General features: G+C 41.7%; 4 protein-coding genes and 1 pseudogene across 6 annotated transcripts; 4 read left to right on the forward strand and 1 right to left on the reverse strand.

Moving 5' to 3' along the window:
- Window positions 1-6,430: 6,430 nt before the first annotated feature.
- Window positions 6,431-41,880, forward strand: ANKUB1 (ankyrin repeat and ubiquitin domain containing 1). 3 transcript variants are annotated; one of them, XM_038416866.2, is made up of 6 exons: window positions 6,431-7,936; window positions 10,254-10,397; window positions 19,304-19,520; window positions 26,929-27,043; window positions 29,233-30,162; window positions 36,448-36,501. In XM_038416866.2, exons 1-6 carry the CDS (start codon window positions 7,847-7,849, stop codon window positions 36,467-36,469), a joined length of 1,518 nt encoding a protein of 505 aa, XP_038272794.1. In that variant the 5' UTR covers window positions 6,431-7,846; the 3' UTR covers window positions 36,470-36,501. The 3 variants fall into 3 exon arrangements, with proteins under 3 accessions (XP_038272794.1, XP_038272793.1, XP_043347879.1); XM_038416865.2 differs by lacking the exon at window positions 36,448-36,501 and adding an exon at window positions 39,584-41,880 and having other exon boundaries at window positions 6,433-7,936; XM_043491944.1 differs by lacking the exons at window positions 6,431-7,936; window positions 36,448-36,501 and adding exons at window positions 9,010-9,187; window positions 39,584-41,880.
- Window positions 41,881-43,611: 1,731 nt separating this feature from the next.
- COMMD2 (COMM domain containing 2) lies at window positions 43,612-49,136 on the forward strand. The gene is made up of 5 exons (XM_038416867.2): window positions 43,612-43,794; window positions 44,267-44,344; window positions 46,200-46,282; window positions 47,825-47,998; window positions 48,550-49,136. Exons 1-5 carry the CDS (start codon window positions 43,728-43,730, stop codon window positions 48,745-48,747), a joined length of 600 nt encoding a protein of 199 aa, XP_038272795.1. The 5' UTR covers window positions 43,612-43,727; the 3' UTR covers window positions 48,748-49,136.
- A 14,001-nt stretch (window positions 49,137-63,137) lies between these two features.
- WWTR1 (WW domain containing transcription regulator 1) lies at window positions 63,138-191,243 on the forward strand. The gene is made up of 6 exons (XM_038417750.2): window positions 63,138-64,635; window positions 131,458-131,594; window positions 163,253-163,458; window positions 179,567-179,700; window positions 180,646-180,758; window positions 187,664-191,243. Exons 1-6 carry the CDS (start codon window positions 64,220-64,222, stop codon window positions 187,846-187,848), a joined length of 1,191 nt encoding a protein of 396 aa, XP_038273678.1. The 5' UTR covers window positions 63,138-64,219; the 3' UTR covers window positions 187,849-191,243.
- An 11,407-nt stretch (window positions 191,244-202,650) lies between these two features.
- TM4SF4 (transmembrane 4 L six family member 4) lies at window positions 202,651-212,376 on the reverse strand. Its single transcript, XM_038416773.2, has 5 exons — window positions 212,043-212,376; window positions 211,673-211,762; window positions 208,543-208,676; window positions 203,818-204,007; window positions 202,651-203,168 (listed from the first exon to the last, which is right to left on the reverse strand). Exons 1-5 carry the CDS (start codon window positions 212,214-212,216, stop codon window positions 203,151-203,153), a joined length of 606 nt encoding a protein of 201 aa, XP_038272701.1. The 5' UTR covers window positions 212,217-212,376; the 3' UTR covers window positions 202,651-203,150.
- A 15,112-nt stretch (window positions 212,377-227,488) lies between these two features.
- LOC119861381 lies at window positions 227,489-266,057 on the forward strand (annotated as a pseudogene).
- Window positions 266,058-275,713: the final 9,656 nt, after the last annotated feature.

Consider the following 275,713-nt stretch of genomic DNA (forward strand, 5'->3'; position numbering starts at 1 on the left):
ACTGTAAGGAGGGTGATCACTTAAGATGAGCCATCACCAGCAGCAGGGGGGGAAAAAAGGACGAAAACCTTTCATGGTGACAAGCAAGGTAGGCTATTTCCAGCAGTTAACAAGAACAATTGAGGAACAGTGGGGGGTGAGGGGGGGAGAAATAACATGGGGAAAGTTTTACTTTGTGTAATGACTCATCCATTCCCAGTCTCTATTCAAGCCTAAGTTAATTGTATCCAATTTGCAAATTAATTCCAATTCAACAGTCTCTCGTTGGAGTCTGTTTTTGAAGTTTTTTTATTGAAGGATAGCCACCCTCAGGTCTGTAATCGAGTGACCCGAGAGATTGAAGTGTTCTCCGACTGGTTTTTGAATGTTATAATTCTTGACGTCTGATTTGTGTCCATTTATTCTTTTACGTAGAGACTGTCCAGTTTGACCAATGTACATGGCAGAGGGGCATTGCTGGCACATGATGGCATATATCACATTGGTAGATGCGCAGGTGAACGAGCCTCTGATAGTGTGGCTGATGTGATTAGGCCCTATGATGGTATCTCCTGAATAGATATGTGGACAGAGTTGGCAACGGGCTTTGTTGCAAGGATAGGTTCCTGGGTTAGTGGTTCTGTTGTGTGGTTGCTGGTGAGTATTTGCTTCAGGTTGGGGGACTGTCTGTAAGCAAGGACTGGCATGTCTCCCAAGATCTGTGAGTGATGGGTCGTCCTTCAGGATAGGTTGTAGATCCTTGATGATGCGTTGGAGAGGTTTTAGTTGGGGGCTGAAGGTGATGGCTAGTGGCATTCTGTTATTTTCTTTGTTGGGCCTGTCCTGTAGTAGGTGACTTCTGGGTACTCTTCTGGCTCTGTCAATCTGTTTCTTCACTTCAGCAGGTGGGTATTGTAGTTGTAGGAATGCATGATAGAGATCTTGTAAGTGTTTGTCTCTGTCTGAGGGGTTGGAGCAAATGCGGTTGTATCGTAGAGCTTGGCTGTAGACAATGGATCGTGTGGTATGATCTGGATGAAAGCTTGCCCCATAACCTCAGCCGTGCAGAACACAATGCCATCCACAGCCTCAGAAACAACTCTGATATCATAATCAAAAAGGCTGACAAAGGAGGTGCTGTCGTCATCATGAATAGGTCGGAGTATGAACAAGAGGCTACTAGGCAGCTCTCCAAGACCACTTTCTACAAGCCATTACCCTCTGATCCTACTGAGAGTTACCAAAAGAAACTATAGCATTTGCTCAAGAAACTCCCTGAAAAAGCACAAGAACAAATCCGCACAGACACACCCCTAGAACCCCAACCTGGGGTATTTTATCTGCTACCCAAGATCCATAAACCTGGAAATCCTGGACGCCCCATCATCTCAGGCATTGGCACCCTGACAGCAGGATTGTCTGGCTATGTAGACTCCCTCCTCAGGCCCTACGCTACCAGCACTCCCAGCTATTTTCGAGATACCTCTGACTTCCTGAGGAAACTACAATCCATCGGTGGTCTTCCTGAAAACACCATCCTAGTCACTATGGATGTAGAAGCCCTCTACACCAACATTCCACACAAAGATGGACTACAAGCCGTCAGGAACAGTATCCCCGATAATGTCACGGCTAACCTGGTGGCTGAACCTCACCCATAACTAATATATAATGTATACCTTCAAATCAGCGGCACTGCTATGGGTACCCACATGGCCCCATAGTATGCCAACATTTTTATGGCTGACTTAGAACAACGCTTCCTCAGCTCCTGTTCCCTAATGCCCCTACTCTACTTGCGCTACACTGATGACATCTTCATCATCTGGACCCATGGAAAAGAAGCCCTTGAGGAATTCCACCATGATTTCAACAATTTCCATCCCACCATCAACCTCAGCCTGGACCAGTCCACACAAGAGATCCACTTCCTAGACACTACGGTGCTAATAAGCGATGGTCACATAAACACCACCCTATATCGGAAACCTACTGACCGCTATTCCTACCTACATACCTCCAGCTTTCATCTAGACCACACCACATGATCCATTGTCTACAGCCAAGCTCTACAATACAATCACATTTGCTCTAGCCCCTCAGACAGAGACAGACACCTACAAGATCTCTATCAAGCATTCTTACAACTACAATACCCACCTGCTGAAGTGAAGAAACAGATTGACAGAGCCAGAAGAGTACCCAGAAGTCACCTACTACAGGACAGGCCCAACAAAGTAAATAACAGAATGCCACTAGCTATCACCTTTAGCTCCCAACTAAAACCTCTCGAACGCATCATCAAGGATCTACAACCTATCCTGAAGGATGACTCATCACTCTCACAGATCTTGGGAGACAGGCTAGTCCTTGCTTACAGACAGCCCCCCAACCTGAAGCAAATACTCACCAGCAACCACACAGCAGAACCACTAACCCAGGAACCTATCCTTGCAACAAAGCTCGCTGCTAACTGTGTCCACATATCTATTCAGGGGATACCATCATAGGGTCTAATCACATCAGCCACACTATCAGAGGCTCGTTCACCTGCATATCTCCCAATGTGATATGCCATCATGTGCCAGCAATGCCCCTCTGCCATGTACATTAGTCAAACTGGACAGTCTCTACGTAAAATAAATGGACACAAATCAGACATCAAGAATTGTAACATTCAAAAAACCAGTTGGAGAACACTTCAATCTCTTTCGTCACTCGATTACAGTCCTAAAAGTGGCAATTCTTCAACAACAAAACTTCAAAAACAGACTCCAATGAGAGACTGCTGAATGGGAATTAATTTGCAAACTGGATACAATTAACTTAGGCTTGAATAGAGACTGGGAGTGGATGGGTCATTACACAAAGTAAAAGTATTTCCCCATGTTTATTCCACCCTCCACCCCATACTGTTCCTCACACTTTCTTGTCAACTGCTGGAAATGGCCCACTTTGATTATCACCCCCTCCGCCCCCCGGCTGGTAATATCTCACCTAAGTGATCACTCTCATTACAGTGTGTATGGTAACACCCATTGTTTCATGTTCTCTATGTATATAAATCTCCCCACTGTATTTTCCACTGAATGCATCTGATGAAGTGAGCTGTAGCTCACGAAAGCTTATGCTCAAATAAATTTGTTAGTCTCTAAGGTGCCACAAGTACTCCTTTTCTTTTTGCGAATACAGACCAACATGGTTGCTACTCTGAAACTAGTGGATAAATGTCAGTGTCATAAACTCCAATGCCCTAACTGTTGTCCAAGGAACAAACAGGCATTATTAGGCTATCATTTTACCATCCTTTCAGAGATAGTCCCTGCACATCAAGGATGAGGCTCATTAAATGTTGTGATATAGGGAAGCTGGGCCTGTCATTGTCTGTGCTGTGCATGTTCTGTGGACAAACAGAGGCCTTTAGTCTCCAGTCCTCAGTCACTCTTCCTGAGTGCTAAATTCTCTGACATTCATACTCCCACTAATTCAGACACAAGGGAGAAATTCCATATTAGGACAGGCATGTCATGAAAGAGGCACATGTTCTCTAAAGTCTTGTCTACATTCCATTTTTTATAAGAATTCCCATTACTGCTAATACTGGTACAGCATGCATCCAGTGAAGTGAACTGTAGCTCTTGAAAGCTTATGCTCAAATAAATTTGTTAGCCTCTAAGGTGCCACAAGTACTCCTTTTCTTTTAGCTGTACTGATGTTAGCCATGTTGGGATCTTTAGCATGGACATCTCTCTAGCTCCAGCAGCCATTTTCAGCACCACCTGGCCAGTTAGACTTGCAGGGCTGCTTGACACAATGCTGAAACTAGCTGCTGGAGAGAGATCTCCATTAGGGCTCCTCCCAACACTGGCACATCTGGGCAGGTGTTTAGGAATCTTCCCAGTGAAGTTTTTGTATAGTAGACAAAACTATAAAGTCTCATTTAGCTACCTAACCCATAGTACTCCAATTGCTGACTCCTGCTAAGTGTGACTTCCCAGTACACATTTGTTCTGTGTGTTGGTGAGATCACATTTACCCTAAAAACTCTGCTGCAGTATGAAAGGCATAACATTGGGTCACATATCTCCTTATTCCTTTTTTACAAGTTATTTTTTGTTTACAAAAGAAATCTCCAAAACCCAAAAATGAAATTTTAACCGTAAACCATACAAGAAGATGAACCACATAGTAGTAGTAAAATTAGTCTCTTTAACCCCTTCATCCCCAATTTTTTTTACTATCACATGCAAAACACCACAGAAGTGGCTCTTATGATTAAAGGATTGATCAATCTATTTTCCTTGTGCCAGGAATCCCCACCCTGCAAGAGTTAGATAGTGGGGCTGATTATGTAGTCTTTATTCAACAATTAGTCCCAGTGAAGTCAGCAAGAATACTTAAATTGAGTAAGGGTTGCAGAATCTGGCTGCAGAACAATACTTTTTCTCCTTGAGTTAAAAAGGAATCTCCCATTACCAGCATTCATACCCTTCTAGCACAGGGTCTGTTTTCCAGTCCTTTTTTCCAGGAAGCATGCCAGACAAGAAGTCTGACCCTGGGAGAAAGCCTTAGGAGCTCTGCTCCACAATTGGAAGTAGTGAGTGAACTCTGATGAGACCCACCTGGATTGGATGTATGTGGAATCCAAAGGTTGGGTCCAGTTAACAATCTGATGACTATTCATTAGGAGGACTCAGCCAGGACCGTGATAGCACTGTCAGACAGACTCCCAATTTGTTTTTATTGGAATGAAGGCAGTGTACAGGCTTTGAAGAAATGCTCTATTAGTAGTTTTTTGTGATGGAGATTCTTTTGGGGCAGCTGTTGCAAACAGCAAAAGAGTTTGCTCTTAATCTCTCCATTTACTGCTTGCATGCTGTTTGTTCCCTGTTCCAGGACTGGTGTATATAGTTTATTTACACTAAAAAAAAATAATCCAGACTTACTGATTTCTCCTCCAGTGAAAAGCTAGCCTGCAAGGCTCTGTCATGTATATCTCAGTAGAAGGCAACAATATTTTTGTTATATTCAAACAATACTGATCATGACTTTCAACCTGCTTTAGTAAATAAATTTTGGCATAAACAACAAAATATATAAACAGCAAAACTTGAAACAAAATTTAAGGGTTATATTTTGTGAATTGTTCCAAAGTTAGGAGCCCTTACTGCCACAAGCGGACAGAGCATCTCAGCTAGTCTCAGTTGCCCAATGGAGTATAGAAATAAAATTATGAAAGAGGATGGGGATTTGGGAGAAAATGCAGACACACAAATCAACTCCCTTCTGGCATGCCATTCTCACCACTCACCAGTACATTGCTCCAAGGATGGTAACAGCAGAGAGCGAAGTGAAGGAGCTGCATCTGTCACAATCCTACAATTCAACAATAGGCTATTCATGAGTGAGCACCAGAGGGAGATGGGAGGAGAGCAGAACCCTGGTTCTGATCCAAAGACTAATGAAGTCCATGGAAAAACTCTCATTAGTCATTTTGGGAGAGTATGCCAGCTCAACTTCTCACTTAGTGTAGATAGCATTTTTAATCTGAAGAACTGAGAGCCACAGGGCAACTCTATATTTCCTCTTAGTGGTTCAGCATAATGACAGGTTTCAGAGTAGCAGCCGTGTTAGTCTGTATTCACAAAAAGAAAAGGAGTACTTGTGGCACCTTAGCGACTAACAAATTTATTTGAGCATAAGCTTTCGTGAGCTACAGCTCACTTCATCGGATGCATAGGCACCCAGTCTCTGGCTTCTGGCTCCATTGCCTTTTCTCTCTTCCTCCTGACCGGGCAATCTCCAGGCTGAACAGTTGCCTCCTTCTGTGTTAGTCCCAGCAAAAGACAGTCTGCCTAAACAGGCCTGTTTACTTTCTCTTCAGAAGCTAACATCAGAGTAGAATCTCAGAGTTACAAACACCTCGAGAATGGAGTTTGTTCATAACTCTGAAACATTCATAACTCTGAACAAAATGTTATGGTGGTTCTTTCAAAAGTTTACAACTGAACATTGACATAGTAAAGTTTAAAAGCTATATTTTGTAGAAGAAAAACGGTGTTTTTAACCATCCTCATTTCAATGAAACAAGCACAGAAACAGTTCCCTTACCTGGTCAACATTTTTTAAAAACTTTCCCAAACTTTAGTAGTTTGTGTTTAACACAGTACTGTACTAGATTTGCCTTTTTTTTTTTTTTTTTTTTTGAGCGGGTGTGTGTCTCTGCTGCTGCCCGATTGTGTACTTCTGGTTCCAAATGAGGTGGGTGGTTGACTGGTCAGTTTATAAGGCTAGGTCTACACTACAGCCGGCATCAATGCTCTGAGATCAATCCATCAGCCATTGATTTAGAGAGTATATTGAAGACCCGTCAAATCAACAGCAGATCACTCTCCAGTCAATCCCTGTACTCTACCCTCGATGAGAAGAGTAAGGTAAGTTGACGGGAGAGTTATTCACGTAGCTGGAGTTGAGTAGCGTAGGTTGACTTACCGCGGTAGCGTAGACATAGCTGAACTCTGGTGTTTGTAATTCTGAGGTTCTACTGTAATTGCCAATAGTTAAGTTACCACAGTTGTTTCTATGCAAGCATATTTTATTCTTAAACTAAAAGTGCTACAGAGAAAACATATTCAAATCAATTAAAGAATCTACACACATGCTAAGAAGCTTGCCAGAGATCACCATTTCCATAAAGGCTCTGGCCAGTGTCAGTCCTTCCAACTTTTCCCTGAGTCTGAGGCTCTCCATAGATCAGAGGTCCTACCTGTCTGCTGGATCAGAATGAGGGCCTGGGTGTAAACTGAGCCATAGAGAAACTGTGGTATGTCTAAGGTCAAAGAGTAAGTTAATAGCATGTGAAGGAGAACAAGGATGATAGAACCAGGAGGGCAGTGGGGGCTAATGCCCCCACAATAGAAATACTGTCAGAGCTAATTTGTTTGCAGCTCCGCTTCCCCATCCTGTCTAACTCCACCCTACTCTCCCCAGCTCCATTTACTGCCTCTCCATCGGCTGATTGGCTCTCAACTTCCAAACAATCAGGTTATGGCCAGCATCTCTCCCTTCCAGCAGTGGGTGGGGGCAGGGTATCTTTCTGCACTCTGCTATTCAAAGTGCATGGCTGCTGCTTCTTGTGGAGAACCCAAGAATCTAAAGCTTATTCCCATGTTCTAAACACTAGCTCACACACTGCAAACTATTGGCCTTTATATTTACTTTAAATATATATATATATAAGTAGCTAATGTTTCTCACAGTGGATTCAGAAGTGTAAATAGATGAATAAAGTTGTTATGGTAACCTGAATAAATGTGGCTTAGACTTATTTACAAAACGCTTTGCAGATGGCAATAAGCAAACATTTCAGTTTAACAGCTGCCAAGGATCCTTGTTTGATGACTCTCAGTGCTTTAATCAGTAGCACTTTGACTAAGCAGTTACTAGCTTGCAGAGACAGTGGGTATGATGGTAGAGGTATGATTAGCTTGGATCCTGTATGTACATGTTTGAAACTTGTTCGCACTTGCCTTAATCAATATGTGGTTTGTTGGTTTCACTAAACACATGGGGGGGGGGAGATTTTCCCCCCCAATGCAGCTGAACTAGAGAAACACATTCATGACATTATATCTCACGGTCACTGCTGCCTGTTACGGCAGGGCTTTTTCTGGCAAGCATTTGTTTTGAAGAGAAGAAACTCTTTGCATTTAGGCTGGATATTTGTAGTCTTCTCTGGCTTGTTGTGGTATGGATTTTGCTTTTATGTTTTTGTCTTTTGTTATTAATTGTGGATATGAACTTGGCAAGGCATGTGTTTTGTTAGCTCAGGAAGGTCTCCTAGCAGTTTTTAGCTGCGTTTTGCAAGATGAGGATTTTCATATCTTTTGAAGGATTTTGTGAATCTTTTGATATTTCATCAGACCAAACTGTGCAAGCTGTAAAACTGATGATAAAGGTAGGTGCTTAACTAATTATCAAGCTAATTATTTTTAATTTTGATATGTTTAACTTATGGTTTAAATACATGTATAATATAAATGTTACTGCATAGTATTCCCTATTCTAATGTAAGGGAGTTCATTTTATAGATCTTCTGGCTGCCTATCTCTGATTTCTGCATAAAGCTTCTGAGACTCTTACTGCCTGATTTTCAGATTTAGCCAAGCTCTGCTTGTTGCGATATGAAAGATGGGGGCAGCAGGCAAAGCTACTCTTATACTACCATTATAATAGACAAGCTCCTGGTGAAAGTTAGAGCATTCTCAGGGCTACTTTAACTTGCGTTTGGCTGCCAGCAGCCAACCCCAAGGGGCATTTCCCACAAGTGAGAATCCTCAAGAGTTCAGTAGCACACTGGCTACACATCTCTTTCTCCCTAGCCGTGTTCCCCACATAGACTCTATGGTACAGGTGGGATGGAATCCCTTCCTGATCAGATCTGCCAGCTTTATGGTCCCTCTATGCTACCAGAAAGGCATAAAAATCTGGCCCTTATTCTTTAACAGTGAAATATTCAGAAACAAACTTTTACCTTTTAAAAGTACAGGAGATAGATAAGGTTCACGTCTTACATCTGTAACATACATAACATATCTAGGCACTTCATCTTCTGGGGAAAGCAAGTGAGGGAGGGCTCACATCTGGTTCTGATACAATGTAGTATGTTCTGGAATCAGGACAAAAATATTAAAGTGGATACATAAATCTGAGATTACTTTTGGGGGTTGTTCACTTTTCATGACGGTTTACAGGCTCAGTGGTATTGTGTCAGAGCAGATTCAGACAAGCATTGGTCTCTCTGCTAAGGCATCTTTTTGAACCACTGACAACAAGTGCCACAATTTTATGTGAAATCTGATTGTCTTCACCACCAGCAGCTCTGGGAAGGGTATTCCAGTTCATGGGAGCAACCGGGAAAGTGTTCAGAGCTGGCATGTGTATTTGTGTAGACAGTCAAGGGAACAGTCAATGGAGATTTTCTCTTAAACAGGAGAAAGGAAGACTCTATGAGATGCCCCAGTGAAGGCTGGGATTAAAAGAGAGGTCCCTTATTCCCTAGAGGTCTCAAATTGTCACCACTGAACTCCAGGCACATGTGGAGCATCTTGCACTCTACATTACATGGCATCAGAATGATCACAGTGACATTTCAACTTGCTTCTTGTGAGATGAGATGCCTGTGAGTCAGGAGTCCCTGTGGCTGCAGGTTTGGCTGCATTGTCTGAATTAACCCTATATTGTTTTATGCATTTACTTTGACACAGCAAGGAAAAGCAGTGTTTATGTCACGTTCATCCTTTCAAGGAAAGAGTCCAGAGTTCTTGCACAAAGTCAGGCCCACGCTTTAAAAATGGCTTCTAATTTTGGTGTCCTCAAGTTTTGTTGCCAGCTGTGAATATGTAGGGTGAGACTTTCAAAAGCACCAGTTTGGTTTAACTCTGCTCCCCCTGAAGTCAATGAGAGTTTTTTTTACATGGGATCAGATAGGCCAATACTGAGCTCTTTAGAAAATCCCACCTGACATCTAATTCAGGTACCTAAATATTCATTTAGGTGCCTCATTTTAGGCACCCATGTTTGAAGCTGGTAGTCCAGGTGCCTAAATTTGGGCACTCAAACATATGAGGTAACCAAAAGCAGAGGCCACTTGAGAAAATATGAGCTTTCATAACTCCCCAGCAGAAAGATCACAGCTGTGTATTTTTGTTTTAGCTTTGTGTCACTTGTAATGGATCAGATGTATACATTTGTAGCAGCAAAACTTCATCATGTTTTTAGCCTCCTATACACATAGAATTTTTGTTATTTATAAGCAAAAAATAAACCTAGCCTAAATCAAGGCTCTTAAATCTCAACACTATTTTCTTTTCAAAACAAAAAGGTATAAATCTTGTATCTAGCAGTTGTATGTTCTTAGAACACTTTACTTGGACTTGTGGCACCTTAGAAACTAACAAATTTATTTGAGCATAAGCTTTTGTGAGCTACAGGTGCATCCAATGAAGTAAGCTGTAGCTCAGGAAAGCTTATGCTCAAATAAATTTGTTAGTCTATAAGGTGCCACAAGTCCTCCTTTTCTTTTTGCGGATACAGACTAACATGGCTGCTACTCTGAATCCTGTCTTTACTTGGACTGTAAGCCCAGTGGGGCAAAGGGCAGTTTCTAAGGCACTACTGTAATATACATAACACCAATAATGAATGCAGATTTGTTCTGGGTAGGAATCACTGCTGCATAGACATTCTTTTCACAATTTATTATTCATTTTTAGGATTATTTCCACATTCCACTTTCTGAAGACAAAAAAGGCAGACAATATTTGGAGCTGATCTACGCAGGAGCAATACTGAAGGACAACTGGATCCTTGCTGACATAGGGATATCCGTTTCCTCGACTATTCAATGTGTTGTTAAGGTACAGTTTTTTATGATTAAAAAACTGATAGTCTTAAATTGTCCAGAAATTCTGTTGTGTTTTTTGGTTCTCCTTCTAGACCCTGTGCTAAATTTAACATCACTAAGCAGCAGTAAAAAGTATCTGACCTCAAGAGTAGCCACCCTGACCATCAAAGAATGAGTGTAAAAAGTTGTTATGGTAACACGAATGATTGGGCTTATATTTATTTACATGGAACTTTAAAGATTGTAAAAATAGGGTCTCTCTACAGAAATTGAATTTGTGGAATGAAAGACCTTTACAAATAGGGAGAAAAAGCCTCTTTGATACAGCACAAAACTGATTTCCCACTGTGGGAAATAGATTTAGGAGGATGTTGTCAGCCATATATTTCTGTCATCCCCAAAATCCATTCCTTCCCTAGCATCTGTGATCACAAATTGACTTTAGGTCATGATCTGTCATTTTTCCTCTGTTGAATATATACCTTGGCAGTCAGATGCTGCTGCTTCTTCTTCATGAGGTGCAGAAAAGCTAAAGTTGAATTGCATTAAATAGAAAAATAGCACTAGTCTCTTTACTCCCACTTGCACAGGCTTTCAGTAAGCTAAGTGCAGCGAGTTTTAAATACAGCACATTGTATAGTCTTTATAACACCATTGATGAGAATAGAGAGAGAGAGAGGCCACAACTGGAACCTTGAATTTGAACCCCTTTGAATTTCAGAGGGTGGAGATTATATCCTAATCCTTGACTCCAATCTTACCCTATTGGTTTTGGTTCTGAATTGGATTCTAAACCAGAATGAACGATTTTTCCATTCATGGTTCAGCTGTGGCCAAATTCTTTTGAGAAATGCTCACCATTCAAAGGTCTAATCTTGCAAGGTTGCCAGCATTCAAGATGACTGAAATCTCATAAACTGCCGATCTCATGAGACTGTCACCATTTTGGGCTGAAATCTCAAAAACAACTATTGACATTTTGGGACCATTAAAAACAAAGATGAGCTCTGGCCCTTATTAGAGTTCTAAACTGAACCGTAAAGCCTTACCAAAGCCTATCCCTATATCTAGTGAGAACCAAGCATTCTGAGTTAATTTTAGAGGCATTGTTCTAAGAAGAATTATCATTCATTATAACTTGGCATCATGGTTTGGCTCCCTCCTTGCCATGGAGAATACCATGGGAGAGGATCAGGGATCTGCATGATATCCTTGCAGAGTTTCATCTACGTAATCCATGAAAGGGAAAGGATCTGGGGGCAGGAGGGGTGGAGGCTTGGAGATCTGTGGAGTAAGGCCTCCTGACCCTGTGGATTCACTGGTTCTGCAGGGAAGGTCTCTTCCCCATCCCCCTCTCTATAGAGGCAGGAACTCATCCATGTGGATGGCTCACCTTTTATTTGGTTCCATTGGCCACCCTCTTCTCTAGTAACACAACTCCACCAGGAGACATGCTGTCACTGACTAGGTCCCCCTGTAGCTGCTTAGTAGCAGCTGCAGAGGACATCAGTGGGAGTTAACAGACCTCCCAGCTGTATACATTTCCTGCTGAATTTTTGCATGGAAATCTGGTGTGGTAGGAGGGGACAGTGCCATAGAAAGTGGAAGCTGCCTTGCCTCGGCCCTGGCTCCAGCCTTAGTCCAACTCAGAATAAAACTGTATATCAGGAACTAGTTTATTTCAGTTTGTGTGTGAAATGTGAAAAAGGAAAAAAAATCAAATAGGTGCTCCCTGCCTTGTACTGTCTAAAAAGGCATGTATGATGCAAAAATCAGATCACCAAAATCTTACTTTGCAATTCTGCTGTAACTGGAAAATATTTTCTTCCTTCATTCTCAGGAAGTAGAACACATGATTTCCTCTTGCTTTCTAAATGCATCTATATTGAAATAACCTGGGTTTTTCCTGTTGTGTATAGCAAAGGTCACACTTTTGCTGGAATACATGAGAAGGAGTTAGAATTTCAGGGGAATAACTCCTAGTTTTGAATTACAGCTCTATGCCAACACTATTAAAGGAAATAAGCAATACAAAAGATGTCACAAAATACAATAGCAACTCATGCTGGTATGGTTTGGTAAAATAACTATATCCTTAATATATAACTAAGGAAAACATGACATATATGATGTCTTTTGGGCATAATTTTCAGACCTGGTAGCCTAAATTTGGACACCTAGACCTGCATCTAGCTGTCTAAATCAGTGATCGGCAACCTTTGGCACCCAGCCCATCAGGGAAATCCACTGGCAGGTCAGGATGGTTTGTTTACCTGCAAGTTCGGTCGATCGCAGCTCCCACTGGCTGCGGTTCGCTGTTCCAGGCCAATGTGGGCTGTGGGAAGTGGTGGCCAGCACATTCCTCAGCCCACGCCGCTTCCTGCAGCCCCCATTGGCCTGGAACGGCGAACCGCAGCCAGTGGGAGATGCGATCGGCCAAACCTGCAGATGCTGCAGGTAAACAAACCGTCCTGGCCTGCCTGGATTTCCCTGATGGGCCGCACGTCAAAGGTTGCCAATCCCTAGTCTAAACTGTAGCCATTTATATATACCTGGTTCAGACACATCAATGATTATAAAGGCTATTAAAAATATATTTAGACATCAAAATTGGGCTGCCTAGGGAAAATTGTCTTCACTTACAATCTGAAAGTCAATAAATAATACTTCGCACTTCTACAATGCACACATCTGAGGATTTCAAACATTGTTTGAGCATTAATGAATTAAATCTCCTAGCACCCCTGTAAGCCAGGTATAATTAGTTATTACAAGTATTCTCTCCATATTATGTTGGGGTAGCAGAGGCATGGAGGTTAAGAGACATTTCCAGGGAATCTGGGTACAGCCAGGAATACAATCTAGGTTGCCTGACTCTCAATACTGTGTTTTAACCAAAAGGTCCTCCTTTTTCAGTGCTGTTGCACACATAGACCTAAGGACAGAATATGGCATTTGGGGGACAACGTTTAACCCATGTTCACTTAAAGTCTGTAATTCCAGGGAAGTGTACAACACAGCTGAGTGAGGCTTACACAAATTAAAATGAGATAATTACCAATTGCCATCACATACATTTATTTTTAAACAGTATTTTGACAAGATTGTTCCCAGTAACAAGAAAAACAGAAAGTACTTCAGTCAAAGAAGGTATAAAAGATTTTTTTTTTTTTTATACAGGGCTTTTCAGTGTCTGAATGTCCCTTATATCCTTTTTCTTGAATTTTCTCCCTCTCCTAAATCCCATAACAGGTCATTTTCTTTAATTTTCTGAGGTGGCTGTTTGCTGCCTTTATTTTAAAGAAAACACAACTCCTCCTCCTGGAGGATTTTCACTCTGGCTGGAAGGAGGAGGAGTTACCCTTTGCAGTAAACAGAAAAAGACTGTTTAATATGGTGACAGGCTTTGCACAAAGACCTTTATGGCTGGTCTTAAATCTTAATCCAAAACAACTATTTCTGTCCCTCACAGTCAATGTCTGTAACAACCTTGGCTGTTTTCATCCATCATGAGGAACACTTTTATTCTCTCCAGGGTGGCATTTGTGTGGGTTTTGTGTCATGGGGCTCCTAACTACCCTTCTTGTCTATAAGCATATCGGATCTTCTCGGCTACTAAATTAGAGTATTCTGTGCACCTGCCATTCATACAAATAATCATGTCCATGTTACCGCTGTTGTGGGGGTTATGCAAAAGTCATGCATTAATAAGACCAGATCCTTGGCCCTGTTCCATTTCTTTGGACTACCAATGCTGTCTTAAACAGATGTAGTGCCAGAGTAACTACCCCTACATCACCTTATTACAGCCTCCAGCGGATGCGGTGTGGCCACACTGAGGGGGCAATAAACCCTTGGGGACCATTACCAGTCAGCACAACTTATAGCAGCCCTGAGGATAAAACCAGACCCTGGCTAGCCTCAGGACTGAGGGATGTAATGTTGGTGTACAGCCACCTCTGATCACCACTACCCCAGGTCCTATGCCAAGGACAGTTCATCCAGATTTGAGTTTCAGGGCCGTAAGCTTCAGCTGATTTTCAGCAATGCTTCCTGCATGGGTGCTGGAAAGAGGGAGAACAGGATCCCTGTGTTCTGTCCCCACAAGCTCATCTATGCAGGGCCAGGCACAATTTGACCTTCAATTGTTTGTCAAAAGGGAGAAAAGTGCTGCGACTAAAAAAAATACCAGGCTAAACAAAGCATTGTAGAAACAGACATGATAAAAGTACACAACAGTACTGCAACCTAGATTTCTGTTTCATACACACAGGGAAGACTGTCTTTTAGAGTGTGCTTTTTTTTGTTTTGTTTTTGATTAGCTGCAAACTGCAAAGCCATGTGCAGTAATTAATGAGGTGGGCTGTTGCAAGGCAGCAGCTTCTGTGCACTAACAAGCCTGGCTTCTCGCCATGGTTGTTATATAAGCCGGAAAAGATCCTGAAGATAGCTTGGCTGTATGTAGGCCCCTCAGTCCATAAACAATAAAGAACATTTTTAGTCTTGCTTATTGCTCCACTCTCTGTCATAGGATTAGTTGGCCAGAATTATTGCTGCTCCTGGCACAGCAATCACTAGGGCTGCAGTGTATAAAAATAAGGAGTGGAACAGTGAGGCAAAAGGACTGCAGTGTTCAGATGTCTTTGAGAAACTTAGCGGCTTGTTTACTCCAAGTCTTCTGGTTCTAGCTTTGTTGTTGCTGTTTCCCTGGAGAGAAAGATAAATTTAATTTAATCAAGTCCTTGATCTGTATGTATGTTGCATGCTGTGTGTTTGCTTTTTTCTTCAAAAGAGGCAGAGATTTGATGGTAGGAATTCTTTTATTAAATTGCCTCTTTAAACCCTGATATGCAGCCCCTACTTGGTAAATCTGAATAATCACTGCCCATTCCTGAAAGCTAGTGACTGCCTCCAGAGGGTCAATAAATTGAGAGACCACAGCATTTTGCTTGAGATGCTCAACACCTCTGGGGAGTAGGCCTTAAACATGTAGCTCTCTTTAGGGTTGAGAATTTACATGCATTTCCATAACACCTATCATAAAACACTAGACACAACAATAATCAGTACTTAAAAACACCATTTACAAAATATATGCAAAATGACCGCAGCATCAACAACAATAATTGATTTATCAATTCACCAAAACTGAGACCCTCTCCACTAAATCCACCCCCTTAGAAAAAACTTGCATAATGGAAAAGCTTTGCACGTGAAGGTCCACAAATTCTGGCTTTGTTGGAACAAAGGGTGACGTGAATTTCAGGAGGTGAAAGCCTTCATCCTATAATGTTCTGTCAGCAACCCCTAGACATGGAAATCTAGGCGTTGTCAGACCAACTGTCCCAGCTGATATCAGTTGTTGGAATGGAATATAAGGAGAGAGCTGGTCTCATGAAGGTTGCCTTCATTAGAAAATGGTATGTGGTTTGAACATGACTGTGTAGAGTTGAGTCAGCTGACAAAATGCTGACCAAGACTGAATAACATTCAGATCCTTTTCCGCAGTACTCCTTCCTAGGCAGTCATTTCGCATGTTGTATGTGTGCAACTGATTATTCCTTCCTAAGTGGAGTACTTTCATTTGCCCTTATTGAATTTCATCCTATTTACTTCAGACCATTTGTCCAGATCATTTTGAATTTTAATCCTATCCTCCAAAGGACTTGCAACCCCTCCCAGCTTGGTATCACCCACAGATTTTATAAGTGTACTCTCTATGCCATCATCTTAAATCACTGATGAAGATATTGAACAGACCTAGACCCAGAACTGATCCTGCAAGACCCCACTTGACATGCCCTTCCAGTTTGACTCTGAACCACTGATATCTACTCTCTGGGAATGGTTTTCCAACGAGTGATGCATCCATCTTATAGTAGCTCCATCTAGGTTTATTTCCCTAGTTTGTTCATGAGACAGTCATACGAGACAGAAGCCTTATGAATGTCAAGATATACCACCTCTATTTCATCGCCCCTATCCACAAGGCTTGTTACCCTGTCAAAGAAAGCTATTAGGTTGGTTTGATGTGATTTGTTCTTAACAAATCTATGCTGACTGTTACTTACCACCTTATTATCTTCTAGGTCAGTGTTTCCCAAACCTGGGACACTGCTTGTGCAGGGAAAGACCCTGGCAGGCTAGATAGGTTTGTTTACCTGCCTCATCCGCAGGTTTGGCCGATCGCGGCTCCCACTGGCCGCAGTTCGCTGTGCCCAGCCAATGGGGACTGTGGGAAGCGGTGGTCAGTATGTGCCTCGGCCCGCACCACTTCCCGCAGCCCCCATTGGCCAGGCACAGCGAACCGCAGCCAGTGGGAGCTGCGATCGGCCGAACCTGCAGGCGTGACAGGTAAACAAACCAGCCGGGCCCGCCAGGGGCTTTTCCTGCACAAATGGCGTCCCAAGTTTAGGAAACACTGTTCTGGGTGTTTGCAAATAGATTCCTTAATTATTTGCTCCATTATCTTTCTGGGTACTGAAGATAAGATGACTGGTCTGTAATTCCTTGGGTTGTTCTTATTTCCCTTTTCCAGTCCTCTGGAATCTCTCCCATCTTCCATGACTTTTCAAAGATAATCGCTAACCTAATGGCTCAGATATCTCCTCAGTCAGCTCCTTGAGTATTCTAGGATGTATTTCATCAGGCCTTGGTGACTTGAAGACATCTAACTTGTCTAAGTAATGTTTTAACTTGTTCTTTCCCTATTTTAGCCTCTGATCCCACCTCATTTTCACTGGCATTCACTATGTTAGAAGTCCAATCAAAACCTTTTTGGTGAAAACTGAAACAAAAAAGTCATTTAGCACTTCTGCCATTTTCACATTTTCTGTTCTCCCCTCCTCCCCCCCATTGAGTAATGGGCCTACCCTGTCCTTGGTCTTCCTCTTGCTTCTAATGTATTTGTAGAATGTTTTCTTGTTACCCTTTATGCCTCCAGCTAGTTTAATCTCATTTCTTGCCTTGGTCTTCCTAATTTTGTCCCTACATACTTGTGTTATTTGTTTATATTCATCCTTTTATCTTGACCTAGTTTCCACTTTTTGTAGGACTCTTTTTTGAGTTTCAGATAATTGAAGATCTCCTGGTTAAGACAAGGTGGTCTCTTGCCATACTTCCTGTCTTTCCTATGCTGTGAGAGAGTTTGCTATTGTGCCCTTAATAATGTTTCTTTAAAAAACTGCCAACTGACTGAACTGTTTTTCCCCTTATACTTGCTTCCCATGGGATCTTACCTACCAACTCCCTGAGTTTCCTAAAGTCTGCCTTCTTGAAATCCGTTATCTTTATTGTGCTGTTTTCCCTCCTACCATTCCTTAGAATCATGAACTCTACCATTTCATAATCACTTTCACCTAAGCCGCCTTCCACTTTCAAATTCTCAGCCAGTTCCTCCCTGTTTGTCAAAAAATCAATTCTAAAACAGCCTCTACCATAAGTGTCTAATGCTGTCATCTAATGCTACTCTTAACAGTCATGTCAAATACACTAACATTTTCTAGTGAAAACAAGTCCTAAGTGTCAAGCATGCTAGTGACACTACAGAAATAATAAGAGACACAAAACTCAAACTGTGAAGGGCTGAAATCTCATCAAGTGGGTAGCCAGCCTTATTCTGCTAGCTGAAATGTGAATTATCTTCAGCTAGTGGTACTTGGGAAACCCAAAAAATTTAACTGAAAATTTCAGATTCAGAAAATTTTGACTAACTTTATCATCAGGTATAGCACCACAAAGAACATATTGCAGTAAGCCAATCTGGAGAAGACAAAAGTACAGGCTTTTGACAAGGCCTGGATCTGATGGGAAAATCCTGTCACTACCACTTAGTCAAGCACAGAGATAACAAAAGCAACCATGCAAGGGGGGGAGGGGCTACTATCTGAAATCCAGAAGTAATCAAAGATCCTATTGGAACTCTAGATTGTAAATTATAAGATATCCTCTCTGCTGTCTCCTCTTGTTAGTGAACTGCATCACCTGTGTCTTATCAAGATTAAGCTTCAGCCAGCTGTCTTTCATCTAAGACCCAATTATGGTCAGGCATTGAGAAAATCAAACTCCTTAGATCTGATGCAACAGATGCAAAGCCGAATGTCATCCTTATCCATATCTTTGTTTTTTCAACCTGCATTATCTCGCTATTTCTCCTAGTGGCTTTCTATATTCAATGAAATTCCTTGTGCTTTTCTGACTCCAATGGGATATTCCTGAATTGCATCTCAGTGCAGTAACCTCTCCATGATAACAATCAACTAGTATTTTCATTAATAGAGCCAAATTCTGCTCTAACTCACAGATACTACTCAGCTGAAGTTAATGGGGTGCACTAATGTGCAGAATTAGGCTTACATTTTTAAGCAGTGACCGTGTGTTAATTGTTGTACAAAACGTAAAATATAGACAGACCTTACCTTGGAACTGTTATAAATGAAGTAAAAATATATGCTCATGACTTTCATCCTTGCATCTGAAAGCATTTTACAAATCTGAAATAGCTAAGCCTCACAACTTTCCTGTGAAATAAATATTATTATATTTATTTCATAGATGAGTGAACTGGAGCACAGAGGAGTTCAGGGCCCACTCCTCCAGGTGTTAAAAGCCCCTCTCAAGAGATGAGGAGTGCCCTAATGTCTCACTGATTTCAAAAGGAGCTTATGTTGTTCAGCACCTCACAAGAGGCGCTCAATATCTTGTTGGTTTAGGCCCTTAATGACTGGATGAAGGTCAAGCAGCCAGTTTGAGGGATAACTGGTAATAGAATCTAGTCTCCTGCTCTGTCCACTGGACCACGCTCAAACAAAAAGGACAGTAGATCCTTAGATGTGTAAAAAGAGTGTACCTAAACTATAGGCACAATTTACAAGAGCACTGTTGCTGGAGTACTTATGTCATTATTATTTTTGCTTTTAGGAAGAAGACAAACCAGCTTTCTATGTGTACAATGCTGTAACTCAAGAGAAAGTGCCCATTAAGGGGAGTATTTATCTTCTTGCTACAAAAGTGTCCCTTTTGAAAACACTGGTAACCCTGAAATGTGGCTTTCCAAATAGTGTTTATTGTCTCAGGACTCCAGAGGGCAAGGAGATGTATGACTGCAACACACTGAACGATTACCAGTTAGATATAGGTATAAGATAGGTTTTATTTTCACTACCTACTAAATAGAGCAATGGTGACCCAATATGTCTATAACGTGTCCGTTTTCTGTATTTAAGGAATATTTATCATTAAGTTTATATTTAGGGAAACCTGAAAAGCATTAGTATTTTTATTATTATTGATACTTTTCTAATGCAGATCTCAGTATTAAAAAAAAAACATTTTGGGTCAAATGATGCTCTTCAAAATAAAACAATGTGAAAGGCAGGTGGAGACACACAAATGAATGATGCCCAAAAGGAACCCATAATGCACTTCTGCATGCCCTTGTAATAATATTGGGCCTGCACTTGTGCAATTGTAAGTTGGGATTTATTTCACTGGAGATGCACTAGTATAAAACTGGTGTAAGGGAGAGAAGAATGAGGATTCTTATCAGACTGGGTGTTGCTTGTAAGATGGGAGAATACACAGAAAGCTGCAGAAATCCTGCATACCAACATATAAAATAAATATTACCCCTACAATCCCACTGTGCTATAGTCCCAGTCCATCTCCCAAAGGTGTTAATCTTGTCCTTGCATCAGTGGTCCTCAATCAGAGGTCTGGGGCCCCCTGGGGGGTTGCGAGCAGGTTTCAGGGGGTCCCTCAAGCAGTGCCAGCATTAGACTTTCTGGGGCCCAGGGCAGAAAGCCAAAGCCCCACTGCATGGGGTTGAAGCACGGGGTTCTGAGCCCCACCACTCGGGGTTGAAGCTGAAGCTTAAGAAATGTAGCTTTGCGGGGGCTCCTGTAGCATGAAGCCTCGGGCAATTGCCCTGCTTGATACCCCCTAATGCTGGCTCTAGCTTTTATATGCAGAAAAACAGTTGTGACACAGGTGGGCTGTGGAGTTTTTATAGTATGTTGAGGGGGGCCTCAAAGAAAAAGGTTAAGAACCCCTGCATTACATTACTCCTTAGATGGCATACTGACTTTGTATGTTACAGACAGCTGACCAAAGTTTTGTCATTTTTTAAATTTAAAAAATACAGTAAAAGTTGTTATCCAGCACTTTACCAACCAGAAAGCTCTAGAAACTGGCATTTCTGCTATCTCCCAATACAAATCTTCAGTAGGGTTTCCAGGTGTCCCTCCTGTTCCTAGGCAGAGGAACGGCCATGGGGGCTCCGTACTCTGCCCCTGCCCAACCCCCAGCCCTCAATCCCCTCCTGCACCCAAACTCCCTCCCTCCATTGGTAAGTATAAATCTTAGTTAACAGGAATTTTTGACTAACTGGCACCCCTCATTCCCAAAACATGCCGGATAACAAAGTTTTTACTGTAAATGAAAAAAATACCAGTGAAGTTTTCTGTTAGGTCACTATGCTGGTGACCAACCTAACCAACAAAACGGTCTAAATGTAGAGTAAGATATGGCCCAGTGTGTTAACCTCATGCCAGAATTAGATTTCATGGCTTCCTAGCTCCTGCTCTTTTGCTTAGTCCACTAGATCAGAGATACTCAAACTTCTTCCACCTTGTGTGCCCAAATCAGCAACAGTTTCTTGTAACAACCTAAAATCTCTCAATCTGCTGTGGTCAGAAAATATTGAAGGATTAATATCAAGGCAAGAAATCATGGCTGACTTTGGGTGCTGGGTGAGGAGTTTGTAGGTGCTGGACAAGAAGCATTTGGGAGATCTGGAGAGGGGTTGGGAGCTAGTAACTAGGGTGCACTGCCTCACTAGTGTGATTGGTTCATTCAGGGAGTGTTAATATTCTGTACCCCACCTGCTGAATTTATTAACTGTGGCATCATAAGAAAAGGTAGCTGTCACTTGTATCTTTATCTATACTTCCTGTAGTTCTCAAAGGGGAATAATTTGATGCAAGCAGTTATCTTTGTGGGTTATCCCCCTCCTTCCCTCTGACTGTGTCCTCTTTTGGCACTTTACAGGATGGGACTCTGTGGCCATTTTAGCTTGTAACTACCCATAGCTGCTTTTAAAAAAAAGCACACAGGATTTGCTACTTTTCTTGGTAGTATCTTATGACAACAGTGTTCATTCCGCACTGCACTCTGCTACCAGTGGAAGAATAAGATCCTCATTGATTAATTAGGGCTAGATTGTGAACCGCTTAGTCCCACTCATGAGCAGTTCCTCAGACAACGTGTCTATTGAAGTCTTTGGACTATTCATGAGTTAACAGCTATACCTGAGTTAGCTGGCACAGGCCAGCTGGGGACTTCTAAGCACAGCAGGGGAGAAATCTCCTATGTCATTGGCTCTACCAACCTACATCAATTTCTCTCCCACACATTGTTCTTCCTTCCTGTGCCTTTTTACCTTCTGAGTTAATGAAGTTTGGCTCAGTTCCCACATTCAGGTGTTTATAAGGCAACTAATTGAAGTTGCTATGGTCAGACTGCTGGATCAGGTGCTGTTGCTCGGCACTCTGTCACACACATTAACAAGAGTGTTGTAAGCGAAGACATGAGAAGTAATTCTTCCACTCTACTCAGCTCTGATGAGGCCTCAGTTAGAGAACTGTGTTCAATTGTGGGCACCACACTTGGGGAAGGATGTGGAGAAATTGGAGAAAGTCTAGAGGAGAGCAACAAAAATGATTAAAGTCTAAAAAACATGACATACAAGCATAGGCACCGACTCTGTAGGTGCTCCGGGGCTGGAGCACCCACGGGGAAAAATTAGTGGGTGCTCTGCACCTACTGGCAGGCAAGCTCCCCTCATCCCCCACCCCACCTCCTACTCCTCCTCCCCTGAGTGCGCCATGTCCCCACCCCTCTGCCTACCTGTCGGCGCTTCCCACAGGGCTGCTCAGGTGGGGTAGGGGAGGGGCCTCATGGAAGGGGTGGAGTGGGGGCAGAGCGGGGGGGGGATCGAACACCCCAGGGAAAGAGGGGAAGTCGGCGCTTATGCATACAAGGAAAGATTGAAAAAAATGGGTTTGTTTAATCTGGAGAAGAGAAGACTGAGGAGGGACATAACGGTCTTTAAGAATGTAAATGGTTGATAAAAAGAAGAGGGTGATAAATTGTTCCTCTTAACCACTGAGGACAGGACTTAAATGGGCTTAAATTGCAGCAAGGGAGATTTAGGTTAGACATTAGGAAAAAAATTTCCTAAATATCAGAGTAGCTAAACACTGGAACAAATTACCTAGGGAAGTAGTGGAATCTGCCACAGGAGGTTTTTAAAAATAAGGTTTTTAAGGAGGTTAGACAAACACCTGTCAGGGGTGGTCTAGTTAATGCTTACTACTGCCTCCATGCAGGGGATTGGAATAGATGACTTATCGAGGTCCCTTCCAATCCTGCATTTCTGTGATTCTGTAATTCATAGTGTGCATGTACTTATGCTCAATTAGTTACAATATATTCTAATTACCTGCAGCGTCCGCAGGTTTGGCCCATTGCAGCTCCCAATGGCCACGGTTTGCCGTTCCAGGCCAATGGGAGTGGCGGGAAGCAGCGTAGGCAGAGGGATGTGCTGGCAGCTGCTTCCTGCAGCCCCCATTGGCCTGGAACAGTGAACTGCGGCCAGTGGGAGCTGCAATCAGCTGAACCTGCGGACACTGCGGTAAACAAACCGTCCTGGCCTGTCAGTGAATTTATCCAATGGGCCGTGTGCCAAAGGTTGCCGATCCCTGTTATATTCAGTTCTGATCAATCAATCTCAAAAAATATAGCAGAGAGGATTAAGAGAGAAGTGACAAAAATGGGATTCGCAAAAAGAAAAGGAGTACTTGTGGCACCTTAGAGACTAACAAATTTATTTGAGCATAAGCTTTCATGAGCTACAGCTCACTTCATCAGATGCATGCAGTGGAAAATACAGTGGGGAGATTTATATACACACACAGAGAACATGAAGCAATGGGTTTTATCATACACACTGTAAGGAGAGTGATCACTTAAGATGAGCCATCACCAGCAGCAGGGTGGGGAAAGGAGGAAAACCTTTCATGGTGACAAGCAAGGTAGGCCATTTCCAGAAGTTAACAAGAACATTTGAAGAACAGTGGGGGGTGGGGTGGGGGGAGAAACAACATGGGGAAATAGTTTTACTTTGTGTAATGACTCATCCATTCCCAGTCTCTATTCAAGCCTAAATTAATTGTATCCAGTTTGCAAATTAATTCCAATTCAGCAGTCTCTCATTGGAGTCTGTTTTTGAAGCTTTTTTGTTGAAGGATAGCCACTCTTAGGTCTGTAATCGAGTGACCAGAGAGATTGAAGTGTTCTTCAACTGGTTTTTGAACGTTATAATTCTTGACGTCTGATTTGTGTCCATTTATTCTTTTACGTAGAGACTGTCCAGTTTGACCAATGTACATGGCAGAGGGGCATTGCTGGCACATGATGACATATATCACATTGGTAGATGTGCAGGTGAACGAGCCTCTGATAGTGTGGCTGATGTGATTAGGCCCTATGATGGTATCCCCTGAATAGATATGTGGACAGAGTTGGCAATGGGCTTTGTTGCAAGGATAGGTTCCTGGGTTAGTGGTTCTGCTGTGTAGTGTGTGGTTGCTGGTGAGTATTTGCTTCAGGTTGGGGGACTGTCTGTAAGCAAGGACTGACCTGTCTCCCAAGATCTGTGAGAGTGATGGGTCATCCTTCAGGATAGGTTGTAGATCCTTGATGATGCGTTGGATAGGTTTTAGTTGGGGGCTGAAGGTGATGCCTAGTGGCGTTCTGTTATTTTCTTTGTTGGGCCTGTCCTGTAGTAGGTAACTTCTGGATTCTCTTCTGGTTCTGTCAATCTGTTTCTTCACTTCAGCAGGTGGGTATTGTAGTTGTAAGAAAATGGGATTGTGTATGGAGAGATTTCTGTATGAGAGACTGAAAAGACAGGGACTGTTTAGTTTTGATGGGAGACATAAGATGGGACTTGATATAGCTGTATGTAATAATGACTGCTGGAAAGATGTTTAACAGGGCACCTTTATGTACATTTTCTCATAATAAGAACAAAGGGACATTCCATACAGCATGTAAATTATCTGTGGCGCTCTGTGCCACAAGACATCACTGTGACTAAGAGCTTAGTAGCACTGAAAAAGGATTATACATTTATGTGGATAATGAGGACATCCACAGTTTTTGTTTGTTTTTTAGAAGGCACATAGACCCCCCCCCCCGCCCCCATACTCTGAGGCACTAGTTATTAGACTGGTTGGTTGGAAGTCAGGACTCCTAGTCTTTATTTCTGGGTATGCCAACAAGCCACTTCGAGACCTTGAGTATAGCACCTGGCCTCTCTGTACCTTGGTTTACCCATTGGTAAGAAAGAAAAAATAATAACGAAATTAATCACACAGGACATGTATAACTATGAATGACAACCAACAGTACAGATAAGGACATAATTTCTTCCCTCGTGTCTACTCCATATAAACCCATTCACTTTAATGGAGGTGAATCAGACTTCAATGGGACTACTCACTTGCTTAAAGTTAGGAATGTGTTTAAGTACCTTGCTGAATCAGTGCCTATATAAAGGGAGAATTTATCCCACCATAACTTTTTGACTTCCGAAACGCAGTAGGTTATCATATGGTTCATTTTTCCCTGAGGTAGAAAATGTAAGATTGTGGATAAGTGTATGGAATAAACTAGCATGTTAATATAGATTTAAACATACCATCGTCCTAAATCTGGAGAGTGAATATGAAATACAGACCAATTCTGCACCTTGTATAGTCAATTTATACCACTATAAAATTAAAAGGAGTACTTGTGGCACCTTAGAGACTAACAAATTTATTTGAGCATAAGCTTTCTTGAGCTACAGCTCACTTCATTGGATGCACTCAGTGGAAAATACTACTATTATGATCTGAAAATGCTTTATACCTACTCGAATTTGCATTAATGTGGATGACTACACAAGGTACAGGGCAATGTTTGGTTTGGCCCCATAACCACAATATTTAGAAAGGGAATAAATATAAAATAACCCAGACAAATACAAACTTGCAACAAGCAAGCAATGTTTGGTTTCTAGGAGTATATTTACAAAAGATGGATAATTAAGTTGCTGGTCAAACATATATCTAATACCATTTAAAGAGTATTACAAAAATAAACATTCAGCAGCAGACAATCTAAATGTAAACTGCTTATAAAACTATTCAGAAAAAAAGCCCAAGGACTTGGTCAACAGTATACATACAGAAACTGAACCACTGAAATCATGAGCTAGGTAATCTGATCAATAATTCTACTATCTTGGGTGTGGATATTTGGTGCAGCGTCCTGAACCGAGTATATACACAGTAACATTCCAAACCAGAACAGAAACACTTTAGAGATCCAAAACTTAGAGGCCTAGTTTTGTAGTCCTGATGCATTCACAACGGCTGTTGCAGTCATTACAGATGTGGGGGTTTGTGTGAGGGAGCTGTCCACACTCACGCTGATTTACCACTCGCATAACTCCATGGAGTTTAAGTGTAAACATCAAATCAGCCTACCAGGAACAGACTCTAAAGGATCACATTTAGAATCTCACAGCCTGTCTGATATTTGCAATTTTAACACTGGGCCCACTTCTACCCCCAAAAACCAGTGGATGTTACAGCCATGAAAAAAAGATCAGGACTGAGACCAGAGTGTTTTTAATGCCCTCTAATGAAAGTTTTAATTACAATACTTCCTAGAACAGGAAAATCCTGCTGAACTTCACTGCCCCAAATCTTTTACAGGAAGTTGGGTCTGTGACTATGTTTAAAATGTGAATATCAAATTATAGTGGATTGTTAGTAGCAACCCTCAAGGTCCTGTCTGTCTTACCATTTATCTGTTTTGTTTTTTTTTAATTTTGATTTAAATTAAAAAAAAGGCATCTGTACACTGGCTCTATGTGCCCTTACACTCAACCACATTTACAACATAATACTTCCAGCGGCATTAAAAAGCAAACCATCAGACAGGAACAATAGCACAACTCAACTAGCCAACCAGCTACAAAAAGCTCCTTTCAGCCTCCTCCCATCCACCCATCATTCTGAGAACATATCCTCAACCCTCTCTAACACCCCTTCCAATAGACAGTTTTTGCTACATGCCTGGAAGGTCACAAAATTCAGGCTATTTCAGACCAAGTAACCAATCGATATCTCACCTGTGTGCATCACCTTTTTTAAATATAAACTAGCCAAAACTAACACCTTTTCAGATTGTTTGGTAAATTCACAATGTTAGGGGGTTTATATTCTCTTTTCTGGCCAGCCACTAAAGGACAAGCTATTTGCAGGTGTGGCCTGACAATTCCCTTCAGCAGAGGGTTCCAGTACGCACACACTTCAGCCAGTAGCTTGCAGACATATCTTTTATATGCAAACCAAGAGGTTTAGATGTATAAATTGCAAAAATAACAAAGCTGGAAGCAAGCTAAGTGATTGCATCTCGCTCACTGTTGCTAGGCACAACACTTCGCCTGGATGTGTGGGATGGATGGAAAGAATTCCTGACTGGGTGCCTCTTAGGAAACAAGCATACAGTCCAACGCTTCCTGTCTGATGAAGAACCAGTACTCAAGTACGGTAACCAATTGCACTTGTTTTTTTGCCTATTTAAAAACTTCTCCAGTCCAAGCACCTCTGTTCCCTAACAATGTCTTTTGAAAATTGATTATGTTTTGGATTCAACTGCCAGTTTACTTTAGTATTTTAATTTAAGGTGCTATTCAAGCAATTGAAATATCTCCTAAAAGGAGTATAGCAAAAATATTCTCATAATATAAAAAATATACCAGCTCCCATTTTAGTAATTTGGAGCCTGATCTATATTGATTTCAGTTGATCACGCTCTTATTTTACAACCGAAGTGTTTGTATTTTAAAAAGTCACTCTTATTTGGACATTTGGGAATTGTAATGACATTTCTGAAGGCTGCCCTAAAGATCACCATCACTTCTTCCCTATTGTTTTTAATAAATTGTTCTTACAACTGAGCACTGTTTATACTAGCCTTGTAAAATTCTACTTGCCCACTCATCTGGAATCAGTTTTTCCTAGACAATTAGTTTTAAGTTGTTATGGTAAAGGGTTATTAGTTTTAAGTTGTTATGATAAAAGGTAAAGACCAGGCAGATTTTGTGACTGTGCCAGTACATTTTCATGGAGATTTTGCAAGCCAATGCCCCCTTAATAACTCTTAACATACATTCCTTACAGTATAGTTAAACTGTATTGCAGTGCGTAGCTTTGGTGAGAGATACAAAGGATCCCAGATGTTATCACTGCAAGGGAAAAGCATCTAATTACTGACCTAACTGGATAAAGAAGATCATTTGACTGTGAAAGATCTTAGGCATGACATAAGATATTAAGAGTTATTCTAAATGAAATACAGTATACTGGCCCTTTGCCCCTGTAAGAAATAACAGCACTGCATGATAGTGTGGCACCATGTTTAGAACATTGCTACACACCTTGTGGAATTTGACCTTATCAACTTTTTTGTTTCCCCCATCCTATGGGGTTACTACAGGAGTGGAGCACAAGATTCTCAATATTTAATTTACTAATTAAAAACCCAGAATGTAAAGTGTCAGAAATATAAACAAATGGTGTCTTTTTACACTGGATGCTAACTAACAAATGACTTGACGCTATAGATTTGGAAATAATTAATTACTGCCTTCATACTATAGAATCTGTCCTGAGTTCAAATATCCTATTGCTGACAGGAACAGTACATCACCCCATCAATTTTTTACATACTACTTTCCAGAAAATGGCAATATCTCATCTGAATTTAATCTGTTTTCTTTAAATCTGGGCATTATAAACACAGTGCACCTTTGTGGTATCTAATTATGAATGCACTGTAGGATATAAAAGGGCAATGTATGAATAACAGACTTGAATGGAGTATTAAGCTAGAATAGAGTAGTTCTCTATCAGTGGAAATGTAATGAAAGATGCAATATAATTAAAATAACTGTCATACGGATTACAGTATATGAGATTGTAGCTCAGTGTCAATACTCCATACCTAGATTGTGGTGATAGTCTATGGTTTATTTTTCTATTTAGTGGTAGTGGCTTTGTATAGCAAGTGGTTTCTACTGTCTTTACCAAGAACAAGGACACATAGAACATAAGGAATTGTTAGATAAGAATTAGCTGCACAAGTCTATCCTCTTTACATGTTTTTTAATCCTCGTCCCTTATTTTGTACCTGTATCATTTAATCACCTCCCCCACTTTTAAAATGTCTAATTATTTGTCTCTGAAATACCTGTACTCTGGCCTTTAAAGATCTCATGTACTCATCTTCTCACATTTTTGAATGTCATGTGGATGTGAAATGCCTTACCTTGTGTAAACTGTAAATCCTGTTCCACTTTATGAAACCCTTCTTCACTCGCAATACCTCTAGTGGGTCATCTTAAAATTTTCTCTCCTCAGACTATAAAATCAGCATATGCCTCTTTTTCATTTGTGGATAACAAATATGATCAACAGTGACTAAGCCCTTTTAACAAAGGTACAAATTACTTATTCATATGGGGACCATATTATCTAATCAGCCCATTAGAGCACAAAATTATGAGACTTAAAGACATATCTTGGCATATGTTTGGCTGAATATTTTTGTGTTGTCATTCTGCAAAGAAATATACATAATTTTGAAAGGTAGTATTTTTCTAATGCTTATGTTACGTTGGATTTCTTTAGTTTCTTCAGTTAATTCTTTTTTTGCATGTTTCTTTTTGTCAGATATCAAAAGAGGGTGGCTCTTTACATGGCAGCATTTTTTGGCCACCTCGAGCTCACGGCATGGATACTGGAACAGGGAGAGAGACCCAATGAGGCAGTGGGTGTTCATCCCTACCGAGAATGGTGTCAGGAAACACATCATCCAGATGTAACTAAATGTCCAGTTCATGCAGCTGCAGAAGCAGGCCAACTAATTATACTGAAGGCCTTTGTCAATTATAGTGTCTTGTGCGTAGAGTGCCAAAATCCAGTAGGGCAAATTCCTCTGAACATATGCATCAAACAGAAACATAAGGATTGTGTGCTATATTTAGTTACCAAAATGTGGTCAGTGGTTTCTTATCCTAATTTTTCACTTCCCATGAAGATCTACATTAAATTAAAGCAGTGGCTGCTTAGGGCTCAGAGTCACATCCTTACCACGAAATGGCTTAACCAGGCTGTAGTCTTCAGAACACGAGTGGGGGACACTGTTATTGTGGATGGCTTCACAAAGCCGAAAATGACTTCCAAAGCCAGGATCAAGGCAGCAGCCAATAAGGACTATAAGTTACCAAACCTAACTGATCAAACTCCACATGAGAAAGATTCATGTTCCTTGACAGTTACAAAGGGGAACCAAACAGTAATAAAGCTCAAATTACGTCCATTGGAAGATGCGAATAAGCTCCCTAACATACACAGACTTCACCAAAAGAAGAGTATTAGAAAGAAGGCTGCTCAGCCTAGAAAAGATGAAAGTATGGACCAAAATATGTGTTTAGCTAAAGTTCCTCTGCCCCCTATTTCGAGCCTCAGAAATTCACGCCCTCCTTTCTACTATTCAACACCTAGTGCTAAATTGCTCTTAAATTCCTCCTCTGAGTGTTTCTCAGAACACAATGGAAGAACTCCAAGAGATAATGCAATCTACTGCTTAGCTATTGCCAGGTATGGTATTCTCTTTTGTTTTCCTTCTTTATTTATGTCCCTCCCAGGTGTTTATATTTTCTTCTTCCGGTGTTTGCTCATGTCCATTCCACACTGCACAGTCGGAGATTTTTCCTTCAGTGGTATCCGTTGAACCAGTTCTAGCACCCTCTGATGCTACGCGCTCATGCACTGGTATAAGGGCCCCGGACAGCCCACACCCTCTCAGTTCCTTCTTACCGCCCTTGATGGTCGCTGGAACAACTCCTCTTGCTTTGGCAAGCCTTTCATCTAGTGGCTTTGTTATGCCCTTCTTTCTTCGCAAGTTTAGTTACCTTTATTTATTTCTCTTAGTAATAGATATATAGTTAGGCCTCACAGTTGCGTAGAAGGACATGCCCAAGTCTCCAGACTTCAAACCCTGTGCCTCCTGTGGCAAGCCTATGCCAGTGAGCGACCCGGACTCCAGCTGTCTGAAGTGTCTGGGGGAGGCTCATGTGCAAGATCTGCCACCCGTCCATCTCCCTAGGAGATGAAGGGTGGGTTGTAGAATACATGTCTGCAGCCATATCTCAAAGAACAACTGTTACAACAGGTAAGAAACTGTAGTTTCTAAGTATAATAATGTGATTTGATTTACAGTTCTGTTTTGCCCTCGCTATTAAAATGCATGAGAAAAGGAACCAAAATATGTAGAAGCTGATCCAAAAACTATCAGGTTTTTTAAAGCTGTATTTTGTTTGTGTGATGTTACAACTGGTCACTAAGGTTCTTTAATAATGGACTGTTAATTATAATTGGCACTTTCTTGGAAGTTGCAAATAACCGATATTTTCAGAGACAAGGTGGATGAGGTAAATCTTTTATTGGACCAAACATCTGTTGGTGAGAGAGACGAGCTTTTGAGTCACACAGAACTCTTCCTCCAGTCTGGGAAAGGTACTAAGGTAAATGGCCCCTTAGAATATGTACTAACAACTTACGCTAAACTATCTGTTAGATCTTGTATTTAGCTGTGACACTCTGAATACCTTTCCCTGACCTGAGGAAGAGCTCTGTGTAGCTCGAAAGCTTGTCTCTTTCATCACCAGAAGCTGGTCCAATAAAAGAACGATCATTTTCCTTTTACTTCCCTTTTTCTTCCTTTACTGTAATTAATGAATCTGAGGTGTATAAAGGTCCTCACTCACCTTGTCTCTCTTATATCCTAGCACCCACGCGGCTACAACAACATTGTGGATAGATATTTGCAGGAAACTTTTGTAGGATATGTTTGATGAGGGATTACTGCCACCTACTGGTAGCAGTTATTAGCAAACGTATCAGTTACAATTGAGGCCTCGTACTGAGAATAATTGTTGATGGAAGAACATCTTTAGCTGACCAGAATCCTTGCACTTAGCCAATGCCCTTGAGTCTAGAAATATAAATAGGAAGCTTGAGAGAAGGCTGAAAAAATTCTTAAACAACAAACATAGAAGAACTAGGTAACACAGTAAATTATGAGTGAGGAAGTACTACACATTCCCAGGAACATTAAACATGCACAATAAGAGGGGGGTTATGTAAATTATGCAGAAGAAGTTAATAAGACACTTTTAAAGGAAAAGTAATTACCTTGTTGAATCTGCAACTAAGTGAAGACATCAGAATTTGGATCGATATGAAGGGAATTAAGTACATGCCTAATTTTAAGCACCATTGACTTCAAAGGCACTCCGCATGGACTTAAGTGTCTTGATGAATCAGGGTGTTAGTGTTTTATTCAGTCAATGGGAATTTGTCTCAGTAAATGTTGAGTGAGGAGCTCAGGATCTGGCACATTTGTTATTGTTCCTTTTCGTTTTAAAAATAAAACTGCTGGGAGGAGGGTGGACTCCTTCACCCGCGGGGAAGAAAGAGGGTGTTGAAACTATTAAAGGGCAGAAAAATATCAAGAAAAAGAGATAATTTTGAATTGCTGTTAGTAATAGGTGTCAGGAAGAATCTGTCAGATTTTTTTTTTTTATGGCTAAAAGACGGAGAGGAGAAATGTAGAATTCTAAGGTGCAAATGGAAACACTGAAAAGTGTGAAGAGAGCCAGTGCTAAGTTTGAGTCTATTTCCATGAAGTGATATCTCAGAGGTTCCCAAACTTTTTGCTGGCATGACCCCATTTTAATGAATTATTTCCTCCTGAGACCCCAGACAGCATGGAGGATGCCATTTTGAAGAGCAAAATGGCATTCTCTGCACAGTGTGAACTTGCACGCTCCATACATGTGAGGTCATACTGCATGGAGGAAGCCATTTTTCTCTCCGCACAGTGTGACCTCATACTTATGGCACATGCAAGGTCACACTGTGCAGAGGTAGGGAGACCCACCTGTCCCTAATTGAGCAGGACAGTCCCAAATGTACATTTCAAGTTCAGGTCACCATTTGTCTCAAATTTCCTGCAGCGCCACTCTGCGCCTGCCTGAGGCTCAGGGATGATGCCAGCCTTTTCCTGGTGGGGGGGGGGCTGAGGTGGGCTTTAGCCACCCCCCAGGCCATGAGGCCCTGTCCCCTGCTCCTCCTCTTCCCCCCCCAAAACCCTGCCCCTGGCCAGGCCAGAAGCTGGAACCGGGCAGTAATAAGAGTCACCCAGGGAGCCTGAAATGCTGTGTGGAGCCATGGATGATCCCCCTGCCCCAAGTGGCATGCCCCAGGGGCAGGGACAAAGGCCAGGGACTCTTCTTGGGCACCCCAGCCTCCCACCCAGGACAGGTGGAGGGTCCAGTGCTCCCCACAGCAGCCCAGGCTCCCTAGGCAGCTCTTACCGCTGTCCAGCTTTGTCTTCTGGCCTGGCCAGAGCCTTAGGGGGAAGTGGATGGGCAGGCAGGGCTCCTCCATTTTTGCATGTTGAAAAGGTGGTCACCCTATGTGGAGGATGCCATTTTGTAGAGAAAAATGGCATCCTTCATGCACTGTGACCTACCTACCTACCGTACATGTGAAGTTGCACTGTGCAGAGCAAACTGGCATCCTCCACACACTAGGGATTGCTGCAACCCCATCTGCAATGGGGGTGCAACCCCCGGTTTGAGAACCTCTGTGATAATTAGACCCAGGCTGCGGGGCATCTCCTGGCTTTGAGTTGAGGGTGCTCAGCATCTCTTAGTAGATGCCAAGCAGCTTGCAGGCTCAGGTTCAATATATGTTCAGAAAAAAGGGATTGCTTTTAGGTGGTAATTACAAATTACAAAGGATGAATATGAAAAAAACAACATAAGCATGTAGGGACAAAATTAGAAAGACCAGCTCACAAAACAAGATGAAACTAGCTAGGAACATAAAGGGTAGAAAGAAAGTGTATTTATAAATACACGAGAAGCAAGCAGCAGACCAAGGATTGGCCCATCACTCAATGATGAGGGAAAGACAATAGAAAATGCAGCGATGACGAAAGTGTTAAATGCCTTTTTTGTTTGTTTTCACCGAAGAAGTTAGCAGTGGCTGGACAACTAACAGAGCGAATATCTGTGTAAATGGGACAGGGTCTGAGGCTAAAATAGGAAAAGAACAAGTTAAGAATTACTTAGATGTCTGCAAATCAGCAGGGCCTGATGAAATACATCCTAGAAGGAGCTGGCTGAAGAGATCTCTGAACCATTAGCGATTTATTTTTTTAAAACTTGTGGAGGACAGGAGCAATCCCAGAGGACTGGAAAAGGGCAAATATAGTACCTATCTATAAAAAGGGGAATAAGGACAGCCCAGAGAATTATAGACCTGTCAGTTTAACTTCACAAAAAGAAAAGGAGTACTTGTGGCACCTTAGAGACTAACAAATTTATTAGAGCATAAGCTTTCGTGAGCTACAGCTCACTTCATCCGATGAAGTGAGCTGTAGCTCACGAAAGCTTATGCTCTAATAAATTTGTTAGTCTCTAAGGTGCCACAAGTACTCCTTTTCTTTTTGCGAATACAGACTAACACGGCTGCTACTCTGAAACCTGTGATTATGCAAGTTTAACTTCAGTACCTGAATTCAGATAATCAATTTGAATAAGATAAGAGTCAACATGGATTAATCAAGAACAAATCATGTCAAACAAACCTAATATCCTTCTTTGACGGGATAACCAGCCTTGTGGATAGGGGGAAAGTAATAGATGGTGATATATGTCAACTTTAGTAAGGCTTTTGATATTGGTTTACGTGACCTCAGAAACAAACTAGAGAAATATAGCCTAGATTAGCTTATTATAAGGTGGGTGCACAACTGGCTGGAAAACCATACTCAAAGAGTAGTTATCAGTGATTCACAATCAAGCTGGAAGAGCATATCAAGTGGTGTCCCCTGGGGATCTATCCTAGGTTCAGTTCTATTCAAATACCTTCATAAATGATTTGGATAATGGTATAGAGAGATTTTTAAGAACAGGTTAGACAAACACCTGTCAGCGGTGGTTAATTAGTTAATACTAGTTAATACTTAGTCCTGCCTCAGTGCAGGGGACTGGACTAGATGACCTATTGAGGTCCCTTCCAGTACCCCTACATTTCTATGGCTTTCTGATTCTAATTGCCATTCTTAAGTAGTAATGTGGCACTTTGTCAGATCAACCTCCTTCCCCATGTTCTGGTGTCCCTAAACCTCTGACTGCTAGAACCTGGGACTGGAACTCAGTAAATTGCCCTGTTCTGTTCACTCCCTCTGAAGCATCTGACACCAGCCATGAATCCGATGAAGTGAGCTGTAGCTCACGAAAGCTTATGCTCAAATATATTTGTTAGTCTCTAAGGTGCCACAAGTACTCCTTTTCTTTTTGACACCAGCCACTGTCAGAAGACAGGATACTGGGCTAGATGGATCATTGGTCTGACCCAGTATGGCTGTTCTTATGTGGTACAATCAATGGTTTGGGTATTGGAGGAGGAACACTCTACATGGAGTTCTTCAGAGTTCTCTATTAATTGTTGGAAGAGGGAGGGTAGGTTGCCTTGTCTTTGGAATGACTGGCTGCTCCACCTCCATATCCCTGCACATATCCCCCCTCGCTTCAGTGGAGATGCACAAACAAGACTTTTCCTGGTCCAGGTTGCCCCCAAGGATCTCCCCCCCCCCACACACACACACACATTGGCTGGGAACAGCGAACTGTGGCCACTTGGGAGCTCGGGGGGCTGTGCCTACGGATGGTCAATGTCAGCAAAATGTCTCACAACCCACAATCAGATTATCCTGATGGGCCGCAGGTTGCCCACCACTGCTGCAGAGACATCCCTGCTGCAGCTGCTGTCCCTAGCACCATGCTGCACCACTGCCCTCCAGCCCGGCCTGCCCAGGTGCAATGTAAGTCCCCAACTCTGATTTGGGACACAGAATGCTGAAGCGGGGCAAGGCCAGACAGAGCCCCAGGAGCTCTTGTGCAGGAGCCAGTCCCACAGCAGCAGCAAAGAGGAACAGAACTGGCCACCCCATTGCCCACTCAGGTTTGGTATAACAGGCATATAGCTGTAGGTTCCATGGATCCCTGCTCTAGCAGGGGAGATAGATGCTTGAATCTGAAGGACATGATCAGGGCCACAGATAGACATGTTCTATTACCAAAACAGTAGTGTATGCATTGTGTAAATGAATCTGCTGATTCAGACATTGGGCTTATGCACTATCAAAACTGCTTCTTTTTAGGCAATAATTTTAAAGAATCCTTGAGGATTTCAGTATAAAATATATTAATAGTAGTACTGGCAATATATGTATCCAGCTTAACAGAATGATGTGGTAATATGATAAAAATGCTTCAAAATATACTTTGTGAATGGGGTTTTTGGGATTATCAAAATACTGGATGGATGGACACTGTAGATAAAAGATGCGTGACAAATGGTTTTAATTTATCACTAGATAAAAACTATGATATTTGATCTTCACTGTTGTTTCCCATACATTTACCTGATTTTCTGAATTTCCTGTGAGCAATCGTGTATCTAATTTGTGTACACTACAACAGCAGTTCCCAGTGTGCACTCATATCAGGTTGCTGCTCCTGGCCTGTTTGTATCTAACCATATCATATGCACATTCAATGACTTTCAATCATGGAATTATATTTTTTCTCTCCTGCTGGTAATAGCTCACCTTACTTGATCACTCTTGTTATAGTGTGTATGGTAACACCCATTGTTTCATGTTCTCTGTGTATATAAAAACTCCCCACTGTATTTTCCACTGCATGCATCTGATGAAGTAAGCTGTAGCTCACTTCATCTGATGCTCAAATAAATTTGTTAGTCTCTAAGGTGCCACAAGTACTCCTTTTCTTTTTGCGGATACAGACTAACACGGCTGCTACTCTGAAACCTGTCATAATGCAAGGCACTGAATTTAGCCGTATGGAGTGGAAATCCATCAAACTCGTATAGATACAGACAGACATCATCTTCCTTTCCAAATGCAAACAGATGGACATCATACCACAAGGACTGAAGGTAAAAAATCCATTACAATCTACATACCACACAGACTATTCTGACAATTTGTGCCACACACTCTCAAAGAAACCGAGGAACCACCTGATCAACATCCTATACAGCAAACAGGGAAAGATTAAGAATGAGCTCTCAAAACTGGATACTCTCATAAAAACCAACCCTCCACACAAACTTCCTAGTGGCTGGACTTTACAAAAACTAGACAAGCCATTTACAACACACACTTTGCTTCTCTACAAAAGAAAAAGGACTCTAAACTACTACATGCCACAACGGGCCACAACAGTGGTTCCCTTAATCTATCCAGCTATACTCTTAGCCCAGCAGAAAAATCTATCCTATCTCTGAGCCTCTCCTTCTGCCCCTCCACCCCCATGAACATGATACAGGTCTGTGGTGACCTAGAATCCTTTTTTTCGACATCTCTGACTCAAGGAATATTTCCAACGCACCTCTGAACAGCATACTAATCCACAGAGACCTTCCTACCAACACTACAAAAAGAAGGATTCTGGGTGGACAACAGACTGGACTTCTACACAGAGTGCTTCCGCCAATGTGCACGGGCTGAAATTGTGGAAAACCAGCATCACTTGCCCCATAACCTCAGCCGTGCAGAAAACAGTGCCATCCACGGCCTCAGAAACAACGCTGACATCCTAATCAAAAAGGCTGACAAAGGAGGTGTTGTCGTCATCATGAATAGGTCGGAATATGAACAAGAGGCTGCTAGGCAGCTCTCCAACACCACATTCTACAAGCCATTGCCCTCTGATCCCACTGAGGGTTACCAAAAGAAACTACACCATCTGCTCAAGAAACTCCCTGAAAAAGCACAAGAACAAATCCGCACAGACACATCCCTAGTACTCCAACCAGGGGTATTCTATCTGCTACCCAAGATCCATAAACCTGGAAATCCTGGACGCCGCATCATCTCAGGCATTGGCTCCCTGATAGGAGGATTGTCTGGCTATGTAGATTCCATCCTCAGGCCCTGTGCTACCAGCACTCCCAGCTATTTTCAAGACACCACTGACTTCTTGAGGAAACTACAATCCGTCGGTGATCTTCCTGAAAACACGATCCTACCACCATGGATGTAGAAGCTCTTTTCACCAACATTCCACACAAAGATGGACTACAAGCTGTCAGGTACAGTATCCCCGATAATGACACGGGAAACCTGGTGGCTGGACTTTGTCCTCACCCATAACTATTTCACATTTAGGGACAATGTATACCTTCAAATCAGCGGCACTGCTATGGGTACCCGCATGGCCCCACAGTATGCCAACATTTTTATGGCTGACTTAGAACAACGCTTCTTCAGCTCTCGTCCCCTAATACCCCTACTCTACTTGCACTAAATTGATGACATCTTCATCATCTGGACCCATGGAAAAGAAGCCCTTGAGGAATTCCACCATGATTTCAACAATTTCCATCGCACCATCAACCTCAGCCTGGATCAGCCACACAAGAGATCCACTTCCTGGACACTACAGTGCTAATAAGCGATGGTCACATAAACACCACCGAAAACCTACGAACTGCTATTACTTATCTACATGCCTCCAGCTTTCATCCAGACCACACCACACGATCCATTGTCTACAGCCAAGCTCTACGATACAACCCCTCAGACAGAGACAAACACCTACAAGATCTCTATCAAGCGTTCTTACAACTACAGTACACACCTGCTGAAGTGAAGAAACAGACTGACAGAGCCAGAAGACTACCCAGACATTACCTACTACAGGACAGGCCCAACAAAGAAAACAACAGAACTCCACTAGCCATCACCTTCAGCCCCCAACTAAAACCTCTACAACGCATCATCATGGACCTACAACCTATCCTGAAAGACGACCCATCACTCTCACAGATCTTGGGAGACAGGCCAGTCCTTGCTTACAGACAGCCCCCCAATCTGAACCAAATACTCACCAGCAAACACAACAAAAACACTAACCCAGGAACCTACCCTTTCAACAAAGCGTGTTGCCAACTGTGTCCACATATCTATTCAGGGGACACCATTATAGGGCCTAATCACATCGGCCATCCTATCAGAGGCTCGTTCACCTGCACATCTATCAATGTGATATGCTATCATATGCCAGTAATGCCCCTCTGCCATGTACACTGGCCAAACCGGACAGTCTCTACGTAAAAGAATAAATGGACACAAATCTGACGTCAGGAATTATAACATTCAAAAACCAGTCAGAGAACACTTCAGTCTCTCTGGTCACTTGATTACAGTTGCAATTCTTCAACAAAAATACTTCAGAACAGACTCCAACAAGACTGCTGAATTGGAATTAATTTGCAAACTCGACACCATTACATTAGGCTTAAATAAAGACTGGGAGTGGATGTGTCATTACACAAAGTAAAACTATTTCCCTATGTTTATTGCCCCCCACTCGCCACTGTTCCTCACACTTTCTTGTCAACCGCTAGAAATGGCCCACATTATCACTACAAAAGGTTTTTTTTTTTTTTTGTCCCCTACCCTCCGCTGGTAATAGCTCACCTTACCTGATCACTCTCCTTAGAGTGTGTATGGTAACACCCATTGTTTCATGTTCTCTATGTATATAAAATCTCCCCACTGTTTTTTCCACCAAATGCATCTGATGAAGTAAGCTGTAGCTCACAAAAGCTTATGCTCAAATAAATTTGTTAGTCTCTCAGGTGCCACAAGTACTCCTTTTCTTTTTGCGGATACAGACTAACACGGCTGCTACTCTGAAACACACAAATTAGACAACTAATTGTGCATAGTCAGACTGATAATCAGGCCATTAGTGAGAAGAATTGTATATTATGAACTTGATGTTGCATTTCTTACTTGGGCAAAAGACACAGTAAAGTCAATGGAAGTTTTGCCTGTGCAAAAAGTGCAGGATGGAGATATATATATATAAAATATGGAAACAGTTAATTTGTCCTGTCACTTGTCTTGCAGTGCATTTAAAGAGAAACCATGGCTTCAACAACTGGGAATTGCAAGAACTCTAGCTAAGAAGAGTGTCTGCAAACCTGTATACTGATAAAGACCTGATTTCATATTGAATGTTTCCAGGAACCTGTAGTTTGGGAAGAGAGCCTATGTTTGAATGCTCTAACGATATCAATGATGTCCTATTCGACACGTATCCTAAATTCAATTTTTCCACTGACATAGTAAACAGATATGGGTAATGAAGGTATATTAATAAATTACATGAAGATAATGTATAAATCATTAGTGGATGCTCTGGGCTTTGTCTGTAACAGATATTTAATCTCTGTAGCTCTAAAGAGAATAAAGATTAAATCATGTGACAAAAATAATTCTGAAAAACTGAATGTAATGTGTAAGGGAAAAAGAACAACTCATTAGATTAGTGTGAACCAAAGATTTTCAGCATTGAATAGCACCACTGTGAAAGAAAAATTAGATCACCTAGGACTAAGCTTTAGTATGCTAAGCAGAGCCTGTGAGAATCTTCCCGCTAGTCATGCTAACAGACTTCATCCTCCAGCACTCCCTCCAAGTTTAAAGACCTCCTATCACCAAAACAGTTTCAAAATGACTTTGATTAAAACCTTTTCTGCAGCTCCTGCTATCCGGAACAGACTGCTCTGTGTCTCTCTACTTCATTGACTTTTTGTCCCTTTTTAAGTCTCATCTGCAAATCTATCTTGCATAAATTTCTCTCTTGCATACTTTCTTTCTCTGTTCCATTGAGAGATTTATTATTTAGGGTCCTCATTCTCCCAAACCTTACTTGTATGAGTAATCCTTACTTGTGCAGTCCCATTGAACCCAATGTGTGAGGAACAGGAGTGTTTACAAGGGCTTGTCTACACTTGAAATGCTAAGCAGCACAGCTGCAGCACTTCAGTGTAGAAATTAATTACAGTGATATGAAGGATTCTCTCCTTGGCATAGTTAATCCACCTCCCCAAGAGCCAAGAGCTAGGTCACCAGAAGAATTCTTCCATCAATCCAGTGCTATCTACAGCCGGGGTTAGGTTGGCTTAACTACATCACTCAGGAGTGTGGATTTTTCATTCCCCTTATTTAGGTGGATTGATTTAAATTTTGAGTATAGACCTGGCCTAAGGGACTGACCTTTATTGTCTGAGCCCAGTCATTTGGTATGGGAAAGGGTTAAAAAAAAAAAAAAAAGTGACACCCTTGTCACATGCCGGTGTGATTTATCCACTGACTTGATCAGCTAATGTTACAATGAATAAGACTTGGAGAGAGTTAACATGATCAGGCTCTAACTGAGACAGTATTACTTGTCTCTGCAAAACATTTTGGTGTATAGAGCCTGACTTTTTTCTTCCAGAGAAATCATAGTTTCATCATTGACTTAAATAGGAGAACAGGGACCACAGTTAGTGTGAAATATTCTATTACATACTCTGTCTCATGAACTGAATTAGAAATACTGTAAAATACACAAAGAAAAAGGGGTCACACATTTAAAATCCTGCCATTTCATAAAATGAAATCTCCTGCATGGGCAGGCATCTGGATTAGATCGCCTAATAAATCATTTCCATCTCTCAAAATGTCCCCAATATACAGGTAGCACTTTCAGATTGAAATTCTTTCCTGAAACATGAATGAAGAAATCATGTCTGAGGGCATGCCTACATTGCCTTGCCTGCCTCAGACTATGGGGGTGTAAAGAGCAGTTCACACCAAAGTGCTGTGTTGTAACTCCCCCATGTGGATGCTGCAGGCACAAGCGAAAAGGTTTCTCATTTACATTAACGTAGTCCTCTTCAAACAGGACTATGGTAATGAGAACTGGGAACCTTGTTCCCACAGCATCCACATTGGAGAGTTACAACACAGGACTTTGGTGCACACTGCTGTTCACCGTCTCATAGTGCGAACTGCAGGGCAGTGTAGATATGCCCTGAGACTGTACCTTCAGTGGTTCTGTGGGAAGCAGGAGTAACAATGAGTATGAATGCATTGGATGCAAATGCATCCGATGAAGTGAGCTGTAGCTCACGAAAGCTTATGCTCAAATAAGTTAGTCTCTAAGGTGCCACAAGTACTCCTTTTCTTTTTAATGAGTATGTGTGTCTTCCTGTGTGTTTCTCCTCTGCCCCTCTCACTCCTATGAGAGAAAAGTTGGGCAAGTGAGCTATTAAATTAACAACTGGAATACATTTGTTGGTCTAGCAACTGATTGCACTGTATATTGCCTGTGATTTTGACTTCTCAGTATTCTTCTCAACCAATGTCAACATGAATCACACACACACACAAAAGATTGTTTTTCTACAGAATTGTACAAATAAAAATTATTACAATCTTTGTATTTCCATTTTTTTATATTCTTCTTTTGACAAGTATTAGCATATAATATCTTTATATTCAAGGCTGCACATTTATACCATACTTTTACTTAAAACCAATTGGTGACTACCTTTTAACTACGAATCTAGGATCTGCTCCTCCTCTCATTTAAATTTGTCCACTGTGGCATGAAACCGAGTATCAGGGGGTGGCCGTGTTAGTCTGTATGCACAAAAACAATGAGGAGTCCATTTATTTGGGCATAAGCTTTCGTAGGTAAAAACCCACTTCTTCCATGCATCTGAAGAAGTGGATTTTTTACCCATGAAAGCTTATGCCCAAATAAATGTTAGTCTTTAAGGTGCCACCCCACTCCTCGTTGTTTATGTGGCATGAAAGAATTGGTCCCATTGTGTAGTGTTGTATAACACTAGACTTCACTTTATAAGAATTACAGTGTCATCAATAAACAAAAAGCCACAAAGATGCATAGGATCATTATAGTGCATTGGTAAAATCAACATCTGATCTATTTTGCTTACATAATTGTTTTCAGATATCCACAATGAAACTATTATAGGATTTTTTACAGTTCCTACCCCTGTGTTAGATGACTGGTACTGTTTAAACAAAAACAAACACCTCTCCTACTAATTCCAGGCAGTCTCTCAGACCAGTTGGAAATATTTTCATTTGGAATATTATTTTATTAATATTTCCAATAGTTTAAAATTAGACAAAAGGAACAGGCAGATAAACGCTTGACTGTTTTCCTCCTGCCCTTTTTTGGAGGGGACAGTGGATTTAGGGATAAGCAAACCCTATGCCTTCACCAGATTTGTCAAAAACTGGGGGGGGGGGGTAGAGGTGGGAGGGAATGGATATCTATGACTGGGTGACTTTTAAACTAAATTTGTAAATATTTTACTCAGTATCCACAGGCCTTTTCCATTTCTAAATGAACTTCTTCCCAAATCAAATCTGCCAGTTGTGGGAATTTTAGTGTGCACCACATGCAGAAGAGGAGGTACATAGGGCATCCACAAATAAGTATTAGCTGCTTTATTCTCCCGTTTCCCTTTTGAGTAATTTACAGTAAATTGAAAGCTAGAGGCAAAGCACAGCTACACGCCCCCCAATATTAACAATGTTTGAAACTAATGAATGTTTAGCTCTTCACTAGTGAGGGCTTGTACAGCGCTTTGCACGTGTAAAGCCCTGTCTGGACTCGATTAACCTCACGCTATGCGGGCTCAAACCCCGCACGTGTGAACTAACGAAATTATAAGCCAGCAGCAGCACTGAAAGGGTTTCCCCAAGGACTGCGGAGAGGTTAATCCACGCTCTGGGTGGGCCTAACGCAACGATAAATCCGACCCGCACTCGGAGACCCTGCTGCCGCTGCGGGGTTTGAAATCTGGGTGCGGCTCACAGACCCTCGTGCCTGTGGCGCCGATACCCCGCGTCGCGTCCTAACGCGCCCTGGGGACCCTTAGGGCTCCTGGGCTGGACAGCGGCCGCGACCGTGGGACGCTTCCCGCCTGCCCTCGGGGGCGGAGGGGCGTGAACCGTCTCCGGCAGGCCTAGCCCCCGTTCCGTCCAGAGGAGCCGCCGAACGGGCCTCGACGCCCCCTACCCGCGCCGGACCTTCGGCCTGCTCCTGGGGCCCCCGGAACCCGTGTGCCGGGCTGCGCTCGCCGGCCGGAGCGCGCTGGCGGAGCCACCCCGACCGGAAGCGGGTCAGCTGACCGCGGGGAAGCGCCCGGCCTAGGAGCGGAGCGGGCGAGCGGCCCCCGGGAAGATGCTGCTGGTGCTATCGGAAGAGCACAAGGAGCACCTGGGCTTCCTGACCCAGGTGGACAGCGCAGGTCCGGCTCGCCCGCCCCCGCTGCCCGGGCTGCCCCGCCCTGTTCCTCCGTCCGGGCGGGCTCCTTGGACCCCCCGGGCTCCACCTCTCTCCCCACAAGCGCCACGCAGGAGCCTTTGGCAGCAAGCCCCCAGCACGAGCGCGGCCCTCCTGCTGCCCCCCTCCCCCCCTTGGGCAGCGAAGTGGGATCTTTTGCCCGGAGAAAGTGAAACCGGGCCCTGTGCCCTGCTCCCAAAGCGCCTGACGGTCACCCCCGTCTCCGGAGCCCGCTGTGGTTGAGGGGGGCCCCCTAAGAGCCCAGGGCCTTCTGCGGGGTCCGCGGGTCAGCTCTGTTAATGAGGGAGACCTGGCAAAGGCCTGGCCGAGGTGTGAAATGTGCCCCTGACGCTGCAAAGCCAGTAACCGCCCGAGAGTCCCCCCAGCGCAGGAGTCACTAGGCAGGTCCGCAGAGCGTCTCTCTCCTTTCATTTCAGTTGTTGGTGAATTTGGCCGAATCGCAGTGGAGTTCTTAAGAAAAGGCACCAACCTGAAAATCTACGAAGGAGCAGCAAGTAAGAGTGAGAGAAGCGGGGAAGAAGGGTACTGCTGCCTAGGACCTTGCTGGACTGAAGGGGAATTGTTAAAACTGATTTTAAAAACTACTAATTTTAAAAATTTGATATTTTATTAATCAAAAACGTATGCCCTACTCTAAGGAGTATTTTGCCCTGAAAAGGGAGAATTGCCATCGACTCCATGAAGTCCACTGGGTACTTGGCTGATGCTGATGATTTCATGCAGAAGGTGCTTAGATACTACAGCAGGTGTGGGCGAACTTTTTGGCCTGAGGGCCACATCTGGGTGAAGAAATTGCATGCAGGGCCATAAATGTAGGGTTGGGGCAGGGGGTTGGGGTGTAGAAGGGGGTGTGGTGTTAAGGTGCTCAGGTTTCAGAGTAGCAGCCATGTTAGTCTGTATTCGCAAAAAGAAAAGTTGTACTTGTGGCACCTTAGAGACTAACAAATTTATTTGAGCATAAGCTTTCGTGAGGAACAGCTCACTTCATCAAATAATATGCCCAAATAAATTTGTTAGCCTCTAAGGTGCCACAAGAACTCCTTTTCTTCAAGGTGCTCAGGGTAAGGGGTTGGGGTGTGGGATGCAGGAGGGGGCTCAGGGCAGGGGGTTGGAATGCAAGAAGTGTGCGGAGTGCAGGAGGGGGCTCAGGGCAGGGGGTTAGGGTGTGGGGTGCAGGAGGGGTGCTGGCTCCGGCACGGCATTGCTTACCTTGAGTGGCTCTGGGGCGGCAGCGCTGCACAGCAGGACTAAGGCAGGTTCCTGCACTGCTCCCAGAAGCGGCTAGCATGTCCAGAGGTGGCTTCTGGTGCTGGGGTGGGGCAGGCAGCGCTGCTGTGTGCTGCCGTCGCCTGTTGGTACCACCCCTGAAGCTCCCCTTCACTGTGGTTTCCCGTTCCCGGCCAAAGGGAGCTGCGGGGGACGGTGCCTGCAGGCGAGGGCAGCATACAAAGCCCTTTGCACCCCTTCTCCCAGGGGCCGCATGGACATGGTGCCAGCTGTTTCTGGGAGCAGTGCGGGGTCAGGGAGCCTGCCTTAGTCCTGCTGCGTCACAGGGCTGGCAATCCCCAGGGCCAGATTGAAAGCCATGACGGGCTGGATCCGGTCCGCAGGCCGTAATTTGGCCTCCCTTGTACTACAGTGTTGAGCAACAATATAAAATCCAGAAATATATTTGGGATTTAAATGGATGTCATCAACTTGAAATATGCAATTAACAAAATACGTTTCTGGTGCTTCTGAATTTCTCTTCCAATTTTTGTTGTTTTACAATAGCACTTTCCTGGTTTCCAAAAAAATATTTTTCTGTCTCCTGTTGCTTTGTGAAAGGCCCATCCAACTATCAGGGTAAAATTGTGTGTTTAGTGGATTATAGCTGGGAGGTAGAGGAATGAAATTTCCTGTACCCAAAGGATTATCAAATGTATAAAGAAAACCAACTGAAAACACCACTTTTCTTTTTTAAATCTTTCATGTATAGCGATCATAAATTATACTTGTAACTGCGGTTTAAATAATTTAGGTGTGATTATGTGTTTGCCCTTTGGAAAGGGAGGCATTGCATTAAAGGGACACAGTCTGAAAATTGGCAACTCTAGTACCAATCTGGTCACCATTGGTTAGATTTAAAAAGTGATACACAAGTGAGCATATTATTTTATTAAATCATATCATAAACTCTGAAGTTCTTTCAGGCCCTGTTGTGATTTACAGACTTAAGTATACACTGCATGGTACTAGTTCTGCTGTGCTTTTTAAAATAATTATTTTACTTATTTATTTAGATGCCCTGTGTGTTATAGCCTGGACAGATGCACCTTACCTTGTCTTGAATATCTGTTTTGTTTTCAGGAAAACTTAATGTTAGTAGTGACATTATTCAGCATGGAGTTGAGGGATTAACATATCTTCTCACTGAGGGCTCCAAGCTCATGGTAAGGATAATGTTGTGATAGTATATATCAGGGGTAAAAGTTTGAGAGAAGTCCTCCAGTTTCTTTATTGGAAAACAGAGGCTTCTACAATATGCCTACAATGCTGGAAACGCTTAGACAAGGGACCAAAGTCAGGTTTTCAAAATTTCACAACTTCTCGATGATGGGAGAATGAAAGGATATGTATAAAAGCAACATCATTTTTACATAGTATTGTAATATTAAGCATCCTAAAGCACTGTATATGTGACTCACTTCACTTTGCCTAGCGTATGCATTTCAGTAGCTCTAGAGTTAAACTTCTTTAACAGCATATAGCAACAATACACAAGAGTAAAGAATGGAAAGTGAGGAATAATGCTTTAAAAATAATGATGTTTTAAAAAAATAAACTATCCAACTGTTTCCAATAGGGAAATCTATTTTTTGAGTTCTGTCACTGTTCAAACGCAGTACTGAATACAGACTACATTAACTCCTCTTATTAGGCATTCCTTGTAGCTACCTAGGCTACTACTGTCCTGATGCTGCTTAGTTTGTGAGATTTTAACTAACTCACCATAAAAAGTAATACGAATACAGGAAAACAGGAAAGAAAGAAAGGCACCTGGATAATAAATTGACTTCCCATTGGGAGGACTGCTCAAGAAGTAAGAGAATACTTGAATATTGCAAACGTTTGAAATAAGTGGAGCAGTTGAGTGGTGGTCCTGAGTTAACTTCATTCACTTGTATTCTTCCAGTATTGCTTCCAGTTCTTGGAATAGAGTGAAATATCTTCTTTTGGAAAGTAGGGTGACCTGAAAAATGAAATAAATTCTCCTGGCATTTGATGGGATAGAGCTTGCCATGCAACAGTTATAGTATGGAAAAGCTGTTGGCAATAGTGCAAAAGGAGGACTCTTCTCTCAAGTACATGACTGCTTCCAGAATAACAGAAACTGAACCACACCATAAAATAAAACATACGTGTAGAAAACCATTGATCTGGGACTGTCAAAGTACAAGGGCCATTCTAGATTAATAAAATGTGAGTTCTGACCCAGGCTTACATACAGAGATAGGCATTTTAGAAATTTCAGAGTATGTTAAAATTTTAATAATGATGCTACACAATATGTTGTAAGTTGATTTGATATCTAGAAATGTACTAGAATCTGTCAAGGCCCAATAAGTCATTGTTATAAGCTCCTTCTATGGGTACACTATTTTGGTTCCTACTGCTTTCAGATAGGTGTATCAAAATGATTAAATACAAAATGTTAAGCATTTTTTTTTGCCCTCTTTAATTTAATGTATTTGGGTAGTTGCATTTGAATATTATTATTGAAGTTGATGTATGTTGGTAGCAATATCATATCAGCATTTATACACTAGTTAACGTGACAGGTTTGATGGGTTCTAGATACGGAACTCCTCTCTTATATTTCTGCGTGAAAGGGATTGTAACTAGGTAATATATAGATTCCGGGGAGCAAGTAACATACAATAGCAACAACAGTTATGTAATTCCTGATTACATTCTAAATTGATGATTTTTAGATTTCTGAGATAGACTTCCAAGACTCTGTGCTTGTTCTGGGATTCTCAGAGGAATTGAACAAATTATTGCTCCAGCTTTACCTTGACAACAGAAAGGAGATTAGAAGCATTCTTAGTGAACTGGCACCAAAGCTCCACAGTTACCACAGCCTTGAATGGAGACTAGATGTGCAGGTAATGTATCCTAGTCTTAGTAGATAATCTGAATTTCATTTTAGCCGAACAGGCTGTTGTGAAAAAATTAAGATTAATTCAGTCTTCTTAAAATGCTTGAGGCTGTAGTATTTGCATTTATATAAATATTTGCAGATGCTTATTTACCAGTTTGCATTGGAAGACAGGGGGCTTTAAGATAGATAAAGAATATAGTTAATGTTGCAAAATGATTTCATTGTTTTATGCACTGTTACAATGTGGAGTTCAGTCAGATCTATACTAGATTAAAGGATAACTTTATTATTTAGTTTTTTATTGTTTTTAAAGTCTTTGGTGTCATATATAATGAAGCATTACAAAAAACTGCATTTGATTAAACCAGAAACTGCAATCATTATCTAATAATGATAAAACTAGATATAGACGTAACGAGTAAACTGTGTCAGTCTATGAATAAAGCTGCATAAGTGTTGAGTTGGCTTCCTAGCATATTTCCTTGTTTTAACATGTACTGTTTCTTTTTTTCCCCTTACTTCCCCATTTCATCTCATTTGAACGTCTTCATATAGCTTGCCAGCAGAAGTTTGAGACAACAGATTAAACCAGCTGTCACTATAAAGCTACACCTTGATCAAAATGGAGATCAGACAACCAAAATATTACAAACTGACCCTGCTACTCTGCTTCACCTAATTCAGCAATTGGAACAAGCCTTGGGGGAAATGAAAACAAATCATTGTAGGCGAATAGTCCGCAATATCAAATAACATTAATTTGTGACTTATCTCATTAAGTAATTTGTGAAACAGTAGTAGAAAACAATGTTCACAAATATACATTTTGAGGAAAATAAACATCTGGATCAGATGAAATGCTTTCCTGTGCCAGGATCTTGAGCCAGTGGTTACAGGCCGAACTTCCTTTGTTGCTAACTACACAGCTGCCTGATGTGAGTTAGGATAATTGTCTTATGCTTTAACTTCCTATATAGAAATTAGTCTGGGCAGCTCTACATTAGTTAACTCTTCTTGGTGAGTTTTTCTAATATTATATAGAGCTGCCTCAATGTAATACAAAGTTGTGTATTCATTGTGATGTTTATCAAGCAACATTTATTCTGGTGTTCCTTCTTAAAATAAAAAAATACTTATGCTGAGAAGGAGTGATATTTTACCAGGCTTGGTCTTTAATCTAAATTCTTATGCCTATAGAACCACTGAATTTAACTCTTAAAGCTTCCACTTCTTTTCCTTGTCATAACTTCTGTTAGTGGCTGCTAAGATGCTTTTATGAAGTGGTGGCATCAAATTCTGTAATGCTGCATATATCATCAAAATCACATTACAGACAAATGGTAGGTTTGTTTTAGATATAGGTTCCTATGTTTCTGGCTAGACTTGCAAATAAGAGAGTCAGTCCACTTTTAAGTTTAACTTATGTTAGCCAAAGCACTCTACTACTGTTTAACTTTCTGAAAAGATGTGTAATACGGTAGTACTTCCTTGACTGTAGCAGGGTGTGATGGGGTGGCTACCTCATGCAGGAGTGGAAGGGGTTAATGGAGGCCAGATGGGCCAATTTACCTTGTAGATTGGAGGCTAAGAAGAAAGCCCTAATTACAGGAATAGGCTGTGCAGGAACAGTTGGGGCCTGTATAAAGCCAGGTAGGGGGCCGCAGATAGATGACTGTTGCTGGGAAAGGCTGCTGCTGGGCAAGGGCAGTCCCTTCCTGCAAAGGGGGAACAGTGTTTGGAGACTGCAGAGTGCATTGGATGCAGTCATACCCTGGAAAGAGGGAGGACAGTTTTGGAATTGGTAGACTCAGAGAGAAGGGGAACCAATGGTAGGAAGCAGTACAGGGAACGAGGAGTGAGGGCTAGGAAAGGAAAGTCCAGGACTGCTGAGCCGAGGGTCCCTGGACTTGGAACCCAGGGTAGAAGGTGGGCCTGGGTTCCCCTCCCAGCCCCTGGGGAGTGGCCAGGGTGTTGGAGATGCCAGCTAGACAGCAGGTCTGGAAAGACTCTGAATTCCCTGAAAGGGGAGGACCTTAGTGACCTGGCCAAAGGGCCAAACCACGAAGAGTAGGCTGCAGATTCAGGCGTGAGCAGGGCTGCAGACTGAGCGCTTGTCTGCACTTACCGGGGGATCGATGAGCGGCAATCAATAGATTGGTGGTCGATTTAGCGCAGAGGTGGGCAAACTATGGCCCGTGAGATCATCCTGCCCGGCCCTTGAGCTCCCGGCCAGGGTGGCTAGCCCCCAGCCCCTCCTCTGCTGTCCCCCCTCCCCTGCAGCCTCAGCGGCGGTGTGCGGCTGCTAGTCCTGCTGCTCTGAGTGGCATGATAAGGGGAGCGGGGGGGTTGGATAAGTGGAGGTCCCGAGGGGCAGTCAGGGAGCAGCGGGTGGTTGGATGGGGTGGAGATTCTGGGGGGGAGGGCGGTCAGGGGACGGGGAGCAGCGGGGGATTGGATAGGCATGGGAGTCCTGGGGAACTGGTCGGGATGGGGGTGTGGATAAGAGTGATGGGAGGAGCAGTTAGGGGACAGGGAGCGGGGGGGTTTGGATAGGGGGTGGGGTCCTGGGTGGGGGGGGTTATGGGCAGGGGGTCTGGGGGGGGTGGTCAGGGGACAAGGAGCAGGGGGGGTTGAATGGGTCAGGGGTTCTGAGGGGGGCAGGAAGTGGGCGGGGGCGGATAGGGTTAGAGTTTGGGGAGGCACAGCCTTCCCTACCCAGCCCTCCATACAGTTTTGCAAGTCTGATGTGGTCCTCGGGCCAAAAAGTTTGCCCACTCCTGATTTAGCAGGTCTAGTGAAGACCTGCTAAATTGGCCGCAGATCGCTCTCCCATTTACTCCTGTACTCCACCGGATCAAGAAGAGCAGGGGGAGTCGATGGGAGAGCATCTCCTGTCAACATCGCATAGTGTGTTCCCCATGGTAAGTTGATCTAAACTATGTCGATTTGAGTTATGCTATTCACTGGATGTGGGGGGAGACACACTGGAGGGAGAGGGCAAGCTGGCAGAGCTAATTCCTGGAACGGCCAGCAGGAGTTGTTGCGAGCGGTAAGTGCACCCTTTGACTCAGGGCTAGTAGTTACTACTGGCAGGTTCTGGCAACCAGCTAGTAATGGCTGTCTTAGATAATAGTTTGTACATGCAAACCCCAGTGGTTCTGCATAAGTTCATACAGTAGAATCTCAGAGTTATGGATACCAGAGTTATTTGGACACACCTCATTTGGAACCGGAAGTATTCAATCAGGCAGCAGCAGAGACCCCCCCCCCCCAAAAAAAGCAACTACAGTACGGTACTGTGTTAAACGTAAACTACTAAAAAAAGGGAAAGTAGCATTCTTCTTCTGCATAGTAAAGTTTCAAAGCTGTATTAAGTCAATGTTCAGTTGTAAACTTCTGTAAGAACTGTAACATTTTGTTCAGAGTTGCAAACATTTCAGTTACGAACAAACTCCATTCCTGCTGTGCTCCTAACTCTGAGGGTCTACTGTAAATACAGGTGATCTGAACAGTAGCAAAAGCAATGTTATGGGCTAAGCAATGATAATTTTTAAAGAAAGCTATTAGGAAAAAGCAAAAAAGTGCAACTGCTGCTTCATCTTTTTTTCAGTTTTGTTGATTAAAACATTCTATGGCTTGGATTTTTCTCTCTGACATGTCAGCTGTAGCAAGTTTTCCAGCCTGTGGAAAGATGGGTTTATAATGGAAACATTGCCTTAATGATTGCATGTGAATGTTATTTTAATTAAGAAATGTAAGTGGCTTTTAGCATCTAACACGGATGACCAAAAAATGGCACTTGTAATATTTCATTCATGCTTTAGTATAACATTTTGTAGCTTCAGTGAATAGGATGTTGGTATCATTTGTTGTTACTAGTGGGAATACATTGTACACCATGGGAACTGTAATGAAGAGAGAACAGATAGCGAAGGGGAGTTTTGTACATGTGATTTGGCTTTGATTTGTGCTGTCTCCCCTCCTTCCATGTTGATGTTATAATAATGCTACTTTGCTGCCGTTCAGGATTTATGGTTTAAAAAGGGGCTCAATTTAGAAGTTTCAAGCTTAATTAGTTTATTTTATACTTTGATTTTTGGGGGGGGAGCATAGGGTGGAATAGCCAATGTTCATGGTTCCCTCACACAATTGTTCACTCACACAATGGCTACTTAATTTCCTTTCCCATCTGCAACGGCGGCTTATATCAGTATTGTTTCCTATTTTAAAAAATCGCAGGCCCTCTATGTGGAGTCTTAAAAAGAAAAGGAGTACTTGTGGCACCTTAATAAATAAACAAATACATTCCTTAGTCTCTAAGGTGCCACAAGTACTCCTTTTCTTTTTGCGAATACAGACTAACACGGCTGCTACTCTGAAATATGTGGAGTCTTGTTATTCAGTTTCATTACTTAAGACCAGCTAGCAGGTTGTAGGAGGGTTACTGTATCTCATCTATGAAGATCAAAAAGGGTTTTGTTAAGCACATATGTTCCTCTGATGACAATTATTGACTAAATTTGATCCACTAGCCTCGTTCTGAGACTCGGCTGCTGTTGCTATCATTTGATGCAGAAAAAGCGTTTGATTAGGTGCAGAGGATGTATCTTTTGCAGTAGTGGGATGTTCTCTGGATTAAATTCAGAATACAAAGTTCTGTGCTAAAGTGGAGGTTGATAGTTAGCTTTGCATTAGTGAGGGGTAGGAACCACTGACTATTGCATGTTCATTTGAACCACTGCTTGGGAAGATTAGTGAAGAGCTAATGGGTGTTGTGTGAGAAGGAAATAAATGGTGTTTCCCTTTCCATGGATGCCAGTGTCATATTTGTTATGCCTCTGATCCATGAGAAGACTTGTTTACTATAGATTCTTTGGGATGCTTGTGAACCACTATTTGCTAGTTTAGAAAATGGATGCAAAATGAGAGACTATATATAGCTTAGCCTTTCTTTGTCAGAAGAGAAAGAATAGTCAAGCTTTTCTCAGTTGTCATCTGTGTGTCCTTTGTGTATGTGTTGCACATCACACATCTGGGGATTGTATAAAGTAGCGAACTACAATCAAACTGAGTTACTTGGTATCTCCATTGTTCTTTTTAGCGTCAGTGCTGGTCTTCCATATTTTTAGAGTAAGTGCAAGAATAGTTTGAGTAGCCAATTCATATTTTGCCTCACCTACCTCTCCTTCAGTTGGGCCCCATTCTAAATGGGAGTCTCTCCATTCACTTCCGTGGTATTTGGGTCAGCTCCAAGAAGGCTCTTGTCATTCACTTCCTTATCCCCATGAGGGTCTAAGCATGCCTATCTTTTCCATCTTAAAGAAAACCTATTTTATTGCAGCTATTCCCAGCTACCGTGGACTAGTTGGTACCATGTGCAACTGTTTGTAATCTCTGTGACCATGTCTGTGGGGCATCATGATAAGGTATGGGGGTATTTTTGTTGTCTTTCCACCACCAGATTCTGGATAGAATGGAGATCTCTAACTGGACCTTGGGAATATAGAAAATTTGGGGATGATAATCAATGCATATCCCACAGGCATACCTGTATGTCTTATGTGCTTATGCAGTTTCTCTCAGTGGTGCACAGGCAAATGCTATATTCTGCTATAGTCACTTGTTTTCAGCAAAGCTAATCGCTGCATGGTGGGCCTCTGTAAATGATCTCCACCAGTTCAGTGCTGGTGCAGATGGCTAGTGATGGAGTAATAGTCCCTATGGTGAAAATAGTCCTTCTGACACGATTGCACTGTACAAGTCAACTGTACTCTACTATCCCAGGTTAAATTTTCCAGAAACCTTTACACCAAGTGCTGCACACACTGTTCATTTATTTGTATGCTATTTTGCCAGCCTCAACTTCTCCAGAAATGATATTGTCCTGAGGTCCACTTCTTTATCAGAATGTCTAATGTCTTAGAAAAACACTTTATATGATTTTGCCAGCTGGCAAGAGGTGGATGTGCAGGTACTATGGCAAGGCGATCCAGTTGGAGCAGAACTTTGTGACTGGGTGTCTAAATGTCTTACCAAGCAGAGCGTTGCACAGAGTAGCATACAGTGCTATGAAAATATTAAAGGGCTGAAGTTGCAGTATAACAAGGTCCAAAGTAAGAGCTGGCATGGAGGCAAACCTGCCCAGTCTGATGCACTGAACCAAGTTCTTGCTGCTTGATAGTATGGAGGCACTCCATACTATGATGGTGAAGGACCAAGATGTGGAGGAGAAGAAAGAGAACGCCAGCTTCATGTCTTCAGCAGAGACCCAGGAGGAGGAGCTGGATTGAAAGTTGCCCATGTCTATGCTTGGAACCCAGTTTAGAGAGTCCCAAGCTTTGCAGGCTCAAGATGAGAAACTGGGAGACAAAGACCCCCTTGCACCAAGTATGTTGCTTTTTATTATTTGCATTATTGGGGCTGGTTTTGCAGGCAGACATGGGGGCTGCAGGGACAGTTTGCTGGGTTCTAATTAATGCAGTCTGACTCTTAAATGGGTTGTTTCAGACTCAAATGAAGGCAAAAGTGGCCCTTTTCCCCAATTGTGCAAATTCCTCCCTTTCCCTGCCTCTAGTCCAAGGTGGAAGCTTCAGCAACTGCAACAATGGAATAGAGTACCCGTGTGGAGGCAGGGTAAAACTGCATCTGAAACATATTGGCCAGTTTGGATGCACTGCAGCATGGCCACTTACACCAGTATAATTCCATTGATTGAATTACCAATGGTTCAGTTCTCTAGTGCAGATGTAACCCAAGGACCTGAACCCAGTCTCAGTACTCCTGAACTGTGGTAAAGTTGAAATACAGATCTGGAATTTTTATAGTGCTCATTTCAAATCTCACCCATTTCTGAAGCACACGGAATGAAAGTTCTTTTAAAGGAAATAAGTAAAAATCTGTATGTTTAGGTTAATGCCAGATTTTGATTAGGAGCAACATTCAGTACCTTGCTCTATAGGTAAGTACCTATAGTACCAACGGGACTTTTTGTGGAGAAAAGTGCTATTTAGCATGAATAAGGGTATCTGAATCTGGGCTATACTTGAGACTGCAACCATTCATAAAAATCAATTAGTCTCTGGTCCTAATCCATTGATGCATTAGGGCAGCATTGTGCTGGTCAGCCTGTTCAAAGCTTCTATGGAGCCAGCTTAATTAGCCATGTACAGATTTTCCCAGCAAAGAGAGAGATCAGCTGGTGTCAAGCCACCATAGCAACTCTTACATCACCACTATCATTGGTGCCTGCTATTCAGAGAGCATGGCCAGTGGGAAGGGACCATGCCTAGAACATCTCTGACTGTCTCAAGGCCTTTGGCAGACATCACAATTTAGAGCAGCCACTGGACCTTCAGCTCTCTGGAGAGTAGACTTGCACATAACCGATGTCAGGATTGGGGGTGGCATACAACCTCCTTTGTGCCCTCTCCTCCTCAGCCACAGTTAAAGATCTGGCTCTTGGCTTGGCATCATTATGCAATGTTTTCATGTCTTAAAAAAATATTTTGGAAGGTGTAATATGTCATTGTTGGAGTTGTTGCTATGATGTATTTGTGTACCGTGTGTAATGAAATGAAGTTAGTTTTCCATTATTTGAACACACAAAGCTACTGAACCTGGAATGACTAAAACAGGCTGGAGCTTTGTGTGACAAATTTCAAGTAGGAAGTGTACATTATTGTTGAAAATTAATTATAACTATTGAAAATGGAAACCTATAGCAGGAACATGGACCCAATCTTTACAATTATATAATAGAATAATTATGATAATGTGGCCTTTCATCCAAAGATCTTGCAGCAATTTGAAAACAGTAATTAATAAAGCCTGAGAACATTCTCTAAGGAAGTTAAGTATGACTATGATAAACATGTCAATCTTTAAAGCTATTAATCTGTTGCATTTACATTTCATGTTAAGGCGTGGTGCTACTCTGAACAATTATTTTAAAATGGCCTCTCTTTACCCAGCAGATCTGCTCCCTATGTGTATTCCAACTCATAAATGTTGATTTTTTTTTTTGCACTGAACCTCCAATTTGCTCTGCATGGGCATTGAAATATGTGTGTTACTGAAGCTAAACAATCTGTTCTACCTTGTATTTAGCTGGGATAATCCAAGTAAGTTTCTGAGACCTGAAGAAGAGCTCTGTGTAGACTCCAAAGGTTCGTTCTCACACACACACACACACACACACACCCCCCCCCAACAGAAGTTGGTCCTATAAAAACTATTACCTCACCTACCTTGCTTCTCTAATCTCCTGGGACTGATGTGACTACAACAACACTGTATACAACAGCCCCTGTGAGGTAGTTTTATGTCCTTCCTTATTCATTCCACTACAAATTTCACAAACCCAACTATATTTGGTATGGTCCCATACAGGGCTGTCCCTACCCATATGCAAAATACTCAGCTGCGTAGGACATCAGGAAATTTGGGGCACCAAATTTCCTGGTGCCCTACACAGCTGTGTGCTGCTCCAGCCCGTGCTCCGCCTCTTCCCCAAGGCCTTGGCCCCAGCCCTGTCCCTACTCCCCTGAGCACTGTAGCAGGAGTCGGGCCTGCATTTACTGGTGGCAATACGTGGAGTAATCTGGCCCCAGCCTGCTCCGCTCTGCCAGTTCCTAGCCACCCACCAGTGAGTGCTGGGATGTAGTTCCCCCTATCCTCCAAAGCCAGGAACCAGGAGAGCGGAGCGGGCTGGGGTTGGGTCACTCCACTTCCCGCTGCCCCATGCGTGCGGGGTCAGCCTGGCTGCCCTGCACTCACCGAGCAGCAGGAAGTGGAGTGACCCAGCCCGCTCCACTCCGCCTCTTCGTGCTGGGGGGTGGTTTCCCTCCTGCCCCCCAGTCCCACCTCTGCGGAGGCCTGGGGCTGCATAGAGCATCAAAATGGCTAGGGATGGCCCTTGTCCCATACTATATCCACTGGACCTAGAAGACAGGAGACTTGGATTTTATTCCTGGATCTGCCAGATTTCATTTAAAATGGTAATGACAAATCAAAATAGGGCACTGTTTGTATGAAATAATTGTTCACATACAGACTTGCACCAAAATAACTAAGGGTGTGAGAATTTATTTTGTTTCAGTTCCAGTTTGTATGTAGACCAGCCCCAAAGTCTCTTGTATCTTGTAACCTTCCACTGATTGCAACGGGGTGTTGTAGCAATGAAAAACTGAGATTAAACATCATGCCAGATTATCTCTCTAGGTTAAATTATGCCTTTAACTCACGGGTTCTCAATCTGGTGGTCAGGACCCCGCAGGGGGTTGCGAGGTTATTACATAGGAGGTCACGAACTGTCAGACTCCACCCCAAACCCCGCTTTCCCTCCAGCATTTATAATGGTGTTTTAAATGTATAAAAAAGTGTTTTTAATTTATAAGGGGAGGGTCGTGCTCAGAGGCTTGCTATGTGAAAGGGCTCACCAGTTCAAAAGTTTTGAGAAAGTGAGCTGTAGCTCGCGAAAGCTTATGCTCAAATTTGTTAGTTTCTAAGGTGCCACAAATACTCCTTTTCCTTTCGCAGATACAGACTAACACGGCTGCTACTCTGAAACCTACTTTAACTAGTTTATCTAAGTAAGAGGAAGTACATCTCCTATCACTCCCTATTGGGTCTGGTGTGGAGCATAGCCCCAGCTCTGTGGAGACTCCACCGCCATTTCAGGTTACATCCAGGTTGTGAGATACTGGACCATAAAAGCTTTTTTTGGTTGAGGATTGAATATAGCAAGTGAAACTTGTCCCAATATAATTTTAAATCCCTTCTTTTACTTGATCCATATTAGCGTGTGTTGGGAGTGGTGGGGACACTTTTTTACGGCAGGTTTTGTTTTAAGTTGGTAGTTTGAAACCTTCTCAGAAGATTCAAATATTACTAGCAGTCCTGTTGGAGATGGATTAACAGGCAGACTACTAAGAGCAAAACAAATGCCATTTACATGATTTGTGTAATAAAGAATTTCAATTTGATTATCATGACTATCGACTGTATGAATTAGAGACATACTATAATTTACTTTATATCAATCCAATCAACCTTTCAATCCATTTATCAAAGTGCAAGAAGCTCCTGTTTCAAGAAAAACAACATATATAATACACATACACACACACCCAATTTTACCTAAGTGAAAATAGCATTCAGGCTGAGATACAAACCACCATGACCAAGCATGCTTTAGAATATATGGAATACATTTCTGCCACACTTCAAATGGTGTAAGATCCCCTCCTCCCCATCACACACACACTAGTTATCCAACCCTGCTGTTTGTAAAGCTTAATACACTTTCATTGGCAATAGCATAACAATTTTTGAATTTATGTACTTTAATTTATAAATATACAAATGAGCAAAAAGGAATTTACCTTGTTAATGACAGATCAGATGGCTAATACATCATGGATGCAAAAGTCAGGAAACATCTGCACAAGGCTAATGTTACTCCATGAACCTATGGCAAACAATGATAGCTTTAGTATGGAAAACTTTGCATATATGGTTTACATAAAAATGGCAATCAGGATAGCTTCTAATTATGCAAGTTCAAAGTACAGGCATCACTTAAACTAGTCCCCAAACTATTTTTATTCTAACAAATAAGCTATATTTTGATTGTTGTTTGATTCACTTGTGGAGTTGTTTGCATTGCTATCATTCATATAATCTTTTCCTTAGCATTTTCACTTTCATTTTGACAGTTTGCCTTTTCTGCATATTCTGTCATCTTCATTGGCCCATTCTGATGTAGAAACATAGCAATTTCCATCCTCTATCTGGCCAACATCTCTGATGGTGGTCAGTACTAGCTGTGTTAAAGAAACCTGGAAAAAATCCACAGTGGACAGATATAGAATAAACTGCCCATAGGGAAGATTTCTTCCTAAATCCAGGAATTAGTGGTTTGTTCATGTCCTGAAGTGAGAGGCTAAAGGCTAAGACACCCTTATTTCACTCATTCTGACATAACGTATCTTTTTGTTTTTTAAAATGTCTGGGTTTTACAGTGTAAAAAAGCTGAAATGTTGCAAGTTTGCCATTCCCTTCCGGAAACCATATAGCTGAATCACTTGATCCTATTCTCTCTTCGCTTAAGGGGATGGTGTAGGGGGGGTCTCAGCTTGCAGTCTGAGTTACCTGGATTGTGTGAACTACAGGTTCAAATTCAAGGCTGACTCAGACCTTCATCCATAAAATATTAATACAGAGCTATATGATCAGGTTTCTCAGAAGCAAACGTAAAAATTTAGGTCCTGCCTGTGCCGTATGAACATTAAAGATTCCATAGTATTCTTTTCATAGACAAAAAGAAAAGGAGTACTTGTGGCACCTTAGAGACTAACAAATTTATTTGAGCATAAGGTGCCACAAGTACTCCTTTTCTTTTTGCAAATACAGACAAACACAGCTGCTACTCTGAAACCTTTTCATAGACATTTATCTTGGTGTCCTTTGCAAAAATGTCATCTTTGCACAACTGTTGTGATGTCCCGCGTACTGATGGGTTTATCACCGGACACCCCCAATGATGACTGCATTTGAGATGTATTGGATGTATACAATTTATAAAGTTCTTTGGGAAGAAAGATGTTATGAAGTATAAATCAGTTATAAACCACATATCCTAGGGCCCAAATCTGGAAACTCTTAATTGCCTGAGTATGGGTTAGCAGGATCAAGCCCTAATCCAAAGGATGATTCAGGAGAAAGCAATACATGTATTTTTAAAATAGGTATAAATTGTTTTAATTACTGTTTTAGATGAGTGCTTAGCATTTTATATACTTAGATTTAAGAATTGTCTAGTTCTCATTTACGGGGAAAAAAAGCTAAAAGTTGTGGTTTTCTTTATGGTCCTTTGTATAATTTATTGAAAATCACAGCATCAAATCAGGTACAAATCAAAGTACGATTTGCTCGATAGTGTATTAGAAACAATCCTTTTAATATTTATATTGTAGCTTTTTACCCCAACAGTTACAAATCACCTTACCAATTTTACTCAATAGCTGCAGCTATTTCTGAGATGGACCATAGCATCTGCTTATTGGTGCACAACATTACCCAGCAGCTTAGGACAGGAAGTGAAGAAAATATTGCTGTATTCTGTTGGTTGACAACGTATGTTTGGATTGTTCAGTTGTCACCAAAAATGTGCATTCTAGATGTTTTAGGAAATGTGATACTGCCATTGTTTATGACATCATGTTCCCAGCAACCCTAGTGGGGTTACAATACATATACAAAACAAGCCTGTGTGTCAGGATATCTGGCTCTACTCTTCATTCACTTGCTGATCTTGGGCTAGTCATATAATCCCCTTAAGGGGGAGAGGAAGGAAATCCAAACTTGAGGAGCCTTCCTCAGGCACATCTGCAAATTGCATCTTTCATCTATTGGTTTTTGAATCACGACCAGGTCTATAACAGAAAAGGTTTGCCATTATAGGTACAAAAGTGTGGCTAATGTAGGCATAGCTCGGACTAGCAAAGATGTCCTTTTGTTAATATAGCTTGTGCCAGTTTCCATGCAAAATAAGCTATACCAATACAAGCAGTTTTAAGCTGGTATGTCTGTGCCTATAGTAGGACTTTTGCTGGTATAGAAATGGTGCAATAAGAAAATCATATCCTAACTGACATTACTATACCAGCAAATGCTTTGAGGGCCTTTTATACCCAAGTGAAATGTACTAGAATAGCTATACCAGTCAAATTTAGGCCTTGTCCACACCACAAACGCTTTGCTGGTATAGCTATACTGGCAGAATCCCCTGGGTGTAGACACAACTTAAACTCCTTTGGGTAGTGTTTCTGCCAGCATAAGGCCGCCACCATCCTGAACAACATTACCTATGCCACGAGAGGCACTCTTCTGTCAACGTAGTTGCATCCAAGTGGTAGTGGGGAAGGGAAGAGGTCGCCCTTTGCTAGCTTAGCTATGTCTGCTAGAGAGTGTTTTTACATGGCTGTTATAATATGAAATAAACCACATCAGGGTGGGCAATAGTAGAACATTTGGGGCACACCCTGGGTGTATTGTGAAGCACAAAGCCAAAGGCTGAATGTCTCTGACTACCTGTGAAATGTGCAAATAGCTCAGTAATGCACACCCTATCAGTGTATGCTTAAAAGCTACAAAGACAAGATAGAGCATCAAAAGTACCTCATGAATCTTCACTGGGAAAATAAGTGAGATTCTGCAAGGTAGTGGAACTTTATATGAATGACCTTTTAGTTTATAGGAAATCTGAGGAAAACGTTCTGAAGGCAACTAGGCTACTGAATGTAAATTAAATGGAGCGAAATGTATTCTATGACAAACCTAACTAGTTCTTACTGTAGGATATATGTGCCTGATGAATAGAGATAAGGACAGATCCAGAAGAATATCAGAGCTAGAGCTGAAATGTTACTACTTATGCATGTATCAGACTGAGGTGAGTCTATGATAAAATTTTAGAGAAAGTTCAGACCTGACCTGTCATCATAAAGCCAACCTCTTTATAAACTGTTTAAAATAGATTCTGTCTGGCTATGGGACAAAGTGAAGAAGAAATAACTAGAAACAGATAATTTGTGTGTGTCATTAGCATCTCACTGCCATCCATTTCTATCTGTCTCGATTTCTATAGTGGCACCAGTCATCATAGAATCTCAACTCTTAAGTACACTATGTTAGGAAATTGCAATTAAAAATGGCTTCATCTAAGAAATGTTTTGCTCTGAGTGTTGAATTACACAATTTTTGAACAGTCTTGAGAATTTTTTTTAAAGTAATAATTTGTCTCCATTAGAACCAAAATGCTGTTAGAGGAAACAATTTAGAAACCAGTTTTTAAAAAACTGTTTCCTAGCATTATAGGAACAACTTTGAATTGCAACCTTGAATGAAACATAGAATCTTGATGGAAAGGAAGTTTCAAAATCCATTTTAATATAAAATATCTGTTGCATGAAATAAATGTAAAGACACAAACTTTAACTTGCCACCTCTGTACCAAACTGTGTAGGTAGAATGGTTCAGGCCCCCTGTTCATAATATGGCATCTATATTGGGGGCTTGAGTTACATCCTAGTTTCCCCAGTCCCTCCCTACATAAATAAAGCATGGGTTCATATTTGGCAATTTTTTAAAAATAGGTCAACTACATTACAACTGTCAGGGCAACCAATTAAAACAGTTTTCTTCACCTCTGTTAAAGCATGGTTTAACCCCCAGAATGAAGAATGGATGAGACCTTAACTGTGACCTCAGATCATATTTCAGCTGGAGCTTTCAGCATTGTTTGAAGATATTTCCATAGTCCCCTCATTACAATAAGGAATTAACTGTTGGCTTAATTAACTCTGCAGGGTCCCCAAGTACACTTGTGTTTGTAGTGCAGATGGACTCCATCTCCAAGGGGCCAGGGAGGCTCTCTTGCTAATATCTGCCCCAAGAGACTGCAACAGTTAAAGGGAAGAGGGGGGAGTTGGGGGGGTCTCTTGGGAGAAGATGGAGGAAGATGGAGAGAGCTGGTACCACCTCACTACTTTAGGGGAAATTAAGAGATTTCCTCTAAGGAGATGGGGGACCCTAAGTAAGCCAGGGCTCTTCTTTCCCTAGCAGGACTTGGCACGCTCCATCCTCCCCCAAGTTGTGGGGATCCCATGGGGAACAGCCCTTCCCAGGGGATCCCGCAGGGCAGGGCTCTTCTCCCCACAGAGACACAGGAGACGAGGGTTCTTCCCCTCCTCCCCCCGCGTGGGGCAGGGGTCCTCCCACAGGTCAAAGCTCGCTTTACCCGCCCGGGTGTGTCTCACAGAGCTGGGAAGCGGGGGTGGGAGATCGAGTTTCCTCTTCAGGATACCAAATATGGTAACAATGGGAAAACGGCACCGCTCGGCTTTGTTATTCGGACATTGGCCCGACGCTGCAATCGGGGCTGGTATAGCAGACCGGGGGAGTCTGTGCCCTTCTGCGGCTCCCGTAGGGGCTGGGCGGGCTGATCTCTCTTTACAGCCGACCAGGCGGCACCTTTGCTCCGCCTAATAAGGCCACTTGTGCCTTCAAGTGTTGCAACCTGAATCAACCCCGCCGCTGGGGGCTCCGAATGAAGAGAACCCCGCAGACCTCCCCCGTCTCACCCCCGAGAGCCTCTCCTCCCATAGCTGAGACTCCAGGACGGCTTGGGGAGGCTGGCGCTCGGAAGGGAGGAGAAGGGGGCGGGGCTCGGGCTGCCCCGGGCACCCTGCTCATGAATAATGCCGCTCCCCAACTTTTTGCACCGCCTTATTCTCCGGCTTGAGAATTTTTCACAAAGTTTGTTTGGGACAGTCCGGGACTGGGAGCAGCCGCGGCGCAGCCCTCGTAGCCCAAAGCGCCTTGTGCGTCAGGCTTAGGCAGCCTGGATTGTGAGGATGTGAGGACAGAATCATCCCCGGCCTTCCAATTCGCCCTTGCAACGCGGTGCCAGCGCAGAAGAAGCAAAGTCCTGACCCTGCCCGCCTCTGCAGCTGGGGGAGAGCCAGCGACTCCGGCCCGGATCCGGGCACGGGCGGTAAATAGAACGTTCCCCGGGTCCCCACGTTCGGATTCGGAACGTCTCAGACCCCCCCCGCCCCGCCCCCGCCCCCTGCGTGCCTTGCTCCCCGCTGGAATCCGGACGGCAGCCAGCTCTCGCCCGGTGACAGCCGCGAGAACTCTTCCTTCCCCCTTTAAAGGAGCCCCCTCCTCCTCCCAGGGAATTGCAGCAAGTAGCCAAAGTTTGAGAGAAAGTTGCATAACTTTGCGTGGGGTCTGACTCGGATGCATTCGATCGTGCGAGATGCAGATTCGTGTTTGAGGGGACTGGCTCGGACCCCTTGCTTCGTCTGCTGCTGAGTGTCCGGACGCCGGGCACTTGAGGGAGGGGTGCTGTGACGTTTTGTGGGGGGCTGGATTGAAGTGCCTTTATCTGCTGCTGATCTCCCAGGGGCTTGTAGGATACAGGCATTTGGGGGGCACTACCTGCACCCCTCATTCGCTGATTGCCCTTCCCCTGGGGGACAGAGACTCGTTTGTGCGGGTGCTGCCTGGGACCACCCCCCGGTCGCTGCCGACTGCCCACCCCTTGACGGGATACAGACTGGTTTTTAGGGGAGATCTGCCCTGGATCCCTGATCGGCTGCTGCTTCTTTGCCTCCCGTGAGGTAGTTTGTTGCATTGAGCTCGTGCTGCGGGGCAGAAGATGAACCCTACTCCCGTCCCTCCGCCGCCGGGGCAGCAAGTGATCCATGTCACCCAGGACCTGGACACGGAGCTCGAGGCGCTCTTCAACTCGGTCATGAACCCCAAGCCCAGCTCCTGGAGGAAGAAGATCCTGCCCGAGTCCTTCTTCAAGGAGCCCGATTCGGGTTCGCACTCCCGCCAGTCCAGCACTGACTCGGGCAGCCACCCGCCCCGGCTGGGCGCCGCTGGTGCCCAGCATGTCCGCTCCCACTCCTCGCCCGCCTCCCTGCTAGGCGCCGGAGCCGGGGCCACCCCCAGCCCGGCTCAGCAGCACGCTCACCTCCGCCAGCAGTCCTACGACGTGACCGACGAGCTGCCGCTGCCGCCCGGCTGGGAGATGGCCCTCACCCACACGGGCCAGAGATACTTCCTCAAGTAAGTGGGGCCCTGAGACCCGGGCGGGGCGAAGGGGGCTGGGGGCAGCTGTAAGGACAGGGCTGGAAGAGACCTTGGCCCCGCTGTTTGTTGGGTGTGGGTGGGGAGAGGAGGTTAAAGGGGCCTTGCACCGGCTGGGCTGGGCCTGCTATGTGTGTGTGGAGGAATGTAAAAGGGACCTTAAGCGGGCTGTGTAAGGGGGTGTGTAAAAGGGACCCTGAGCTGGCTGGGGAGGGGAGGACGGACAGGTGGATGTAACAGGGACTTGAGCCAGGGGCAAATGAGGGCTTTTACTAAGTTCCTTATAGGGAACATTGATGATGGGGAGGGGGGGGGGAAGGAGACTCTTGGCACTGGGGCAGGGGGTGGGGATAAAGGGACCCTGGGGTTACTGGCTGTTTAAAATGAAGTTAGTCGTTGCCATATTCCTCTATGTTGACACAAAAGCTGGTAGTTCTGGCGTCTATAAAGTGCTTGCCAGGGCTTGACGATGAAGGGGGAAGGGTTAATTGGCTGGTTACCATATTTCTCACATGTTGATGCTGAAGTGGAGATAGCAAAGGCTATGGGATGGGATGGTTGCCAATGGTCTTATGTAGGTTGTTGAAACTCAGAAATTGGTGTGGGTGCCATGGAGAAGTTTATGAAACTCTCACAAGCCACATACACATAGAGACGGCAGAAATCACAGAGAGACATTCTACAGATGGCTCCATTTTAAGGAATTTCATTCAGGAGGACCTGGGCACACCCATTTACAAGTGAGTCTATAAGGAATGATGAAGTTGCCTAAAGGCTGGGCCGAATATGGATAGGAGATAATTTGCCATTGGTGAAGTTTCTGTATCCTGTAGGTTTTTTTGTTTTTTTGTTTTGTTTTATCTCCTTGACTTGCAAATTATCTTGACTGTTAGTACTGAAAAAGAGAAATTTACGTAGATAACCACAGTCAATTCACTCCACCATAATACAATTGTCATGGTTTGTCACATGATTTTGTCATGATAAATTTATCAAAGGACTCTTGGATGTAAACAGGATGAGAAAACTTAATCAAGAGCAAGAGAAAAATATAGGTATGATTGCGTTCATGGTCTCAGGTGAGTATATGCTGTGTTGCAGGCATTAAAATGTGACCTAAATGGTGTCACAGGTTAAATGTTGCAGTATATTAACATTTATTTCAGTGAGATGTAAGGTTATCCTTTCCTATTGTTTCCACATTAATTAGTATTAATGCACATGCATTCAAATAAACTAGGTTAAATAACTGAGATAGAAACTCACAAAAACGAGGGTCTTCAGATTAAGTTGCTTTAGTGTCCTTAGTTCAATCCTTTATTAACACAGAGTCAAAACAACATGATCCTTTATTAGACAGTTCTGTGACACTGTACAAAAATAATAAAGGTACCTTGCGCTTTGATAACACTTTCCATCAGTATATTGCTAAACGCTTTACAAAGGAGGTAAGCATTATTATCCCCATTTCACAGATGGGGAAACTGAGGCACGGAGCAGTGAAGTCACTTGTCTAAGGTCAGCAGGCCAGTGGGGGAGCCAGGAATAGTACCCATATCTCCTGAGGCCTAGTCCAGTGCTCTATCAACTAGGCTGCACTATTGTACTTTTCTTTAGTGCTTTCTACCTGAGAATCCAAAAGCATTTTACATTCTCTAATTAAGCCCCACAGCACTCCTGTCAGGTAGGGAACTGTTATCCCCATTTTACAGAAATGAGAAATAGGCATAGGGCAGTTTTGTGACTTGCCTATGGTGAATGTGTGTGGTAGATATAGGAACATAACCTAGGCCTCCTGGCGTTAGTTACAAGGCCTTCCTTCATATCTTGGGTGGCTTTTGAAAATTGAATGTATTTCTGCAGTGCAACTGGTGTAAATTATATTTTTAGCTTCCATATTTTTAAATGCATCCGATGAAGTGAGCTGTAGCTCACGAAAGCTTATGCTCTAATAAATTTGTTAGTCTCTAAGGTGCCACAAGTACTCCTTTTCATATTTTTAGTGACATTGGATACTTCCTTATACAAGTGAAATTTTTTTAAATTTTTTTTTTAAATATATGTATGGCAACATCATCCAGTATCTTTTTGGTTAATAATTCTGGCCAAAAGAGTATTATATTTTATTTCTGACATAGACATCAAACTGGTGCATAGTAGTGAAGCAGGCCTGATAATCATTGTATTTATTTTGATAAATTTCTTTTAATAGATTCATTCCTTCATTCATTCGTTCATTATAAACAAAGTGGTAGAATATTCAGTTTGTAAACAGTCAGTGACAGAAAACCTTGTTAGTGTGTAACAAATACATAGGAATAGTGTGGGAGTTCAACTGTTCAGGCTGCAGGAGATCTATATCCATTTAGCACAACTTCCCATCAAGGGAAATAGGAAGCTCCTTGAGCTTGAACCCAGCCATGACATAATATATGCCATCTGTATCAACAATGTATGAGAGGGCTAGAAGTAAAGGTAGTGAAGATTGTATTCTGCAGAAAATCAGTGACATGGTTTTATGATGATTTCATCATTTGACCGCTTTGGAACCTGAGGATGATTCCGGAACCCACAACCCAAACCATCTATGCACTTCCCCTGTGGAATTGAGGTCCCACCTTTGGTTGTACTCCAAGTTACTGTGAAACATGAAAATACACCTCCCCTATTCTGCCATTTTATGTTAGTCTACACTGGTGATAACACTCTGATGGCTCAAATAAGCATGCATCTAAGGTCTGAGCCTGTGAGTTATTGAGTGCTCTGAGTTACCACCTAAGGCAATGGGAGACTTTGTCACTGGGTATCTTTCAGGATTAGTTCCCAAGAGAGTTTCCAAGCAATGACAAAGCTATAGAAAGAAGGAAAAGATTAAAAAGAGACTGATAACTGCACTGTAAACAATCACCCTTAAATACAGGTTTTTCTGTTAATACCTGTTAGGACTCAGCCAACAGGTATTTTCAGGGTTTGGCTGATGGTGGCATTAAACATGATGAGTTACTATACTTTTGTCAGCAATCTGGCTTTTGGTTAACATCAAAGTGATCTCCTGTGCTCTCATCTTCACCCGTGCTGTGCGTATAATGCTGACCCAGTGGCAAATATGGCTCCCGTGCAAAACCAGTATTTACAATTTCCCATCATGCTTCTGTTTTTACCTGGGAAAGAGAATTGCACATGGGAGCACACAAGTCCATTTGCTGAAGATGACTGTCCACTTCTTAAGTTGCACTTCTTTTCTTTAGAATTCTACATTCCATTTGATAAATAAGTATCAAAAGATATGATAAAGTGTAAAAAGGTATGTGTCATTTACCTGGCCTAGTTATCCTGGAGCAGTACTTACTTATCATTATTCATTTTGTTTATCTGATCTTAAAATTGGTTGTCAGCTATACCTCCAAGCCCATGTCACACAATTGTGACACACAGAACTACTCGTATTCAGCCAAGAAAACCCCACAAAGTTAGATGCATTCCTGCTGTATAGGCCAAAAAAGTATGGCCCTCTGATCTCCGGCACATGTAAGCCCGAATAAAAATATCTTCTATATTTTCTCCTATAACAATAATGAAAAGAAAATCAGGACAAGTTTTGGGGAATTTTATTTTGTTACATTACTTAGTGCTTTATTTATTGTACTTTTTAAAATGGGCGTTCACAATTTACTATTCTTTCCTTTAATTAAGGTTTACATTGTGTGAATCACTGTCCAACCTGGAATCTTTTGTGTGTGTGTGTGTACTGTTGACTGTTTGTTTGTTTGTTATGGTTTTATTTGTCCAACAGAATTTGTTAATCATTAAATTGCTGGGTTTTTTTATTATAATTAAAAATCTGTGGAATGAAAGTTGTTATATGGCAAAGTGGTATTTTTTTAGGATAACACCTAGCTATCTAAAAATCAATTTTTGAACTGTCAAATATTACCACCGAGTATAATATATTTGAGTGAAAATAATATTTGTTGGAGAAATCCTGATTTAAAATAGTCTTAAATGATGTCTCTGACATTACAGATTATTTTTCACTTGGCTCTTAAGAAACAAGTAATAAGATTGGTCAGTCAGATTAATTTATTTTAAAAATGGTTTTGCTCAGACCACATAAATAAAGTTAACTTTGTGTATTCTTAGAGGCTATCTTTTCAAAAGTTTACATTGTCATCCAGCCTTCAACATTTATTTGTGCAGAGTCATTGGCATAAATCAGTTGTGAGGGAGAGGAGCAGAAGGAAGTTCAAACAGCAAAAATAAAATTGTCCTTCTTTTATCAAAGCACATTATATTTTTGTATTTGTTAAGGTTTTTAATGTAAGTTCAGAATATATAGATATCTATCTATATTTTCAAGATGATTAAATGAAAGTAATGATGGAAATGTTAATGAACAATGAGTTTTGGTTAGCTTTGCTGACCAAGAACCAGCTATGACTTGTAGAGATCACAGTCTTGCATGTTAATTCCTGTAGGGGTGTTCTGGCTATGACTGGAAGAAACATAAGTAGCCCCAGGACCGCTCCACCCTGTAATTATATACCAAACCACAGAAGTGGGGGGATGGAAAGCAGACTAATAAACACATTCACTCATGCAGTAATGTTCTCTAAAACATTTTTACTTTGTGTGCATGTGTGGAAAAACCTTAAGTGTGATTTTTCTTCTAATAAAGAGGATTTCTGCAAAGATAGGCATGCCTATGCATGGTCATTTTTTTGGTACATGACATTATCAATTTCATATTATTCAACATGCAGAAATGTGTCTGTAGTAATAAGGATTCTTCAACTAATACTTATTTCCACTTATGGTGTTATTTTTATAGAAGGCATAGCCTAATATTTCAAATGAAGTCTAAGCTTCAAGTGTTTTCTGTTTGGATTGTGATTTCATTCCAGAGGATAAACAGGTCTGCATAGAGTACAGTTTTTGCACTGAACAAATTTGTGGAACTGGTTGCAACTTTTATCTTTACCATTGTGTATTTCAAAAAAGTGTTATAGTAAATGCTAGCAGTTTAAAGTAAAATTTACAAGTAAAAGCTTACTCAGGGAAAAAGAAGTGTAATTGTTGGTAGTGTTTCGTTTATATGGCATGTCCCAAGTTTTCCTTCTACTGCCAATGGGGGGCTAGAGCTTGATTTCACATCTGGTCCATTTTATATTATTGATCATGTGCATGGAGTAGGGAAAGGGAGAGGAGATAGGAAGCAAAAGGAGACAGTATGAATATGCTTTTTCCAAAAAGGACCAACAAGAGCGTATAGTATTAAAGACGTTATTATATATACATATTTTCCTAATACTACTTTTCCATAGCAAATTCCAAAGCAATTTCTGAAAGTGCCATAGGGATTACTATTTATTATTGTTTAATGCGGACAATGTACTCAGTGCTGTACAGTACTCAAAAATAAAACTATTTGCCCTAATGACTGTAAGATGATAGTTAGTTCCAAAAGGGAGAGGAGTTATCTAAATCTTACAACTCTCTATTAAACTGGGTTCCACAACAGGAAAAAAAATAGTGTCCTCGTACTACAGTATTCTGCAGTAGTTGATCCAAAAGACTATGGGCCTGTCTACAGCCGGGAACAATATAAATATATTTAAACTACTGCCAACCACTGATGTAAAAGTGAAGCAACACTGTGGCTTACTTTGGTATTAATGTATAGTGTGATGGTGTTAGGCAAGAGGTCATACATCTTCACTGTTTTTAATTTTGTGATTTAGAAAGCTACTCACTTTGCAATGCCTCTTAGAGTATTTCATTCATGCTTTAGAATCTAGGTGCCTTTTCCCCATCTCTAGTGACTGTCCAGGTGGAAGGTAGTGATTCCATGACAGTTTTCTGAATGAGTAGGGGATAATCCTGGTCCCCTTGCCAATGTTCCCTCTCCATAAAAAAGGGGTTATAATGTCCCAGGGTGTATGGTATCTATTTCTGAGTCCACAATGGCTGCTGTATAGAATCAATGTGTGTATTTAACTACTTTACAAAGTCCTTTATGGGTATGAAAGTTTTGATACAAAATCAAAGTTTATTCTATGACAATTCAAATATGTCTGACTTATTAACAGAGAATTTGAGTGTTGAAATGTATCCATCAAAACTAAACAGATCTGATGACTCTGGTAATTGGTGAAATACAGTATATACCATTACAGTAGTTTTCCTAAATATATGCTAAAGTACCTTTCATTTAAGATCAGGTTTAACAGTAGTATCACTTTAATATCTAATGCATTACTTATTATGAGTCTATGGACCAAATTATTTTCTTAGTTACACTGGTGTAAATCCAGAGTAACTTCCATAGCCTCTGTGCAGCTGAGAACAGAATTTGACTTTCTCTCTCCACTTTCATGGGGATGGACTTGATCTACTGAGTATTTTTCCATTTCTAATTTCTATGATTTTTAAGAGTGGTAGCTGTGTTAGTCTGTATCAGTAAAAAGAATGAGGAGTACTTGTGGCACCTTTGGGTCAGACCCTCATTCCTGTGCAAAACTAGGTGACTGGGCTGTGCCCAGGGGAGATGCACTGCAATCCAATAGGAGAGGCAAACAATCCATTGATATAGTTTAAGAAGCAGGAGGTCATACATCATCCCACAGTCAGTTCATTCAGTTCCACATGGAGAACACTTACAGGATCAGGAACAGCATAGTCTATAGATTCCATTGATTTGGTAATCTATAGTACCATATACAAAAGAAAATCCAAGTGGAATTTGAAAATTGATTCTCTTAACCAAAGTTTGATAAGGTGCAAATCGCAAAGTCATTTATGGTTTGCCTAATTAAGGACTAAATAAGGACTTCAGGATTTGGCTTTGTATTATTTGAAGAAGATTGTTTGTTTGTTTGTTTGTTTGTTTTATTACACTGCAAACAAAATATCTTTTACGCTTTCAACAATGAAGAGTTTTCTGTGTGTGTGTGTGTGTGTGTGTGTATACACACAGGCACACACACATTTAAACTTGGTTTGAAAAAGTCATTATGAAAAATGTAATTTAAGTTCAGTAGAGATGATATTTGGGAATCAATCATGAGAAACCTTAATACATTTCTTTTGCAGGTCAGTAACACTGGTGCTGAAAGTTATGATAGAAAACACTAATAAAAGCTGTAGATGGTGGGCCATATTCTGCTGACAGTTACACGTTTGGAACCCTACTGTGTTCATTGTGGTTGTGCGCATGTACCGGAAAGCAAAATTTGGCTTTTTGTGTTTTAATAGTAACAAATGAGAATTTCACTTCTCAGAAAAATGTGCAACTGTATTTTCACATACATACTCACTTTTCTCATCTTGAGTTTGAGCACCTAATTTGATTATAGTTAGACTTGAAATAATTTGATTTTTATGGTAAATAGAGGTACATGTCAATTTCATTGTACACATAAACCAACAAAAAATATTTCCATTGATAACTGAAATTTACAGATAGGCAAAGTAAAAAATATGGAGCTTGAGAACTTATTAGAGTTTGATATAAGGCTCTGTATATTTTGACATGTATTATTGACAATTTTTTGTTTTAATGGTTATAAAACTTTAACTTTTTGAGTCTCAACGTCTGTCATTATATAATTATATATAAGAACATCTGATCCTCCCCATGACTTCATGTAACTGTGAAAATTTAAATTGATAAAATTTGAAAAAAAAATTAAACCCCATAATTTTGCACAAATGTGAAAATTGATAAAAATTGAAATAATGCTTAAAATTAAAATCAATATTATCTATCAAAATTATAAAAAAATAAAAGTTGAATTCTGCCAAGTCTAATTATGGTCTTCGGGCAAATAAATTTAATAGTAAAAATTGTAGGTATAATATGTCAGTTTACTCTTGGAATAATACTCTTTAGTACAAAGTCCTTAAACTCCTTGTCTTGCATGAAGTTGCTGACTTTCTGGTAGTTTTAGGTACTTTTCCCAGCTAATAATGGTGTTTAAAGGTAGTCTACATATATCTCACAAATTACAAAGAGTACATTGCCAGGGTTGCATTTGCTTGTATAAACATGTGAGTTAGTAGGGATGGTCAAGAATAATAGAATAGAACAGGAAGGAAACTTCATGAATGATTATTCAAAAGCTTACACTAGTTTCCCGAAGACTAGTTGTTGAGTGCAGTCATCTTACATTTTATATGTCTCTTTTATGTTTGTGTAATTTTTAAATGTATTACACAGTGTATACAATATATATGGTACAGGCAAACTTCCATACAATTAATGACAAAGTGCATTGCATGAGGGAGATTGGCAGGGAATTGTTAGTTTGCTGATTGTGTTGCTTTGGTTGATTTCCAAGTTTTAAGAAATTAACTTTCAAGCCAAATGTTACCTCCGAAACGTTGAATTGAAGAACTGAAAAACTGCAGTAGGTTCTCCCATGCGTATAGATTAATTAGAAATAAAACATGTTTTATAAATATAGTTAGTATTTAGGCCCTTTTTATTTGTATTGCTGCAAAGGTGTGCAGTTAGTCAAACTAGAGAATATAAAAGAGAAAATAGTAGAAAGTAGTATGTAAGATATAGGGACATCAGGTATCAGCTAGATCATTTTAATTTGTTATAATCCAGTCAAGAGGGTATAAAATTGGATAAGCTTCACTATTGTAAATTATAGAGTTACTTAACAGGACAAGTAACAATTTGTCTTCAATTATATCTTCACTTTAGGTGAGTTGTCCTGTTGAACTATTGTGTATGTAAAATCTCTTTTTTTATTAATGAGGTCCATTGATCTAAAGTTAGTTATTTTTAATTTAGCACATGTACCATTTCATTATAGGTTTCAGAGTAGCAGCCGTGTTAGTCTGTATTCGCAAAAAGAAAAGGAGTACTTGTGGCACCTTAGAGACCAACAAATTTATTTGAGCATAAGCTTTTGTGAGCTACAGCTCACTTCATTGGATGCAACATTATATTAATTTTGTGGCACTCAAATTGAACTTTACACTCAATGTAAGAAAATAGGACATTTATATTCAAAGGTGCACTAATTTAATTTTAAATAGGCTTATAATAATACCTTCAGTTAAAGTGGTGCAACTTCAAATATAGACCAGACCTAAATTCACTGTAGGTGCCAGATCCTGTGAAGTGCTGAGTGCTCTCAACTCTCATTTACTTCCTGTTGAATTCAATGGAGGTGCACTTGGTATCTTGCAGGATCAGGGCCTGTGTCGAAACCTTAAAAAAGCTCACAGGAACATGTTCCACCAATATCACACATGCAAAAGTAATTGTTCTTTGTGTTTATCTGTAGCTACATTTTAATAATTATTGAGCTGTGGTGATTATTAACCAAGCTTATGTTTAATTGTAGGCGTAGAAATGAATTCAAAATCATTAAAGGAAATTTGATACTTTCAGTTGCTCGAATGGGAGACAAAAACATTTTCAGGTTAACTTAAAAACTTTTCAGACTTTCAAACTAAATGAAAAATGGCAGATGAAAACATTATGGTTTAGTAGCCCAACATTTTGTAATTATTACCAAGAGTTTAACAATTCAGAATTTGCAGCAATGTTTTTAATTTAACCTCATAATTCACCAGATGTTATTTAGCAAACTGTTATTTGGGTTAAACATTTTGAATTGATAAATCATTGGAATATACAAGCGTATTATGAAATTTGTTACCATTAGTTATGAAATTTGTATGCAAAGGTATAAGAATAAATCAGTCATGTAGATTGAATTATAATGGAAATACTCTTATAGCAGAAACCCAGAGGCAATTAAGAAACAATGTCTAGGGTTCATAGGCCATGTCTACACTATGGGACTAGTGGCATAGCTATAGAGTTGTAGCTATTCCAATATACCCTGTAGTTTAGACACAACCTACAGTGACGGAAAGAGTTTTTCTATCACTGTAGGAATGCCACCTTTCCATGTGACAGTAGCTAGTTTGACTGAAGCATTCTTCTGTCAACCTAGCTACATCTACACCGGAGCTTAGGTCGGTGCAGCTACAGCACTCAGGGGTGTAGATAGCTGTATCAACCTAAATTGTAAATGTAGACCAGGCCTTAGAAAGTCCTTTTGAAAGCTGTTTGACATCTTGTTGACTGATAGGTATCTATTTTGGGTCTTGATTTGAAAGCTGCTGAATAGAGCAGAGTTTGGAGTTCTAAGTTAGTGTGTTTGTAAGCTGACTCCACAGAGCTGTTGCAGCTGAAGTGACAGATCATATTTACTGACACTGGTTATAAATGGACTATTTAACAATGTCTGTTTTGTATACTAAGAGCAAGGGCTGCCAAATGTAAGATTAAACATACAATTATAGTTTAGAGTTAAATGAAAAGAAGGAATATGCATAACAAATAATATCTAATTCCATTGAAATATAAGGTTTCTTTTCCAAAGGCATATATGAATACTTAGAGTAGATGCTTTTAAAATCAGATTGTTTCACTGGAGGAAATTGTAAATATGTGATCTGATTAGATAATTCATTTCTCTTCATGTAAGAGGGGCAGGGGGTGAGGTTGGGGGAAGAGGCAGTGGGGCAGGAAGGGGAATGGGATAGGGCAGGGGAAGAGAAGGGAATAGCATAATGGGGTGGGGAATGTGGAGGGAGGGAGAGGAGGAAATGGACAGTGGGAATGCAGGAGCCCTGCATGTAGCAGCTGGGGCCCACCGGTTAAGCTGGCCTAGCCCCCCCAGCACTGGCAGCCCCCCCTCCAGTGGGTACCCCTGCCACAGGTACCTCCTCCAGTGCCCTCCAAATAACCCCTCCGGCATCCCCCAAATGCCCTTTTCAGTTGCTCTTCCCCTGGCAGTGTCCTCTATTTGGGGACTTGAAATATGGTAACTTTAGGAGTTGCTCTGTTCTCATGGCCTTGGTTTCCGGAGCTGGTGAGAGTGAGTCCACTCTGCCAACAGCCGCCTGACCCCTGGGCTGGGCACCAGGCTCGTGTGGCCAAGTTCAGAGTTCAGTCTGTGTGACCCTGAGCCTGGAAGCCATGGGGCTGGGGTAGGGCAGCCAAGGGGAGCAAGGGGTGATTCCGCTCTGCGCGCAGGGAATGTGGGGAGAGTGACCCGGTTGCAATGGCAGGTCCCCAGGTGGCAAGCAGCGTGTGACTGGGCTGCTGAGAGCCAGGTACCCAAGAGGAATGAGTACTCCAGGGAGCCCCCTGGGGAGCATCTCATGGCAGCCAGGCTCCGTGGGCAGGGGTCGGCTTCCGGGGGTTTTGCTGGCCAGTACCGAGCTCCTTCAGGGCAGAGGCAAGAGCATGTTGAGGCGCCACTTGAAGTTGTGCCACCAGCTCTGCCTGGGAGCACCAGGCTGTGCAGAGGCGGCCTGGCTCAGGGAGCACAGCAGGGAGATCTGCTGAGCAGGCAGCCAGCCAGTACTCCGGCTCCCACAGCATGGAGAGCCGGGGGGCCCGAGTGGACTAAGGCCATTCCATCAGCTTCTGATCTGCTGGCTCCTGGCAGGGTGCAACAGTTTTCAAACTGCGGGGCACATTCCTCTAAGGAGGCGCACTCCACAATTTGAAAACCTCTGTGCTAAATGGAAGGCAGAAATCGGGGGGGGGGGGGCAAATATGATTGCTTCCCCCGGGCACTAAAATGCTTATTTATGACTCTGCTGGAAGTTCCAGTTGAAGATGGCTAAACATGAACCCTGCAGTAGGCCTCAGAAATATTTCCAAGAAAGGTTTTCTTGGATGAAATATGTGAGAAACTAATCACTAAGGGCTTGTCTACACTCAGAAGTTGCTCCAGTTTAACTTAAATTGGTTTAAAAATGATTTATTTTAAACCAGTGCAAATCCCTGTGTGGATACTCTTATATCAGTTTAAAATTGGTTATATCTGTTTAGCTTGCACCTGTAAATGTAATGACACAAGTAAAATTGATTTAACCAATAGAAGATCCATTCCAGTCTAACATTTATATGATTCTAAGTGTCTGCATGCAGAGTCGCACGACTTTAGCTAACTTAGTATAAAATTGCACATTTAGGGCAACTTCATCTGTGGATTAGGCCTAAAGTCCTTGTGCGTATTGAATGGATGACACCAGTCACCTATGTATCTATCTGTTGGTGTCAGCAGGAAATTTGATTGCTCCACATACAGTAGTGTTCAAAACAAATATCAGCTAGTACTTTTTTAAAGGGAGAAAAACCTGCAAATAGATATTGCTGAAGGGTAACAAAAATAATACCTTTTATATATTTTCATACTATTAACCTAGAACATTAAACTTTTTGTTTGGGATCATTCCAGAAAATGTGTTGTACTTGACCTATCTAAAGGAGTAAAGGATTTATAACTCGTTTGGGCTAATCAGAATAAGAAAGGAGAAGTATCAGTATGGGATTTTCTTTTGGTTTTTTAAAATCTTTTTAGTGAGTTGGTGGTGTTACCAACTTTTAAAACTCACTAAAGTGATATGAGCTGATTGAAAAGAAAATCTCCCTGAACACCTCAACTCGATAATGCATAAATAGGCTACAGTATGCAGGGTAATCTGCTGAACCCGAATGATAAATGTGTCTGATTTCAACTGTCTGACTGTGTAGAGACTACACAGTCTGTCATTTGCAGCTCTCTGCTGTTTTCTCTCTCAAATCCTGATGGAAGAGCCAGTGGTTAGGCTTGACTCGTTTCCTGTTTTAAGTATGCTTTGGATGAAGTTGAAAACCTGTTTATTTCACTCAGTCTGCTCAGCGTTACCCATAATTCCTTTACTTTGATTATGGAGGTTATTATAGGACAAGAGCTTCTTTGTAACAAAGCATATATAGTACTCTGGGGCCTAGCGTGACTAGAAGATATAAATTGTATGGAAGCAATTAAACTACAAGGAAATGTCATGTGGGCTGAATTTAAACGTACAGACTTGTGGCATTGATTAATTTTTTTCTCATTTTATACAGAGAGGGGAGAGTATTTTTTTTTTTTTAAACGTTTGGTTAAATCAAAATCCAGACCCAGTGTTATGTTAATGCCTGTGCCCGGCATATGAACTCTTAAATAATGTAAATCTTAGGGAAATTATACTTAGTATTTCTTTCCTATGATAATTTGTAAAAGGGAGATGTGGCTCCAGCAGTTGAGGAGAGCCTGTTTTTTGTTTTTTAAAAATATGTTGCTTTCTGAACATAATTGTGCCTGTGCCTGTATATTCTTCCCTTATTTGGGAAGCTGAACAGAGCTTACTGCAGTTAGACTAAACTTTTAGAGTAACATCTCCTTATGCTCAGGGGTTCTGGAACAATTTTTATTGTGGGGGTGCTGAGAGCCACTGAACCAAGTTGTAAACCTCTGTGTATGATGGAAACCGCTTCAAGCTGGGGGCACAATAGCACCCCTAGTTCCAGCACCTATGCTGATGCCTTCTTAGTTTTCTGGGGCAGGGTTTTCATTTCTGTATGGAGCTCTTCTAAATATTGACTTTTCCCAATTCCTCTACGGATTGAGCTTCTCTGACTCTCCAATGATTCATCCAATAGAGGATAAGTCACCCAGTCATAGTGAGTGGCCCAGATACGCTCCACACTATTATTAATCCTGCTGTTCCACTCCATCTTTTTTCTTTCAAGGTCAGCTTTCCTGTTTCACCCACTCACCATTTCTATTCAATATTCCTCATTCCCATTTTTCAAGTGTTTAGTGAGCCATAAAAAGAAAGGCCTCACAAAATGAACTTGAAAGAGAAGTTCTTAATGAAGAAGTAATTTATATTGGTTTGTCTGTATTTTTTTTTAAAATGGAGTATAATATGTTTTTAATTTGGTAAACTGTAAGATGTCTCATAACTTCCTAAAACTTCAAAGGACATTTATTGTCAGCTGTACAAATCTGAATAATATGTTTTTTTTTAGCTTTAAGCGTTCACATGCAGTGTGGTAAACCTAAACATAACAGTATCCTGGAGGATGGATGGCCCAGTGGTTAGGGTGCTAGACCTGGGCTGTAGTAAACATGGGTTCATTTTCTGCTCTGCCATGGGCAAGTCACTTAGTCTCTCTGTGACTCAGTTCCCCATTTAACAAATGGGGATAATTGTGCTTTGCTACCTCATAGGGGTGTTGTAAGGATAAATACATTAAAAATTAGGAAGCACTTAGATACAATGGTGATTGGGACATAAGTACCTAAGAAAGATAGGTTTCAGAGTAGCAGCCATGTTAGTCTGTATTCGCAAAAAGAAAAGGAGTACTTGTGGCACCTTAGAGACTAACAAATTTATTTGAGCATCCGATGAAGTGAGCTATAGCTCACCAAAGCTTATGCTCAAATAAATTTGTTAGTCTCTAAAGTGCCACAAGTACTCCTTTTCTTTTATAGAGGAAAGATAGCATTCATGATTATCAGAAATTGGAATGGATTAGAAACTGAATAGCCCAGTGTCCTTGTCTACGGAAAACTAAACAGACACAGTGGATGGTAAATTGTCTCCGTTATAAAAGATAAAATGCAGCCTGAAGTGGTAGTACCTTTTCCACAGAGCCCCCATCCCAGGATTCCTGGAGGTGGAGCTGGTGCTTTTACATGAATGGCCCTAACCTAGATCCCCAGGGATCGATGAGGTTGATCTCATGGCCTTCCCTGAAGGTGGCACTTCCTTGACAGGACAGAGATTTCCTCCACCAGAGGCACCTCCTGTAGGATTATTTTTAGAAGCTTTAGCATGTTCTGTGCAAGCTATGATACTTGTCCTGAATGCATCCTGTTATAGAACAAAACAAACTGCTTATTTGAATTCAGAGTGATAGGAAGAGACTTGATTGAAATAAGAGGAAGGCACTTTCATAAAATATGTTCATAACACTGGTATTTTAATAGGATCATAAAATACATTGCTGATTATGGATTATATTTTTAAAGGACTTCGTACCTGGCTAATAGCTTTGGGAATTTAGTTTGGGGTACGCAAACTGGGTAGTTGGTCATCTAAATATGTGTTTTGTGATTTATGTGCATAAATGTGGTTTTCTGTATGCATCAAGTTGTGGTTGTCAATGCGGAGTCTGCTTTTCAAAACTTTATCAAAATATGGGATTTCTAAAAACTTCCAAAGAAACTTCCCTTGAAACAGGCATGGCTTGTCCAGATAATTGGACAAGTTGGACAAAAGTAATTTTTCCAGTTGAAAGTTAATTCTTGTATAACTTGTGCTATTGCCTAAACCTTGTAGAAAGTCTGATATAGACATTCTCTGGATCATCCCATTGCAGCTCCTGTCCCATAATCCACCTAGAATAGACATTACGGAGCTCAAACAAAGTGGGCTTTGCAGCAGTAAATGCATTTACTACATTATACAGCCTGCATTACATGGCCAGTACTGTACAGCATTGTCTGGGACTACATTAAAAGGTCAAGATTTTCAGGCTGACAAGACTAGAATTTAGTGTGGGAGTTCTTTATAAAAGGTTTTATTCTTTCCCATTTTGGTTTTGACACTACATTTTCCTAATTGTTTTGACATTTTGTCCATCTTATTGCATGCCTACACAGACAGAAGTTTAACTGTGCTTGGAAATAAGGATGGGAAAAATGCTTTTTTGCACATTCATATTACTTCACTGCCCATGCCTAGGTTAAGAATGAATAGGCAAGGTGAAGTTAATCTGAATAAAAAATGATGTGCCAGATTCAGCCTATAGGCAGGTACGTGTGTTTGTGCATGTGCAATATACAATCCTTGTGCCAGCTGGGGCTGCTTTACCGATGAAGGATAGGTGGTAGAGCCACTGACCCTTCTGCTTCTTTCCCTCCAGCTCCAGGTGGAGGGCAGCTTAGTTAACAGCCCAGGGCTTCACGATAAGTTCTAGAGACGTGCTGAATCAGTTCATTTCCCAGCTAGCCTGGCCACAATGTCTCCCAACGTGGCCTCACCCAGTTTGTAGGTTGTACCTATCATCTAAATGACTTTTTTTTTAAGAAGGGGTGTGAGGTTCTACTTGTTTGATCATGTTTTATGTTAAAAATTTAAAGATTTCTGTCTACGCTTGGACGACACTATGGTGACAGGAGAATCAGTGCAATGATGATATCAGAAGAATCAAGAGAGTGAAACTGAGCAAGTAGAGGGGAAGGGATTTTGAATTAGGTGTTTAAAACACTTTTTCTTTATATAACACATTTAATTCCAGTGAGTGACTAACATTTTCCAGAAGCCAAATGTGTTAAAGATTCAACACTTACGCTTATTTAATAAATGTTGAAGAGCTCACAGTATACATGCTCTGAGCATAGGGTTGCCAACCCTTTAGGATTGTCTTAGTGTCTCCAGGATTTAAAGATTAATCTTTAATTAAAGATTATGACATGTGATGAAACCTCCAGAAAAACGTCTAACCAAAATTGGCAACCGTATAGACTGAGCATCTAGGAGATCTTTTGGCAAAGCCAGGAAAGACCAAACTTGACACTCCTGATATTCCTAAAGTTTAAAAAGAAAGAGAGAAAGAACCTCCCAGACTTTAAAGCAACAATAAAAATACCTTCTTTAAACATAATATTGAAACGGAGATGGGCACAAGCCCAATTTAAAAAAAAACTTTTTCAGGTCAACTTTAAAGTCTGGCTGTTGAGAATTCCTGGAAGTATTTATTTGGTACTATTGGGTAATTTTTGACTTTGAGTATATTCTTTCCCTGTAAAATGCAAGTATTTTTCAATTCTTTATTGACAATTTATTCACAAACCCAAACAATTGAGAGTTAAATCTGGGTCTCAGAGTTATTCTGATCTATCTTGTCAAGGCCTTTGTAGAGAATTGTTAGTTCAAGGACTATTGACGTGATCAGCTGTAACAGAGACTCCGTTGCAACTGACTCAGCAGGAATACTACACAATAAGATATTACATTTTCCACCCTTGGGAGCAGTGGTTATTGTTTTTACCTTGCATTTAATTTACATCTGGAAAGGGGAAACAAAGCTATGTGGAAAGTTTGAGACATGAATTAACAAATGGCTTTCTGTAATTTCTTTTAAGTCCTCTTTTTTTAGTTGGCCAAACATTTTACTTTTGAATTAATAGTCCTGTTTAGGGTTTGAGGTTTTATTAAAGTATTTTTTTAAAAGACACTATTAGTTGAGGCTTTGTTTGATCAGTGCTGCTGAACTTTTTCTTGTTCTTTATGACTGTTTATCTTAAAAGGCAATGGGAAAAAACAAGCTGTAATAGTAAGGCACAGCCTTAACAAATCATGTGATCTGATAGGTTTTTAAAATTTATTTATCGCCACTACAATCTAATGAAGGTATTGTAAAACATTTAACTAGATAAACTTCCGGAGACCAAGAAACATTAATGTTGGAAAAATGGCATTACAAAATAAAATTGGTTAGGTGTGTTGTAGCTTTTTTTCTGTTACCAGCAAAGAGTTTGATTCCACAAATCCTTACTCAAGTGAGCTATGCCTATTCAGGCACATAGTCCCATCAACCCAGACTACTCCTGTGAGTAAGGATTACTCACCTGAGTAAGAGATTACAGGATTGGATCCAGAGTGGGATACAGTATCCCATAGAAAGCACTCCCTCCCTTCTCCTTCCAGAAGTGGAATATAGCTTCCAAAACTTTGAGTTTGAATGTATGGAGTTAGCATCATATTTTCCCCCTGACAGAGAGAAGTTTGTGGCTTCACAGAAGGGCTATGGGTCTAGGCTTCATACATGGACACTGAGTAACTGAGAGGCTATCCAGTAGAGGGGCTAGACCCTCTGCTTTGTCCCCTGAGTTACCATTCCCATCCTGCTTGAATGGTTTGCTGATGATCCATTCTGCCATTGGCTCCCTCCAGGGGTGAAAGTAATTTAAATGACTTACTGGTACTCCTGAGTCCTGAGCAGGGGGCCGTGGCCTCGACCGGAAGAGGTGGGGCCTTTAAATACCCGGGCCCTTTAAATTAAGATTTAAAGGGCCCCAGGCTCTGGCCACCGCTATCGCAGTGGAACTCCGGGCCCTTTAAATCACTGCCGGAGCCCCGCCGCCGTTACCCCAGGGCTCCGGTAGCGCTTTAAAAGGCCCAGGGCTCCGGCCGCTGTGGGGAGCCCGAGGCCCTTTAAAGCGTGAGCCTGGGGAAGCCGGTCCGGTCTGACATGGCGTACTGGCTCTTGCCAGTACGCCGGGCCGGGCCGGACCGAACCAGCTTACTTTCACCTCTGGCTCCCACACTGTGATTTCATCCCTTTCACCTTTCCATATGTGGGATGAAGACAAAAGAATAGAAATCAATGCTGTTCCAAGAGTGGCTTTGCTCCAGATCTACCTTCTTCCTAGCAAAGGCTTGACCCATACTGATATGTGGGGATCCACCCACAGTACGTGCATGTGGCAGTTTTTCATGGGGCTTACAGGAGAGTTGGACTCAATCTTTATCTTGCAAACTATAATGTCTAATGTATTTCTAATGATTTACCAGTTTTACAGATAGCCTAAGCCTTAGGTCATGCATGAGTTATATGCAATATTTATCTTCCTGGATTCCCTGAAGCCATTGAAGCAACCCATCTGCAAGCTGAATTCCCATTCCCAACAAAGGCAGTGCTTTCTTCTGGTGTGTGTGCGCACTCAACCTGAGGCATCTGAAAGGGGATTATTTTTCAGAGAGCAGGTGCTCAGCACTTTCTGGAAATAATCAGGGTCTTCTAAGGTGACTTTAGGAGAGCACCCAAAATCACTTTTCACTCTTGAAAATGTAGGCTATAGGACTTAATCCTGAGTGATGTTGAGCCCCAGACCTAATGTGGACTTCAGCTAAAGTTGTAGGGGTTCAACATTTGTCAGGATTAGGCATGAAGTGTAGTTTTCAAAATAAAAATTTCCCTTCTGTTTTTTCATTATTTTTTGTAACAATAGAAGTGTTTGGTTCCATTTCGTAGAAGCTGTTGAACTAGGAAAATAAACACTAATACTCCTATCTTGGGGATGGTCAAGCTTCACCTGGTTGTTCACCAGGTTTTGTTAATTTAAATACACCTGTGGGCAAGATGAATGAGCTGCCTTTGTCACTGAGACCTTCTTTCCTCTTCCCCAGTCATGGAATAGGTCGGATAACTCCTATTCAATAATGGCTAGAATGCAGATTTTTTTTTTCCTGGCTTCTACTTATCTAAGCAGGACTATTCTGATTTGAAGGATTCTATCTAGATTATTTGGCCCCCAAATTGATTTACCTTTGTAGGTTTTTTTTTTCCCCCCGGTGCAGTCTATGTCTCTCATTTCCCCAGTCGAATTCTCTTTGAAATGGAATCTTCAAATAAAAGTTTAAAAAAGAAAGTTCATACACACAGTTGACTTACTCCTAACATAACAGGGATGATAATTAATGCTAGGAATATAGCACTGGCCCAAGAAAAGCAGTGCTGTCACAGCATGTGGACGCCACTTAATTTGTTAGAACCAAGCATAAGTAATTAATTTAATTATTTTAGGCTGCTTGAAAGATCAGCCTAAAAATGTTAACTGGTACTTTTAAAATTTGTTTTAAAGTGGAGACTTCATATTAATGAAAAAATAATGTCAATTATACTATCTTATAAAACTGTTTGATCAATCATATGTATTTTTTTGTTAAGTAGACTTTATTTTCAGGATTTCTCTGTGAACATTTAATAAAAGGTAAAGAAAAATTAAGTAAAAGTAGAATGAAATGGAGGCAAAATGTTATGCATAAAGTTTCTGTTCTTTAGGTTTCAGAGCAAATATAAAATCATCCTAATGCAGCAGCAGAATGATGATCAAGGCTGGATCTGTGCCAACAACATGTTGAAACAGTAGTACAGGAATGTGGAGAGTTTAATGGCAGGCCACTGCTTTTAGCATGCAATACCCTATGAGTGCACCTGCAGATTATGGTGTTGATCATCACGTTAGCTTGGGGGAATAAAAACTTTAAAATTCCCGAATTATGGTTGCTGCAACACTTTGAACTTGACTGGCAAAAAGTAGAATGCTTCAATAGGTAATTAGTCTGAATGACTTAATTTATTACCCCAAGATTAATCACTGAAATGTTGGCAGTACAGTTTTCTCCTTTAATGCTACATAATTGTTGTAAAATTCTTGGACTGTAACTTTTTTATGCAAATTTTGTGATCTGAAACAATTCCTGCCTTTTCAAAAAGTAAATGGTGAGAGTGAAAAGAGCATATGGCAAATTTTAATAAAAGCATGATTTTCATTCCATCATAATAACTAGTACTATATCACCAGAAGTTATTAGATGTGGTTTCATATCTGTTTTTCTTCCTGCATCTTTAGTCTATCAAATCACTGAAAGTAGACAATAGCGAAGATAGAAAGAGATTTCAATTTGTGACATCTCTAGAGTTATGGGAAGTGTCATAAAACTTCAAACTAACAATGACCTATTTTGAAGGCTTTATAACTTGCTCATAAAAATTAAGTTTAGGCTAACAGTTGTCAGAAAAGTGAAGGTTATTTTCCTGTGTAAGCAAATCCTAACAAAGATTGATCAACTTTGTTACGGTACAGCAATGTAAATGAACAAACAAACTCAACTCCCCCCCCCCCAAATATGTGCTTGGGAGTGGGAAGGTTGAGTAATTGACACTTAAACAGCTTTGCAAAAACCTTTAGTGTTAAGGATGCATAAATGTACAAACTGTTTATTACACATTTGTTATAATGACTTATTTTGCTGTGCATGCAATAAAAATATTACAATACAATATACCTACAGAGCCTCATGCTGCAAACATCTCAAACTTCATAGTATAATAACATCAAAAGTAAATCAACATATCTAATCCATACTGTAAATTGCAAAGAAAAGGTTTAACTATACTCCTAAAAGTACTGAGAATAGAACTTCTCAGAATCCCTAGTGGAAGAGTGGCAGTGATGGAGACATAATATGTGGCAAAAACTACATTCACAGGCTATTACATTCTTGACATAGAGCACCGAAAGCTTAACTTTATTCTTACTTCACCCAGTTGTCTATATATTCCTGAGCAATTCATACTTTTTCTTTTTGTCCTCTTTTCACAATGGCATATGCTAAGGATGGAGAGATGGCCCTGAGTTTCGTAATTTGTACTGTTTGTGTCACAAGCTATAGTTGCCGCCTCTGTGAATTTGTTTGATGGAACAAACTCTGCCATCATGTCATTGCATCACATTTGGGTGAAGATCATACTGTGCTGCATCACCTTGTGATGTAGCATAATAATGTGCTGACAGTTTGTGGGCCCCAAAAATGATTTCAGGACTTGTGAATGTCCAGCAAGCAGCTCTTTCATGATTTGCAGTTGCTCCTATTAAAAATAGAAACCTACCAGAGTCTGAATGTTTAATTAACACTGTTTTGAACTTAATTTAAATAAAAGCCATTGGGCTTTCATACTAAAAGAAGTCATATGGAGGCATTTATATTGATTTTTCTACTCAAACGAATGCCCAAACTGGGCAATGTAATTGCTCCTACTATTTGGTTCAGTATGGCTCTGGCAAAGTATATCTCTTAAAACATCCATTTCACTTTGAATTTTTGACAAAGGGTATCTTGGTGATTATCATCTGTCTTCCTCATTCTCTCTCCAATATGAATCTTAGAGAAAGCTGTATGTTAAGGGGATAAAATAAGACATAGTCTTTCAAATAAAACAGTATAATGAATATCCCTTATTACAGGAGCTTTGTCAGTTTCCATTTTGTGCTACCTTGCAAATTTTCCCTGTAGATTTAATCAGATGCTTGCATTTATTTGGGTAGTTTTGGAATATTGTCTGGCTTACTTTACTAAAGGGATGACTGTTGCTGAGGATATTGTCTCATGTACATTTCCTTTTTCTGTCAGGCTGGCCTCTATTAGAAAAATATTTTTCTCAGTCTTTTTTTTTTTTTTATCTTGGAGAAACAGAAATGCCTGGTTCATCTTCCTAGAAAAACAGGATGCTGTTAAGCACCCCAAGTGACAGTGAAATAGACTCCATTACCCACAATTAAATTTATACAGGTATCAAACAATATGAGTGTAAATGTGTGCCAGTTATCCATGTTGTGCTGTGATTGCTTCCTTTCCTCACATATTGTCTTGAACCAGTGGGGTATGCAGAGGTCTTTCCAGGGTTTATATTAACTCCTCTAGATCTTTGCCTACTTTTACAAAAAGCTACCTAAAAACCACTAGCGAAGTCAGTACAAACTAAATTTTCATACAGACAAAACGAGAAAGTAAGCAATTTTGCAGTTATAGTATGCTGTGACACGTTTGTATTTTTGTGTGTCTGATTTTGTAAGCAAGTAGTTTTTAAGTGAGATGAAACTTGGGGTGTGCAAGACAAATCAGACTTTTGAAAGGGGTACAGTAGTCTGGAAAGGTTGAAAACCACTCTGAACCATATATACAACACACACAATACACAGTGTATTCCGCCTTAAATAAAAGTATACAAATCCTTGACTAAACCAATGCTCAGAATAAATTGTGAGCAAATAAAGAATTACCTTTAGAGTACGTCCAGTCTGTATAAGTTTGTGAGGCCTCAGCTATATTAACATTTACAAAATAAAGAACTCCTGCTGCAACTCTTACTCCCATGTGAATAGTCTTTGAATTCAGTGGAACTACTTGTGTTAATAAAGATTGCTTGAATCTGTTCCCCACTGTAGATAATGGCAAAACAACCAATGGCACTGGTCAAACCAGTATACATACAGTCATATCAGCACTTCTGTGATTAAACGTTTTCAAGCTGAACAAGTGAAAAATAAATTTACCAGATGCTTGTTTTCACTTGTATTAATTTAAAAAACAGCTTTGATTTTATAGATGGAATGAGGCAAGGTTGTTAGTTGACAATATGTTACAATTGCTTCTGGTCCTCTGAAAAAATAAAACATGAATTATTGTGTTATTAAAAATTAGCTACTGCATATGCACAGAAATATTTTTTTGCTATGGAAAACATTCATCCCGAGGGCAAAATTCCCTTCTCTGCACAGAAACCTCAACTCTACCATTCTAGTCTCCTGCATGCTGCAAACACCCACTGCAAACACATGTAGGAAGCAGAATGACAACATGCATAAAAAGAAAAGGAGTACTTGTGGCACCTTAGAGACTAACAAATTTATTAGAGCATAAGCTTTCGTGAGCTGTAGCTCACGAAAGCTTATGCTCTAATAAATTTGTTAGTCTCTAAGGTGCCACAAGTACTCCTTTTCTTTTTGCGAATACAGACTAACACGGCTGCTACTCTGAGAAGTGAGCTGTAGCTCACGAAAGCTTATGCTCTAATAAATTTGTTAGTCTCTAAGGTGCCACAAGTACTCCTTTTCTTTTTGCGAATACAGACTAACACGGCTGCTACTCTGAAACCTGTCAACATGCATAAAGGGAGAACAGAGCATTGGAGTCATGTTCTACCACATGAATCAGAGAAGGGAATAAACTGTACACTTCTGACTTCTGTGTAATATGTACTTTACTGTTAGTGAAGTTTTTATTCATTTTTGCAGCCCCAGTGGTGTGTATGGTACTCTGTGGACCCCTTAAACACATAGTTCTTGCCCAGAAGAACTTACAGTTCAGGGGTCATATCCTGTGAGGTCCCTTGTCTTTGCCTTGACGGATCAGTGTTGGAAAGAGCCCAGTAGGCATGGATAGCTTTCTGTTACATACTTGTTTCATAAAATTACTTAATGATGTTTTCACCCAAAACAGAACAGAGTGGTTCCAAATAATACAATTTTCTACAAAACTGCTTATTTGTGAAATAATGTAATAAAAATCCTTGTGGATGGCAGTTTATATTTCATGGATTTTGCCTCTGGATGAAAGATAATGGTGGCAAGTTGTGGGGAAAACTTAATTTAGAGTAAAAAAATTTACAAAAGGAAATCTTGAGATTCATATTTTTACAGTAGCTATTGTTATGGCTTCCTTTAAAAATATTCAGAATAATACAGAAAACAAAGAAGGTTTCCAGATCAGAATGTTTTTGAGTGGAAAAAGGGTTATTAGTCTGTTCCACAAGAGTTTAATGCTTAGTTGTGTTTTCAGCCTCTGTTGACCAAAGTTCATGCATGTTTGGTCACAAAGAGCCACGAGTTCTCTGTGTTCTCCATTGTTGACATCTGTCCACATCCACAAACCAGCATGGCATAATTAGCAGTCTGTGCTGCTTAAGTAAGGTTAGTGTGTTGCAGGTAAAAAAGGAGGGATACTGGCAGAGCTACATGTGTCTGCATTATGCCAATATAGCACAGCTCTAGTCTGCATTATACCAGTGTCTAGCCAGGGTTATATTTATATCTTGCTTTATGAGCACTAAGAGCTTCCAAATAAAAATAGGGCTTTAAGAGTCCAAATTGGAAAAATAAAAAAATGTTTCCGTAGTAAAATTTGCAAAAAATACAGTCCCAGGAGTTGCAGAGATTTCCGTGTCTGTATACAAATGGCATGCATGGCTTCCATTATTACAAGTAATGTGTGAGTTATTTTATTTTCTGAATACAGAGTTGTTAATCCTGCTTGCATTCATTCCATAACTATTTTTGTTAACTATCTCAGAATAAATTATTATTATTTCTACTGATCATCAGTTAGAAAGGGTAAGTGTCTCACATAGTGTCTAACTTGACTAAATCAATAAATAGTAAGCATGCACTCTCCTCCCCAAACTTTCTCACGCAGTGTCAGAGCAGAGTTGTGTTGATCTGCTTTGTGATTTGTTTAATGGAAAACACCAATGCAATAGTAAAAGTTATTCCAGTCACTGGGAGAGCTTCACTGTTGATACTCAGGGTTGCCAGCTCTTGCGATTTTATTACTAATCTTACAATATTTGATGTTTGTCTTAAAAATTCAGCTCCTGCCATCTTGGAATTAGGTGAGCATCTCAGTGTTCATTTAAAAAAGTAAAAGTTTGTCTACAGTAGAAAGTGTTGCCATTTTAACTATTCCAATATAGTTAAAGCATCAACTCCCCCATCTCCAGTGTAGTTGCAGTTACACAGTTCTAAAAATGCTTATTCCATTATAGATAATTCCTTTTCAGGAACCAAAACAAGCTGAAGGCACAGTTATAACAGTATAATTGTATCTACACTAGGGCTTTTATTGGTATATGTTTGTCAGCAAAAACTGAAAACCCTAATGGACATAGATATACCAGTAAAACTTTTAAAGTTTAAGTCAGGCTGTAGTTTCTAGCTTTCATGGGTACAGAGAAAAGCAATTGAGAGGTCTAGCTGACAAGGAGTTCTAATTTACACCTCTATGTGCCAGCACTGGTGAGTCTTGTCTACTGCATCCAGTTACAGAGGCTGCAGTCCTGGTGGGGCACAGCAGAAACCACCTGCCAGGGTTGCGAGGAGGAAGAGGATGAGCCTCTGGCAGCGCGAGAGGTCACCCTTCTGCTGAATGGCTACATAGTGCCTGCCCTTCTCATTATCTGAACTCTCAATTATCAGAAGAAAATCTTTATCCCTCATGCTGTTCAGACACTCAGAAGCATACTGTACTTTCTTGACAGTGTTATGAGTATAATGAAAAAAGAATAGCTAGTGCTGATGCTGCCACCTCAACAGTTTGTTGAGTGCCATCTGTGTCTAATAGTCATCTTTTTAATGCACAGGAAATAAGATACTTTCTAATCTATGTTCGTATGGTTAAAAAAACACTGAACTGGTAAACAGTGTTTTAACCACCTATTAGAGTAAATTAACCAAAAATGCAAAATGTTATAGTTCATCAAGGGGTGAAGCTGTTTCTGTTAGTTGGCCTCTGCATTCGACTGGGCCTTCTGCTAGGAAGTATCATTAAATAGCAACCCAAATGAAGAGAGAAATGGAAAAAGCCCCAGACATGGAGAGGCAACAGTGTAAACAGTTTTTCTTAAAAACAGTTTTGAAGATGATGTGTTCAGAATATGTGAAATTCTGTGTCCGGATCCACAGGCAGGTAAGTGCTCTGTGCAGTGCAAAGTGTGTTTCCACTGTGTGGAAAGGGATTGGGAAGGACAGACTACATGGAACTCTGTTCCTCTGTGAACTCTGTGGAGCTAAATTATCTGGCACCCATCTTTGCAGTAGCACGTGGGGAAGTTTTAGATAAATAAGCAAATTGGAAGGAATGGCCACTAGCTTCACAATTTGGGCTGATCCATAGAAGAAAACCCCACAGAGAGGCTGTGCAGCAGCATGTTGCTGCTTCTATAATACCTGGACAGTAGCTCTGGCTCCTGTGCACAGATACCCTGGGCTGTGCCTCCAACACACACATGTCCTGCACCCCTAGTTGCTTCTTGGGCTTTGATCAGAGGACATGAATTCTATCCATAGTAAATATTTATCTAACTAACTTGGGGCTATACTTTGCCTCTAAGTTATACTCATGTATTGGGCAAGCACAGGGATTGTGCTACAATGGGAAGAGCAGGAAGAATTCTTGCTGACTTCACTAGAATTCTTCTTGAGGTTATGAGGAAGTGCCTATTGCCATTGAAGCTCCACCATACTTTTTGTGGATGAAATGTTTGGCCTTCTCCTCTTTGCACAGGCCAGCTCTGTTGCCTGCTGTTTGGGGTCAGGGCCTCACCGTATGTCCCTTTTGTAAGGCTATCACTAAAGTTAACACAGTGATGGTGCTCCCCAGCCATATTATGTCTGGCCCTTATACAGGTGCACAAGTAGGAAAGGCTTCTCTTGCCCTCATTTCCCAAGCCTCTTAGCAGGTGCATAGGGCTGTTCCCGGTTTGCCTCTGAAATATTAACTGATCATTGGAATTTTCCTTTAAATGACACTGTAGCTTTTTTTAATAGCTGTTATTCCACTGGCAGAGTTGCAATTTAGAAATGACTCATTCAGTCCTAGCAGTTGGAACAATCCATTTTTAAAGGGGCCATGCAGGGTTCTTGATCTGCCAAAAGATTATCTCCATTAAATCAAAGCAGAGCCCCCAAAATAATTCCTAAAATTGTATCTTCCTTTTTAAAAAAAAAAACACATTTATTTTGTTTCAGCTTAAAATCCTGATAAGATACCTCAGTGTGAATCAATAAAACATAAGGTTTCCACAAAATGAATAGACTAAGCACTACTTAAAAACAAGTAATAAATATGGGAAATGTATTTTTAAGTATCTCATTATTTGGTTTTCTTTCTGAGACAGTCTGAATTTACAGGACAAAGTTTTGCTCTGAAAGATAGTAAAGATGAAAAGGACAATGCAAACCACAAGTAGCCTAACTATTTTGTTTGTTATGGTGTTTTAAAAGGAAGGCTATATGGACCTGCTGGTACACAAGACTTTTATTTATATTAAAGAGAAGGATATTGATTCAGAAAGGTGCCTATGCATTTACACTCTTCATGCAGATAGTGGGTATACAGTAACAGTACTGTTTCAGCAGTTCAGTATAAAAATAATTTTATTTGAAATTCGCTGCTCTTGAACAAAACAGATATTTTCGAATAAGTAAATGCTAATCTGTGATGAGGAGTTGTAGTGCACATTTTGTATTTGTAAAAAAATTGAGAATATTTAAAATCTATTTTGCAAGTGTACATTGTTAGCTCAAAAACTGTTTTAAAAAACTGAATGGAATTTATTATTCAGCTATCTAGTGATTAAAGCACAGGATTGGGAGTCAAACGATCTGGGTTCTATTCCCATCACTTATTTGTTTTGAGAGCCTTCAGCAAATTATTCAGTCTCTCTCTTCCTCATCTTTTCCCGTCTGGAAATAAGGGAGTACTAATGCCTGTCTAATAGGGGTTTTGAGTGGTTTAATTAATTAATTCTGGCAAAATGCATTGAGCTGCTCAAATGGAAGGTGCAAAACACTTATTGCTATTATTATTTATCATTATGATAAACCTTGAGGTCTTACTCCGGTTTTACTCATTCCTTACTCAGGCAAATTCCCACTCTTGTTGATGGGATTTGAATCATTATTCTTACTGTGAAAGTCATCTTCTACAGGATATGTTCAGTTGATGAAGTACATTTTCCTATAGCATAATCTACATCAGCAAGCTGTTAAGGTGGCACAGAAGCTACCTATTTGTTTCTTAAAAACAAAGCTTTTTTAGTGATATCTTTTTCTCTGTAGTCAGTGTAATGATTAGAATGTGCAGTATATTTATATTCCAGTAGTTTTCCCTTGGAAGATACGTTGTCAGTTGGGTAGCCATTTTTTAAAAATACACCAAACTTGCAAACATTCCATGAGCCACATATCAGCAGAATTGATTTTTTACCCATTTTCATTTCCTATCCTGTGTGTGTTTGCTGAAATAGCCACTAATTTAAAGCAAGCTAAAATGATAGCATGTGAGTTTATGTTTACAGCTAAAAGAAAAGGAGTACTTGTGGCACCTTAGAGACTAACAAATTTATTAGAGCATAAGCTTTCGTGAGCTACAGCTCACTTCATGGGATCCGATGAAGTGAGCTGTAGCTCACGAAAGCTTATGCTCTAATAAATTTGTTAGTCTCTAAGGTGCCACAAGTACTCCTTTTCTTTTTGCGAATACAGACTAACACGGCTGCTACTCTGAAACCTATGTTTACAGCTGCCAGTGCACACACTAGGCCTGATCCTGCTGCCTCTGTGTAGGCAAAACTCTCCGTGATTTCAGTGGGAATTCTGCCAGAGAAGGGACTGCAAATTAAGCCCAGTATTGGTGAATGTGCAGACAAGCCCAGCATCCTTCCACTTGAGAATGGAAAATCTCAGCCAGATCTCCTGGTGTGATCACTTTAATGTGGAGGCCAATGTATTGTTGTTTGAATATTTTTTAAATGGGCAGTTCATCAAGAGTCATAAGAGAGAAAAATAAATTCTGCTATTAAAAGCCTCCAAGAATATCTTCCTTGAGGTTGGTAAAATATGAGACCCATGAGAGATTGATCATGTCTCGCTAAATGTCAGAGGAAGAATAGTTTTGCCCATGAAGAATACTGTAACTTAAACACTGCATAATGAGAGAGTGAGAGAAAGAGAAGATCCCTTTCAAACACATTTGTCCACTTCAAACAGTTACTATTTGTGACCAAAAGGACTCTTTACTTACACAGTATTTGAAATAATTTACCCATCTCTAGCTAACATTTGTAGGAGGACTGGTTCTCACACTTCACTAATCATACCTCCACTGAAATCTGACTCAAGGAATATTTCCAACACACCTCTGAACAACATACTAACCCACAGAGGCCTTCCTACCAAGACTACAAAAAGAAGGATTCTGGGTGGACAACAGACTGGACTTCTACATAGAGTGCTTCTGCCGATGTGCACGGGCTGAAATTGTGGAAAAGCAGCATCACTTGCCCCATAACCTCAGCCATGCAGAACACAATGCCATCCATAGCCTCAGAAACAACTCTGACATCCTAATCAAAAAGGCTGACAAAGGAGGTGCTGTCATCATCATGAATAGGTCGGAATATGAACAAGAGGCTGCTAGGCAGCTCTCCAATACCACTTTCTACAAGCCATTACCCTCTGATCCCACTGAGGGTTACCAAAAGAAATTACACCATTTGCTCAAAAAACTTCCTGAAAAAGCACAAGAACAAATCCGCACAGACACACCCCTGGAACCCCGACCTGGGGTATTCTATCTGCTACCCAAGATCCATAAACCTGGGAATCCTGGATGCCCCATCATCTTGGGCATTGGCACCCTGACAGCAGGATTGTCTGGCTATGTAGACTCCCTCCTCAGGCCCTACGCTACCAGCACTCCCAGATATCTTCAAGACACCACTGACTTCCTGAAGAAACTACAATCCATCGGTGATCTTCCTGAAAACACCATCTTGGCCACTATGGATGTAGAAGACCTCTACACCAACTTTCCACACAAAGATGAACTACAAGCCATCAGGAACTGATAATGTCACGGCAAACCTGGTGGCTGAACTTTGTGATTTTGTCCTCACCCATAACTATTTCACATTTGGGAACAATGTATACCTTCAAATCAGCGGCATGCTATGGGTACCCGCATGGCCCCACAGTATGCCAACATTTTTATGGCTGACTTAGAATAGCGCTTCCTCAGCTCTTGTCCCCTAATGCCCCTACTCTACTTGCACTACATTGATGACATCTTCATCATCTGGACCCATGGAAAAGAAGCCTTTGAGGAATTCCACCATGATTTCAACAATTTCCATCCCACCATCAACCTCAGCCTGGACCAGTCCACGCAAGAGATCCACTTCCTGGACACTACGGTGCTCATAAGCGATGGTCACATAAACACCACCCTATACCAGAAACCTACTGACCGCTATTCCTACCTACATGCCTCCCAGCTTTCATCCAGACCACATCACACGATCCATTGTCTACAGCCAAGCGCTACGATACAACCTCATTTGCTCCAACCCCTCAGACAGAGACAAACACCTACAAGATCTCTATCAAGCATTCTTACAACTACAGTACCCACCTGCTGAAGTGAAGAAACAGACTGACAGAGCCAGAAGAGTACCCAGAAGTCACCTACTACAGGACAGGCCCAACAAATCAAATAACAGAACGCCACTAGCCATCACCTTCAGCCCCCAACTAAAACCTCTCCAACGCATCATCAAGGATCTACAACCTATCCTGAAGGACGACCCATCACTCTCACAGATCTTGGGAGACAGGCCAGTCCTTGCTTACAGACAGCCCCCCAATCTGAAGCAAATACTCACAAGCAACCACACAACAGAACCACTAACCCAGGAACCTATCCTTGCAACAAAGCCCGTTGCCAACTGTGTCCACATATCTATTCAGGGGACACCATCATAGGGCCTAATCACATCAACTACACTATCAGAGGCTCGTTCACCTGCACATCTACCAATGTGATATATGCCATCATGTGCCAGCAACGCCCCTCCCGCCATGTACATTGGTTAAACTGGACAGTCTCTACGTAAAAGAATAAATGGACACAAATCAGACATCAAGAATTATAACATTCAAAAACCAGTTGGAGAACACTTCAATCTCTCTGGTCACTCGATTACAGACCTAAAAGTTGCAATTCTTCAAAAACAGACTCCAAGGAGAGACTGCTGAATTGGAATTAATTTGCAAACGGGATACAATTAACTTAGGTTTGAATAGAGACTGGGAGTGGATGGGTCATTACACAAAGTAAAACTATTTCTCCATGTTTATTCCACCCTCCACCCCCCACTGTTCCTCAGACATTCTTATCAAGTGCTGGAAATGGTCCACAATGATTATCACTACAAAAGGTTTCCTCCCGCCCCTCCCCTGCCTCCCCCCCCCCCCCCCCCCGCTCTCCTGCTGGTAATAGCTCACCTTAAGTGATCACTCTGGTTACAGGTTTCAGAGTAGCAGCTGTGTTAGTCTGATTCGCAAAAAGAAAGGAGTACTTGTGGCACCTTAGAGACTAACAAATTTATTTGAGCATGTCTCTAAGGTGCCACAAGTACTCTCGTTGCAGTGTGTATGGTAACACCCATTGTTTCATGTTCTCTATGTATATAAATCTCCTCACAGTATTTTCCACTGAGTGCATCCGATGAAGTGAGCTGTAGCTCACGAAAGCTTATGCTCAAATAAATTTGTTAGTCTCTAAGGTGCCACAAGTACTCCTTTTCTTTTTGTGAATACAGACTAACACGGCTGCTACTCTGAAATGTGTTTTTTTGTAACTCTAGCAGCATTAGCAGCTGTGCTAGTGACGTAAATGAATACAATTGTCTTTAAAGTCATTCTTGAAGGAGGAAAATCAAGGTTTACTCATATGAAAAGCTTTGTTTTTAAGACCAACCGTGCATAGATCTTTGCTGAAAGCTCTTGAAGGCTAATTTAATTTGCCAATTTATTTTGCTTGTTTACTTGTAAACAGTACTTTATTTTTACACTAAAGTCATTAAACTGGGAACTAAAATAATAAATCATCTCTCTTCAATTTTATTTTCCTTTCACTTGCCTTATTTACTCAGAGCTGATTGCTATTCTTTAGTAAAAGAGTTATTAGTATATACTTAAAATCTTTACCACACTGTGACTTTACAAACAAGAACAACTAATCTGTATTAGGGCCTGGTGCTGCAGCATTGCACGCACAAAACTCCCTTTTACTTTTTTCCACTGAATGTATCCAATGAAGTGAGTCGTAGCTCACGAAAGCTTATGCTCAAATAAATTTGTTAGTCTCTTAGGTGCCACAAGTACTACTTTTCTTTTTTACTTGAATAGGAGTTATTGTTCAAGTGAGAGCTATAGGACCAGGCCTACACGAGTAGTCTGTCTCATGACTATGTACTCCAGTTACTTCTCAAAAAGAGGAGAATAGCTGTTAGACATATTATGCATTGCTGTCCTGCAGCAGACAAGCCTGCTCTTTACTCCCTTTGAGGCCCATGGGAATTTTGCCATTTGCTTCTGTAGAATCAGGATAGAGCTTTTTATGAGTAATGATCAAAAGGGTTTTCTTTTCCATGACTGATACTTCTTGTATTAAAAATGTTCAATATTTGTCTAATGACTTGGTGTCAAATTCTTTCTACCTTAATTGAGTAAAACTCTACTGAAGTCACTGGGAGTTTAGCTGAATTAAAGGTCTCCAATATTTGGCCCTTAGAGAGAACAGCTCAGGACTATTTGGAATCTTCTTGTGTTGTAGGAGAACTCAAGACTAGAGTATACAAGTGTCCCCATTCTCTAACCATTTTGAAATAAGTAAACCTGTACTTATATACCCCATTTGAAGACCAGCTCCAGCCCCTCTCTCTAATGCTCCCCTCTAAAACAATGAAGCATAATACTGGGGATTACATTATGTTATTGATTTCCTCAAGTGCAGAGCAATGCTATTCAACTGTTGCTGTGGGGAAAGTGCTTTGTTGAAGGACTTTGGCTCTACTCATTTCTTCCTCATCTCATTTATTCTGCAGATGTAAATTGGGATGATGCAGGTAAATTTAGTCTCTAGCAATTAAAGTGGCATGTTGTACTATATTAGATTTTCATCTCATTTTAAGGTGTGCCAAAATGATGCAAGAAAGAAGTTGATGTGGTCTTTAAATCTGTCCTACTCTACAGACTTAAGTTACATATGGAACACATGGTATTAAAACCCTTTATTTTTTAGGGAGAGACTATTTGCAATTTTATCTATACTGCAATTACTCTTTTTTAAAAATAATGTGACTCATACCCTCTTTGGGACATACTTCCCGCAAGAAATACAGAGATATGAAGCTGGAAAGTGCCACTTTGAGCTTCATTTGTGGTAATATGTATATACACAAAGTATAATTTTTCTAGTAAATTGAACTTATTTAAAACAATTGAGAATTTCCGTTGTCAAAAAATTACCAGCAGACTGGACTTTTTATAGGAGATAAACAGTAAAATGTCAGTACTCATTGATAGATACCAGAACTGTTCATATGACCAACATAATAAAACAATAACAGCTACTAAAAAAATACTTTGAAATATCAGTAACTAAGGTACATACTTTTAGTATTAATTTAACTACCTAAGATATAAGAACTGTCATTTTTATTTTAAGTAATTTTGATCTAGTGTCTGGCCACCGTTCGCCACATACAAATCTTTTTCACCTCACGCCCTTTGCTTCTTTTCCTCCACAATGCAAGATCAAACATTTGAAGTTTAAATGTCAAGATACTGGCATTTTTACACCCTATGGTTGAGCGCCCCCCCCACCCCACCCCATCCAACATTGAAATACAAATAGCCATGTTTACAGTAGGGTTTATCATGTGTCAACTAACTTGTGTCAGTTAAAAGCACACCTTTTTCTTAGTGAAGATAAGGCCTTCATTAAATGAGGAAGATTTGGAACAATCCTTTTGTTTTGTTTTGTTTACATGCTTGATTTACTGTAATTAAAGGGAGAATAATGGTATGTCTTCACTTAAAACACTACAGCGGTGCAGCTGTGCCATTCTCTCACTTTAGCGTAGACACTACATGTGGCATTGGCAGACCTGGTACCACCTCAAGCCAAGGTCCCAGGCCTTACTGAACACTGACAAATGCATAGCTGGACAGCAGTCTGCTCTTCTGTATGTTAATATTGTTAAGATAGATATTAGAGTTGTAAGAATGTGTTTGGTGTTTAAACCTGAGCAAATGTTATTGTTAATATGATAATACAAATTATGACCTCACAATGAGAATGGTCATGCAGCTGATCATTGATTCAGAGGTGGGCCACCGTGATGCTCTGGCTTTGTCTTTGCTGCTTAAACAACAAGGTAACAAATCTGCCGTAGTTATTTCACTGTAAAATCCTAAGTGGAAACAATACACGTGTGATGATTACTGCAAGGTAGCTAGCCAAGGTCAGCACTATATCCCCAATTAGGGTTGACCTTGGCTAGTTTACTTTGCAGTAAAACCTAGTGCCTTGTCTCCACTGTGATTTTACAGTGGGATAGCCAATGTGTATTAGTTATCCCACAGTAAAAACACTTTTTTGTCAGTGAAGACAAGCATTAAGAAGAGATGAAAAGAAAGAACTTGGTCAAACGACACAGATGCCTGAGTTTTATTATAAGAGCACATATTGCTTATTAAATTGCAATTATTATGATTTTTGACTAGAGCTAGAAGAAGTTTTCTGAACTCCCAATAAAAGTTTTTAATGTACGGGGAGGAAAAACCCTCAAAAATGTTGACAAACATTTTAATTGACATTTTTCTAGCTGGTCAAAATATTCCACATTTTGAATTTTGGAGTGCTTGACTTTGATCTTAATAATGTTGTTTTAGTGTAGGTTTTTTTGTGTGGGTGTAAAATATATATTTTCATAATAATTCAAATACTGAAACAAAAATATCTAGTATCCACAGTAAACCTACAAATAGCCTGTTAAACTCTGAAACTGATTTATAGATCATTTCAAAGTCCTTTTCCTAGTTATGACATATGGAATATGACATAATGAATCAGCCCCTCAGTTGGCTTCTAAATTTGTGGGCACAAATTTGCATCTGATTAAATTATGAAGGGATTTCATAATCTAATTTCCTTATCTCTGGGCTCAGTCAGATAGTATCTAAATCTCTCTCATTTAAGCCTGCAATTTGTGGATGCCAAAATGTAGTCTCGTTAATTGCAGGTGCAAAATTGCATCCACAAAGTTTAATGGCTATCTTTCAAAATCAAGCCCATAATGTGAATGTCCTGTGGACTATTTGTTGAGTCCTTGGAATCCTAGCAATAGCTGCTATATGTAGGTATGCACATTTTTCATACTGGAGGTAAGAGCCCTGTCATAGCTTCAGGACAACTGCATCTGTATTGCCCCTCTGTCGTCTGTCCATGCTTCTGATTCTCAGCTGTCACCACTCATGGACAGAGACCTGCATCTCATTCCTTCATGACTGGGCGATATGATATTTAAGGCTGCACAGTTTCCTGTCTACACTGTGATGTCCCCAGCAAACCAGACTATATAAAAGATCTCTGCTTTGCTTTCTCTCAAGAGGCTATGCTCAGTGTATTGCTGGGAGTTCGTTACCACACAGCTCTTTATAAGCAAGCATGTTTATTCTTAAAGTGAAAGCATTCCAGAGAAAACATATTAAAAACAATAAAAGAACCTACCCGATTGCTAAAAAGCTTACCAGAGGTCAACCCCAACTCCAGCCTCAGGCTCTGGTAAGTGTCAGTCCTTCAAAATTCACAACTGGGTTTTCTCTATGGTTACAGGTTGATAACTGTCCCAGATACAGACCCAGAATCAGGCTGGGCAGTTCAGCCATTTCTTTATACAGCTCAGGTCTTTGATTCAGTCTTCAGGAACAGGTAGCAGATAAGGCTGGGATTTTGCATAACTGAAAATAGGGAATTAGCATTAACCACTCCCTAGGTATTTTCCAGGAAATCCACTTAATGCTTATTGTCCCAGAAGTCCATTGTTGTCTGGCACATTTTCAGTATAATACTTTGAACTCCTAGGCCTCACATTACATCTTCCTCATTGAGAGAGTACATGTAATCCCAACCCACAATAATACATAACCTTTTCATTGAATATAGTGGACCCTAAACATACATAAACTTAAGTCAGTAAGGTCTCCCAAGGATATGCCGTATAAAAGAGATCTGTTTTTTTTTATGTATTGTTGGCACTTAACAGCAGAACATACATTTGCACGTTATTGAGGTAGAACACTGTAAGAAAATACCTAAAGTGTAATGTTTTTTCTTTTTCTTTTTGAATCTAACACATTCTTCCTCTTTAATTAATCATATGGTGCCTTCCAAAAGTCATCCTCCAGGGCCCAAAGAGAGCATCAATCATGGGGAGAAGTTGGGCAGTTGAAGAAGTTTTATATGGTCACTTCTGAAGGGGCTCTCACTTAGGATATGTAGTGACCTCCATAAATGTAGAATGTGGAATATCCACACAGTTCTAGTGGGCTCTACTCCACCTGTGCCCAGGATTTTGTTTTTTTTGTGAAAGTAGACTATTATTATTATTATTATTATCATTATCATTTATTATTATTAAAGAAAAGATGCCACTTCTTTTTTTCCTCCTGTAAATGTTTGGTTTTATTTGAATGTTTTATAGGGGATACTGTCCTGTTCCCACTGAAGTAAATGGAAATATTACCACTGACTTTAATAGGAACAGGTCCAGGCCCAATCAGAACAACTTGCTTGGTAGTAAACATTTTGAACTAAAAGTAATTAATACATAAAAATAAAATTTAATCCACTTGCATCCAGCAGATTAATCAAATATAATATATTTTTAAAAAATAACTTACTTATATAGTTAAACTGGTCTTGTTAGTGTTGTAAACCATCAGAATGCATCCAGACTAGTATAATAAAGATACTTTTGAGCTCAGTTTCACTGGTGTAAATTTCAGAAGCTCCACTGATTGTAATGGTGGTTTTGAGGACTAATAGTGGTTAACTGAGAGCAAAATCTTACCCAGTATCTCCCTGTCCAAAGGTCCATATCCCTAAAATTAAACCAGCACCAGTCATTTGATTGAATATGTCATTGCAGCCGAACATTGCTACAGCATCATCTCCTCCTTTGAAAACAAGACTGCTTCACCTCATCATTTTTATTTCAGAAAATTTGACTTTGCCTTGATATGTATGCAGCAGACCATTTTACTATGACAGCATTTTATTCCATTGTTAATATCACATGATTCATGCATTATTTTAAGAAACTATCCACTATTATTCAACATCATTAAATACATGCACAAAGAAAGGTACGTAATATAATACTGTCTGTGTAGACTACGGTAGTGTAAACACCCTCTGACTTCACCTGTGATGTAGATCATAGCCTTAAGGCCACAGAAATTATCTAAACCCCAGGTCATGATTAACTAATAACTAAATAAAGAGACTGTAATTTTAGGTTTGAATGAAAGAAGCTAATGTGAAAACAGTACATTAGAAAAGAACAGAATGATTATTCACATCATTCTGTTAGCTGACAAGCTGATTATTAGATTTATTGTTAGTTTTAAAAGTGTCTCAACATGGCTGACTTTTTGAAAAAAGCATAATTTGAATTCAAAAAGTTGTTTTAACAGATCTATTCTTGTCTGAGTTCAACATGGCAAAAATCATCATAAATCTTCATTTTAGATGGTAAAATTCCTTGTGGAACCTATCTTCATTTGCATTCTCTTGTAGAGTTATTGACAAAGAGCTCTTTATGCCTCCTACTACTTTAATTGCAGTCAAGGGTTCAATTTTTCATTTAATATTTTATTGAATTTTATTACTGCATCTTATGTTTTCACTAAAGCAGGGATTTTGAAGGCCCCCAAAACAATATAATACAAAAGTATTTACCAAAAGTATTTACTCACTCTCAGTTCTGCAAGTAGTTCCATACAGTACCTGGGACTATTTGCTGAGTAAAATACTAAACATGAGTAAAGGTGGTAGAATCTGTCCTAAATAATTTTTTTCTTTTATATATAAGTATAAATTAAGCATCAGATTTTAATTTACTATGAACCTTATATAACATTAGCACTATCTATTATTTAAATACCTTTCACAATCATTTAAAATATTATTTTTACAAAGTTACATTGCTGGATTCTAACATTGAAAGTGTAGATTGGTCACACTTTTACTACGGATTCAAATGCTCTTGTTAGGTTTTCCAGAACTTGGTTTGATTAGATAAATGCTGAAAAAACTATACATTTGGTTTAGCGTTATGGAATCAGCAGATTTAGAGCCAGAGTTTGTATCCTAATCATGATGTGATATTCTGTATCGAAATAATTCGGAAAACCTTTGGGGATTTTATTAAAAATAATTGTGCAATTGTAACCAACTGCAGCTTTTTTTTTTTTTAAAGTGTGTCCATTATTCTCTGCATAATGGAAGCCTTCCTAGTCTAAGTTTTTTCTTAGATGGAAGAAAAAAAGGCAGATTTACTTCAGAAGGGAGTACTTTAGATTGGATTTACCACAGTGTCAGAATTGGCAGCACTTCCTTGTGTTCAACTAAGTCTCATTTTCAAATCCTGGCCCCATTTTAAAATTCTTGAAGTGAGCACCAATGGAGAACTGTCGCCCTTCTTCAGCTGAGGTCAATTAGCAGCTAGCAGACACTGTTTCTTTATTTTGGAAAGGGTTCGTTTGGGCAAAGACTCAGTCTTTTAACCAGATCCTGCTTTTCATCTGTTTTTGATGGCAAAAGACCATATTTCCCAGCCATTTGCAAACAGCAACTGTCTGGCAGGATTTCCTGGATACACAGTAGTTTGAGATTGTTAAAGGCCAACTTTCTGAACTTTAGTGATTAGCCTGGTTATTTGTACTGCTTTTTCTTCCATGAGAACTAATCAGCTTATCATTTAGAAGATAGAAATGGGGTCCAAGAATAACCCATCTGCTAGCTGAACCCCTCCATCACAAACAAACAAGCAAACAAAAAATAGTTGAAATTGGATATCTCCAGATTTGGTGAACTAAAACTTTCTAAAGTGCAGTAACCAGCATTTTAGAAGTCGAAGTTTAGGATGTAGTGAATGACTGATGATCGATCTGTAAACTCCAGAAATTGAAATTCTATAGTCTCTCTGGCTGTCATGTAGCTTGATAAGTGTGAGGTGCTGAGCTGAAGAAGTGCCGAGCACCGCACAAGATCAGGCCATCAGGAGGAGGAGTTATATAAACGGAAAACAATTGATGACCAGTTGTTAATAAAAAGGAACATTTTTTTTTTAAACTAATCTTTTTTTCCATTGCAAGCTGACAACCATAGTTAAAAACATAGGGACAACAAAAGTGTGTAAAAGTAGGTATGGGTACAGCCCTTGGAGTTTTCATAAGTCCGAGAAGCCACTCAAATGGATGATCCCATGAAAAGTCTCAAGCTGAAACTTGTGGAACTTTCAGGCCTTCTGAAGTTTTCGGGTTTTTCCAGGGGAATGGATGTTGCGGCCAAGTATCACTGTTGTCTTTTATTGGGAAACCTGTACAAGCTTGAGGGGATGGGTGATTCCTTGGGGAGCAGGAATCCCTGTGGCATCAATCATAAAGTCAGTGGAACAGCATGGGGGTTGGGGTTGTTGATGCTTAGGGTCAGTCTAATCTCTCTAGCAACAACTGCCCCAATTTTGTGGACTTTTAAAAATTTTTCTCACCCTGTGTGGGATTTTGAAGGGGGAAGGAGCTTGCTCTCACTTTTTATTATTTAGATTCCCTCTAATTTTCTTTATACCAAGCAATTTTGCCCCTATAATAGTTTTACCATCTCCCTAATGATTAAGAGAATCTTAGAGGTACAGGACAAAGAAAACAATTAATGGTGAAAACATGGGATGAAATCCTGGCCCCATTCAAGTCTACGGAAGCTTTACCATGGGCTTGAATGGGCCCAGAATTTAACTCATGGCGTTTATTTGGTTCTTGGGCATTCAGCACTTAGGCAAAAAGTCATAGAAAAAAGGAAGTGTAACTATGCATCCCTCTGATTAGTGGGGATTGTTAACACCAGGCACAAGAATGATCCTTTCTCTGCCCATATCATCCACAGGGTGTGAATCATATTCTTTTTAAATCTGAATGAGATACAAGTGTTGTGGGTTTGTTTGGTTGTCAATTTTTGTTTTTGAAACCTGGCACCCCAGCTGTATTGGCCTCAAGAATGTTAATCTCTGTGTAGTTTGCTGCTGACTAGCTGGCCAATGAGGGCTGAGGCCCCAGGATGATCAGTGTGGGAAGGCAGGATTCTCAAACCAACACCAAGGCAGACAGGCTGGAGGGAGATGTGCAAAGCAAGGGAAAAATGGGTGGTGGGTAATGACCCTAGCTGCAGCATAGATTTGTTTAGAAACTGGATACCACCTGCTGAAGTGCATGTTGTTATATCTTATAAAACTAATCTAGAAATATTTCTTAAACTAATTTTAAATGTTGAGATGGGCTACATATAGGTTTGAAAGAATGTCTTATTTTTGACTGTCTGACACTGAAAGGAGGAATGGTACTTGAAACAGCACAAAGCTGAAATTCTTTCTTCGCCACCTAAGGGGTTGATCACATACTTCCTTTGTAAGCAGGACTCCCACTGAAGTCAATGGAAGTTTTGCCTGCCTAAGCAGTAGGTGATCTTGAAATGCAACCCAATGTATCTCATATGTCTGTATAAAGAAAAGGAGTACTTGTGGCACCTTAGAGACTAACAAATTTATTAGAGCATAAGCTTTCGTGAGCTACAGCTCACTTCATCGGATGCATATGTCTGTATGTTTCATTGAATATATCTGCAGAAGAAAAATTTAATGTATTGGAGCAGTGACAAATGGATAAACTTTAATTTTTGTCTACTGTTTACTACTGCAGAGTTTCTCTTGGCATTTATCTTTTTAGTACCCACAAAGTATTTTCTAAAATGTTGAGGTGTGTATTTGCAATTTTACATAATTCCAACTACAGTGTAGAGCTTCATCTTGCAAAAATATATACACCTGACTAACTCTACTTATGTGAATAGTTCAAGGATCAGACCCATTAAGGCATGACACTTCTTACCCATATACATTATTAACATCTTAATTTTTAATAAATCTTTGGGGAAAATACTGTTGCCAAAGTAAATTTGGCAAACTAATTAAAGGCTTATTGACAATCTTTATGTCCTGAAGAATTAGGAATGCTGAGCTTTGAGGGAAAACAAGCTGCTGTCATGACAACAGAGAAAATATATTTTAGGGTCTACTCCAGCTCTGCATGGCTAGTGCACTAGTGCAATTGCCATTTGTATTAAAATCTAAAGACTACTGCTTCTCAAGGTCAGAGAGCTACAGACCAGAAGCTGTTACCTCTTCTTTGTAAGTTAATCAATGTGCTGACCTGAAAGCTGAGGTTATGAGAATGATCTCTAAGTGAGAGCTGCAGTACCAGGACCTACTTTACACAAGTGTGTGTATTTTGAGCTGTAGTGCTAATTTTCCAGTGGAAGAGAATTGTCCATTAGAGAAATGAATTCCTGAAAGCCTTTTGTGTTATCAGTTGGAAACTCTGACTGAGCAGAGCAAGAAAAAGAAAACTTGTCATAGGAAAATATTAGAACAACTGCTATGCACACTTAAAGATTCCAGAGGCTCCTGTAATGCCATTTTATTGTCCCTTTATGAAATTCCTAGTTCTGCAATATGTCAAAAACAAAAAGATGTCCAACATGAGGTTCTGAAGTGGAAAACAAATTTTGTTTCTGTAACAACAACAAAGAAAGAGAGAAAGAAAGAGCCAAAACAAAACGGGTGCTTGGTAATACTGTAATGATGGTAAAAATGTTTGTGGTTATTTTTTAATCTCAGATAAAAAATAATTCATCCATAATAAATTATATAAATATAGCAAGTGTTGAAGTTTTAGTCAAATTACTCAAACAGTAATATAGTGAACCCTCGTTACTCATCTGATCCAGAAAGAAAGGGTGTTGGAAAGGCATTGGATTTTCTGTACGCATGCTGCTGTGTACAAAATTTCTGGTGGCATTAATAGTCCCTGAAGTACAGCTTTAAGAGGAGAATTTTGCCCTAACTTTTTAAAGACTGTGCCACTCTCTGCCTTGGGATACATATGCACACAACTCCCTTTGACTCAGTGGCAGAATTTAGCTCTTTGGTTAGGAAGGTGCATTTCTTGCTATGTAGTTGTTGATTACAAAAAAAAGTTTACTATTACATTTTTAATAGCAACAATTCTAAAATCTGCTTGCTAATCTACACTGTAGTAAATTATCAGTTATTGTTTCTAATGCGTCTGTTTTTACAGTTCAGCTCCATTTTTTTCATTTAAATTTTGATTGCTATTAGATGTTTCTCTTTTTGACTCAATTGTTGTAAGTAGCAAGGAGTGATCACTGGGAAATTTTGTATGGGTCTCCACCTCAAACAGAGAACAATTGCTTATTTTTCATTTTGTAATGTATTTAACACCTTCTATATCTTCATGAATCAGAGACGTTCAATTATCTTTGAGAAAAGGCATATTTGTGTTCAGATTATTTATTACATATAGACCATATAAAAATATAGGAAAAATGTAAAAGAACCATATGTATCTTTAAATATTAACTAATGTAAAACTGCATCAAACAAATGTATTTATACCATTATGTACTGTATATATTTAAAAAAAAATCCAGCAACAATGTTGTATATAATAGTTTCATTCAATGTTCTCTTTTCCCTCTCTCAACAATTGGGATTTCATCCAAACGCTAAAGGTTAAGTTATCTATAGAACTCAAAGGGTGTTTTGTTTCCATTTGTATAACTAGTTTAATGTTTTTAAGTCCACGCATATACTAACAATGGAATCAGTCAATTACAGAGAGGCTTAGCAAGACATTCTTAAAGTTCTCTTCACAGTAGGAAACACTGTTGAAACTAATTCAGGAAAAAGAGCAACTCTTCAGTGAAGAAATTATTTTAATTAGTAGTTCTCATAGGATAATAAATATTCAAATATTTCTGTAATGTTCCAGCTTCAGGATAAGTAATTATAATGAACGTGCAATAGGAAAACGGGAACTGTGGCTCAATCAATTAAATACAAATAATTACATTGTGTCCCCTTGTTACAGCTTCATGAAATTTTCATGAAACATTAACAGTGCTTGCAAAAGCAAGTGACACGAATTTTATTAGACAAGTCTGCAGGCTAACATACGATATACAGTCATTTGAACACAATAATGTCATCTTCTGGTAGAAAGTGGAAATGAATAGTTGAACTATTGAATGATGGTAGTAGGCATAATCCTAATTACTGAAGTTGTGAAGGAGAAGAGATTGAGACATACTGATCTTGTGTTTCTAGTGGTCTCAAAAGGGACAAAATCTCATTCATTCCAATTGCTGAAATTAATTGTATAAATCAGATCAGTGGCATATAAATTTGAACTCTTCATTTTATCGGGTAATCTCTCTATATGTATCCTCCTGTAAAATGCTGTTAGTGTACTTTGGTTTTGAGTAACACAAGGTGTCTTTGCTTTCCTGATTTACAGTGAGTGGTTGGTATCAGGAGATAAGTAACATGCTAAAGTTAGAAAATAAGATTTAACAGCTGTTTTCACTGCCTGGTGCTCCATTCTCACCAGTTGTTTCAAGGTTATTGAGAGGAGCCACCCATAGTGCTTTGCAACAGCTGTATACATGGGCTAAGGGAAACTCATTTATTGTGAATGCCAACAAGTATTTTGAGACTGCACTAAGAATAGACACAATCTGTTACATTTAGGAGGTAAAAAGAAAAGGAGTACTTGTGGCACCTTGGAGACTAACAAATTTATTAGAGCATAAGCTTTCGTGAGCTACAGCTCACTTCATCGGATGCAGTGAGCTGTAGCTCACGAAAGCTTATGCTCTAATAAATTAGTCTCCAAGGTGCCACAAGTACTCCTTTCCTTTTTGCGAATACAGACTAACACGGCTGCTACTCTGAAACCTGTCATTTAGGAGGTAGGAATTTTAAGGTTTAATTGGAAAAAGCTTACTTTTTTAAACTCATGAAGTAAAGTGTCTGTTCACTCGTGAAAAATGTTTCAGATATTGAAGATAAAACTTGTTCGTAGATTTCCATTAATCTACCCATAGCAAATTAACTGGATTGTTTCTTTTTGTTTGTTTGTTTTCAAATTGTCTTGACCACAGCTGAACTTGTACTGAAGCATACACTGCCCTGCAAACCTAAACTCACCTATTTATTCTGTGTAGCATCCACCCATAGATTACCTGTTGTTTCAGGAATTTAATTATAGAAAATAGGAACAGTGTTTGCAAAATTATGAGCTAACCCCTTTGTTAGGAGAGAACTGTGCTCAATACAGGACCAGGGATGCAATGAGTGGCAGCAAAGGTGTGACGTTAAATCATCCTTGTGCTCTCACAGTTTCAGGGCCACTATAATTTAGTGCACCCTCAGAGCTATTGTGTTTTACACCCAGCAGCCTACAGCCCCCAAGGTCTCTTTCAACTGGCAAAAGATCAGCAAGAAACAGCTGTGTTATGGCAACCCCCCTGTGTCAGGAGCTAGGTGTCACACACAAGCTGCTACAGTGTTCCTCTAGCACAAGAGGATTGCACTATGCAGGAAGAATCTTCCAATGACCAGGTTTGCCACCCTTATGGCTACTCTGTGCCAGTGGGATGGCACAAAGAAGCTGCAGCATAACCCTGGATCAGCACCAATATGTGCATACACTCTGTAAATTTATTGATGTCTATCCTAAGGTAATATATTGAAGGCTAATCTGTCCTATATAGCACTGATCACTGTGGTGTCAGTACATGATGTTGAATAATTTTCCACAGGAACTATCATTATTTCTCACCTGTCATTTGTGGGTAGTGGAACAGCCTAAAATAACTGAACATTGCAGTTGTGTATATTGAAAAAGTCATAAAACTCTCTTCTTTGGAATATCTAAAGTAAAACCAGGCCTATGATATTTCCTTTAAATGATGCAGAAAACAAGAACAGTAGTGGAAAAACATTTATTCTGCTGACCTGACAAATTTCCATACTGTGGTACAGATAAAAAATGTTATAGTGGAAATTTATTGTAAAAAGTAGGTTCATGGAAAACTGCTTTTCTCTCCCCACCATTTATTTCTTTAAAAAGACTCTAATGGCTTCTTACATATACATAAGATTTTCTGTATTAGAGTCCTGCTCTTTTAACTTTTGGTAATATCCCATTGGCTGGACATCTGTGGGTAGGATGTTCCGCTCCCATCTAATTATCTGAAGTAGAGTGTGTGAGATGCTCCCTTGATTCCAAAATATTAATCTTTCTCTAGAGCTATGACAATTTTCATCTTGATTTGGGGCCTCCTTTAAACTGACAATCTTTTCTAATTCTGAAGTCACTATTGTGATTACTTCCACTGAGGAAAACGGGAGTTGAATTGCATGGGTATTGCCAAGGGCAGAGTGTGGATTGTGGTCTCTGTAAGTGTGGCTTGATTGTCATTACTGGCTGGACCAAGCTGCACTGGTATAAGCCCTGCTTTGCAATGGTGTGTAACACATCTATTCTAAGGGTCTGCAAGGTTGTTAACTATGTGAATTTCCTTAATGTAAATAGGGCATAAATTATAATTTTGTTAAAAGAAAATTTTACTTCTGGTCCCAACACAATTGAGGGAATACTACACATATTCACAGACTGAGAAGACACTAAGGGTATGTCTACATTGCAGTTGGAGGTGTGACTGCAGCATGTGTAGACATACCTGAGCTAGCTTTAATCTAGATAGCATGTGTACCAATAGCAGTGCAGCTGCAACAGCAGGGACTTCAGTGTAGCCACTCAATGCACCCAGGGTCCCAGGTGGGCTTGTACAGCCTGTGCTGCTGTGGCTTCACTGATATTCATACCCAGTGTAGCCAGATTAAAGCTAGCTCAAATATGTCTACATATGGTACCTCACTACCGTTAGACTGTAGACATAAGGTAAGGACCCATGATCTAATTTCTTCTCAATGTGTGAGAATGCATTCTTCCAATTTACACCAGACCTTAATTGTGTGGAAGTCAGAGGGGAAATTGGCTGTTGACAAAATTATGATTCTGAATTTAGATACGGTAATGAAAGACAGTCCAGGCAAATGTATATTGCTGTGGTCTGTCTTGAGCTATTCCGTGAAACCCCATTTTCTTCAGTGGAATTGCTGGAACCCTGCAGGGGGCCCCTGCGGGAGACTGTCGGATTGTCGCTGGAACCCTGCAGGCCCCCCCCCCCATGCTGGAATGCTGCCTCCCCTCTCCAGCTATGCCTTCGCTACTGTGGGGGGCTGGCAGCTATGCTCACCCCCTCACTGGGTTGCCAACCCTCCAGGATTGGCCTGGACTCTCCAGGAATTAGAGATTAATCTTTAATGAAAGATTATGTCATTTGATGAAATCTCCAGGAATTCTTCCAATCAGAATTGGCAGCCTCCCCCACCCCCTCATGTTCCACCATACCTCACCCCACTTTTTTTGACAAAAGTGGGCATTTGTCCTGTTTGCTCTTGCCAACTGATCAAGTCAGCAAGAGCAAATGGGACAAATGCCTTCTTTAGAAAAACAAAGTTGGGACAGCTGGGCAGGGCTTAAAAAAAGGGGACTGTCCCGGCCAAAATGGGACCTATGGTCACCCTATTTCCTAATGAAAACCAGAAAAGATCTTAATCTCTTCAGGGTAGTGATTACTGTTGTCTAATTTGTTTGGAAAGTGCCCCTCACATCAGGGCCGACTCCAGCGTTTTTGCTGCCCCAAGCGGCAAAAAATACAAAACAAAAAACCTTGCCACCAAACATGGAGGCGGAGTGATGGTGCGGCCATCAAAGAAGAGTCGCACCCCCGCTACCGAATTGCCGCCAAGTGACAAACACGCTGTGATGGAGTGGCCGCCGAATTCCTGCTGCTGCCGAGGGCGGATTGCCGCCCCAGAGCCCGACCTCCTGCCACCCCTTTACATTTGCCGCCCCAGACACCTGCTTGGTTTGCTGGTGCCTGGAGCCGGCCCTGCCCCACATTGTGGGAACTACTGCAGTCTAATTAATGAGTAACAGTAATATCAGTGGCTCTAGTGAGTATTGTGGGATATGTTACACTAGCCATTGTGTCATGGTATTCCAGCAGTAGCAAAAAATTGTCATTATAAGGCGGTCTCGCTGCATTTTCACTTTGCAATCTGAGCTCAGGAGTTGACCAGAAATTTCCAGGCCTCAAAAGTGGGGGATGGGAGGACAAAAGGAAGCCCAGCTGAATTTGACAGAGAAAACTTTGTTTCCTTGTACAACTACTGAGTTGCGTCCTGCTCCCGTTCTGCACATGGAATGACCATACAATAAGTGGGTGTCTCCGCACATGCAGTACGGATGATCTGTTTGTAAGGCCCTGTGTGGTGGCTCAGCTAGCAAATTCAAACTATTTGAGGTGGAGATGAAATTAACATGCTGGCTTTTTTCAGTCATTAAAAAGACAGCTATCAAGAAGGATTCTCACATGTGTGATTTCCCTTAATGCTGAAATGGAATAAAAAGCCCCACTGAGAATGTACACTTTTCTTAATAATGACAATCAAAAATACTTTCAGTTTAATCTTTTTTATTGAACACAATAAATCCCCCACCCTGTCTGGATTACGAAGATGACAGCAATAATTGAAGCGAAGCCATGAGTCTCCAGCACTGACAGGTGTTGGATATAAGATGTCCCTGGTAGTGCTATGAAGCAGTGATACACACTGCTGAAGAGTGATAGGCTACATTTGATCTGGTGAGGGAGAATGTTACTAACTAATCTGGAAACCCCCACCCAGTTCTCCCACTAGTTTTAACAGCTGCCATGGGTTGCTGTGAAATATTGCTTAATTATAGAATTTTCCTTGATCCCCTTTATTCCCTTTAGAGATCTTTGGCCCTAACCTTTTTCAAACTAACTACCTTCAGGCAAGGCATTCATGGTAGTATTATAGTGGTGCCATTTATGCCACTGTAGTTGGGGAACTGTAGGTGTTCCTATGCAGAGCCATGCCAGTAAATATCATTGCTAAAACCATGTTTTTTTAATCTACTTGCTTGTGAGTTTCAAAATTTCTTTTCAAATGATTTTTTAATTTTCCTATACATAGTTATGTGGGCCCAATCCTTCTCTCACTGAAGTTTTGTGGGAGTTTTTCAGAGAATAGACAGGCCTTGAGAGATCATTATGTATAGCTGTATCTCCTCTTTTAGAGGAGAAAAACTAAAATCCAAGTTTTTCCTTAAGGAAAGAAGGGTGATTTTACACATGCAGTAACTCTTTCACCCAAAATGTTGCATGTGGACAGACTATTACATTTACTCCTATTAAGTGTAAAGGACCAAAAGCATACTGCTGAATTCACTTTACTTCCTTGTTCCGGGGTAAGTTTGATCCCATATTTTATTGTACGTTCATTACTGTCTAATAATTTACCAACAGAGATCATTCTAAATACGTCTTGACTCCATGAACGCTAGTGGTGTTTTGTAGAATACTGGTGTTTCCCATACCACAACAAAAAAGCTCCCATCCCTTCAGAAAACCAGACTGGATTCACAGTACATAATCAAATTACAGCACATTAAGATGGAAAGTTTAAAAAAACACAAAGAAACCCAAACTCTCATAAGAGGGACATTTTCTGATTTCAGGCCAAAAGGCCTTCACCTGCCTCTTACACATCTTTGAACGTGGTACAAATAGTAAATCATTACCATCATTTATTCGGTAGTGTTTCTTCATATTCAGGTGCATAGTGTAAGAGATCAAGGCTTAAGCAGAACTTAAGTAGTGCATAGGTTGTGTTGGCTTCTTCTGCATAGAGGTGAATTTTATCAATAGGGCAAAATTGGATGTCCATGGACATATATACACACACAACTCCCACAGATTTCTGTGGGAATTGGCTACGTGACCATAGACACAATTTAGCTCATTGTTTTTATAACTGATGAATTACAATTGCTATTGATTTATCATTTTATTCTCCCATTAAAAGGAATTTTCAGTTAAATGAAATTAACCAGTGCTAATGCAAAACCCTTGATACTTATGCATGATACTTGATACTTACCCTTGATACTTGATACTTACCCATACTTACCCTTGACGCAAACCAAATTCTATAAACAATTCACTTTGCTGCCGCTGTTCACTAATCTTTTTTGAAAACAGCTTACTTAGAAATAACTTTAAACTTAAAAATTCATGTTTCAGGAATTATTAATCCTTTTTGAAATTTGTAAAGTTGTAGGAAACTCTGTCCTGAGTAAAAAGAAAAGGAGTACTTGTGGCACCTTAGAGACTAACAAATTTATTAGAGCATAACCTTTTGTGAGCTACAGGTCACTTCCGAAAGCTTGTGCTCTAATAAATTTGTTAGTCTCTAAGGTGCCACAAGTACTCCTTTTCTTTTTGCAAATACAGACTAACACGGCTGCTACTCTGAAATCTGTCCTGAGTGTCACCAGCATTCTGATTATGTCCAAAGGCTAAAAAATGTATGTTTTCCATAGTGGCCTTTAATTTTTCTCCTTCCCTCAAATGTGATTGTACAAGAACTCAGGAAATTTCTCACAGCTCTTACCAAATAGGCAGTGCCAATGATATATCCATATAGTATAGTAGTATAATGGTAGTATAAGTAAATGAGGTGAGTTTGGGCCTTTTCATTTTATTTATTTTTATCTTCCTGTTCTGTTCCCCAAACAGTTGACCACAGAACTGGATGGGGAAGTTTTCTTACTCACAGCATCTTTGGCCCTCCTCTTGCTTGAAAGCCTAGGAATCATAAGGGCCCCGCAGAGATGTAACTGCATTTATTTAAAATTGTCAAGAAAACTTACTAGCCTAGGTATGTCTTGCCCATAAGCTGTAGCTGGGCAGAAGGAAAGACAATGATGATCACTGTAGGGCACCAGCACAGAAGTGCTTTGGCCCTGGCCTCACATGGTCAGAAGGGAAAGGCCTGTGGTAGCAGGGTCCTTAGGAAACCATTAATCTTTACTTCTGTTACCATAGGTCTAAGAATGGTGGGAGCATCAGCCCTTGCAGCTGCTCCTCCATTCACTCCACTGCTGAACTGAGGCAGGATGCTGGAGCTCCTGCTACAGGCCAGGCAGTATAACAGCAGCTGCTCTCACACTGCCCCTGCAGCTGCAAGACCAGTTGCATTCAGTTCATGTTTTAAGCACCCTTTCTTCCCCTAACCATACCGACTAGAAAGCCACTATTTTGAAAAAGAAAACTTAAATACTGAAGAAGTTGAAGGCACTGGTCGTACATTCCCCTGCTGAGCAGGATTCTGTAAGGCTAATAGAACTTATATGCATCAGTCTAGATCAGCTGCATGGCCTCCTACAATCTATCATGAAACAGTATTAAAATAATAATACATTTGATTTTGCACTTCTGTCTGTATCACTTTTCATCTGAATAGCTCAGTGCAAGTAAGTATTATTACCATGGTATAAGTGAAGAGACTGGGGCACAGAGAAGTGAAGTGACTTGCCCAGAATTTAGAGTCCACATATCAAAACCACAATTATATTTTTACACACTTGTTAACTTCAAGTAAAAGACCAAGCAAAAAAAGATGGTTATTTTCAACAAAGTTTTGTACTTCCTTTTTGTGCCCCCTTATAAATCTGTTTAGAAAGGAATCAACAAACAAACAGGCAAATGAACAAAAATTGCAGGCGCAATTACTGATTTAAAATAACTAGCATTTGGAGTGGCTCGGTAAAATCAGCTTTTAAACAGTTACCTTTAGAACCACTGCATGATTGGAAAAATAACTTTAAAAATTATTTTTTATTTTCAGCCACACAGAACCTGAAAAAGCAATTGTTAAAACGCTTAACATTTACCATAGCTCAGTGACTGGAAAAACAGCTTCTTATAAAATGGCTTTTAAGGTCAAAACTGTTTTGCAGCTGGAAAAACAACTCTGTATGTGGAATATTTAACATATAGTGCTGGTGAGTGATTGGAACAGTATCTCAAGGCATTTGAAAAGCTAATATCAGTACAACAATAATTAAAAACAAAATAAAAGAACTTGTTGACATGGTGTAGTAACCGATCAACAGCCTGAATAAATCAACTTTCTCTCAGCTTTTTAGTAGTTAGGATAGGCTAGGTTGACTAGGGTATAGTCTGAAAAAGAAATGGGACATCTCTCTGTCCACTGAGGATGCAGAAGGTACACTGTGCTGTTTTCCAACCTATCGGAGAGGGGACCAAGGCCTAATCAACTAAGAACTGAGATTTATTCTTTTAATTATTAGTGAGATGTCACTCCTCCCCAGTACAGCACAACTTGACATACTCCCACTTGCTTCTTCCCTGCTTGGCCTGCTTTGAGTTTAGTACAATACGAGTTTACCTTGCATTAGTGTATTCAAATGAGATTTGAAAACAGATGGGGTGTTGATAAGGTAGAGATATATAGGAAGGTTCTTTTGGGTGGAAGGAGCTGCAGAAGAGGAAGTTCTCATGCCCATTACTGATGGGATTGTTCAAGGAGACATAAAGAAGGCTAACACTAGTTGAGTAGAGGATATGGGGACAGGAGTAAAATGAGAAAAGTATTGTGAAATAGACTGGAGCAAGTCCCTGGAAAGTTCTAAAAACATGGAAAGCTCTTTTGAACTGTATCCTGAAATAAATGGAAAGTCAGTGAAGTTGTTTGAAGATAGGAGTGATCTGGTGAAGGATACTGTTGTACATGAAGTATTTGGAGTGATATGAAAGAAAGCTACTCCCTTTGCTAAGAAAGAGAAGATTAGAGATTGTCCTGGTCAGTGGTGGATTTTTTAAGTGGGAGGGCATGGGCAGGAACAGGATTTTAGAGAGCTGTGAAGGTATCTGGGGCAAATGAATTCTATACAATAAACAAATAACAATTATTGTAAGACATTAAGATGGTGACCAAATGATGGGAGAAGAAAGGGAGTCAAGATAGGTAATTTTCTTGAGGCAATAGATTATGTTAGAAATGTCCGGAGATTTGCAGAGGAGAGACAAGAGAAAAGGGGAGGGGAAGTGAAAGGAGAAAGTACTTATTGGAAGGGCTGGGGTGGGGGGAGTTTGGAGAGAAAAGATATCAAATATTAACTTGAAAAAGAAAGTAAATTTTTTGATTGATTTTCTGGGTCTTGAATTGTTTATCCAAGTAATCCTGTTCTGTTCTCTTTTCCCCATTGTCTTGAAAGTTGGCTCTGTGTTCAGGCACTACACTTTGTCTGCTCACTCTCATAATTAGGACCCTACCAAATTCATGGTCCATTTTGGTCAATTTCACAGTCATAGGATTTTAAAAATCATAGATTTCATGATTTCAGCTATTTAAATCTGAAACTCCATAGTGTTGTAAGTGTAGGGGTCCTGACCAAAAAAGGAGTTGTGGGGAGGGGGGTTGTGGATGGTACTGATACCTTTACTTCTGCGCTGCTGCTGGGGGCAGTGCTGAATTCATAGCTGAGACGCTGGAGAGTGGCAGCTGCTGGCCAGGAGCCCAGCTCTGAAGGCAGAGCCACTGCCAGCAGCAGTGCAGAAGTAAGGATGGCATGATACAGTATTGACACCCTTACTTCTGTGCTGCTGCTGGTGGGGTGCTGCCTTCAGAGCTGGGTGCCCGGCCAACAGCTGCTGCTCTCTGGCTGCCCAGCTCTGAAGGCAGCACTGAAGTAAGAATGGCAATACCATGATCCTCCTAAAATAACCTTGTGACACCCCCGCCCACCCCGCAACTCCCTTTTGGGTCAGGACCCCCAATTTTAGGAATGCTGGGGGTCTTCCCCCATGAAGTCTGTATAATATAGAGTAAAGGCACACAAAAGACCAGATTTCACAGTCCATGACACATTTGTCATGGCAGTGAATAATTGGTAGGGCCCTACTCACAATTATTTAACGCTTTTATTATTGTAGAGCATACAAGCCATACAGGCCGGAGCCCCATTGTGCTAAGTGTTGTATAAACATATTGTAAATAATAGTCCCTGACCCAAAGCTCTTACAGTCTAAAAGATCAGATATAACAACTGGATGATATAAATGCGTGGAATGGAGATAGGGAAGACAGGATAACAAATATAAGATGTGCACATCTTATTAACTTTAAGCAAATGGGTTGTCCTGTTGCCTTCAGTGGGACTTCTTGCATGCTTAAATGCTTTGCTGAATTGGGGCCTAAATGTGCCAACGATATTAATTTAACTAAATGCCAAAATATGAATAGTGCACCAGAAATTTTTCTTTCATATTCTAAACAAAATTATATAAAATCAATAGTAAAGGAGTGGAATATCAGAAGTATATAAATAGCATTACAGTAGTTTCAGGAGAGCAACAACAACAAAAAAACCTAAATTGATGTACATTTTTTAAATGTAAAATAGTTGTAATTTGCTTCGTCCTCGCCCCTTCAGATGTGCAACAAAGTTTACTCCCATGTTGAGACCTTGGATGCCATGTTTCTATCTGGAGCAAAATTTTTATATCTCTGTTACAAAACCCTGAAAATAAGACATCTAATGGAAACACTGACAAATGGATAAAAAAATCATATTAGTTCTCTCTCTCTCTGTGACATTGTATACTCCATGCCATCTGAAATGTTGATTTGCTGTTGACATTCACTTAATAAAATTAAATATTGCGTTTTCTTATGATTTCATATGTTTCCTTTCCTAGCACTGTTGTTATATAATATGGTAGTTAAGTAGTAAAACCTTAAAGCAAATTAGATTAGGAAAAGAAAAAGGATTGGATAGACTTTCTTCTTTTTCTTGTTAGAAATACACATGTGCATGTAAGAGCAAACACAAACACAGAGAATTCTGTGTAGCATTTGCTCAGCACCTGGTGAGGTGAGAGCCTTTGGACTTCCTTTTGGGTAGGGAGTGTCCAAAGAGCTTGGGGGAACAGTAGCTGCAGCAGGCCAGAACTTGTCTTGCAAAAGGAAACAACAGCTAGGAAGGTAATAATACAGGTTTTCTCCGCATCTATGCTCTAAATCAAAGTACTCTATAATAGAAGACAGTTGCTGAAATACCGGTAAATGAGATGACTTCACACACATAAAAATAAACAAAACCAAACATCTCAACCTTGGGCTCAATCTTTAGAGATGGAGGCTTGCCTGAATCAATCGCAGTAAAGTGCCTTTACATCATTCTGTCAGTGTAAAGGGACCTTAGATAGGGTTGCCAGGTGTCCGGTTTTCGACCGGAACACCCGGTCGAAAAGGGATTGTGGCAGCTCCGGTGAGCACCACTGACTGGATCGTTAAAAGTCCGGTTGGTGCGGGGCTGACAGGCTCCCTACCTGGTTCCGTGCGACTCCCTGGAAGTGGTGACATGTCTCTCCTAGGCAGAAGTGCAGCCAGGGGGGCTCTGCATGCTCTGCCCCCACCCTGAGTGCTGGCTCTGCAATTCTCATTGGCCGGGAACTGAATGGGAGCTGCCAGGGAGGCATCTGTGGATGGGGGCAGCGCACACAGAGCTGCCTGGCCATGCGTCTGCCTAGGAGTCAGAGAGATATGTTGCCACTTCCAGGAGCCGCCTGAGGTCAGCGCCACCTGGAGCCCGCACCCCCTCCCACACGCCAAGCCCCTGCCCAAGCTCTGAGCCCCCTCCCGCACCTTGAACCCCTCATTTATGATCCCACCCCAGAGCCCATACCCCTCCCTCACCCCAACCCCCTGTCCCAGCCCTGAGACCCCTTCTGCACCCACACCCAAACCCCTGACCCAGCTCGGAACCCCCTCCCACACTCTGAACCCCTTGGCCCCAGCCCAGAGCCCCCTCCTGCACCCTAAACCCCTAATCCCTGTTCCCACCCCAGAGCCTGCACCCCCAGCCAGAGCCATCACCTCCCACCTGCACCCTGCGAAGGGGTGTGGCAAGGGTATTAGGTTTTGTGCAATTAGAAAGTTAGCAACCCTAACCTTAGAGTGGGTGCAAATTTTAGGGCTGCTTGATGTTGTCAAAGCAGTATAAAAGGGGATTGTATTGTACCTGAGAATCAGGCGCAGTGTAGTTAAATGATAACTGAGACAGGTTTGGGAATAATTTACTTAACTAACAACAAGAAATAAGTTATAAATTAAACATAGTGCTAATTAATTCTATCCTGGCTATATTCTGTCTCTGTCCCTGCAAGTCTATACTGCAATTTTAGGAAACAATACCAGTAGGAACCCTACCGGACAGGTTTAACTGCTGTGGTAGAAATATTGAAAGTCACTGGGGCCTTATCTTTATATAGGCTTCCCATTGTCACTGGTAGGAATTTTTTCCTAAAATTCTCTAGTCAATCCTGAGTGTGACAGAGTCTGTGAAAATTCACAAGAAGTGTGGCACTGGGGAGTGTCCTGCAGGACATTCAGGCTACTTTAAATTGTCTGCTGAAGCTTAACCCCGTATAGCATTCAAGAATCTGAATACTCTCAATATTAGCGCCTCACAGGATCAGGCGTACAGCTCAGGTTTAGACAATAGTAGGGTGAAGAACATTTAAATTAGTACTTGATTTCTGCTGGTCATATGCATATTTACTTTGGTCATGCAAAGCGAGAGCCTTTATTGAATGCAGGCCTTCTGAATGTGAGGTGTGTCCCACCTTGATCTTGAGAGAATACTAGGCCAGCTTGCTTCTGACATTAACAGTTATTTAAAACAATGTCACTTAGAGAGAGGGAAAATGGTGATTAAAATGTATAATTCATAACAATCTGCCCAAAGTAGCAGCTATCGCTCTGGGGAGGAACGAGCTGTTACCTTATTGCATGAAAGAGTGGTTTATTTCACGTTGGAGGTCACTGGCTGGGCAGTAAATGGAAGCTCTTAGTGCAGATATTTGCCGTATGTCTGTTCTGTGCAAATAGATTGTTTTCTAAAATAAGTTCCTGAAATACTAACATATTGAAGGCAGTTCCATTACACTCTTAACTCCCTGATGTACAGTTACTCTTTCATTATTGGATCCTTCATACTAGGGGTCATTGAACTTTTGTGTGGCTTGGATCTGGCTGTAATTTTACCAGAAATTGCAGTGTAGCTCAGTGAGTGAGATCACTAGACCACAGTGTTGTGGCCCGAGGTCAGCTTTTTAAATTAAAAAACAAAACAAAAAACTATCCATTTATATAAAACTCTGCCCACCACATGGTACAATACTAAAGCACTTGCCATTACTCTGAATTGAGAAAAGACGTCTTTCCCACTCTTCCTTTCTTTCAAGGAACAGAAAGGAAAAAAAGTTGGGCAATGACTTGGCTCTGCTTACAGAGATGTAAACAGATTTCCCAATGTTTAATAATGGTTGTATAGCCGGAAGTGGATGACTGTTCTCTAGCACAATGTGAGCTGTCACCCTGTGAAGAGCAGTAAATGAGTCAGAACATGTGGGTTGTCGGTGATGATGAGTCATCAGCTTCTCCCTTGTCCTAAAGTAGGTTTACTTTGATGTGGCTCAGTCACAAAATCCACTCTTTTCGTCCCTGTGACAAACCCTTGGTAAAGAAGCCCATATGATTACTATAGTGATAGCCAAATTATAAACTTGTATTATTTTATGTGACAGCACACTTGCAAAATAATAGATTTCAGATTGGTTCATCCCTCTTCCTCTCCCCTTCATCTTTTTAGATGAGTGGGTCTGAATCTCATGGGGCTGGGGGAAAAAATCCATGAAACAGAAACCAGTGAGGTCAATTTATTATTAGAATGGGTAATGGCAAAATGAAGACTAACAGATTTTTCATGCTACTGCTTGCTAATTTAAACTAACTGATCCCTCTTGGCAAGGCAGCAGTGGTAGTCAGGGATTAGAGCCTAACAGTTTGAAAATATGATACATGAATTAGCTCAAAATTCTAAAGAACTTTAACATTTTAAAATGGGAAGCCCATACTCAGATAGGAAACTTGTCACAAAGCACTAGGAGTTAGAGATGGAACAGAATCATAAAAATCTTATTAAAAATAGATAAGGACTTTTGTTTTACCATGTTACGAAGATGGGACAGCCACTAAGATCCCAGAGTTCATGGGCATAGAGCTCATGTTTGAAGTCATGAATGGTAAAGCTCCCTTTGACGTCAGGAAGAGGAGTGTTAGCCCACAGCTGAGCATTTTTGAAAATCCTACCCTTGCATTTTATCTTTTCTGTCTACTTATATGGCCCGCATCACTGTAATATGTGAGTGCCTCACAGTAATTTAGAAATAGAAATAACTTCTATTGGTGAGAGAGACAAGCTTTTGAGTGGCGTGTCTCTCTCTCACCAACAGAAGTGGGTCCAATGACTGACATGGTTACAACTACGCTGCCGAAACAAATAATAACTCTTCAGCTTTGTCTACCCAAAAGAGGTTTTACGTTATAACTTAAGGTCTAAATTTAAACCAATATAGTTATATTACAGTATAAGTGTCTGCACAGGTGCTATGTCTGTATAACCATATTGGCTTAACTGGTAAAACTTTTCCACGTAAACAAGGCCTTAGAGAAGGCTTTGTTGTCAAAGGGCTTTTACACATTGTCACCCAGACTCAGACCTAATGTTGACTTTAATACTGAAAGATAAGTACATACTTAGCCTTTAGCCAGTGAAGCCATAATAATCAAATGGTATGAGCAGTTAAAGCTTTGCTGTCCATCTCCTGAGTAGTTTGTCTTTTCCATGTAACAACATAAAACTGCATTGCAGTATTGTCCTCTGAGCACTGAAGGGATGATATGTGTTTTATATTACTTGCTTTTGTCTGAGGCTTTGCGCTCTCTCTCTCTCTGATTTTTGCCTTGTGGAATTGGTAGTTCTAGAAATAAAACAGGGATCAGCTGGGCTGATATAAACCCTCAGTTAGGGTGTTTGGAGTCTTTTGCATAGTGATTCTCTCCATTTTGCATAGAAATGTACAGACTTGAGCTGAAATACTTAAATGAATCTTAGTTACAAAGACATTTCACTAGTATTGGTGAAACAGTCTCCTCTTTTTTTACTTTAAGCACTGGACCGGCATCATACTTTTAAGGAATACAAAAAGAAAAGGAGTACTTGTGGCACATTAGAGACTAGTCTCTAAGGTGCCACAAGTACTCCTTTTCTTTTTGCGAATACAGACTAACACGGCTGCTACTCTGAAACCTGTGATTAAGGAATACAGTTCCACAAATAATGCCAAAGTCAACCCTTACTTACATTTGCGCAGCCCTGCTGAATTCAGGTTGGCCACTAAACATAATGCATGCTATTATACTTTTGTAAGAGTGTTCTGCATAAGATCCATGTCTCTTTCAGTGTTGGTGATTCTGTGCTGGTAATATATCTTAATTGGTTCTGATACTGGAATTTCATGCGTTGCCTGAATTCTCCTCTAAAGGAGCGTTTGAACTTTAGACTGAACACAAGGAGCTACCCAGATGTTCTGCATTCGAAAGTTTGAAACCCACTCACAAAGTTCCACCTCCTGCTCATCAGCCTTTAGGATAAAAGAGATTGCTGTGAATTGAAGCTTGTCAGTTCTGATAACCAATAGGTCATTGGGATTGGTATAAGGCTCACCCCATGCAGCTTTTGCAGTGTTCCAACCTAGACCTTGCTGGTCCAGGTAACGAGACATTGGACCAAATTCTGATTTCAGTTACCTTGGTATAAATCCATTGATTTCAATGGAATGGGGGGATACACCTGCTTTTGCAAGGGCTTAGTTTGGTCTCCAAAAGGTTAACAGTAACTATCTAGAGAGCTGTGATTTATTGTTTGTTTAAAAAAAACGTATTAGATATAAGTGGAAAATGAACCATCTTCCTGTTTTCATATTTGCTGCTGCCTCTCTAAAAGCCATACATTTTTTTTTTTTTGCAAGAGCCCTTAGAGTTGGAATCTAATTTTTACAGTGAGTGTTAGTTTTAAACCTGTACTGGTACTAGTTTTCTTTTACTAACAATAGCTCTTCACATCTAGTAATGTTAAATAAGCAGTGTTGGCCAATCACAGTCTTTTCCTTGAATAATGGGATAAAAACCTGTCTAGTGGGCTTAGTTAAAAGTTCCAGTAGTGATCAACAGTTCCTTAATCTTGAGAATCACAATATGAATGCCATACTTGAGCCCCTATATTTGAAACTCTGTCTTCATGTTTTTGAATAGAGTACATACATTTGTACACTGCTAGGTTGGCACCAACAGGGGCGATTCAGGGCACTTGTGGCATTTGGCTAAGGCTATTGAGAACATTTCATATTTACAAAGAGCATTCCTGGGGGGTTTTTCATGCGGCTTGATAGATCTATGATCCCTACATTTTTGGATCAATTTCTCTATTCTTTGGGATGTTCAGAAGCCTTGTCACTTGGCTATCATTGCTTTACTTCTCACATGTATAATTAAGGCACAGATTATTGCTGTTCATGTAAAAAGGATCAAGTTTTTGAATAATATCAATAGCAGTTGCAGCTACAGTTTTGTGACTAGCTGCTTTGCATGGCAATTTGCAGAACATTTTTATCATCAGTTTTTGTAAGTCTTTTTGGGTTCTATTGCGGTGACATGGCTTTGATTAAATTTGTAAAGACAAAATGTGCAGGTTGTGTTGATTTTTGTCTGAGAGTGCAATAATACTTTCTAGAAATGTCTTAACTTAAAAATAAAATGATTCTTTGTTTATTTATACCAGAAGTTGTTTGGTTTCTTCATGTTTTGTGCTGTTTTAATCCTGTACTAATAGCTAAGAAAAGGCACAAAGTTCACAGGAAGCAAATGACAGAGCTGTTCCTTGTAATCCCTTGTAGGCAGGGCATCTTCAGTGGGCATATTTTAAATAGTATGAAATGGGCGGAGAATTGGCTCATGATACAAAGAGGGAGAAAAAACCTCCTTCACAGAACTGCAACTCATTTCATCCTAATTTGGTGATCAGAAATCAAGTACTCTGACTGACAAATGTTTTTCCAAAAGAACAGCTATCACTTGACTGTGACATTTATAGTGTATCACAGATAGTACTAGGATAGATGTATTCATAAAAACAAAGAGTTTCAATTCCATCGTTTTGTTAAACTAAAAAATATATTTACCTGTAAGGATATATTGTCTCATCCTAAAGTGCCCTAACATTGGAGCTTGGTCTCCACACACAAAGTCTGAAATAGTCCCGGGCACTCTGCAAGGCCAGTCTATTTACCCAGACTTCGAGAAGAGGAGGGTCTTGATAAGGTCTGGTATTTATGGATGAAGTGGAGTACAGTTTGCATTTGACTTTATTTCTTCTTGCTGATTTTCCTGTGCGGGGTGGGTAGAAATTGCTGACTTATTTAATAGGGTCATGTATTGTTTATATAATAATGCTTTTAAAGTATATAAAAATTACTAAGAGCTTGGGATAGGTACCTTTGTTACACACATGAATCAAAAGAAATAAAATAAATATATAAATTGCAAATATCATCAATATCTTCAGTACAGCCTCAGGTAATGCAACCCTGTATGTGATCACTGCTTCTGGTCTGAATGAGAAAAAAGTGATCATGTTTCTTAGTATATTAATGTCTGTTGCTTGCAGGAAATAATTAAAATGCAAGAATGCTAATACTGAAAGGAACTTTGATAAGAGAGGAGGATTTTCAAGCCAGTCATTTTAGTATTCTTATGTGTTTTTCTTTTTGTTAAGAGCCCTTCCTGTTGTACATAATTGGTAGTTGCAGTTTAAGGTTTCTGTTTTGTAATAAGAATCACAGGCACGTTCTGACAAGTTATGGGTTACCTAATACAACTGGCTTCATAAATACTTTAACTTGTGCATCAAGTTCTTCTAAAGGAATGTATGCTTCCAGTTTATAAAGCTGTATCTGCCTTTGAAAGTCACTTAGAAGGAAAATTTAATCTGGCTTAATTTTTTTTATCTTGACTACATTTTAAAGGATTGTAAAATAACTTTAAAGTGAAGAATCTATTCTGACATAAGATTAATTAAGATAGTATTTCAGAAATTTCTAAAGATTATGTTTTAATACATGCTTATCCCTACTTGGTCAGTACATTTTCCCCCATATGTTTGTTAGAAATCCCAAATGCACTACCCTGATTACAATTAATCTTTTTACTTGAATTTAGTGTGCCAGATCAAAAGAATGGTGGGCCTTTAAATATAATTGACAGTTGATATAATTACCCACCCTATTTAAAAATAAATTGGACTATACACTAGAGAGCATTGCCAAACGTATTTTTATAACGGCATCTTTCATACAAACCATTTATAACACTTTAGAGTTGGAGGTAGACTTGAAAGAGATCGTTTTGCAGAACTGGCTACAATGATTCTTATACTGACCGAAAGGCAAAGAGAAGTAGAATACAAGAAAAAAGCTGAAATGTTAATAGTGGTAAAGGCTTGCATGGAGGGCAAGATGGAAGGATGAAATAATGGGGGAAGGGAAATGTGAGAGAGGCGTATAGCTGATCATAGGCTTTAGCAAAGGAGAAAGTATTAAGGCGAGGCTTGAAAGGAAGTGACTCAGGTGTGTAATCTACAGTTTTGGAGACTTGGAGGGAATAGGTTAAATGTGAAATGAAAAGTAAAAACAAACAAACAATTATCACAGGTATAAAGACAGCCTCAAAACTACTTGTTCATTTTTAAAAGTGTTTTTTCTGTTTGGAGTTTATATTATTTCTGGCAATATCCAATCCTGACTTTAGAGCATTTGGAGGAGTGGATGGTAACATCACAGTAGGCTGTTGTGACGTTGGCAAACCAGGGGCTAGCTAATGCCACAGCCCCCTAGTCCTCACTGAACACTAACAAATGCATAGCTGGAAACCAGTGTGGCTCACCTATGTAAAGTAGATATTAAAGTTTTAAGAATGTGTTTGGTGTTTCAATTTTAATGAAATGCTTGTAGGATGCTCCATGTATTAATCTTACATATAACACCTGCACCCCATGTTATAAGCTAATATTGTCTGTAACTAAAAAAGTGTTTGCCCTAAGGTTCTCCACAGTCAGGAGAGAAGCATTACCAACTATGAAATACTAGCTTACCATGAGAGGTGTCACCTCCTCTCTAACAAAAGAGGGCCCATAGATACCAGACAAGCCATTGTGGAACATCAGTGGACAAAGACTTAGTTGATTGCTACCTCCACACCTATGAAGAGGAGATGTGCACAGTCCCTCCCATCAACTTGAGTTCTGGGGGAAGGGAATAAAAATCCCTGCCAAGAAGAAATTGTTATCCCCTGGACTTCACGAGAGGGCAAGACTTCTAAGTGTAAGCAAGGGATCCCCAGCTGTTTAGCTTGGTTTAGCCCTAAAGGACATAGAGAGCTTGCACATTACAGCAGCGTCTATTACTTTGGAAACCTAAGCCTGTAATTAATGTGTGTGTGTGTGTTTAACCTTGTAAATAACTCTATTTCTTTTCTTAGATAATAAATCTTTAGATAGTTTATTATAGGATTGGCTACAAGCATTATCTTTGGTATGAGATCTCACATACAGTTGACCCAGGGTAGGTGACTGGTCCTTTGGGACTGGAAGTAACCTGAATGTTGTTGTGATTTTTAGTGCAAGGGGCCATTGATCACAAAAACAAGCTTGCCAGGGGGCAAGATAGACCAGATCAAGGGGACTGTGACTCCATGTTAAGGCAGTGCTTGAGGAGTTCACACCTGATACTTGGTTGGTGAAATCTAAGTATAGAACTCACACCCAGTTTGGGGTTGTGCCTTGGTTTGTAACAGACTGTTCAAGGTTGGCACTCGCGTTTGTGAGCCACTCCAGATAGCTTGACAGCTGTAATCTGATTTGCAGCTCTCCCAATTATCGGTTGAGAGGGAAAGGCATCTGGAGTCTTAGGATGAGGGGTGGAGACTGTGATAACAGGAAGGTGGTGACAACAGGTCCGGAATAGAGTCCAGTGAAGATACCAGTGATGGGTCCTGTATAGAGGGCATGGGGCACCCCCCTTCCCATAAATATGCAAAAACACACCGAGGTAGGTATGTGTGTGAGAACTGTGAACACAGCAAATCTATAGCAGTCTGTTATCAATTTGCTGTGTTTCCAGTTCATATTTAGTAACAGCGTCAGGGCATTCTTCTCCACCGCTTCTGAGACATCTGCGCAGACTATGCAGTCAAGATCTGAAATGAGGCAAGCCATAAGGATTTTGAGTGGGGCTGGAGTGCTGTATTTACCACTCAAGTCACAGGCTGAGGTGATTGTAGAGCACTCTAAAGTGTTACAACAGGTTAAAGAATATTTAGATAAATTAGATATATTCAGGTCATCAGGGCCTGATGAAATTCATCCTAGGGTAGTTAAGGAACTAGCTGAAGCAGTCTTGGAACCAAGAGCTCATAGAGGATCAGTGAGTTTCCAGAGGATTGGAGAAGGGCAAACATAGTTCCTGTCCTTAAAAATAGGAACAAAGAGGACCTAGAGAATTATAGACCAGCCTAACTTCAACACCTGGAAAGATACTGGAACAAATTATTAAACAGACATGTGTAAGCACCTAGAGGATAAAAGGGTTATAAGGATTAGCCAACATGGATTTGGCAAGAACACATAATGCCAAACCAATCTAATTTCCTTCTTTGACAGGGTTATTGGCCTAGTAGGTAGGAAGTAAGCAGTAGACTTGATACATCCTGATTTTAGTAAGGCTTTATACACAGTCCCACATGACATTCTTATAAGCAAACTAAGGAAATGGTCAAGATCAAGTTACTATAAGATGGTTGAACAACTGTTGTTCCCATCTCTGGTTGTTGATGGTCAATCATTGTCAAACTGGGAAGGGCATATCTGTATCCTGCATGGGTCAGTCCTGGGTCTGGTATTTTTCAGTATTTTCATTAATGACTTGGATAATGGATAATGGGTATGGTTATAAAATTAGCAGATGACATCAAGCTGGGAGGGATTGCAAGAATTTGGAGGACAGGATGAGAATTCAAAATGACCTTGACAAATCGAGAATTGGTCTGAAATTGATGAGATGAAATTCAATAAAGACATGTGCAAGTATTATAAGTAGGAAGGAAAAATCAAATGCACAACTTCAAAATGGGGAATAACTGGCTAAGTGGTTGTTCTGCTGAAAAGGATCTGGGGGTTATAGTGGATCAGAAATTGAATATGAGTCAACAATGTGATGCAGTTACAAAACAGTCTAATATCATTCTGCTGTGTATTAACAGTAGTGTCATGTGAAAGACACGGGAGGCAACTGTCCTGTTGGCGCTGGTGAGGACACAGGAATACTGTATCCAATTCTGGGTGCCACGTTTTAGAAAAGATGTGGATAAATTGGAGAGAGTTCAGAGGAGAGCAACAAAAATGATAAGAGTTAGAAAATCTGACCTACGAGGAAAGGCTAAAAAACTGAGCATGTTTAGTCTTGAGAAAAGAAGACTGAGGGTGGACCTGATGAGTAAGGCTGTGAGTCTTTCACAGAGGTCACAGAAGTAACGGATTCCATGACTTTCCGGAATCTCTGTGACTTCTGCAGCTACAACCGCACTGGCTGCTGGTCCGGCTGCCCTGGGGTCAGCCACACTGGCCGCTGCTTGGGCCACCCGAGGCAGCTGGTCCCGGGCGGTGCTCCGGAGCAGTGGTCCAGGAGTAGCGATGGCACCTCAGGGCCACCCACCCTCCCCCACAGCTGGAGAAGTGGCGGTGGGGCCATGGATCACCCCACCCCAGGAGCGGCAGCGGGGCCCCGGGCTGCCCTACCCCAGGAACGGCAGTGGGGCCACAGGCCACCCCCCAGGGACAACAGCCACCACCGGAGCACCCACCCCAGAGCAGCAGCGTCTGCTTGAGTGCTCCGCTCCTCCCCCAGCACCTAAGATTTAATTAGGGGTATTTTTAGTAAAAGTCATGGACAGGTCACTGGCTGTGACTTTTTGTTTATTGCCCGTGACCTGTCCATGACTTTTACTAAAAATACCCATGACTAAATCATAGCCTTACTGATGAGTCTTCAGGTATGTTAAGGACTGTTATAAGGAGGACTGTGATCAATTGTTCTCCATGTCCACTGAAGGAATGAGCTTAATCTGCAGAAAAGGAGATTTAGATTAGGAAAAACTTTTTCTAACTATAAGGGTAGTTAAGCTCTGGAATAGGCTTCCAAGGCAGGTTGTGGAATCCTCATTGTTGGGGGGTTTTAAGAGCAGGTTGGACAAATACCTTGCAGGGATGATCTAGGCTTTCTTGAGGCTATCTCAAGGGGTTTGGACTTTCAAGGTCCCTTCCAGCCTACATTTCTATGATTCTGTGAAAATTGTAGAGAACCTTTAATCATTTTTGTTGCTCTTCTCTGGACTTTCTCCAATTTGTCCACATCTTTCCTGAAATATGGTGCCCAGAACTGGATTCAATACTTCAGTTGAGGCCTAATTAGCACCGAGTAGAGCGAAAGAGTTACTTATCTTGTCTTGCTTACACCACTCTTGCTAATACATCCCAGAATTATATTTGCTTTTTTTGCAAGTGTGTTACACTGTTGATTCATATTTAGCTTGTGATCCACTGTGACCCCCAGATCTTTTTCTGCGATTCCTAGGCAGTTATTTCCCACTTTGTATGTGTGCAACTGATTGTTCCTTCCTAAGTGGAGTACATTGCATTTGTCCTTGTTAAATTTCATCCTATTTACTTCAGACCCATTTCTACAGTTTGTCTAGATCATTTTGAATTTTAATCCTATACTCCAAGGCACTTGCAACCCATCCCAGTTTGGTATTGTCCTCCAACTTTATAAGTGTACTCTCTATGCCATTATCTAAAATCACTGACGAAGCTATCGAACAGAACCAGACCCAGAACTGATCCCTGTGAGGGGCCCCACTCAGTATGCCCTTTCAGCTTGACTGTGAACCACTGATAACTACTCTTTGGGAACAGTTTTCCAACCAGTTATGCACTTACCTTATAGTAGCTCCATGTAGGTTGTATTATCCTAGTTTGTTTATGAGAAAGTCATTGGAGACAGCATCAAAAGTCTTACTGAAGTCAAGATATACTATATCTATCGCTTCCCCCAATCCACAATGTTTCTTACTCTGTCAAAGAAAGCTATTAGGTTGATTTGACACAATTTGTTCTTGACAAATCCATGCTGACTGTTATTCGTCGTCTTATCTTCTAGGTGTTTGCAAATTGATTCCTTAATTATTTTCTCCATTATCTTTCTGGTTACTGAAGTTAAGATGACTGGTCTGTATTTCCCCAGGTTGTTCTTATTTCCCTTTTTATAGATTGGCACTATATTTTTCCCTTTTCCAGTCCTCTGAAATCTCTCCCATCTTCTGTGATTTTTTGAAGATAATCACTAATGGCTCAGATATCTCCTCAGTCAGTTCCTTGAGTATTCTAGGCTGTGTTTTATCAGTTCTTGGTGACTTGAAGACATCTAACTTGTCAAAGACATCATTGTGAGTGCCATCATTTGTCTAAGTTCGTGAAGATGACCCATAAGGAAAGGTAAGCAAAGTGGTGTCACAGCAGATAGAAGACTGGAGGGCCGCAATTCGTTCAAGAGTAAAAGTAAAGGACAGCATTATAGGTGTTTATAAATGGATTGCGGTGAATCAAGAGGGGTGGATAAATGAAGGACCTGAGGAATAATTAGTTCCTTTTATGGCTCCTATGCTCTGACAATCTGCATAGTATGCCTGAGGTTTTCCTTTTAAATTGATCTCCCTTTCTTTCCCTTTTGCAGTCATATTGAAAAAATTACAACATGGCAAGACCCTCGAAAGACTATGAATCAGCCCCTAAATCATATGAACCATCATCCCGCAGCAACTTCCACACCAGTGCCGCAGAGATCGTTGGCAATGTCCCAGCCAAATCTGGGTAAGTATTGCAAGTCATTTCCTAACTTAAAAAAAAAAAAAGAGTGGAACTGGCTGGTTATTATACTACCATTTTCCAATGTACTTTTTGCTTGAGTGCAGGTAACTGTGAACATCAGTGATCCTGTCATCAGGCCAAATAGTATAGTCCCCATTTCCTCTGTCTATTGTTTCTCTTTCTAATCTCGGGAACAAGGGAATAACAACATTGTTACTGCTTGAGATAAGGTTCTGACATCGTCAAGAGGCTTTTTGTTTTGGAACCTCCATGGCAAATCCCTTTTGTGCTATTGAGGAGGACAGAAAAATATATCACCCCAATACTTTTCCATTCAAGTGTACTATAAAATATGCCTTCACCACGACTACATTTTATCATTCTCAAAGCTGCAGTACAAAGTTCTGGTAGAAGAAATCTGCCTTGAGCCTTTCCTCTATCTGATCAAGTCAAAGGTTATTCTCAGGCCATTGCATGTATTAGATTGTTAGATTCTGCAGCAGCAGTTGCTTAAATGCTTTCAAAATAAAAGCTATTCTATTTACATAGATCAATGTCAGGTGGAGGGATGTGAGAACCACTTACAAATGGAATGGATTTTAAAAGAAACAGTTTAAATACTAGATTTTCAATAATGAAAAAAACAAACAACCTGAAGACTTTTGCTGAATGGCTTGCGTACTTAGGTACCTGCTGATTCAGCAAAGCACTTAGGTATGTACTTAACTTTAAGCATGTGCTTAAGTCCTCCCGATTTTGCTGAATCTGAGCCTTAGTGAATATAACAGCCATGAAGATTTAAGAGGAAACTAAAAATGGAAAGAAAAACCTTACTTATATGCTTAAAAAGAAAAGGAGTACTTGTGGCACCTTAGAGACTAACAAATTTATTAGAGCATAAGCTTTCGTGAGCTACAGCTCACTTCATCGGATGCTAACAAATTTATTAGAGCATAAGCTTTCGTGAGCTACAGCTCACTTCATCGGATGCATCCGATGAAGTGAGCTGTAGCTCACGAAACCTTATGCTCTAATAAATTTGTTAGTCTCTAAGGTGCCACAAGTACTCCTTTTCTTTTTGCGAATACAGACTAACACGGCTGCTACTCTGAAACCTGCTTATATGCTTAAGAAATAATAATAATAATAATAATTAATAATTCTTTGCATTTATACTGCACCTTTCATCTGAGGATCTTAAAGTACTTTACAGAGGTAAGTAATATAATTTCATTTACATATGGAGAAAATGAAGCATAGAGAGGTCAGGTTACTTGCGCTAGGTCAGACAATTAGATCAAAGAGTCCTGATTGGGAGTATAAATCAGATTTTAGTGGAGAACTGGCCATTGAGTTTATGTGTATATGGTCTGTGCATATGCAATTCAGCTGGGATCTCTTTTTGCACATTTAAAAGACTCCAGAAATCTTTAAGTTGTAAAGAGTTACCTATGGCAGCTATACAATACTCATTTTCTTGTTTTGTTTATAATAAGTACTTTACTGATGACTATCCTCTAAGGTAAATCACCCCATGCTCTCACCACTTGTTTTTTTCCCAACAACTGTCACTGCTTGGATATTTACAGTACAAAGCTGTTGTTGGTTGTGCTATGCAAGTCAGTGGACAATAGTAGATGTGTCAGGAGAATGGACATCTGAAGAAGAAACCTGAATAAACTCCAAAAGGCTAATGAGTCACACTAAATGGTAATACCAACACTTTGCTCTGCACATATTTAAAATCACAGCTTGTGTGGTTCACTTTCTGTTCATAGCAATCCTAAAATAAAGACTCAAAAGGAAAAAGATGGGAACATTTTTTCTTTTGTTCATGTCAACCCTTCAGCTGCTGTTGCCACCTTTATCTTCGCTATATAGTACCAAAAAAAAAAAAAAAGAGGGGGAAAAACCCACACATTATAATTTTTAAGACAGGATTTCCCCAAAGATTTCGGGGGAAAGACAGAGAGTCAAATCCATTAAGTAGTGCTTTAAAAAAGAAAACAAAACAAAACAAAAAAAGTATTTTTAAATTAAAGGTTATGTATGTGTGTGGGGGGTCTTAATGAGGATTCAAGAGATTAAAAATAAAAACCAGGTGGGGCACCACCCATTGGTTTAGTTGGTGATTTCTTCTTGAAGGGATTTGGATGCCATAATATAGTGAAAGGAAAATACTTTGGATCAAGTTCATCCCGGGACAACTCCACTGACTTCCACTACACCATACACTTCATTCAAACTCCCACCCCCACATATTTTGGAGCAATCTTTTCTGTTTTTGTACAGGGTCTCGGACAAGGATCGACAATGTTTGGCACGTGGCCCACCAGGGTAAACCCTCTGGCGGGCCGGGCTAGTTTGTTTACCTGCCGTGTCTGCAGGTTTGGCCGACTGCGGCTCCCACTGGCTGCGGTCCCCCGTTCCAGACCAATGGGGGCTGCGGGAAGCCGTGACCAGCACATCCCTTGGCCCACGCCGCTTCCCGCAGCCCCCATTGGCCTGGAGCAGCGAACTGTGGCCAGTGGGAGCTGCGATCAGCCGAACCTGCGGATGCAGCAGGTAAACAAACTGGCCTAGCCCACCAGGGGGCTTACCCTGGTGGGCTGTGGGCCAAATGTTGCCAATATCTGGTCTAGGACAATAGGATCCTAGCCTGTTATTAGGCCTAGGCACTACTGCGATAGAAGTAAAAAATATTAATTTCCACAGTGTCAACATTAATTTAATCGATTTGGTGGTTTCTTCAACACAAATTACAGGTTTTTTTCTGGGCCTAGCTACTTCTTTGTGAGATGGTACGGCAAGTTCTTGGGAGTTCTGCCTGCACAGTAGGATAACTCTTTTCTTTCCTCAGCTCTGTATCAGGTTCTATATCATGATTTCTGGTTTTATAATCCAAGTAGTGATCTAGATAGACCACTGAAATGTATGTGTTAAAATCCTTAAAAAGAAAACTGTGTTAATTTACAAAATAAGAACAGGAACAGCACTTTATTTAAAAACAAAAACAAATAATTCAGTTTAGTCTATTTGGAAAGTGTTCATACTTACAGAGACTGCAAGATTGTGATTTGAACCTTCCCCCCAAAAACTTTCACTTATCCTCATGCAAACACACTCTGGATACTGGATGTGACAGTACAAAGTACACATAACCAGTTTTCAGTTCCATATCAGGATGTCTCTGTTTTGAAATTATTTTTGCCAAAGGAAAATGACATGTCCCTTTACTAGTTTGTGACACTACCAGTGTTGTTATAAAACCTGCTTTGTTGGGTTCATGTCAGACATTTAAATGAGCAGTTTGCTGGAATAGTGCTCCAGCCCCTGAGCCAGAAGCTATTGTGCCAACATCCTACCAGACATCACAGGAAAAATGAAAACTGGATAACAAGATAAACCACCCTTCTGGCGATAGTTGGTTCCTAACCTTTTAGCAAAAGCAGTCTACGCCTCTGTCTGTTGCCTTTTTCACCACTATAGGAATTAAAAAATAAGTTTTTCTTTTGAAGATATGCCACCTACAAGCAAGACGTTTAAGTATTCCAGGTCTGAGACCTGGTCTGCACTTCCAATTACTAACATGTGTTTTTCTTGCTATGCTTCTTGTGATGATATGGAAAACGAGGTCTGTTTTGTACAGCTTGTTGTACTGGTTTATAACGTTCCTTCAGCTATATTTTCTGGGAAATGTGCAAAGGCACTTATAAACTTTTTATCAAAAGCAAATAATGTGACTAAATGATAGCACATTCTAATATGCTCGTGGCTTCGGACATAGAGAAATCTATAGTGAATGGTCATTGAAATTTGAAGACATACTTTAAGGAATCTGCAGCCCTTTTCTATTCCCCCACACACCCTTTTAACTGTGGTTTATGTGGTAAATTTATGAGCTAAACATCTGCGGTTTCATATAGCTTTACCAGTTCTGATGCTCTCACTACCTTTTAAAAGTTTGTTTTTATAAATGCTATTTAATATAGAAAACTGAAGGCATTGCTCTCTTTGATGATCATGTTAGTTCTAGACATACTCATGTAAAGCCAATATATGCTTCTATGTTAGGTCAGGTTAGTCCAACTCCACAGAAGTCAATGAAGTTGCACATGTATAACTGAGAGCAGAATTTGATCTTTAAATCAATATAATTGGCTAGCAAATGTTAGAGGTTTTTTAAAGCCTGGCATTTCTAAACTTCTCACTCATTTGTGTCTCCAAAATTGTTAGTATCTGGCTGTACAAAGAACAGATTACTTTAACAGGAGGAGTTTTCTAATTATAGGATGAAAGTTTTTCTATTTGGTGTGGAGCAAAGGAAGTGTCTCTGAAGACCTGAGGGTATGTCTACATGAGAGAACTTATAACAGCACAGCTGTACCAATGCAGCTGCACCACTGTAAGATCTCTCATGTAGCCACTCTATGCCAATGGGAGAGAACTCTCCTGTTGACATAATTAAACCACCCCCAATCAGTGGCGGTAAGCCAGGTTGGCAAGAGAACCTCTCCCATTGACATAGTGTTGTGCACACTGCCACTTATGCTGGTGTAACATATGTCGCTCAGGGGTGTATTTTTTCACACCCTTGAGTGACATAAGTTTTGCTGACATGACCTCAGTGAAACATAGTATTTCTTTTTCTTTCCTCAACACTTGATATGCCCCATTTATTTAATGCTGAATCTGCACATGAATCCAGTTTCTGTCTGACCTAATAAATGGATCAGGTGAAGAAGACTAGCTGTCTTTCTCAAATGACTGAAAGAAAAAAATATTACTCCAGAGTGAGTTAAAAGTGGTCTCCAAACTGATCTGCCCTAATAAAAAAGGGCTTACAATGAACCATTCTGACACGTGGCTATGAATCCTGCCAAATACCTTCATTGGGACTAGAGACACAAGTCTGCTATCTTTTCTTATCAACTAACATCAGTCTAGGCACAGGTACAGCCTTCTTTGTTAAGTGTATATTATTTGTTTGTATTATTTCTTAATAATTTGCCCAAGTGTTTAGCTCATGGAGATCACTTTATCATGGAGATAAATGAGGTTTATAAATGGTTAATAAATGATTAATAGATGGTTATATAGTCAGAAAGGTAAATATGATGCTTATAATGTGTAACAGACATTACTTACATCTGTATCATGCTCATTACATCTATTAATCAGTTATTAACCTTTTATAAACCATTTATAAATGGAACTTGAATATAAATTGTGACCCCGATGGGATTATTTGAAACTTGGGGTTGTAAAGAAATATGATCTGCAGTGGCCTTAATAGCCATCCCTGGAATAGCAATCCTTGGAGTTGCTGAGTATTGTTATGGGCTGTATGTAGGCAATTATTTTTTTTTAAAGTAAACCCTCATGAATGTTTGATTTCTTTCTATACTGTGCATCATACAACACACAGAATCATTTAGATTTTCACTCTGGTTCCTTGGAGCTATTTCAGTCGGACTACTTTGGTGCATACATACAGCCCTGACTGAAGTTGCTGAACACAATCTGGCCTTTAATTAAATATTGCCCAGATTTATCATTATGCAAATTGCTTTAATATGAAATGTAATGAAAACACACCAGATTACTTGTTTCACTTTTTGATATAATTCAATTTGTGTTTATATGGCCGAGTAGCTGCCATTTAGAAAATGTCTAACCAAAAATTAGGCCAAGTTTCAAAGAAGTCAGTGGGGCTCAGCATGGGTACAGGCACACAGCTGTGTACTGACAGTTGCCGGACTGAGGCCGTACTACAAATGCTAGATACAGTTGGAATAAATGACTGGTAAAAGAAGTCAGTCTCTATTTCTGTCTTTAATATTCTATTTAGAATTTTTGATTTATCCTTCCAAAGATGCTTAGATATAGAAGGTCATAGATGAACTACAGTAAATTTTGCTTTTTAATCACCTTTTTAAAATTTTTAAAGGTTTTTCTTACCTAGTTATTTAAGAGTCCACTTTATTATGAATATCAGATATTCAAGCATGAGCTTCCCTTAACATCTCTAACCCTATTCAAGGCATAACTTTGCACCTTTCTGACATGGCATATTGTCATTTGCATCCTTACGTTGCATAAGCCCCAGATATATTTGGAGGACTATTTTATTTTCCCATAACTAGTGCTCTCAGGATTCAGAACAGCCCCATCAAAATGTAAGACAGCTCAGTTTTTCCTTAATTGAAGTTGTGAATGCTGCCCTAAGTTTGGAGCTTTTGTATTACCCACCAATTAAAATAATTATTGTGCTAAATTAATAGTTTTGTCGATGTAATGACTGGAATTCTTACATGGCTCAGTCCTTTCTGACCCACTGGAACATTTTTGTTGCTCTGAGTTTGAAGGGCTTCATATTGAAATGCTCTGTCCAAGAAAGGTGAAGCTGAAATGTCCTGTCATTAAGCCATTTGTATAGCTCACTAATGAAATCACCATTCCCAGTGAAGTTCCCACAACTTTCTTTGATCCATGTCTTGAACCCCCAATTTCATCATTCCTGTACAGTTTTTGAAGTTTCATGAGTGCAGATGGTCTTTTTTCCCTCTTCTCCCAGTTTAAAGTGAGAGTCCTTTATCTTCTTCTTTTGTAGAGCTAAAATACTTCCCAGTGAATGTTGCTAGTTGGCAGTGATCAGTAACAACTGCTGTAGCCTGCTTTTTCTAAATAATTTGTGGTGAGGAAGTCAGCATAAGTTCTACTCCCATACAAGGGACAATGGCATTCATTGCCCTTGAATCCCTAATGGTTGCATAGGGCGTTATGTGCACACACCAGGGCCTCAGCCACAGTGCTTGGGCAAGAGGCCTGTTTTGATGATTTGCCCTTGAAGGCCAAGGGAACCAGTTGGCTATGAGGACTCTGCAGATGAATAGTTTTGCAGACAGACTACATCAATGACTTTGTAAAGTGTTACGATTATTTTTTCTTTTTGACTAATAAAATGATATAGTGGCTTCTAAATGCTCTCTTCACCTGCTTTGTCCTCGTAATGGTATTCCAATGGTTTTCAACTGGACAAGTGAGGAGGAGTAGTTGTTCCTGAGTGACTCCTTTCCTTTCTCTGTGAGTACTCGAAGTGTTTTTGGGGTAATTGTACATGTGCTCTGAGGACCTTAAGATGAGGGGCTCCACAGCAATCAGTTCTCTCAATCCCCCTGTTTAGTAGTGCTGGCTTGTGCTTTGAAACAGCTTATCCACAATCAGAGATTGGGATGTGGCTAAGGTCTTGCTGGATGAGGTTCTTTTATAGAATGGCAGAGATAATATTGGCACTTTCATCTGAGAGGATATGCTTACTGTTGGTTATCAGATATACAACCTGGGGGTTTGATTTTTTTTTTTTTTTCAGATGTGGACCTCACCATAGTCATCCTTGCCTTGGCTAGTTTAAGGCTGGATCTCTGTAACTTGTTCTACATGGAGCTACACCTCAAGGCTATTCTGAAAGTAGAACTAATACAGAATCTGTGTGTCTATCTTCTAAATGGAGCTTGTTATACCTGTGCTCCATGACCTGCATGGCCTTAAACTACAAAATTCCATAATATTCATGGGCCTGCTCTCCTCAGAGACCATGTCTCTCTTTTATGGAGTCACAGTAGTTCAAGTAACCAAGGAGCTCCAGCTTGTGCCCTTCCATTTTGAATGAGAGAAGCTGATGGCAGCTCTTTTTCAAGGAGAAGTCCTCACATCTAGATTTTTTTTTTTTTCTGCTTTGGTCTGTTGGAGCCTAGATTTTATGACCTTAATGGTATACTGGTATAATGGTATAATAGCCCAATTGTTCTATTATGCTTTTTCTAGAGGACTGAGGATTATTAAGTGGGGTCCTGGGGTTGATAGTTTGGGAGGAGTTTGTTGGCACTTTTAAATGTTTCTGGATTTAATTATTTATTTAGGCGTTCCATATACATATTCAGAGTGTGTTGTTAAAATGTGCGGATCAATCTAAATAAACTAGTAAAACAGTAGTCCCTTTGGATGGTCCTATCATTATCTCTAGTGCCCTAGACCATCCTTTTTGTCTCTTTCTTCACAGTTGGCAGCAGCACCCCCAGAAATGGAATTCCTGCCTGACCCTCCCCACTTGGAATTTTCCTTTTCAGGCATGCCAGACAGCTTGTATGCCTCAGCAATCTTTGCCCTGAGATGTGATTGAAGGGTGCAAATGCAAAAGTTGTGGTCGCATATGAGCTGTCTGGCAGGCCAGAAGTGTCAGCGAGATGAAGCAGAGTCACCCAGAGGGAACTGGAGCAGAGCCATGTCCCTGTGGGTCCCAGACCCCCTGCATCAGTGTTGAGACAGTCTTGCCTACTTATTCTTACTCCTGCTGTCATATTTATTCCTCCATAACATATTTTCTATTGTGCTTTGCCAGACTTCTGAATTCTGCCCTGATCTGCAGTGTTTATCTGACCCAACTAGCTCCACTTTTGGTGTCTAGTCTTTCTGCAGAAAGGCTGCCTCATGGAATTCTGTTCAGTGAGAATACCTTCTTCACAGATTTTGTTAGGATTAATTCACCAATATAAATGCATTGATGTGAACATATGTAGTATTAAAACTGTGTAAATACTGTCATTCCTGAGAACCTAAATTTCTATATTCTCATACTCCTTTCATATCAGGATCAAGTTATTTATGTCTCTGCTACCACTTTCTTCATCAGTTACATGCTATTGTCATCCAGTTAGGATGATCACCAGAGACTGTGAACTCATACTGACCTAGAGAATTGAGGGAAAGCTGTTGGGAGGTGGTAAGAAGTGCTGTGGGTATGCAAAGGTGAGGTAGCCTGGTCTAATATGGGGAGGAAACTAGATGGGTTTCCACAGAAATGGGCCTGGTGAAAATTAAGTTCATGGCAGCCTGGAATAATTCCTCACACATTTTTCCTTATCAAATACAAGATTCTGGCATCACAAATAAACAGATGCTATACAAGGAGCTTCAGAAGATGGAATTTCAGAGCACACTATATATATTTTAAGGGATCAATTACTGGCAGGACAGGTAGTTCTGTATGTGCTTCTGCTTGCACTTGTAGCACATTTTTCAGCTGAGCATCTCAGGTGCTGTACACACACAAAGGATATATCTATATTACCCGCTAGATCGGCAAGCCGCGATCGATCCAGTCAGGGTCGATTTATCAATAAACTGACCCCCAAGTGCTCTCCCATCAATTCCTGTACCCCACCGCCACGAGAGGTGCAGGCAGAGTCAATGGGGGAGCGGCAGCAATCAACTCATCACAGTGAAGACACCGTGGTGAGTAGGTCTAAGTACGTCAATTGCATAACTTAGATTGACACCCCACCCCCATCTCCGTGTAGTCCAGGGCTAACTAATTAAGCTTCAAAACATACCTTTGAAGGTGGGAAATAATATTAGCCTTATGACGTGGATCAAGAAACTGAGGCATAGAAAAGTGAAGAGCTTGATTTTAAATTCAGTGTGGTCTGTGAGAGTTCATCACCTTTGAAAATCAGACCTTAAGCCCTGGTCTACACTAGGCGTTGAGGTCGAATTTAGCAGCGTTAAATCGATGTAACCCTGTACCCGTCCACATGATGAAGCTCTTTTTTTCGACTTAAAGGGCTCTTAAAATCGATTTCCTTACTCCACCCCCATCCCGACAAGGGGATTAGTGCTGAAATCAGCCTTGCTGGGTCGAATTTGGGGTACTGTGGACGCAATTAGATGGTATTGGCCTCTGGGAGCTATCCCAGAGTGCTCCATTGTGACCGCTCTGGACAGCGCTCTCAACTGAAATGCACTGACCAGGTAGACAGGAAAAGGCCCACGAACTTTTGAATTTCAATTTCCTGTTTGTCCAGTGTGGCAAGCTGCAGGTGACCATGCAGAGCTCATCAGCAGAGGTGACTATGATGGAGTCCCAGAATAGCAAAAGAGCTCCAGCATGGACCGAACGGGAGGTACAGGATCTGATCGCTGTATGGAGAGAGGACTCCGTGCTATCAGAACTACGTTCCAGTTTTCAAAATGCCAAAACATTTGTCAAAATCTCCTAGGGCATGAAGGACAGAGGCCATAACAGGGACCCGAAGCAGTGCCGCGTGAAACTTAAGGAGCTGAGGCAAGCCTACCAGAAAACCAGAGAGGCAAACGGCCACTCCGGGTCAGAGCCCCAAATATGCCACTTCTATGCTGAGCTGCATGCCATTTTAGAGGTTTCAGCCACCACTACCCCAGCCATGTTGTTTGACTCCTTCAATGGAGATGGAGGCAACACGGAAGCAGGTTTTGGGGACAAGGAAGACGATGAGGAGGAGGCTGTAGATAGCTCACAGCAAACAAGCGGAGAAACCGGTTTTCCCGACAGCCAGGAACTGTTTCTTACCCTGGACCTGAAGCCAGTACCCCCCGATCCCACCCAAGGCTGCCTCCCGGACAGGGAAGGGACCTCTGGTGAGTGTACCTTTTAAAATACTATACGTAGTTTAAAAGCCAGCATGTTTAATGATTAATTTGCCCTGGCATTCGTGGCTCTCCTGGATATACTCCCAAAGCCTTTGCAAAAGGTTTCTGGGGAGGGCAGCCTTATTCCATCCACCATGGTAGGACACTTTACCACTCCAGGCCAGTAGCACGTACTCGGGAATCATTGTAGAACAAAGCATTGCAGTGTATGTTTGCTGGCGTTCAAATAACATCCGTTCTTTATCTCTCTCTCTGTTATCCTCAGGAGAGTGATATCATTCATGGTCACCTGGTTGAAATAGGGTGCTTTTCTCAAGGGGACATTCAGAGGTGCCCCTTCCTGCTGGGCTGTTTGCCTATGGCTGAACAGAAATGTTCCCCGCTGTTAGCCACACGGGAGGCGGGGGGGAGGCAAAATGCGACCTTGTAACGAAAGCACATGTGCTATGTATGTAATGTTAACAGCAAGGTTTACCGTGAAAGAGAGTGTATCCATTGTTCTATAAAAATGTGTCTTTTTAAATACCACTGTCCCTTTTTTTTTCTCCACCAGCTGCATGTGTTTCAAGGATCACAGGATCTTCTCCTTCCCAGAGGCTAGCAAAGCTTAGAAGGCGAAAAAAATGCACTCGCAATGAAATGTTCTCTGAGCTCATGCTGTCCTCCCACACTGACAGAGCACAGACGAATGCATGGAGGCAGACAATGTCAGAGTGCAGGAAAGCACAAAATGACCAGGAGGAGAGGTGGTGGGATGAAGAGAGTAAGTGGCGGGCTGAAGAGAGGGCTGAAGCTGAAAGGTGGCGGCAGCGTGATGAGAGGAGGCAGGATTCAATGCTGAGGCTGCTGGAGGATCAAACTAATATGCTCCAGCATATGGTTGAGCTGCAGGAAAGGCAGCAGGAGCACAGACCGCCGCTAAAGCCCCTGTGTAACCAACCGCCCTCCTCCCCAAGTTCCATAGCCTCCTCACCCAGACGCCCAAGAACGCGGTGGGGGGGCCTCTAGCCACCCAGCCACTCCACCCCAGAGGATTGCCCAAGTAACAAAGGCTGGCATTCAGTAAGTTTTAAACTTTTCAAGTGCTGTGTGGCCTTGTCCTTCCCTCCTCCACCACCCCTCCTGGGCTACCTTGGTAATTATCCCTCTATTTGTGTGATGAATTAATAAAGAATGCATGAATGTGATGCAACAATGACTTTATTGCCTCTCCAAGCGGTGATCAAAGGGAGGTGGGGAGGATGGTTAGCTTACAGGGAAGTAGAATGAACCAAGGGGCAGGGGATTTCATCAAGGAGAAACAAACAGAACTTTCACACCGTAGCCTGGCCAGTCATGAAACTGGTTTTCAAAGTTTCTCTGATGCGCACCGCACCCTCCTGTGCTCTTCTAACTGCCCTGGTGTCTGGCTGCGCGTAACCAGCAGCCAAGTGATTTGCCTCAACCTCCCACCCTGCCATAAACGTCTCCCCCTTACTCTCACAGATATTGTGGAGCGCACAGCAAGCAGTAATAACAGTGGGAATATTGGTTTCGCTGAGGTCTAACCGAGTCAGTAAGCTGCGCCAGCGCGCTTTTAAACGTCCAAATGCACATTTTATCACCATTCTGCACTTGGTCAGCCTGTAGTTGAATAGCTCCTGACTGACTACTCTCCAGGCTGCCTATGTATGGCTTGATGAGCCATGGCATTAAGGGGTAGGCTGGGTCCCCAAGGATAACTATAGGCATTTCAACATCCCCAAGGGTTATTTTCTGGTTTGGGAAGAAAGTCCCTTCCTCCAGCTTTTGAAACAGACCAGAGTTCCTGAAGATGCGAGCGTCATGTACCTTTCCCGGCCATCCCATGTTGATGTTGGTGAAACGTCCCTTGTGATCCACCAATGCTTGCAGCACTATTGAAAAGTACCCCTTGAGGTTTATGTACTTGCTGGCTTGGTGCTCCGGTGCCAAGATAGGGATATGGGTTCCGTTTATGGCCCCACCACAGTTAGGGAATCCCATTGCAGCAAAGCCATCCACTATGACCTGCAAATTTCCCAGGGTCACTACCCTTGATATCAGCAGATCTTTGATTGCGTTGGCTACTTGCATCACAGCAGCCCCCACAGTAGATTTGCCCACTCCAAATTGATTCCCGACTGACCGGTAGCTGTCTGGCGTTTCAAGCTTCCACAGGGCTATTGCCACTCGCTTCTCAACTGTGAGGGCTGCTCTCATCTTGGTATTCTTGCACCTCAGGGCAGGGGAAAGCAAGTCACAAAGTTCCATGAAAGTGCCCTTACGCATGCGAAAGTTTCGCAGCCACTGGGAATCATCCTAGACCTGCAACACTATGCGGTCCCACCACTCTGTGCTTGTTTCCCGAGCCCAGAATCGGCATTCCACCGCATGAACGTACCCCATTAGCACCATGATGCCCACATGGGCAGGGCCCATGCTTTGAGAGAAGTCTGTGTCCATGTACTCATCACTCTCGTCACCGCGCTGATATCGCCTACTTGCCCGGTTTCGCTTTGCCAGGTTCTGGTCCTGCATGTACTGCTGGATAATGCATGTGGTGTTTAATGTGCTCCTAATTGCCAAAGTGATCTGAGCGGGCTCCATGCTTGCCATGGTACAGTGTCTGCACAGAAAAAAGGCGCGGAACGATTGTCTGCTGTTGCCCTGACGGAGGGAGGGGCGACTGACGACATGGCTTACAGGATTGGCTTACAGGGAATTAAAATCAACAAAGGGGGTGGCTTTGCGAGAAACTGAATGGCCGCCTCAAGGATAGAACTCAAAACCTTAAGGATAAAACTCAAAACTGGGTTTAGCAGGGTGTCGATTTCACAGAGGGAGGGAGGAGAAAATGAATACAAAACAAATCTGGTCTATTTCTTGTTTTGAGCCACTTCATCTATCTTTATACATCATGCTGGCAGCAGACTGTGCAGTATGACTGCTAGCTATCATCACCTTCTGGGTGCTCGGCAGAAGACGGTGCAGTATGACTACTGGCCATTGTCTTCTGCTGGCTGCAAATTAAAAAACAGCGCACTGCTGGTAGGACTCAATCGCCACGAGATGAAACAAGGGGAAATGACCTGGCTGAGTCACTCCCATGTTTGCCCAGGCGCCCGGTTAAAAGAGCACCCAGGACTACGTCGATGACGGCTACCAGTCATACTGCATAGTCTGCTGCCAAAAGGCAATAAACTGCTGCTGTGTAGCAATGCAGTACCGTGTCTGCCAGCACCCAGGAGACATACGGTGACGGTTAGCTAAGCGGGCTCCATGCTTGCCGTGGTATGGCGTCTGCACAGGTAACTCAAGAAACAAAGGTGCAAAACGATTGTCTGCCCTTGCTTTTATGGAGGGAGGGAGGGAGGGAACGGGGGCCTAACGATATGTACCCAGAACCACCCGCGACAATGTTTTAGCTCCATCAGGCACTGGGATTTCTACCCAGAATTCAAATGGGCGGTGGAGGCTGCGGGAACTGAGGGATAGCTACCCACAGTGCAAAGCTCCGGAAGTCGACTGTTGCCTCGGTACTGTGGACACAGTCCGCTGACTACATGCAGTTAGAGCATTTGTGTAGGGACACACAAACACTCGACTGTATAAAAATGCTTTCTACAAAACCGACTTCTATAAATTCGACCTAATTTCGTAGTGTAGACATATCCTAAGTGACTTATCCAAGGTTTACACAGCAGAGTAGGTAGCAGACTCGGGAACAAACTCCAGAACTTCTGACTTTTATATCCACACTAACTGTAAGGCCTGGTCTACACTGGGGGAGGGGGGGAAATCGATCTAAGTTATACATCAGCTACGTGAATAACATAGCTGCAGTCGATGTACTTAGACCTACTCACCACTGTGAGTCGACTGCAGCTGCTCCCCTGTCAACTCCGGCTGCACCTCTCGCAGTGGTGGAGTACGGGAGAGCGCTTGGGGGTCGATTTATCACATCTAAACTAGACGCGATAAATGAACCCCCCGCTGGATTGATCTCTGCCTGCTGATCTGGCGGGTAGTATAGACATACCCTTAGTCTTATACTGTGATCATTAGACCGTGCTTCCTCTTTGTATGAAAGAGAGCTGCACTAAACTCTGGAGGAAGAGAGCTTCAGAATTTCACTACAAAGAGAGAGAGCTCTTTCCCTGAGCAAAGGTCTACCAGCAAGTATGAGCCCAGTGGTCTGAGATGTACAGCTTCAGCAGCTTAAATAAATTGTTCTTAGGGAGTTGAAGACATTATATGTTAAAAGGGTAAATTTTAACAGGGAAAGCAGCTTATACTAACAATGGCTTATATTACAGAAATACACTTGTGAACTAAAATATTTGGCCTACCACTACAATGGCTGTGGTAACTTAATTTGGGCCTGTTAATAATGTGGTTTATGGTATTTTGCACCTGCTTTAGTGTTTTTAATCAGCCAGGAAGTCCAAGCAATAAAAAGTTACAGTAATTCTCTCTAGCACTAATAGAGGCATGAACCAAAGTTTCCATAGTCTGCCGTGATAAAAGGCGGTGTAACTGTGCTATTGTTAAAAGAAAAGGAGTACTGGTGACACCTTAGAGACTAACAAATTTATTAGAGCAATGCTCTAATAAATTTGTTAGTCTCTAAGGTGCCACCAGTACTCCTTTTCTTTTTGCGAATACAGACTAACACGTCTGCTACTCTGAAACCTGTGCTATTGTTGAAAATGATGATAAAATGTCATTGCAGTTACACTACCGCTATGGGACTCCAGGGATAAGGCCACACAAATGCCTAAGGTTTTAAGACCGGCAAGATGTATTTCAGTGATAGCCAACATAATATTTGGTGTTTTGGAATTGTCTATGTTTAGCCAGACTTAGTTTGCTTAAATCTGGCTAGAAATCTGTAATATTGAGAGGAAATTTTTTTTTCCCCAACTGGGCTGTATCCATACATCACCAGCGATGTAGAAGTGCTTTCTGTTTCAAATAACTTTTGATTATTGGATATCCTAAAATGTATAGCCAGGAGTCAGATGTGGCTGCGGTGAATAGTGTTAGGAGATGTTTATGGTTAATGAAATATGATTTATATGAGAGGTGCAACCCTTCCTGGAGGACCCCGCATACTACATGGAAATGAGGCGTGTGCCACCCTCCTTCTGGGAAAGCACATTTTCAGGTTATTTGAGATTAAAAGCACCAAGAAGCAATTTAGGCAGATTTAGTACAGACTAGATGAGAGTAATGTATTCACATTTTACAGAGAAGCAGCTATAAAGCTATAGTGACCAACAGGAGTTAACTTCAGTAGCATGAACCTGGAACATTCAAAGAACAATGTGTTCAAAAGACACTAGATTTTTTTTTCAAAGCCTATTTTTTTTTTAAATGAAATTTAATAAATTTAAATGAAAACATGTTTCTGTTTGGATATAAGCATTCAAGGCTAGCAACCCAAACATTTCAGCATTGTGCTAGTACAAGAGAACCAGAAAGTGGAATTGACTAGTCCATTTTCCTAGTCCAAACAGAATGAAATGCAAAAAGCAGAGAAACAACAAAAATGAGGAAAATAAATAGCATTTGTATAATTATTATTAATTTTTAAGTAAGAGTTATTAGTAACACTGATAAGGAATTTAAGATATAGTTCTAAACAGCCTCTGCCACTTTAAGACCAGCTTTGCTAAAGAAAAGCCAACTCTCCAGGTATTTATTCAATTATTCTAAAAGATCTGTCAGACAGTTTTGTGTTACATTCAGTTTTGATGCTATACTTGAAGATTGTTTTAAACCTGAAGCAATGCAGACAGGAAAGTGTTGCTAAAAGTACAAATCACAGACCCCTCTACATATACAGCTGGAATTGTTGAGAAATTTCTACATGGTCATTCTCAGCCCAGAAAGCTGAGTGAAGGTGCTTTGTGTGCAATGGGATAGTGAAACTTTTTTGTTTAATACTTTACAGATTTTTTTGGAACGAAATGCACACTGAACTGAAAAGCAGCATTTTTGCTGACCTTGTTGGAAGGCTAATGCAGTTTCTGGGAAATAAGTGAAACAAGCAGTTCTTTGTTGGCAGGAGCAGAGAGAGAGAGAGAGAGAGGAGGGAAAGACTGGTCTTTTTTTTCTTCACAATGTCGTGACTAAGTCAAAACTGTAATATGGCTAGATTTTTCTTTTACCTCTGCAGACATATGTTTTTCATCAGACTGTGCTGCGTGACACCTGATGCTGGTGAGTTCATGTGGATTAGGCTATGGACTGCCCATAAACAGAGTAGGGGAAAAGAAATCCACAGCTGCACTCAGATGCTTGACACTGAAATAAATAAAAGTTGGTACAATCAGTTGGACATATATGTCAGAAATAATTTACACCTGCATTATTTGGCTTCTGCTGCTTGCAGATTCTTTTGACCACAAAACGATCTCTGCTTTGTTTATATCCAGCAAAGAACATTATTTTAAAAGTCTCTCCGCCAATGTCTGAAAATCTAACTTACTTATTAATTGGATAAAGAAAATCACATTGGGCCAACTTCAGACCTGGACTAAGTGGCTGCAATTCCATTGACTCTAATGAACTTACAGCTACTTACTGCAGGTCTCAATTTGTCCCATACATTTTGTTCACTTTCATTTGAGCTGGCAAGTTGTATAATAGCTGCTCATTGAGCAGGCTTGCATCATTCTGCAAAACAAACTTGTTCGTCATAAGAGAGTCAAATTAGAAATGCCGCCTTAAACTTCCCTTTTGGAATAGGTCAGGGTAGAATACTGTTGCACATTTTATGTTATACAACACCACTGGATTGCCTGATGAATATCACTGGACTAAAACCAGCATTCATGTTGAGTAGTCTGGTTTATACTTGAATTGTGAGGTTTTTCTTCTTTGTGACCCAAATTCTGTTTCTTTTCTGCATAGTAAAACCTTAATAGATCCATAAACCATCTATAAAAAATAATTTTGTTCTTAAAGTTCATAGAACAAGAGTAAACAGTAGGAAATGAATATATATATAAAAACAAAAACTAATACTGTGACAATGAAATCAAGCAAGTACTACAATAAGTGTTTGTATTGTAATATGATTATATCCTAGAGATCAACCATGTATAGAATATACTTGTACTGAAAAGGAGTGATCCAGTGCTGGTTGGCATCAAAGGGAGTTTTCCATTGACTTCAGTGGGTGAGATCAGGCCATAAGTGAGAGTAGCATTAAATATTGCCTCAAAAGTCTTATTGTAACCTACTTGGTAAAAAAGAGGTCAACTACATGGTTCACATGAGAAAGGAGATAGGAAATCCATAAGAGTTTGGGGTCATTCCAAGAAAAGTTGAATAGTAAGCCAAGTTTGATGAAAGACCAGCTGGTCGGCCTTTTTTTCAAATAAATCTCAGATTTGTAGGTAGACGGGCTGTTTATCCATTGATTGGTAGTACATGAGAACTACCTTTCTTATACTGAATTGCCAATTTAATGGGACACTGTCAACTTGAAATCTAGCCAACACCAAACAAATGAGTTCAAAGTAGTTTCAGTTGCTACACCTGCATTGTCCTTCCTCTTCCCACCCCCCTAAAGTTTCTTTCCCCTGTTGCTCTATGGATGACCCTTACAAACAATAGGAGAAACTTGCCATTGAAGTAATTTGTGTATGCATGCATGCATGCATGCAGAGATTTTCCCAAGTTGATTTCATTGCAAGATAAGCACCTATTTGACTATACAGGGCAAATCTTGAAACTGATTATATACCATGTGCTGTAAAATGTCAAAGTAAACAAACTGAAATAATAGAGAAAATATATTTCTATTCTCTCATCTTTCAATTATAGTAATCTTGGGTTTTGATAAAACAGCACTTAAAACATTTTTGGATGGAAATGTGATTTTCATGTTGGTGTTGACCCTTTAAAGCAGTGTTGACCCTTTAAAGCAGTGGGCGCCGCGATCGGCCGAACCTGCGGACCCGGCAAGTAAACAAACCAGCCCAGCTCGCCAGGGGCTTTCCCGGAACAAGCAGTGTCCCAAGTTTGGGAAACACTGCTTTAAAGGAAACTGCTAACAAAATGCTAGTAATTCTCTGGGGAAGCACTTAATTTGTTATAAATTATCTTATAGGGTATGTCTATACTGCAGATAGACACCCATCGCTGGCCTATGCCAGCTGACTTGAGCTTGTGCGGCTCAGGCTAAGGGGCTGTTTACTTGCAGTTTAGACATTTATCCTTGGGCTGGAGCCTGGGCTCTAGGACCCTGTTAGGTGGGAGAGTCCCAGAGCTTGGGCTGCAGCGCGAGCCCAAATGTCTACATTGCAGTTAAACAGCCCCTTAGCCCGAGTTAGTTTGCACGGATCAGCCATGGGTTTTTAATTGCATTGTAAACATACCCATAGAGATTTACTTTTGGAAGAGTTAGATGTTGTAGACACCATGTCCACTGCAATATTTAATTTGTAAATGTTTGTAAAGCTGAGAATCAGCTTTGCTGGTATAGATCTGGTAAAAGTATACACTGGGGTTCATCCAGCAGCCCCAAATAAAACGTTTCCTGGGAAAATGAACTTCGACTTTTGCCATAATGACTTGAGTAATTGTTTGTTTAGATTCTTGAAGGTCTAAACAATAGTGAAAGTGACAGGGCAAATACATAATATATTGGGGAAAGTCATAGACGTTGCCACAAGTAAAAAGAGAAGGCAGTTACTTTTCTCCATCATAAGACAGAGGCAACTGTCATTCATGATCAGTGTGAGCAAACCATCTGATTTTATGGCATACAAAGATGTTTTATATAATAAGGGAAATTGAGGCCACCATAAAGTTTTGGATGAAGTGCTCTTTTCATGCCTACTAGAAGATGAATCACTCCATCATTTCTGCTGGCTTTTGCTAGCACAGACTTTAGAAGAGAGGCAGAAAGTGCACAAGGGTAGGTTGAGGCATCAGAAAGCATCCACTACTGTCTCTGCATCAGAGAGATTGTGTGGGGCCAGCACAGCTTAGAAAATTTGGGTGCTGGCCAGGAAAGAAGTCTGGGTTTATGGGGGATGTACTGATTCAGTTTATCCTCTCAGAAGCCCCAACTGGCAGAGTCCTTTGCAGGGATTAAAGCTGCCTTCCTCTGGCAGAAATCCCACCAGCCACAATAGTGGGTGAATCCCACCACAAGGGGCCTCTGAGGTGAGTCTGACTTCAGCATTTGAAATGTAAGGTGGGATTACAGATGTCTCATGGTTTTAACAATGCCCAGCAAGGTGTGGGCGAAATGAAGTTTTAATTTCAGATGCAGGTCTGGAGATGGTATGGGGTGTCCTCTGAATAGGTGATAACTCTTCAGGTAGAGAGGGTAGTTTCTCTCATTGGTAAGGAGGTAGAGATTTTTTTTCCAGTGATGCTGAAGGATGCTTATGTATTATAAGTGAAATGGTTGTACAAAATCCTTTTGTTTGAGAGGTTCTGATTAAAAACATACTGGAAACATCCTTATTTTCCCTTGTTTATTCCAGGGAGATATTTGTTTTGATCTGATTTAGATTTCTGATTTGCTAAAATTCCATAATGAAAAAGCTGCATGCTGTGTGTGCAAGTTGCACATACATAAAACCTGAGGAGCTAGACCTCTGAGTTGAGTTCACAAAAGTAAGACACAGCATGTCTTGAACTTATTTATGGGATCTCATTCTGATTGCATTTATGCTGGTGTAAATCAGAGGTAACTCTCATGGAGTTACACTGGTGTAAAGCTGGTTAGATAAGAATCAGGGCCATATTTGTCTATATATGAACCATTTAAGAATTTGAAGGGAATTTTCTCACCAGGGAAAATTGATTTTCAAGTCATAGTGATGTAATTCCCCATTTTAAATAAGACTTTGTCTCTGAATACTTGCCAGCAGATACCCTGATAAAAAGTACAGATAAACAAATGGAAGCTGACATATCTGTTGAGCCTGAGAGCTTGAATTCATAACTAAAAATCATGATCTGAGGCCTGGTCTACGCTGCACAGTCAGGTCGACATGAGCGTTCTTGCGTCAACCTAGCTGTGAAAGTGTCTTCACTTATATTTGGCTCCCACCAACATAAGTGACTCTCTATGCCAATTTAGTAACACCACCCCCCCGATCAGTGTAGAGTCGCGGTAGATGTAATTAGGTTGATGCGGTGTCAGTGGAGGCACTGAGTTGCTCATAAAATCATAGGACTGGAAGGGACATCGAGAGGTCATCTAGTCCAGGCCCCTGCACTCATGGCAGGACCAAGTATTATCTAGAGCATCCCTGACAGGTGTTTGTCTATCCTGCTCTTAAAAATCTCCAATGATGGAGAGTCTACAACCTCCCTAGTCAATTTATTCCAGTGCTTAACCACTCTGACAATCAGGAATTTTTTCCTAATGTCTAATCTAAACCTCCCTTGCTGCAATTTAAGCCCATTTCTTCTTGTCCTATCCTTGGAGGTTAAGAAGAACCAGTTTTCTCCCTGCTCCTTGTAATGACCTTTTATGTACTTGAAAACAGTTATCATGTCCCCTCTCAGTGTTCTCTTTTCCAGACTAAACAAACTCAATTTTTTCAGTATTCCTTCAGAGATCATGTTTTCTAGAACTTTAATAATTTTTGTTGCTCTTCTCTGGACTTTTTCCAATTTTTCCTCATCTTTCCTGAAATCTGGCATCCAGAACTGGACACTCCAGTTGAGGCCTAATCAACATGAAGTAGAGCGGAAGAATTACTTCTCGTGTCTTGCTTACAGCACTCCTGCTAATACATCCCAGAATGATGTTCGCTTCTTTTGCAACAGTGTTACACAGTTGATGCATATTTAGCTTGTGGTCCACTATGACCCCCGATCCGTTTCTGCAGTACTCCTCCCTAGGCAGTCATTTCCCATTTTGTATGTGTGCAACTGATTGTTCCTTCCTAAGTGGAGTACTTTGCATTTGTCCTTATTGAATTTCATTCTATTTACTTCAGACCATTTCTCCAGTTTGTCCAGATCATTTTGAATTATAATCCTATCCTCCAAAGCACTTGCAACCCCTCCCAGCTTGGTATCATATGCAAACTTTATAAGTGTACTCTTATGTCGACTGTTACTGGCTTTCAGGAGCCACTGACAATACCATCAATACAAACTTCCCTGATGAGGGCATGCTCCGCCGACACAAGGAGCCAAGTGACACATACACAAGTGATTTAATAATTCTGGTGGCTGCATGCCACCATAAGTGAGGTCAACATAATATTGTCGGTTAGACGTGGCCTTAATAAAGACGCTGGATGTTGGCTTATTATAACAATCTGTAACTCAGTAACCCTCCTTTTTTGTCCTATGACTGCAGAGGTGCCACTTCACCTTAAATGGTCTCTTAGAATATGTGTTAACTACTGTGACAAAGTTCCTGCTCTACCTTGGTGGGTCTTGCACTTATTGGCGGATTTGCTCATCTTGGAGCTTCACAGCCGCCCTCAGCTTGGCTGTTTTTCTGAACCCACAGTCCAGGTCAACTCCTCCTGTGTCTGACCAGGATTTGGGGGGAACCCGGGCCCGCCCTCTACTCCGGGTTCCAGCCCAGGGCCCTGTGGAATGCAGCTGTCTAGAGTGCCTTCTGGAACAGCTGTGTGACAGCTACAACTCCCTGTGCTACTTCCCCATGGCCTCCTCCCAACACCACCTTTATCCTCACCACAGGACCTTCCTCCTGGTGTCTGATAATGCTTGTACACCTCAGTCCTCCAACAGTCCACATTCTCACTCTCAGCTCCTAGTGCCTCTTGCTCCCAGCTCCTCACATGCAAACCACAACCTGAAGTGATCTCCTTTTTAAAACCCAGGTGCCCTGATTAGCCTGTCTTAATTGATTCTAGCAGCTTCTTGATTGGCTGCAGGTGTTCTAATCAGCCTGTCTTAATTGTCTCCAGAAGGTTCCTGATTGTTCTGGAACCTTCCCTGTTACCTTACCCAGGGAAAAGGGACCTACTTAGCCTGGGGCTAATATATCTGCCTTCTATTACTCTCCTATAGCCATCTGGTAGTAGTGTAGCCACTACTTACACTAAACAATCTGCTCCACCTTGTGACACTTTGAGCATCTTTCCTAGATCTGAAGAAGAGCTCTGTGTAGCTTGAAAGCTTGTCTCTTTCACCAACAGAAATTGGTCCAATTACTTTATGCACCTTGTGTCTCTTCTATCTTGGGATCAATATGGCTATAGCAACACTGCAAACAACCTTCTATATCTGACATTTTCAATGTGTCTTGCGAGTTATGACTGTGGAAAAACTGTATGCCTGTAGAATTGATAGTTATGCTGACACATAATTATCTCATCCCCATTTCACAAGCAATGTAGGCTGGAAAAACTGACTTGTCTGAAGACTCAAACTGGCTTACAGGAATAGTTCCAGGTGATCCAGAACTTGGAGGCCCTTCTTAAGACCTATCCTAGGAGTGACAGTTCTAGAACAGCACTATTTCTCTGTGGATCCAAGTTCTGCCTGGCAAGGACCAATGTTCCAGCAGAACTTAGATCCACAGAACCATCTATGGAGAAGGCCCAGAGAGCTCAGAAAGTGGAGTGGTACTACCTGTCCCTTGTTCCTGGCTGTATTTGAAATCAGTATTGTATTGTTTTGTACATTATAGGCATGATCTAAGATGCTTCCCTAAATTCAAACACAAGAGGCAGATAATGGCTGGAGGACACATATTGCAGTGAAAACACAGAGTCAGTTGGCACTTCCATCTCCTTATCTAAAGGAAGAAAAGACATCCCCTACTGCCTCCCACATCCAGGCCCCAGTGGTTTTGGTTGGTAGACACAGCTACAGTCACCAGAGGCCCAGACACCAACAGAGGCTTATCTTCTCTCCTTTTTTAGAAGCCCTTTCCTTCCTGGTTTGATGCTGCCTGTCTACACCTAACCCACAATGTTCTAATATAAAGGGCTCTCATATAAGATACTACCATCTCCTCCAGTGAAACTTTCAAAACTTTCCTTTAGGTAAATCATTATGTCAGATTCAGCTGATAGAAGTAGTTATTGTTGGACGTGGAATGACTGATTTGTTGTTTTGTTTGTTTATTAGAAAAATAATCATATGCTGTGTAGTGTACTTAATTATTCATGGGTCAAGCAGTGTCATGTAATTTTTTATATTCCTGTTTAAACTGTTCACTGCACTAACACCAGCATGCAAGTCCATGCTTATAGCATGTAACAGTAATAAACTTGTTGGAAAGCAGAGGAAAGAAAGTACATTATAACATTATACATTATAACATTATTGTACGTTTCAGTGACCTAATTCCCAAATACAGACTCAGTATTCAGAAGTGACTAGTTTAAGTGACTATTTTACAAAAAAAGAACCAGATTTTCCGTTCAACTTCCATGAAGGGAAAGACTCGGATCTGTTTTGGAGGGATGAAGGGGGTCATAACACTGGGAGGTTCACCTCCACAGCATTGTCCTATTCTTCCCCTTCTCTCTTTTCTAGCCCCAGAGAAGCCCATCTGTGGTGCAAAAAGAGTATTGAGATCTGCTAGAGGCAGAAGAGCTGTGGGCTATAGAATTTCTGGCGTGGACAGCACTGGTAGGCAGGAGAAGTTCTCCTGCTGACATAACTTCTGCCACTCGCAGGGGATGAAGCAGTTAAGCCAATGGGAGCACTCTCTCCTGTCAGCTTAGAGCAGCTATATTAGAGAGCTCTGCGCTGCTGTAAACTTTCTAGTGTAGCTGTGCCAGTAGACATCCATGACTAACACATTCCATAAGACTGCTACAATTCAGGCTGTCACCCTGTTCTTCCCTCAGAGAATCTGCACAGGCAGGATGTTTGTCTAGTGATATTTTCATAGCCTTTTTCAGTCTCAGCATTTGACATTTGTCCCATAGTTTTAAAAGTTTTGCACTTAAGAAGAATCCAATATATTGTAATTTTCCTCAAGAGATCAATGATGCTGGGCTTGATTTTCCTCTCACTTAGGCCCAGATATTGCAGAGATTTAAACACATGCTTATGTACATATGGGAAGTTAAGTACTTGCATAACTGTTTGCAGTATTAAGGACTTACCCCAGTTTTACATGATGTAACTCATTAGACTTCAGTGGAGTTATTCCTGGTTTACATAAGAAGACAATCAGACCTCTATGTCTTAGGCCTTGTCTACATTACACAGTTTTGTCAACAAAAGCTGGTTTTGTCGACAAAACAGTGGACGTGTACACACTGCAATGCTCCTTCTGTCGGCAAAACTCTCCTGCTTTGCTGACAAAATAAAGCCACCTTGAAGAGAGGTATAGAGCTTTTTGTGGCAAAGTTACATAGACAAAGTGTCGGTGTAGACACCGCACTTGGTTATGTCATTGTAAGTGGCCTCCAAGAGGTGTTCCACAATGCCCATCCTGACCTCTCTGGTCAGCAGTTTGAATTCCACTGCCCTCCACGCAGAAACACAGGCATCTGCCCCTCCCATTTTGAAGGCCCGGGAATTTTTGAAATTCCACTTCCTGTTTGCTCTGTGTGGCGAGCTCACATCGCATCTTTCCAGCTGACCTGGCTCCATGCAGCAAACACTCTCCCACTTGGAGCACACTTGAGTTGATGGATCTGCTAGTACTGTGGAGAGAGGAGGCTGTGTATTCCCAGCTCTGCACCAGCCATAGGAACGTCGATACGTTTGGGCAGGTTTCCTGTGGCTTGTTGGATAAGGGCTAAAACCGGGACACGTGTCAGTGCCATGCAAGGATAAAGGAGCTAAGGCTGGCATACCAGAAGGCAAGGAAGGCCAACTGTGTTCTGCCAAAGACCTGCCGCTTTTATAAGGAGCTGGATGCCATCCTTGGCGGCAATCCCACCTCCATGAGCCCCATTAATACTTCATTGGGACTGGATGTGGCAGACAGTGGACTTAACCCCAAGGATGAAGTCTTGGATGAGGAGGTTGAGTTGGAGGATGATGTGGAGCACGCAGCAGGGTCTAGCCAGTCCCAGCAGTCCATCTCTGGCATGCATGATGCAGGAGAGGAGAGCCCTGGTAAGTGATCTTTTTGAGTTGATGCTGCTTGGTTATATGAGGTAGAGCTGTCCTTTGCTCTGGATACTCTAGAAGTGGGAGAAGGGATAGAAATGTACAAGACAAGATGTGTTTCTGTGTGCTCCACATTTCCTTGTGCAGCTAAGCAGTGCGTTAATGCACACTGAGATTTCACTGGAATCTTCCAGAGAGATCTCTAGGAAACTTTCCTGAAGGTACTCACCAATCCTCTGCTGAAGGTTCCTTGGCAGAGCTGGTTTGTTCCTTCCCCCATTGTAGGAAACTTTCCCGTGCCAATCAGCAATCACTTGTGCAGAGATCAAAGCGGCACACAGTTGAGCAGCATAGGGACCAGATCTGAAGCCGCACATGTGCAGGAGATGCACCCTTGCTAACACTCAGGAGTGAGATATCCGCTTCAATGACCCCCGCCTGTGAAAAATGGTGGCAGAATTTACAATATTGTCCCTAGTCACCTGCAGTGATCCCGTTAAAAAACACCTAGACCCTTTGCCCTATCATGAGCACCGAATCCCCCACTGCCCCTCCTTCCCCTCCCCTCCCCGGCCAAACTCACTGTATTTGCTGAGATGTATGCTTGCCAAGGGACAGTGAGAAAGTGATTTGTATGTAAAAAGACATGTATTTTACTATAATGATTCGGTGTTGTGTGTGAACTAATAATCATGCTTCTGTGTGTTGTTTCTTATGCTTTTGTAGATGTGATCTTCAGGGGAACCCTCCACCAACCAATGGAGCACCTCTGCCAGATAAGGAAGCAACAAAGGTGGAGCAAGGAGGACATGTTCCGAGAGGTACTCCAATCTTCAGAGGCCAAAAAAGAGAACACAGGGAGTGGAGAGAGACCCTGAAGGAAAAATTTAAAATAGAAAGACAGGAATAAAGAGCACATTGTCAGGAGTGGATGATAAAAGTGATGGAGGAGCAAACAGAAACGTTGAATTCCCTAATCACGCTGGGTAGAACTCGCTTCCCCCTGCAGCAGATACAGAACTGCTTTCCCCAAACTCCTCCCACACATTCCTTGCAACTTCCCGGAACGTCTCGGTAGCCCATTCACTCCACCCCTTCAGACAGCATCCAAAATGATAATTGGACTTACACACAGCTATGAGAGCCGACACTGCCCAGCACTCTTATTTCTCTTCCCACCAAATCTTTTGTGTGCGTTGATAACTGATATTAAATAAAAACGAACTCTCTGAAAGATAACCAATCTTTATTTGTCTCCTACAGGTAGCGGTTGCTGCTGGGAGTAATACATAGTAGCAATTTGATCATTTGCTGACTACAGATTCTGGTCAGGAATCATCAGAATTTTCATGCAAGGCAGCAAGCTAACAAAAGCATGGCACAGTACTGTACAGAAAGACACATTATTGGTGCTCATTGTCAAAATGTCGCCTCAAAGCCTCTCTGATTCAGATAGCCCCCTGTTCTGCCCCTCTAATAGCCATGGTATTTGGCTGCTCCAGTTCAGCAGCCAGGTGATCCACCTCCATGTTCCACCCTGGGGAAAATTTTTCACTCTTAGCTTCACAAATATTATGGAGCTCTCAGCAGGCTGCTATGACCATGGGAATATTTTCCTTATTTAGATCTAACCTGCCATAAAGGCAGCACCAGCATGCTTTTAATATGCCAAAGATGCATTCTACAGTCATTCTGCACCTATTCAGCCTATTGTTGAAGCATTTCTTGCTGTTGTCCAGGTTTCCCATATAAGGCTTCATGAGCCATGGGAGTAAGGGGTGTGCTGGGTCTCCCAGGATCACTATGGGCATTTCAAAATGAAATCTTGGAATGGAATCCCCCACTGGAATTTTCTGGTCTGGAAAGAAAGTTCCTGCTTGGAGCTTTCTATACATGCTAGTGTTCCTGAAGATGCATGTGTCATACACCTTCCTGGACCACCCCGTGTTGATGTCAGTGAAACACCCATGGTTATCCTACAGTGCCATAGAGAAGTATCCCTTTGTATTGATGTACTCCATCGCAAGATGGTCTGGGCCCAAAATTGGAATATGTCTGCCATCTATTGCCCCAAAGCCATCCACTATTTCCCGCACATAGCCAAGAGTCACAGTCCTTCGTAGTCCATGTAATTAATGGCCCTGCACACTTGTGTTAACACAACCCCAACAGTTGACTTCCTGACACAACTGATTTCTGACTGATTGGTAGCAGCCTAGAGTCGCCAGCTTCCACACGGCGATCGCCACATGCTTCTCCACCGAGAAGGCAGACCTCATTTTGGTGTCTTTGCGCCGCAGTGCTGGGGCAAGTTCCGCACACAGTTCCAAGAAGGTGGCTTTCCACCTCAGAAAGTTCTGCAGCCACTGCTTGTCATCCCAGACGTGCATAATGATGTCACCACTTGATGCTTGTTTCCCCAGCCCAAAACTAATGTTCCACTGTGTTCAGCTGCTCCCTGAATGCCAAAAGTAATCTGGTGTTGTTTCTTTCCATTGCACACAGCAACTCTGATTCCTGTTCAGATTGGGTGCTCATGATTTACTGCATGACCATCTGTGACATGTTCATAACAGTGACCACAACAGTAGAGAGCAGTGCAGGGTCCATCCTTTCAGACAGTGATGGCTAACACACAGTAAGCAGGGGCCATGGAAAAATGAAACATGAAACGCAGTTGAAAGCCCATGGAATGCTGGGACAGAAAAAAGACTGCATCATAGGACGTTGAGCCCACATGCATGATGCATGCATGATCCACTCCACCTTCCCACAACTCCTAGCTGCAGAAGGTGGCAAGTAGCACGGTGGGGTAGCTACCCACAGTGCACTGCTCTCACTGTTGATGCAAGAGCACCAACTGTGGACACACACAAGTGATGTAATTAAACCAGTTTCTGATTGTCTGGGTAACTTGCCTTGACAAAACTGTGTAGTGTAGACAAGGCCTCAGAAACGTAGTTTGAGCAGTGCTTGCTGTTTTGCAATAGTCCCTGTTGCTCATTCTATCTTTATTGTTATCTATAATACTGAAAGACCAGATACGCTGAAGGTCAGACATCCACATAATATAAACTCATCCTGGTCTGAAGACAGGAAGAGAAACCAGTTAAAATTTTGGCTTTCTTTGTGATAGGAGCAACAAAGAGAAAAAGATAAGAGATAAAAATTCCTGCTCCTTTGGAAGGAAAAACTTCTTTAACATTTTCCTTGTGAGACAGTGTTCTGAGATTAGGGGTGCTCTTGTTTGGAGAGGGAAGCTTGTCTATTTGGGTTATTCCTTACTTAAAAGACTGGCAATGGAACAGTCCAGAGAAGGTCAATAAACTTTTAAGGAAATTTGTGGCTGCCAACCATTATCCAATCTGGATTCAGACAATGCATGTGGAGAACTTTATTGTTAGTTGTTATTATTTTGGTTCATTGGTTGGCTTTTTGTTTTGTTTTTGTGGGGACAGGGGAAATTAAGTGCACTGTTTTAGTGCTCGTGAAAAGTATTGGATTGACAACACTGGAAACTGAAGTATTCCACCCATGGATAATATGGAGCGCAAACAGTAGTGCAGGCTTCCCTACCTTGCTCTATATCAGCTGTTTGCCCCAGCCCAATCCTGGAGAGAACCACGTTTAGGGATCAGAGGGTGGTTCAATCTCCATGTCCAAATAAGTCTCACTGCTGAGAGTGCCTGTTCTGATTGTCTTTTGACTACATGCTCAACTGAGGAGTTGCATTGAGACTATTATTTTATTTCACATATATCATTGAACAGCCACCAGCTGAGAAAGAGTTCTGCCCCTGATTGGTGGTCCCTGAATTTGAACAGAATTTGATTTGAGTGACACTAAGGGTATGTCTACACAGCAACGCTGTGACGTGGGCAGTGTAGACACACTTTATCGCCAGGGGAGAGCTCTCCTGGTGATTAAAAAAAAAATCACCCTGAAAAAGCGGTAGTAGCCATGCTCCCAGCGATGAAGCGCTGTCTATACTGGCGCTTTTCAGCACTAAAACTTTTGTTGCTCAGGGAGATGTTTTTTCACACTCCTGAACGACTAAAGTTTTAGCACTGAAAGTGGCAGTGTAGACACAGCCTAACACTCTGACCAGTCTATTTCTGGTGTTGTTTGGGGAGCATTCAGTGGAGTTAAATCAATTTTAGTTGAAAAAAGCTTCCCCTCCTCACCTTCCCGGTGCAAAGCTATCCTCCAAAGACAAATGTTTTGAATACTCCATCAAGGGCACAGTTTGATGGGTCTGTTCCAAATCTGAATGCTCCCACAGATAAGATTTCAAATGTAAATAAAGTTTGCTGAGGAGTATCTAGATCTTCTTTGTAAGACATTAACTATATCAGACACTCTGTATATACAACCCAAGAATCTTGAAAGATTTACATGTGCCTCTTTTGTAAACAGATCTAAATTAGTCTTTGTAATCTCTAATTTATTATACTTTTCATTTTGAAAAGAGACTAAGGGCTTGTCTACACTTACAGTGCTTCATCGATGCAGCTGCACCACTGTAGAGTTTATTGAAGATGCTACCTATGCTGCTGGAGAGCTGCTCCCATCTGCATAGATCTCCACCTCCCCTCCCATCAACATAGCACTGTCTACACAAGGAGTTAGGTCGGTATAACTATGTTGTTCAGGGGTCTGGATTTTCCACAACTTGGAGCTACATAGCTATACCAACTTAAGTTTGTAGTGTACACCGGGACTTAATTGTGAACTTGAAAGTCAGTCTTATCTGACTCAGTTGACCTCATGTAGTTACATCAGTGATGAATTTGGGCTATTCTGTTTAGTAAAAACTTTTTAAAGTCTGCATTTTGAAAGGCACATGGAATCCAGTTTATTCCTGGTATATATTCTCAGTGCAAGGTGTGTTTTCCCTCCTAATTTTGCTAAAGAGATTGGTTTAATGTACCAGCAACTTGTAAATTACACTGTTTTTCTATTCATAACAGTTCTCATACTGTAAGCACAGATGGCTAACTTTCCACTGACTGCAGCCAAAAAACAAAATGGCTGATGCCATGTGGGAAAAAAGAGGTACTCTTTGTTCAAAAGGCACAAAAACATCTGTCTGGAAAAGTGGGCAACAGCCAGCTGATCTGTATTTATTACTGTTTCTTTGTTTTTTTTTATTTATGAAAGTCCTCATGATTCAGATTAATTCTGTTTGCACCATATTTATTATTGTTTCACCTATCTTGAAATGTGAACTGTAAGAGCTTTAATAAACACGCTAAAAGGCTATCTAGTTTCATTGCAACTCTTGTTGGTATCTGGTATCATCCTCGGCTGAACTAATTTTGTTACTTCTAAGAGCCTCGCTTGTCATTGGTTCTCATCATATCACACTCCCTCTCACTATGGTACTTTATGGCCCCCGTTACCTTAGTATCAGTGTGCCTCACAATCTTTAATGTGTTTTATCATTACAGTGCTCCCGTGATGTAGGGAAAAGCTATTATTTCCTGTTTTACAGATGAGGCTGAGAGAGAGTAAGGCTTGAAATCAATGGAAGTTAGGAACTAAACACCTTTGAGGATCTGGGCCTAAGTAATTTCTCCAAGGTCACACTGGAAGTCTTTTGTAAGGCAGGGAATTGAACCTGGGTCTCCTGCATCACAGGCTAGCCCCCTAACTCATGGGAAAGCATTATTTCCTCTAATGATGTACAGAAGTTCTTTTTCCACCAGTTGTGGAAAAACACCACTGTTACAAAACTGTCAAGACCACTGACTCATTCTACAAAAATTCAGTTAGGTTCGTCAATAAAATAAACATCTAAATAATGAAAATATTTTAACCAGGTTATTACATTCTGTAGACTTAATCATGTACAAGGGAATGTACTGAATTTTAAAAAATCTATATACTTTACTATATAATGTTAGATAAGTATTGGAACATATCAGGGCTTAACTTAATTGAACTTTTGGTTTTGAATCTTAAACTATGACAACTAATTATTAAATAATTACTTATGTCAAATCTCATCAGAGGGAATAGTTGCTATTTATCTATGTGTGAACAATAACTGTACACTGAACACAGATGGAGAACATATGTACTGTGTCCTCTGTTGTCTTAAAGTAGAATTCAGACACTAACATAACAGGTATAATTGTTTTCTTTCATAGTAATGAATCACCAACACCAGCAACAAATGACACCAAGTACAACCATGTCCCAGCAGAGCCATCCTACCCAGAACCCCCAAGGTGGGTTGTTGAACATGCCCAATGCACTGACTACCCAGCAACAGCAGCAACAGAAGCTGAGACTTCAAAGGATCCAAATGGAAAGGGAGAGAATTAGGATGCGCCAGGAGGAGCTCTTGCGACAGGTACTGTTACTCTTTCTGCAAACATTTTTCATTTGATGCATCAAATTATGTTTTTTTCTGTGAACAAACAGCAAAGTACAGGCAGAATTAATTTTTCTTTTCGATAAAGAGAACAAAAAAAGAAAATAGTCTTCGCGAGTACACGATGTTCGTGTTTGTTTTCACAAACTGCACTGAACAGAATGCAAAGTGGCTACTTATTTCTGCATCTAGCAGCCCTTAGAAATTTAAAGGTGCAGTATACAGAAAAAGAAGTCCTGACAGTTTCATAACTAAATACACAATAGCTATAACAGCAGAGAGTAGGGATCAAATTCTGCTCTTTTGCAATTGTGTAAATCCAAAGTAACTCTGTTGATCTCAGCTGAATTTACACTGATTTAAGTGAAAGCAGAATTTGGCTCTAGTTTAACACTGTGGACCAAATCTTGGTCCCATTAAAGACAATGGCAAAACTCCAAGAACTTGTTCCCAACAGTCTGTCTTAGAGGTTGGGGCCAGATTTTGTTACTGGTGGCATTTTGCCCTTTGATTACAGTACAACTTTGAGTTACATCTCACATGAATGTGGTCTGGCTGGTAATTTTTCTAGGGGCAGTGAGATGTTGTGTGTTTTTTTTTTTTTGTTCTTTTACATTTTATGTATTCTTATTTTTAAGGCTCAGTTTTATAATGACTCATACAGTACAAATAGATATGTAGCTTCCTTTGCTCTGCTTTAAGGAAATAAACAGTTTTAACAATTGCAAAGGATGTGTTTCTTCTGTTAGGGAGTACTCTACTGATGATGTTAACGTTTTACACAGTATATTAATCAACTTCCTTAGGGAACACAGTGTGAACTGAGTATGTTTTATTGAGGATATTATGGTCATAGACTGTAGCCTTGTATATGGGCAGTCAGAGTTCCAAACATGTAAAAAAAAGATGCACTTTCACCAAAGAAAAATCTTAGAAATCTGTTGCTTTAATTATTATTTCATGACTACAGTCTTCTTGACTTGGGATTTGTGCCTAAATACATGTGGTTATTTCAGGGTAACATTTGTTTATACTGTATTCTAAATACAGTATCACATTTCTTGGCAGCAAATAGAAGTATGTTTTCTCTTACGGTATTGACACCAATTGACATAATATTTCTAGTGTTTTATTAGTGTACTGTAAATTGTACCAGTGTTTGTTTGCTTGAGATAGTCACTATCACAATATAATTTTGAAAGTCCTTATTTTGATAGTAGATATTTCTTTTATAGTGATTGATGCAAGTAGCAAAGAGGAGCTCAAATCAAAATTCCTTATGTAAACGCCCCTAGTCTGTGGCAGAATCTGGCCTCTGACTGTCTTGCCACAACTAAGTGAACAACATTGATCTCTACTTTTTTTTTTTTTTTACCTAGGGAGGTGAATTAATGAGGGAAGATGTGTTAGTGATGACAATAGACTGGGATGTTTAGAACATATTGTGGGGAGCAAGGAGCAAAAGAGTCATCGTGTCTTTGAAGCTTTTAAGAGGGAAACAGATCTGGATTATCAAAGCAGATGTTACCAGACAGGGATGTTCGCCTGCCCATTTAGGACCTAACTTCTTTTAGGACAGATGGAAAGTTTCCTCAAAGCCACAAATTAACAGCAAGCTGGTTCGTTTCTCCTTGCCAATATGTGGCAAAAATGTAATGAATAGTAATTACCTCCTTTTCCTCTGTTAGCCTCAAAGTGGCTAGAACCATTACTGATAAAAGGAATAAGAAGTTCAAGGTCCTTCCAGAACATTTTACCATGTATTTCTGCCATCAAAACTTTGGGACATCTCCAGTCTGGAGTAGTTCTTTCTTGGAGTCTTATTTAAATTATCACTGTAATAATAGTATCTACAGATGAATTGCAAAGAATCAACAATTTTCCTCTATTTGGGGATTTCCCATGTGTAGCTGTTAGTGGAGATTTTGGCTCAAAGTTACAGGTTCTGCTATCAAATACTGGTGTTCTGTAGCAGCACAGCAAGGATTGCTAACATAGTGAGAAAGGACACCTATTTTAACTATATGATGTAAAGAGTCGAACTGGACAAATATAGCATAAGAGAATTTGCAAATACCCTGTCTAATAAAACATGCTAGTTTGCTTCACTAGTATTTACAACTCCTTTCATCCTTTTTTCTGCAAATTTGTATGAACACATTTAAATTTTTTTTTTAAGATTGCATCAGAACACTTTGAAACTTTGCATAACACTGTCTAGCTACATTTGTAAAAAACAAGAATAAAAATCAAAGATCAAAATGCAATCCTGTTATAGGCCTGGATCCAGCAAAGCACTTAAACACATGCCAAATTTTAAGCATCTGAATAGTTCCAATGCCTTCAGTAGAACTACTCACATGTTTATAGTTAGGCATATGCTTAAGTAACTTGCTGAATTGGGGCCACAAAGCAGAGAGAACTCCACTGAAGCCAATTGAATTTTACCTGCTTATGCCAGTACTGAATTTGGCCCTTAAAGTTTAGACCTAATCCTGCAAACATCTTGTACCCAAATTCTACTCTCACACCTCATATAAGTCCCTTTGATGCTTCAAGTACATGTGTGGCAAGCAGCAGGGAGTCATCATATGCTTCTTCACATGTGAATACAAATATGATGAAGCAATATGTGTAGTCCTCCACACTGAGCAGTCTGCTCCACCCCCATCCGCAGTTCCACTCCACTCCCAACCCAACCCCAGACACAGCTGTATCCTGCCCCCAGCTGCAGCTCCGTTTTGCCCCTAGCCCAGCTGGCTCCAGTCAGAGATCCATTCCACCCACTGGTCCACCTGCAGCCCAGCTCTGCCCTCATTCCCTCTCCACCCCCAGGCCAGCTCTGCCTCTAGACCCAGCTCCTCCCCCATCCCCAGTTCTGCCCCCAGCTTGTGCGCCTCTTCTTAGCCAACTGTGCAGTACTGGAGGGAGGGCGCAGACAGATCCCATTACTGGTAAGGGGAGGCATGACAGGAAAAGTTTGGGCACCACTGCCCTAGAAGATAAAGTGTAAAGAAAAAAAAAAGTAACTTTGCAATCTATAGCTTGTAGTCTTAATAGACAGGAACTTTATGAACTTGCTGTCAACAGTCATAGCAGTAGTGAGGCCTACCAGGATGATGGAGTGTAGCAAACCCCTGAGGGGCTTCATTGTTGACACATTGTTATTCCTATCCTAATCCTTCACTGCTGCTTTTGCTTTTTTTAATGCAACCTGTCTAAGGAAAAAAATGCTGAGTAAGTGTATGCGCTTGCTGCTAGGCGACCGAAATGAGGTGAAAAGGGTTTGGGTGAAAGGGAGTGGAATTCTTTTGGCAGGTCCCTCAAATCTCCTTTCAGCTTGACGGCAGCTGCTGGCTGGCTGGCTCTTTCCAGTCATTCCTGTCTCTGCAGCTGCTCTGCTGGAGAGACACACCCAGCAGTGAAGGAATACAGAGTTCTAAGAGGTTTCTAGTTCAGAGTGTTGTTTTTTTCCCCTCCCCTTCATTTTAGTAGGTGAAGGCTAGCATTTGAAAAAGTAACAATTCTCTTTCCTTCAGCAATTGAATGGGAAGCTGAGCAGTTGATGTTTAAGAAGCGTTCTTTGTTTCATAAAGCAGAATGTGACACCGTTTTCATTTGAATCTTGCCTTGCTTTGTCATTTCAGAAGCATTTCATTTTCTCAATTTCTTTCCCTCTGATTATTTTTGTCAGTCTTGCAGAGAAAAAATGGCAAACCAGCCTTTCTAAAATCCCTTGGAGTTGGAAGTTATTAGAGGAGCTGTCAATGGGAAAGGTCTAAAAGAAAGTGTCCTGTTTCCATTCTCTCTTTTATGAGCTGAATGGTTGTGTAAGAGTGTTGAACTTCAGAAACTTTTCACCTTGTCATGAAGTGCAGGGGAAACCAAGCCAACGTCATGTTTCCCATAGGGTTCATCCCAGATGTCACCTTCATGGATGCAGAGGGACCAGCAGAATTCTGCAATTCTAATTCAGAAAAGGGAAGGTATGGGGAGCCTGAACAAGGGAGAAGCAGCATGGGGGAGGATCCAGATGCAGATCCACCACCATTTTGTCCTTGTGGGGGGAAGCTCACTGGCTGGTGGGCTCCTAGAGTCCTGGGGCTGCAGCAACAGTCCAAAGGGAAGGATTCCTTTTCCCCATTCCCTGTGAGTATACCCAGTGCACAGCCTGGCCATTAGCCCTATGTATTGAAAGCAAACACATTGTCTAAATGCTCAATTTTCTATCATAAGTGAGAGGACCAGCAGGAGAAGAATTATAATGACTAGCAATATAAAACCAGTCTCTCTTCCCATTCTGAAAGGGCAGTTTGGAAGCTAAGCATGTGCAGTAAGATATTTCCCAGGAAGCGTTGCAGGAAATGTGACAATGGATCTCTAGAATCCTTTGGGATACAATTAAAAGGAGGTTTACATCAGAAGTATGTACAAATACAATGAATAATTCAATATGCTGCACCCATTTGAAGCCTATAACGATTTTGGCAGCTTTAGCAAATACCTACCGAAGAAGCAGGCATTTTGACAATGTTGTAATCTCAGGATATTGCATTTATTTTTCTTTTTGTTTCCACTGATTCCCCATCCTCTTCCCTTTTTGACAACATCCACTGCAATGCCAGGCAGATTATTATGGGCATTCACTTCTCTTTGAAGTGAATGCCAAAGGCTGCCTGAATTGATCAGCAGGAGGAACTCCTCCTTCGGCTTTTTACTGTCTAGAAAGCTAGAGACCTACAGCATGAGTCTCCAAACCTGTCATCCACATGGCATTGGAACAGCACACTGCCAGGCACTTCAGTTATAAGGATGCCTAATATTGTGTTGCAGGGCGAGATAGTAACTAGTCCTGCAGTGCTGTGCAAAAGGAAGGAAGCGGCAAAGAGTCCTGTGGCACCTTATAGACTAACAGACGAGTTGGAGCATAAGCTTTTGTGAGTGAATACCCACTTTGTCGGATGCATGTCCGATGAAGGAAGGAAAGAGCATCAGGAGCCTTTTCCCTTGTGCCCCTGTGCATTGTTCAGGCAGTCATGGTCTTTGTTGCATTATCACCCAAGGAACAAGAGAGTATATCATTGACAGCAATGCTTATAAGGGGGCCCCACACTGCATCCTCTGCACCAGAAAGCAGAGTTGGACCAGAGCAGGGAAGAAGTGATGATGATAACGAGGCTAGTCACCTTGATTTCAAGGACAACGTGGACAATCACAGTTTGTACTAATGGGACATTGCATGACAACATAAAACGATTCAGGAAGAACAAGGTTGACAGCACTGGCCAAAGAGCCATTTGCCTATTTGTGTTGATTGAGCTGCACATTGTTTCCATGCCTGTTGCAGTGGTTCCAGCAGCTCAGTGCGATTCGTCTCAAAAGTGTGGACACCCACCCTTAAGACATGGTGTGATGGAATAAGATCCATCACCAGTTGCTCAATGGTCGAGTCAGAAATGTTGGTTTTGCACAGATTTTGTGTCACGGTGCCTTTGAAACGTTTAATATACCCTCAATGGTTATAATGCCGAAGTTTAATTCGGAATACAAGACTTGTTTTGAGAGATGTGATGCCATTTGAAGAGCTATGAATGGCTTCTTCTAGCATCACAGCTAAGAATACACCAAAAGGGCTAGAGCAAGGACATATTCTTGCTTCACCCCATTTGTGATTGGAAATGGGTCTGTTAGGTCAGTAGTTTGAAAACTGCGTGTCGTGACCCAGTACTGGGTCTTGGAATGTAAGGCACTGGATCGCGGCAGCTCTGGTTAGCACCACCAACTGGCCGTTAAAAGTCCCGTCAGCAGTGCTGCCCGGCTAAGGCAGGCTAGTCCCTACCTGTTCTGACAGCATGCGGTGCCCCAGAAGCGGCCAGCAGCAGGTCCAGCTCCTAGGCTGGGGGGGGCCCACAGGGCTCCGTGCGCTGCCCCTACCCCGAGCATCAGCTTCGCACTCCCATTGGCCGGTATCCTGTGAATGGGATCTGAGGGGCAGTGCCTGTGGACAAGAGCTGCGCGGAGCTGCTTGCGCGCCTCTCTCTAGGATCCAGACCTGATGCTGGCTGCTTCCGGGGCGCAGCGTGGTCCGCGGTGCCAGGACTGGCAGGAAGCCTGCCTTAGCATCCCTGCTGCGCCGCTGGCTGGGAGCTACCCGAGGTGAGCCTGTGCCCCAACCCCCTGTCCCAGCCCTGATCCCCCCCACAAACTCAGAGCCCCTTCCTGCATCTCCAAACCACTCATCCCCATCCCTGCCCCAGAGCCTGCACCCCAACCCCCTGCCCCAGAGACCCCTCCCACACCCATAACCGCTCATTCCCAGCCCCACCCCACAGCCCTCACCCTCGAACCCCAACCCTCTGCCCCAGCCCTGAGCCCCTCCCACCCCACAAACCCCTCATCCCCAGCTCTTTTGGGTCGTGAGCATCAACAATTTTCTTCAACTGGGTCGCCAGAAAAAAAGTTTGAAAACCACTGCTGTAGCTCCCTTGCTTTGTAGCTCAAAGACTGCCTTGACTCAGGGCCTGTCTAAATCCTGGAGTGGAGTAAGCAATCCTCAAATAGATTGCTGACTGCGCTATCACTCTGAAGTAGAACAGTCTGAATCCAGATACTATATCTGGCTACGTAGTCAATTAATTTGGGCATGAATCTCTCCTAGTTGGACCAATCAGTAGTTGGCACCACATTTTCCAGAGAGCTCAGTATCTGAATTCCCTGGCTAAGTGATTATACCAGTTCAGCTGCAGCACAGAAAACACCCAGACAGTATTAAATTCCAAGTACACGTTGCAAGACTCTGAGTAGTTTGTGCAGGAGCAGTGAGTCCAGTGCTCTGGAAAGAATGGCCATTTTGTCAAAAATTTCTTATTTGTGGAAGGAATGTTTTGAGAACAATCTTCTGAAAGAGCTGACCGTTTATCATATTGTTCACAAACTGAACAGCCTGATTAACATGAGGTACCATAGCTGTTAAATGCCTGATGTTATTTTGTTAAGTGTACTCTTATCTTCTCCCAAAAATGAAGTTACCATAATCATAGCTACCGGGAGAGAGTTACAGAAGTTAACCCAAAGTAACTCCACATTAACTGAAATTTATATTAGAAGGTTTGTGGGTATGTTTTCAGCATACCAAAAAATTACAAATACAGTTTAAGAAAGTGTGACTTCTCAAAAATTCCATCTCTTTCTACCAGCCACAAGAGCTTTCCTTCCATATGCCATGCTGGTGTGTGAATTTTCTCCTTTACAGCTACTGCCATCTAGGATAGTGGATTTCAAACTTTTTTTCTGGCAACCCAGTTGAAGAAAATTATTGATGCCTGCGACGCAACAGAGCTGGGCATGAGGGGTTTGGGGTGTGGGAGGGGCTCAGGGTTGGGGCAGAGGGTTGGGGTGTGGGAGTGAGGGCTGCGGGGTGGGGCCGGGAATGATGAGTTATGGTTGTGGGAGGGGGCTCTGGGCTGGGCTTGTGGTGTGGGAGGGGGTCAGGGCTCTGAGCTGGGGGTGCAGGCTCTGAGGTAGGGCCAGGGATGAGGGTTTGGGGTGCAGGAAGGGGCTCTGGGTTTTGGGGGGGAACTCAGGGCTGCGGCAGAGGACTGGGGGGTTGGGGTGCAGGCCTACCTTGGGCGGCTCCCTGTCAGCGGCACAGCGGGGGTGCTAAGGCAGGCTTCCTTAGTGCAGAGCTGGTGCTTGGTGCAGGGACAGTGCACGGAGCCCCGTGGGGCGCCCCCCCCCCCAAGAGCCAGACCTGCTGCTGGCCGCTTCCGGAGCTTATTGCGGTGTCAGAAAAGGTAGGGACTAGCCTGCCTTAGCCGGGCAGCACCGCCGACAGGACTTTTAGTGGCCTGGTCGGCAGTGCTGACCAGAGCCTCTGAGACCCTGTGCCTTATATTCCATGACCCAGTACTGGGTCACGACCCACAGTTTAAAAACCACTGGTCTAGAAAAGCCTTCCTGTAACTCTCTGCAAGGAGACAGTACTAGGGCTTGTTCGTATGAGAAAGTTGCTTCCGTTGAATCAGCTTTTAAACTGATATAGTTAAACCAGTGCAAAAGGCAGTGTGGGACAATCTTATCTTCATAGAAAAGTGGCTTATTTCAATGAAGTCTTCAGAACAGATTTAACTAAACTGAAATAAGCCACTCTTCTACAGATAGTATCCACACAGTCTTTTGCACCAGTTTAAGTATATCTGTTTAAATTTACACCATAGGTTATACTGGTGAACCCTTTTATTATTTTATTAATTTATTAAGGAGATGGATCAGGGAGAGAGGCAGACAGCAATATATACCATATACTGTCTGGTCTCTTAAATACATTTTAGTTCTGTAAAGTATTTTGCATCACAGTTCTCAGGAAAGATCAAAGGCTGGATTCTTGCCTGTTTCTCAAAAAGAAAAGGAGGACTTGTGGCACCTGAGAGACTAACACATTTATTTGAGCATAAGGGAGGGAGCCTTGCTCTTCCTCACTCTCCCTTCACCTCTGCACAAGTTGGCCAGCATTCCATTGGGGAGTGGTGCTTCCATCTAGCTGCTGTCCCAAACGGGGCAGTGTTAGGCTGGGAACATCACCCACCACCCTTTCTGTACCAATTCACAGAGCTGGCTGAGCAAAGAGCAAGGAGCACGTTAACCCCTCTCATGGGGTAGTGCTGCTACTGCTCTGGCATGTGCATTCTGGGAACCACGGCAGGAACAGGGGCATGAGCCAGATAGAATTTCTCCCTGGGAGTCAAATTTGCAGTGCAGCCTCTCTCTACCTGAGAGTGCCAAGGGCAGAATTTTGTCCTGTCACTGTATGGTATTTGTGACCAGTTGGGGATATGTCTGTGTCGAATTGTGAATTCCATTTTGTTTCAGGGACTCATATTTTGTATAGCAACTTCCTTTGTGGATTAGAGTATCCATTTTATAGCAGGGGCTTGATACTTATGTCTGAGAAATTATGACAAAGCAATAAAGGGCCATCAAAGCTGACTAACTCTTTTCTACTGGTAGGGTCATTGACTTTTAATTAATCTCTACTCAGAAGCCAACCATGGGTGGGGAAGTGGACCCCAAAAATCTCCCATCTGAAGCACATGAGCTAAAAGGGGACAGAGACTGTTTTTAAAGAGGGATGCTTCACTAAGCAAAGGGCCAGACCTCAAGCACAGGAAAGAAGACCAGAATAATGAAGGCAGGCAGGGCTGCTTATCCTAAGGATGTTGCTCAAACCCAGGACAAACAGGAGGCGTGAGATTAGACCTGGGGGATAGGGCGGAACAGGATATGTTCAGGATTTAGTTATTTTCCAAAGATCTATTACTCTGTTGTGTGCTCTGTTAAGAGTAAACTGTATAGTTAAACAAATTCCTTTGTTAAGTCTGTGTTCCTTGCTTTTCAGCCACCTTGTCTAGATGGATTTAACTAGAAACTGGAGTTCACACAGCCAGGTGGACTCTGGGGAATCTTGTCTAAGCAACTGAGGTCTTGGGTGGGCTGAGGCCTGGTTCTGAGGTTTAAGAAGGCACAACTGCAAGATGCCCATTGCCCAAGAAGGATATCATACACATGGTCTACACCTAAGATCATGCCTGTGAGACCCAGAGCTACGAACAGTGGCCAGCATTTGCACAGAACCAGCAGGGTTATTAGAACTATGGGGGATTCATCAGTTGGGTTCACGAACAGACTGGTCTATCCAGAGAGGAGAACCGGGCTAGGTTGTAATAGTATGGTATAGCAAACCAGTGTTGAATAGACCATAGGCTGTGGAGCCAGTGGTCGGTACCCAGGCCATGAGCCAACCACTTTTTGGCCAAGCAAAACCTGAGTGGCGTGGCAACCCCAGGCACCAGGTCACAATGCTACTCGCTCAAATTTGGCTTGTCCTCCCCTTAGGCCAGGGTTTATATGCCCTTCTCTGAACCCCATTGCATACCACCAGAACCTTTAATATGTGTGGTCCCCCCCCCACTATCAACAGTTATGTGTTGTCTCTGATGGAGGGGCAGTCAAGCCAAACCTGAGTGGCTCTGTGACCCCATGCATCAAGTCACCATACCACTTGCTCAGATTTAGAGTAGGTAGGTAAAGGGACTAATAAGGATGGGTTAAGCTGCTGCTGGGCTGGGCACCTGAGAGGCGGAAGAGGAGGGTCAGGTTGGAAGGGAATCTGTGCCTCCTCCCCCCACAAACATTTTAATGGCGCTCTGCAGCCCCTGGAACAGACTACAATGGTGTTGGGAGTTGGCTTATCTTCATGAGAGAACTGCATTAGTAGCACAACTGTCATTACTGACTGTAGATTAATAACCTGACACTTCATCTGGTTCATGATGAATTTACTTGGATTACATCTGCAACCCCTCTCTCCTCAGCCTTTGGAGCAACAGCCATTTATATAGGTGCCTCTAGCTCAAATTAGATTGTTGTGTTTCCTTAACAAGCAGCTGATCTCATGTGTGGCCACGTTGCATAACCTTGGAGACTGCAACACTGGAAAGCTACCAAAGGAATCAGGGTCTTGAAGGATGAGGTGGAGATTGTTTGGTGTGTTTGAGATGAGGGAGGCAGTTCCAATCATATGGGGCTTCATGGAAGAAGGCAGAAAGTGGGAAAAGAAGGTACCTCAGTATTCCTGGGATAGGTTAATTAGAAAGTCTTCCATAGAGAAAGAAGGTATTTTTCTCAATCCTCCATTTAACTTAAAACAGAGTCTATGTAAGTGTATGTACAGATTGTTCAAAATCTTATTTGACTCCTTCTCCCCACTTCCCTCCTGCCCATCGTTTTGATTTAACATAACACTTTCCCAATGACTTGGTAGACTAGTGGAGTGAAGACATCTTCCTGAATAATGGAATTCGCTAGCTACTATGAATTAATTATGTCTTTGACAGTGTTTGAGAACAATTACGGAAAATTACTTAGAGAGAGCTTTCAGCAGCCAGTATGTCACTACCTGTTGTAGAAACACAGGAGACTGGAATAGCATACCTGCTAGGCATTTGACAGTTTTAATCAAAAGAGTTTCAAAACTCCCTTGCTGTGCATCCACCTACTGATAGTCAACAAACATTCACTTCAGTAATGGCCTTTCTCCTCAACCAGTGTGTGACCTGGATAACTCTTACCTCAGTAGATTTTCTTTGGCTGGGCTGTGATGCAGATTCCCTGTGATAGATAATTGGTAGATTGTCACAGTCATTGCTGGTTCATCACTAATATCACCTTTTCCACAAAGAACATTTTATAGACCAGTCTATTTCTACATTCATTTTTCTCTATTTCTAGTCATATTCAAGGACTTCTGCTATTATAAGTGGCACCAGAACTTGTTAAAATGTTGTTTTTATGTAGTGTGGTCCCTTGAGAGTCCAGGCTGCTGCATACAGGAAGGTTTCCAAGTCATCTGTGCACAGACAGGATTATTCAGTCTGATATTCCTTACAGTTAGAATGAACTTATTTTGCATCCTGGAAATTGAAAAGCTGGCATGACATCCAGCAGGAACAAAATTTAGGTAATGAATGTGACCAAATTAAAAAATGTCACTTCTCAAACCTTCACTATTTTTGGTGATGTACACAATGAGGTCCCAATCTTGATCTCATTGTAACCAGTGAGAAAATTACCAGTGACAGCAGGGAGCAGCCCAAAGTTTGCTTTTTTGTCCTGTGTGTTTTACCTGAGAAATAGATATCAAAAGTGATTTGGTTTTTGTTCTGCTTGGTAGTGACTGAATAAGTTACATGCAAGTCATGTCCTATGCTTTTCATCCATTGCCTTCTGCCCTTCCTTTAACTGGGGGGGAACACCTCAAGAGCAGTGACACAAGCCTGAGCCAGTAAAAAGATGCCGTCCATTCTGAATAGGACTTGGTCCCAAATGCCTGAGAGAGAATTATACTACCATCCTGACCATAATATTTAGTTGTTTGGCCTCAGACACAGTTCTACTCTAGAGTATTGGCTAAACTTATTTTAAAATTATTTTACATCCTTGCAAACAGAATAAATAGTTCCCATATTGAGTCAGTATTTTCTGCCCCATGCCAAAATCTTATCATTAATAATATGAAGGCCCCAGTTATGACTGGAAAACATATTGCCCAAATTGCTAAAATATGGCCTTGAATGGCTTAAAGACTGCATTGTAGAAAAACAGATCCTAGCAAACCATCTGCATCTTTTTTGTTCTTCTTCTTTCCTCCCTCTGCCCCATTATTCTCCCAGCTTGATTATTTTTGTTGATCTTTATATTTTATGCTTTAAAAAAATCCTTTTCAATAAGCTTTGGTGCAGTAATAGAAATTTGACAGTGCTCTAGGATTCAGACTTAATAGTGTCACGTATGTCACTCACATGAGAGTGAACTTAGGTGTATCTGCTGCTGTCATACACCTGATTTGAATTGTAAGTGGGAAGACTGCCTAGCAGGCTTTATAATAATTTTAGCGTGACAGACAAGATGACATGGTATTACAAAAAGACTCTGAGTCTGCTTACTCTTTGCATACTCAACTCATATCTTAACAATGAAATGAAACATAATGCTAAGTGCCTGTCCTAAAATACGGTGTTAAGGTAACAGTTACTCACTTACGAGTGAAGAGTCCAGATTAGCCAGTATCACTGGAAGAGTAAGCTACAGGTACAATAAAACACATGGTACCAAATTCTGCCCTCAGGTACACATGTTCAGCTGACCTGGATTTTAAAGGAAGTTGCAAGTGCATGTGCGAGGAAAGAATTTGGCCTTAAGTAAAGAGAAAATGTGGCTTCAAGTAAAGAGAAACTTGCAGTATAATCATGTGAGATTAGAGATCTGGGAAAACAGTAATAAACTTTATTACTAATCCTTTAAAACACCAAAAGGTCCTCATTGCGATCATGACTGACTGCTTTCCTCAAACACTAGTAAAGAAGGGTTGTTAGTTGTCCTTAGGGCATGGGTGGGCAAAGTATGGCCCATGGGCCACATCCGGCCGTTCAAACATTTTAATCCGCCCCTTGAGCTCCCATTGGCCAGGGAGCAGGGTCCAGGGCTTGCCCTGCTTTGCACATGTTGTGGCTCTGCGCGGCTTCCGGAAGCAGTGGCATTTCCCCCCTCTGGCTCCTATGCGTAGGGTCAGCCATGGGGCTCCACATGCTGCCCCCACCCCAAGCGTCTCCCCCTCAGCTCCCATTGGCAGGGAACCATGGCCAATGGGAGCTGCAGGGGCGGCACGCCGAGCCTCCTGGCTGCGGCTCTGCGTAGAGCTGGAGGAGGACCTTACAGAAGGACCTAGACAAATTGGAGGATTGGGCCAAAAGAAATCTAATGAGGTTCAATAAGGATAAGTGCAGGGTCCTGCACTTAGGATGGAAGAATCCAATGCACCGCTACAGACTAGGGACCGAATGGCTCGGCAGCAGTTCTGCGGAAAAGGACCTAGGGGTGACAGTGGACGAGAAGCTGGATATGAGTCAGCAGTGTGCCCTTGTTGCCAAGAAGGCCAATGGCATTTTGGGATGTATAAGTAGGGGCATAGCGAGCAGATCGAGGGACGTGATCGTTCCCCTCTATTCGACACTGGTGAGGCCTCATCTGGAGTACTGTGTCCAGTTTTGGGCCCCACACTACAGGAAGGATGTGGATAAATTGGAAAGAGTACAACGAAGGGCAACGAAAATGATTAGGGGTCTAGAGCACATGACTTATGAGGAGAGGCTGAGGGAGCTGGGATTGTTTAGTCTGCAGAAGAGAAGAATGAGGGGGGATTTGATAGCTGCTTTCAACTACCTGAAAGGGGGTTTCAAAGAGGATGGCTCTAGACTGTTCTCAATGGTAGCAGATGACAGAACGAGGAGTAATGGTCTCAAGTTGCAATGGGGGAGGTTTAGATTGGATATTAGGAAAAACTTTTTCACTAAGAGGGTGGTGAAACACTGGAATGCGTTACCTAGGGAGGTGGTAGAATCTCCTTCCTTAGAGGTTTTTAAGGTCAGGCTTGACAAAGCCCTGGCTGGGATGATTTAACTGGGACTTGGTCCTGCTTTGAGCAGGGGGTTGGACTAGATGACCTTCTGGGGTCCCTTCCAACCCTGATATTCTATGATTCTATGATTCTATGAGGGACATGCCGCTGCTTCCAGGAGCAGCTTGAGGTAAGCGCTGCCTGAAGCCTGCCCCTGCCCCGCTCTAGCACCCCAATCCTCTGCCCCAGCCCTGATCCCCCTCCCGCCCTCCGAACCCCTTGATCCCAGCCCAGAGCACCCTCCTGCACCCCCAACCCCTCTTCCTCAGCCCCACCCCAGAGTCCGTACCACTAGCCAGAGCCCTCACCTGCCCCCCTGCACCCCAACTCCCTGTCCCAGCTTGGAGCCCCCTCCTGCATCCTGAACTCCTCATTTATGGCCCCACCCAAGAGCCTGCACCCTCAGCCAGAGCCCGCACCCCCAGCCAGAGCCCTCACCCCAACCGACAATTTCATGAGCATTCATGGCCTGCCATACTATTTCTGTACCCAGATGTGGCCCCGGGCCAAAAAATTTGCCCACCCCAGTCCTAGGGCAAAGAAGCTCTGAATATTCTGTTACATCATGCTTATGGTATTAGTTGAGACAATCTTAATTTTAGCTTTTCATAAAGTCTTCTTTACTAATCTAATTTCAAAACTGTAGCAGTAGGAACAGTTACAGTCATATTGAAGGTAAATATTTTCCTATTAAAGTGGCTGAAAATGATTGAGTGGAGAAAGATTTTTCTACCAGGGTTTATAGAAACTGCTCCTTTAATTCATTTTTTTTTAAATTAGTAATTGAAGTGAATAACTGATATGGCTTTATTGATTCTTACACCTCTGAATAGGAGACGTATTCCTTTTAGCCATCCCTAGGGAATAATACACCCTATGTAATAGTCCATTTTGCCATTAGATGTCACTGTTGTTCCACAGAAATACAGTTACAAGGGTAGGAGTACTTGTGGCACCTTAGAGACTAATAAATTTGAGCATAAGCTTTCGTGTAGCTCACGAAAGCTTATGCTCAAATAAATTTGTTAGTCTCTAAGGTGCCACAAGTACTCCTTTTCTTTTTGCGAATACAGACTAACACAGCTGCTACTCTGAAACCAGTTACAAGGTTGTTTCTCTGGATTTGTCTTTTAAAAAGAGAGTTGAGAAACAAGTTTCAAATGTTTGCTTCAGCTCTAATTACTGATTTATCATCTTCTGTACAATGTACATGAAACAGATCATTAACAACATGGGCAGTTCACCCAAAAGATTGTTGGATCAAATTCCTGATTCCTGGATAATGTTTTAGCTACTCTGTTACTCATCCAGATGGCTCTGTTATAAGATCTAATAAATTAGTCTGTCTAGTAGTTGACAGTCTATTTTTAGCCCCTGACTCTGATCTCTTTTATACCAGAATAAATCAGGAATAATTCCATTAAATCAATGGAATTACACTGCTATAAAACAAATGTGAGATCAGAATCTAGTTCTTAAAAAGTTTTATAATTGCCACTTTGAGTCATGCCTTAATTCTTTAAAGGGCTTGGCTTCAATATAGAGTTAACTCGAGTTATAAGTGGGGCATGGCTCCTAACTCATGGCCTGTCGACACACAAAACTCCTTAATTTGAATGTGGTCACGTTTTTAACTCGAGTTGATTGGCTCATTGGGGAGTACGTAGGATACAGTTCAAGATTGTACAGCTTTGTCAGCTGCTAGCACAGTCACTCTGTGGTGCTAATGCAATTGCTGTGCAGTAATTCAGTTGCTGGGGGCAGCTCTGTGTTATTTTGCAGCATGAGTGCTCACTTGATATGGGCCAACTCCAGTGTAGTTAACTTTGCAGTGAAGACCTAGTCATGGGCTGTAGCTTTGGAGAATATCTGCCCCTGTAGCCAGTATGTGACTTCTTAAATCAGCAATCAGAATTATAGTGTTTGGAATCAAGTTCCCAAGTAAAAACAATTGAATTATAGACTCACTTCTTATTAGAATGGGTATTTCAGATGTAAGGGCACTTTGCTGCCATGTTTCTGAGATGTTTGAGTAACTTTCTCTTTTTTCTTACTCTCTTATAAACTTTTATTTAGGAAGCTGCATTATGCAGACAACTTCCCATGGAATCAGAGACTATGGCCCCAGTTCAGACTGCTGTGACCACACCTGCCATGACACAAGACATGAGGACTATTACAAATAATGGATCGGATCCTTTCCTGAACAGGCAAGTTAATGTCCTCTTCATCAACTGTTTGGTTCTGTTGTTTTATCTGTGGCACAGATTGATTTGCAGATGCATTTCCCAAGCAAACCCCTAAATTCCCAAAGTTTTATAAGGATTGGCAAAATTCTAGTGCAACTCTGAAAACTTAGAGGTGTTGTCTCAAGAAGGAACTGGCCACGTCTTAACTATTCAGACATTTATTTAATGAAAATTATATGGACAGTAATACTGTCCAGTGAGAGAGACCAGATTAGATGAAAACTTTGTTTATGCTTCAGATGATAGAAGAGGACCTTAAAAAAAAAAAAAAGCCAAGAATAAGATAGAGGGGATCATAGCTGGGTGGGTAATACTGTAAGTGTATGTTAGAGACAGTATTACAGGTAGATTATATTCTTTTAGACTGCAGAACTATTGGAATGCAATTTTTATATCTAGAGAAAGTTTTTGTTTTTTTTCCCTCCAAGATAAAAACTGGTTCTACAGCAACCACTAGATATTTGGCTCTAAACTTTACAAAAATGGCCTCCAATTGTTGGCTTAGTTTCATGTGTACGGATACACCCATGTAAAAGCCTAACTACATTCACAAGTCATGTGTTTAAATCTCCAAATGGGTGCAGTTGCAGAAACAAAATTGTCTCTGCAGTGCTGGAGGCCAGACTAAATATCAGGGCAAATATTTACAAAATGGTATGGGGAAGACAGTGCACAAATCCTATGCACTGCTCTGAAAATGCCTACCTGGCAGTTTCTGAGATAGCTACGTTGGGCCTGGTTCTCTGTTATTGTGGACGAGTGCAAATGACCACACATGGTGCCCATCTAACAAAGTATTTAAGTCTAGTGTTTGGACTATTGTTCTCCTTTTCTCAACCACCACCCTCAGGGATTATTTCTGACAAGAATATCTTTACTGAGGCTTCTTCATGTTTCAATTCATAGTGGGCCATACCATTCCAGGGAACAGAGCACAGACAGTGGCCTAGGCTTAGGATGCTACAGTATACCAACAACACCTGAAGATTTCCTCAGCAATGTAGATGAGATGGACACAGGTAGGAACAAGGAATGTGCTTATTTTGTTTAAAATTTCATAAATTGTGTTTTATAACCAAATTTCTAATTGTGTGAAATGAGTAATAATCTCTCGTCCTTCCACATATAGGAATAGACAGGCTACGGGGCCCCCTCCTGCAAGGTGCTCAGTGCCTTCGCTCACATTTATGCCAGCATTTGTTAAAGGTGCTCAGCACTTCACAGGATGGGGCCTATGAAAAGTATTGTCTCTACTGGAACCCTTAACTTATAATGCATGAAAGCCTCCTCCTACTGAAATTAGAGATGTAAAAGATTAACCGGTTAACTGGTTAACCGATAAGCATCAGTCTTATCGGTTTCGGTTAATGGTTAATGATTAAACTCCACTGCCGGCTGGAGCCCAGGACTCCGCTGCCGCCCTGGGGGTGGCAGCCAGGAGAGATCCTGGGCATCCAGCCGGCAGTGGAGTCCCAGGCCTGGGGCTGGCCGCTGGGACCCAGGGCATGGGGGCCAGCAGTGGGGTCCCACGTAAAACATGGGTGTGCTGCTAGTTACCTGGTTAAATGTTTAACTTTGTAACGAATAAAATGTTCATCGGTTACACGGTTACTTTTTTTAACTGCTATTTACATCCATAATTGAAATGAAGAGATCTTTTGCCGCTGACTTCACTGAGGCCTTGATTTCACCCAGTACTAATAAATAAGGCTAAGATTTTTTCATGGATATTTTTAGTAAACGTCATGGGCAATAAAGAAAAATTCACAGAAGCCCGTGACCCATCCCTGACGTTTACTAAAAATATCCATCAGAAAATGGGGAGCTGCTGGGCAGCTCCAGGGGCCTGGCTGAGAGTTCCACCACCCATGGGGTCTCAGAGCTCCAGGGTACCCCCCCTCCGCAGCTGTGGGGGGCAGCCAGGAGTCTGGAGTCTCCCCTTGACTGCAGCCACTGGGAGCCCTTCAGCACCCCTTGCCTGAGAAGCTGCAGGGTCTCCCAGTTGCCCGTGGTGACCGGGAGCTGCAGGGTCTCCCACGACCTGTGACAACTGGTAGCTGCGGCGTACTCCTGCCACCTTGGAGCTCGGGGGGACCCACTGCCTTGGGTAGCAGTGGTACCGTGTGGCTCCTGGTTGCCCCAGGTGGCAGTGGTACCTTGCAGCTCCCAGCTGCCTGCAGGGTGCTCAGTGCCTTCGCTGGCTTCCACAACCTCTGTGATAAAATCGTAGCCTAACTAATAAAAAGATGCTTTAAGATATAGTTGAAGCATGAACTACCAATTGAGAGCCCAGCCCTGCATTCCTTGCCCTCCCAATACACTCAGAGGGTATGTCTACACTACGAAATTAGGTCGAATTTATAGAAGTAGGTTTTGTAGAAAGCGTTTTTATACAGTCAATTGTGTGTGTCCCCACACAAATGCTCTAAGTGCATGTGCCGGCGGAGTGTGTCCACAGTACCGAGACAACCATCAACTTCCAGAGCATTGCACTGTGGGTAGCTATCCCACAGTTCCCGCAGTCTCCACCACCCATTTGAATTCTGGGTAGAAATCCCAGTGCCGGATGGGGCTAAAACATTGTTGCAGGTGGTTCTGGGTACATATCGTCAAGCCCCCTTCCTCCCTCCCTCCGTGAAAGCAAGGGCAGACAATCGTTTTGCGCCTTTTTTCTTGAGTTACCTGTGCAGACTCCATACCACGGCAAGCATGGAGCCCGCTCAGCTAACTGTCTCCTGGGTATGTCTCCTGGGTGCTGGCAGACGCGGTACTGCATTGCTACACAGCAACAGTTTATTGCCTTTTGGCAGCAGACAATGCAGTATGACTGGTAGCCATCGTCAACATAGTTCAGGGTGTTCTTTTAACCGACCTCGATGAAGTTGCGGGCACCTGGGCAAACATGGGAGTGATTCAGCCAAGTAATTTCCCTTTTAAGTTTCGTTTCATGGCGATTCAGTCCTACCAGCACTGCACTGTCTTTTAAACTGCTGATATCAAGAGTAGTGACCCTGGGAAATTTGCAGGTCATAGTGGATGGCTTTGCTGCAATGGGATTCCCTAACTGTGGTGGGGCCATAAACGGAACCCATATCCCTATCTTGGCACCGGAGCACCAAGCCAGCGAGTACATAAACCGCAAGGGGTACTTTTCAATAGTGCTCCAAGCACTGGTTGGTCACAAGGGACGTTTCACCAACATCAATGTGGGATGGCCGGGAAAGGTACATGACACTCGCATCTTCAGGAACTCTGGTCTGTTTCAAAAGCTGCAGGAAGGGACTTTCTTCCCAGACCAGAAAATAACCCTTGGGGATGTTGAAATGCCTATAGTTATCCTTGGGGACCCAGCCTATCCCTTAATGCCATGGCTCATGAAGCCATACACAGGCAGCCTTGACAGTAGTCAGGAGCTGTTCAACTACAGGCTGAGCAAGTGCAGAATGGTGGTAGAATGTGCATTTGGACGTTTAAAAGCGCACTGGCGCAGTTTACTGACTCGGTTAGACCTCAGCAAAACCAGTATTCCCACTGTTATTACTGCTTGCTGTGCGCTCCACAAAATCTGTGAAAGTAAGTGGGAGATGTTTATGGCGGGGTGGGAGGTTGAGGCAAATCGCCTGGCTGCTGGTTACGCACAGCCAGACACCAGGGCGGTTAGAAAAGCGCAGGAGGGAACGGTGCACATCAGAGAAGCTTTGAAAACCAGTTTCATGACTGGCCAGGCTACGGTATGAAAGTTCACTTTGTTTCTCCTTGATGAAACCCCCCGCCCCTTGGTTCACTCTACTTCTCTGTAAGCTACCCACCCTCCTCTCCTCTCTTCCATCACCGCTTGGAGAGGCAATAAAGTCATTGTTGTTTCACATTCATGCATTCTTTATTAATTCATCACACAAATAGGGAGATAACTGCCAAGGTAGCCGGGGAGGGGTGGTGGAGGAGAGAAGCACCAGGAGGGGTGGTGGAGGAGGGAAGGACAAGGCCACACAGCACTTGAAAAGTTTAAAACTTTAAAACTTATTGAATGCCAGCCTTCTGTTGCTTGGGCAATCCTCTGGGGTGGAGTGGCTGGGTGGCCGGAGGGCCCCCCCCCCCCCGTGTTCTTGGGCATCTGGGTGAAGAGGCTATGGAACTTGGGGAGGAGGGTGGTTGGTTACACAGGGGCTTTAGCGGCGGTCTGTGCTCCAGCTGCCTTTCCTGCAGCTCAACCATATGCTGGAGCATATTAGTTTGATCCTCCAGCAGCCTCAGCATTGAATCCTGCCTCCTCTCATCACGCTGCCGCCACCTTTCAGCTTCAGCCCTCTCTTCAGCCCGCCACTTACTCTCTTCAGTCCCCAACCTCTCCTCCCAGTCATTTTGTGCTTTCCTGCACTCTGACTTTGTCTGCCTCCACGCATTCTTCTGTGCTCTGTCAGTGTGGGAGGACGGCATGAGCTCAGAGAACATTTCATCACGAGTGCATTTTTTTTGCCTTCTGATCTTCACTAGCCTCTGGGAAGGAGAAGATCCTGTGATCCTTGAAACACATGTAGCTGGTGGAGAAAAGAAAAGGGACAGTGGTATTTAAAAAGACACATTTTATAGAACCAATGGGTTCACTCTTTCATGGTAAACCTTGCTGTTAACATTACATACATAGCACATGTGCTTTCGTTCCAAGGTCGCATTTTGCCTCCCCCCACCACATGGCTAGCCCCCATCCCTCTCCCCTCCCCGTGGCTAACAGCAGGGAACATTTCTGTTCAGCTACAGGCAAACAGCCCAGCAGGAAGGGGCACCTCTGAATGTCCCCTTAAGAAAAGCACCCTATTTCAACCAGGTGACCATGAATGATACCACTCTCCTGAGGATAACACAGTGAGATAAAGAACAGATGTTATTTGAACGCCAGCAAACATACACTGCAATGCTTTGTTCTACAATGATTCCCAAGTATGTGCTATTGGCCTGGAGTGGTAAAGTGTCCTACCATGGTGGACGGAATAAGGCTGCCCTCCCCAGAAGCCTTTTGCAAAGTCTTTGGGATTACATCCAGGAGAATCGCAAATGCCAGGGCAAATTAATCATTAAACATGTTTGCTTTTAAACTATGTATAGTATTTTAAAAGGTGTGCTCACCAGAGGTCCCTTCTCCGCCTGGCGGGTCCGGGAGGCAGCCTTGGGTGAGTTCGGGGGGTACTGGCTTCAGGTCCAGGGAGAGAAACAGTTCCTGGCTGTCAGGAAAACCGGTTTCTCCGCTTGCTTGCTGTGAGCTATCTACAACTTCATCATCATCATCTTCCTCCTCCCCAAAACCTGTTTCCGTGTTGCCTCCATCTCCACTGAAGGAGTCAAACAACACAGCTGGGGTAGCGGTGGCTGAACCCCCTAAAATGGCATGCAGCTCATCATAGAAGCGGCATGTTTTGGACTCTGACGCGTTTTTGGACTCGGCCGTTTGCCTCTCTGGTTTTCTGGTAGGCTTGCCTCAGCTCCTTAAGTTTCATGCGTCACTGCTTCGGATCCCTGTTATGGCCTCTGTCCTTCATGCCCTGGGAGATTTTGACAAATGTTTTGGCATTTTGAAAACTGGAACATAGTTCTGATAGCCCGGATTCCTCTCCCCATACAGCGATCAGATCCCGTACCTCCCGTTCGGTCCATGCTGGAGCTCTTTTGCAATTCTGGGACTCCATCATGGTCACCTCTGCTGATGAGCTCTGCACTCACCTGCAGCTTGCCACACTGGCCAAACAGGAAATTGAAATTAAAAAGTTTGTGCGCCTTTTCCTGTCTACCTGGCCAGTGCATCTGAGTTGAGAGTGCTGTCCAGAACGGTCACAATGGAGCACTCTGGGATAGCTCCTGGAGGCCAATACTGTCTAATTGTGTCCACAGTACCCCAAATTCGACCCGGCAAGGCTGATTTCAGTACTAATCCCCTTGTCGGGGGTGGAGTAAGGAAATCGATTTTAAAAGCCCTTTAAGTTGAAAAAAAGGGCTTAGTCGTGTGGACGGGTGCAGTGTTAAATCGATTTAACACTGCTAAATTCGACCTCAACTCCTAGTGTAGACCAAGGCAGAGGTATGCAAGGAATGATGAATTGGATGCTAAGGGTGAGAGTTTAAAATTGTCAACCAGATCTTCTAGGTGGCTTTGAAAGACCTCAATGTATGTAGGACTGTTGAAAAGTTAATATAACATAGTACAGTGCTGCACTTCTACAGTACTTAGCACAATGGGCCCTAATCCATGATTGAGGCCTGTGAGAGCTATCACAATATAAATAACTTCCAGCAAGCATATACCACTCAACTGCTTACAGTGGAATCTGATATAGTAAAACTCTATTTATATTGAAGAATAAAATCTGCTTATTGTTTCCCTGGTCATAGAATATCAGGGTTGGAAGGGACCTCAGGAGGTCATCTAGTCCAACCCCCTGCTCAAAGCAGGACCAATCCCCAATTTTTCCCCCAGATCCCTAAATGGCCCCCTCAAGGATTGAATTCACAACCCTGGGTTTAGCAGGCCAATGCTCAAACCACTGAGCTCTCCCTCCCCCCCAGTATTTGGTCGTGGTCATGCAAATGAAAAATTGTAGTTGTTGTTAGAGTGAACTCTGCTTATAGTTTTTCTGTTAACAGTATTAGTGATTTCAGGATTCCACTTTATTACTGGTATGGTTAGCTGCAGGGCTGTTATTCATATATGGGTGTGATTTACAATGTGGGCCATAATATTCTGACTCCCATACAAACAGCACCCAATTCAAGCTCACAGTTCTGCATCTTGCGCTACATCAATCAGTGATTTCAGTGGGAATTTGGGGCATGCAAGGAATGTGTAGGGTCAAGTTCTTCAGTGACAACTTGAAAAAGGGAGCACAATAAGGGGCCCTATTTTTCATCTGTCAGCATGGAGAGTTGTGTGTGAATCCCCCTGATAGAAAATTGAAGATATAGTCCAAAAGTGAGCCAGTGAGTTTTGGAAGGATTTCCTATGTATCTGGCCCAGGTTTGATTTGCAGGGTTTCAGGACCAGATTCTTCCTTTACTCATTTGGCCTAATACGTGACTGCACTAAGTCAGTGGAATTCTTCGGGGAATAAAGTACTACCCCACATGAGTAAGCCTGGCAGAATCTAATCCTCGGTGAATTGGTTTTAGCTCTTCAAATTTCTGCGTTGTCTAGTTTTGTCGGAATTCGTTGTGTCATGAGAACAGTCTCCCAAGAAGGGCCATTGCATTGGGATTTCCTTTCCAAACATGTGCACAGTTCATTTAGATATTGAATTTTTTTTATTACTATCTTCACATTGTTTAAAAGATGAAAGTAAATTATTAGGAAACACCAATTCTCTCCAGCTACTGAAATAAGTCAGTGAAGTCAATGGGACTCAAGACTACCTTTGGAATCAGTGGGAGTTCTGGGTGTGCAGTGAGTACGCAGTCATGCCCTTAATGATTTTACTGTTCATTATTGTTAATTGAGCCAAAAAATAGAGTAATAACATTGCAAAGGAAAGTTCCTGTAAAACAGTCATTAGCCTTAGTTTAAACTATGGGCTATGGATGAAATTCACTCCTGTGCAGAGAGCCAGAGCATAGTGCTTAAGTGGGATTTGACTCCATTAGCTCTCTGCACAGGGATGAATTTCACTGACTGCTTAAGTGAGGGAACAGAGGCTGATTATTCAAATACTGTTGACAAGAACTTTTTTGTGCTTTTGACAGCACAACAAAAGAGAAATCCTTCTCTGGATATGCTTTTCTGTAAGCAAAAGAGGCTTGACAGCAGTGTTTATAGAAGATACCTGTAATGTGGTGATTGCAGGAAGTGGGGTGGACATGTGCCTACAATTTTCAGCGTGTGCTTTTTTTTAGAATCATTTTTAGAAGGGAGCCAGCGCCTCTATGATTCTTCTTTCTTTTACAGGTGAAACTGTGGCACAGACTCCCATGAACGTAAGTTCACAACAGACACGTTTCCCTGATTTCCTCGACTGTCTTCCAGGAACAAATGTAGATCTTGGGACTTTAGAGTCTGAAGACCTGATCCCTATCCTCAATGACGTGGAGTCCGTTCTCAACAAGAGTGAGCCGTTCCTCACCTGGCTGTAATCCAATAATCACTCAATGCTGATTCAGCCCTTAATACAAGCCAACATTTCCTTTCTCTCTTGAAATAGAGGTAGAGCATCTGAAAATCTTCAGATATATACTTGCTGCCTTAATGACTTGCTGTATCACCTTTATGGTCAATTTAACCTGTGCCTGAATTTGATTGACAGTAATTTAAATATAAAATATATATTTCTTTCTGTTTTTCAAGAACTGCTTCTACACATCTGTAACCTGTGATTCCTTTACAGATCATATAGAAGTGTTTCTTTTTGGGGGGATGGGAATCACAGATAGGCAGAATATGGGAGAAAGATCTGTGTCCATGACTAAACTCATGGGCTCTCAGTTAAAATTACGACTCTTAATGAACCAAAAATGCTGACCACACATAGGCAGCTTGGTTAAAAAAAAAAACCTGCACAGAATCAGACCACAAGTGCAGTTTTATAATTATATTTATGACAATAGTACCAAATGCTTTTTTATCTATTTAACTTGAGCTTTGAGCTTTAAAATCATTGTATTATTAATAAGATTGTGCAGTATGGAATACAGAATAATTCTGATTCCATAGCTACCATAATAATCCTTATTTTACATTTGCAAAGGCACAAACCGTACTATTGCAGTTTATTTTTCAGTATATTACTGTGTAGCTTCCAGATAAATACTTCCAATTTGAAAGTAGCAGAGTGGTTCAGTAACAGTTTTACACTACAATAATATTGTAAAATAACCAGACTGGTACTAACTACTGCCTTTAAAAAAGTCATAAATGTAATTTCTTAAAAATACATCTTAGATTTTGATGTTTATTTTATTAAGCACTACAATTTTATAACTAAATACATGAATGCATTTTTTTAAATAAATATGTGGCAACTATTTTTGACAACTGCAAAAATACACTTAAAAATCAGTACAGAAAAGAGTAGCACAACTTGACAATACCATATGCAGTTTAAAAAAAAAAAAGCCTTTTTCTTCCTGTTTTCAGTAGTAGTGGTTTTTAACTGACAGTATCAATGAAACTGTACAGCTAACTGAATACTTGTAAACAGATGGTCACTTTATCAGATCAGTGATAACCAGGCAGGTGCTTGTATGTCTGGTAAAGTTGCTAAAATCCTAATCCTTGTTGCTTGCTAGAGTTGGTATACAAGACACATGGCATACTATCCTGTATATTCATATCTACTGTATATCCTATAAAGGTTTCTTTTTCAAATGCTTGGGGCTGAGAAAGCATCAAGGACACAAAGCATGCAAAGTTTCCCTGAAATGCAAATGAAGTCCTGAAATTCTTAAGTATTTTGAGCTATTATTATTTATAATCTATGAATTTAAGCTTTTTTATTTTGAAAAAAAATGTATCTGTTTATGAAAGGCATTAATACAAGTCTCTGAGCTTGATCCAGTTTATGTGGGGAAAGCAAGAGATGTAGCACTCAGTTTAAATGTCTGTTTGTCAGGTCTAATCCATAAGATCCTATCTATGCACCAGAATATTGGACACTAAAAGATTTTTTCTATCTTGTTGGGAAAGAGGCAGGTGAAAGGGTTAGAGATGAAGTGGCAGAAATATGGACTAGATTGGAAAGGTGAATGATTATGTAACAGAAAACAATAACAGTACCTGAGAGGGAAGGATGGCTACAGATAGGGACACACATGTAAGAAGAAACAGCCGTGTTCACTTAAACAATACCATACCATGAACCCAATACAAGAAACTTCCTTGTGAGAGAAGAGCTGCTTGGTTGCATGTTACCACAGTGGCATGGAAGCTGTCTTGTCTTTTAAGCAGGAGAGGGGAGAGAGCTACCCAATGAAGTTCTATTATGAAGACTAGTTCTTTTTATATGTTTTATATATATTTTAATATAACACGGGATGAGGAGGCAGAGTTGCGTCTGCACAGAATATTGCTGAATGGGCATTGTTTTACTTTTTTTTTTCTTTCCACTTATGCTAGAACTAAGCCTTAAGATATTAGAAATTATCTTTCTGATCAAACAAAGGACCGAATGGGGCTGAACGTTATTACTGTATTATCTTGAATCTTTTTTTAAAGTGTATCAGGTTATAAACTTAAATGAAAATCAGATGGTCCTATGGTTTTGTTCTTTTAGTTACACAAATGGTTTATATAGTCAGAGAATTTGGGATTTATGGTTTCTGATTTTGATAGTAAAACTTTTTAAGGCCAAATCCTCAGCTGCTGTATGATCAGTCAAGCTCCATTGAAGTCACTGGCTTGATAGTACAATTTACATCAGGGGATCTGAACCCTGCCATGATTCAGTCATTATTATAATTAAAGTTTAGAAAAATTAATATAAGCATTTACTAGTAAGTCAATGTTTTTAATTGTATTTTTTTGGTCATAAAAAACAAAGATCCACAGAGCAGAATTCTAAAGCTGGTGCCTGCTTCTCCACATGTATACTGGTGTAGGTCGGGAGGGGTGAGTGAAGAGAATAAGGCCCAGAAACATTAAATTTTGTAATTGTTTTCATATTCCTGTGATAATAAAACAGCAGCAGAGTTGAATGGAATGTAAAACATTATTGCTACTGTAAAGCAACTGCCCGTAAGTTAGGTCAAACCTTTTTTCATTCTGAACCAAATGATGGTGAAGATAAAGTAATTTTTTACACCATAACATGTTCTTTTTTCTACAGAAAGTACGTGCTGGATCACATGCACAAACACTCTCCCCAACCCCTATACTATCCTGTTTGTTGTGAAGTCCTCCTTTCAAGGAGTTTTCTGACTTTAAAAACAGGCTGTGATAGAAGTATAAGTATTCAAAAAGTGTATGTATTTGTAATTCTATTGAAACAATTTAATTTTTTACAATATTTCACTATTATTTCAGTTTGTGAAATTACATTTATTTTACTGAATTCACACTGTCTACTTGTCTCAATACAGTAAATATGCTAGTGGGAGAGTTGTACTGTTGACCATCACTGAGTGTGACATACATAAATGTTGCGGATACGGAGTAATAGGATGTTAATTACAACTTGTATTCTGATAACACTATTAGAATGTAACTTTTTGGGGAGGGTGGGTTGACTACCAAAACAAATGCTGGGGTGTTTTCGGGGGGCTGGGAGGGTTTAAAATGTCTTTTGAAAATGGGTGATGAAACAAACTGTTTCTTAATACACTGCATCCATGTATGTGCTAGTACTTTAACTTTTTTATTTACTTTTTAATTGTATGTTATGATGTGTGAGCAGTTGTTTTTAATTTAGGTTATTTTACATACAGAGGGTATGCATCAGAATCAATCAGATCAAACTATTGTACCCAGAGTTTGGTTCTGGTTTTTATTTCTTTGATCTTATACAAGAGAAAATAAATAAATGAATTTAAAGCTTTTGGCTGCATTTTTGTTCCATATGATTTTTTTTATTTTAGAACTTGCTGAGCATTAACTCCACTTGGAATAAAGTAAAGAAGCGTTCTGTGGAAAGAGATTACCTTTGGATTAAGTGGCCAACATTTAGCAAAAGAAACTTAATATACAGAATTATGGTCCAGGTTATTTATAGCTATGAGTAGGTATTAGATGATATATATCCTGGTTGCACCCACCCATGCTACATCCAACATGCATCCCAGATGTACACTACTTATTTGTCCCCAGACCACCTCCTAACTCACCACTATTCATGCTTCATTACAATGTCACTCAATGAATTTCATTTCCAGAGAGGACCACCACCCTAAGGTATATGTACAACTTAAGCCCTCACAACACAGTGTAAGTGGTGCATTGGCCTGGGGGTGCCCCTCTGCCCAGGATCTGAATTTCACATCAACAGAATATTTTTCATCATTTGCTGAAAACAAATCAATGAGCTTGTATGTTCCAGGCCTACGTTTGAAAATCTGGCCTTTTCTACCATATGTTGTTAAGACTAATACTGAAATTGTTCTAAACGCATGCTTGTGAACTTAGACTTCCCTATGCTTCCAGGTCATATATCCTGCACTCTGATAGGTGGGTGAAGTGCATATCATCCTGTATCTTGTAAAATCAGTTACGGCGCTCAGACAACTGTGCTGTGGCATATGTTGCTCTCATACAGTAGGGTCCGTACCGGCAGGGCCGCCGACATGGGGGGACGGGGGAGACAGGGCAGCAACATTGAAGTGCTGCCGCGGCAAAGGACCATCCTTAAAGCTCTGCCTTCACTACCCATTAGTTAGATCCAATATTTAAAGATAAAATGAAGCCGTACCTTCAAATGACTATAGCTCAGCCAACCTAAAGATCTGTAATGCTGTCTGAATTCAGTGCTCATGAAACTGAAGCCCCTATAGCCTGCTTGGCTTTAATCCTATTATGAACAAGCAGTATACAAATTTCCTTACATTACCCCTGTGCTAAAGCATGATCTGAAACACTCCTGCATTCTAATCCTGAGACTCTTGGTCAAAGACTATCAGTTTTGGAAAACTTGGGGGTTACTTTATGATGTGGGTAAACATTCACAATAGGAACTACAAGTTTACCCCATTTGTGAATGAAATCAGGATTTGATCCCAGGGTGATTGGCTAATGCATTAACACATTGTGTCACCAACTATAACAGAAGTGCTGTTGGTGATTTGGACTAATGATCTCCTTTGAAGGTCATAATTTTAAAAAAGTAGTTAGAACTTAACATATACATGCTGACCATGGGGTGAAGGAAGACAGAAGGATTGGAAGATCCCCCAAACAATTGGCTTGTTGGACTGGCTTTCTCAAGTCCCTTTCTGAATCTCAACTGCATCTTTTTTCATAAGGCTGTCTTCCTGAAACCATGATTCTGTGCCCTTTGTCTACAGCTAATACTACTTATGTACTCTAACTCTACACCAGAGGAATGTAAAGTACTTCAAGGACTTAAAAGCACTGTAGCCTGGTAAGCTGTTCGCAGAGATGTCAAATAGGATAGAATCCATTTACTGTGACTTGCATTAATAAAAAAGAGGGGCCTTAATAATGCATTGCACAAGTAGTTATAAAATGATGACATAAAAGGTAGCTGGAAACAGCTGCCGCATCCATCTGCTCCACTATGCTACTATGGAATGTGATATCCTTTACTCTAGCACCTGTTGATGTAACTATCTTGCATGTATCTTTTCATTAAAGGTTAATATGGTCCTATGCCTGATAGTTCTTGTCTTGGGGGCAAGGAATGTGTCTTATCTGTGATCTGTAAAGTGATGGGTAACTGCACAGCTCAAATGTTTAATGCCATTAATAATATAAATCTGAGTTGGACTAATGAATATCCAACATGAAACTTGTAGATGGTATCTAAAAATAACTAGTTCATCATGATCAGAAGCTCCTAATGGGCCCAATTGTGCCATAATTATGTGATGTGAGCTACTCTCCACCAGAGACTGACCAGATTCACACTTGCATTTCCTTTTCTAATCAGAGCTGCATTTGACCTTAGCAGGTCTCAAAGTCATGTGGAATGCATCAATCCTACAGGACACAGATAAGAAACAGGTGGCCCAGTTGACTTTGGATTTCCAAGGGAACATAGTATCCATGCTTCTTGATGCCTAGTTCCAGTTCCTTATGGCATAAGTCACAACTGGCACTTCTATGGTGTGGTTCACCTCAAGTTACCTCTTAAGGAAATCACACCCATATTTCTAATGTAAATTCAATAACGATTGGGGGCTGATCAGTGAAGACAGAGGCAAAGTGAAAGGTAAAATTAAGACAAGGAAGGGGATGGACAGATTTTAGTTCAGACATGGATAGAACTATGAGACAAGAATAAAATGCAAGGAGAATCAAAGAAGTGAGGGGCAGAAAAAAAGAGTAGTGAGAGAATTGGAGGACATGGGAGCACAGAAGAACTGGAGAAGCAATGACAGCTTATACCCTACAGTCATTATACAGTGGCTGAAAGTATTTAAATACATATGAATGGCACAGTGCAATGGGGGTACAGAAATGCTGACAGCTAACAGCAGAACAAAACCATCGCTATCAGTTAATTCATAAGTCCCTGGCATTTTATAGCTTTCTGAATCACGATTAATCCTTTCAGAAAAAATTGGTTGCTCTGTGAATGATTGACTAGGATGCTGAAGGGAGGTGTTTGGAATCATTTAATATGAAACATTTATTAAATGGGAAATGCACAAATATATTTAATAGCTCAGATTACGGTTTGGTCTCTGATTTGCATAATTACAGTTTCAAAGTAGCAGCCGTGTTAGTCTGTATCTGCAAAAAGAACAGGAGTACTTGTGGCACCTTAGCGATTAACACATTTATTTGAGCATAAGCTTTCGTGAGATACAGCTCACTTCATCGAATGCATTCAGTGGAAAATACAGTGGGGAGATTTATATACATAGAAAACATGAAACAATGGGTGTTACCTAGTTTCATTGGCTCTGTAATGGAATATTAAGCTGTATTATACTGTTCCCCCAGTAGGTGGCAATGTATGTAAATTTCCTATTTAAAGGAACCTCAGCTGTACCTGGAAAAGCATTAAAATATCTTATCATGAACACATCTGGTGTGTATAAGCAAGCTCTGTAGCCAGTCCATATCTGGTGCAGTAGTACATAACAGGCTCTGCCTGCCTCAGAGTGATTACAGGACTGGTGACTTGAGGCTAACTTCAAGCTCAGTCTTATGAGGCTTGTAGACCAGGATGGTCAAATACTGTATCTCTCCATTTGTATTTAGTACTCCAGGTACACCAAGTCAAATACAATAATCAGCATAATGTCATTTATCGGGCAATCTATATGTTACTTTATTGGTGAATCTTTTCAGAAGTTTTGTTTCTGAAGTTAGAAGGGAACAGTTACCCAACAAAAGATGCTTGTGCTTCCTTTAAAATGTCCATGTGAGCCAAGAGCCAATAGCATCAGTTTCCAGTCATTCACATCTGTTAACTCAGGCTACTGTTCTTATTTTACAAAGCCTTAATTCCTGGGAATCGAGTGTAGCATTAGTTTCCCATTCGTGGCTTCTTCCCTGCTCAGGGAGAGATGTAGGTTGTAGTTGGGAAGCCAATGGCAACATAGTTGAGCTTTGCTGCCAAAGAGCTGCAGGAGCTAAGACCGAGTTTGTCCGCATGAGATCTATGTGGATGGACCCTCTATTCATACAACATGAGCACAAGCCCCTAGCCCTGAATGCAGAAAGGGCTTGGATACCATGGTCATGGGCATGCAATAAGAACCTGAATGGAATAACATAGCTCTGAAACTTGATGAATTTTAACTTGCAGAGATTTCAAAGCACTTTTTCCACAGACTGCAAGAGGAGAGAATATAGCCCAAAATGTGGAATCAAACTGGAACCAAAAGTGCTCCACTGGGAGAAGATTGTGATAATATGATGGGGATTTCCTGTAAAGTCTTCATCTAACAGCTTCAACAACGCACTATTATTTGTCAACAGACACTGCTCTTGCTATTGGCATTTGCAGCCCCCTGTGCTGAAATGTCAATCACGTCCATCATGAAATATAAACCTGCAAGTAGGTGTTCCTCGTGTAGGTGCTGAAAACCACTGCAGTGCACGTGATACTAATGAAATGGCAAAATAGGTGTCTGCCACAAAAAAATACATATATAGCCTATTGGTAAATTCTGGCAGCTATTAGCTGGTATTCCTTTCCAGCACAGAATTGTAACTGGTGTGGCATTGTCCAGCAGCATGTGATATTACTTGTAATTGCATTATCACTGCAAAGTGACTCTTGCAAAAGAAATTACACTTAAAGTGTATGTTGTGCTTGTAAACATCTCACGGCCTGCCAGCCATGCCCTGAGGCACACCTGTGACCAACAAGCAAATGTGCATCATAACCATCTCCATGAATAAAACCATGTGATAGAACAGAATGTGGGGTAAAGACAAAGTGCAAGGATGACTGAGTCCCTGACAAGCTTCCATGGAAGTGTTTTCTGGCAGCACTAAAGGTTAAAAAAAAAAACCACGCCACTCTACACCACAGCCCCTTTAGTGGGGTACATTAAGAACTGCTGTGATCCAGCTAGTATATCCAATGGCACCCAGTAATTATGTACAATCACTAATCACAACAGCCTCAATAAATGTTTTAAAAATCCATTTTTTTATGAGTGGACTAACAAAGAAGAAAAGGCCGCCAGTGAGCGAAGCACCAACCATGAGAGACAAAGGCTCCCTAGCAAGAGGGTCCTGCCAGAGTCTTACCTCTTATGGCCATACTCGGCCCTTCCAGGTTGTTCCCCTGCAGCTCTGACTTGCTCTTCCATGCATATTACATTTTCAATTCTCTTTTTTTTGTTTATTTTCCCCTGAGTCAACAACACAAGCCAGAAAGTTACCAAGCTAAACATGGCAGCAGAACAATCTTCAGGTTAAAAGTGCTACTGGCACATGCCCCAGGCTTTAGTCTGAGCATTGGCGAATGGATGCAGTGGTGTTAGAGACACACTAGTCCATAGAATGCAGCATCTTGTCTGGTACTCGCTGGTCAAATATAGCTGGAAAGAAATGATCTGGTGCCCTCTGGTGACAGCTCAGCTCTGGAAATAAAACTGAGACAAAGATTTGCATATGCAGATAGCATAGGACTAAACTGAAAAGAACTGGTTTAGGGCCTTTCTTGGTACTTCCTTAAGGAGCATTTTCATATATGTTTGTCAGAGATGAGTGGGAGGGCAAGGTTTTGACAGCACTGGCTAGTAGGGGGTGGGAAAAGGTGCCTTTTTCTTTTTTATACACACGCCAATTTTGCAGCCACCTTCCCTTCCCGCATCTTTGTTCAAAGAAGCAGTTCATGGCTGCTTAACTTCAGCCTTTCTTCCTGGGACAGACATGCAGAACCACCGCTAAGATCTCAGAACTTTCTTTCAGTGCAGCTGCAGCTGTAGGTGCCAGGGCTGCAAGTGGCACAGCTGTGAAAGGGACACTGACTAGAACCATGGAGGAACAGAGTGCTTGCTCCGGCCTGAAGTTAACTGTGATTAGCCTAGTTTTCTTGTCATGAAATTTGAAAATCTGGGTAGCGCAGACCGCGAGACCCCCCCTGCAAAGAAACTAAGATGTGGTTATGCTGTGTGAGCATTATGCACAATTCTAGTCATCACACTTGCAATAATTCGTTTTTAAAGAGCTTGATAAGAAACAGCAAAAAGCTTTATTGTTGTTGCTAAAGATGAGCTTTGAGGCCCTGCTAGGAAAGATTGCAATTGAAATCCAGGATTCACAGGAATGTCTTCAAAGTTTCTCTAGGCACGATCTCTGTGGCAATAAGCATTATCAGTAAGGATTCTCAAGGGAAAAGTGGGACTAACAGTTGCACAGAGGCAAAGCATTTCCATGGAATCCGTTGCAGGTTTCTTGTGTGTGACATAGTTTTCTTGGTGTGGCCTGCAGTGGAGCAGCTGATGAAAAGCAAGCACAGAAGGCCAGCAAGTGGGACTATTAAATTGCCATCTGGGAAGGCCAAAATGTTGAGCCTTCCCCCCTCCTAAATGGATGAGGCTTTCCATAGATCACGATCTTGGAAGATTACTCATAAAGAAACAGTTTTATAACAGGTCTTTCATGAGAAGACATAGGAGATGTAATCTGTCTTGAACAATATGGCCGAACATGGAATTAAAGCAGAGCTATTCTTCAAGACTCAGCAGAAAGACTTTGTTGAGCAAACACACACTTGAGGTTTCTGCCAAAAAAAAACTTGCTTAATATTCCTGAATAAACAAATTTGCTTCTCCAAACAAGGTTAGACACTAATTATCAGTCTTCCAGCATGGTTGGGGGAGGCAGGGCATATTTACCTATATTCTGTAATATTCTATATGCAGAAGGAACCTGGTTCTGTTCCTAGTTACATGAACCTCCGATCAAAGTCCTGTTGAGCTGCTCCCATAGAAGGGAAGACAAAATTGGTTCCTATGTGGATTTACATACATACTTCATTATTGCAGTGCTGGGCCAAAGTTGGATCCCAAGCTTCCAGCTACATCAGTGTTGCTATTATACTGATAAGGAAAAAAACGGGAGGTGAAAAAGATACTCACTATCTTCAATTTGGAGAGCAGACTCACTTTCCCCCAAGTTCTCTCACTCAAATTGCTGACTCCATCTTTCCTCCCCTTCTCTCCCCCCCAACCCTCCCCCCCAAAAAAATCCAGCTCACCTTGTGATGAACAAGACAAGGAAAATTACAACCCGTATGTTCACAAGGTAAACTGTTTTTTCAGCCTTAACTATAGCATTTGCTACTAAGCAGGCCCAATGATACTTATATGCTAACCCCAAACTCAAATTAAATTCAGTCTAAATCTAAAATAAATGAATAGACGACTGAGTTCTGAGACTCTGTTTCTGCTTAGTGGAGGGTTCAGAGCCTTGCTCTGCAGCAAGCACAGAATTTTGTGAGAACAATGCTGATGACTCATCAAGATTCACTGTCATTACAGAACATGTTAGTATATTCTAAGAGGGGATGGAAAAAATGGCAATCAGAACTAACCAATAGAATGTCAGTACCATTAGACTTGATCGCTGGAAGTCATCCAAATCTAGATGTAGTCTACTTTGTATTGTTCATTAAGTAAGGAGGAATAGATAAATTAATCTGGCTATTGTTATTACATAACTGATATCGCTGACTGTAACTATGCAAAAGCATATTAGTCTAGTAGAATACAGGTATGACTATACTGCAATAAAAAAAACCATGGCACTGAGTCTCAGAGCCTGAGTCAGCTGAAGGGTTCCTAGGGGCTCAGAGGGTGTGGGGGCGATAAAATTTCAGCATAGTTGTTCAGGTTGAAGCTGGAGTCCAGGCTCTAAAACAGAGGTGTGCAAACTATGGCCCACGGGCCATATCCAGCCCACGGGACTGTCTTGCCTGGCTCTTGAGCTCCCGGCCGGGGAGGCTAGCCCCGGACCCTCCCCTGTTTCCCCTCTCCCCCGCAGCCTCACCTCGCTGCACTGCCAGCGCTCTGGGCAGAGCGGCATGGTAAGGGGGCGGAGGGGTTGGATAAGGGGCAGGGAGTCCCGGGGGGTAGTCAGGGAATGGGGAACAGGGGCGGTTGGATAAGCGTGGGAGTCCCGGGGGATCTGTTGGGGGGGGGTGGAGGGGTGTGGGGATAGGAGTCAGGGCAGTCAGGGGACAGGAAGCAGGGGGGGTTGGATAGGGAGTGGGAGTCCCAGGGGGCCTGTCTGGGGACAGGGGTGTGGATAGGGGTCGGGGTGGTCAGGGACAAGGGTCCCAGGATGGGGCAGTCAGGGGATAAGGAGCAGAGGGAATTGGAGGGGTTGGGAGTTTTGAGGGGGGCAGTCAGGGGCCAGGAAGTGGGAGGGGGCGGAGGCACAGCCTGTTTGGGGAGGCACAGCCTTCCCTATCCGGCGCTCCATACAGTTTCACAACTCCAATATGGCCCTTGGGCCAAAAAGTTTGCCCAACAGCTCTAAAACCTTCCCCCTGTGAGGGGTTTCCAAGAGGAATGTCTCAGAGCCCGGATTCCAGCCCAGCCCAAATGTCTACACTGCAATTTGCAGGCTTGTGTCAGCTGACTTGGGCTAGTAGTGGCTGTGCCCCAGACCTTTTATTATAGTGTAAACATACCCTAAGGGTTGGACCTGCTCTCATATGGTAATGTGGGCTGCGTACAGCCCGTACCTGCTTTTTATCGGTACCGTACTGGCTCACTTTCACCCCTGCTGATAGGCACTCAAAGGCCCCAAGGCCACAGAACCCCCGCCTTTCCGTCACACGTCTTTGAAGGAAGCCTGGCGGCTATTGATTCTCTCTCCTTTCCTGGTGTTTTTAAGGTCAATGTGCAACTTCTCCTATCAGAGATTTTGGGGGGGGGGGGTTGGTAGGAAAGGCACCAGATCCCTGGGAAGAGGTAGGAGGCACTGGAACACTGTGCCTTTCTACCACTACTCCAACATTGCCATGTTCCTTTAAAATAAAGATCTTATCTCCTAAAGAACTTTGTTCATAGCAGGGTTACATTAGTTTATTTGTGAGTTTTACCTCTGGCAATTGTATTGCTGTTACAGTAGTTGTCAAAACCATCACTGTGCCGTACCACTTAGCTTTCTATAGTAAGTTATTGCCCCCAATGTCTCCTCCGTCACAATTCTTTAGGCCTTCATTTTGTCCACTATCATTTTGGCCCAGGAAAGAACTCCAGTAGATGAGCTCTCTCACAGAGTCCATGACCAACTGGTCAGGTTGCTACTGAGATATACAACAACCAAAGTTCCTATAAGGACTGAAAACATTTACCTCTACACACACATGTTAGAATAGGGGCTGATAGTCCACCCTACACCTGGCCACAAACACAGTCAACCATAATCTCACTGGGTAAAGTTTTTGGGAGTGCCTAAGTGACATGCCTCATTTTTCAAAAGTCACTTAGAGGGCCTAAATTGCGTTGAAAGTGAATGGGGCTGTTGTCTTATTTCCCAGGCCAGGAAGGCACCACACCCAAAGTCTGCTTCAGGGCCTCTTTCTCAGGCCAATCCTTTACAATGAAACAGTTTAACATAAATTCCACATATAAAGCCAGTCTTTTCCCTGGACCTGGGATCTTCTGCAGGGTCTTCTCTGTTCCTTACAGGTTCCCACCAGCTACTTGCCTGAGACTCAACCTGCCCCAGAGCTTGCTATAGGCACTAACATGGGCCCAACAATTATCCACCCCAACTGAGCCACCTGCAGGATTTTCTATTGCTCTGATTAGTCTCAGCTGGAAGGTAGCTGATCAGTCACACGTGCAGTATTATCAGAGACGGATTATGGTTTTGTGGGGCCCTGGGCTTTCCCTTTGCTAGGGCCCAAGTCACTGACATTGGCAGTGCTGCAAGGGAGCCTGGGCCCCATTCCTCTTAAAGGGCCAGCCACCCAGTTTCCTAAAGTCCAGCTTCTCAGAGGCATTGAGGCTCCTAGCTTCCAATGACTGCCAGTAATTTCAGTGAAGTTAGCAGGAGCCTCAATAGCTCTGAGGGGTTGGGCGTAGGGTGCTTCAGAAAATGGGACTCAGGCACCTAAGTCATTTAGGCACCTTACCAATGTTTCCCTTAGTAATTGGCTGTTCCTACTGTGCCCATTACTGTAGCACAGAGATGCTAAATTCCTTCATGTCAGCCATGGGGCTCCAGCTTACAACAAGTATTTAGCTATTTGCTGACAAAGGGGCTCTGAAGGGAGTAGAAGAGACTTTGGGCAGGTGTGTACTTAAAATGCTTCAGTTGTAGCACTTCAGTGATGATGTTACTATGCTGATGGAACAGCTTCTCTCATGGGCAAAGTTAATCCACCTTTCTGAGAGGCGGTAGCTACGTAGAAAGAAGAAGTCCTCCTGTCAACCTAGCACCGTCTATGCAGGGGTTAGGTTGGTATAACGGCATGGCTCAGGGTGTGGATTTTTCTCACCCCTGGGTGATGTAGTTATACCAATGTAAGTTTATAGTGTAGACCTAGCCTATGAAGAAGAATACTCCTCACTGAGAAGTAGCTGACAAGGTAGGACCTTTTCTTCTCCCATATCTTTGAGGGGAGGAAACCAAAACCCTTTCCTTCTAGTGAAATGAATTTACTGGTTATGCAGAGTATTATATTTCCTTCTGCAAACATTTCAAGCTCAGATACACAGGCATAACTCCTACTGGCCACATCCTATAGTCCCTGTTCAGATCAACTTCGCATTGACTGTAGCAAGAGTTTTGACTGAGAAAGGTCTGTATGGCTTGGTTTCTTGATTTCAGTGGAAGTTCTGACTGAACAAGTACTGCAGGATTTGGCCAATTGACTTCTGTGGGAATTGCATCTGAGGGCAGTAGTGGTCTCCTATGACTAGCATGCGGAGTTGTTACTATCTTTGTAGCTATCAATTTTGCCTTTTGCAAGTAGAAAAAAGAACAAGTTTTCACAGTAAGCAGTAAGTCTCCAGTCCCATGTGCTGACTTCTTTAGTTGATAGACTATGTCTACCATGCAATTAGAGGTGTGACCGCAGCATGGGTGTAGATGTACCTGAGCTAGCATTGATCTAGCTAGCTTGAATAACAGAAATGAATAGAAATAAAGCCAGGCAGTAGGGGCTGTACAAGCCTACACTGGCAGGTGCTGCCACAGATTCACTGCTATTGTTATTCAAGCTAGCTAGATCAAAACTAGTTCAGGTGTGTCTATGGTTACATCTCTGGTTGCAGTATAGACATACCCAGTGACTGGAATAAGACAGATAGTGGGTGACTCTAAGACAATGTTGGAATAAGCAAGATCATCATCATAATTAATTGCCATGTATGTCCCTTTTTGGCTTAATTCCCGATATAAGTCAGGAATAATATGGGGGCTTAGTAACAACACACTCATTCCTGCAGGATTGCATTCCACACTGCCCAGTGTGCTCATCGCTTTTACCTTTGTATTTATATGCACAATAATGATGTTGTGCAGGATCGATGCCATGCGTCAATCACAGTCAATGAAAAAGAACAGGTTTCAGAGTAGCAGCCGTGTTAGTCTGTATTCGCAAAAAGAAAAGGAGTACTTGTGGCACCTTAGAGACTAACAAATTTATTAGAGCATAAGCTTTCGTGAGCTACAGCTCACTTCATCGGATGCATCCGATGAAGTGAGCTGTAGCTCACGAAAGCTTATGCTCTAATAAATTTGTTAGTCTCTAAGGTGCCACAAGTACTCCTTTTCTTTTAATGAAAAAGAAAATTCCATTAGACTTCAAATGAAAATCATTAACACCACAAAGTCTTTTTACAAAGAGCATTTTAATGATCTCACGTCTGGAGCATAGAAATCTTCACTTTTCTATGTAGAAACAAATAAAACTTTATTCTAGAGTTCAAAAGAAAGTTACAGATTTGTTGTATTTTCATTTCATAAGTGTCAAAAAGAACAGATACAATTAAATTACAACTGAACTTGTATTAGCAGCATTCATCAGTCCCCAATCAGAGAGCTAATTCATAAGCGATGATGAACATCCATTCTGAAGAGGCTCTTTTCAAATGGAAGCTGTTTTACAAAAATAAATATAAATGGAATAGCTGGGCTTAATTCATTCGAGGACGTGGGATTTAAATGGCATGCAAAGGGCAGTCAGGACTTCATAGCAATAGCGTGAAATGCCCTTCATTCTAGACCTTCTTAGTCAGAGAGTGTGCAGATGAACATGGCTCACGAAAGTAACATACAAAAGAAGTGCCTCTAAAGGGATTCTCCTCACATGAAGAGATTTCTAGAGTCCTCGTTCTCTTTAAATAGCTCCGTTTCCCTAGAAGGAAAAAAAATACAAAGATCACTTATATTGGTTAATATTCATGAGAGTTTTAATGGATTTTATTATTTTGCAAGCCCTGCAGGAATCTGTTCAATAAATGTGTGCTATGTGAATCTTTGTAATTTGTCAGAGACTCAGATTATGTTTTCAGCAAGAGAAAATGCTTTAGGGGTTTTGAACTGGAATTATTCTAGTACAAATTATCCCAAGGCTGTGTGGGGCTGATTCAGGGCTGGTCTAAGTTGCACCAGCTTGCAAAATCCACCTTAGAACTGTTGTGCTGGTAGAGTTCACCAGAGTGCTGTGGCCTTGGGCTTTACCCCTTTCCCATGACCCATGCTTCTGACATGCCTTGTACCTCATGAGGGCTGGTAGGGGGTGATGCAGAGCTGGCTCCACCAGCTTCATGCCATTTAAGGATTCCCCTATGCCCAGGAAATTCAAAGGGAACTTTGCAGTGCTGAGAATCTGGCCCAGTATCTTTTAAATCTTCCACAGTATGTCACTTAAAACGACATTGAAGTCCTTTCTCCATAACACACTTGGGAGTTTTGCAATTGCCCCATGTAATAGCTTAATGTAAGAATATTTACATCCATTATTGATTAATGTAATCACATATAGAAGACACAAATTTGCTTACCCCACAGCATCCACAACAGCTGCAGTCCCCACAGATTGTTCCAATGAGTCCATTGACAACCTGAATGGAACAAAGAAGTATTTGAATTCCACTCATTATCAGCAGCAAGGAGAAGAGGGTCAAATTCCAGGGAACTATGTTTTCAGGTGATGTGCACAAGTTCCAAATGGTGGTGTTGCTTAGATAATTCCTGTGTAAAAAGAAAAAAAGCAAATGAGAAAGACAATAGAAGTCAATGTAAATCAGTAATGCAGTACTAGTGTAGCTACTAGTGTGTTGTTATTGTAATCTGAAAAGTGAGTCACTGTATCCACTTGACTCTAAAATAATTTCCATATCACTATTAATGGCACTTTGTATTTCTGCATGTGGAAAAATGAAAGAGTTTTGATTTCAAATAATTGCATTGCATTTATAAACATTGACATCCTCTATCTGACTACAGCATGAACAAAGAGCAGGTAAAGAAAGAATAAATATGTTCTGAAGGCAATTAAATACTTCATTTTATTTTTTCAGGAAGGAACTGTCAGATAAGATATACCAGAACTTCATATGAAGCTTGTTCAAGCCAAGTATGTAGATGCAACATTAATAGTTAAAACTTCTAGTGGTGAAACAGATGAATATCGATAAAGGTGGGAGTACATCAGGGATCAGCACTGAGCCCTTTCTTGCTTATCCTCATCCTGGATACCCTCACAACAAACTCACAAATGAAGACACCTTGGTGCATGCTGTTCACTGTAGATATTGTTCTATGCAGTGAGTAGGAACATGGTCTAGATAATAAACAGGGAGATGTGTTGGAGAGATAAGGGATCAAAATAAGCAGAGAGAAAAAACAGACCATACAGCATGTCATTTCAGTAATGTGAGCACTGAAGAGTTATCCTTGAAACTGGCTGGGCAGACAATACCAAAAATCAAAAGTTTCAAGTGTCTGGGTTCCAGAATCCAGAAAAATGAGGAAAATGAAGGCTGAAATTAGAGATAGAATAATAAATGCCTGGCTCAGATGGAGAGAGATAAGTGGTGTAGTATGTGACAGGAGGATACCAGGAAGAGTAGAAGGGAAAGTCTAGAAAATGGCATTCCATCCAGTTTGAGTGTATGGTGGTAGGTATTGGACAAAGAAAAAACATAAGCAAATGATCTGTTCCACAGAAATGCAAATGTTGAGATGGATGAGTGTTGTAAGACAGAAAAAAACATGTGAGGAATGTATGAGGTATGTTAGAGGTATGTTAGAGACAAAGTCAAAGTAACACCCCGAGATGAAAAAATGAGGGGGTGCAGGCTCAGATGGCTTGGGTCATGTAAAGCACAGTCCTGACAACAATGTGGGTAAGAGGGCCCAACAGATCAAGACTGAATGAAACAGACAGACACTGACCCAAGAAGTAGTGGGATGTCATAAAAGAAGACATATTAGCATGTAGTGTGATTGAGGATATGGCATCGAACAGAGCACTTTGGAGGGAGAGGACTTGTAGGGTGAACTACAGCTAATGGGATTAAAGCAAGGAAGAAGATGAGAAGGACCATCAAATAAGATCAACGCCAAAGATCTGCCTCTTCAGTGGTCACCCAAGCTTGTACTCTTCTTTCTTTGAAAGTGAAGTGTTTTTTCTTACTAAACACAGTTCCAGTTATGCAGTTGTATAGAGCAACCCTGACATCTAGTGGTAAATTCAGTACATCTAATATGCATACGCGTATCATAGATAAGGTTAAGATTCTGTCATGAGTATTTTTAGTAAAAGTCTGGGACAGGTCACGGGGGGTGACACCCTAGTACCCCCTTGTTCACCACTGTTATATAATTAGGATGTGTTTTGTACAAAGTATGCTTGTGAGGTATCATTCTAAAAGTCTTGATCTGCTAGACATTAATATTTCAGATTGTATGTGTTATCATCATATGTGTAGTGATGAAGTTTGGCTATGTATGAGTTACTGAAACATGTTGTGAGTTGAAAACACCCACAAGCAACCTTTCAGTGCAAAAGTAAAAAGGCCAAACAATGTTAATGGCTTATTGAAGAAATGCACACAAGCACAAGGATTACCCGAGGAACTGTGTACCATAGAAACCTCTCAGAGATAGCACAACACAATGGGAACTGTTTGACCCAGGCCACAGCAAAAGAGCTTTCCAGCAAGTGGAAAGAAGATATAAAAGGGGGAAATGATATCATGATGGTACCTCACTCTCCCTACAACAACACACCTGGAAACACCTGAGGAACAAAGACTGAACTGGGATGGAATGTGCAGCTATGTATGTACACCTGGGAAACCCAAGCTGCAAAGCTAGTGCCTTAAGAATCTGCCTGTTTATCACTCAGGGTGAGAATTTGCTAATTCATATCCTACCTATCTAGTATGTTAAGCTCAGTTTGAGTTTTTATTTACTAAGCAAACAGATCAAAGCAGATTACTATCACTTATAATAACTTAAAATCTATCTATCTTTTGTAGTTAATAAACTTATTTTATGTTTTAATCTAAACCAGTGTGCATTTGATTAAGGTTTCTGGGGAAAATCTCAGCTTGGTTACCACAAGTGTGCATGTTCCTTTTCACATTGAGGGAGAGGTGGACTGGGTATTAAACCCATAAACTGGCCAGATTTGAACAGGGCAAATGGTACTGCTCTGGGGTTGTAGGCTGGGGGTTAGAGAGCCTGTGTGTAACTGCAGCTGGGTGTCCCTACCTGTGTTAATGCTGGTGAAAGTGCAAGCTTGGAAGACTTTATAACTTGTCACAGTGTGAGAGGGAACCCAGGCTGGTGGGTCAGAGGGCCCAGTGGTACCCCAGTTCCAGGTAGCAACCCAGGGGGAACCTGTCACAGCGGGCAATAAACAAAAATTCATGCAATCCCGCAAGCTGTCCATGACTTTTACTAAAAATATCTTGGGGAGGGGGGACAAACAGAGCATTGTGGGGCTTACAGCTCCTCCAGCCCTGCCACTGATCCTGCATCGGGGCTGACCACTGCTGCTCCAGCCCAGGAGGGGCTAATCCAGCCCCAACCACTGCTCCAGCAGTGGGCCACCGGTCAGCTGCTCGGTGGCCCTGGGGCTGGCCACGATGGCCACTGCTCTGGTAGCACCAGGGCTGACCAAGGCTGCTGTTCCGGTGGCCATTGCTCTGTGGCTCTAGGGCTGACCACTGGCCAGCTGTTCTGGTGGCTGCTGCTCCAGGGCTGGTCCCTGTTCTGGCAGCCCTAGGGCTGATAGCTACTCCACAGTCCTGCCCTAGAAGAAGTCACAGAGGTCCCAGAAAGTTACAGAATCTGTGACCTCCATGACAGAATCATATCATTAATCATAGAATTGCATTTAGAACACAGGGAGCTAAATTCATCCTTAGTGTACATCAATTGCTCTCATTTCATCTCAGAGATAGATTACACAGATTTCAATGCTTTAAGCACCAAAGTCTGACCTTGGATTAGAGGATGCAACTCTCATGGACTTTGGTGCTACAAAATGTTAAATTATCTTCAATGGGAGTTGAGATCAGGGAAACAATGGTAAATTTTCAGACTCAGATATTTTTCTTAATTGTTATGGTTTTACATTGTTATTAAAACAAAATAAAGGAAATTCTACTACAATGAGAAAAGGGAAATAACATTTCTAACCAACCATCAAATGCTGACAAGTCACCTGTATTTCATCTCATGCCTAGATAAGACAGCAGCATAAACATGTCCCTTGCTGTTCTAAAAGCCAGACCTGAGGCACCGTAGAATGAGATGAGGATGGAATGGCAGACCTCATTGCCATTTTCTGGGCTTTGCCAATTTCAATCAAAATGTGAAGGTTATTTCAAAACCCAGTTTTGGTTGTCTTTTTTTTTTTTTTTTTTTAATATTGCCTCTGGATACTCCTAATGCTCTGTTAATTCAGAGAGTAACAATATTAAGACCAGAAGAGATGTTTATGATGATCTAATCTGACCTCCTGCATAGATTTCATCCAGTGGTTCCTTCACCTTGACCAACATCCTTCAGCTGAACTACAACACATTATTCAGAAAGAGCTCCAGCCTTGGTTTAAAGATTCCAGGTAACAGAGAATTTACGACATCCCTTGGCGATCTGTTCCAATGGTTAACAGCCCTCATGGTTAAAAATGCGCATTTTATTTCCAGTTTGAACTTTGCTGACTGAAATCCTGCCAGGGAATCCAGGGATATGAACAAGTAACACATATTCATGATACCAAAGAAGTTTCAGCTGCATAGTGTGGACAACTCCCTCCAATTTCCATAACCAAAATAAAATTACATAAAGACTAACTCTTAAATATTAATAGCCTCAGTTTCAGATCTGAGATTCCCACTAAAGACACTCAGTCATATGACTATAGTCTAGCCCCCCATACTGCTTTAAAAATCTAAGGAATAAACTGACAAGTGGTAAATTTATCTTAATTGGGGTTCTTTGAAACCTCTAGTTTCAGCTGGGGATGGTATTCTTATTTTAGAATATTATGTAGCCATGTAACAGTACATAGCAACACTAATGTGCTTCATCCAGTGGGCAGTCACATTGCAGTCTCAGTAATGTGATTGTGTGCAATTCCCTATTTACACAACAGAATTAAATCTAGAAATGACATCACAAACTTCCTTAGTGCAGTACCACTTCAGTGAGTGGATACATCACATCTTTTCTACCTAACCCATGCATGATGCAGTGCAGTATCTTACCCATTCTCAAATGGATAGTTCCAACTACTGCCAGTGTTACACTTAGGGCCTTTATTTAGAGCAATTGCTGACACAATAAAGCAGTATCCGGCTCCCAGAAGTCCAACAGCCGCAAATATTATAGAAGTAAACATCTGATAGAGACAGAAAAAGATGAAGTTATTTTTGACCTCTTACAAACAATTAAATGTAGCCTGCTTAAGTGAATGTGTAGTACAGTCTCAACCTTAACTCCTGAACAGTTAAGATAAATGCATTACGTAACTAGACTCTAATGTACATTATGTATCTGCAGGCATTCCACTACGTGCCTGCAATTCCCATTGGTCCTTAGAAGCTTAAACCAAGTCAGACGGGATTAGTATTTGCATAGGAGACCTCAAAGGAACACCTTGAGACTACAGGAAGTGGTAGTGGTGATTTGGTAGATGACACACTTCCTCAATCAGTACTAACCCTGTCTGGTGTTCGGGGGCACTGTGCCACACTGAAGGTTCTGTCAGATGAGATCATGGCCAAAATTGAAGTCCCAACCCTTTGTGAAGATGCCATGGCACATTTCACAAGAGCAGAATTGTTAATTTTGGTGTCCTGATCAAATTTCGGCATGGTTAATTATATTCTGCCTCCGTAAATTTCCCCTCCCTTTTCACATTCTTTTCTTCCTATTGTGTATTTGTCCTCATCATAACCAACATCACAGATAGCACTAATGCAGAAATGGCACTTTCAGTCGAGAGGCAAAGGACTGAGTGGACATGAGGTATGGACTACAATATTATACCAAATGGTTAAGGCCCTTTTAGAACAGAGTTGAAGTACATAGGTGGGAAAATTATATTGAAGCCTGTGCTTCTACTACACATGCTGGATCTGTTCTGCGGCTAAATGAAGACTTTGTTTTCAAAGAATGTCATTCTGGCATTCTTCATGATTATTTAAAAAAAAAAATCACTTAGAAACCAAAGCCTTTGCTTGCACTTCGAAAACATTTTGTTACCTTCACGTAATCAAATCTTTAAATAATTCCAAGACAATATTAATTCCATAACATAAGCCTGGTGTTGAAATTAACATGAAAGGAAAAATTCTGTTCTCAGTTATACAATCCAGCTAAATTCAATTGAGTTGCCTAGGTGAAATGATGGTAGAATCTGTCTGCAAAGCATTAAATATATTTAACCGTTCAAAATATGTGATAGATATTAAAGCTCTCCAACAGCTGAATTGATTTAGGATAATAAATTGTTGTGACAGAAAATTGGCAACAAGATTCTTGTGGAATGGACTGTGTGGCTTTTAAGCTTAACTAACTCCCTCCAGTGTTAATTCAGCAATAAAGAAGAAAAGTTTGACTTGGACCCTAAACCTACACTGGGAACCACTACTGCAGCCCTCTGCACCTATGCAGAGCCCTAGTTAAATCACCACAACTTTGCACAGCCGTAGGGGGATTATGCTAGTGATTCTTGATGCAGGATCCGGGCCCTGGGGTGAGGATGAGAGAATAAACAACATGTGAGAGATGTGTAGTCACGTCACTTAATGAGCTAGTGGAAGGTGTTCAGATCTGGAGTAATTGTTACTTTGGTGGAGTTATTCTGGATTTACACCATGCTATTGAGATCAGAATCTGGCCCATTCTAGTCTATTGAGTATGAGAAGTGCATTCTCCAAATTCTCCAGCCTGCTAAGTCTGCTATACCTAAGTAGAGGTATTTTCCATGGGCATATAGTAGATGAAGGCAGCTACGCCATCTCCTTTGCTAGCTGCTCCACTCCTCCACTGTGTAAAATGGTGGAAATAGCATCTGAAATTAGAAATGAGCCTAAGCCAAAAAGTTCAGCTCCACATTTGGCTCCAGAGCCAAAATTCCTCAATGTCTTCAGGGTGTTTGGATCCATATTTTTAATTTAGCCCATTATAGAGAAAGTTTGAACTGGACTCTACATCTCAGCTCCCCAGAATGTAGCAGTGGTGCTGTGTAGGGATTTTCATGCTGGGGGAGATGAAGGGGGGTTGTTTGGACCTGCCTTCATTTGAAATACGATTTTTCACCTACCTTAAAAGTCATAATACTTAAAAGATTGGAGAACAATTACAAAACAAAATGCAGTCCTGCAGAGTGCTCCTGTATCATGCCCTGTAACTGGCACTGATACGGAGTGGACTTTTAAACTTCAATTTGAGGTACACAATTTATGCTGTATCTTATTTCGAAGCAACCACTGTATATGCCCTACCTGCTCCCTGTCAGCTGCCTTTCAACACACTGAGAGACAAGGTGGGTGAGGTAATATCTTTATTAGACCAACTTCTGTTGGTGAGAGAGGCAAGCTTTTGAGCTTACACAGAGTTCTTCTTGCACTCTTCTTCCTCTTTGAGACCTGAAGAAGAGCTGTGTGTAGCTCAAAAGCTTGTGTCTCACACCAACAGAAGTTGGTCCAATAAAAGATATAACCTCACCCACCTTGTCTTTCTAATATCATGGGACCAATATGGCTACAACAACACTGCTTTCAACACACTATTACTTTAACCTATTATTTTGCTATCATACGCTCCATACCACCACCCTTTTCAACCCTTTGCTTAATATTGTTGGGTGGCGAGGGTCTTTCTTATGGTGTGACGTGGATTTTCTAAAAGGAGGAAATAACTGTACTATGGAAATGGCTGTAATATTTTTCAGAAGATCCACATTACATATGTGTAGGGTCCACAGTAAAGCTATACTGTGACTGAAATGGAGCAAGAGACATCTGTCAAAAAAGAAAAAAAATAACTGTCCTATCATCTGAGAAAAGCAAAATGTGGGTCTTTAAGAAATTTGTTTTATTGGTATCCACTTTTAACAAGCCATGTCAGGGCTACAGCTGCATTGCATTGGCATGCCAACAAGGCAGCACAATAAAAGTGGTCTTGGTACTATCAAGGGATCCTGGTACAACAACACCTTGGCACATCATTAATCCTTGATTTAGGGCACAAAGGGATACCAGGATACACATGCACTACATAGTCACACTCTAGAACATCATAAATATATATGGACAGACATGATATAAATGTCATTGTTTGTAACCATTTGTCTTTTTATTTTTGGCCACATCCTTCTTTTCCACTTACCGCAAATCTCTTTCCACAGCTTTCATTACCACAGCATCCACAACAATCATTATTCTTAAGGCCCAAAAATACCAAGGAAGGAAAGATCATCTACCAACAATAAAAAATACAGTTCGATTAGGTTGGACCATTCTGAGTTAACCTTATGTTTTAATCTATTAGTCCAGTGTCTTTTTTTTTAATCACTAAATTGAAATTTTAATTACTAAATCAAAACAAGTTTTAAATGGCTTATTTACTTATTAAACAAAATGCACAGTCAAGAGTCATTTGCAATGTTGGTTTTACTGTATTTGAAGTGCAGGGGAATTACAGTAAAAGCTTTTACTTTAGAAAATAAAAGTGAAAATTTCAGGATTTGTCTACTTACCAGTACACCGGATCCCAAGAGCCCTCCAAAGTACCAAACTTCATCTGTGATGTGTTCATTATGGCTGGTGACTTTTCCTCCAGGGAAAAACAGCAAGATGTTAGCTAGAGTACATAGCACAGCCAGAGGAATGAGGGTGATTCCCAGGCACTTGGCACAACCACCGGAACACATGCTTTCTAAACAAAATTCAAATTAAACTAAAGAAAAATGAAACCCCCTTATTCTTGTCAGTGTTTTAAACAGGAGTGTCTGAGCGTAATTTACAAAATCCAATTCTGTTTTGCCCTTGGGGAATTCAGCCTATAGAATGTTTCCTTCGGAGAGGTTGCAGTCTGTTAGTAAGCCAGTGCTCCAGTTATTTATAAGCTCTCACTGTCATGATGTCAATTTTCTGAACCCCCATAAATGAGATTACAGTCAGACCAACCTCTTTTTTTACCATGACGACCAATAGCCTCTGTTAATGTTCTACCAGCGCAGACTAGACCGTCAGTTATTTGGAGTCCAATTATTGTTCAGTTCTGGATGGTCATTTTTGTAACACACTGTTTATGCCCACACTGGAAAATAATTCTTAGCTGTTGTTAAAAAGAAAACATGTCATTAATCAGTTTGTGATGGCTATAGCCAGCTGCAGTCAGGAATCCCCCAGTAAACAGCTTAGGATGGTCAAGCTAATAAGCATTTCTTATTTTGAAATATCCTAAGAATTAGTGCATAGTCAAAGCTGTAAATACTTAATGGATTCTGTCAGCAGGTGTGCAGAATTTATAAAGGCATCTTTTGCCATTAGCATCCAGGAGTAATGGGGGTCATTTAGAAAAGATGCACCAAATGTCCTCCTTCTTTGTGTTTTTTTCTTTGTTGTCTTAAAGGAGAATTTCTTAGAGTCCGACACCACACTGTTTCCTTAGGCAAAGCTTACATTTAAAATCAGTTAGAGTTTTGTCTGAGTGAAGGCAGTAAGGCTGAGCCCTTTAAACAGAAATAGGCATTAGATCCTAATCCTGCAAGCAGAATTGTGGCAGGCAGATCCCTGAGCTCATGAAGAGCCTTGTTGACTTTGCGTGGGCTCCATGCAGGCACAGGTGTGTATCCACACAAGTTGGAGGATTACAGCCTTAGTGCTGAGATATCATTTGTGCATAGTTAGAATTCTGCAGTGGATATGACTATGTGTATTATGAGAACCTTTCCCATTATGTTCCCATAATATGTCCCCTCTATGCCCCTTAGCAGGACTTGGGGCCAATCAGAGTAAGGAGAGCCCCCAAATAATCCAACCTGGTTTTACAGAACACCCAGTTCATGCTCACGCCAGATATCTGGGGCTTTCTATACAGACCTCAGTAAAGTTGCTGGTCCCTTCAGTTAAATACTGAGTGGTGGAGCGAAAGTGTGGGCCAGATCGATAGTCCATTGAAGGAAATGGAAAGACTCCCTGTGATTTCAATGGTCTTTGAATCTGGCTTTATCCTCTGAACTACATCCATGAAAATGTCAATGAAGCCAATGGGATTTCCTGGGTGTAACAGTGCAAAATTTGGTCCTTAGTGTTTTTTAATTCCCACTCCAGGAGACCTAGCACACAACAGGCTGCACAGCTTACAAATAGGGTTTAGGCCATGTGCAAAATGTGGTGGAACAAGCCAAAGTGAGCAATGAATGACCCTCAAACAAGTGCCTCAGTTAAAAACAGGCCTCAGGGCCTTTTAATACATGTGCTAAACTTCAGACCTTTTCCTTCACACTTAGCCCCTACATAAGACCCTCTTCTTCTGAGTTTCACACTAATGCTCAGCACTGGTAGAAAGTCAAGGATTTCATTCTAGTCAAGTCTCCAAAGTGACATCTTAGATTCTGAGTTGTGTTCATAAACAAGTGACTTTTCCCAAAAGGATACCACTGAAGTATTTATCATTCAAACTTTGAACAAGTTTTCTTCTCATAGTAGTGTGTGCCTCAGGGCTGCTCTAATTTACACTGGCTGCTGCTGACTGCAAAGGGCCCCAGCCAGCCTGCTTTTGCAACTGCCAAGTCCCATGCATCAGAAGCCAGAAGGGGAAATAGCATAAAGGCCACTAACCATGGCATTGCACAACCCAAAGATTTCCTTAGGCAGAGGATGTTCAAGTGGCCGAATCTGTCAATTTTAGGGCTGTTTTCACCATCAGATTTGTAAGGTAGCGTTACTGTACTAGGGGAATCTGATCTAGTGTGTATAAAGAGCAGCACTTGTTTACAAAAACAAAAAATAGGTCATGTTTCACATATGCCAAGCCTGACAGTGTATATTTAAGCCAAAAGTTGTGATGTTAGAAATCTTCTTTGTGGCTAAATGTAATGTTTATACAAGCGAGGGACAATAAGCACAGGTTTGAGAAGGTATGGCAAACTTTGCGTAGGCTTCCCCAGTATGACTCATTACTGACATATAACTCGGCTATTCCAATCTTTGCTTCTCCTAAGCAAAGAATGGGGTCTCTGGGTTCTACTGCAATGCAAGGAACAAAGAAACATTACACATCATAATTATTCATTTTTAATCATTAACAATATTGGTGGTAGTACTGAGTACAATCCTTCTCCCAGTGATGCAGGTGGTTAATGGAGGAAACTACAAAACCCACTTTCACATCTGACTTCAGGTCAGATTCTGATCCCTTTATTCAAGTTGACTTTAGCGAGCCTGCTTGAGGAGTAATGTACTTTCAGCGTGTGTAAGGCTATCAAAATCTGTCCAACCATTGAGATTTGAACCTCTGCCGGTGAAAGGTTAGTGCGCTAACCCCTTAAGCCAACTATTCCCCTGATTAAGCAAATACTAGTAATAATCTCCTCATTTTTCCACACAGTGCTGTCCATGAGATATTGGGAGCCAGGCAAGTACTGAGCACTCAGTCTAGAATTCTGGCTACTAACTGATAATCATATGTTTCTAAGAATCCTATTGTTGCCTTAATTAAGAGAAATGAACATGCTTACATATATAGCTAGAAACTCATATACCCACTGAAAATGTTTTTTTTATTGGCAGCATATGGAAAGCCAAGAACTGCTGAGTAAAATAATTATAATAGCTTGAGGCACAAAAGAACTAGTTCATTTATAGAAGAGACCTCATGAATCAATAAAACAGTGATTCAGATGCCTGCTCAATATGGGAGGTTCCATTCAATTTCCTGTTTCAAACATTCTCCATGGAGTAGCTGTCTCATGGCATAACATGGCCATGAAATGAGATCATGTTACAAGAAACAGAACAATCTACCAGGAACTCCTACTTCAGGCTGAATGAAAATGCAACCTGGCTGTGGATTCCCATGCCCCCTCTGGAGTCAGCTAATTCTGGTGTGGCATGGTTCTCTGCACCAAGGCCAACCATGCCTAGGACAGCCCACTGTGCATCTGTGGTGCTGTGGAGGATGCTATCCACATACTGGATGGTTGCTCTTTTTGCGTTAGGCTCCCCAAAGATCTTCCCAATCTGAACACTGCTGATACAGAAGCCTTTGATTGAGTCAAATCCTGATCACAGAGAGGCCCCTCCTTCTGTTCTCCTTGAGGTGTTTTAGTCTCCAAACTCTTTATACTTCAATGCTCCAGCACAAATCAAATCGGTTGAAAAAGGCTGATGGGTGAGCAGTGTCAGTACAGATGGCTTAGTGTGGTTCCCAGCAGGTTGGGGTTCATATGAGCACTACGTGGAATCACGAATACAAACTGAGAAGGATGAAAAATCAGCTTTTCATCCTTCCAATGTTGAAAAGATGATTTTAGGAGCCAAATTCTGCTCTCATTTACCCCCGGAGTAATCTAGAGCTAGTCCATTGATTTCAGTAGAATTACTCCAGATATTTAGCAGTATAAATGAGATCAGGATTTGTTCCTACACTGTTTACGCTATTGGGATCTGTTAGATGAGACCTTAATAAACAAGGTCTGGTCTTGACTGTACGGATATTAAAGATCCAGTGGCATTTTTTTTCCAAGTAGGAATCTGTTCCCTTGTCCCTGGGCAACTCTTTCCATTGTCCAGCATGCCACTGATTGCAGAGGCAGATGCATGTCCATAACACTATTTTGGGGTCATTTTGAGATGAAAGGCCTGATATAGTAAAATATGTTTCTTCTTCTTCTTCTTCGTTTTGGAAATGGTGGGAGAAGCTCTTTCCCAGGTTGTGAGACAGGGCCAGTACAAGGTCTACTAAGAGACATCGGAAACAACAGAAGGCAAAGCTCAAAAGCTCTCAGTGATAGCAGCATATGGAATTTTGGAAATGGATTCTGGGAAAGTTCTTCTCTGTGATAGAACTCTTAGCAGGAACATAAGATTTGCCACAGTACATCACATTAGTGGTTCATCTAATCCAGCATAATGTCTCCGTCAGGGGGCAGAATCAGATGGTTCAGAAGGTCTCTTTAAATCAGATGCTTACATACTTCAAAAAAAGACTTGCTTCAATTATTCACAAGTATTTATTTCTTACATTTACTAGTTGATAAGTTAATTGCTCCTTGCTACATAGAATGTGTGATAAGACATACATAACAGGGTTTGGCTCTAGATGCCATTATAAGGTGACAATTTAAACGTCAGATAGATAAAGTACAGGAGAAATTGAACTAATGATGAGACATATACCCTGATAAAGATATGCATATGTAAGAGCAAAGAACTGAATATGTCCCTGAGAGAGAGAGAGATCTGAAGAACTATTTAGGTAATATTTAAGCAAATATTGATTTATTTGGCTTTTCAATGGACCACCTCTGCTTTAAGATCCACTAGAATTAATTTTCAATGAGCATTTCTACCAACAGTAAGAATTCCCATAATCTTTCTCTGGTTCAAATTCTGTTCTCAAGTTTTACAAATTAAATTTTAAGTAGCTCTACAGAAGTCCATGGAGTTTCTCTGGATTTACACCAGTTAAACTATGGATAGAATCTAGCTGCTATTTCACAATACTTTATAGATTCTATATAAATGAAATAAACTAGGAAAACAAAACAAACAAACACAGGTGAAAATGTGCTACTATAGGAAGGAATTCTTGGGAGAGAAAGGATTCCCAATCAATTTTAGGCTTTGTTTAGGATTTGCAAGTGAAACCTTTCATCTTTGCCTGTTACTAGAGGAACATAGTGTTTAATAAGGCCATAGATTTCTTATGCGGTACTCACTTATATTCACAGGAGATACAGAAGATGGTTTAAATTAGACCCTCTCGCACTGGAAATAAGGTGTGACTGGGGTCCCAATGGGGCCAGCTATAGTCACTCAATTAGGGTGAATGGCAAAGAATGGGGCAGCCAAACCCCAAAAAGCTAGTGGATATTCCAATACTTAGATTTACCAAGCCAGTGTAAAACAGCTTCTTTATCACTTTACTGATTACTCAGAAGTTCAAACAACACAGTTCCCTTAAATCCAGCCTTAGGCCTCTATCCAGGTACCCAGGTCAACTATGATGAAAATTTCTGTAAATCTTATTTCATCATATAAAAGAAAAGGTTCTACCAATCCCAAAAGATTGGACACATTACCTCCCAGGTTATTGAATATTCCAGATCTTACCCAAATACACACTATAGCCAATTCTTATTAACTAAACTAAAATTTAGTAAAAAACAAAAGAGAGAGAGTATGGTTAAAAGATCAATGTACATACAGACAAGATTCAGAGTAGCAGCCGTGTTAGTCTGTATTCGCAAAAAGAAAAGGAGGACTTGTGGCATCTTAGAGACTAACAAATTTATTTGAGCATAAACTTTCACCCCAATGAAGTGAGCTGTAACTCCTCCTTTTCTTTATACAGACAAGAGTTCAGTTCATTTAGGTGCAGATTCATAGCAGAGATGGTGAGCTTTGTAGTTGCAAAAGTTCTTTCAGAAATTGTTCATAGTTTATAGTCCAATGTCCAAATATCATATTCAGGGCGTACCAGCATAACTGGGACCTCAGTCTTGTGACTCAAACTTCCCCTGATAAAGCCTAAGAAGATTTGAGATGACAGAATCAGGACCCAAGGATCTTTTGTACAATTTCATGTCCTCTTTGACAAGTTGGGATTTCCTCTGGGAACAAAAAGTGATTAGAATGACTTTGAAGGAGGTCCATCACCAGTACTTAGCTATACGAATTAACATAAGGCCATTTGCTTGTTCCTCTACCATTCACAGTACATTTCAAAGAGAGATGAATACCGAGATATCTTGTGTTTACAGGTTTCAGAGTAGCAGCCGTGTTACTCTGTATTCGCAAAAAGAAAAGGAGTACTTGTGGCACCTTAGAGACTAACAAATTTATTTGAGCATAAGCTTTCGTGAGCTACAGCTCACTTCATCGGATGCATTTGGTGGAAAAAAAAACTTTTTTGTACTCCTTTTCTTCTTGTGTTTACAATTCATTTAAATGATAGGATCTTCTTTTGACCTCTGATTATCAGAATACAGCATAGACAGGGACTGTTGATTACATTGTAAATACACAAAAACACAAACTATCTCCCCACATTGTCTTTTGAGGGTTATTTATTTTGCAGGATGTTTAATCCTTTCTAGCGTCACATAAGGCATACATTTTTAATGGTGAAAGTAATTAACCATTGGAACAATTTATCAAGGGTCATGGTGGATTCTCTATCATGGCCAATTTTTAAACCAAAATTGGATGTTTTTCTAAAAGATGTGCTCTAGGAATTACTTTGGGGAAGGTCTATGGCCTGTGTTATATAGGGCATCGGACTAGATGATCACAATGATTCCTTGTAGCCTTGGAATCTATAAGATTCCATTAGACCTACTTACGGCTAATTTACCCATGTGTAATGGGACCCAAGGCAGTGCATTTAACATGCTCAGGATGTGTAAAATGTTGTAAGCAGGTAGAGGAGAGTGAGGGCTGTTTTAACATACACCTTCTTACACATGAGTAGAATGTAAGTATGCCTCTGAGTACAAGAGATTCTGAGCATAAAAGAAATTTAATTTATGCCACCTTAAACATCACCTCTCAATTTGGCCCACTGTCTATACCAGGATAAATGCCACCTTTGCCATTAGCTCACTCATCCAGGAGCACAGAGAAGGCCCTTCAGAACAATTTGTATTTTACGTGACTTTTTCCAAGCAATGTACACAGAATTGACTATACACAAAATTGTAGTCATTTTTGGCTAAAGACTGCAACAAGCACAAGAACTACAAAGTATTGTCCTTATTATGAATTCTATTACTTTACTCTTTGCAGCAGTCCTAGTAGTAATATTGCTATTAGTTTGCCATGTTCCTTTCCTGGCTCTTTTTGAAACTCAAGCAGCATGGTCGTTCTGTCAGCTGTGCGTGTGGGATTCCCACTGAAGTCAGGAGGGGAGTGGCTTGTGAGTGCCAGAAAAAGAACATTCCTGGGGGCCAGAAATTCATTCCCATGAAACAAAAGGATGACCCCAAATTTCACAATGTTCACAACCAACTGCAAAACTTATTTCATGGATTTAGCTTTCCCTCAATAGCTCTTCACATACATACACAAACAACCTCAACCTCCTAAACTCCTTCACAGGCAGAAAAAAAAAAATCAACTGTCTGGTCAAGTTTTATCTGACAGGTTATGAAGGGAAAGTTTATATTTTGCAATTGTTATTATTTCTCTTAAATACTTGTGGTGCTCAGATATCATGGTAATGAGGGCCATATAAACAGGTGGACAGATAGGCGTTGCATGCAAACAACTGATGAGGTGATCAAGTCTAATGTGTTAAATTGTACAAATTAAGAGATTATCAGAAAAAATATTAGGAGAAATCAGTTTTTAATCTCTATTTATTCTGCTACCATATCCATCATCATTTTTGACTTCATTCCACTGTTGTTTGCAAAGAAGTTCAGGCTCATAAGTGATGTACAGTTGCAATCTGTGCTTTCAGGCCCTGATGGACCTATCCGCCTAAAGAAGCACATGTTGAGAATTGTGATCAAAACTGAAGAGTGAGGTTGGCCGTTAGCTCACAATCACAGTAGTACTTTTAAGTCCCTGATACTTCCCTTCATGCTGGTGTAAAACAAGGTAACTCCACTGAAGTCAAAAGAGTTACAATGGTGTAGGACTGGTGTAAGTCACAGCAGAAGCAGGCTCTGACTTTCTAATCTGAATATTTAACACCAGAAAAAAATGGAGTTAGTCTAGAGAAGTATGAAAGGATGTACTTACCAATGTCTGTGGACCAGTTAGAATTTTATGGCAGTAGGTCCACAGCCTGTTAAACCTATGCTGGCTGACAAGGTAGAATGTTACAGGTAGCACCGTATGGTTCTTGTGGTTTAAAAACATGTCTTTTGTCATGACCAGGGATGCTCTCACTTCCACAAACTGTGTGGCCCTGAGACTTGGAAAATGCAGAGCTACTAGGAGGAGCTTATTTACATGACGTCCTCTCCCCTGTAGCTCTGCAAGTCCCACTCCTTACCATGGAGCCACAGATTGTTTTTCATTATACCTACCACAGTGGGTTGACCTTTTCCCCTGACAGCGTAGGGTGTGGTGGTACCAGCATCCATGGCCTTCCAGAGCTTATATTGCTCAGACGACTGCAGACATTTTCTGAAGATTGAGCCACAGAGCCTGTGTTTTTCCATACTTGTATTTGAAAGGCTGACTTTTATGTTTATTTTGTGACCTCTGGAAGCTGTGTTGCCCAACATGAGGCCATTTCCAGGAAAGACTGAATTAGAAACTCACATATTTTTAGGTTTCAGAGTAGCAGCCGTGTTAGTCTGTATTCGCAAAAAGAAAAGGAGTACTTGTGGCACCTTAGAGACTAACAAATTTATTAGAGCATAAGCTTTCGTGAGCTACAGCTCACTTCATAGCTCATGAAAGCTTATGCTCTAATAAATGTGTTAGTCTCTAAGGTGCCACAAGTACTCCTTTTCTTTTCACATATTTTTAATAACCCTAGCACATTTTTATCAATTGCCAGATCATATGATTAAGATATGAAAGTTTAAATCAAAACTCCAACTCTATTTTATATCCTTACAGCTATTTAAATGGATAAGAAGTTTTAAAATTGTGGTATTTGTTCAATTTTCTGATTGCACCAGTGGTTTTTTGCTTTGGAAGGAGACTATGTTTTACATGATATAAAATCCATCTTAAATTCAGTAAAGAGGTTAAGCAGAACTCCCAGAATAACCACACACCTCACTTTGTGTGTTCAGGAGAAAAGTATGTGAGGGCCTGTTCCTACATTGGAAAGAACTCTTGCAAGCAGCTGAACACCTGCGTCTCCCACTGACTTCAGTAGAGTTTCAGGGTGCTTAGCATTTCCTAAGAGGAGTGCAGCAGAGGTCCTTCATCTGCAAACTCAGTTTTTACTCAGCCTTTGGTCAAACACCTATTGGCTGCACTGAGAATTTTGGCTCAAAGTGTCATGTAATGGCCTCAGGATTTGATGCCAGGGAATTTGCAGTGCTTTGCTTTTAAAAGTAACTAACTCACAATTAAAGGTACAATGATTCTGATTCTCCTTTCACTCCAGCATAAGGGCCTGGTGTCACACCACTGAACGTCTAGCTGGGGACACCTAAAATACCGGGACTGACATAGTTCCATGAATTTTTGGGCTGAGGATGGGATGCTGCCTCCTCTGTACAAAACCCAAAGCGTTTAACGCCTCTGGCTCCCAATGAGCTGGTGGAGCTATCCAGTCCCAGTGCATTAGGTGCCCTCTGGATAGGAAGGACTTGAGATCCATCTCTAGGTGGTGATTCAGGGTACTGGTTCTGGAATAGGGTAACCAGATGTCTCAATATTAGGGACTTTATCTTATATAGGCAACTATACTCCCATGCCCTCCCCCAAAGTGTCCTGATTTTTCACACTTGCTATTTGGTCACTTGTCTGGAAGTTGTGTTAGGTGCTGGTTTTGTCAATAAAACTCCTCCGATATTTATGTTGCCGGGGGCAGGGAGTGCAGTGAATCATATGCATTGTTTGGGGTACCTGTCTCTTTCAGAGCCTCTCTGCTTTGTGCCCTTCCTGTATGGCTCCTCCTGGCTCTGAGAGTGCCCAGAGAGTTCCCTTGGGGCAGCCATAAGCTCCTCCATTCTGTATTATGCCTAGATACACATGTTCCTGTCATTACCTAACCTGGATCTGTGATATATCTGTTTCTAGGTTCACACAACAGAAGTCAATGGGAGTTTTCCCACTGACTTTAAGGGGAGCAGGATTGGGCCCTAAGTGAGAGAGAGGAGAAATCTCACCCAGTGTGCCTACATGGAGATGTGCATACCTAATGGGGAGCATTCCAGAAAGAAATGTGCTCTTTAATCATCCATTAGTCAAATCAAACATTTTGGATAAGAGGCTTATTACAAGACAACAAACAGGCACAAAAACCACTGGAGGAAGTTCTGTATGTTAGGCAACACACTCAGCAGATGCTATTCAGCCACAGGCCAGCATGGGTTTCTGCAGCCTGCCACTTGCCTTCACAGGCTGGACATTCCAAAGCAGAAAGTCTCCCCTCTCCTCCCCTCCACCATCCACCACATTAAATGGACTTTCATGTCATTCCCCATTGGTGGAGGGTGTGTGTAATTCAGACAGTACACTGGGCGCAGATGGTCATACAGTACACAGCTGCTGTAGATGATTAAAAAAAAAAGTTTTTGCTCCAAGATTTGGGGGTCATTGCATCTGTCACTCAGGCTATAACCTGGGTGCCCTAAGACCTCACATCCAAGTATGTCTAAGACTTGCAGATTCTGTCCTTATAACATTGCTAAGAGACAACCTTTCCTATCCCTCCACACACTTAAATCTCTTGCCCATGCTCTCATCTCACATCTCAGTTACTGCAACAGCCTTCTCTCTGGTCCTTTGCATGTAATCTTGCCCCACTAATATCCAGGCAGAATGCTGCTGCTAATAAGATCATTTTGCTAGCCCTTTGCTTTGACCACGTCACCCCTCCTCTCTGCGCATCCCTTCACTAGCTCCCTCTTCTCTATTGTATCAACTATAAACTCTGTGGGCTTGTTTACATGAACATTTAGTTAGCAGCCAGCTGTGGTGTGAATCTATCCTGCACTAGCCTGCTGTGCTCTTGTCCTGTTTCAAATAGGATGAGATCAAAGCACATTAACAAGCTGTTAATATACATCAGCAAGGTGCACATGGACAGTTAGTCTGCAGCAGGCTAATGCAAGTAGATTCACACCTCAGCTTCACACAGACTAGTTGTTTGTGCAGCCAAGCCCTTTGTTCTCACTTTCAAGGCACTTCACAACCTATCCCCACCCTACCAATCCTCTCTCATTCAGTATTCAGAGGTTAGCCCCCACTTGCGCTCAGCGCACATCAGCCTCCATCGCCCACTTGTTAAATTTTTAAACAAGCACCTTCGTGCTTTCACCCATGCTGCCCCTCACTTTTGGGAGAAGCTCCCCATAAATATTCACACAGCTACCCTATTATCTGCCTCCATATCCCTACTCAAAACTCCCCTTTGGCTTTAAGCCGAGGCAAAACTTGTCAATGGTTTGGCTGCTGGTGACAGAGCCCACTGCCTACCATGTTGACCATCATAGTCTCATTGTTTCTCTGTATTCCCCCATTGGTCTGTCCGTAACCCTCTGTTATCTTTTGTCTTATACTTAGATTGTGGGCACTTTGGGGCTTGGACTATCTTTTTGTTCTGTGTTTGTACAGCAGTTAGCTCACCTGATCCCTGACTGGGACTTCTCAGTGCTACAACAATACAAGAGTATGACTCTTTTTCCCATACCTGTGAATGCTGGCATGGCATAGAGGAACAAAGGTATAAATTGCATTGCTTTCAACAACCCTCCCCCCAGTTGACATGTGACTCAAAGGCAGATGCCACAATAAAACTTTTGTCAGGATTTCTGACAAACCCTCTCCTCTAAAAAGAATCCCAAATCTTCTACTCCGGGTCCAGATTGAGGATGCTGACCTTAAAAAAAAAAAGACACCATTTCTCCTGCTCCCCCTCTCTGTGAATACCCCAGCAGACCAGCTAGCATGATCAGACTCTTTATTCTTCTGTTTCAGCCTCTTCCTGAGTGACTTGAACGGACTTCACTCTTCATCTAAATATGAATTTATGCAGGGCCTTGGTTGGTTTCACTGCTGCCAGCCCATAAGTGAGTGTTTAGTTAGGACTGCCTGTGAGCAGGAATGAATTAAGGCTAAGTGACATCCATGCTGAGCTAAAAAGCAGAACTCCAAACTCACTCTTGTTTTTCCACAGCAAAGGGCAGACTCGGATGCCCTAGAAGAAGGTCTTGCTTTCTGCTCTAACCCACATTCTTTCCAAATCTGGGTGTCTTTTTGGAACACGAGGCCAGAATTAGGCAATCCATGATTCAATCCTACATGACCTTCAACTTTATGTCAGTGAAGGAAGGTTTGTGGAGAATCTCAGGGCAGCTGGGTGTAACCAGCTTTTGGGTTTGTATCACACAAACTGGTTCTCTCCCCTCCCACATATCCTGGCAGTCAATGAGTCACACTGAAAACATGCACTTTCTAACATTTTGGGGAAACAGTCTTAGAACCCTTTCTCCTCTCCTGCTGTGTCCCTACTGTGGGCAGCAAGGGAGCCATGTAAGTCCCTTCCTTTGGTAAAAAAACAGAAGTGAGAGTACACTCAGAAAGCTTTTGCAGCTTCAGAAAGATATGAGTACCACTGCATCATCTTAATGGTGGGATGGCTTCTTGGAACAAGCAGTGGGCATGTCCTTTAAACAACATGTAGGCTGAGAAATGCCAAGTACAGAATGTGGGAACCCTGTAATCCTTGGCCATACATATACTGTGCTTCTACCAAGCTTCCCCCACCCCCAACCCTATTAGTACAGCTCGCTCCCTAACTTTGCTACTGTTGATTCCCTGCTAATGGCTGCTTGCTGGTGAGCCCTCTGATGAGGTTGTGAAGTTCTGTGAGCTGGTTTGATGCTGACTTGTTCAACAGTAACTTTTGCTTACATTGCTATTTTCTAATGTCAAGGCCACAGGCTTGGAGCGGTGCTTGGGGTGATAGTTCTTCAGCTCTGACCCCTCCCACCTTGCATCTGACCATGCTTCTGTTTTCACATGGGGCAGCAGATTTGTGGGTTTCCCATGCCTTTGCCTGATTAGCGTCCATTGTATTTCTTGCTGGGAGCCTGGCACTGAGGGACTGCTTACTCACATAGGAAATTCCCAGACTTTTGGATAACTAGTTGCTACATTGCATGTCCCTTTGTGCTATGTAATGGGAAAGAGCATATGTCCATCTTAGAGCAGAGTATTCTTTTAATGTTCATGCCCTCAGTTCAGAGCCAGAGCAGAAGTTTTCTGAATTATTTTAAAGGCAGATTAGCATATATATTTATGTTGAACCCATCAGGGCTCTGTGAGCAACAGGAAAAGGTTAAGGATAAGTAATGAAAACATTTCAAAATAATGGATCAAGTTTCATCAATGAAGCCACTTCAAAAGATCCTATATATTGTACATGCAGCAACATACTCATGAATCTAAAATTGTCCACCTGACTGAACTGTACATTCAGAGAGAAATACCATATCCACAAGCAGGAGATTCCTTGAGGGTGAGTGAAAATATCATGACTGCTGATACCCACAAAATGAAAGCCTAATTTTGCTAAAATCCTGTCCTGCTTTTTGCAAACAAGCATCCTGATAATATACTCTTATTCTCAACGTACAAGCAACATATGACAAAAAATTCCCTTTTGACAGCTTACTCTGTTGCTATGAGCCAAACTCACCTCAACTGGATCTGAACAGTAACATGAGTTAGAAGGGCACTGGGATGTAATTGTTCATAACTTTATTTTTATAATCTCAAATGTTTGCAATACTTTCTTTGGTTCTTGGCAATTGTTTCTCTGCCAACTTCCCTTTTTTCCTTTGGCAAACATTGATTTTAAAATACAACTGCATCTCTAGCATAGACAAAGCCTGTTGTGTTTAAAAACATGTTAGCACCTCATTCTAAAAACTTCTTGCTCTGGTATAGACACACCCTTAGTGGGGCAGTGTGTTATCGAGATAAATTCTAAGTATTAAGTGACCCTCAATACATGACTGCACTAGAAAACTTCAGTCAGTTCAAACTGTTAGCCAATATATATTTCTAGAGGGCTTTGTATTCTTTTTAGTTATACTCACAGTGTGTAACTCTGAATCAGATTCCCAGCATGCTTTTTTACTTATGCTAAGCTTACAGTGAACTGTGTGTACCCCCAGTTCCCTGTTTGCGTAGAACCTGTCAGAGGGCTGCATGTTCTGTTAAAGCTTGCCAAATATGACAGTGTGCTAAATACAGCTCACACAGAAGATGACAGATGATTTTGTGGCAGCTATACTGATATGCAATCTGTACCAGCCTAGTGCTGATGCATGATGTCTCTGGGTTTGCTGACTTCTGAAAAGCTATATTCAAAACAAGATAAGAAATTGATCAAAAAGTGGGTGTAACCTTCCATTGTTGAACATGAGTTAAGTGCGTGTTTTACACACCCACACCCACAGAGGGTTAAACTCATAATTTCAGAACAGATTTGAATGCTGCCAGACTTTACCAATCTGCTCTGGGAATCAAAGCATTAATCCTTTCCTTCCTCGGTTGGGCTGTTTTGTCTTTGAATAAAAAAAGAACCTTTGTGAGCTAATTTATCTGATCTCTCATCAACGGTCTACAAAGAACCCTACCAAAACCCATTTTCTAATGAAGGTTTTTCCAATCAGACCAAATCAAATCAGTTATTTTTCTCTGACTGTACTTGTCCCTTCTGGGCACCTGATTTGGGGGTCCCATTGGCAGGTTTCTAGTCTGTCCCTAGCCCTTGGAATACAGCCTGTGATTTCACTCTGGGGCAGTCAGTGGGATGGGGCGCTTCGGGAGGTGACCGCTCTAGTTTGCACAAGGGATGCTTAAGCTTCCTTGGACACTCTGTGCCTACTCTGTCATGCGAAGAGCACCAGCCCTTTGCTCCCTGCCCCAAGGGGAGCTGTGACTGCAGCCCATAGAGGGAGGGAAGGGCTACTGGCTGCAGCTAGCGGTGCTGGAGTGGGTGCTCCAATTGCCAGGGCTCGCCCTACCCCTCTGGCCCAGCTACTAGCCCTAGCAGTGCTGCTGCCCATGCAGACTCCCAGTGTGCGAAGGCCCAGCCTCTCACCTGTGCTCTGCCCAGGGGCCATCCCCCCTGGAGCCACTCACGATCAGCCCCGCAGTCCCCCACGCTCAGGGCCTCCCTTCCCACCGCTGCTGCAGCAGCAGGCTGGGAGAGGTAGCGAGAAGCTTCTGCCCACACTGAGTGCGGGTGTGCTGCGGGGTTGCCCTGTCTCTGCCCATGCACTAGGCCTCTGCCAGAGAAGGCAGTGCAGCCCTCACCCCAGCAATGGACAGCACCCTTCAGACTTGTGAAGCTGGGGCCTGCCATACCAGATTGGAGCGTGTGGTCCAGCTAGGCTGGAATCTGCTCCAGCAGTACAGCTTCTCCAAGAGAAAGGACAAAAAGCCACACAGGAGGTAGTTAGGGAATAACCTCACCATGGGGAAAGTTTTATCCAAGCATAAATTAGAGGCTGGTCTGCGTGCTGTGTTTGAGGGGAATGAGCCCTCCAAGATTTTTTTTTTTTAAATCCATACTGCTTTAACTCGGTGTGTGGTCTTGTTAGCCGTATAAATATCCAAATTCTAGGATGCTTTTGGACTGAGTTATATGAGTAGCTTGTTGGAATGAATTCTACAGGCTAATTATCTCACAATTATTACTTCAAATTGCAGCTTTTCAACACTGGGAACCTGATTCTGAAAAGAGTTATGCCCTCTACTGAGGAGGTGGAAACATACTACACAACTTGTGCGTCCACCTAAAACAGCTAAGGTTTGGCATGTCAGTCTAAGAAATGAACGATATACAGACAAGTTACAGACCTAGAATTATTCACTTGGTAATTTTTGCAATTAATTTAAAATGAAGAATAAGTTTGAGAAACCACAATATGTTCACAGAGAAAAATGTAGTTGTTGAATAAATAATTTAACTAGACTTATTCAAAAAAAATTCTAACTGCAGTAAATTGGATACAGCTGTGCAGTTCTGAGCATAGTTGGAAATGTGATAGGCAAAAGTACTATTACAGTGTGTAAGTTAAAACAGAAGAGAGCAGGTACTAAGATTTTGCCTGTTTATTAATAGAGATGACCACAGATAGATTTGTGTTCAGTCATCAGCTCTTTAATGTGTGGGGTGGGTGTTTTTGTTTTCTTTTTAGATTGTCTGTTGGACTAAACATACATTTATTGGCCTGGAAACGACATCATAGCTTAAGTTCTCTTTGCAAAGATCCCCAGTGGTTTGTACCAGCAGTTGTGTTGCTTGGAATCAGCTCCCTGCAACAAATACTGGTCTTGGGAATAGTCTTTTGGTTCTATGATTGAATAGATGAAGTAAGAAAATTGTACTTCACACTTTTTAAAAAAATGTAGCCAACTGTCAGTTCTCACATCATAACCCACATTTTTTAAACTTGGATTACAATACGATTGTACTATTTGTGCAGTTATGACCTGAGTTTCAGGGAACTGAGCACTTGCTACTGCTTTGACTTCAGCTGAAGTTATGGGTGCTCAGCTCTTGTGAAAAATCAGCCCCATAATTTCCGTAGCCAAGTCACTGTGCATTGTTTGTATTTCAGTATGTGTTATGAGTTCTCAGATTGCCTCAGAGCCTGCTTCTGATCCCACTGAAGTCAATGGGAGTTTTGTCAGGGGCTGCAGAGCACCCTAGGTTTGCCCCCCTAGCCCACCTGACTCTCTTTCACTGTCAACCTCCCCTCCCCACCCTCAACAGCCTGACCTCCAACACCCATCCCCTCCAAATTGGGTGTGGTGAGTGGTATTGCAACCTGCCACACAGGGCCACAGCATCACTGATCCCATGCACTAGCTCACAACACTCACTCAAATTTGGCCCACATGCTACTCCATCATGTTGGAAGGGTGGCCAATCCCAATTTGAGTGAGTGGTACTGAGATCATAGAATCATAGAATATCAGGGTTGGAAGGGACCCCAGAAGGTCATCTAGTCCAACCCCCTGCTCAAAGCAGGACCAAGTCCCAGTTAAATCATCCTAGCCAGGGCTTTGTCAAGCCTGACCTTAAAAACCTCTAAGGAAGGAGATTCTACCACCTCCCTAGGTAACGCATTCCAGTGTTTCACCACCCTCTTAGTGAAAAAGTTTTTCCTAATATCCAATCTAAACCTCCCCCATTGCAACTTGAGACCATTACTCCTCGTTCTGTCATCTGCTACCATTGAGAACAGTCTAGAGCCATCCTCTTTGAAACCCCCTTTCAGGTAGTTGAAAGCAGCTATCAAATCCCCCCTCATTCTTCTCTTCTGCAGACTAAACAATCCCAGCTCCCTCAGCCTCTCCTCATAAGTCATGTGCTCTAGACCCCTAATCATTTTTGTTGCCCTTCGCTGTACTCTTTCCAATTTATCCACATCCTTCTTGTAGTGTGGGGCCCAAAACTGGACACAGTACTCCAGATGAGGCCTCACCAGTGTCGAATAGAGGGGAACGATCACGTCCCTCGATCTGCTCGCTATGCCCCTACTTATACATCCCAAAATGCCATTGGCCTTCTTGGCAACAAGGGCACACTGCTGACTCATATCCAGCTTCTCGTCCACTGTCACCCCTAGGTCCTTTTCCACAGAACTGCTGCCGAGCCATTCGGTCCCTAGTCTGTAGCGGTGCATTGGATTCTTCCATCCTAAGTGCAGGACCCTGCACTTATCCTTATTGAACCTCATTAGATTTCTTTTGGCCCAATCCTCCAATTTGTCTAGGTACTATGAACCAAGTCAGAGCACCACACAGGTTTGGCCTGGCCAAAAAATGGTTGGGCCATGTCAGTGGTTTGTCCATGTTCCCTCTTCTGCCCTCCTCTCCCCACACCAGCTCTACAGCCTATGAGTTTTGCCAAAGGTGCATAACAGCACCAAAACCCAACCCATTTAGATTCATAGATACTAAGGTCAGAAGGGACCATTCTGATCATCTAGTCTGACCTCCTGCACAGTGTAGGCCACAGAATCTCACCCACCCACTCCTATGAAAAACCTCACCCATGTCTGAGCTATTGAAGTCCTTAAATCATGGTTTAAAGACTTCAAGGAGCAGAGAAGCCTCCCTCAAGTCAACCATGCCCCATGCTACAGAGGAAGGCGAAAAACCTCCAGGGCCTCTCCAATCTGCGCTGGAGGAAAATTCCTTCCCGACCCCAAATATGGCAATCAGCTAAACCCTGAGCATATGGGCAAGATTCACCAGCCAGATACTACAGAAAATTCTTTCCTGGGTAACTCAGATCCCATCATCTAATATCCCATCTCAGGGGATTTGGCCTATTTACCCTGAGTATTTAATGATCAATTATTTACCAAAATCCCATTATCCCATCACACCATCTCCTCCATAAACTTATCAAGTAGAATCTTAAAACCAGATAGATCTTTTGCCCCCACTGCTTCCCTTGGAAGGCTATTCCAAAACTTCACTCCTCTGATGGTTAAAAACCTTCGTCTGATTTCAAGTCTAAAAATTAGGTTTGTGCAGTTTAAAAGTTATATATAGTTAAAAAAAAAAAAGGAAATACCAAAGGAAATCTGCATAAAATAACTAGAGGCACTGGCATATTTTGAAAGAGGTACACATGGCAACAGCTTTCCCTATTTGTGGCATCATTTCAGTTTAGGCAATAGGAGGGCTTGGTTGGGTGGGAAGCTAGAGGTAATTGATTTGCCTCTTGGAGAGGCAAAGGACCATTCCTCCCTTCTTGCTACCCTATTCTTCAGTAGGGGGAAGGATCAGGTCAATAGGGAACACAGGCCTTTAGGCACCCACATACCAAGACAGTGAGCATATGTAAACACAGAGATAGACTCCATTTTTCCTCATTGGTGTGTCAGGCCAAGGGCTCATTTCTGCACATCTCACAAAGGCGGGGAGCATACACAGGGATGTCTGAGGGAAGGGGTCACATATTAGAAGTGGAAGTGTATATCACAGAAGGGGAAGCCATAGTAGAGACCAGTTATCTCCAGGGCAGGGGTCAGGCAGGTTACTAGACAACCTGGCTATGGGGCAGATGAGCATGTATGGGATTGATGTTCTCATTGGGCAAGTTTCAGAGTAGCAGCCGTGTTAGTCTGTATTCGCAAAAAGAAAAGGAGTACTTGTGGCACCTTAGAGACTAACAAATTTATTAGAGCATAAGCTTTCGTGAGCTATAGCTCACTTCATCGGATGCCAAGACAGGGGATGCGATCATAGTGAAGCATATGGAGGATAGTCAATGGGATAAAATGGTCTGTAGGGGAAAGCCAGATATCACTAGCTTTCCCCTTGCAGTGGGTTCTACTACCTGTTCTACTAATCTGTTCGATTACCCCCAGCCACTACCTATAGCAGAGACTGGCAACATGCACCACCTCCCCTATATCTTGTTTAACCTTTGTTCTTGACATTTCTGGTCAGATAAAGGCCTGTGACAGATATCGTTTCAGACAGCTATTTTAAGAGTTACATATTAATAGCATCATGAACATAGGAAAGCAGATATGTTCAGAATATTTAAAAGAAATAGGCTGGGGGAACCTTTATAGATAGAGCATTTGTCTTTTCTAGGTAGGGCCTCAAACGTGATTTATTTTGGCCCTAGCTAGAGCAGACAAGTGCTCTAAGTGACATATTTGGTGGTTTTGACTCAACCCCTAGTGGAGATTATTTCTCTTCATAAAAAACATCACAGAAATTGGGCCCAGTTATTATCACTGAAGACTGAGCTGGTTTAAGGACCAAACTACCAGTAAATAGTTGTTAACCCTGGAGTGGATGGCTCCTCCATATTAACATGGAGACAAGGAAGCAGAGCAGATGGGGAAGATGATCTTTAATGTCTTATTCCACACCCATCACTTTAGCATCTGGGAACCTGAGTATTAGCTGAATAACTATATGATGGCCCATAGTTTTTAAAACAAAATTGCACTATACTGAGGACTTCCTGTTCTATTACTGTCAGTGAAGATATTTTAGATGAAGAAAAGTCTTCCCGGCCCCTTGAACACTGTCCTATGCAATCTCACAATGATTCTCTCACAGACAAGCTTCCCACTGCACAGGACTTAGTTGTTCATTCTTCTTTAGGGTACAATTTTTTTAGCCCCTGAAGGTCATCCATCTGGGAGCCTGGGTGCTAATTCCCACAGGCCTTCTATCTCAAGTTCAGGAGTCTGACAGTCCTGAGCTTGCATACTACAAGCCAGGCAGGCTTACCCATCTTGTTCTGAAAAGTTTCACAGCTCTCCTCTTGGGCTCTATGCTAATAAGTCAGCCATCCCACCTAGCACTGGGAAAGCATAGCATCACCAAGCTTTCTTCTGAGCCTGTCTCTCCAGCAGCTCTTCATAATTCTCCTCTCCTGCTAGGAACACCCCCTCTGAACTAAACTCTGGTAGCCTTTTATCAGGTACAGGTGCTCCTTAGTCAATTAGCTGCCAACCAGCCACCTAGGCAGTTAATTACTACAGGTGGCTCAAGAAAGCCTCTCCTTATAAAAGCCTGTAAGGCTAGACTGGACCCTGACTCTTCTTAAAGGGGCCAACCACCCAGACAAACATCTTTGATGAACTGGCTTATACAGTTGTCACCCTTAAAACCTACTTAGTTCTATAGGAAATTGCCCACTAATAACTGCCAGGTAGCTGGGCAGTAGAACTTTCAGATGTTTCTCTAATTTGTTTATATACAAATCAATTCAAAACCATCTAGTTGTGCCTATGTAAATACCTTTTTGTTGTTGTTATACTCACTTGTTGCATCTTTATTATTTAGCTTGTAAATGCTTTGAGGTATGGACTGTGTTTTCTAGTCCAGGCTTGTATATTTTTAACATAAAGGACCCTCAATCCTGATTCTGACCTCTGTGTATTACTGGAATAACAATAGAATGGATTAGCAATAATAGATGATATTTCACCTAGTGGCTAAAGCAGAAACAATAGAGATGGAAAACCTGTTACATTTAGGGTTAGATGTAAATCATTTGTGTGTGTGCACGTGAGCACATGCTTTCTAAAATGCTAGTTTTATGACTTTACAATGTTGCAATAACCCATTCCTATAAAAATCAGAATTATTTCCCTGATTTTGTGTCTGGCTAGTTACAAATTCACTCACAGACAGGGTTCTCATCAGTGTCAGAGCCCAGCAACTATCTGTTTCATGTCTCAATCCTCTTGCCTGGTATAATTTAGTTTTTCTCCTTCCATTCAACATGATGGAGTCAGACATATTGCCAGAGCAGGATATAAAAATGCTTTTCTTTGCTTTAAGCAGGAGAAACATTTACATGAAACTGCTTAATATTTCTACCAGATCATTCACTAGAGGAACAAAATTAAGTCTTTCATCTCCCTCAGAGGAAATTTAATTGACTATTGTCAACATTTTCAGTCTCATGTAAATTTCCTGTTCTTTCTGGGGTTATTCATGTTGCAGGAAGTTAACAACATCATGTACCCTCAGAGCAGCACAATGTTCATTGTGACATAGTAAATTTCAGTGGTATGTAGCAATATGGAATGTTCCTCCATAAAGTGTCCCTCAGGGCCATTGGTCTCTATTTGTAGGGTCTTTTCTGATAGTCTGCAGAGTCCTTTTCATATTGATGTTGGGAAGGTAGAGGCTGGGGAGATGGCCCCCAAGAGGATTTCCTCTAATGAACTGGTATAAATGAAAACATTTGAGAACCACTGATATAAAGCCCTGGATGAGTAAAAAACAAGAGGCTCTGTTATCTGTTCCTTAAGCTCTGTAGAAGAAATCCAACCCCATTGAAGTCAATGACAAAACTCTGATTGAGTTCAGTAGAGGCAGGATTTCACCCCTTGTATTGTTCGGAGTTTCTGATGAATGTTATGTTGTTTCTTCCTTTCTCTCAGTCTCCTCTTCCCTTCCCGCATGCCAGTAGTCTCATATTTTTGCTTTAGAAATTAGTTCCTAGCATTTCTATCTTTCTAAGGAACAAAGCCTTTTTTAAACATAAAACAGTTTTCAGAATTTTTATTGTTGAACAATAAAGGCAGCGGTTATCAAACTGTGGGGTGGGACCCCAAAGTAGGTTGCAACCCCATTTTAATGGGGTCACCAGGGCTGGTTTAGACTTGCTGGGGCCCGGCGCCAAAGCAGAAGCCAAAGGGTTTCAGCCCTGGGTGACAGGCTCAGGTTACAGGCCCCTTGCCTGGTGCTGAAGCCCATGGCCTTAGGCTTTGGCCCCTGCACCCAGGGCAGCAGGGCTTAGGCGGGCTCAGGCTTCAGTCCCCCCTCCTGGGGTCATGTAGTAATTTTTGTTGTCAGAGGGGGGTCGCGGTGCAAGGAAGTTTGAAAACCCCTGAGTTAAGGGATTCTCCTTTGCAGATAAAGATACTCCTAGCTAATCCTCTGGTTCTGTGACTGCTAAACTGGTGTTTACTAGACTCTTTATTTTAAGTGTGACTGTGATTTTCCCCTGCAATATGAAGGAAATTCTGAGACTGCTATCAGATTTTAACAGGCTTCTCTCTTGCAGACATTTTAAAGAATGGTGGCAATGCTGTTGATGCTGCCATGGCTATAGCTGCTGCCTTAAATGTCACTGAACTGTGCGATACTGGCGTAGGTGGGGTCTGTTTCTGTCTCTATTATGATGTAAACATAAAGAAGGTGCAAGGTCTCAGTGGAAGGTAAGTTCCAAAGATTAGGACAGAGAGTTACGATCCTGTGCTGGAGTCCAATGTAGTTGAGAGGAAAAATGCTCTGATGAGTTCGTGGTCTATTTAATTCATATCTAGATGCAGATTTTAAGCCAAGTAAAATATGGAGTAATTCCTGATTTAAAGGAAGTTATTTTGATTTTGCACTTTTATAAATGAGAGCAAATCTGGCCCAGAATCTCTCTGTCACTTTCTGATATTTCTTCTTGCACCTTCCTTCCTGCTTTAGATTCCCTTCCATGGAATTAGTTCAGATGTGTGAAAGAAAAGTGAGTGTCTGTGGGTTGAAGACCAGGGATGAAAAGGGCAGTATCAGCAAGAGATTTGTAATTGTTTTGGGAAGAAGCATCTGGGTGAAATGTTACTGTCACGCACAGAATTATTTCCAGCCCACCCTGCTGAATTGAGGCCAGTTTATTACTCTTGAATCTGCTGATTTTTGTGGGAAGGTTATGTCTCTGGCTACAGAACATCATACCAGATTAGAAAAAAATGTTTTCCTGATGGAGTCTCTGCTAATTTTCACTTGTCACTGGCCTGACTTTATTGCAAATTAAAAATAAAAGTAATAACATTAATTACCTTCTGATTTAGTCTTTGCTCCTGTAAGCCCTTTGTGTGGGGAAAGCTCCCATGGGCTTAAAAAGGGATTCCATGTGCAGAAGGCTTACAGAATCACATCTCTAGGGTTCATTTTATAAAAGCACAATCCAGAGCAGAAGAGAAGGTCTTTTGGATTTTCTTGTAATAACTTTTAAATAAATTTACTCATTACTAAAAGTCACAAGAGGCTGATACAAAAAAGGGAAGTGTTATTTGCTAGCCAGATTGGAGTGGTTGTGGCTTTCAGAAGTGCTTTTGTTTGAGGTTGGGAAAATCCTCCTTGTATAACAACAAAATTTATTCGTCTATTGGGGACTGGATGACTCCAGAAAGAGCTCCCATTGAGTTCAGAGTAAGGCCCAGTTGACGTTTAAAAATTAGATCAACCAAGCTACATCACTCACGGCCGTGAAAATGTCACTCCCTGAGTGCCATAGTGTGGTCAACCTAATCCCCAGTGAAGACTCAGCCAGGTCAAAGGAAGAAATTCTTCCAACGATTGAGCTCCCGCCTCTTGGACAGATGGATTAATTACATCAATAGAAAAACCTCTTTCGTCAATGTAGGAAGTTTCTATGCTACAGTGGCATAGCTGCAGCACCATAGTTGTGCCGCTGTAGTAGCTGTAGCGTGGACAGGGCCTAAATAAAGGCCCAATCTTGCTGCCTTTGAAATTAGTAGCAAAACTCCCATTGACTTGAATGGCAGCAGGATTGAGCCTTAGACTCTTCCGTGGAAGTCGGAGCAGCTAGTGCTCAGATGCCTCACAGGATCAAACTCTAGACTACTATTGTTTTGGGTGAGTTAGTTCAGATGAGAGGGTCACCATGAATCTGATCTTTCAGCCCCTTATTCAGGCAAAACTCCAGTTCAAACCACTAGGCTTTCCTGGGATTGCATGAGTGTAACTGAGAGCAGAATTTAGACTGATTTCAATAGGAATTTCACCAAAAAAAGATGTACAGAGTTAGGCTCTGTTTACACGAGACTTGAAAACATACATAACATCGTCACATCCTCTTTGTTCATTTTTACGTGAATGCCCTGAGGCTGAGTTGTTTAATGCCTTTTTTGAATTACAGTCGAACTTCCAGATGGCTAGCCAGTCTCCAGCACTAGTTTCACTGGAGAGACATTTGTTAGGGAGAGGTCAGAGTCCAGATTTGCACCTCGTTTCCTTTTCAGTTGTTTGTTTAATTTTCCTATATTTGAATTCTATTCAAATGCATTATTCACAATGGCAAAGAAATAACTGTTTTTCCACAGTGGACTTTTATTGTACGTATAATTAAGAAGCTATAAAGGAGACAGGCAGTTGGCTTTATAGCCTACCAGAGAGTATTACTGTGGAAAGAATATCACTTCCAGGTGCCCTTACATTCTTGTTTGTTATGGTCATGGGGAAGAGCAATGAATAATCTAATGCAAATAACATTGATTTTCTTCACCTGTCTGCGAAGTATCAGGACAGACTATGCTGACAGCTTGTGCCACACACTCTCAAAGAAATTGCGGAACCACCTGATCAACATCCTCTACAGCAAACAGGGAAAGATTAAGAATGAGCTCTCAAAACTGGATACTCTCATAAAGAACCAACCTTCCACACAAACTTCCTCGTGGCTGGACTTTACAAAAACTAGACAAGCCATTTACAACACACACTTTGCATCTGTACAAAAGAAAAAGGACACTAAGCTATCTAAACTACTACATGCCACAAGGGGCCACAACAGTGGTTCCCATAACCCACCCAGCAATATTGTTAATCTATCCAACTATACTCTTAACCCAGCAGAAGAATCTGTCCTATCTCGGGGCCTCTCCTTTTGCCCATCCACCCCCCACGAACATGATACAGTTCTGTGGTGACCTAGAATCCTATTTTCAACGTCTCCGACTCAAGGAATATTTCCAACACACCTCTGACCAACATATTAACCACAGAGACCTTCCTACCAACACTACAAAGAGAAGGATTCTGGGTGGACTCCTCCTGAAGGTCGAAACAGCAGACTGGACTTCTACATAGAGTGCTTCCGCCGACATGCACGAGCTGAAATTGTGGAAAAGCATCATCACTTGCCCCATAACCTCAGCCATGCAGAACACAATGCCATCCACAGCCTCAGAAACAACTCTGACATCATAATCAAAAAGGTTGACAAAGGAGGTGCTGTCGTCATCATGAATAGGTCGGAGTATGAACAAGAGGCTACTAGGCAGCTCTCCAACACCACTTTCTACAAGCCATTACCCTCTGATCCCACTGAGAGTTACCAAAAGAAACTACAGCATTTGCTCAAGAAACTCCCTGAAAAAACACAAGAACAAATCCGCACAGACACACCCCTGGAGCCCCGACCTAGGGTATTCTATCTGCTACCCAAGATCCATAAACCTGGAAATGCTGGACGCCCCATCATCTCAGGCATTGGCACCCTGAGAGCAGGATTGTCTGGCTATGTAGACTCCCTCCTCAGGCCCTATGTTACCAGCACTGCCAGCTATCTTTGAGACACCACTGACTTCCTGAGGAAACTACAATCCATCGGTGATCTTCCTAAAAACACCATCCTAGCCACTATGGATGTAGAAGCCCTCTACACCAACATTCCACACAAAGATGGACTCCAAGCCGTCAGGAACAGTATCCCTGATAATGTCACAGCTAACCTGGTGGCTGAACTTTGTGACTTTGTCCTCACCCATAACTATTTCACATTTGGGGACAGTGTATACCTTCAAATCAGCGGCACTGCGATGGGTACCCGCATGGCCCCACAGTATGCCAACATTTTTATGGCTGACTTAGAACAACGCTTCCTCAGCTCTCCTCTCCTAATGCCCCTACTCTACTTGTGCTACATTGATGACATCTTCATCATCTGGACCCATGGAAAAGAAGCCCTTGAGGAATTCCACCATGACTTCAACAATTTCCATCCCACCATCAACCTCAGCCTGGACCAGTCCACACAAGAGATCCACTTCCTGGACACTACGGTGCTAATAAGCGATGGTCACATAAACACCACCCTATATCGGAAACCTACTGACCGCTATTCCTACCTACATGCCTCTAGCTTTCATCCAGATCATACCACACGATCCATTGTCTACAGCCAAGCTCTACGATATAACCGCATTTGCTCCAACCCCTCAGTCAGACACAAACACCTACAAGATCTCTATCATGCATTCCTACAACTACAATACCCACCTGCTGAAGTGAAGAAACAGATTGACAGAGCCAGAAGAGTACCCAGAAGTCACCTACTACAGGACACGCCCAACAAAGAAAATAACCGAATGCCACTAGCCATCACCTTCAGCCCCCAACTAAAACCTCTCCAATGTATCATCAAGGATCTACAACCTATCCTAAAGGATGACCCATCACTCTCACAGATCTTGGGAGACAGGCCAGTCTTTGCTTACAGACAGCCCCCCAACCTGAAGCAAATACTCACCAGCAACCACACACCACACAGCAGAACCACTAACCCAGGAACCAGAGTAGCAGCCGTGTTAGTCTGTATTCGCAAAAAGAAAAGGAGTACTTGTGGCACCTTAGAGACTAACAAATTTATTAGAGCATAAGCTTTCGTGAGCTACAGCTCACTTCATCGGATGCATTTGGTGGAAAAAAAAAACAACCCAGGAACCTATCCTTGCAAGAAAGCCCGTTGCCAACTCTGTCCACATATCTATTCAGGGGACACCATCATAGGGCCTAATCACATCAGCCACACTATCAGAGGCTCATTCACCTGCGCATCTACCAATGTGATATATGCCATCATGTGCCAGCAATGCCCCTCTGCCATGTACATTGGCCAAACTGGACAGTCTCTACGTAAAAGAATAAATGGACACAAATCAGACGTCAAGAATTATAACATTCAAAAACCAGTCGGAGAACACTTCAATCTCTCCGGTCACTCGATTACAGACCTGAGGGAGGCTATCCTTCAAAATAAAACCTTCAAAAACAGACTCCAACGAGAGACTGCTGAATTGGAATTAATTTGCAAACTGGATACAATTAATTTAGGCTTGAATAGAGACTGGGAATGGATGAGTCATTACACAAAGTAAAACTATTTCCCCATGTTATTTCTCCCCCCACCCCACCCCCCACTGTTCCTCAGATGTTCTTGTTAACTGCTGGAAATAGCCTACCTTGCTTGTCACCATGAAAGGTTTTCCTCCTTCCCCCCACCCCCCGCTGCTGGTGATGGCTCATCTTAAGTGATCACTCTCCTTACAGTGTGTATGATAAACCCCATTGTTCCATGTTCTCTGTGTGTGTATATAAATCTCCCCTCTGTATTTTCCACCAAATTCATCCGATGAAGTGAACTGTAGCTCACGAAAGCTTATGCTCAAATAAATTTGTTAGTCTCTAAGGTGCCACAAGTACTCCTTTTCTTTTTGCGAATACAGACTAACACAGCTGCTACTCTGAAACCTATTTTAATGATGTAACTCTGAGTTATATCCAATTGTACTAAGGGTCCTTGGGCTTTCTGCTGGAAATACCATTAGAGAATCCTTTCCCTTGGAAAACATTTTCCATTATTCATTGTAATAATTTGCACAAACTATATCAACGATATAAAAGTGATAGCAAAATAAAGGTCATTTCTTTGAAATAAATATGAGATAAAGTCTGATGAAAAATTAAAACACAAGGGTAGAAGGAGAATATTACATTGGTCTGGGATCCTGGACTTGCCATACTGAATACTGGAACAGGGCCCAGAAATATTACTAATTGAAGGTACCAGTGACAATTTGAAGGTTCATTTTTTTAACAAGTTGCTAAGGCTAGAAATGAAGTTCCAGGGGAATTTTGGCTCTACAAGGACTGTAAGATTGGGCCTAAATGCTGTATCTCATTGGAAACCTGCTGACTAGCATGATACAGCATTTACTTCTACTTCCTGTGGTTCATAAGATGTCAGACTTTAAAGCTACATTTTTCTGATTTCCATCCTACCTTCTTTTGTCCCATTTCAGTTCTGATCTGTTTTTAGCAGTGACTATCTCAGAAACGGCTAGACCCCAGTATTTTATGCAGGTGGGAAATCAAACTTTCAAAGAGCTATATCCTGTGAGGTTCTGATACACACACTCTCAACTCCCATGGACATTCCCAGTGAGTTGTCAGTTGTGCTAAGACACCTCACAGAAAGTGTCCCTGACAAGATGACTGCTGACTTTATGACAGAAATGAAATAGGGGAAAAGTCAGGTGGCAATTCAAATAACTTGTTTTTAAATATGGTTGTCAACTAATGTGTTTTCTTTCATAGGAGTTTTTGCAGAGTAAGGACTGCAGAATATGGGCCAGAGTGAACTATTTTGTGAAAAATGTGACTTTGTTATAATTGTTCCAGTGCATTTTCATGCTGTTGCTGGACTCGTTGAAACTACTGCTGTGCTGTGCTTTCAGTGATACTATCACTCTTTTGTCAACTGAACCTGACGGCCTGATATTTTGTTATGTTACGTATGCACTTCTGTTTGCCTTGCAGTGGCAGGTCTCCAGGGGCATTGACCATTGAGTTGTTAAAAGTGCAAGTTTTAATGAGACAAAGCCTCTTTCTCCATTTCATGCTCGTAATATCACTGTGCCGAATACAACAGCTAGCTGGTGCAAAGCTGTTTCCCTATACGGAAGCAAAAAGGTGAAGCTCAGTGAAAATGTTGTTTAATACACCTAGAGATTGTTCTAGGTACAATATCAATACAAATTCTGCTAGCAATATTGTGAGTTTTTTACCCATTATCTTATCTTTTTTAAATCTGCTGTTTAATCCAGCTCTTTTTCCTTTTGATGTCTGTGTCTTCTCTTTTTCATGGGAAAGAGCTACTGCTGATTCATGGCCAAGCTCAACATCACGGACAAGGGTTCTGCCATCCCTCTTTGGCCAACACCTTTCATAGAATCATAGAATATCAGGGTTGGAAGGGACCTCAGGAGATCATCTTGTCCAACTCCCTGCTCAAAGCAGGACCAATCCCCAATTTTTGCCCCAGCTACCTAAATGGCCCCCTCAAGGGCTGAACTCACAACCCTGGGTTTAGCAGGTTAATGCTCAAACCACTGAGCTATCCCTCCCCCCAAGGAGGACATCTTTGGCATAAGGAAATCTGTTTTTAGATTACAGTCCCTGGGACATTTGGAACCAATAGAATAACCAACAGGTGTTTTGCTTTGTTTGTAAAATTAAACTTATTTTAGCATGCAAATCCTTATTAATGTCATAACTGGGATGTTGGTGGTCTGACCTAGTGGTCAGAGCAGGAGTCAGGGAGGGTCAGGTAACCAGGAGATCAGAAGTAGGAGACAAACTTAACAAACACAGGTCTGGATGCAAAAAATACGAGCAAGTAACACTTTAAATGTTTATTGTGTTCTTTAAAAAAGTACATGATTTGCACAATTCTACCTTTCTCCCCAAAATTACCATGTCATATATCCTGCAGAAATGTGTATATTATTATGGGACAGGCCTAATAGATATATTTTTTGTAGATGCTTAACATTCTTTTTCCTTTTGTTTCTTAATCTGTCTGGATGATTAAGGAGAGGAGTTCACTGAACTTCAGTTGATTAGTTGTCTCCTGTTAATATTTTACAACTTGGTACCAGTTTGTAACCTGTTACTTAAGGGAACACTCCCTTGTTATATAGAGAGATGATACACCTCATCACACTGTTTGTCCTTTCATCCCTTCAGTACCAGGTACCTCCTGGAGCAAAATGTGCTGGCTGATCCACCATAGCCTTTGAAGTGCTAAAACTCTGTCACATCAAAGAGGCTGTGGTGGAACCCCAGAGTGCAGCAGCTAAGATTCATAGGGCCTGATTTTGATCTCATTTCTGGTTTACACCACCATTAGCAACTCTTGAAGTCATTTGAGTTACACTGGTGTGAGTGGAAAACAGCCTTGTGAAACTCTACCCCTATTAAAGTCAGTGGGACTCTTGCCATTGATTTATATGGGGCCAAGATTTTAGCTGTACTAATTGGTCTTGTGTGAAGATTCTTCTCCTGAATAATCTCATACCACCTGTTAAAAAAATCATTGAACATATTTTTCATTTGGAGAGGTCATTTTTCTGTATACTCCATCCATTCTTTCTGTAGATACACTGTGTTTAAAATTATAATCCTGAGACCACTGTTTAGTATGATGACCAATATTGTCTCCTTGTTCACTTGTGGTCCTCCATCTGTCTGTCTCAATCCAGCTGTTGTGTCTTGTTTTATAGTGAGATTATAATATCTTTGAGGCAGAAACCACCTTTTTGTTCTGTGATTGTACAAGTGCCTAGCACAATGGGTTCCTCTGTTGTACTGCAATACAAATAAAGAATAATATTTCTTGAAAGCTGAACAAAAGAAACTTCATAAAGGTATAACAAGTATACCCACATCTTAAATTCCAGACATAGATCAAATAAAGCTATAGTAAAAAATACGGCAGATTAATTTAAATTTAAAAAATCCTCAAATGTAAACTGTGCTGTCAGCACCAACTACAGCAATCACTAACCAGAAATTAAATTAATTATGCCCTCAAATTCCCTATCCCACCCAATGTTTGTAATCCTCTAGTAAAGGGGCACATAATGCAGATATCTGAGGTCAATAGATTGCAGTTCTCCACAGCTATTACCCTTTCTGTTCGCAGACTTTTCTCTGCTTGGCTTGTTCAGCAAGGGCTATATTCACAACAGAATTTAGGCACCTGACTACCACATTAGGCATCTAAACCCCAGAATCAAGCTCCACTGGTATGTCCAAAACCCTGCCAAACCCTGTAGGGACCTAAACTCTCTCGGTGCATAAATTTTTCCAGTAAAAGTTCCTTAGATGCCATATTTCTGCCATGACTCTGCAGTTCTACTTTGGATGAATAATTAAAGAATCATTGGAGCAGGTGGACTGGATGCTGTCTCCCCCACAGCCTGGGTGAATGCTTGAACCGTGAGGCCACAGAGTCATTCTCATGCTTGTGTGTAAGCCAGGACAAATTTAACCCTTTGGGAGTACTAGATACAACAGACATTGCTCAAAAAGCTCTGAACTCAACCAGAGATGGCTTAAAGTAACCAAAAGGAACAATCTAAGTGCATCCCTATTGACAGACTACCATTTCAATACAGATGCAATGCTTAGAATTTGTTGCATAGGATATAAGACAGGACAGAACTGGATCAAAGTTCTCCCAGATGCACAATCATTCTTAGAGTGGATTTTACACATCTGGCCCATGTAAATCACCTAAATCATCCAATGATGTAACCAGTAGAGTTAAATAGTTTAATCCACATGAAGATGCCAATTTAACTTTGACCAAGACAAACTTGTCTCACTAGAATGTCAGACGAGAAGAATTATAACATTCAAAAACCAGTTGGAGAACACTTCAATCTCTCTGGTCACTCGATTATGGACCTAAAAGTGGCAATACTTCAACAAAAAAACCTTCAAAAACAGACTCCAACGAGAGACTGCTGCATTGGAATTAATTTGCAACTGGATACAATTAACTTAGGCTTGAATAGAGACTGGGAGTGGATGGGTCATTACACAAAGTAAAACTATTTCCCCATGTTTATCCCCCCCCTCACCCCCCACTGTTCCTCAGACGTTCTTGTCAACTGCTGGAAATGGCCCACCTTGATTATCACTACAAAAGGTCGTCTTCATCCCCCATTCCCCCCGCCCCCGCTGGTAATAGCTCACCTTAAGTGATCACTCTGGTTACAGTGTGTATGGTAACACCCATTGTTTCATGTTCTCTATGTATATAAATCTCCCCACTGTATTTTCCACTGAATGCATCCGATGAAGTGAGCTGTAGCTCACGAAAGCTTATGCTCAAATAAATTTGTTAGTCTCTAAGGTGCCACAAGTACTCCTTTTCTTTATTTTGTAGTTTTCAGGCTACAAGCTACAACTCTTTCAGGAGCTGGCAAAATCTGGCAAGAAAAGCTTCTACGAAGGTTGTGTTGCAGAAGTTATTATAGAAACTGTTCAGAGAAATGGAGGATTAATGGATTTAGAAGATTTAAAAAGCCATGTCACTAATGAGGTAAAATTGATTTTCACAAATTACAAGGTATTCTGGACAGTTTGGTGTTCTGAACCCGACAGATATTGTGAGTTTGGTTTACCAAGCTAGGCATGAAGAAGTATACTTATGTATTTGCATGCCTAATTTATATCTGCGAATACCCACCATGCACTAATAACTCAAGTATTTGTCCTTGTGAATACATACGCCATTTGTGTGCATAAGGCCACCTCAGTGCCTAACTGACTATATATGCATACAAATACCTTAGGTATATGTTCACATCAGCTATTTATGGGTTATGTATGTGTGCAGTCGTGCAGGTCTAACATAGAAAACATAGCCCTGTTTGTTTGTTTCTTAGAAATTAGCTAGTGAATTAATTACAAATTAAAGATGGACTCAAGCTGCAAAATTTTGATTCAGATCTGAAGTTTGAACACTGAGGTTTGAAGTGTTTTGATCCATGAGTTTGATTCAAGCTTGCCTTACTGTAAATGTGAATATGATGAGCTAAACAAATAAATGTTTTTTGAGTCAAGAGTGGAAACTATTTCTTTTAATTGTAATTATTTTTAATAGAATGTAGATTGGACAGTCTGTTCACCATGGGGAAAAAGCTCCATGCCCTTCAAGCTTCTGAATCCATCTGAGGAATTCAGCAAGAAATCATTGAGCTGCAGTATTTATCAGGGAAGGGGGAAGTGCGGGGTAGCTGAGTAGATTTGCTGTACAGTGCAACTTTCTACGTGACTTACAGGAGCAAAGGAGTTTGTTTTAATATTCAAAGCTGAGGTAGCCAGGAGCTGCACTTTGCCACTTAGAAGGGATCCATCTGAAAACATTCATACTAAAAAGAAAGCAAACTAGTGTTCTGCCTGCCAGTGAATCTCTCTCACTCAGGTTGTGAACTCTAGGCACTATTTGTATACCTCCTGAAGTCTTTACTTTGGGAAAACTCCCTTTGACTTCTCACTGAGTAAGTACTTAGGAGTTGAGTCCCCAAAAATATGCTGAATATTGAGGCATTAGTTCAGCAAGGGCTGGCAAGCCTGTGCCTAAACTTAAGTACCAGTCCTATTGTAATCAATAGGACTACCCACATGCTTACAATTAGGCAAGTTGTTAAGTACCTTGCTGAATTGCGCCCTGAGACCAGAAAAGGGAGCATTAGGAGAAAATTCAGCCTTGTGATTACCTGGGTCTTTTATCCCTCTCCCCGCTCATAGTTTTTTCTGCAAGAGCATATATTGCTCATTGTTTTTATATTCTCCTACCTCCCCTTCTCTCATACTTCAGAGTTGGACTTTCCTGTCACGCAGCCTAGACTGGAATGGAACTGAGGTTTCCTTGCCAGATCATCTCTGAAATTCTTCCCTTTGTCCCACAACTTCTCTGTGTGGTGGCCAGATTGGCAAAATCAAAACCCTTCCTTTCCCCTATGCTCACTGCTGGCTTGAAGATTCTCCATAGCTTTACACAATGGGATCACAATCAGACCCTCCCCCTCTTTGCTTTTCCAGCAGGGGTTGGATTTGGGAATGTGTAACTGTGGGGTGGTTGGAAAGGGACTATTCTGAGGCTACGCATAAGGAGATGGAATAAGACTGAATATTGACCAGAATTGAGTTTCAGAAACATTTGAAGCCCATATCCAGGTACCCTTTCTCCTCCTTACTATCTCAACAGCTCTTTTTCACACCCTCCTTCCATCTGACTCTGTCTCCTCCCTTAAAAAGAAAAGGAGTACTTATGGCACCTTAGAGACTAACAAATTTATTAGAGCATAAGCTTTCATGAGCTACAGCTCACTTCATTGGATGCATTTCGATGAAGTGAGCTGTAGCTCACGAAAGCTTATGCTCTAATAAATTTGTTAGTCTCTAAGGTGCCACGGGTACTCCTTTTCTTTTTGCGAATACAGACTAACACGGCTGCTACTCTGAAACCTTTGTTCAGTGACTTACATGAAACTCATATGCTGTGAAACTCATAGATTTTTATGGCCAGAGTGATCACCTAGTTTGACATCCTGCATAACACACAGAATTTCATGATGGGACTCCTGCATCTCACCCATCAAGTTGTGATTGAACTGGAGCATATTTCCTAGAAAAACATCCATTCTTGGTTTAAACTCTCCATCATTTGGATTCTTACCACATCCCTTAGGATCTGTTCCAATGGCTAATTATCTTCCCTGTTAAAAATGGACATCTCATTTTCTTTCTGCACTTTGCTGACTTAAATTCCAGTCACCTGGGCAGCCTGAGCACAGTTCCTAATGGATGGGATTCCTCTCCTGGAAAACCACTATCACAACTCATACAGCACTGGTCCTCATGTTGGCAGTCTCAGCAGAGATGCTAACTGTTGAATGGGCATGGAAACTAACTTACTTTCCCACCTCTGAAGATGGTCCTTTCAGAGTTGTAGTGCAGTGTGGGCTTGCTATGAGTGCATGTGCTTTTACCAGTTCTGTTGGTACAGGTCTCCAGAGCTGTCAGTGCAGAGCCTTCCTAAAGCACGACGTTCACTGAAAATCAAAAGACAAAGATTTTTTTTAATGGTAGGGATTGGTGGTGTTTTCCTAGGCTTGATCTTGCATTCTTTGCATATCCAAGACTCCCTTTAAATGCCACAGGAACTGTTGGTGCATAAAAAAATACAGGATTGGGCCCTAAATGTTTTCAAATGCAGTATTCTCTGGCTGTGTGTGATGTCACATGGATTTTGAAATTATATTTTGGATATTTTAATATTCTCACTAATCGAATATCACAGGGTTGCTGAGCAGCATTTTTTTGAGTGCATTGTTTTTATTCTCACCATGTGAACAGTTGATTCTTGCATTATTCATGGAGTACAAACATAAGCAAACTCTGTGCTTTCACACCCAGCTATATAGTATGTCAAAAGACAGTCAATGCTTACTGACCTGCTAATAAAATAATTAGTCATAGATACACACCCCACTATATACTGAGTAATATTCCTAACTATAGGAACAAGCGAACATACCCAGAGCAACTTATGCACACTATTTTGAAATAACTGGATACGTCTAGATCCAAACCTATAGTCCTTACTCAGGGAAAACTCCAATTGACATAAGTGATGGGGTTGTCAAAGAACGCAGGGCAGGCTCATTTGTTATTAATTTAAAAATAAACTCACAGGGTTATAGCATATAATTTAATATTCAAAGACAGGCAACTCTATATATTACTCAGTTAATGCTGATAAACTTTTCAGATAAATAGGTATTTAACCTTCTGAAGCAGATATAGAACTTAATGGTTTTATCATTAGATTTAACAAGCTGAATTGTATAAGTTCAATGTTATGAGGACAAGTTTGCATAAGCACTCAAAGTAATAAGTTTTATCTATGATATTTGAAACATAGGCTCCCATTTTCCCACATACTCCACTGACCAAGGTATATTTAGGAAAGAGTATACATGGGAATTCTCAAAGTATTTTACAAAGCCAATGTCTGTATTTAGTTTATGGGCAAAATCCACCCCCAGACAGAGGACCAGTATTTCATCCTTTATGGCAACAATAAAAGGGGAAAATAATATTGCTTACACTTGTGTAATGACAATGGTTTTGGGCCATTGCTTTAGAATAGTGTATTGTTTTATAGGGGTTGCATATTGTTGTTATACAAGATGGAGTGAAAAAAAAGCTATACCACCTTAACGTTACCTGGTTTCTCTTTGCCTTGAAGAAATACCCAGTTTTATTACATCATTGTTGGTATATAATATGTGATAATATTCAGGAAACCTTTAGAAAAAAATTTTTTTAAATGGGGGAATAACAACATGTCTTGCTATTCCAGGAGGTGAATGTTTGGGAAATCCCTCCAAATGGATAAGGAATCACAGCTTTGATAGCCCTGCACATTTTAGACAATTTTAATATTAAAGGTCTGAGTTATGTCCAATGGAAAGAATTTTTCAGTGTCCGTGACATTTTCCTTTGAGGCTGATTTAAGCAGACACAAAATGAAGATTTCCAGACATGTTAATGTTCTTTTTCAACTCTGAGGAAAATTTTCCTCAAAGCCAAGCAGAAGGGGAAATAAAATTGTTACTAGACATGACTCCACTCTACAGTGGATAATTCTCTATTAAATATCCCAATATAGTAAACAGTGTTCAGTGGGACCTGGATTGGGAAATTTTCTAGTATGAAACAGCCTCTCTGAGATTTATGTTTTTGAAATTTAATATAACTTTGAAAATTTAGCAAATTACTCTATCAACTTTGAAGAGAGGCCCTCATATAACTTTAAAAATAGTGTGATATTTTATAAATAGCTTGATACCAGTTCAAAATTCTGAATTGTTCAGATAGGATCAAGTGGTATAAAACACCTAATACCACTGAAGACTATGAGACAAATTCTGAAGAACTCTTAAGTACAAAATGAATGAATATTTCCCTAGTATCCTTGGAAAGAATTGATCAAATCCATCCCTGGCAATACTCCATTGAAATCAATTCAGTAATTAGTGTCATCCAATAACAGCAGGGTAAACAATGTCATTATAGCATGAAATAACACTGAAAGGTTAAAATTAAACTAAAACTTTTGTCATTTGTGTTGCCGTTATTAGACGTGGGCCATAACACTGCTGACTATTTACATGTACTGATTGAAGCCATGAAACTGAGCTTCTCTGTTACTTTCTGGTTCTGTGCTGTCCATGACAAAGTTTCAGTACCTGCAAAATAACTTCTTTTTAAAACATATGCTAAAGGATGCTCAGAGAAAATTAATTTGCAAAGGTAAGGCTTCTTCCTTCGCTTGCTTTTGTGGATCATTAGTGTTAGTACATTTCTGATCTTGGTGAAAAAGAAAAGTCCATTGTATAGTATTAAGTAGGCTCTATTTGTAAGAGTAGCTGGAGTCTTTAGTTTATTTCTGCAAACACTGTGGTCTGAATATCCTTTTATTTTAACACTAATCTGTCTCTGTGGTAAACTGTTCAGTGTAAAGTACAAAGAGTTTACTGTTTAATGTTATGTTGTTAGCCCAGGTTGTATCTAAAAGATAAAATGAAATGTGATAGGAAACTATCAAATATGATTCACCATATGAATCGATAAAAGTGGCAGTTTTCTCTTTGAATTAGAGCAATAATGGTTTATTACAATCAAGCAGTGGATGATTTTATTTAAAATATGCACTATATATAGTATGTAAAAAGTAGAGAGCAGCCCAGATATCTTAAAATAAGTTTGACAGCCCTCAAATGAATCCCTGAAACAATTTAATGTAAAAGTCACCCAATAGTGATTGACCTTCTCTCTTGCTCAGAGCCCAGAATAAGAATGTTTTCCCTAGCCTGCTTTATTTAAGAAAAGGCCCTGTATCTTGATCCCTGTGATCCGAGAGCCATCCAGGAGGCCACAGTGAAACATAGAATGCATGGAAAAATAATTTGTGCAACCCTTCTCTTTGTCTCTCAAATGCTGGTGTCCAGGCCACTGGCCCATCTGACGCATACGTAAATACACCACTGCCCCCGATACTGAAAAATCTGCCAGCTCTCCAAAAGAAGGACTGAAACACTCAAACTCCTAATCCTCTGCAAAACAGACTCTTGGGCTCTGAATTTGTTGCTCTGACAGAGTGGCAAAAAATTGATTCTTGTTTAGTCCCATGCCAGCTAGTATAGAATAAAAGTGGCAGGAGACTAAACAAGAGACAACGTGACATGCAGTGCATGAGCCGCTGCAACAAATCCAGCTCCCTGAGCACATCGCTGGTGGCTCATCGCTGGTGGCTCATCCAGCTTAACAGCTGGAGTTTTAACACTGTTCTTTTACTTATGTGTATGGCTGATAGTTTTATTAGTATCAGGAGGGGAGGAATAAAACATTGAAGGCTGGAGGTGTTTTCATTTTGGTCAAACTCTACCAAATGCCCTTTTGCATAGACATTTAGGGTGAGTTTTTTAAACTTTATTTCTTTTGTTTTTATATAAAATATAAACAGAAAATGAAACATATTTAAATACATATACAAGATGGAAATACCATACACAAACAAAATGCAGTGTTCATTATTTGTAAAGCCTGGAAAAAACAGAACAAAAACAAACAATCCCCTGCCCCCTGACCGGATAGAGGGCATGCAGGGCATCAACTACTGAAGTGACTAAAGAGATAAATAAGTGAGAACATAACCTATGAGTATCAGGGACTAATATATTAAAACTAAAGTTAAAAACATTATATAATACATAGGTTGGGAAAAGAGTGTCTGTACATCTGCTTACAGTGCTTAGATTATCCACAAAGTTAGTTTTTAAAAGTCATATGATACATAGAGTACATAATCAGCAATAACCCACATTTAGGTGAATAGATTTAACAATACAGTTTATATATTAGAACCCGAATACTTGGATAGATCACTCATGAAAAGTTCTATAGAGATTTGGTTGTGGAAAGCAAAATATATCAATGATTGGAGATTGTCCCTCAGTAATTGAGAATTAGGTTGGTTGTCCATTTAGAAAATACAATCCATGAGGAAAATATTTGTTACTTTCCTGACTGCTCTTCTCATCGGCACTCCAGCTCATCCCTCCTGGCATAGGCTGGACTCCGTGGGTGCTCCGGGGCTGGAGAACCCACGGGAAAAAATTGGTGGGTGCTCTGCACCCACCGGCAGCTCCCAGCCCCGCCTCCCCGCCCAACTTGCCTCCGCCTCCTCCCCCTCCCCTGAGCATGCTGCGTGCCTGCATTTTCACCCTAGCTCCCAGTGCTTGTGCCGCGAAACAGCTGTTTCGCGTGGCTGGAAGGGAGGGGGGAAGTGGAGGAACACAGCGTGCTCAGGGAAGAGGCAGGGCTGGAGCGGGGATTTGGGGAAGGGGTCCAATAGGAGCAGGAGGGGGTGGAGTTGGAGCAGGGACTTTGGGAACAGGTTGGAATGGAGGCAACATGGGCGGGGAAGGGATGGAGTCGGGATGGGGCCGCGGCTGGGACCGGGCCTGGGGCCAGGGGGCGCGAGCACCCACCGGTGCTGCGGAAAGTTGGTGCCTATGCCTCCTGGTATTGCTGATGTCCAGTGATGTGTTCTTTGTAGATGTATCTCGATCACCTTTTAGTATCCGACACCATGAGTTGCTGCATCAGCCAAGCATAGCGTTGACTGATTCCGCATTCTCCCAGCACTCGCTCATTCCTGGTGTCCCATATGCCTAAGGCTCCGACGATCAGCGTGTGCGTCTGGACCTGGTAACCCTTAGCTCTCAAGGTTTCGTCCAGAGGGGCATATTTCTCTACCTTTCAAGCTTGGGCATCCAGAAGGCCGGGGTCCTGTTCTCGACCGGCAATGTGACATCCACCATGATGATCTTCTTCTGGTCCTTGTTGGTGATGACGATATCTGGTTGCAGTTGGCTGTCAGTTCTGGGGATGGCGGATTTTATGGTAACCTTCCCCATGGGTGGTGAGATGGCTCTGGCCAGGCAATCTTGGATGGTATTGTGTTGCAGCTGCCAAGCTCTCGAATGGGGCTTGCAGCTACACAGGACGTGGGGTAGCATCTCGTTGGCATAGCTGCACTTCCTGCATCGCTTGTCCCGATTCCCAAGGCAGATGGCTCCATTCAGTGGGATGCAGTTGAGCTGGGCCCTGTGGATGAACCTCCAGTTGGCAAATTGAGTGAAGCTGCCCCCGGGGATGAAGTGGTTGCTGGCGTCCCACTTGCACATCACCTCGAACGCCTTGTCCTGATCTGGCTTCTGTTTCAGGTTTTTCACATATTGGCAGCAGATGGCATCCTTCAGGGTCCTCTCCAGCATGGTTCTGGCTCTCGGAGTGATGATAGTGTGATCTGTATTCTTCACCTGTGGCACTAGGACTCCCAGCTCCTGGCGTTCCTCGCACCATGTTCAGTGGCAGCCGATATGCTTCTCCAGTTGTCGAGGACACAACCTATGAGTATCAGGGACTAATATATACTAAACTGCAAAATTATGCAATAGTTTCATGTGTGACCAGACATCCTCCTTTCCCCCCTCCCTTCAAAAATGTTTCTATTAGACAGAGTCGTTTTTTCCATTAATGCAGTCGTAGAGAGCTCACTAAATCAGTCTGTGTACAAGGGAGGAATTTCAGATTTACATTTTCTCAAAATAACTCTTTTGGCCATTAAAATAGTTACTGCAATGTAATACCAACTCATCCAGCACCCATAAAATACACAAGCTTTGGGAAGGAAAGATAACAACACTTTAAGTTTTTGAGAGAGCACTGAATATTGTGTTCCAGGCCGCATGCATTTTTGACAGATATAGAGGATGTGTGAATGATTGGCATGTGACTGTTTGAATTGCCAACATTCACTGTGTGTTGCAAATCTAGCCTAAGGGCTGGTTTACACTGGCAATTTACAGCCCTGCAATTTTCTTGCTCAGGGGTGTGAAAAAACACCCCCCTGAGTGCAGCAAGTTTCAGCACTGTAAAGTGCCAGTGTAGACAGTGCCCCAGCACTGGGAGCCCCTCGTGGAGGTGGTTTTTTTAAAGCACTGGCTTTCCCAGTGCTCTGCTGCGACTACACAGCCACGTTAAAGCGCTGCTATGGCAGAGCTTTAACATGGCCAGTGTAGACTAGCCCTTAGATTGTACTGTAGATGTAGCCTAAGTTGACCCGTGTTAGGTCGACTTACAGCCATGGCATTAATTACTGCGGTGGCTGATGTCCGCACTACCCTCCTTCTGTTGGTGGTGCGCATCCTCACCAGGAGCACTTTCACCGACTGAAGAGGGGCACTGTGGGGGACTCAGAGCCAGGTCTCTCAGCTCCATGCAGCTCCCCCCTAGCAGCCCAGCTGCCCTCACACCAGGACTTCTCGCCTCCAGTGGGGAGATCCACACCTGGAGTCCAGTTGGCAGCCATTCTCCCGGCTGGCTGCCATTCTCCCGGTCGGCAGCAGAGCTCTGGGGTGTGTGTCTGTGGGGGAGTTGGGACCCCAGGACAGTAGCCAGGCTTGGGGTAATGACCTGGCAGCAGCCCGCCTGGGGAGCTGGGAGCCAGCTTTCTTGTCAATTTCATGGCTCCAAATTGACAAGAGTGATAGCCAACAGCCAATGTAAGGAATGCAGTGTCTGAACAGTGTCTATGTCACCCTAACTACACTGACAAAAGCCCTACGCCTCTTGTCGGGGTAGTTTTATCATGGTGGCACAGCAGGGGATTTACATTGGTGGGAGGAGCATTTCAGTGTGTACTCCACCACTGTTTTGTTGACGAAAGCTGACTTGTCGACAAAACTGTGTCATGTAGACATGGCCTTAAACAAATGTTCGGGAGTCTAGTCGTATCTGTTCAATATCTTTTTCTGGAAGAATTGCAAGGATAAAGAACTTGAAGTATTTCTCACATGAAGCCAGAGATCCTGACAGGTTTCTATCATGAGAGTAAGGCTAAGTTCTCTTTCCCATGTTTGTTTGGCACCAAGATTGACGGTAATGCAGAGCATTATAAGTAATTCCTACAAAGTGACTTTTGTTTCCCTATTTCTTAACATGTTCTAGAGATGAGAGAGTTGAAACAGACCAATTGTCCCCTATCTTTTCATGAATTCTTGAGCCTAGCCACTGAAAGAAGGAAGAAGTTAGGCAGAAGTATCTGATATTTGTGACACAATGTAATTGAAGGAGGCCAGTCTATCATCTTGTATTATATCTTTAATTTTTGTTAATCCTTTTTCTATCCAAATTGTCTTAAATGTTCCATTGGTTTTGATCCTGAGGCATGGGGTAACTCATAGTGGTATGAGAAGAGAATTAGAAAGATCAGATGCTGTAATCATCTTAACAAGTTGCAGAATGCCCCATGTAGAGGCAAAGATTGGATTTTTACTTAACGGTGTGGGTAGCCTCCTATAGTATATAAAAGGAGAGAGGGAATCAAATGACATAGCTAAGCTTTTGTCAATCTCCAACCACATCGGTGTGTATACAGAGAGCTGCTGGAAGGGAACCACCTTACAATGGGATGCATTTAGAATGCTAGATAATATAGAAACAAGTCTGGCAACCCCCTACTTCCAGTTGCCCAGGATTTTTTAATGGCCCTGCCTATTTATTTGAGCAAAGAGCAAAAGAGAGACCTTGAAAGGCAATAGACTAATGACACAAGTCATTCTTGGGCAGATATCAATTTTGGCTATTTCTATTCTCCCTAGAAAGTATAGTGGGAGGAGACACCACCTCTCTACATCCTTAGAAACTTCTTTCTATATATAGTTCATATTTCTAAAAACAATTTTGAGACGATTAGGATAGATATTAGCACCTTGCATATTGCCTTGTATATTTGAAATGGAAAATGCTGAAACTGAGAAGGAGCTGGTCTTTTGGATATTTTCATTGCTTGTGATTTATTCCAGTTCATGCAAAAACCAGAGATCTTTCAAAAAATGTCAACTAGATTCAATAATGATGGGATTGATGAGGATGGATTCTTCAATAGTACAAAAATGTCATCAGCATATAAACTGATTTTGTATTTTTTTCCTCTTTATAGTTACACCTTCAATAGCTGAGTGCTGACATATGTCCATTGCCAGTGGTTCAAGTCAGACATTAAAAAGGAGGGACAAGGGAACAACCCTGTTATGTCCCTCTTTGTAGTTGAAATGTGTGAGAAATAATTCCATTAGTTGATAGCGAAGCCAGGGGATTGAGGGTGGTTTTAAAGGATATTTTAAATATATTTCTTAAAGTAATGACCGGCATGAACTGTGTGAAAGACTCTTATGACAGGTCTCAAAATTCAAGAGAACAGTGACTAAAACAGTGTATTTCTAAATGTGATTTTTTTTTTTAAGTACCAACGCATGCTAGCCTGCTTTTGTGTACTTTAGATAAGAGTGTTTACTTAAATTTGTTGGTGGAACTATGTTTGTACTTAACCAAACATAGGATATACAATAGAAACCACTTATTGATCTAGGCATTACCTGGTCATAAAAGGACCTCAGACTTTGGATCCTTCCTGGGCCTTATCTTTCAATGATATTAGCTGAATTTTACATGATGTCCTTTTGCGGGCAGATTCTGATCTTTATTATACTCTAAAAAGAAAAGGAGTACTTGTGGCACCTTAGAGATTAACAAATTTATTTGAGCATAAACTTTCGTGAGCTACAGCCCGATGAAGTGAGCTGTAGCTCACGAAAGCTTATGCTCCAATAAATTTGTTAGTCTCAAAGGTGCCACAAGTACTCCTTTTCTTTTTGCGAATACAGACTAACACGGCTGCTACTCTGAAACCTGTTATTATACTCTATTGTTTTTGGAGTTAATCCAGATTATACAAGTAGAGACCAGAATCTGGTCCTTTGTTTTAATAAACAAAATCCACTCAAAAAAATTCAGGGCCAAATGCTGCTCATCATACTTATAGGAATATTCCCATTGACTTCAACTAGGATTACTTGTAGGAGTAAGGTGAGCAACACCTTACAATGCAATTTAAATTGGGCCATAAAATAATGACTTTTGTTGCACACTAATGATTTTTATTTTCGCTGTTTTAGAGTCAGTGACAACTATAATAAAGGAAACTCGTTACCAGTAGGAAGTGACACAGTTTACTTCACTGTTGTCGATGCTCAAGGCAATGCCAGTTCTTTCATCAACAATAACTATATGGGCTTTGGCATAGGACTGGAACCAGTGGCTGTGGATTTACTTTACAAGTGAGAAATTTTTTCCAAACATAACTTGTTTTAGTCTGCATGAAAACTCTCTAAAAAAGCAGTTAGAGTGCTTTGCTATACAGTATCCTAAACTTACATTTCTTCATGTATATTTTCTTATTAAGTTAGATCAGACTGTGAAATGAGTTGACCAGTGTTTAAAAAACAAATAAACAAATCTTCATAGGTATTTCTTTGGCTTTATACCAAGTTTGCATGATAAATTCTTTATAAACAAAGTTTGATGCTTCAAGCTCAGACTTGCCTGACACTTGCTGTTAATAGCATAAAAGGCCATGGTCAGCAGGTCACCATAATGACATGTCCAGTAAGTTTTTAGTAGATGGAGAACAATGGGACCCATATAGATTTTTTAATACTCTCCTACATAAACAACTACATACATTCTTCCTTGGATCATTTCTTGGGCAGTGAAAATGAGTTAGCCTTTGCTAATTTACTTTTGGCCAGTTAATACTAGCTATAAGTAACTATGGCTATGGAATTGCAAAATTCATATTTTTAAATTTTATTTGATCCCCCACAGCCAAGAAAAATTGGTATACATTTGTGATACATTCAAATTTTATATTTTTAGAGTGTACATTTTCATTTGAATTTGTATTATAAAAAGTCTTTGGCACATGAGAGAACCATAATAGATTGTAAGCAGTGGTGAGTTGGAGCTGGTTCGCACTGGTTTGCTAGAACCGGTTGTTAAATTTCGAAGCCGTTTTAGAACCGGTTATTCCGCAAGGTTTAAATTTAACTGGCCAAAAGTGGCATCTTAGGTGCTGACTCCATGGGTGCTCCAGCCCTGGAGCACCCAAGGGAAAATTTGGTGGGTGCATAGCACCCACCGGCAGCTCCCCGCCCCACCCCCGGCCCCAGCTCACCTCTGCTCCGCCTCCACCTCTTCCCCTGAACGCGCTGCCCCGCCCTGATTCTCCACCCCCCCCCCAGGCTTCCCGCGAATCAGCTGTTCGTGTGGGAAGCTGGGGCAGGCTGAGAAACAGGCCGTAACTTCCCGCTCAGGCCCAGGGAGGCGGAGGTAAGCTGGGGTGGGGGGAGGTGCGAGGAGGGCCGCGCGTGCCACAGCAGGTAACACGGGGCGGGGGGTGCAGGGGAACCGCTCCCCGCCCCAGCTCACCTCCACCACCCTCGGCCTGAGCGGGAAGCCACCACCTGCTTCTCAGCCCTCCCAGGCTTCCCGCCGAACAGCTGATTCGTGGGAAGCCAGCAGGGGGCAGGGGACGGAGAAGCAGGGCGGGGTGGCGCGTTCAGGGGCGGAGGCGGAGTGGAGGTGATCTGGGGCTGGGCACGGGGTGGGGAGCTGCCAGTGATGCTCTGCACCCACCAAATTTTCCCTGTGGGTGCTTCAGCTCTGGAGCTAAGGCGCCACTTTTGATGTGATCAGTGGGGGAACGGCCACTCCCCCTGCTCCCCCCCAGCTACGCTCCCTCGCCCCTAGGAGCCAGAGGGACCTGCTGGATGCTTCCTGGAAGCTGCCCCAGGTAAGCACCTCTGGGACTCCCCACCTCACCCCCCAGCAGGTCCCTCTGGCTCTTAGGGGTGGGGCGGGGCAGGGTGGGCACCCACTATGGTGGCCCACGAGACCCTCCTGCCCGGTTCTGGGGGCAGTCAGGGGACAGGGGAGGGGGTGGATAGGGCAGGGGTCCTGGGGCGGGGGGGCGTCAAGGAACGCAGGGGGTGGGGGTGGGCAACGACCCCCTCATGGGGTGAGGAGGGAACCCGTTGTTAAGATTTTGGCAGCTCATCACTGATTGTAAGTGTTATACCTAGATAAAATATGTAGAAATATCTTGTTCTTTTCTCTAGCAAAATGGCTAAGCCACATCACACGAAGTAATATGCATTAAACAGAAGTAAAGATTAGAAGTGGCAGTTCAAAAATTAATAATTTGGAGATTATGAATTGTAAATATATTTGAATATTGCCAAGACTATTGCGAGATGGAGGTTATTTCATCCATTTTGTTTTTGAGAATTTGCTGTCTAAAGTACCTTTCATACCCTATACACTCCTGAGGGAATTCTGCGCCAAAGAAATAAAAATTATGCACACAATATGCATTGCAATTTTGTCAATAAATAAACGTGGCTCCAGTATGGCAGTGGGGACCCACAGGCCACTGGCTGCACTGAAGTGGAAGATCACCCTGAAGCCCCCACCAGTACAGGGACTCAACAGGGAGGCTGCACCTGACCCTGACACAGTGCAATGGCTGGGCCTGCCCCAGAAACACCCAGGGGCCCTTCTCCTCTGCACCAGGTGCACCAGGTTTGGGCAGGCTCAGCCCAGCAGGATCCAAGTGTGGAGGGGATTAGTGTGGGGGGATCCAGGTGTGGGGTGAGAGTTCTTTGTGTGGGGCAATCTGGGTGCGGGCGGCTCAGTGGGAGATCCAGATGCACCAGGGGTCATTGGCGGGGAGAGGGTTCCAGGTTCAGGGGCAATGGGACTCTGCCAGGGATCCAGGGTGAAAGTGGTTGGGCCACAGCCCGGGGGATCCAGCTAGTGTTGCCAGATGTCTGATTTTTGGCTCCAGTTCGATGGGCCTCCTTAACAGGGGAGCCCCAGCTGCTGCCAAGGGGATGCCGGGCTCCCGCTTTACCCCGCGATTCCCCTGTCCTCTTTTCTTCCCCATCTCATCCTCCTCCCCCAGTACCCCATGCCCCTCTCCTCACTCCCACATTCCCTTGCTGTATTCCACCCCACCTTCCTTACCTAGCACACTAGAATTAAAGAATAATACTTAAAGAACCATTTGTCTTTTAATGGTTGGATTGAACTCTCACTTGAATATTATAAAATGGTCAGTTTTTATCATGTTAAAAATAAAAAGAGACTAAGGGCAATATTTTCAGTGTCTAAGTGACTTATGAGTCTAAGTTTCATTTTTAAGAAGTGACTTAGGCACATAGGAGCCTCAGTCCTGTTAACTTTCAAGGAGTCTTAGGCTTCTAAGGCTTAAGTCACTTTTGAAAATGGGATTTGAGTCCCTAAGCCCTGGTCTACACTAGGAGTTGAGGTCAAATTTAGCAAAGTTAAATCGATTTAACCCTGCACCCGTCCACACAACGAAGCCCTTTTTTCCAACTTAAAGGGCTCTTAAAATCGATTTCCTTACACCACCCCCGACAAGGGGATTAGCACTGAAATCGGCCTTGCTGGGTCAAATTTGGGGTACTATGGACGCAATTAGATTGTATTGGCCTCTGGGAGCTATCCCAGAGTGCTCCATTGTGACCACTCTGGACAGCACTCTCAACTCAGATGCACTGGCCAGGTAGACAGGAAAAGGCCCGCGAACTTTTGAATTTCAATTTCCTGTTTGTCCAGCGTGGCAAGCTGCAGGTAAGTGCAGAGCTCATCAGCAGAGGTGACCATGCAGAGCTCATCAGCAGAGGTTACCATGATGGAGTCCCAGAATCGCAAAAGAGTTCCAGCATGGACCAAATGGAAGTTACAGGATCTGATTGCAGTATGGGGAGAGGAATCCATGCTATCAGAACTCGGTTCCAGTTTTTGAAATTCCAAAACATTTGTCAAAATCTCCCAGGGCATGAAGGACAGAGGCCATAACAGGGACCCGAAGCAGTGTCGCGTGAAACTTAAGGAGCTGAGGCAAGCCTACCAGAAAACCAGAGAGGCAAACGGCCGCTCTGAGTCAGAGCCCCAAACATGCTGCTTCTATGATGAGCTGCATGCCATTTTAGGGGGTTCAGCCACCACTACCCCAGCCATGTTGTTTGACTCCTTCAGTGAAGATGGAGACAACACGGAAGCAGGTTTTGGGGAGGAGGAAGATGATGATGATGAAGTTGTAGATAGCTCACAGCAAGCAAGTGGAGAAACCGGTTTTCCCGACAGCCAGGAACTGTTTCTCACCCTGGACCTGAAGCCAGTACCCCCTGAACTCACCCAAGGCTGACTCCCAGACCCGCCAGGCGGAGAAGGGACCTCTGGTGAGTGTACCTTTTAAAATAGTATACATGGTTTAAAAGCAAGCATGTTCAATGATTAATTTGCCCTGGCATTTGCGGCTCTCCTGGATGTACTCCCAAAGCCTTTGCAAAAGGTTTCTGGGGAGGGCAGCCTTATTCCATCCACCATGGTAGGACACTTTACCACACCAGGCCAGTAGCACGTACTTGGGAATCATTGTAGAACAAAGCATTGCAGTGTATGTTTGCTGGTATTCAAACAGCATCCATTCTTTATCTCTCTGTGTTATCCTCAGGAGAGTGATATCATTCATGATCACCTGGTTGAAATAGGGTGCTTTTCTTAAGGGGACATTCAGAAGTGCCCATTCCTGCTGGGCTGTTTGCTTGTGGCTGAACAGAAATGTTCCCCGCTGTTAGCCACGGGGAGGGGGGAGGGCGGAGGGACTAGTCACGTGGTGAGCGGAGGCAAAATGCGACCTTGGAACGAAAGCACATGTGCTATGTATGTAATGTTAACAGCAAGGTTTACCATGAAAGAGTGAACCCATTGGTTCTATAAAATGTGTCTTTTTAAATACCACTGTCCCTTTTTATTTTCTCCACCAGCTGCATGTGTTTCAAGGATCACAGGATCTTCTCCTTCCCAGAGGATAGTGAAGATTAGAAGGTGAAAAAAACACACTTGTGATGAAATGTTCTCTGAGCTCATGCTGTCCTCCCACACTGACAGAGCACAGAAGAATGCATGGAGGCAGACAATGTCAGAGTGCAGAAAAGCACAAAATGACCGGGAGGAGAGGTGGTGGGAGGAGGAGAGTAAGTGGCGGGCTGAAGCTGAAAGGTGGCGGCAGCATGATGAGAGGAGGCAGGATTCAATGCTGAGGATGCTGAAGGATCAAACTAATGCACTCCAGCGTATGGTTGAGCTGCAGGAAAGGCAGCTGGAGCACAGATCGCCACTGCAGCCCCTGTGTAACCAACCGCCCTCATCCCCAAGTTCCACAGCCTCCTCACCCAGATGCCCAAGAACGCGGGGGGGGGGCCCCTCTGGCCACCCAGCCACTCCACCCGAGAGGATTGCCCAAGCAACAGAAGGCTGGCATTCAATAAGTTTTAAAGTTTTAAACTTTTCAAGTGCTGTGTGGCCTTGTTCTTCCCTCCTCCACCACCCCTCTTGGTGCTTCTCTCCTCCACCACCCCTCCCAGGCTACCTTGGCAGTTATCTCCCTATTTGTGTGATGAATTAATAAAGAATGCATGAATGTGAAGCAACAATGACTTTATTGCCTCTGCAAGTGGTGATCGAAGGGAGGTGGGGAGGGTGGTTAGCTTACAGGGAAGTAGAGTGAACCAAGGGGCGGGGGGTTTCATCAAGGAGAAACAAACAGAACTTTCACACCGTAGCCTGGCCAGTCATGAAACTGGTTTTCAAAGCTTATCTGATGTGCACCATGCCCTCCTGTGCTCTTCTAACCGCCCTGGTGTCTGGCTGCGCATAACCAGCGGCCAGGCAATTTGCCTCAACCTCCCACCCTGCCATAAACGTCTCCCCCTTACTCTCACAGTTATTGTGGAACACACAGCAAGCAGTAATAACAGTGGGAATATTGGTTTCACTGAGGTCTAAGTGAGTCAGTAAACTGTGCCAGCGTGCTTTTAAACATCCAAATGCACATTCTACCACCATTCTGCACTTGCTCAGCCTGTAGTTGAACAACTCCTGACTACTGTCAAGGCTGCCTATGTATGGCTTGATGAGCCATGGCATTAAGGGGTAGGCTGGGTCCCCAAGGATAACTATAGGCATTTCAACATCCCCAAGGGTTATTTTCTGGTCTGAGAAGAAAGTCCCTTCCTCCAGCTTTTGAAACAGACCAGAGTTCCTGAAGATGCAAGTGTCATGTACCTTTCCCGGCCATCCCACGTTGATGTTGGTGAAATGTCCCTTGTGATCCACCAGTGCTTGCAGCACTATTGAAAAGTACCCCTTGTGGTTTATGTACTCACTGGCTTGGTGCTCCGGTGCCAAGATAGGGATATGGGTTCCGTCTATGGCCCCACCACAGTTAGGGAATCCCATTGCAGCAAAGCCATCCACTATGACCTGCACATTTCCCAGGGTCACTACCCTGGATATCAGCAGATCTTTGATTGCGTTGGCTACTTGGAGCACAGCAGCCCCCACAGTAGATTTGCCCACTCCAAATTGATTCCCGACTGACCGGTAGCTGTCTGGCATTGCAAGCTTCCACAGGACTATTGCCACTCGCTTCTCAACTGTGAAGGCTGCTCTCATCTTGGTATTCATGAGCTTCAGGGCAGGGGAAAGCAAGTCACAAAGTTCCATGAAAGTGCCCTTACGCATGCGAAAGTTTCGCAGCCACTGGGAATCATCCCAGACCTGCAACACTATGCGGTCCCACCACTCTGTGCTTGTTTCCCGAGCCCAGAATTGGCGTTCCACAGCATGAACCTGCCCCATTAGCACCATGATGCTCGCATTGCCAGGGCCCGTGCTTTGGGAGAAGTCTGTGTCCATGTACTCATCACTCTCGTTACTGCGCTTATGTCGCCTACTTGCCCGTTTTAGCTTTGCCAGGTTCTGGTCCTGCATATACTGCTGGATAATGCACGCGGTATTTAATGTGCTCCTAATTGCCAAAGTGATCTGAGCGGGCTCCAGGCTTGCTGTGGTATGGCATCTGCACAGAAAAAAGGTGCGGAACGATTGTCTGCTGTTGCTCTGATGGAGGGAGGGGCGACTGACAACATGGCTTACAGGGAATTAAAATCAATAAAAGGGGTGGCTTTACATCAAGGAGAAACAAAGACAATTGTCACACAGAATGGCCCCCTCAAGGATTGAACTCAAAACCCTGGGTTTAGCAGGCCAATGCTCAACCCACTAAGCTAGCCCTCCCTCTGGTATTTCAGGCAGGACTTCATGGAGGGAGGGAGGCGGGGGGAGCAAATGAATAAAAAACAAATCTGGTCTATTTCTTGTTTTGATCCACTCCATCTATCTTTTACATCTTCAGCTGGCAGCAGATGGTGCAGAAGGACTGCTCGGCAGAAGATGGTACAATAGGACTGCCTGCAGGACTAAAGAGAATGACCTGGTCGAGTCACTCCTAATTTAGTCCCTGGACCCATATCTGCCCAGGCGCTCCTGACTGACCTTACCGAAGTGGCCAGGAGCACTTCGGATGTGATGAGGATGGTTTTCAGGCCTATTGTACTGTCTGCTGCCACAAGGCAATGGGTTGCTGCTGCTGTGTAGCAATGCAGTACTGCGTCTGCCAGCACCCAGGAGACATACGGTGACAGTGAGCTGAGCGGGCTTCATGCTTGCCGTGGTATGGTGTCTGCACTGGTAATTCAGGAAAAAAGGCGTAAAACGATTGTCTGCCGTTGCTTTCACAGAGGGAGGGAGGGAGGGAGGGCCTGATGACATGTACCCAGAACCACCCCTGACGATGTTTTTTGCCCCATCAGGCACTGGGATCTCAACCCAGAATTCTAATGGGCAGCAGAGACTGCGGTAATTGTGGGATAGCTCCCCACAGTGCAACACTCTGGAAGTCGACGCTAGCCTCGGTACTGTGGAAGCACTCTGCCGAGTTAATGCACTTAATGTACTTAGAGCATTTTGTGGGGGACACACATAATTGACTATATAAAAAAAGACTTCTATAAATTCGACCTAATTTCGTAGTGTAGACATACCACGACATAGGTACTTCTGAAAATTGTACCCCAAGACTGAATCTGTGATCTCCAAGGCATTTGTAATACACTTGTTTCTTGCCATGGTACTACTTATATATTTTTCTTGAATCGACTATGTTGGCACTAACTGTTCTACGTGTGCCTTTTTCTTTTTTTTTAATCAGTCTTCAGATTCTCTGCCTTGTTCTGTCTTACCTCATTTGGGTCTGGTATTTTTATTTATTGCCTTCTTTCACTTTCTTTTCCACACTTTGTAACATACTGTATCGGGTTTGTCATATGAAACACAATTGTGTGCTGCCCTATGTACCATGTGCATTCCCTATGAAATGCAAGATATCCGTAAGTATATCTGCTTCCTCCCTTCAAAGAATGCAGTTGCTGCACAGGGATGACAGGTGAAAGAGGGAAAGAAAAGGAGGGGTAACTTTTGAGGGGAGTGGTCCCCAGTTATATAAAAGGGGAGTAAACAGAGAAAAAGAGCCCAGTGAATATAAAAGAACAGAACATTGTGGGTATGCAATACAGAAAATCAAACATACCCCGTACTTTATATAGATGGAAGGATATGCACAAGCATGCAGGTTTATGGGATAGCTGACGTTGGTCATGAGGGGATTGTACTGATGGCTGGTCCTACTTCATGCATGCACTGATCATTAAATCAGCAACACCTGTTCAACCATAGACTATTCAGCCAAGCTCTGCTGTCATGATACAGCTGGGGGAGTCAGAATTGTATAGCAGATTTTGAATACACTCATTGTAAGTGCTTCAGTATACAGACACTCTCCTCAAGCAGAGACATGTTTTGGAATGTACACATCTGGAACACTTACAACAGCTACACATGGCTTCCATCATAAGAATGGTAAACTCCCGAATACATTTGACAGATTCTGGACAGGCAGGATGCTCCAACACAGCAGAAACAGTACTAAACTACACAGCAAGAAAATATAGTTTCCTTAGCTAGTCTTATTCAGGACACTCAGCACAATATTGTCACTTTCACTCTTTGAACAAAATATACAGTATTCTGAGTAGACAGACATTAAGCTTTGAGTACATGCTTGCAGAGGGGCTGTGTTGCCATTGTACTGTGTTGTATCCTCCACAGATGTGTTGGTTTTATGTCTGGCAGCTGGCAGAATGCATATTGTGTGGGTGTGAGACACATTATATAGTTTCTGCTGATTGGAGTGGAAAGATGGGACCAAGAATGGACTGCATGTGACCATTGTTGCAAATTGCATGTACTGGGCCATTGTTTAGCATGTCTGCTCCTTCCCCAACCCACGCTACTTTAGAACTTTTCCTGACTGTGTCCCCAGGTCAAACTTATCCATAGAGGGGAGCAGGAGCTCCACAGACAGTCACTGACTTCAGTGATGAGGCCCAGAAATGGACCCCACACTTTGGAGGCATGATGCTAGGCCCAAACAGTTTTACAGTGGTCACTATTAAAATGCTGCCATTTGAGAGCTGTTCACTGTTTTTAGTATGGTCATGCTCAGCCATCTTCCCCAGGAGTGCATTGGCAGGATTGTTTGTGTATAGTCTCATCACCTGCCTATATCCAAGAGCCTACTTGGCTGCTCCACGTCATGCAGAGGAATAGCTTTTGTGAGCTGCTCTCACTGCTGCCCAGCTTTGGGTACATGTTGGTGATGCCACATGTGATGTCAGTCAATGAACTAGCTGGCCAACAACTGGAAAAGCTAGTAACTATTGTGCATGCTTACTTTAAGCTGCGTGGTTCTTGTCCAGCCAGATGGATTGTGTTTGGCAATCCCAGGGGGTTTATTCTATTAGTAATGGTTAGTATTTGTTTTCTAGAATAGAGAATCCAATTTCTCACTATCTCCCAGTCACCTGAACTGCCTCGCCCTGAGAACACAGCCATACCACATGATCATTCCTGCCCTTGCTACTGCAGCAGACACTGGGGACCTCTTGTGCTCCTTTGAAGTAATGGGTGGGTTCATGCAGCCTCCATGACACGTGTAGGATGTAAGTAATGTAAGTCCTTTGGGATGTATGACAGAACATCAGAAGGATTCACTGCTTATTTAAGAGCCTTTCATTTCAGTATCCTCTGGAGAGGCCATGAAAACACACAGCACAGCAGAGCAGTGGCCTTGCTGATCTCTGTGCTTTATCCCAGTGCTGACTGATCAACCATCAGCCAGTTTCAGATCAACTTCATGTTCTGTTTCTACCAAAGGACTCTGAGATGTTAAACGCTGTATAATTTATATCAAAGGTCTCATTCTCCAATGACAGTGTACAAGCACTGCATGCAATTTTTAAGTGTATTAAAGATTGATATGAGGATATTTTCCTAGAGTCTAATCTGGCTTACTTTAATCATCTCTTTGAAGCCTGCTTGGGGAATCGGTAGCAAGCAGAGTTGGGTAAATGCTTCAGTTAAAATGTGTGTGAATTTTGGTTTGAAGTTTTAAATGAATTCCCTCAGCCTGTGTTCACTTTCTATCATTATTCTAGTTAACAATGGCAAAAATATTAACAGCAAATGTTAGATGACTATTGCAGCATATTTGTGGAAAACTAATTAAAGAGCTCTTAGAGTTACACTCACCCAAACAGAGGAGTTTAAAAAAACAAAGTCCATTCCTGAACCACAGTAACTCATTTTTGATTATCTTGTTTTGCGCCTTGACACTTTGACAGGTGCATTAAAAATTAAAAGAGAATATAAACTAAAGGAGAGGGAAAATGAATTGCCCAAAGTGCCCTAAGAATTGGTTTCCTGTCTAGAGTGACCACCTTTGTTGCATTGAAATAAGGGAAAAGTACATGAAAAGTAAGGACCAATGCTTTTTCTTAAGAGACATTTTAGGGAAACACCATTCCCATTAACATATCATATATTTTTCTCTCAAGTGTACTTTTCTGCTGCCCTTCAGTATAGAATGCAATGATCATAAGCTTCAATTTAATGTTTAAAATGGTACTTATCAGTTTTAAAATTTCAATGCCTCTGTTTTTTTAAATCACTTCATAAAATGCTACATGTACAATTGAAATTAACTTTAATTTGAAACTCAGCCTTAATGGAATCAATATTTATCAGTTTTCTGCAATCTGTCCAAGTCTGCTAACACAATTAACATATTCTTTCCACGGCTGCATTGGACGTAGGAATGGACATAAATAAATTCCATGAATTTTAAGAAAGTGGGAGAAGGAGGTGGCTACCAGTTTCAAACTTCCAGCACTTTCCCTGCACGCAACACTCAAACGGGCAGTTAAGGGTAGCAGGCACATAGTGAGGTTCCTCATCCAGTGCATCAAATTCCCCAATAATAACTTATGTGGGTGAAACCAGACAATCACTATGCTCTTGAATGAACTCGCACAGAAAAAGACAAAAAGCCCATATCATCTGTGGGCACACACTCTTCATAAAGCAATCACTTCATATCTGATTTTTCAATACTTGTCCTCAAAGGAAACCTGCAAAACACCTTCAGAAGGCGAGCCTGGGAACTTATGTTCATAACTCTATGAGACACCAAAAACCATGGATTGGACAGGGACACTGTTTTTATGGCTCATTACTACAGTTTGTAAGGCACCAAACTGCCTGCTACACTTAATTGCCTGCTTCAAACGCTTTATGCATAACAATCTAACCCACAGTTGCCCACTTTATTTCAAGTAACTGCCTCCAACATTCATTACCCCTTCTGCTTAATAATCTGTCCTAATTTGCAATTAGCTGAGACTCTCAACTTCCTGAAGAAGTGCCTTGTGTAGCTTGAAAGCTTGTACTTTCCACCACCAGAAATTGGTCCAATAAAATGTTACCTTGCCCACCTTGTCTCTTTCATATCCTGGGACCAACGGCTACAACAACACTGCAAAGAAGTAGTTATGACATTATCCAGCAAAAATAATTAGAAAACATTTAACTATCATCAGAACCTTTTTTATTAATTGCTACTACCTGAGGTAGCCTATGCTAATAAAGAGAGCACAGGACAATTTTTCTGATTCTGCAAATATAATTTAAAATCTGATATGATTGACAGTACTGATCCCTTTTAAACTATAGATCTCAAAACACTTTGCAGAGGTGGGTAAATGTTTCTCTCCCCCCTCCCCCCGTCCATTGTTAATATTGTCTCCATTTTGCAGATGGACTCAGAGAGGTTTAATGACTTGCCAAATCAATGGCAGAGCCAAGAGTATAACCCAGGTCTTCTTGCTCCCAGTCCATTGCGCTAGCCTCTGAGTCATTCAGTCTAAAGGGAGTGATTCTGCACAGCGCTGTGTGCTACCACCATGAACATGCAGAAACTGTATCAGCATATTTGTGTTCCACTTGCATTGGGGGAACACAATTTACACAGCCAGGAGGTGCCAGCAATATGCTAGTTTGTGCTGATTAACATGCTGCCACTACCATGCACGGTATGCAGTACAAGTTGTTTGCAGTACATTACTAATAGTGCTTTGCACTTGTATTGCCCCTTTCATCTGAAAATCTCAAAGCCATTTTGAAAGGTGGACAAGTATTACTGTCCCTATATTACAGAGAGGGAAACGGGCTAATAGTCGTCAAGTGACTTGTCCAAAGTGAATCAGTGGCAGAAATAGGAATAGAGCTCAAGCTACCCTAGTCCTCTGCTTTTATCTTTTAAACACTGGCACAGGTTCAGTGTTGTATGCAACATCACAGTCATACATACACACGGTCAAAAAGTAGCTCTTGTTGAAACAGATAGTTTGACCAGAGAACACTGTGAACGAAGGCTCTAAGAGCATTCTGAGTCCCAGGGCGGTTGTACTAAGGCATTAGTTAATGTCCAAAGATGACCATTTTGTGTAATTGTTGCGTTGGTGAAACTGGCTGTATAGCACCATCACATGCAACAGAACACTCAATAAGAGTATTAACATGGACAAAGGCAAAATAGAAAGAAAAAAGAAAAAACAGCTAATGACTAAGAAGTGTAATTCAGCTGCCCAAGCAGGAGAATTGGGCTGTTCCCTAAACTATCAAAACCAATCCAGAATAAGATTCACAGAACTCCACCCACAGAATCCACTAGCACAAATAATTCCAGTAGCAGCATTACATCATTAGAGCCCAGACTCAGTGATTATATCCTTTTAGCAAAATGCAGTAGCCTTGCAGTTTCTCAAAACTGGCTGGTTAATAATGCTGGTGAGACAAAAATTGCAATTATTTTTTCTGTTCTTTGCTGAATTTTAGTATTACTGGCAATCTTCCAACAGCTTTACTACTTGCACACTAAGCATTATATGGTTATCACACACACCATGGCACTGTGAGGCTATACTTGGCAATGATGTTGCACACTAACAAGTGTGGTTCCCATGTAATGTCAGTTCCTAGCTGTCAGTGATCTGACAAATACTAGGTTTGTGGGGCCTGGTTTGTACTGGAGTCAAAGTAGCTTGTGTGTCCCTGCAAGAAGGATGTGTCTATATTAAATGTTACTTGTGGAATGGCTATCCAGTTTTGTTCGACATTCCAAAGAAATCTGGTGTTGGGGCTGCGTTAGTACCTCCATCAGAGAAGTAACTCCATTAGAATTCCTTGGCTGAATCAACTAATTGGCAGCATATCATATGGAAGTTATGCAGTCAGTTTTGTGCAGGCGAGCCTGGCCAGCTGTGATGTTAGCAGAACTGAGGTCCTCATTGAGAATTCTTTTGCAGGGTGTGGTGATTGATATATGTCTGTGGGCGGTGTGGCTGGGGAAAATAATAGCTACAGCATAGAGATTTTATGGATGGTTGTGGAAAACATGAACAATGTTGCACCTGTGTATTGGGAGGTTGGCTGCTCATGAGTGAGTCTGTTTCGGTTTGTATAAGGAGACGCTGTGGACGGAGGCAGGTGCCGGAGGTCACTAGGGGCTCTTTTCTGAACAATTGGCTGAAAGGCTCCATGCTGTGGAGGTAACAGGTGATGGCATATTAATCAGACACTCTTGGCAGCAGAATGTGCCCATGTGACCAGTCGTGATACAGTGGTTCTCAACTAGGGGTACGCATACCTCTGGGGAATGCAGAGGTCTTTCAAGGGGTACATCAACTCATCTAGATATTTGCCTAGATTTATAACAAGCTACATAAAAAGTACTAGTGAAGTCAGTACAAACGAAAATTTTATACAGACAAAATCAGAAAGTAAGCAATTTTTCAGTAATAATGTGCTGTGACACTTTTGTATTTTTACGTCTGATTTTGTAAGCAAGTAGCTTTTAAGTGAGGTGAAACTTGGGGTATGCAAGACAAATCAGACTCCTGAAAGGAATACAGTAGCTGGAAAGGTTGAGAACCACTGGCGTAATAAACACTAATAAAAATTGTGATGGTTAGATTGTAAAAACACACCTGTATTGCATGGCCTATCCATGCCAGTATGAACATAATGTATTGCTCATGTTTTCCACAACCTTTCAGAAAAACACCTTTATGCAGCAGCATTATTTTTCCCAGCTACACCACCCAGATGTGTATCATTCAGACATAACACCCAACTAACAATGGGCACCTCAGTCCATTATCCCATGGCTGATGGTGGCTAGTACTGCATAGTAATGCTGCATAGGAAGGTGCAAGAAACCCCATATTGAGATTATTATGGAAAGATGCCCAAAGGGGAAATATCTTCCTAATCTTTGTCAGCTAATGGCTTTGTTGATGAACCAAGACAGTTTGCGTACCTTATAAGTTTTTATTCTTTCTGAGCTATCTGGAATGAGCTCATTATTCATGCAAATACCTAATTCTTTTCACAATCCTACTAAGCTCTTGTCTGCAATTGTATCTTGCAGCAATGAGTTCCATGCGTTAATTATAAATTATGTAAAGAAGTATTTCCTTTTATCACTTTTAATGCAGAGTACAGGTGGTTGTCATATAAACATGAGGACTAAATTAGCTATTTTTCAGAGCCAGCTTGGCTGCATTTATCAGTGGAGATGACAGTTGCTGTCACTGATTGAGGCTGATAGGCACTGCTATGCACACTCTCAGTCACACAGTTTGCTATGTACTTGCTGCTGTTTGCTGTGCATGACCAGCTGCCCTAGCACTGTTCAGGATGGCAGGTCCAGTTCAGATTACATTATGATCTGCAATCTGCATGTAAAACTGCCCAAATGGTATTATTTATTGGACTTCCTTGTTATAGACAATATATGGAACACTGGCTATGTATGCCTATTTGTGAAACTGGCTGTAAAACATCATAGCATGCAACATGCTGAAATGCTGAACAGTTCCTGTATAAATGTTGTACACTGGAAGTGTGATGAAGAGCAAGGCTGAGCACATGGAGGATTAATTAGTCAGTGCCTAGAAGGGCAGTTATATGTATCTGAATGTGGTATATTGATCATCTGGGCCATTTGTTTAAATAGAAAGCAGAATTGTGCAGAAAGGTATGGCATTGCTATTATTACCAGGGTGTGTTCAGGCCTCAGAATGAGTCACAAACTTCTCTTCACATATATATGGGCCAGAGGCATGAAAGCGAAATTTCCAGTCCTGTTCAACCATGTCCATTCTGAATTTTCCTGGAGATCGTGAACAGGTTTTCTGGTAATGTCTGCCTTGCACTGCTGTTGAGAGCAATTCATATGCAGAATAGCCGAGATCATTTGGTTTTGTCTCAAACTGTAGATTAGGGTGTTTTCCAGCCTTCTCATTCTGATATCCAGGTACATATGGAGGGGGGTGACCCCTTCTTTAGCAAGGGCCAGTTCTTATCGCTGCAACAATGACTCCTCCACTGATTTTAGATGGGCTGGCTGACCTGCTTAGGAACCTGGGTGTTGTTCAGTTTTGTTCTTACGAGTTTCTTTGGGGCCCTCTATTTATTTTTTGATTCCTCTCTGATTCAGATACAGTGGATGTCTCTGGTTGCCTGCTTCCTATATTTAACTTGGACATTGATTTTATTTTTAATACAGGGTGATGGTCTTATTAATATCATTGTAAGCATTACAGAGTATTGTAGAATTCAGATAACAGAACTGCAAGGCCCACCAAGATACCACCCATGTATTTTGTTAGCTATTTTTTTGCAGTGCTGCTATCAAGGATGCCAGTTATGGGAATGGTTCACTTAGAGCCAAACGGACATCACAAGTGCTCATCACTAGTCGGGGATTGGCCCCTGGAGAGCAGAGCTACTAGTTGCAATTGCAGCTGAAGCTTAATCATTTTAGTAGGTGCCATGTGTTTTACTTAACAAAATCCCCAGTTCCTTTTTCTTTCTATTATTGCTGGTTTTGGATTATAGTAACGCCCATAGTCCTCAACTGAGATTGGGCCCCTTTTCATTATGTGCCCTACCGACACATTGTAAGATGCAGCCCCTGCCCTTGCTAGACAAGCCAGAGAAAGGCACTCTTACTGTTATCCCCATTTTACAGCTGGAGACCAGAGGCCCAAAGAGACTGAGTAACTTGCACAAGGCCACACAGGGAGCCTGGGTGGCGAAGCCAGGAAATCAACTCAGATCTCCTGTAGCCCAGTTTGGTTCCTTAACCACAAGACCATCCTTCCTCTCCTATTTGATTTGTAAAGCTTATTTCTTTACTGATTTAGTTACTACTTTATTATACTCTGTGCAGCTTTTCAAAGCCTGAGTGTAAAGTTAGCTCAGTGATTTCTCAGTTTGGTGCCTGCTTTCAGCATCACAAAATGTCTGTCTCTAACTGTTTTGTGGGGGAAAAAACACAAAACAAGCTGCCCTGTATTGTTATAAGAACAAAATAACATTGACTGAGTACTTGCTGGGTACTCAGAGTCTCTGAAAAATCAAATCTATGTTTAGGCACTTAAGTAAGTGGCCTTTACTCTTAGGCATTGGTTATAGCAAGATCTCTGGAACACAAGGGCCATACCCGGCCCCACATCAGCTTTCCATTGCGTCATTGGCTGATCCAGACCTGGGATAATAGGGGGGTCATTGGCTAAAGGGCAATAGCGGTAATGTCTCCTGCACCAAATCTGCTCCCCAAGGTGGGCACAAGGGTGTAGTTGAGTAAACAAGGGGCATGTCTTGGTCATCTCTGTGCCCCAGTGAGTCCCAGCTGTCATAGAACAAAGTGTGCAAATGTGCGCGGGAGTGGTTTAAAGCCACTTGCATGTTTCACCCACCCTCCCTGCAGTGAATTGTGCCAAGTGCTCTTTGACAAGAGCTGAAGATAGGGTGTCGAGGTGTCTGGCTGCTGCTTGGAAAGTCTGGTCAAAAAGGGGACTTGACAGTGTCCGGTCAGATCTATTGACCAGACACCCAAAGTCTGGTTGCTGCAGGCAGGGAGGCACCGAGTCATCACCCGTGCCAGCCCCTACTCACTCAGGGCCGCCTCCTACTTGTGTCAGGCAGCTACAGCTCCCAGCCCCAGCTCTGCAGGCCAGTCCCTCCCGACCTACACGGGGAAGAGAGGGGAAGAGCAGCAAGCGACGGTGGGGAGAGGGAAAGAGGAGCGAAAGGAGGTGGGTCCTCAGGAGGAAGGGGTGGGGCAGAGGCAGGGCCGCAGGGGGACAAGGCGGGGCAGGGAGGGTTCCAACACTCCTGCTGGAGGTCCGGTTTTTATATATTACAAAGTTGGCAATCCTAGCTGAAGATTGGGGCCATAATCTAGAATTAACTTAGTTCTTTCTTTTTATTATGCACTTCTATTGACATCACATATTATGTAATTTTCTGGCATGAGTTTCTCATCTTCAAGACAGACAACATCCTTATGGAGTTACTCATATAAGAAAAAAAGGAGTGGAAATTTACTGGGGCAAGTGAAACTATAACTGGGCAAGTAAGCAGTTGTCCTTGTATCCTAAGCACAGAAAGTGTAGCTCTTACATATGAGTCTTAAGGTCTTATTCTGATCTTACAGTGGTGTAACTTCAGTGGAGCAGCTCATCACGTACATATTTGTGGAAGTTAGATCACAATCAGGTCCCTGCTCTTAGTATAATTGTTGAGAAGAGTATTTTCAGCTCCTGTCCTGCATGTAAATTAGTTGTGTCATGGAAGACTGTCTATGTAACCAAATGCAGGATTGGTCCCTTAATTGACCATAAGAATAGAAACTCCAGTTTTTGTCAAGACAAACAGTGGCTTCAGGATAGAAGAAATATATTGAATTACCAGATATCTCTAGTGCTAAAAGCACTGTCATTCTTAATTCCTTTGGTTCGGAAAAAATATGTCAATTCACAATTAAGTTATGCATTTAAAAACAAATTAAATAGGAAATTCTTGACCATATGTAATTTGTTACTTTTAAGAATATGGAAGTATACAATTTATTAACAAAACAGATTTTTGTATCTGGTTTCCAGATATCATATATTAAATATAACACAATTAAGGAAAGTTTCAGAGTAGCAGCCGTGTTAGTTTCTATCTGCAAAAAGAAAAGGAGTACATGTGGCACTAAGGTGCCACAAGTACTCCTTTTCTTTTTACAATTAAGGGAGTTTTCAGTTGAAGATTCATCTGGTTAGAGTATATACTCTCCTGCGGTTGAGGAAATCTGAGAGATGATGTTTACATTTGGTTTAAATTCTTCAAAGATAACACACACAATAACTTCAACCCTACACTATTGACAATCAGAGGATATTATCTCGTATTGAAGGAAATTACCAAGGCCAAAAGCTACAATACCCAGAGGGTTCCATGACGCCTCCACATCTGCACAAGAAAGTTCACTGTTTTTTTTAAAGGTTCAAAGCGTACTTGCATTGCATGCATGAGTAGTCCTATTGAAGTCAAGTGTGCAATCAAATTGCATGAATGAAGACGCAGGATTTGACTCTAAGTACATTGATTTTAAGACTGCTTTTTCAACACCTCTACTCCATAACTCTTGATACATTCCATGAGTTGAAATGAGAAAAAACAAAAACAAGAACAAAATAAAAACAAACTGCCCTAAAAATGAAGATTTAATGATACTTCTTGATATCTAATATTCGTTATGTATGTTTTTAAACAAGTATCTTCACACAATAATTTTGCACCTTATTCCACTGACACAGAGGGTCTAAATAGTTCAGACTGAAGTCTCCAAAAATTCCCATAATGATGTCAGGCCTGTTTAATCTTAAATTGACCAGTTGTTTGTCTCTCTCTCTGCTCCTGTTCTGCAGAGTTTGAGGATATTCTCTTGTGTAACCTAAGAGACATAAGCACTTTCAAGTTCTTTGCTTTATCTGAAAATTTTAAGTTTAGTGGTCCATTTCCTCTACATGCCATATGCTACTTAAAGGAAGACTAATTTTCATGTACTTACTATAGTGTATTTTGCTGTCAGGAACATTTTTTTTTTTTACAAGCTAGTGTGTTTTAGCATTTGCTATTTCTATATTATCTATTCCTAAGATTATTTCTTGCAGTCAAAACTCCAAACATTTTCATTCCAATAATATTTTTGGTAATAGTTACTATTTTCTACCAATATTTGCATTGTTTAGATGTGACAAAAATGGCTGCTAACAAATCTGAATTAAACCTGAATTTAGACTATAATGACAATTAATACAAAAGGACACATCTTTAGAAGCATGTCTGACTTTTTTTTAGACATTTTTCAGCTTCATCTCAAGGCCATATGAGTTTTTATTCATTGTTG

This window comes from Dermochelys coriacea, chromosome 9, assembly GCF_009764565.3.
Source record: "Dermochelys coriacea isolate rDerCor1 chromosome 9, rDerCor1.pri.v4, whole genome shotgun sequence".
NCBI lineage: Eukaryota > Metazoa > Chordata > Testudines > Dermochelyidae > Dermochelys > Dermochelys coriacea.

What these genes read in the sequence shown, in the direction of transcription:
- ANKUB1 (XM_038416865.2), top strand. Translation starts at nt 7,847, where the DNA reads ATGAGGATTTTCATATCTTTTGAAGGATTTTGTGAATCTTTTGATATT. An exon ending in CGATTACCAGTTAGATATAG is followed by an intron (nt 19,521 to 26,928) that starts GTATAAGATAGG and finishes CACTGTTGCTAG; the next exon opens with GCACAACACTTCGCCTGGAT. An exon ending in TACTGCTTAGCTATTGCCAG is followed by an intron (nt 30,163 to 39,583) that starts GTATGGTATTCT and finishes CTTGTCTTGCAG; the next exon opens with TGCATTTAAAGAGAAACCAT.
- COMMD2 (XM_038416867.2), top strand. Translation starts at nt 43,728, where the DNA reads ATGCTGCTGGTGCTATCGGAAGAGCACAAGGAGCACCTGGGCTTCCTG. An exon ending in GACCCAGGTGGACAGCGCAG is followed by an intron (nt 43,795 to 44,266) that starts GTCCGGCTCGCC and finishes CTTTCATTTCAG; the next exon opens with TTGTTGGTGAATTTGGCCGA. An exon ending in AATCTACGAAGGAGCAGCAA is followed by an intron (nt 44,345 to 46,199) that starts GTAAGAGTGAGA and finishes TTTTGTTTTCAG; the next exon opens with GAAAACTTAATGTTAGTAGT.
- WWTR1 (XM_038417750.2), top strand. Translation starts at nt 64,220, where the DNA reads ATGAACCCTACTCCCGTCCCTCCGCCGCCGGGGCAGCAAGTGATCCAT. An exon ending in AGGAGGAGCTCTTGCGACAG is followed by an intron (nt 163,459 to 179,566) that starts GTACTGTTACTC and finishes ACTTTTATTTAG; the next exon opens with GAAGCTGCATTATGCAGACA. An exon ending in TGTAGATGAGATGGACACAG is followed by an intron (nt 180,759 to 187,663) that starts GTAGGAACAAGG and finishes TTTCTTTTACAG; the next exon opens with GTGAAACTGTGGCACAGACT.
- TM4SF4 (XM_038416773.2), bottom strand. Translation starts at nt 212,216, where the DNA reads ATGTGTTCCGGTGGTTGTGCCAAGTGCCTGGGAATCACCCTCATTCCT. An exon ending in TCTTGGGATCCGGTGTACTG is followed by an intron (nt 211,763 to 212,042) that starts GTAAGTAGACAA and finishes TATTGTTGGTAG; the next exon opens with ATGATCTTTCCTTCCTTGGT. An exon ending in AACTATCCATTTGAGAATGG is followed by an intron (nt 204,008 to 208,542) that starts GTAAGATACTGC and finishes CTTTTTACACAG; the next exon opens with GAATTATCTAAGCAACACCA.